The 288,358-nt window shown below is 38.6% G+C and overlaps 1 protein-coding gene and 1 pseudogene across 1 annotated transcript; both read right to left on the reverse strand.

Annotated features, from left to right (window-relative positions):
* Positions 1-3,667: 3,667 nt before the first annotated feature.
* DNAJC1 (DnaJ heat shock protein family (Hsp40) member C1) lies at positions 3,668-186,542 on the reverse strand. The gene is made up of 12 exons (XM_070380991.1): positions 186,003-186,542; positions 113,809-113,910; positions 113,280-113,326; positions 106,995-107,160; positions 106,062-106,159; positions 105,024-105,117; positions 95,069-95,159; positions 85,585-85,748; positions 38,289-38,408; positions 7,674-7,722; positions 5,993-6,417; positions 3,668-3,876 (listed from the first exon to the last, which is right to left on the reverse strand). Exons 1-12 carry the CDS (start codon positions 186,201-186,203, stop codon positions 3,808-3,810), a joined length of 1,626 nt encoding a protein of 541 aa, XP_070237092.1. The 5' UTR covers positions 186,204-186,542; the 3' UTR covers positions 3,668-3,807.
* A 14,467-nt stretch (positions 186,543-201,009) lies between these two features.
* Positions 201,010-201,807, reverse strand: LOC102287250 (small ribosomal subunit protein eS6 pseudogene; annotated as a pseudogene).
* Between the last annotated feature and the right edge of the window lie 86,551 nt (positions 201,808-288,358).

A 288,358-nucleotide genomic window follows, 5' to 3' on the forward strand; every position in this document is an offset into this window, starting at 1 on the left:
GAAGCCATTCTTTTTTCCCCCAGACCAGAGGAAAATAATCGCAGCCGCTCAGTTTTACAGCGTGTTAATTTAGCTCCCTGGTGAATAAAGTCGAAGGCTGAAGGCCAAGCAGTTTACTCAAACAGGAGGCTGGGACTCCTGCCAAGACAGTGGGGTGGCTTCCAGGCCGCGCTGTGATCCGAGCTACAGGTGGAGGCACAGGCGGCCGGCGGGGAGGGGGGGGCCTGCGGCAAGCAGCTGAAGGGGCCGGTGGGGGTGGCGGGGAGGTGAGCGGGGAGCAAGGGGGCCCGCCTGGCGGCAGGAGACCCCATCGGGATGGTTCCCACGCAGGCGGCCGTGTCCTAGGGGGCGCCAGGGCTCACGTGCCCTCTGTCCTCCAGCTTTCTCAGCCCAAACTGGGCAAAACAAATGCAGAAGCTGCGCGCTCATGAGGTAGGGGTGAGGCGGGACCTCTCGGACCTCACAGAGGTGACCATGTGAGGTGCGCTCTGAACTGGGTCCAGGGAGGACCCAGCTCAAACTGGGGCCGTCCCTGGCTGCTTGGGACACGCAGTTATCCCGTGAGTACAGAACGTCACAATTTAAACTGTGCCCTTTAAGATTTAGGAAAAAATGTAACTGCTGAAGCAAACAACTGCAGCCTGGCTGTAAGTGTAAGGGGCTGAAGTGGTTCCTATTTTAAAGGGGTTCCTTCTCCACTTTCAAGGGGGTGGGTGGACTTGCTGTGGGGGTGGGGCTGGCACATACCAAGAGGCAAGAGGCAATTTTAAGCCATCCAGAACATTGACCAGGAACGCTGCTTATGATTTTTCAAAAACTGTGAGAAGGGAGCTCAGGGGAAGACTTGGCCTATGGGCAGCAGTATTCCAGTCGAGACAGAGCTCGTCTTGTGGGGCCAGGATGTTGGCCAGGCACTCGTGGGTCAATCAAGGAGACAAGAGCTTGAGACTTCTAGGTGGTTCCCATGGTAAGTGTCACAGAAAAACCCGTCATCCGCCTGGAGTCTCAGTGAGGAAGCATCGTCAGGCGCAGTCAGGAAAGCAGCCAGCCCTGCCGGTCCACGTGCCAGGTGACAGCACCTGGCCTCAGCAGCGCTGGCTCTGGTGGGAACCTGCTCCAACAGCAGGGGCTTGGTGAGCACACACACAACGTGAGACGGGACTTGAAAACCGGCGCTGTCACTGGTGTACACAACAGAACCATAAGCCCTTGCCCCGGTGGAGGAAATAAATGAAAATCACTCTAGGAGAAAAGGCTCAGGCTTCTGGGAGGATGGGGGCAAGACCCTGAAGCCCGTGGGGCTGGGGTTGCAGCTGGGGGGTATGCCGGGGCCAGGCCAGTGCTTTGCAAGTACTGCACAGAGCGGATACCTGCTGCCCATCCCTCTGCCGGGGTCTGAGTGGGATGGAGCTCCCAGGTAAAGTCCTGGACCTCTTTTGTCAGAGGCCAAGTCTGGGGGCGGTTCTTGTACCATGTGGGTCCTCCATGGATATCATTAGAGTAAACACACTAGCAGAGGCTAGAGTTAACCTTTCTGGGTGAGAAACCCTTCAGGGGCACCTAGTGAAAGATATGGACCACACATCCAAAAGGAAAAGGTTGTGCATACCATGTGGTAGGGTTCCCAGACCCCCAAGAATCCACACAAGCCCAAGATTCCCACCCATGACAGGCCAAGTGAGCATGTGACCGGCTGGTGGCCTGTCAGCCCTGTCACGCGTGTCAGCAGCCACTGAAAATGATAGCAACAGGAAGTCCGGATGGTCAGATAGAAAAAGAACATTTATTGTTTTCAACAAGCCAGACTGTCATCTTAACAACCTGTGTTGCAGCCACCATTAGTCTCTATTTTTCTAGACAAGGAGTTGAGACAAAGAGGTAAAACAAGGCACTGATCATGTCACACAGCTTGGCCTTGGAGGTGTGAGTAGACAGAGATCACAAGCTGGGGCTTTGAGGGGATGGGTTTGGGGAGGGATTCCTTGGGAGTCAGGAAGGGCAGGGAGGCCAGGCCTGGTCCCCACATGACCTGTCAGAAACCTCCTTTGGAAGTACCCATGGGTCTCCTGTGTCCTGCTATGCTCGTGAACCCTCCCCACCAGGCCCACTGGTCCTACCTCAACAAAACTAGCCACTCTGTGTCCCCTGAATAGGACCGGCCATGCAGAAAGGGCCGCTTTCTGGTTTTAGAGGGGCTGGTGGCAGGGGCAGTCAGGACAAACCATGCTGGGACACCTCCTTAATGAGTGTGCAGAAGATAACGATGTAGGCAAATTAGGACCTTTTATCTTGAACTGTACCTCTTAAGGCATCGCTGGGCCCGTGTGGGGCTCTCCCAACACTGGAAGCCCAGAAACCTTGTAATGGGATTTGGGGATACATGTAACAGAGACCCAGTTTAAAGCACCATAAGTGAAAAGGGTGGTCGTGATACAGAATGTCACAGCTGGACAGGCAAGCTGTGTGAAAGACAGGCTGATGCTGGACCAGAGACAGAATGGACCCAGGGCCTGGCAAGCTACTAGGACCGTCCCTTCATGGTTCCCTCTGTGAATCAACTTTTTCACTGAGACACCCCATATGAACAGGGAGCAGGGCTTGTCCCTCACTGAATGCAGTCACAACCTCACAGCCCCACTGGCTCCAGGAGAAAGTCCTGGGGCAGAAACTGTTGGCCCTGGTGCCACCGTGACAGGCTCCTGACCTGCAGGCAAGGTGCCCCCCCACCCCACCCCCACCCCAGATGAGACTCAAGGGCTGTTGCCCGAGGACTCAGTTCGTGGAAACAACGACCTGGAGCTGTTTTCTCCACTGCTCTTCTTGACGTCTCGAGTGGTCTGGTCCCTCACAGCATCAGAGGCGGGCTGACCTGGGGCCACGTGTGTCCTGCTCAGGCTAGAAGGTTACAGAGCCAGTGCCACCTGAGCCTGCTCTGGGAACCTCACTTCAATCATTAGAGAAAAACCATGTCTGTATGGATATTTTATCAGAGCACCTCCCTGAAATGTGTCCTGGTGATCTTAATGGTTTTCAAGTTTAGGCAGTTTGTACTTTAGCAAACTATTTCCAAGTCCTGAGCAAATGACATATTTAAAAAGGAGTGCACAGCTGATGGTGACGGTTCATTCAAAATTAACAGCACAAAATAGTGATTTTTAACTTGGATATTGAAAAGTGGGACCCAAAGTCATCAGATCCTAAAAACCTTGCCTATGTGTTCTCTGGAAATTCTATAGTTGGGGATGTATTTCTGCAAATCACAGTTTATTACCTATGTCCGTGTGCATCTAGACTTTTTTTTAGATACATATAATGTATCCATATTTTATATAATTACATATATTAATCTACATATTAATACATAGAGTTAAGATAACCCCACATTACTACTAGCTAGCTCAATATACCAACCAGGTTTTTTTCTTCCCAAAACACCAGCATCCTGCTACTACTCAACTGGTGTGCTCTTTGGTCAAAGAAACACTATGTTTTAATTCCACATTAGTTCACTCATGCTCCTTCATGTATTCACCTGACTGTTAGAAAAGCACTATTCTGTTTGTCCCCAGGAAATTAAGCTTTGCAGTGATGAGAGAGAAAATAATTTATAAAATACCCAAATCTGTTTTTCTGTTAACACAATATGTTTAAACAATGTAGCACAACGTTTATTTTAGATTTTTAATTTTTTTTTTCACTAAGGCACATGACGTATAGAAATACTGAGGTACAAAATGTAAATTTCTGCATAAGATTTAAAAAATAATCCTTTTGGAAAATGGAGGTAAACAACATCTTCCAGAGGATTCAGCTTCTAGCTTGTTTTTTCTTTTGAACCAGTTCAACCAGCAGCTTGTATCTAGCGATACAGTCTTCCTGGAGAGAGAGAAAGAGGTGGTGGGGTGACAGTTACAATCAGCGTGCCCCTTGTGGGGTTAGCCCGCCATGCCCAGTCCTGACCAAGGGCTGTCCTGTCGGCCTGGACCTCCCGGGGAACATGCTCTGCTCTCCCTGGACGCGTCCCAGCACCGGCTGGTCTTCCAGCCCCTCAGGCTGCAGAACTGGCAGCTTAAGACCCAGCTGCCTGTGGCTGCCACTCCTTGGGGTGAGGACCCTGATGAAGCACGGAGCGGCCTCGCTGCTCCCTTGTGTATCACAGGGTACTTTCCAGAACCATCTCTGTTTCTGCTCAGAAACACCCTGGAGGCACCGTAACCCTTCACTAACTTAAGGTCATGTGGGAAACCAGGTCACTGGTTTGTGGTCTGCTGTAAATGACTTTATCAGCTGCCCGGGACAAGGGGTTTTGGCTTTAGCAGCGTTCTGAGAGAAACATCTAACAGGTGCCTCTTCTGCATCCCCAAGGACTGCTGCTGCTGCTAAGTTGCTTCAGTCGTGTCCGACTCTGTGCGACCCCATAGACGGCAGCCCACCAGGCTCCGCCGTCCCTGGTATTCTCCAGGCAAGAACACTGGAGTGGGTTGCCATTTCCTTCTCCAATGCGTGAAAGTGAAAAGTGAAAGTGAAGTCACTCAGTCGTGTCCGACTCTTGGCGACCCCATGAACTGCAGGCTACCAGGCTTCTCCGTCCATGGGATTTTCCAGGCAAGATTACTGGAGTGGGGTGCCATTGCCTTCTCCCCAAGGACTACCTGCCTAAAACATCAGCCTTTTCCTAACTCTTCTGCCCCTGGCAGAGCCAAGCGTGAGATGTGGTACTCAGCGGCCCAGAGCTCCACTGGAGGATGCGGGAGCTCTGGGCTCTGAGCAGCAGGCCTGCCGGGGCAGCGCCAGGGGCCTGGCTCCTCTCTCAGGCCCCAGTCACCCAGTGGCTTGTGGGCCACTTCCGGGGAGTCACCCAGGGGCAGCGAGCCAGCAGGGGTGGCTGAACCTCCCCTGGACCTCGTTCTGATGTCAGGCTTAAAGGGAAGGAACCCTTGCAGGACCTTCCTCCCTGAAACAGGAAGGTTTCCAAACCCCCAAGGCAGTGAGTTTGAGCATCCCACCTCTAGGAATCCATGGTTGCAGCTCCTTCATTTTAACCCATTGTCAGTTCATCCTACCTGTAAATACCTGTGTACTCACAAGTGCTAGAGGAATTCAGGGAGAATCATTTCTTCCGGCAAATCAGTCAGAGGGGCTGGGAAGGAGCTGTGTTTCTTAAACAGCTAATGGTTTATTTCTCTCCTCAGGAATTATTAACTTCATTATTTTAAAGAAGATAAACTAGACCTATACACATGGGGACATCCGTGGCCATAAGCTAGATTTCCCAACACTGAATTTCAATTTAAAAAAAAGTGTAAATGAACATCAGTGTGCCCACAGGCTTCTGAGTGGTGGGCACAGAAGGCAGCAGAGATTGGCTCTTTTGATTTCTCAGTGTTCCTGGTGTCTCAAAGGGTGTGGGTACGAGGAAAGAAGCCCAGGAGACTGTGTGTGTCAGGGAGGGCCAAAGTTGAGATCACATGGGCGGCTCCGCACTGTCAGCGCTGAAGCCGGCGTCGGGTGGGGCCTGCTTCTCCACAGGGGCAGCCCACTCCCTGAGCTGGTGTCTGGGAACCCTCTGCAGACGTGTTTAAGGAGCTGTAAACGGGGCGGACAGCGCTGCAGGGACAAGCTGGATCCTGGTCCTGGTGTCCACCTGTCAGTCCCTCCCCCGGCCTAGCCCCTACTGGCAGAACGAAGGCTCCAGAAGGTTGGCAGCACTGTCATAGGGAACTTAATGTTCTGTGCATGGGGTTTTCAATGAGGAAAAAGTAACTGGTCGGTGTAATGATGACACTTAGACTCTCGACCTCATTTATGCTCAGTCGAGTGCACAGATTCACACACTGTCAGAGGCAGCCTACTGGAAGGCAGCTGGCAGGAGAAGGATGGGTTGGATAGAAAGGACAGGAGGAGGCGTGAGATGAGGGACGGTCGGGTGCAGCCACAAGCCACTTCCCTGTGTCTGGAGCCCCCAGAGGCCTGCCTTCCGGGCGTCACCCACCTTGCTCTTGGACGGGACACACTTGGCTATCTTGTCCCAGCGGTCAGAGGATCCCCTCGGGTACTGCTGTAACGCTAGTTCCAGAAGCTTCTGTTGGTTCTGAGTCCAGGGCTCCTCTGAGGCTCGCGGGCGCTCTCTCTGCTGGCTCTCCTCGTCACTGGACTCGCGCTGCTCTGACAGGTCGAAGTCTTTCTGCCTCTTCCCCCGGACCCGCTCCTCCGGCTCGAGGGGCCGGGCCGGCCTCCGCCTCCGCGGCCGGCTCTCCTCCGCGGCCTCTGCCCCCAGCTCGGCCGCTTCCTCCTCCTCCTCCGTGGCCGACTGGGCCTCTTCCCGCTGGGTGATGATGCTGTCCTGCAAGGCTGCGGTGGGCCTGGTGGGCCTGGGGTTCTGAGCTGTGGATTTGAGTTCCGAGAGCCTGACCATCCCTGTGTGGAGGGACACATGGGGAGAGGCAAGGTCGGTTCAGGGAACAAGAGCCGCGGTGGTGTGGCCGCCACAGCAGACAGTGGTGGGGCATTTTGCGTGTATTTTACTGAACGTTCCCAGTATTCTACAAGGATAGCCATCACTACCGCAGTTGTACAGGGAGGGACATCAGCCTCAGCAGCAGCAGAGCTGGGATCCGAACTCTCTGTCTGATTCCGGGCCGTGGTCCCTCCACCACTCTAAGGAACAGGGGCCTCCAGAGTCCGCTGTGATCAGAGGAAGTGCAAGGACTAACCGCCTACTTTCTAGGTTAGGAAGGATGTTCTTCAGGACCCAGGGTTGCTGCTAACTCCACGAGTGTCAGCAGACTGTGTCAGACCCTTCACTGGGCTCGCTGACTGCCTGGGGCCCTGCGCCACCGCCACCCACAGGCGTCACCTCAGAGAACCCGCAAATGTTCAACCACGCCTTTCCTGCCCTCCTCACATACTCCTGACCCCTCCTACTCTTTAGAAAGACCTGTCCACGGCCCACCAAACTCCTCGCTGCCTTTTCAAGAGCATGTTTCTGGACACCGTCTTGGAGGGGAGCATCTTTCACAGAACGCTGTTAGCCGGTCCCTGCCTTCATGCCAGACCAACAGCTGTCCTGGTGGGAAAGCAATCGGGAATGCCCTCCCCCCTGAGTCCTTAGCATCCACGCCCTGTCCTCCCCAGGGAGACGTTTCCAGATCTCAGGGTTTGCTGGTTGCTGGCTGGTTACATCGAGTACAGGGACCTGTATTTAAGTAGAGTTGGAAGGTTGAAGGCGCACTTCCTGGTTTCAAGCAAACAGTATGGGGCTCTAATTCCATTTAGTCTTTGAGAAAATGGATTCTGAAAAACACAGATTCTTGGGGAAACTGCTTGATCTGTTCTCAAGGATGCTCTGTGTGTGCGGTGGCAACTGTGGTCAGTGTGGAAAAACCGTACAGACTGGCTTTCCCATGTGTCCCCTGCCCCCAGCTTCTCCCATACTAAAGAACAACAAGGTTTCTACAGCTCCTCAAACTTATTTAAGTACATCTTAGCACCACTGTGTGTGCAGGGCTGGATTGGCTGGTGGGTGATTGTAAACGGACCCTTTTCAGAGAGACAACTGGTAGAGTCCATTGGGCGCAACTATTAAACACCATCATTTTTTAAGCAGTTGTGAAATGAGGGTTATTTTGAAGACATGGCTTGAGGTTACTGGGATGGAGTGGGTGCTGACTCACCTGGGGAGCAAGTAACTGAATCCTTCAGTTGCTTGGCTTTGGTTGTCACCTGTTTCAAAATATAAAAGAGAAAAGCTGACTTTCCACATGTTTATTGTAGGTGAGGTGACCTATTTCATACAAGATCCATGTGAAGGAACAGAGCTTATTGAATCTTAGACCTGGATGGACCCTCAGGCATCAGCTCAGTCCATTCTTTCTAACCAAAAGAAAATTGAAGCCCAGAGAGATTAGAGGAGTTGCTCCAAAATATCAGTTTAATCAAGTGGCAGAGTCAGGACAAGAACTCAGCCCATTCAGCCCCCTTATACAAGGGTGCTTCTGAAGATGTACTAGTTTTCAAAATCATTATACAAACACATCATGTTTTTTAGGGACAGCTTCCTGAAAGAGTATGTTTCTTCACTGGAGACTATTATACCAATGAGCATTATGAACAGTGGAGAGATTTACTCTGAAGCTAATGTAAGAGTCTGTCCTTGCACCCCAGAAACCCTGAGGGCACTAAGACTGATCCTGGGGGAGGACCGCTTGGTGGAGTAGGGCAGTTTGACCCAAGAACCATAAGACGTTTACATACATACGTGAGTGATCCACAGAAAGAATTATTCCCTTTCTTACAAACAAATGGTATTATATTGTATGTCTCACCTTACAGTTTGCTTTTTTCTTTTCAGAATAGTTTTTTTTTTTTAATTTAATGATGTCTTAGAGGTCTATAGATTTCCCTTTTTAAAACTGCTATAAAATTTACAGAGTGGAATGTACAGACTTTAAGTGTACATTTCAATGAATTTTGACCAAAACATGTAGCCAACATTCTAATCGAATTATAGAACATTCCTGTTACCCTAGAACGTTTTCCCTGTGCCCCTGAGTCCATCTCAGCCCTACCACTGCTCTGGTTGCTGCTATATATATACTTTAAACATGAGATCAACATTAAATACAAAAATTAAAATGGATAGTTATCTGCCTCAGTGCATTAACTAAACAAGCCATCCTCTCTCCATTTATTAACTTTATTGAGGTTACATTCCATTGTATACATGGAATACATACTTTGTATTCTGTTCCCCTTAATCCACGTAAATTCTTGAACCAATATTTCATTGCTTTAAAGAAATTTGAAAGTAAAACCTCAGAAAATATCCTATGACCAGCTCATAGTTAGATCCTATATTCGGTCGGTTCCACCTCTGATTAGCTGGGTAACCTTGAGCTATTTCCATCCTTTGTCTGTCTCATGTATTACCCTCTGTAATATGTGGATAAAACTGCTAATACCTTTTGTCTGTTAGGGATGTTTTAAGTTTGAAATAAGCTCTTAGCATGATACCTAGCAGATGTTAAAGGCTCAGTAAATATTACCTATTATAATTGATGTGGATCATTTGTTTTTCATTCATACAAAGGGCAGAATTAGAGAAAATATTTAAAGCTGCTTAGAAACACTCTTTAATTCTATCCCCTACTTTCCACTCTATGAATGACCTTGCTTATTTTATGGGAAAAAAACTTAAGGTTATCCAATGTAAGCTTCCCTGACTTCCAGCTTTCCCAACTCAAAATTCTGATTGTATCACCATATATCTTTCTCACATTTTATATAACCTACGATATCTTCTTGTATATTTTGAATCATCTCTAGATCACTTACAGTACCTAATACAATCTAAATGCTGTGTAAATAGTTGCCAGTGTGATGCAAATTCATGTTTTGCCTTTTGGAACTTTCTAGATTTTTACCCCCAAATATTTTCCATGCAAGGTTGGTTTAATCTGTGGGTGTGGTGCTGACCATACCACGGGCTTCCCTGTCTAATTGCCATTAAGTCCCTTGCTTAGAGATCTCTTAGCTCCTCAAACTAAACAAATTCCAACCTAAACTCATCGACTTCTCTGCTTTTCCTTCCTTTTCCTAACAGTATTATCATCCCAGTCACATAGGCTCAAAATCGAAGGGCCAATTTTGGGGGCTTTTTTCTTCCTCTCCAGCCAGTTCCACATTCTTCACAATATTGGTTCCATCTGTTCCCATCTCAGGTCTCTATCACCTGTATTAGCCCTTCATTCTCTAACTAAATTAGTATTACAGCCTTCTAACTATTCTCTAACTAAATTAGTATTACAGCCTTCTAACTGGTCTAAACTTACTTGTTAGCAGTTCTATGGAATAATATCCCTAAGGCTGAGTTCTCATCAAGTACCTCTGATGGCTCACCAGTGACCATACAACAAAGTGTTTAATTCTTAACCTGACACACAGGGAAATCCACAATCTATTTTCTTTCCTGTATGCATCCTGTTGAACAATTAATGCTCCCTTTTGTTGTTTAGTTGCTAAGTCACGTCTGACTATTTGCAGCCCTGTGGACGGTAGCCCGCCAGGCTCCTCTCTGTCCAAAGGATTTCCCAGACAAGAAATCTGGAGTGGGAAGATCCCACAGTGGAAAGATCCAGGGGATCTTCTCAACCAAGGAACTGAATCTGTGTGTCCTGCGTTAGCAGGTGGATTTTTTTTTTCTTTAACCACTGAGCTATCTTAATGCTCTCCAGATGGTCACAAATTCCCCACCCTGCTAACAACACTGTAAAGGAATTATACTCCAATTAAAAAAAAAAAAAGAAATTCCCTACCCTGTACTCTTAGACATTGTTAACATTTGTCTGAAATTATTTTCTTTTCTTTAGCAAACCTCTCCTTAAATATCTGTCCAGAGCCAAACCATCCTTCAAGGTACTTGCAAGTATAACTTCTTCTTGAAGCTTCTCCCAATGTCCACCACCAGAACTACCAACTCTGGTGACAATATCTCGCCTCTCTCAATTCTACTGTATTTTTAAAGATTTTATGTTTTTACATCATCATACGATAAAATTACCTTTTCTTTTGTTGTACAGTTCTGTGAATTTTAACATATTTATGGATTTATGTAACTACAGGATACACAACCTACATATAGGATATGGAATAACTCTTTTTTTTAAACTCCTGCAACTTATTTAACAAAATATTTTGGAGATTATTCTCCAACAGTACACGAAGACTTTTTTCAGCTTAACTGAGATATAATTCACAGACTATACAGTTCATCCACTTAAAGTGTATAATTCAGTGGTTTTCAGCATATTCAGATACGTGCAGCCATCATCATGACCAATTTTAGAACATTTTTATCACTTCAAAAAGAACCCCTATACCAATTAGCTATCATTCTCCATCCTCCTCATCCCACCCCATTTCTCATCAAGCAGTAAGCAACTATGAATCCCTGTAGAGATTCTACAGACCTGTGGATTTGAGGATCTGTAGATTTCTCTATCCTGGACTTCCATACGAGTGGAATCATATGTGCATTTTGGTGGCTGGCTTCTTTCCCTTAAGGTGATGTTTTCCAGGTTCATCCAAGTTGTAGCATATATCATTACTTCATTTCTTTTTATTGGGGAGTAGCATTCCATTGTGGATACACCACGTTTTGTTTATGCCTTTATCAGTTGATAAACATTTATTTCTATCTTCTGGCTGTTATAAATAATGCTGCTATAAACATTTGTGTATAAATTTTTGTGTGGGCATATGTTTTCGTTTGTCTTTTTTCTTTTTGTGGGTGGACAGTATGTACCTCGCAGTAGAACTGCTGTGTCATGTGGTAACTCTATGTCTAACTTTTTGAGGAACTGCCCTACTGCTTTCCAATATGGCTGCACCATTTTACATTCCCATCGGCAGTATATGAGGCTTCTGATTTCTCTACATCCCTCCTAAAACTCATAATCCAATTTTGTTGTATTATTCCACATCTTAGTGGGTATACAGTGGTATCCTGTGGTTTTGATTTGCATCTCCCAGATGATGAGAGATACCGAACACTTTTTTTCATGTTTATTGGCTATTTGTATATTTTCTTTGGAGAAATGTCTGTTCAGATCCTTTTTTCCTTTTTTATTTGGGTAAGGGTTTTTTTTTTTTTTTTTTAATGTGCTATGTGGCATGTGGTTTCCTAGTTCCCCAACTAGAGACTGAACCCACACACCCTGCAGTGGGAACTCAGGAGTCTTAACCACTGAACCGCCAGGGAAGCCCCAGATTTGTCTTTATTATTGAGTTGTATGGGTTGGTTCTTTTTATATTCTGGATATAAGTACTTTATCAAATAAAGGATTTGCAAGTATTTTCTCCCATTGTGTAGGTTGTCTTTTCAGGTTCTTAGTGGTGTCCTGTGAACCATAAACGTTTTTAATTTTGATGATATGCACATTGCTTGGACTTTGGTTGGCCCATCCAAGAATACTTTTGCTGAATCCAAGGTCATGACTTAGCCTCCTATTTTCTTCTAAGATTGGGTTGGCCAAAATGTTCGTTTGATTTCTTCTGTAAGATGTCATGGGAAAAAAAAAAAAACAACTTTTTTGCCAACACAATAGTTTTATAGTTTTAGCTCTGACATTTAGGGAATAGCAGCCTTAAATAACAATGTTAAATTTTCTGATCCACGAAAAGAAGATAATTTTCCATTTGTTTTGATCTTCAATTTCTTTCAACAATGTTTTCTAGTTTTTGAAGTGTGTACTTCTTTTTGTTAAGTTTATTCCTATTTTATTGTTTGATGCTATTATGAATGAAATTATTTTCTTAATTTCATTTTCAGATTGTTCATAAAGTATATTTGTACATTTATGTTTCCTGAAATCTTGATGAATTTTATTAGTTCCATTGGTTTTTTAGTTAATTACTTAGCATTTTGTATGTATAAAATCATGTTATCAGCAAACAAGGGCAGTTTCCTTCTTCCTTTTTAGTCTTACTTTTCTCACCTAACTGCTCTGGCTAGAACCTCATAAATTTTGAATAGAAGTGGTGAGGGCAGACATCCTTGTCTTATTCTTGATCTTAGTAGGAAAACATCCTCTGTCTCACCAGTAAGCATGCTTTTAACTGAAGTTTTTAGTAGATCTTCTTTATTGGGTTGAGGCACTTCCCACTTATTCCTAATTTGTTGTTTTATCATGCAGGAGTGTTGGATTTTGTAAGATGCTTCTGCTAAGATAATCTTATTTTTTATTCTATTAATATGATGAAAGTAAAGTGAAAGTGTTAGTTGCTGAGTTGTACCCAACTCTTTGCAACCCCATGGACTGTAGCCTGCCAGGCTCTTCTGTCCATGGAATTTTCCAGGCAAGAATACTGGAGTGGGTTGCCATTCCCTTCTCCAGGGTATCTTCCCAACCTAGGGATTGAATCAGGGTCTCCTGAATTGCAGGCAGATTCTTTACCATCTGAGCCACCAGGGATGATATGATTTTATGATGAATTAGCCTTTGACTCTGTGGATCACAACAAAATGGAAAATTCATAAGGAGATAGGAATACCAGACCACCTTACCTGCCTCCTGAGAAATCTGTATGCAGGTCAAGAAGCAATAGTTAGAACTGGACATGGAACAACAGACTGGTTCCAGATTGGGAAAGGAGTACACTATAAGGCTGTATATTGTCACCCAGCTTATTTAACTTATATGCAGAGTACATTATGTGAAATTCTGGGCTGGAAGAAGCACAAGCTGGAATCAAGATTGCTGGGAGAAATATCAATAACCTCAGATATGCAGATGACACCATGCTTATGGCAGAAAGTGAAGAGGAACTGAAGAGCCTCTTAGTGAAAGTAAAAGAGGAAAGTGAAAAAGCTGGGTTAAAACTCAGCATTCAAAGAAATATGATCATGGCATCCAGTCCCATCATTTCATGGCAAATAGACAGGGAGACTTTATGGCAAACAGTGAGAGACTTTATTTTCTTGGGCTCCAAAATCACTGCAGATGGTGATTTTGACTGCAGCCATGAAATTAAAAGATCTTGGAAGAAAAGCTATGACAAACAGCATATTAAAAAGCTGAGACTTTACTTTGCTGACAAAGGCCCATCTAGTCAAAGCTATGGTTTTTCCAGTAGTCATGTATGGATGTGAGAGTTGGACTATAAAGAAAGCTGAGCATTGAAGAACTGATGCTTTTGAACTGTGGTGTTGGAGAAGACCCTTGAGAGTCCCTTGGGCAGCAAGCAGTTCAAACCAGTCAATCCTAAAAGAAATCAGTCCTGAATATTCATTTGGAAGGACTGATGCTGAAGCTGAAACTCCAATATTTTGGCCACCTAATGCAAAGAACTGACTCATTGGAAAAGACCCTGATGCTGGGAAGGATTGAAGGCAGGAGAAGGGGACAACAGAGGATGAGATGGTTGGATGGCATCACTGATTTGATGGATATGAGCTTAAGCAAGCTTCAGGAGTTGGTGATGGACAGGGAAGCCTGGAGGGCTGCAGTCCATGGGGTCAGAGAGTCAGACACGACTGAGCGACTGAGTGACTGACCTCAACTGATTGTGTGTGTGTGTGTGTGTGTGTGTGTGTTAGTCACTCAGTCGTGTCCGACTCTTTGCAACCCCATGAACTGACTGACCTCAACTGATTGTGTGTGTGTGTGTGTTAGTCACTCAGTTGTGTCCGACTCTTTGCAACCCCATGAACTGTAGCCAGTCAGGCTCCTCTATCCATGGGATTCTCCAGGCAAGAATACTGGAGTGGATTGCCGTTCCCTTCTCCAGAGGATCTTCCTGACCCAGGGATCGAACCCAGGTCTCCTGCATTGCAGGCAGATTCTTTACCATCTGAGCTACAGGGAAGATCTATGAACTGATGATGAATTTACATTTATTGATTTTCAGATATTGAATCAACTTTGCATTCTTAGAAATCCCACTTGATTAGGGTACATAATTATTTTTATTAGTTTCTGGATTCAGTGTGCTATATTTTGTTGAGAAGTTTTATATCCATCTTCACATGAAATACTAGTCTGTAGTTTTCTTCTCATGTCTTTGGTTTGCTATTAGGGTAATACTGGCTTAATAAAATGCTTTGGGAAGTATTCCCCCTCTTCTATTTTTGGGAAGGTTTGTGAAGTTTTGGTATTCTTCTTTAAATGTTTGGTAAAATTCAGCAGTGAAGCCATATGGGCCTGGACTTTTCTTTGTGAATAGTTTTTGTTTTTTTTTTAATTAAGTTACTGATTCAGTCTCTTCAATTGTTATAGGTCTCTTTTGCTTTTCTATTTCTTCTTAATTCAGTTCTAGTAGTTTATGTCTTTCTGGGAATTTGTCCATTTTCATTGATAGCTATTAAGAGAAATAGGTATCCAGACTCTAGGCCTACATTTCACAGTATTCCTTTACAGTCCCTTTGTATTTCTGTTAGAAGAGCTATCTTTTTTCATTTTGATTCTGTTAATGTTTTTTCTTTTTTTGTCAGTCTAGTTAAATGACTGTCAATCTTATTAATATTTTCCAAGAATCAGCTTTTGGATTCATTGACTTTTCTCTACTTTTCCAGTCTCTAGTCTATTTCATTAACTTCTGGTCTATTTTTTCTTTTTTCTTATTTCTTTCCTTCTGCTTGCTTTAAGTATAGGTTGTTGTTTTCCTAGTGTTTAAAGGTGGTAGTTTGAATTATTGGTTTGAGATCTTTCTTCTTTCTTAATAAAGACATTTATAAATTTCTATTAACTTCATTATATGCATTCCTTAAAACTACGTGTACTGTGTCTTCATTTCCATTTATCTTTAAGAATTTTGATTCCCCTTGCGGTATCTTTTCTTCTTTTACTTTTGGCTGTGCCACATGGTTTGCAGGACCCTCCCTGACCAGGGATTGAACCCAGGCCCCCAGAAGTGAAAGCTCAGGGTCCTAACCACTGGACTGACAGGGAATTCCTGGGATTTTGTCTTTGATTAATTTGCTATTTAATAGTCTGAGGTTTAATTTAGACATATTTATTGCTTTTCCCTATTTTTTCCCTGCTACTTATTTCCAGTCTCATTCCTTTGGGATCAGAGAGTATACTTTATATTACTTCTGTCCTTTTAAACTTATACTGAGCACATTGTCTGTCTTAGAATATGTTTCATATTTACTGGAAGAATTTATTTTCTGTTGTTGTTGGATAAAGTGTTATATAGATGTCTGTTAGGTCTACCTGATTTATCGTATCATTAGAATCTTGTTGACCTTCTGTCTGGTTTGTTTTCTCCATTATTGAAAGAAGGGGGCACTGAAGTTTCCAACTTTTATTGTTGAATCACCTGTTTCTGTTTTCATTTATCTGTTTTTGCTAAATGTACTTTGGTGCTCTGCTATTAGATGCACATGCTTATAACTTATATTTTCTTGGATTGGCCTTTTAATTATTATAAAATGTTCTTTTTTATCTGTACAATTATTTCTTGTTTTGAAGTGTATTTAATATTAGTATAGCCACTCCAGCTTTATTAAGGTGCTGTTTGCATGATATTTTTTCCTTCCTTTTATTTCTGTGAATCTAAAGTGTGTCTCCTGTAAACCACACAGGGATGAATCATGACTTTTTTTTAATCCTCTCTGAAAAACTCTCTCTTGACTGGATTATTTAATCCATTTACATTTAATGTTATTATTGATATAGTTGAATTTAACTTTTAATGTCTTTTTTTGTTCCTCTATTATTGCTTTCTTTTGCATAAGTGAATATTTTCTAATGTAGCTTTTTTTTTTTTTAACTGTACTTTATTTTTTTTTTTTTGTTGCTTGAGAGTTTACCATATACATCTTAACTTATGACAGTCAGCTTCAGATTTATACTGCCTTAATTCAGGGATATATAGAAACATTACTGCTATAAGCTCTGTTCTCTTTACCCCGTACTGTAGTGTGTCCATTATATATACTGTATCTATTCATGTTACAAATCTAGTAATACTTTTAAAATTACTACTTTACTTTCTGTAGTGGTTCACTCAGCCCATACAGCTTTGCTCCCACTCACATCCTTTGTGCTCTCGTTGGTAAATATATTATACAAATATTACTTTTCTATATGTTACAGACCTGAGAATAGCATGTATCTGTTATTTACAACTGCTTTCTAAATCAGTTAAGGAGAAAACATGTATTTATACTGTTTTTTTATAATTACCTAATTACCTTTCCTGGTGCTCTTTTTCAGGTAGATTCAAATTACCATCTGGGGTCACTTGCTTTCAGATTGAAGAACTTCAGTTTTTGTTTACACTGAAAAGTTTTTTTGCTTTTTTTGATAAATAGCTTTGCTGGATGTAGGATTTCTGGTCAGCAAGTTTTTCTTGAGTACTCTGAATATGTTATTCTACTGCATCCTGGCCTTCATGGTTTATGTTGAGAAGAAAGCCGTTAATCTTATGGGGAGGGGTTTCCCTTCTAAGTCACAAGTCATTTCTTTCTTGCTGCCTTCAAGATTTTCTCCTTATTTTGACTTTCTGCATTTTTATTATGATGCATCTTTTGTTGACATTCTTGAGCTTATCCTACTCAGAATTACTGAGTTTCCTGATGTATTTAGGTTAGCATTTTTCAATAAACTTGGAAAGTGTTCACCCACACACTCTTTGGATTTTTTTCCCTCCTTTCTCTCCTAACTCCCATTATGCATATGTTGATGTTTTCTCTGAGGCTCTGTTCACTGTTCTTTTGTTTTTCCCTCTGTCCCTCAGCTTGAATTTCTCTACTGGCCTATCTTCAAGTTCGCTAATTCTTTCCTCTGTCAGTTTAAATCTACTGTGGAGCATCTCTAGTGAATTTTTAGAATTGTAATTATTATACTTGAATTTCTGCTGGTTCTTTTATTATTCTAAAAACTAATTTATATCTCACACATTTACAAGTGTTATTTTGAGGTCTTTTTCTGTGAAATCATATATTTGGTCACTTTTTTTTTAAGTGTTTATTTATTTGGCTGTGTCAAATCTTAGTTGCAGCATATAAGATCTTTAGTCTTTTAGTTGTGACATGTGAACTCTTAGTTGCAACATAAAGGATCTAGTTCCCTGACCAAGGATTGAACCCTGACCCCCTGCCTTGGGAGCTCAGAGTCTTAGCCACTGGACAATCAGGAAAGTCCCCTTTGGTTACTCTTCCAGGGCAGTTTCTGTTGCGTTCTATTCTAATGTGTGGGTCATATTTTCCTGTCTTTTCATGACTCATTATTTTTGTTCAAAACTGAACTTTTGGATAATATATTGCAGCAATTCTGGTTAGTGACTTCCCCTCACCACACCCTTCCCCAGTGAAGATTTGTTTTGTTTGCATGTTATTGTAGTGGATGGCTAGATTACCTTAGTGAGGCCTATTGCCCTCTGCCCCTACAGCATTAGGCTCTGATGTTGTTCCTCTGGTAGGTGTGGCATGATGCCCAGTCATCTTGGGATGCTTGTCTAGTAGTATTTGTAGGACTCTCTTCCTCTCTTTACCTGACCACAATCAAGTCCATTAATTGCTGGCTGAAGCTCTGTTTTCTACAAAATGCATGAGGGCATAAATTACTCCACAAAGAAATCAAATCAAATTGTGGTTCCTTTGAAGGGATGGTTTCTGAGGTAATATTGGGTATTTGTTATGACTCCAGAAAGACTCCTCCCGAAGAAGTTATTATCCATGTGTTGGTTTTAAGAATATGTGATTAGCTACTCCTTGTACTGACAGAGAATTCTGAATACAGCATAGGTCTTCTTGACTTACACTGGGCTTCTTGTTGTTTAGTCACCCAGCTGTGTCCATCTCTTTGCGACCCCATGGACTGCAGCACACCAGGCCTCCCCCTCCCTCACCATCTCCCGAAGTTTGCCCAGTTTCATGTCCATTGCATCAGTGATGCCATCCAGCCATCTCATCCTCTGATGCCCTCTTCTCCTCCTGCCCTCAATCTTTCCCAGCATCAGGGACTTTTCCAGTGAGTTGGCGGTTTGTATCAGATGACCAAAATACTGGAGCTTCATCTTCAGCATCAGTCCTTCTGACAAGTATTCAGGGTTGATTTCCCTTAAGACTGACTGGTTTGATCTCTGTGCTGTCCTACGGACTTTCAGGAGTCTTCTCCAGCACCACAGTTTGAAGGCATCCATTCTTTGGTGCTCTGCCGCCTTTATGGTCCAGCTCACAACTGTAAATGACCACTGGGAAAACCACAGCCTTGACTATATAGATCTTTGTCGGCAGAGTAATGTCTGCTTTTCAACACATTGTCTGGGTTTGTCATAGTGTTCCTCCCAAGAAGCAATCACCTTCTGATTTCATGACTGCAGTCACCATCTGCAATGATTTTAGAGCTGAAGAAGAGGAAATCTCTCAATGCTTCCACCTTTTCCCCTTCTATTTGCTATGAAGTAATGGGGCTGGATGCCATGATCTTGTTTTTTTTAATATTAGTTTTAAGTCGACTCTTTCAGTCTCCTCTTTCACCCTTATCAAGAGGCTCTTTAGTTCCTCTTCACTTTCTGCCATTAGAGTGGTATCATCCGCATATCTGAGGTTGTTGATGTTTCTCCCGCCTATCTTGATTCTAGCTTGTAACTCCTCCAGCCCAGCATTTCTGATGATGTGCTCAGCATATAGGTTAAACAGACAGGGTGACAGCAGACAGCCCTGTCATACTCCTTTTTCAGTCTTGAACCAATCAGTTGTTCCATACAGGGGTCTAACTGTTGCTTCTTGACCCACATACAGGTTTCTCAGGAGACACGTAAGATGGTCTGGTATTCCCATCTCTTAAGAGCTTTTTTCCACAATTTGTTATGATCCACACAGTCAAAGGCTTTAGTGGATCACGTTTTGTCAGAACTCTCCGCTATGACCCATCTGTCTTGGGTGGCCCTACACGGCATGGCTCATAGCTTCATTGAGTTGCACAAGCCCCTTCACCACAACAAGGCAGTGATCTGTGAAGGATACATTGAAAATGTTTTTACTACACCTAACCTACTGAATGTGAACACCAAAGCTTTTGGCCAGATAGTAAAGAAACCGCCTGCAATGTAGGAGACCCAGGTTTGATCCCTGGGTCAGAGAGATCCCCTGGAGAAGGGGCATGGCAACCCACTCCAGTATTCTTGCCTGGAGAACTCAGTGGACAGAGGAGCCTGGTGGGCTACAGTCCATGGGGTCACAAAGTCACACATGACTGAACAACTAACACTTCACGTAAACATACTCTGAACACTTACATTAGCCTAAAACTGGACAAAATCATCTAACACAAAGACTATTTTATAATAAAGTATTTTATATCTCATGTAATTTATTGAATACTGTACGGCAAGTGGTTGTAAGTGTATCAGTTGTTTACTCATAATCACTTCACTGCCACTAGCCAGCATTATGGGAGTACTGTCCTGCATATCACCAGCCTGGGAAAAGACCAAAAGTCAAAATTCAAAGTATAGTTTCTACTAAAGGTTATTGCTTTTGCACTATCATAAAGTTGAAAAATAGTCCAGCTGAACCATTGTAAGTCGGGGACTATCTGCATAAATCACAATATGGACTATCCATACCACACAAAAAAAATAGCTAATATAATCTGAGTCTTTCAGATCCTCAGTTTTAAATAATGAAATGAATGGTAAATATCACTATAATCATTTAGGGGCCATACTTCTACTTAAAAAGGCAATTTAAACATGTAAGAAAACAACTGGTCAACTTTCCAATTTTATGTGGTTCAACAATTATTTTAGTATTCTATCCTCTTTGTGAAGAACGCATCTCCTGGTGCCACAAAATGGTTGATGCTTTTTTTTCCCTGAGAATTTCTCTTCATTAGTTTTTTTTGAGAACATTTAAGTTCTCATTTAGCAAATTTCAATTATACAATACAGTGTTATCAACTATAGTCACCATATTATACATTAGATCCTCAAACCTTATTCAACTTGTAGTTGAAAGTTTATACCTTTTCACCAACCTCTCCGTATCTCCATCTCCTAGTCCTGGCAGCTGCTTTTCTACAACTTTTCTACCAGTTTTGACTTTGGGCTGAATACTCCTCCCCTGTACGTGTGTGTATAAACACATTTTGTGCACACGTGCATCAGCTGAAGAACACTTTGTTTCCATACACCAGCTATTGTGAATAATGTTGCTAAGAAAATGGGAGTGCAGATGTCTTTGAGATAACAATTTTGTTTCCTTTGGATATATACCCAGAAGTGGGATTGCTGGATCATATGGTAGTTCTGTTTGTAATTTCTTGAGGAACCTTCATACAGTTTTCCATAGTGGCTGTACAAGTTTACATTCTCACCCAAAGTCTACAAGAATTTTCTTTTCTCCACATCCTCACCAGCATGTTCTCTCATTTTTTCCGTAATAGACACCCTAACAGGTTTTGAGGTGATCCTCACTATATTTTTGACCTGCATCGCCTTGATGATTAATGATGTTGCACACTTTTCATATTCTTGTTAGCCACTGATAGGTCCTCTTTGGAAAAAGTGTCTATTGAGGACTTTTGCCTATTTTAAAAATGAATTATTTGGGGTTTTTGGTTTGTATTTCTATGAGATCCTTGTATATTTTGATGTTACTCCCTTATTGGATAATAATACCTGGTTTGCAGGTATTTTCTCCCATAGGTTTCATTTTTATTTTGTTGATGGTTTCCTGAATAGAAGCTTTTTCGTTTTATGTAGTCTCACTTGTTTTTATTTTTGGTTTTGTTACCTTTGCTTTTGTTGTCAAATCCAAAAAATCAACACAAAGACTAATGTCAAGGGGCTTATTCCCTACATTTTCTTCTAGTTTTATGGTTTTGGGTCTCATGTTCAAGTCTATTCTGTCTTGAGTTAGTTTTGTGTATGGTGTAAGACAGAAGCCTGGTTTCATCCTTTACATGTGACTGTCCAGTTTCCCAACACTATTTATTAAACAGACTATCCTTTTCTCATTGTATATTCTTGGCTTTGTCAAAAATTAGTTACCCATATTAATAAAAATAAACCAGTGGGTTTCTTTCTTTTAAGAAATTTTTTTATTGGAGTATAAGTGCTTTACACTGTTGTCTTTCTGCTGTACAACAAACTGAATCAGCTGTATTACATATATCCCTCCTCCCTGGACCTCACTCTCCCCCACTGCCCACCATCCCAGCCATCTAGGTAATTACAAAGCACTGACCTGAGCTCCCTGTGCTATACACACACAGTAGCTTCCCACTGGCTGGCTGTTACATATGGCAGTATATATGTGTAAAATCCTAATCTCCCAATCTGTCCCACCCTTTCTTTCCCCCACTGTGTCCACGTGCTTGTTCTCTCTGTCTGTGTCTCTATTTCTGCCCTGCAAATAGGTTCATCTGTACCATTTTTCTGGATTCCACATATATGTGTTATTATACGATATTTGTTTTTCTGACCGGCTTCACTCTATATAAGAGACTCTGGAGCCATCCACATCTCTGTGCTGCTGCTGCTAAGTTGCTTCAGTCGTGTCCGACTCTGTGCGACCCCACAGACAGCAGCCCACCAGGCTTCTCCGTCCACATCTCTATAAATGACCCAATTTCATTCCTTTTTTATGGCTGAGTAACATTCCGTTACATGTATGTACCACGTCTTTATAGCTTTATCTGTTGATGGACATTTAGGCTGCTTCCATCCCCTGGATATTGTAAATAGCGCTGCAGTGAATGTTGTGGTACATGTGTGTTTTTGAATTACGGTTTTCTCAGGGTCTATGCCCAGCAGTGGGATGGCTGGGTCATATGGTAGTTCTATATTAGGTCTTTTAAAGGTGCCTCCATATTGTTCTTCATAGTGGCTGCGTCTATTTACATTCCCACCAACAGTGCCAGAGGGTTCCCTTTTCTTCACACCACCCCCACCCCCAGCATTGACTTGTAGATTTGTCGATGAGGGCCATTCTGAATAGTATGAGATGATATGTCATTATTGTTCTGATTTGCACTGCTCTGACAATTAGTGATGTAGAGCATCTTTTCATGTGCCTCTTGGCCATCTGTGTATTTTTTTTTTTTTTTTATTAGCAAATGTCTATTTAGGTTTTTTGCCCATTTTTTTGATTAGGCTGTTTTAATATTGAGCTTCATGAGCTGTTTGTATATTTTGAAGCTTAATCCTTTGTTAGTTGCTTCATTTGTAAATATTTTCTCCCATTCTGAGGGTTGTCTTTTCATCTTACGGTTTCCTTTGCTGTGCAGAAGCTTTTTAGTTTAATTAGGTCCCATTTGTTTATTTTCATTACTCTAGGATATAGGTCACAAAAAGATCTTGCTGTGGTTTATCTCAGTGTTTTTCCTGTGTGTTCCTCTAAGAGTTTTATATAGTGTCTGGTCTTACATTTAGGTCTTTAATCCATCTTGAGTTTACTTTTATGTATGGTGTTAGGGAGTGTTCTAATTTCATTCTTTCAAATGTAGCTGTCCAGTTTCCCCAGCACCACCTATTGAAGAGATTTATCTTTTCTCCTTTGTATATTCTTGCCTCCTTTTCATAGATTAGGTCACCATAGGCACAGGGTTAGGGTAGGTGGGTTCATCTCTGTGCTGTCTATCCTGTACCACTGATGTATATTTCTGTCTTTGTGCCGGTCCCATACTCTTGATTCCTGTAGCTTATAGTATAGTCTGAAGTCAGGGAGCCTGATTCCTCCAGCTCTGTTTTCCTTTCTCCAGATAGCTTTGGTTATTAGGGATCTTTCATGTTTCCATACTAATGGTAAAACTTTTTGTTCTAATTAGTAAACCAATGGGTTTATTTCTGGCCTATTATTTTTTAATGCCAGTGCCATACTGTTCTGATTATCATCACTTTGCAATATAAGTCGAACTCAAAAATGTGATCCCTTCAGCTTTTTTTTTTTTTTCTTTTTCCAAGATTACTTTGGCTATCTGGGATTTTCAGACTATTTTTTCTATTTCAGTGAAAAATGCCATTAGCATTTTGAAAGGTTTTATATTGGCTCTGTAGATCACTTTAAGTGGCATGGACATTTTAACAGTATTAAATTCTTCCAGTCATGAACATGGGCTTCCCAGGTGGTGCTAGTGGTAAAGTCAGGAGATGTAAGAGGCACGGGTTTGATCCTTGGGTTAGGAAGATCTCTGGAGGAGGGCACAGCAGTCCACTCCAGTGTTTTTACCTGGAGAATCTCATGGACAGAGGAACCTGGCGGGCTACAGTCTATAGGTCACAAGGAGTCAGATACAACTGAAGCAACTTAGCATGCAATCATGAATACTAAATATCTTTCCATTTATCTGTCTCCTTCAGTTTCTTCCATCAATGTCTTATAGTTTTCACTGTATAGATCTTTCATCTTCTTGGTTAAATTTACAACTAGCACTTTATTCTTTTTGATGCTATTGTATATGGAATTGTTAATTGCTATTTTTGATAGTCTGTTGGTGGGTGTACAGAGTTACAACTGATTTTTGTATAGTGATTTTGTTGCCTATGATCTTACTGAAATAGTTTATTCTTAACAGTTTTTAGGTGGCATCTTTAGGGTTTTCTATATGTAATATCATGTCATCTGAAAATAGAGATGACATTGGAAGTGACTTGGTTTTCACTAAATCCATTTCTCTGATAGATCTAGACGACTTTGAAAACATGAGTGCCAGTTTAGTCTGAGTGTTTAGTATTACTTTACTAGCATATTCTAGAATGCATTTTCCAGTTACTCATTCTGCTTTTATATCATATACAATGATATTAGATACGGTCTCTGTCTGTCTTAATGTAGATTTGTGGCTTTTTTCTAGCTTCCTTTTGGGAGAAGACCTATATTCCTACACAGGTGCATACAGACAAGGCTTCTCTTCTTCCTCAGTATGAGAAAAAATAATATTGTGGGCTATTGGCTTAGGTGGGCTTTTGGATAACACTGTCCACGTGTGTATTAAGTTACCTGGACTGTAGAATTGTAGGTAAATGTGCTTCACCATGTTCTGATTCCAAGCAGAAAATACTTTATAATCCTGTTTCTTCATGTAGTTACACCTAAACTTATCTTTAAATTTCTTATGAAACAGGGGCTTTATAATCAATTCTGGGATATGTGGGTTTAAGCTGGAGTGAATGAAAAATACCTAAAATAGGTTTCACTCCTTCCAGTGAAAATACTGATGAAAGTAACAGAAAATTAAATTAACAAAATGAAAATTATATTCATAGGGTGCAGTTAGAGTCGGTGAACAGTTACATGATGGCACATTTCTACTCAATATGCAGAAGAATTTTCCAATTTTCTGAGCTATATCAAGTATATTACTCATATTTCTGGCATCCTCAGATAACTTAGAAAATAAATATTGGCTATTAGTGATAACCTCAAGTTATATTTTTCAAATTCTGGCTGACTTAGTGACATTTTAAGTATTCTAACAATAAAAATTATGTAACTGTGAGGTTCATTCCAGTTGGCCCTCAAGTAAACACTGAGTTGAACTGCACAGGTCTGAACCACTTATAAGTGGCTTTTTCCAATAAAATGTACTAAAGTACTATACAGTTCACAGTTGGTTGAATCTGAGGAGGCAGAACTGTGGATACAGAGGGCTGACTGTAAAGTTATATGCGGATTTTCAACTGTGTGGGGCATCGGTATGTCTGTCATGCTGTTCAAGGATCAACTGTATTTTCATTCGGTTGTATTTAATTTTGGCCAACTTTCTGCTGAATCTATCACTCATTATAATCAGGAACTATTGTGATTTCAAATGAAAGGGGCACTCTGTTACCTGAACATAAAATAAACCACCTGAAAAATGTTTCCAACTGGTAGAAAGCAGTGCTGTTCATTCTTATTATTTCTCCAGTGTCTTTAAAATTTTCTCTGGATTCTCTGTCTGGATAGAAAATACAAGAAACAATAATAGTGTTCATCTTAATCATTAACAAAGAGGGCCTTCCATTAACTTCCGGATTACCTCTATAAGTAATGTAGATGGCCCATTTACTGAGAGAATATACTAATGTCAACAGACAGGAGTGTAGTTTTGCAAATATTTTTAGTCTTACCAGCAAGATATTGTAACAACCCAACATCTGTTCATCCACTTTCCTCTTTTTTTAAATGAGGAGATTTTTAGCACAAGGAAGCAGTTTTAAATTGCATTAACACTTACTAGCATCTGCCTAAGGGTCACTCACCGTCTATTGACTTGCTGTATCTCTGAGCTATACATAAGACAGAGTTAAACAAAAAAATTCATGATAATAAAATAAATCCCCACCATAAAGTATGATGCTATCACCAGACCATAGATTATACTGTGAAAAACCAGTTCCCTTCATGAATAAAACATCCATGGTATTCAAAGTGGATGTCATTGTAACTAGTAAATTGGATCTAGACTTGAAAGTGGATCTGTCCTTTTGGTAAGATATAAGGTTCTGATGAGTGAGTAGAAATTACAAACTCAGTACAGTAGTAATAGAGGACACTAAATAAGATCCGGGGAAAAACAAAAGAATGGTAAATGGGAGTCTATGCAGAAAATGTTTCATGTAGTCTGCAAGTATGCTTTGCTTGAATGAATCACCAAGGAAGAGGAACAGTGTTCAGTGAGAGCTTAATGAGATGCTGACTATTTCTGTGGTTCGAGTAGTCAAAGGAAAGCAACCACTTCTAGAGCTCTGTGGAATTATAGCCCCATGGATTGGCCAGTATCTTGGGACATGAAATACTTGGCTCTCAAATTTGTCTGTCACCTCAGAAAACCCAAATATTTCACTTTGAAGAGAATACCTGATCTAGGCACAACAAACAAATAGTGCGGCCTACATACAGGGTTAAAAAAAAAGTCTTTGCTAAACCAAGATGATGGTGTAACTTAAATAAGAGTCAGACAATCTGGGTTCTAGTCCCAGGTTGCTGTTAACTAGCTTTGTGGCCTGTGATGTAATTATTATCGAGATTTACAATTGTGTAATGGTTCATAATAACAAAGTATTTTCATAATGCTCTCATAGGTCACCCTCTAGCTGCCCACTGAAATTCAGATGATAGACAAGGAAACTGAATCTCAGAGTGATATGGGGACCTACAGAATCACACAGCCCATAAATGGTGGTGGTAGGACACCAAAGCCAGGTTTTCTTTTAAATTTTGTTCTCTTCCCACTTCTTTACCCATAAAACAAAAGCGTGCACTAATGATTTCTTTTTAGAGCAAATATTTTGTGATTTACTAGATATGACATTATTTATTTACTTTTTGGCCACACCATGTGGCTTGTGGAATCTTAGTTCCTGAACCAGGGACTGAACTTGGGCCCTCTGCAGTGAGAGTGCAGAGTTCTAACCACTGGACCAACAGGGAATTCCCTAGGTGTGATGTTCTTAATGAAATAGCTTTCATTTCAGTTGAATCACCAAAGATTTCTTAAGTGTTGACTTGGCCTGTCTCTGTACTGAGAACAGTGGTGTACATACAGTAGTGGTCCCCAAGCTTTTTGACACCAGGGATAGGTTTTGTGGAAGGCAATATTTCTGTGGATGGGTTGGGGGGATGGTTTTGGGATGGTTTAAGTGCATTACATTTATTGCACACTTTATTTCTATTACTGTTACATCAGCTTCCCCTCAGATTATCAGGCTTGAGATCCAGGAGACTGGGGACTCCTGATACAAAAGATCTAGTGTTATCCACCTCAAGGAGCTTCCAGTGTGGTTACTTCTTGCATACTTGTTCGACAGATTTCAAATTAACTAGGACTATTGCCTATAAGAAAGAAAATCATTGTTCACTGCTTTAAAAGTTTTTTACTTCAATATCAGTGTTGGCTAAAGTAAGGAAAAGAGCGATCAAAAACAGGCTTGTGCATTGACAGTGTAGGAGTTTGGCCTCACCTCTCAAGAAGGCCAGTTCTGCACTGCTGTACCTGAGTTACAGCCAATCACCAACTAGGTGAATTTACTAGATTCAAGCCCTTTGTACTTTGATTTCCCCAGTGTGTCAGAGAGACCTGTGGGTGATACCTGTCACCCTGCTGAAGTGTACGCAGGCTGGGTAAAATACCTTGTTCATCTCCCTTCATCATTCTGTTTGCCCGACCTTAAGCTGTGTCCTCTGTGGAGGAAGACCCAGATGAAAGAAGGACCAAATGAAAGGACGACAGGGGTCGGTAAGGAGTTATTCCTTTGCTAGAACAATCAAATCAGCCCTCAAGGCCCTGTGACAGGGAAATACAGACAGCAAGCATATTAATAGATGGCTCTAGAAATCCTCTAGTAAAGCTGTCCTTGTTGAGGGGATGGTCTGGCAAGTGTTTTTCAGTAGAGGCTGAAGGTTCCCCCTGCCTTCCTGACCTAGAGAGCCACTGCCAGTACCTTACTCTTTTGATTACTGTAGCTTTATAACATTTTGAAAACAGGACATGCGATGTCTCCAAACTTTGTTCTCTCTCAACATTGTTTTGGCTACTTGGGATCTACTGTGGTTCCATACAAATTTTAGGACTGTTTTTCTATTTCTGTAAATCAATAAAGCTTTTATAATAAAAATTAAGGAGGTAGACCTATGTATATATTGACATGGAAAGATACTAAAAGTAAAATGTTTCGACTTTAAATTTCTAAGTGTTTTTAAAATGAAGGTAATATATATACGTAACTCTAAAAAGAGCAGTTTACAACAAGGGCTTCTTATGAAAAACCATGTACCCTACACTCAAGAGGCATGCATTTTTGTCCAGTTCTTTAAAAAAAATTTTTTTCTGAGCTATTAAAAAAACTGAATTATAGTATGTTTACAATGTTGTGTTGGTTTTGGGTGTACAGCAAAGTGACCCAGTTATAAATATATATATATATTTTTCAGATTCCTTTCCATTATAGGTTATTACAAGATATTAAATATAGTTTCCTGTGCTATCCAGTAGGTCTTTGTTTATTTTATAGATAATAGTGTGTTTGTTAATCCGAAGTTCCTAATTTATCCCCCTCCCTCACTATTATTCCCTTTGGTAACCATGTGTTTGTTATCTATGTCTAGGAGTCTATTTGTTTTGTAAATAAGTTCATTTATACAATTTTTTAAGATTCCACATATAAGTGATATCATATTTGTCTGACTTCACTTAATATGCTAATGTCTAGGTTCACCTATGTTTTTGCAAATGGCATTGTCATTCTTTTTTATGGCTGAGTAATAGTCCGTTTGTGTACACATATCATATCTTTATTCATGTGTCAGTGGACACTTAGATTGATTGCTTCTGTGTCTTGGCTGTTATAAGCAGAGCTGCTATACAGTGGCAGTTTTCACCATGAGATAGCATGGGTAAAGTATCACCTTCAGGTGAGTTACAGTGCTTTATTTCTTTTACCAGCTACCTATCAGTGAATAAGACATCACCCTAGAAATTATCTTAAAACAATAAACATTATTTTTAAAAACTAAAAAAAATAAACAGTGCTGCTGTGAACATCGGGATGCATGTAAATAGTGCTATGAACACTGATGCATGTATCTTTTTGAACTACAGTTTTTGTCTGTTCTGGGTATATGGCCAGGAGTGGGGCTGCAGGGTCATATGGCAGTCCTGTTTTTAGCTTTTTAAGGAACTGCCATACTGTTCTCAAAGAAGTTGTTTGTCTCGCGAAGAACTAGAGCCTCTTGATGAAAGTGAAAGAGGAGAGTGAAAAAGTAGGCTTAAAACTCAACATTCAGAAAACTAAGATCATGGCATCTGGCCCCATGACTTCATGGCAAATAGATGGTGAAACAATGGAAACAGTGACAGACTTTATTTTCTTGGGCTGCAAAATCACTGCAGATGGTGACTGCAGCCATGAAATTAAAAGACGCTTGATCCTTGGAAGAAAAGCTATGACAACCTAGATAGCATATTAAAAAGCAGAGACATTACTTTGCCAACAAAGGTCTGTCTAGTCAAAGCTGTGGTTTTTCCAGTAGCCATGTATGGTTGTGAAAGTTGGACTATAAAGAAAGCTGAGCACCAAAGAATTGATGCTTTTGAACTGTGGTGTTGGAGAAGACTCTTAAGAGTCCCTTGGATTGCAAGGAGATCAAACCAGTCCATCCTAAAGGAAATCAGTCCTGAATATTCATTGGAAGGACTGAGGCTGAAACTCCAATATTTTGGCCACCTAATGCAAAGAACTGACTCATCTGAAAAGACCCTGATGCTGGGAAAGACTGAAGGCAGGAGGAGAAGGGGACGACAGAGGATGAGATGGTTGGATGGCATCACCGACTTGATGGACATGAGTTTGAGTAAGCTCCGGGAGCTGGTGATGGAGAGGGAAGCCTGGTGTGCTGCAGTCCATGGGGTGGCAAAGAGTTGGACATGATTGAGCAACTGAATTGATACTGTTCTCCATAGTGGCTGTATAAATTTACATTCCCACCAACAAACAGTGCAAGAGGAGTCCCTCTTCTTCACATCCTCTCCAGAATTATTTGTAGGCTTTTTAATGATGGCTGTTTTGACTGGTGTGAGGTGATACTTCATTGTAGTTCTGATTTGCATTTCTCTAATAGTGATACTGAGCATCTTTTCATGTGCCTATTGGCCATCAGTATGTTCATAGTACTGGTTACAAGTAGACATACCCAACTAACATGCTTATTCAACCTGTATTTCCCACCTCTACCAATAAGCCCTGGTCCAAACTACCACTGTCTCTTGTGAGGACAACTGAAATAGCCTCTTGCTTGGCCTACCTTCCTGCTCCCATAGTTGCCCCGCCACAGCATCTTCTCCACAAAGAAGTCAGAATGACGTTTTAGATCTTGTACTCTTTTGCTCAAACCTTTCCTGTCTCAGAGTAAAATTCAAAATCTTTACCTTGACCAGTGAGGTCCTGCATGGTCCTCCACTACCTTTTGGCCTCCTCTTCTCTAATTCCCTCCTGCTCAGCCACATCGCCCTCCTTTGCTGTGCTCTGCACGCTCCAAGCATGCTCCTGCCTCGGGGCCTTTGCAAGCACTGTTTCTTCCACCTGGAGCGCTCTTTCTCACGCAACCTCACTCCCTCAGTTGCTTTGTGTCTCTACTCAAATATTACCTGAGAGAGGACTTTCCTCAGAATTTCACTGGAACCTCTTACTCTGCTTTTTCTTCACAGACCTTGTCACTATCTATAGTTTCTCTTTTACTCCATATGTTCAGTTTCTTTCCGTCATGCTTCTCTGCCGTTCTTTAGGGCAACTATCCCTATGTGCATGGTTGCGACTATTGCTGGTCCAGCCCTGGAAGGGAAAGGGCGGAAGAGCTCCCAGGAACACAGGGAGCTGTGTGTTACTTCACTCACGTTCCTCTGAGAAGAAGTTGGTGACTGAGCCACTGCGGAGCTTAGAGCGCTGGGAAGTGCAGTGTTTCTGGACAAATATGGGCCTGCCTTCTCTATTACTAGACAAGGAGAGGATATATTTGATGGACAACTTGTGATCATCTTCCACAATTGATTTAAAAAATTGAAAAACCATTTATAGAATATGTAAGATCTCATATAACTGCAATCTGGTAAACAATACTCACTATAAAAACAAGTACTGCACTGTGATCATGTTTCTTGTGTCACTAAAATTATTAGTAATAATATAATTATTAAAATAGTGATAATTATTAGAGAATATTATCACTATCAGGTTCTTCTGCTGTTTCTATCATTCCATTTGTTAGTACACAGGCAGACTGGTTTTTTAAGTTGAAGGCTTGTGGCTACTCACTCCACCCAAGAAAGTTTACGGGTACCCTTTTCCCAGTAGCATCTGCTCATTTTGTGTCTCTGTGCCAATTACATTTTGGTAATTTTCACAATATTTCAAACAATTTCATTATTATATTTGTTATGGTGATCTTTGATGTTACTACTGCAGAAAAGATTATGACTCATTGAAGGCTCAGATGACAGTTTGCATTTTTTAGCAATAAATTATTTTTAGTTAAGGTATGTGCGTTTTTTGGATATACTACTATTGCACAGTTAACAGACAACAATATAATGTAAACATAACTTTTACATGCATTGGAAAACCAGAAAATTTGTATGGGTCACTTTACTGTGGTATTTGCTTTAATCTGGTGGCCAGAAATTGAGTCCGAGATATGGCTGAACTTAAATCTGGACTGTGGTTTTCTGTTTGTGGAGTTTCTAGTTGGTCTTTGCTCACACACATGAATTTCTGCAGCTTCTCTCACACAGTCTTTTGTTCTCTGGATCCAGCATGCACTTCCTGGACTCTTCACTAGCCGTTATCACCGTAGGGACTTGGGATTTCTATTCACTGGGCTTGGTCCACTTTTTCGAGCGTTCCGTGTCTTCCTCTGTATTGATTTATCCCTCATTTCCTGGAGTGCCGTCTCAGGAAACTTTCTAGAATGGGCAGAGTCCTTCCCCTATGTATTTACCATCAGAACTGCTCTGTTCTAGATTCAGGACCATTTCCCTTGAGGGGTGAGGCCACCGGTCACTTGTCTCGGAATCCTGTGCTAAGTGCTCGGCTGTCAGTCTGAAATGCCTTACTTTGGAGAGTTTTTCTCCTGAGAAGCTTTAAAGGTCTTCTTTGGTGGTCTCTGTTCATGATGCTCCCCAGGATCTTTTCCAGGTACTCCACCCCACTTTAGAAGGCGCTCACAAGTTGGTCTCAGGTGTGTGTTCGTTTCTTCATCCTGGAGAACTTGTCTCTCTTATTGAATAATGCCCTCGTGTCTGTTTTCCGTATCTCTCTCACTGGAACTAGCTTTTGGACTGATTCCCTGTATTTCTTCTCTTTTCTATAGTGTTTTAAAATTATTTGTCTTTTTATTCTGCTCTCAAGGGGATTTTCCTGTACAGCTTCAACCATTGTACTTCATTTATTTGGATACTTATTTTTGTTCTCCTTTTGTTCACAGCACACTTTTGTTTCTCTCAACTTTTTAGATGTTAGAAGGCAGGTATAACCCTACTTAAAGATATCCAATTAACAAAACACTAAGAATTCTGTAATACTTTTACTGTGATACATAAATATAAGAATCCTACATAACAAATCAAATCCAGTTTATTAAAATAACATATGATCAAGTAAAGTGTATCTTGGAAATACAAAGGGGGACCTTGGTAATATATTCATCCTTATTAGGTCATATGAGAAAAGTTATATGATCATGTCAAGGGATGTTAAAATTTTTTTTAATTTCACTTCTATTCCTGAATACAACTGTAATAAAATCAGAAGTATAAGAATTGAAGAAAATTTCCCTAGCATAATAATGTATTTCTCATATCAGACTGATACTAGAATTGATCAGACATTGGGTTTTCTTATTAAAATGTTGAGCAAAAAGTCTAATCACTATTATTTGCAATATAATATTTCTTTGGAATTGTTAGCTAATATATTCAAAGATAACAAAAGATAAAATGGCAAAGCATCTGCAGAAGGTAAGATTATCCTTAAATTTTAATGAATTAACACAAACTGTATTCAAAATGAGGCCAATGAGGAGGTAAGTTACAGAAATCGGTGTACTAGCACTTTTCACTTATTTGATGAGCAATGATGAAAAACAAAAAAATTTGTTTAGAGACTATGAGAAACTGTCCTCTCTCACACCACCAGGGACATTGTATATTGTTACAGGCTCTCTGGAGGCCAATTTTAGAGTCACCAAAGGTTCTAAAAACATCCATATTCTTGAATCAGGCAGCTCTATTCCTAGGCATACAAGCTAAGGAAATACATAAATGGAAAGATGAATGAATTAAAAAAGAAATCCCAATAAAATTGCAAAAAAAGTGTCACTTAAGTGACAATCAGTTGGGTGCTCCTTAATTATAGTGAGACAACATGAGAGTGTGTAGGTGTTTAGAACAATGATGTGGATCTTTGTTGCCATGGAAGAAGTCTAAGCCTGTGTTTCACAGCAAAGTGAAAAGGGCAGAATACAAACTAATACTGTTAAAATTATGTAATTGTATGCCTGTAGAAGAAGACTGAAGTCTGGAATGACATACAACAGATGTGTGTGAGAGAAAGATTTGGTAACACATTATTATCTATTACTATCAGATTGAAAATTTATTAGATTAGCTAGTGACTCATCTAGTAAGAAGAATGGAATAATGGACCCATTCCTTTCTAAAATTTAATATCTTTAAGGGTTGAAAGGGTGAGGGAGGGAGGAAGAGGAACATAGACAAGGCTGGTTGTCAGGAGAACTTTTCACATACTTTATGTGAACAATGATGAGAAACAAAAAATGTTGTGTTTATGAGACTATGAGGACCTTTACAACTTCTGTAGTAGTAGTTTGACTCTAAAAGTAACAACAATAACATGTTTGCCAAAGTATGAGTTAAATTACTAAATTCTACTCTGGATAAATACATAGAAAGTTATTTGTTAAATTTTTAATTTGTTAAAAAATTAATGCAAAGTATATTTTAACTAAGATACATCTAAACTGAAACACCTACTTTGGATGAAATATGTTAAATATTTTAAATGTTAATATATGCCTTTCAGCATTATATATATACACACACAATATACTTAGTTCACTGATAAAAGTCTTATTTTTCTATTGAATGTCACTTATCTGTTATTATGACAGTTGTTTCAAAAAATGTAAGTTCCCCCAACAAGTATCTCCTCTCTAGTTGTGGCTATAGAGAATAAAATCGGGAATTTTATTATACTCTTTTTCACCTGCATATGGGAGAGTTATCTAACTACACACTTCTCATATTGGCACTAAGCTAATTACTAAAGTCTGTTTAAACATATCTACCTATCTTTTGTTTTGTTGCCTACCTGGGCCTTTTCCAAGCAGGCAGAAAATCTCCAATCAGTCTGTTATCACAACCAGAATGCAAGAGATTATGATTCTGGAGAGAAGCAGAATCAGTTTACATCCTTTTCAGGCAAGAGAAAAGGATACTACTTCACAAGCAAGAAATCTGAAGCTCCCTGACCTTAATTTAAAAAGCCTGCAGCTAATCATCACATTAAAATGGATTTTATGCCAGTTTTTTGTTTCCTCTGTTGTTTTTACATTTTGAGTGTCCTTTTGGTTACCACAATTACTTGCTGAAAGGCATATATTAATATTTAAAATAGTTCATCTGTAATAAGGTTAAGTCTTATAGTTTAGGTATATTTGAGTTAAAATATTTTGTATTTTTTAAAAATAAAGCTAGTAACATTCCTTGTATTTATCCAGATTAGAACCTAGCAATTTAACTCGTAATTATGACAATACTGAAAACTCCTTGAGGAGCAAAATGAGTTTTTCATTGTAATCTGTCAACCCAAATAAAGAACATATACATTCCACCATGGGTACACTCTAACCCCTCCCTAAAAAAGGTCAATTATTCTTGAAGGAAAGAGCTCTGCCTGAAGCTACACATTTAGCAAGAAAACAGGTCAAAGAACAGATGTGCAGCGCTGAAGAGAATTGGTACAGGTGATCCGGTCAGTATGCAGAGGCTCCAGTGACAGCAAACTGAACTTAGTTTCTTTTCAACAGTCGAATACTTAAGGAAAACAAATCTAATTAACACCATAAGGCAAAATAAGTGATCTTCTAAAGGGTGGTTAGCTTTCACTTAACATTCTACTAAAGAACTGTATTACTGTTCAGTCCTTTGTTCTGTGCCTCTTACACTGTTGGTGGGAATGCAGACTAGTACAGCCACTATGGAGAACAGCGTGGAGATTCCTTAAAAAACTGGAAATAGAACTGCCTTATGATCCAGCAATCCCACTGCTGGGCATACACACTGAGGAAACCAGAAGGGAAAGAGACACGTGTACCCCAATGTTCATCGCAGCACTGTTTATAATAGCCAGGACATGGAAGCAACCTAGATGTCCATCAGCAGATGAATGGATAAGCAAGCTGTGGTACATATACACAATGGAGTATTACTCAGCCATTGAAAAGAATACATTTGAATCAGTTCTAATGAGGTGGATGAAACTGGAGCCTATTATACAGAGTGAAGTAAGCCAGAAAGAAAAACACCAATACAGTATACTAACACATATATATGGAATTTAGAAAGATGGTAACAATAACCCTGTATACAAGACAGGAAAAGAGACACTGATGTATAGAACAGTCTTTTGGACTGTGTCGGAGAGGGACAGGGTGGGATGATTTGGGAGAATGGCATGGAAACATGTATAATATCATATATGAAATGAGTCACCAGTCCAGGTTCGAAGCACGATACTGGATGCTTGGGGCTGGTGCACTGGGACGACCCAGAGGGATGGTATGGGGAGGGAGGAGGGTTCAGGATGGGGAACACATGTATACCTGTGGTGGATTCATTTTGATATACGGCAAAACCAATACAATATTGTAAATTTAAAAAATAAAAAAATAAAGAACTATATTAGCCAGACCCATTTCAGCTGCTCCAGTATAACTCGCTGCTCCACTACATAAGTTTTGTCTTCAGACACTTCTCTTTTAGAGACAGAGTGGCTTACAGTTTGTGTGTGTGTTACTGAAATGAAACGTTCAATCCAGCTATGGAGATGATGCTCACAGAATGAAAATACAATGTGAGTCTATATATGAGTATACTAAGAGAAAAGTTACCATGGCACTTTCAGTGCCCCAAAAGTTTAGGCTTATTAAGTATTTATTTCCAAGATACTTCTGGTATTATGAAAATACAACTAAATACTTAGGGGAAAAAAATCTCAGTCATGTTTGCTACTTCCATGATAAAAGTAAAAAATATCTATTAATAGTCATGGAATCATTCTCCCTTGGGTAAGTCTAAAAGAAAAAAAATTATGGGATGAATTTGCAAAAGTGTGAAAAGATGTCTTTATCTACACCAAGGCTGCTCTTTACAATTACCTCAATTTTCTAGGTCTATGATACTAAATAGCCATCCCAAGGCTCTGTTGGTTACGTGTATATTAGCATCTCCCGGAAGAAGGAAATGGCAACCCACTCCAGTATTCTTGCTTAAAAAATTCCATGGACAAAGAAGCCTGGCAGGCATAGTGTCTGTGGTGTCTCAAAAAAAAGTTGGACATGACATAGTGACTAAGCAACAACAATATTAATGTTTAAACTTTCATCTCTCTCCTCTTGAGAATAAAGGCTAAGATTTTAATGACAATACTTAAAATACTGCTCTACTTTTTATCTGCAATTGGGCACTATTAAAAGTTAAAGGCAGTCCTCTCTTCAAAGGAGACACTTACCAGCCAATTGAACTGTAAGGTTTGGGGCCCTTTTAAACCAATGCCTGTTTTATAGCTCTAAAAGTATTTTAGCAGTTATTAATAACAGTAGTTATAGAGAAGACCATAGTACTTAAAACATTAGTAACCATGGAACATCTTTAATCTGGTCAGATTACTGATAAGGCAAAGGCATTATTAACTTATCTTTACAAACAACCTTACAACAAGATAATAAAATGCATATACCCTAACATTCTTAGTCACTTAAGATAACTGGTCTTATCTTGAAAAAGCAAAAAAAACAAACAACAAAAAATCCCCCAAAGTTATAAAGGTAAAAGTAAGGGCTGACTTAGCACATGATCAGACTTTAACTCTTAAAATAATTAAAACATCTCACGAAAAATTTTAAGTCTTTTAAATGTGATTTTAAAAAGACCTACTATATGGTAGTAAATACATTAATATACAATTTGAAATTCTCAAAGCAGCTCCTGTCCAAATAAAAAATGACAAGAATGTTTTGTTTCTGAATTAAAAAAAGGAAAAGTTTACTGTGAAAAGTAACTTTTATGCAACAGGTGGGTTTTTGGTTTTTTTGGTAGTTGTGCTTATTAATCATTTTGCAGGGTTTTAAAATTGTTCATTATCAAAGACCCAAAAGTATAGTAACAGAATTGAACGTGAGAAATCTGAATCTTTCATTTCAGAATCTCCTTCAATATTTTAGATCTATAGGATTTAAAGTAAATAAATTTAGTAAAGAATATTTAGTCATTTATGAAAATAAGGATCATATTGATGAAAATAAAGATGTCTCCATTTCAAATTAAACATTTACTGAATATATAGTACATACCTGGTGCTATAATGGGTACTTTTATAAGATTCTCTGCCCTAAATTTCCAGTGTTAAATCTAAAACTTTCCAGATAAACATTTGGTTTTTAAATGGTAGGTGTGACTAATCATATAGATTAAATTATATAGGATTATATATTATTTATATTTACAGTATATATAAATAATTATTTTATATATAATTACAAAGTTACATGCATATAAATTTTTTTGTTAAACAACTTGTGAAAATGAATAGTAGGTATCATCCTTTAAATAAAAACATAATTGGAATATTGCTCATTTAACTAATGCAAACCACCAGTCTACTTATAGCAGTGTGTACTTCAATGTTAAGAAGATCCAGCTGAAATCTAACTAATTCTGATCAGAGAACTAGTGGATTAGCCAAATATTCATTTGGATTTTTCCATAACATCTTACGAACTTTTGGGCCAACCCAATATTTTTTCCCATAGCTAAAGGGGTCACTCTAAACACAAAAAGCTTAAGTCTTCAAACACTAGAATTCCTCACACAGCTGTTAATTGTAGATCAGGGGACCGGCTGACATCTACTTCTTGCCTATTTCGTTAATGGTTTACTTCCAGGTCCTAAAAGGATTGGAGCCTTTCTCCAAAAATAATGTTGGATGTGTCCATGTCTGCCTCTACATAGGTGGCTCTCTCTGGTTTGTCACTCTCCACACAATGCAAATCTGAATGAACTCACATCTGTCACGGATCGACCCAATTCGTGGGCAATCTTTTCCCATCGACCTGGGGTCCCTCCTGGGAACTTCACCATACTTCTTGTCAGCTGGCTGAGGTCCTCTTCTGTCCATTCAGGTGCCTGCAGAACATTAAAGAACAACAATGTTTGCTAAAACATTTAATAAGCCTGTGAAATTACGTATTAGCACCATGCTTTCTGCAAAAATAACAATGTTAAAATGTATCTATAGTTTGAATGAAAGGTCTGAGTTGCATATTTAACGTTATGAATGTATGTTAGAATGAACATCGTTAGAATGTTCCCGTATATACTAAATAATGAAGAAGCAGCATTGGGAACCCAAGCTTTTAAAGACATTAAAAAAAAAAGGTAAGACAGTCGTTTGGAAGGGCATTGTGTGTCACAGATACCTCATGTGAGGTTCCTATAGAAGCTCTCGAAGTTTAAGAAGTTTTTCGCTTTTTTAATGTAAATGAAAATGTGAACAAGTAAATGTACTAATTCCAAATCAGAACTGAGACAGACAGAATTTTTTGTTCATTCTATGTAACAGTAAGTCTAAAAATCATGTTGTCAAGGAGTTTAATTTAGCAAGTGCTAGCATTTCATAAAATTTGAGAACAGAAATGCCTGCAACCAAGACTTAAACCATCCGATCCATGCAAAGAAAGCAACACTTCCTTTTTGAGAAGGTAAACAGCTTCTTAAAAGTTGGTCAAATGGTTAAATGAATATGAAAATACCTCAAAGATTATAAACATCTTATTTGCAAAAGCCAAAATTATAAAAGTGTGCATATTCTCTGCATTTTATTGAGCATTACCACTTGGTGAGAGCCAAAGCTGAGAAAAGCAAAAGAGCATCATCAAATAACAAATAATGACATTACAATTATTTTATGTTACAGCACTGGTTCCTACCAGAGGCAGTAGCCATGCTGGTGTTATACTAGACTCTAGGAGTCAGCAGAGAGATGGAGGAAGCCACCTTATTTTCCTTTAATTAAAAAGACAGAAGGAAGGAAGGAAACCTTTGAGACAAATACCTTTTCTAATCACCATTTCCGATAATGAACAGGCATACATCAGGCCGTTTGCATTACAGAACCATCAGCACAGAACAACAGTCGGAGGTGAGTGACCCCAGGGACTATCTCCGCAGCCCCAGCACAGCGTCTCCCTGACACTAATCCTCCCTGTCATTCTCCCACTGCGCTCTAACCACACTGACATCCGCCCGCCTCACTGCAAGCTTAACGGGCCCTTCCTGACTTCTTACTGTCTCCCCCAATCAATGGTTCAAGCGTGCTCTTTTCACCATGTCCAAATGGCAGCTTCACTCAGAATCAAAGTGCACTGCCCCCGTTAAAGGGCTTTCCGAAAGGCTCTCCTATTTGCATTCATTTGCAAAGCAAACTACTTTTATTCACTTTGTTCTGCTATCAAGAATGTTCCCTGAAGCAGATAAATTGGCATAAATACAACCTGCCACTTAAGAGTCAGTAAATAATAGCCAATAGTAGGGAGGATTTTATCAATCATTCTATTTTGTATCCACTAAAAGCTGAAAGCCTCAAACATATTCATCAGTACGACCCTTATGAAACATGCATAAATTCACTTCTATAAAAAAGGTGGCCTACACTGAGTATGGTCGTAGTTTCTTTGATATTTAATGAATATCAGAAATCTAACTCTCCATAACAGATCATTTAAGCATGTACACTGAAAATTATTTTTTTTACTGTTTGTTTTTACTTTAGGGGAAAAGTATTATTCAGATATTATTTAGAGGGACATAATTGGATTTTCTAGGAAATCATTTTTGCTAAAAAGCTGCAACTTTAATAATTATACCGATTGGTAACAGAAATGCATGCAAAAAAAAAAAAAAAGAAATGCATGCATTCCGAAGACTTTATATATGCTTAATAGTCTAGAGTCATACCATAAAAAGCATCTAGTTGATGCTGCACAGAGATACAGTATTCAAACCGTCCATCAGTGCAATTTCACAGTAAATCATCTTATTTCTGTATTAATTGTAACAAACATTCTTGGAGCAAATAAAACTTGTCTAAAATGTTAAAAATATATGCCATTGTTTCATACAGTAAACTAAAATAACATATTTTTAATAGATTGGCCTTCCAAATATGTTGCATGTATGAACAATGGGCATTAAGAATTAACCTAATTTTAATCCCTTGTTAATGGGTCTAAAGGACTGTGCCACTTTTTTCTGGAAAGGGAAAAATTTAAATCAAATATTTAGACAGATATCCTAAAAATCATCAACTACTTTGAAAATCTTTCCCTTTAGTTTCACTGTTATTTCACAGCCATTTTATTATTAATATTAAAAAACCAGATCAGTAATAACTAGACCATAATCTGAAATATTTGAAGAGAATCCTTTTAGCAGTTCGTTATTCTCTGTTCCAGCCGTACAGCACTTTGCTGACTGTAATTCCTCAGTAATAGTCGGCTGTGTCTTTAGAAGCAACAGAGCCTACTGTGATCCAGCTACCACGGCCGCCGTGAGGGTGGCCACAGTGTGAATGTATTCTCCTTGTTCTAATCTGGAGCCAACTGTAGCTGTGAAAGTCAAATGAATGCAGAAGAATACTGCTTGCCACTTAAAACCACGTATGTGCAATACTACTGAGACACTGGGCCAAAAATTCATCTCTACAGCAAAGTAGTGGAAGATACCACATGGTGTGGGGACAGCTGTTGTGACTACACAAGCATTCCAGTTTTGCATCAGAAAAGCTGTGCTCTGGGAATAAATCTCCATACTGGATAAAAAAAAAGTTTTCAAAATATTTAATATTTTTATGTGATGGACTCCAAAATAGATCTACTAAAGTAAGAACTGATATAACATTTCAGTTGTATTCTTTCTACCCCTTTGGGATAGATTTTTGCCATAAAACAAGCTATCTTCAAATATCTAGTGCCTTTGAAAATCCGTAATATTCTTGGGGATAGGAGTTGGAGGATGTAGGGAAAGCACGCTATATTTTTAAAGTAACCTATATACACCTTGGGACTTACCTATAGCTCAGATGGTAAAGAATCTGCCTGCAACGCAGGAGACCTGGGTTTGATCCCTGGGTCAAAAAGATCCCCTGGAGAAGGGAAAGGCTACCCACTCCAGGATTCTTGCCTGGAGAATTCCACGGACAGAAGAGCCATGGGATCGCAGAGCTGGACGTGACTAAGTGACTGACACACACACACCTTTCCCCTCACAGAGTTAGACTATAAAATGTTAATTATTAACTACCATGAAATTTATTTGGTACTGAAAACTTATGACCCAATTAAAAATGTTTAATGTACTTATCGCCTTTTCATACTTTAATGACAAAATCTATTTCTGTTTAATAAATAGTAGTGAAACTAATGAATATTTGTTGAAATGACTTATTAATGATCCTTATTTATGCAATTACAGACCTTACAATTTTGGAATGAACAGTTTTTAATATTCAACTAAACTCATAAATGCCCAGAATTTACCTAAGAAATAATATCCTTACATAGCAGCAACCAGTTAAAAATATCAGATATATATCTAATAATGTAGATGGTGTATCTAATGATCCAGTAGCTGGCTACCTTCTAATTCTATAATCTGTACTGACACTGTGTTTTAGAATATGCATTTGGCTTTCAGCTATTAAATTTTGATTTCCAAATTGGAAAATTGAGCAGTTAATTGACTATATATGTGGATAAACAGTATATTAAAAAACCAAACAACAAAATTAAAAACAAATCACTTCACAAATGTCTTTTCACTCTTAGGAAAAGAAACTCTTCTTTGAAGAAAAGCTTGCAACCTGTTCTAAGGTATTACCACAGTGTTGTGACCCTTGAGGAGCACCACCGTGACCAGGAAGGTCTCCTCGTCTATGATTTAGCTATCTTGCCAAAGGAGAGATGCCCTCTGGATCAGTGATCCTAAAGTGGGGTCCAGTGCCAACCAGCAAACCAGTTTTGTTTACCTCCTGTGACACAGTTCAGAAACTTACAGCAACTGAACCCTGCCACCACCACCAAGTGCAGGCTCTTCCTTTAGACAGTATAAGCCAGTTGTGTTAGTTGTCAAACTAGCAAGGTGACTCACACCAAATGCGAAATCCAGTCCTATTTAGCATGGTAGGATGACAGCTTGGTCAGCTTTTAAAACCTGGTCCTTTACTATAGATGATTTGAGAAACACTGCTCAAGACAATGCAAATAGTTCAAAAAATTTTTTTTAAGCAGTAGTAAATGGGCCCTTGAGAAATGGACTCAAAGAGATTTGATCTGTTCCTTTTCAAAATATTTTATGCTAAGTGTTGGAGGGATTCAGCTTCTAGTAAAAGATTAGGCAGAGGAACAGCAAAGTGCAGAGTGCCTTTAAGTCTGTCTGGTTCTGTCTGAGGAACAATAGGACCCGGGTGGCTGGAGCAAAGCAAGCAAAGGTGGCAGGGGGAGGAGACAAGGCCCGATGGGCAGGAGGTAAAGTCACAGAAGGGTCAGAGACCACTGCAAGGACTGGGACTCATTAACTCTGCCCGACACACGAAGTCATTGGAGAACTTTTTTTTTTCCCCTTTCAGTTGGTTGAGTGCTTATTTTCTTCATTGAGGAAGGCTTACTTACAAACCTGTGGGTCGAGGGGACCCACACAAGCGACTGCACGGACAGTGCTGATAGCTCAGTCCTGCAAGACAGCCACAGAGTCACCTTCCTTCGAAGGTAGAGTGAAACCAGGTGTAGGGACACAGGTGGCCCATGACAACCACATCTGGAACCACGGATAATTTGGTTTGTGACAATTTACTGCACAGCCCCAACAGTTGAGTAATGAGGAGTAAGATGGGGGTGTGAGAAGAATCTAAGTCTTTAATGAGAGTACTAATCTCTGCCTTTCTTATTCCGTCACTCACCTTCTGTGGCCATTCAGAAAGGAGTAATCATAAATAAATGTAATCAAGGGGATGGGATATATTTGTCCAGAAATGTTTTTACATGGAAAAATGTGTGAAGTCTTACTTGAAACTATGATATACAATATTCAAATTGTAACCCAGTGTGTTCTAGAATCATCTTCATAATTTAATATTGTAATAAAGAGCTGGCTCCATCTTATGATGTCTGATTGCCGAAAGCGTTGAAGTCTCACTTCTGTCTCTTCCCCTTATGCACCACATCTGGGTAAGCTTTTCTGGAAGCCTGGAAGATTGAAACCTTGCAAGTCCCTCCCTGTGTACAAGAACCCTTATCCCCGCCCCACCCCACAATAAAAAGCCCCAAACCAGCCTCCTTTTCTTGCTCTCTCAAGTAATTTTTGGACCAACAGGGAAAGCCTCTTTTGTATCATCTTGGTGTGCATGACATCAGTCCTGACACTGGAACCAAATTTCGGGTGTGGAGGTGGTGACCCTGTCCCCGCTAGGTGGCCACAGCAGTTGGCATTAGAAGCAGGACATTCAAGGGATCACCACTACCTGGGGTTTTCTTCTCTTGCTTTGGTGTACTGCCTGATGCTGCATTTGCTGAGTTCTACCAAGCCTCTGTCATAAATTTAACCCACCACAGTTGGAAGCATCAATGATTGGTGTTTACAGAGAGGATATGGAATCAGGGCCCTCCCTGAAGTAGCTCTGGTCCTGCATCTTAGCCCAGATTCATTTGTGTCTTAGACTGAATTGTGTGTCTTGATTGATGGACTCAGAAAGACCTTGTGACCTACTGGTTGTGTGTCTTCACCAGGCATTGGTCGTGAAGAGGACTTAGGGGATTTCCTGGTGGTCCCCAATGCAGGGGGTACAGGTTCCATCCCTGGTCAAGGAACTAGATCCCATATGCCACAACTAAGAGTTGGCACACCATAACTAAAGATCCCTTATGCGGCAGCTAAGACCCAGAGAAGCTAAATACCTAAATATTGAAAGATAAAGAGGGCTCAGGGGAAAAGACAGATTGCATAGACCCACAGGGTGGTCACTTGTTTGGGAGACCAGCAGTTCCTGTTTGAAGAGCTGATTTACTGAGATTCACACTCCTGAAAGCAAACAGCTCACTAGGACCCTGTAAGATGCTTTTCCTGCATCTGCTGCCTATGTGTCTTGATCCTCAGATCAGAGGATTAGACAGAGAAACACCCATGGCATCCCTGTGGCACAGCCAAGTTGAAAATACAACCACTGTCATGGCCAAGGACCCTACTCCTGATCACACTGATAGGAGGCTCTGGAGGACGAAATTTATAAATTTGAGCAGTGCAGAGAAGACCTCTCAATAATATCCAGTAACCACCACCACCACCACCACAAAACAACCAAACCAAAACAAACAAAAAACCCTGACACATGGGGAGTTCACTCGCCTACTAGGGTTGCTGGAATCAGAGTTGCTTAAACAGGAGAAGTCTGTCTCCTCACAGTCCTGGAGGCTTGATCTACAAGATCAAGGTGTCACCAGGGCTGCTTCCTGATAAGGCCTCTCCTCCTGGCTTGCACATGGTCTCCTAGCTGCATCCTCACTGGCCTTTCCTCTGCGTGTGCACGCAGGGAGAGTGCACCCTGGTCTCTCTTCCTTCTCTTATAGGGACATCAGTCCTATCAGATTAGGGCCCTGGTGTGACCTCAGGAGCCTGGCAGGCTGTAGTCCATGGGGTCACAGAGTTGGACACGACTGAGCGACTAAGCACGCACCAAGTACCTCCTTAAAGGTCCCATCTCCAAATACAGTTGCGTGGGAATTAGAGCTTCAGTGAATGAAGTGGGAACACAGTTCAATCACTACAAGAAAGAAGTGAACAAAAACTGAAATGGAAGTCCACAATGTGGCACAGTCAGTAACGAATTTTACTGAAAAGAATTTCTACAAAAGGATAAAAAGGGCAGATTGGCTTCTGCACATCTATAACACTGGTTCTGAATTAATATTTGCTGAAATATAACAATTGGCAAACCTTCATGGCCTTAATCAATAATGGGGCTCAAATGACAGTTACACTGGGCATCCTGCTAAATTTAAATAAGGTGGCTCCCATAATTGTTGGGAAGTTACTAAACGTGATAAAGAGGACAAACAGGTATGCCTTACCTCAACCACAGGAACTACGGTCTTGCCTAAATCCCTAATGATCAGAGTACCCACTGTCCTAAAACATGCCACAGTGGTCATGGCTCTGACTCAGCAAGTAATAAAATTAAATCTTTGTCACTTACAAATTATCTTGATAAAATGGAAACCCATGGACCTCTTCCTCCCCCAGTGAAATAGTTAATATGGCCCAATGTAAATTAAAAGTCTTTAATGATGGAGACCCCTTAGACAAGATGTAGAAGCAGTTATCTTCCCCACTGCTTTGCTATTTAATAGCCCCGTCTGGCCTGCTCTTAGTGTTGGTAAGAATGAATGTGCCTCACAGTGTGGATTACCTCAACCTTAATGCCGTGGGCTTCATTAAGGTCAGTGACCACACCATCGTGATTATCTGGGTTGTGAAGCCTTTGACTGTGTGGATCACAATAAACTGTGGAAAATTCTTCAAGAGATGGGAATACCAGACCACCTGATCTGCCTCTTGAGAAATTTGTATGCAGGTCAGGAAGCAACAGTTAGAACTGGACATGGAACAACAGACTGTTTCCAAATAGGAAAAGGAGTTCGTCAAGGCTGTATATTGTCACCCTGTTTATTTAACTTCTATGCAGAGTACATCATGAGAAACACTGGACTGGAAGAAACACAAGATGGAATCAAGATTGCCGGGAGAAATATCAATAACCTCAGATATGCAGATGACACCACCCTTATGGCAGAAAGTGAAGAGGAACTACAAAGTCTCTTGATGAAAGTGAAAGTGGAGAGTGAAAAAGTTGGCTTAAAGCTCAACATTCAGAAAACGAAGATCATGGCATCCAGTCCCATCACTTCATGGGAAATAGATGGGGAAACAGTGGAAACAGTGTCAGACTTTATTTTTCTGGGCTCCAAAATCACTACAGATGGTGACTGCAGCCATGAAATTAAAAGACGCTTACTCCTTGGAAGGAAAGTTATGACCAACCTAGATGGCATAATTCAAAAGCAGAGGATGAGATGGCTGGATGGCATCACTGACTCCATGGACATGGGTCTGAGTGAACTCCAGGAGTTGGTGATGGACAGGGAGGCCTGGCATGCTGCGATTCATGGGGTCGCAAAGAGTCGGACAAGACTGAGCAACTGATCTGATCTGATCATTAAGGTCCCCATAGCCAGCCCCACTGAAACCAAATTCATCCAGTCAGCATCTGGTAAATACTTGGCTCTTGCAGATTTATTGAATATTTTTTGTCCGTGCCTATTTTACCAGTCCCTTGACTGCAGTTTGCCTTTGCCTCCAAAGGACACACTTTACCCAGCCCATATGGGGTACCTGGGCTTCATAGGTGGTGCTAGTGGTAAAGAGCCCGCCCACCAATGCAGGAGATATGAGACACGGGTTTGATCCTTTGGTTGGGAAGATCCCCTGGAGAAGGGTATGGCAACCCACTCCAGTGTTCTTGCCTGGAGAATCCCATGGACAGAGGAGCCTGGCAAACTTAAGTTCACGGGGTCACAAAGGTGGACACGACTAAAGTGACTGAGCACATGGGACCGCCTGTCACTGTACACAGGCTCCGAGGGCGAGCTCTTAACCGCAGCCTGCTCTCTCCAGGAGCTCAGGCGTGACCTTATGATCTTCTCTTTGGCACACTCCTTTAGGACATACAGATACAAGGAGCTCACGAAAAAGGGGATGAGCTGTTGCCTCACACATAGGGTGGGGCCCTGTCACCTTGATCAAATTCCTTAGAAGTATTTGGGAAACTGAAGGCTGCTCCATCTATTTGACACTGTCAAGAAATAGCTATGGACTCTCACCACCCACAACTTCTTTTTAGGCTTTATATTCTAGAGGAAACATTTCTCATTTACAACTTGTACTTTATGCTGTTTACTTGCAGACTAGCTCACCTCGAAAGGGGCCCCCTCTAACAAAAGGTTCTAGAATCTGTCCAAATTGTAAAATAACATACTTCTGTTAGTGTCCCCCAGAGACTCCTTCACTGCAGAAGTTTTGGCAACCTTCCCTGGTGTCAGAATACTAGTTATGTACATGGAATGGCTTTAAAATGGTAAAACCATAAATATCTGGACTACTGAAATTAAACTTTTGGTCTTTTCCAGAAACTGCTTAAAAAATGAAAAAGCCACAAACTGGGAGCAAATATTCATAATATCCAAAAAAAGATCTGATTCACAATTTATATATCCATTCTCCTACTGATAAAAACATTTGAGTAGTTGCTAGCTCTTGGATATCACATATTATTAATATAGTGGTATTTGTGTATAACTCTCAGTGGTCATATGTTTTCATTTCTCTCTAAATACCCACTGGTGGAATTGCTAGGTCCTACAGAAAGTATACATGTCACCTTTTAAGAAACTACGTAAGTATTTCCCCAAAGTATTGTTTTATACTCTAACAAGCAAAAAATTGCTCCAGATCCTCACTCACACTTGATGGTACCAGCTGTTTTATTTTTGACCATTCTGGTGGGAATGAATTGTATCTTCTTGTAATAGTTTGCATTTCCCAGATACCAGATGATCTTGAGTATTTACATGTGTTTAATGGACAACTGATGATCTACTTTTGTGAAGTATGTGTTCATTTCTTTTGTTCGTTTGTTAACTGGGTTGTTTGTCTTTTTATTATTCACTTGTAAGAATTCATTGTATTTTGTGGACACAAGATTTTTGTCAGATATATGTGTTCTGGATATTTTCTTCTAGTTTGTAACTTGTATTTTCATGTAAAATTCTTCAACTTTTATTTTGAAATAGTTTTCGACTTACATAATTTCCATATACTCTTTGTCTGGCTAATAACGATGTTAACGGCTTACGTAACCACTGTGATTACTCACTGTGAGCTTCCAAGCCCTCAGTGATTTTTACCTCCACCTACGGATGCCCTTGTTCAGGCCCCTCCCATGCCTAGGGCTGACTTGTGTAACTAATAAGATACTGTAGGAATGATAGTGTGTGACTTCCAAGGGTAAGTTACAGAAGACACTGTGCAGTTTCTGTCTCGCTCTCTTTTGGATCACTCAGCTCTAGGGAAAGCCAGCTGCCAAAGCACTGAGGACACTCAGGTAGCCCAGGTGGGTAGTGATAGGAAGAGATAGCGTCGCCCTCAAGATCAAAGGGCAAACATTCTTACTGTCTAGTATAGGGGAGATAATTGCCTCCCTCTGTAGGAAAAGACAGTCGTGCTTACTGTTATAAAAAAAAAATCTGGGTTCCCTAAGCTCAGGATTCCTCTTCTGTAACCCAACCCATTGGTCGACGAGGGGGTCATCTGCCCCTCTGCCTCACTCTGTGGGAACCAGCAGGAAAATGGCAACGCTCTAGCTACTGCTATTGCTGTGAGTGATAAAACTGTCCTTTATCTCCGGGTGAGGAGTCTCGTGTCTTCTACTGCATTTGGCAGCTAACTTATTTACTTGCAAGTGGGGTAGAATCTCCAGTTCTTTACAGTTTTGGTAACAAGGATAAGATTCTGCCAGAGACAGGACTTTCTGAAAGAGGAAGCGTGAGAGCCTTGCACAGACCTGAGGGAAGGCCACGGGAACCTTGTAGTGAGTATGCTGGTCAAATCATACAGTCAATGATGGAGGCAAATGGCCCTTCCACTACTGCCTGTTAGCAAGGATTAATCGTGGAGGTGGCTGCGGGCTAAACACCAGGAAACAGGTTCAAGACAGCTGCCTGACAGGTGGCCTCTCTCTTCCTAACTCTCGTCTAGACTGGGGCACTACCTCCTCCACTCTGTTAAATCAGCTTCAGGTCTACACCACTGGAACAGCAAGTACTGAAAGCTACTGTGGTGCTGTTCCTGTTCAGGCAAAAGGTTCTGCTCTCTTTCAGATAATGACAGACACACACATCTATAATGACCACGAAAGAAGAGAAATTCATGGGCGTAAATCAGGCCAATCATTAGAACAATGTCTGGTTTACTTGGGAGTTCAGGGGGCAGGGTGTGTAACGCTCTTAAGTTGGGGTCCCCAGCCCCCGGCTACAGACCAGCACTGCACAGCAGGGGGTGAGCAGCGGGCGAGTGAGCGAAGCTTTATTGCCGCTCACCTCCCTGGTGTTACCGCCCGAACCGCCGCTGGCATCACTGCCTGAACCTCCTCCCCATCCCCCTGCCCTGTTTGTGGAAAAACTGCCTTCCATGAAACTTGCCCCTGGGGCCAGAAAGGTTGGGGACCGCTGCTCTTAAGGACAAATGGAATAGCTGGGCTCTTTCCTATATCTTGTCGACCTCAGGTCTATTTGGAAATGACAGTAAAAGGTCTTAGGGGTTTTGGAAGTGGGTCACGGCTACTTTGGGCTTCCCTGGTGGCTCAGATGGTAAAGAATCTGCCTGCAAGGCAGGAGACCCTGGTTTGATCCCTGGGTTAGGAAGATACCTTAGAGAAGAGAATGGCAACCCACTCCAGTATTCTTGGCTGGAAAATTTCCAAAGACAGAAGCCTGGTGGGCTACAGTCCATGGGGTCTCAAAGAGACGAACACGACTGAGTGAGCAACAACACAACACAACCCACGGGTACTTTTATCCTTTCAGGGAGATCTACGCAAGACAGATAAACTCTTGTAAGAAACCAAGAATGAGGCCTTGATTAGTATTCAGGTTCTTATTACTTCAGACTGGATTTAGAATGCTGATGTAAGTGACCAACTAGAGAATGAGAAATTAACCCCAAGAAATCTAGGTAAATTTCTGGGATCAGCCTACCACCCTGGACAAGTCCTCAGCCCTTATGTAGAAACTGAGTAAGAATTAAGAGATGTTAGTGATGGGAGAGCAATCGTTCTGGACTAAGGTGAACTCCACAAAGAAAGTCAGCACTGTGTAAGCTTGAGCCAGCCAATGGACACCCCGTGACCTCAGCTAGAAAGCACTGTGGCAACAGTGCTGTGGCTAAGACTCCATGCTCCCAATGCAAGCAGCCCAGGTTCGATCCTGGGTCAGGGAACTAGATCCCACATGCTGCAATGAAGATCAAAGAGCCCACATGCCACAACTAAGACCTGGCACAGCCAAATAAAAAAAAAGATGAAATAGATGGTGTCAGTGACAAGGACCTCACCACTTGATATAGATCACGGGTCACCCAAAACTCTACAGTTGCATTTGGCTTGTCCAAATCAAAACTTAAAAGCACCCTACTCAAATCAGGGGCTTCCCTGGTGGTTCTGCTGGTAAAGAATCCTCCTGCAATACAGGAGACCTGTGATTGATCCCTGGGTTGGGAAGATCCCCTGGAGAAGGGAAAGGCTACCCACTCCAGTATTCTGGCCTGGAGAATTCCATGGACAGTATAGTCCATGGGGTCACAATGAGTTGGGCACGACTGAGTGACCTGCACTCAAATCTGTGAGTATGGGATATAGTATGTGTCTCGTTTCAGCATTCCATCTGGTACTTTAAATGGACTAAACTGCTTCTCAGTGTACTTTGAAGGGACTCAAACCCACAAGGCTGCATTTGCACCCAACTTGCAAGCTGCTGGCACGCGGTCTGCTTTTGAAGTCCCACATCTTCATGACTGTTTTGAGCTATAAGTCTATGACTAATGATTCTGTCAAGTGGAGACCAAGACAAAAGAGAACAGCCTCAACCTGGAGGCATCTCTTGGGTTTTGGACTTGTTGGCTCCTGACAGCTATCGGGTAAGCACATCCTTTTTGAAAAGCATCCTTTAGCTTGCTATTGAACTACTTTGAAAAAGAATGCCTGGTTTAAGGAAGCTTTGTGACTCTCCAGTCTGATACTGCATTTTGGAGTGAGTCAACATGGATTCAGGGACTCATAAGTTGAGAACGGCCTAACAAGCATTGCTGATTAAATGGAAATGGTATGTTCAAGAACCCAGCTGGCCTCACCCCTTTGGCACCTGCTTTCGACATGAAAAAGTGGCAGCTATCCTCTCTATTCCACCTGAAGCAAAGCTGCTGGCGCAGTGGGGCCTTTGATGCACAAAGGTTCGCTACATTGCCCGGGCTTTTTTCACTGATGGCTCAGCCAGTCATAAACCTGAGAGTATCCAACCTCAGGACCAGCTATGAAAAAACAATAGGACCTTACTGTGCTCAGAAAGTAGAACTGCGAACTGCCTCCTCACCACAGACCCTCTTCCAAGTTATTGTTTTGCCATTCCCATGTGATCAGCCACATCATTATGGCTCTTGAAGGTAATCTTTGTCATATTTCCAGCTTTCTAGACCGTTTGCAGTCTGTCAACAGTATGCCTTTTATTGCAAAAGCCACTCAACAGTGGGCCAAGAGTTAAAGTATCTGATGGAACTCAAAAATTGATTAAAAAAGATTTGTGACTCTCTCTCACCTCCTCCTGGTCTTTACACCTTAGTAAGGCAGTTGGTCACTAACTGTCACTTTCCCCAGAAAGGAATCCTATCTGAGCCTCTTCCTGGGTAATGGGTAATGATTAGGATGAAAGGAGAGGCCGGGTATTGAGATTTATTTAGAAAATTTGGGATTCCCACTCCGATTCTGGCATGATGCTTCCTTCCCTTTTGACAATCTCAGACCAGTCTGGCTGGTATGCCTTATGGGTGGCAGTCCAGCCAAAAGGGGGCATAAGGGTTTCAACCTCAGTTCTGGTCCAGATACCGAGCTTCTCCTGTTAGAGTCACTCGGTCTTAGGTCATGATCACTTCACTGAGTAAGTAGAAGTGTCAGTTGCTTAGTCGTGTCCAATTGTTTATGACCCTGTGGACTATAGCCTGCCAGGCCCTTCTGTCCATGGGATTCTCCAGGCAATAATACTGGAGTGGATTGCCATTCCCTTCTCCAGAGGATCTTCCCGACCCAGGGATCAAACCCTGGTCTCCTGCATTGCAGGGAGATTCTTTACCATTTGAGCTACAGGGAAATCTATACTTGTCACCAATTCAGTGCAAAGTGGGGGATCTAATGGAACTTTGTAAGTTGTATAAAATTACTTTTTCCTCTTGTACCTGACCCTTCCAGGAAAAAGGTCTTGGTACACAGTCAGGGATTTAAAAATGGGAAAGCTAAAGCTACTAGAATGAGATACCCCAATTTTATGGCACTGGAAGAACAACCATCTCAAAATATGGAAAGGAAACAGCTTGGATCCTGAGAGATGTGGGGAAAGGGAGGAGTGTTCGTAATTCTATCTTTTAGAATAGGCCCTGAACACTCTCGTGAAAGAAATGCCCTGGTATTACCCTCTCAAATGGTTGCAAGTGCCTTAAATTTAGCTGGCTGTACCACAATTTGATCATTATTCCCTTAAATATTTCTGATGATGCTATTAAAAACAGCAGATAGCCCAGATCCTATGCCTCCCAAGCTAAAATATCCATCAACACCTCTGAGTGTCACCTCCATCCTCATCCCCATGGCCATCACTCATTCTGTGGGGAAGGAAAATGTGACCCCGCTGGTGGCACAGACCCGCAGGACAGGCTGGGCTGACTACGTTTAGGTAGTTGTTCAACAGAACAAAGACTAGAGCCCATTGTGAAAACTGCACTAGCCCAGGGACTTCCCTGGTGGCCCAGTGGCTAAGACTGTGCTCCCAATGCAGGGGGCCCATGTTCGATCCCTAATCAGGGAACCAGATCCCACATGCCCCAACTAAGAGTTTGCAAGCCACAACAAAGAAAAGATCCCGCATGCCCCAACTAAGACCTAGCACAGCCAAATTAATAAATATAAAACTGAACTGGCCCAGACAGGAGGCAGCGTAGGAAGCAGCGTCAACTTGTTCTTCCCTGTACTCAAAGAAGTCTCATATGTATCCAATAATATATTCCCACTGCCCTAACAATTGTAAATAAATTCTCTTTACAAGGTCATCATTTGCATGCACCTCAGGACTACTCTCTTTGTGTGGAAGCAAGCCATTATGCAAGGAGATCAAGCCAGTCCATCCCAAAGGAAATCAACCCTGAATATTCATTGGAAGGACCGATGCTGAAGCTGAAGCTCTAATACTTTGGCCACCTGATGTGAAGAGCTGACTCACTGGAAAAGACCCTGATGCTGGGAAAGACTGAAGGCAGGAGGAGAAGGCGATGACAGGATGAGACGGTTGGATGGCATCACCGACTCAATGGACATGAGTTTGAGCAAACTCAGGGAGAAAGTGATGGACAGGGAAGCCTGGTGTGCTGCAGTTCATGGGGCTGCAAAGAGTTGGACACAACTTAGCAACTGAACAACAACAACTCCTGAAACCTGCACCCTGGGAGGAGTCCTAAGAGACACTGAACTGTTAAGGGAAACACCACTGGTAGGTTATGTAGCCCTCAGGATATTGAGAAAATCTCTCCAAAATGAAGTAACTGACTGGTAGTTCATGTCCTCCATGAGGAAGTTATCCCTGTAATTGGAACCATCTAACTGAAAAAGGTGGTATGAAATTTGTTTCTGATTATTCAAACTGACCAGGTAAACTACCTGTCATGGTGGTGGAAGACTTTCAGCTCAGCCTCAGCTCTCTGGCCAGGTGGCCAGCCTGGTGACCCAACTGCCATAGAAGCCAAGGTGGAAGTTCTGCCATTGCTAAAGCATCCTCTATACCACAGGCTTGATACAAAAACTGCTGATATTCTGGCTACTGCTGTTGCTACGAGTAGTAAACTGTAGTAATAAACTGTCTTACGTCTTCTATCACCATTCATGAGACTATGGCAGGCTGACCTGTTAGTCTACACAGAGTGAAACTGCAGACGCTTCACAGCTGACAGCATGTACCTTCTCATTTTCTTAATGGCACTTCTTGAATGGCAGAAGTCTTTAATTTTCATGAAGTCCAATTTATCCATTTTTTCTTTTAGGGCTAGTGACTTGAGTGTTCTGTCTCTAAAAGCTTTGCCAGTCTTAACGTTAAGGTAGGGGTCAAGGTTCATTTACTATTTCACAGTTGTTCCAGTACCATTTGTTGAAAAGACTATATTCTTTCCCATTTTTAATTGTCTTGATACCATTGTCAAAAATCAATTGTATGTGTATGTCTATTTCAGGACTCTTAATATTACATTGAGCTACTGTATGACATATAATTTCCATTATACAGAAAAAGGAAATTATAGTGTTGTGCTATTATTTTTTTAAAGATGTAGCATATCATAGCATTTTGGGTTTTTTCTGGTATTAAAACTATTTTAATTTACAAATAAATATTCCATCTAGTTAAATCTTTATCCCTGCTTGTGGAGTAAGGCTGTATAGTGGGCAAAAGGACCTAAATCAGGACCTGTGACCTTTGTGGTCTCTTTTTAGCTACACTTTTCTAATACTCTACAAAAGCATATCCTGTCTTATATCCCGTCTTACTCTTCCCAAAACAACGACACTATCATCACCTATAAGGTTAAGAAACTGAAAAAAAGAGACGTAATAATTTTCTCAAGGCTACCCAGAAAGTCAGTTCAAGAAGCCAAAGATTCAAAGTTCTTAAAGAAAAACAAAAAAAGTATTTTGGATAAAATTATAAATGACTAAGACCTAACATTTAGTATATTATTTACTAGATTATATAAAAGATATATGTGTGTATATGTGTGTGTGGCTCAGTGGTAAAGAATCCACCTGACAAAGCAGGAGACTTGGGTTCAATCCTGGGTCGGGAAGATCCCCTGGAGTAGGAAATGGCAACCCACTCCAGTATTCTTACCTGGGAAATCCCATGGACAGAGAAGCCTAGCAGGCTACAGTCCAGTTAGTTCAGTCGCTCAGTCGTGTCCGATTCTTTGTGACCCCATGGACTGCAGCACACCAGGCCTCCTTGTCTATTACCAACTCCTGGAGTTCACTCAAACTCATGTCCATTGAGTCGGTGATGCCATCCAACCATCTCATCCTCTGTTGTCCCCTTTTCTTCCTGCCTTCAATCTTTCCCAGCATCAGGGTCTTTTCCAATGAGTCAGCTCTTCGCATCAGGTGGCTAAAGTATTGGAGTTTCAGCTTCAACATCAGTCCTTCCAATGGTTGGATCTCCTTGCTGTCCAAGGGACTCAAGAGTCTTCTCCAACACCACAGTTCAAAAGCATCAATTCTTCAGCACTCAGCTTTCTTCACAGTCCAACTCTCACATCCACACATGACCACTGGAAAAACCATAGCCTTGACTAGATGGGCCTTTGTTGGCAAAGTAATGTCTCTGCTTTTTAATATGCTGTCTAGGTTGGTCATAACTTTTCTTCCAAGGAATAAGCGTCTTTTAATTTCATGGCTGCAGTCACCATCTGCAGTGATTTTGGAGCCCCAAAAAATAAAGTCTGACACTGTTTCCCCATCTATTTCCCATGAAGTGATGGGACTGGATGCCATGATCTTAGTTTTCTGAATGTTGAGCTTTAAGCCAACTTTTTCATTCTCCTCTTTCACTTTCATCAAGAGCCTCTTTAGTTCTTCTTCACTTTCTGCCATAAGGGTGGTGTCATCTGCATATCTGAGGTTGTTGATATTTCTCCTGGCAATCTTGATTCCAGCTTGTGCTTCATCCAGTCTAGCATTTCTCATGATGTACTCTGCATATTAGTTAAATAAGCAGGGTGACAATACACAGCCTTGACGTACTCCTTTTCCTATTTGGAACCAGTCTATTGTTCCATGTCCAGTTCTAACTGTTGCTTCCTGACCTGCATACAGATTTCTCAAGAGGCAGGTCAGGTGGTCTGGTATTCCCCATCCCTTTCAGAATTTTCCACAGTTTATTGTGATCCACACAGTCAAAGGCTTTGGCATAGTCAAGAAAGCAGAAATAGACGTTTTTCTGGGACTCTCTTGCTTTTTCGATGATCCAGTGGATGTTGGCAATTTGATCTCTGGTTCCTCTGCCTTTTCTAAAACCAGCTTGAACATCTGGAAGTTCACAGTTCACATATTACTGAAATCTGGCTTGGAGAATTTTGAGCATTACTTTGCTAGTGTGTGAGATAAGTGCAACTGTGCGGTATTTTGAGCATTCTTTGACATTGTCTTTCTTAGGGATTACAATGAAAACTGACCTTTTCCAATTCTGTGGCCACTGCTCAGTTTTCCAAATTTGTTGGCATATTGAGTGCAGCACTTTCACAGCATCATCTTTCAGGATTTGAAATAGCTCCACTGAATTCCTTCACCTCCACTAGCTTTGTTCGTAGTAACGTTTGTAAGGTCCACTTGACTTCACATTCCAGGATGTCTGGCTCTAGGTCAGTGATCACAACATCCTGATTATCTGGGTTGTGAAGACCTTTTTTTGTATAGTTCTGTGTATCTTGCCACCCCTTCTTAATAGCTTCTGCTTCTGTTAGGTCCATACCATTTCTGTCCTTTATTGAGCCCATCTTTGCATGAATCGTTCCTATAGTATCTGGCTACAATCCACAGGGTCACAAAAGAGTGGGACACAACTTAGCAACTAAATAACATGTGCATGTATATACTATTTTTAAAAAGACTCTGAAAATGCACATTGGTAAACTTTTGTTGAAAAATCTGTACAGTCATTATAATTTATTTTCTTTTTTAATGCTGAAAAGTAGGAAAATCTTTATAAAGAATTACACTACTATTTACTACCTGAAGCTTTATTGTCTTGAGAAAAATGAAGAATAGTAAAGTGTAGAAAGTCAAAGTTAGATATATCACTATTACACTACTTAGGATAAAGTTTTATCATATTTAAGACTCCAGTCCAGTCCAGTCACTCAGTTGTGTCTGACTCTTCGTGACCCCATAAACTGCAGCACGCCAGGCCTCCCTGTCCAACACCAACCCTGGGAGTCTACCCAAACCCATGTTCATCGAGTCAGCGATGCCATCCAACCATCTCATCCTCTGTCGTCCCCTTCTCCTCCTGCCCTCGATCTTTCCCAGCATCAGGGTCTTTTCCAGTGAATCAGCTCTTTGAATCAGATGGCCAAAGTACTGGAGTTTCAGCTTCAGCATCAGTCCTTCCAATGAACACCCAGGACTGATCTCCTTTAGGATGGACTGGTTGGATCTCCTTGCAGTCCAAGGGACTCTCAAGAGTCTTCTCCAACACCACAGTTCAAAAGCATCAGTTCTTCAGCACTCAGCTTTCTTTATAGTCCAACTTTCACATCCATACATATTTAAGACTAACATGATGTTAAAAGAAAAATTTTAGAACATGTCACCGACTTTAAGACCTCATGAAAAGGCAGTACAAATTAGTTTTTTGTTGGTTTGTTTGTTTGTTTTCGAGCACATGTATTAGTCTACCTGCTTGTCAGCCATGCTTTGAAATTCAAGTTTAAAAACTGTATTGATTAACCAATGACATAATGCAAAATTACATCCTCTTGTTAGAATGATCCATTTATAATTATTTAATGCCCTTCTCCATCTGTTATGATAGTCTCTGTTTAAAGTCTACTTTGTCTGATATAAGTGTAGGTACCCCAGCTTTCTTACCCACTAACACATTCAGTGAAGCTTCATGAAACAAAATCACCTAAAACAAGCTGTTGTGTTTTTATGCACTAATAACGAACTCTCAGGAAAAGAAATTAAGAAAATAATCCCATTTACAAAAAATAAAATACCTAGAAAAGAATTTAACCAAGGAGGTAAAAGATCTGTATATTGAAAGCTGTAAGACATTAATGAAAGAAACTGAAGAAGACACAAATAAATGGAAAGATGGACTGTATTCATGGACTGGAAAAATAAGTTAAAATGTAAATACTACCCAAAGCAATCTATAGATTCAATGTGGTTCTTACCAAAATTCCAATGGTATTTTTCACAGAAACAGAAAAACAATCCTAAAATTTGAATGGAACCACAAAGAACCCCAAATAACCAAAGCAATTCTGAGGAAGAAGTACAAAACTGGAGGCATCATGATCCCTGATTTTAAATTACATTCCACACCTACAGTAATCAAAACAGTATGATTTGAGACAATCTACTGAATGGGAGAAAGTATTTGCAAATGATATGACTGATAAGAGTTTAATATCCAACTATATAAACAGCTCATAACACTCAACAAAACAAACAACCTTATTAAAAAAATGAGGCAGAAGAACTGACTAGACATTTTCCCACAGAGGAAGTGCAGATGGCCAACAGGCGTATGAAAAGATGATCATATCACTAATCATCAGGGAAATGCAAATCAAAATCACAACGAGATATCATTTAACATCTGTCAAAACGGCTACCATCAAAAAAGAACACAAATTAATAATGTTGGTGAATTGTGGCGAAAAGGGAACCCTGTACACTGCTGGCAAGGATGTAAATTGCTGCAGTCTCTGTGGACAACAGTATGGGGGTTTTCAAAGAAACTAAAAATAGAATTATCATGTGACCCAGCAATTCCACTTCGGGGTATACCTCTGAAAAAAACAAAACCGCTCGTTCAAAAGATACATGCACCTCAGTGTTCACAGTAGCATAACATGTGATTGCCAAGATATGGAAACAGCCTAAGTGCCTATCAACAGATGAATGAGTAAAGAAAATGTGGTAAAAACACACACACCAGGAAATACTACTCAGCCGTAAAAAAGAATGAAATTCTGCCATTTGCAGCAACATGGACGGACTTGGAAGGATATTACGCTAAATGAACTAAGTCAGAGAAAGACAAATACTATATGACATCACTTATATGTGGTATCTAAAAAACACACAAACTAGTGAATAAAACAAAAAAGAAGCAGACTCACACAATAGGGAGGGGAGCATCAATAAAGGGGCAGAGTCGTGGGAGGCACAAACTATGGGGATAAGAGAGGTTTAAGGATGTATTGTACAACACAGGGAATATAGCTGGTATTTGGTGGTAACTGTAAATGGAAAATAACCTTTAAAAATTGCATTAAAAAATGGAGCCCCTCCTCCAAACAATATGATCTTGGCATAAAATCAGATCTATAGATCAACAGAAAAGAACAGAGATCCCAGAAATAAACCTATTCATATATGGTCAAATAATTAATGACAAAGGAGCCAAGAACATACAAAAAAAAAAACAGTCTCTTCAATAAATGGTGCTGAGAAAACTGTACAAAGTGAAGTCGGTCAATTGTGTCCGACTCTTTGCGACGCCATGGACTGTAGCCTACCAGGCTCTTCTGTCCATGGGATTTCCCAGGCAATAGAGCTGGAGTGGATTGCCATTTCCTTCTCCAGGGGAGGAATTTGGATTTCATCCTAAAGGAAATGAGAGACATTGGTGGATTTTTAATAGTGGATCAATTTGTGATGTCAAGGAGCTTACTGCATCTGTTGTCTTCTAGGAGTTGTACAGTTTCAAGTCTTAACATTCACATCTTCTGCAAGAGAAATGAAACTGGACCCCTGCCTTACACCACATATAAAACTTAAAACAGATTAGAAGACGTGAATGTAAGACTTGAAACTGTACAATTCCTAGAAGACAACAGATGCAGTAAGCTCCTTGACATCACAAATTGATCCACTATTAAAAATCCACCAATGTCTCTCATTTCCTTTAGGATGAAATCCAGATTCCTATGTAAGGCATCTACAAGACTGGGTATCTGGCCCCTGCCTTAACCTCTCCACTTTTACTTCATCTTAATCTCTGCCTCTACCTTAATGCTCCAGATATCTGAATATACTAGCTGCACATCAAGAGTGTATCATATCTCTATGCCTTTTAAAATATTTTCCCTGTGCCTATTGTTCATTACCTACCTATTAAATTACTCCTATATTAAAATAAGTTTCCTTGGGACTTGGAGGTCCAGTCTTGTGGGAGCACACAAGACTCTGCTCCCAATGTAGGAGGTTTGGGTTTGATCGCTGGTCAGGGAACTAGATCTCACATGCTGCACTAGAGATCCTAGAGATCCCACACGCCACAACTAAAAGATCCTGCATGCAGCAATGATGATCCCATGTGCTATAACTAAGATCTGGAACAGCCCGAAAAAAGACTAAGTTTCCTCTGTGAAGCCTTTCTAACACCCAAGATACTGAAGTACTTCTTCTGCTATGCTCCCTCCATAACTGTATACACTTTTTGCAGAAATTATGACAATCTCTTTAATAACTATTTATTTGTATGAAATATAGTCTCTTAAAGTTCAGGGACTAGGCTTTTCAGGTATATATTCTCTGTGCCAAGAGCACATTATAAAGTCAGTGAATAATTACTGAATGAGGATTCTGGAAAAAGTAGAAGAACCCAAAGGAAAAATAGATGGGAAGCATACCAGGCCCCTTTGGAGGCAGGGAATAAATTCTAGATGTATTATGAAATGTGGATAACTTCTCATGAGTGGACAGTGCCCATAGTTACATATTTCTCCAGGATTAGTGATGCTCAAAAGGTAGATCTCTTGCTTAGTAAAGTTAAAATTCTGCCAAAGACATGGGATATTTTAATTTATAGATTCATAGCTATTAACATTAAATGTGACCTCAAGGACCAACTATTCTGTCTACAGGCAGAAAATTTTCTGTATTATCCTATTTGAGAAAATAAAACTGAAACCATAAGAAACTGGAGAGGTTTTTAAAAAACCAGGACATATGATAAAAGGATATATTGGTAAGTAGTATGTAGTATGGGGAAAATTGGAAATCTGTAATATTCTTTCCATTTTGTTCAACTATAAGGCATCCAGTATTTGTGAAAGGTCGTATTATTCAACAGAATGCCACCTGGTTCTAGTTTAGTAACTGGACAAATATGTACACTGGACTCTAACTAGCTTTCTTAAAGGGTAACACTTGTAGTAGTTTTATTCCCTTACAAGAGCTGCATTCCAATGGTTTATCTGCATGCTGTAATATTTAATAAGATTCTAGAGTTATAGGATATCACAGAGAAAACCTAGCTCAACACACTCTTTTCAAGATAGAAGAGACTGAAGCCTACGAAAGCTGACGTAGCCTCTTCAGGCTCACTGAGCAATCAGTTTTGGAGTGAGGATAAGACCTCAGGTTTCCCAATTTTAGCCCAATAATCCATTTTCAGTTTTTTTAATTATAAAAGTGTTATCACTCACAGTGGGCATATATATTGTATAATGAAATGTCATAAAAACTTCAATATATTAAGCCAAACTGTTGAAAGTGAGATATCTCTTAAATGTTTCTACAAAATTAAAGCAGGATCACAATTTTAAACAGCATCAGTCATGACAATACTTGCAAATTCTATAGATCAGTATAAGTACTGTAATTTCCTTTCCAGTTTTGTTATGTCATCTGATAGCCAAGTCCTAGTGTGAAAGGAAAATAAGAATAGAGTCAGTATGGCTCAGATAGCTCACTTAACTGGAACTGGGAGGCCATTAAGAAAGAATGACTTACACAAGCCTAGCCTGGGCTGGATGGAAACTGACCTTTGGACCTGATGAAATCATCCCAAACACCTGCCAGAAACTCAACTTACTTATAGGACTCCTACCCTTAAAAAACTTGTGACTGTCTATCTACTTAACAGACCCCTAAAGCAACTTGTGATCCCTTACAGACAAATATTGTCTCACGTCAATTATAATTCTCACCAGGCAACTTTCAGCAACCTGTTCTTTGTGTTAGTAAGCCCCTGACTCTTTTTCTTCCTCAGAACACTCTTTCAGGGTTACCTGAATCTGTTTTTCCTGAATTGTGATCCTTAAGACCCACTTTTTCTTATTTGCAGCCTCCTGCATTATTTTTTGGGTTGACACTAGACACATTCTTGGTACTCAGAAAACAGTTGTTCAATTGACTGAAAAAATACCATATGTTAGTCTCAAGTATTAACCACCACCAAGAGAAGACCTATGTAATTTTTATCCCAGAAAAGGGATAAAAACAAGAATACAGCTAGGAAAATTACAATAATAGGGGAATAGTTTATAAAATCATAATAATTTTAAAAACAAATGTTAGTTAGGTCTTTACTAATCACATCAAATTCAAGGAGACTTGAACGAACATCTTAGAAAACCTCAAACAAATCTATTAGAAACATTTTAGGTAAAAATAAAAACATAGATGAAGTGTACACTGAAGATGTGCTTCTTTGTAAAGGCTTTAAATTGTCATGTTTTATCCAGATTTCCTTATGACAAATAGTACATTTGTAACATGGTTCCCAGGATAAGGAAGAGGATGCAAAACGTCTAAATCCACTTTGATTTAATTTTTCTATTTCAAATTCTAAAAGCTGATGCTGTTAAAGTGCTGCACTCAATATGGCAGTAAATCTGGAAAACCTAGCAATGGCCACAGAACTGGAAAAGGTCAGTTTTCATTCCAATCCCAAAGAAGGGCAATGCCAAAGAATGTTCAAACTACTGCACAACTGCGCTCATTTCACATGCTAGCAAGGTAATGCTCAAAATCCTTCAAGCTAGGCTTCAACAGTACATGAACCGAGAACTTCCAGATGTACAAGCTGGATTTAAAAAAGGCTGAGGAACCAAAGATCAACTGCCAACATCTACTGAATCATAGAAAAAGCAAGATAATTCCAGAAAAACATCTGCTTCATTGACTACGATAATGCCTTTCACTGTGTGGATCTCAATAAACTGTGGAAAATTCTTAAAGAGACTGCCTCCTGAGAAATCTGTATGCTGGTCAAGAAGCCACAGTTAGAACCAGACATGGAACAATGGACTGGTTCAGAATTGGGGAAGGAGTACATCAAGGCTGTATACTGTCACTTTGCTTTTTTAATGCAGAGTACATCATGCATAATGCCAGCTGGATGAAGCACAGTTTATAATCAAGATTGCAGGGAGAAATATCAATAACCTCAGATATGCAGATGAAACCACACTTAAGGCAGAAAGCTAAGAGCAATTAAAGAGCCTCTTGATGAGGGTGAAAGAGGAGAGTGAAAAAGCTGGGTTAAACTCAACATTTAAAAAACTAAGATCATTGCATCAGGTCTCATCACTTTTGGCAAATAGATAGGAAAAAAGTGGAAACTGTCAGATTTGATTTTCTTGGGCGCCAAAATCACAGAGGGTGGTGACTGCAGCCACGACATCAAAAGACATTTGTTCCTTGGAAGAAAAGCTATGACAAACCTAGACAGCGTATTAAAAAGCAGAGACACCATTCTGCCGATAAAAGTCCATATGTACCTTTAACAGATCACAACCAAAGTCAAAGCTGTGGTTTTTCCAGCAGTCATGTATGGATGTGGGAATTGGACCAAAAAGAAGGCTGAGTTCTGAAGAACTGATGATTTCAAACTGTGGTGCTGGAGAAGACTCCTGAGAGTACCTTGGATAGAAAGGAGATCAAACCAGTCAATCCTAAAGATTCACTGGAAGGACTAATGCTGAAGCTGAAGCTCCAGTACTTTGGTCACCTGATGGGAAGAGCCAATTCACTGGATAAGACCCTGATGCTGGGAAAGATCGAGGGCAGAAGGGGGTGAAAGAGGGTAAGACGGTTGAATGGCATCACTGACTCAATGGACATGAGTCTGAACAAACTCTGGGAGATGGTGAAGAACAGGGAAGTCTGGCGTGCAGCTCATGGGGTTGCGGAGAATCAGACACGACTTGGTGACTGAACAACAACAAGTGTATGAAATTCACATTCCCATCAAAAGCAATGGAGGTTTCCCATTTTTCCTCCACATACTTGCCAACATTTAAATTTTAACTAAACAAATGTTTGTTTGTACCTTGTTAGTTTGTTTGTCAGTACCTAAAACAACACGCATTTATCTAGCATATGCATCTGTGAGACATTCAGAGATGGCTGATCTAAGCTGGGTTACCTCAGCTGGGTTGCCCATATTCCATGTTTCTAGTAGGTATTATAACACTCACTTACTGGACCAGAAACTTTTAAAGCAAACCTCAGGTATTAAAAAACAACTTTCTAAAACTTAGTCCCTAACATTTTTTATGAAACTTTTGTACCTATGTGCATATACAACACTGTTCTCTAATTTTCATAATACATATTTAGTTTTGAAATTAAGATTTGTTCAGTTCAGTTGCTGAGTTGTGTCCAATTGTCCGACTCTTTGTGACCCCATGAATTGCAGCACGCCAGGCCTCCTTGTCTATCACCAACTCCCGGAGTTCACTCAGACTCACGTCCATCGAGTCAGTGATGCCATCCAGCCATCTCATCCTCTGTCGTCCCCTTCTCCTCCTGCCCCCAATCCCTCCCAGCATCAGAGTCTTTTCCGATGAGTCAACTCGTTGCATGAGGTGGCCAAAGTACTGGAGTTTCAGCTTTAGCATCATTCCTTCCAAAGAAATCCCAGGGCTGATCTCCTTCAGAATGGACTGGTTGGATCTCCTTGCAGTCCAAGGGACTCTCAAGAGTCTTCTCCAACATCACAGTTCAAAAGCATCAATTCTTCGGCGCTCAGCCTTCTTCACAATCCAACTCTCACATCCATACATGACCACAGGAAAAACCATAGCCTTGACTAGATGGACCTTTGTTGGCAAAGTAACGTCTCTGCTTTTGAATATGCTATCTAGGTTGGTCATAACTTTCCTTCCAAGGAGTAAGCGTCTTTTAATTTCATGGCTGCAGTCACCATCTGCAGTGATTTTGGAGCCCAAAAAATAAAGTCAGCCACTGTTTCCACTGTTTCCCCATCTATTTCCCATGAAGTGATGGGACTGGATGCCATGATCTTCGTTTTCTAAATGTTGAGTTTTAAGCCAACTTTTTCATTCTCCATTTTCACTTTCATCAAGAGGCTTTGTAGTTCCTCTTCACTTTCTGCCATAAGGGTGGTGTTATCTGCATATCTGAGGTTATTGATATTTCTCCCGGCAATCTTGATTCCAGCTTGTGCTTCTTCCAGCCCAGTGTTTCTCCTGACGTACTCTGCATTTAAGTTAAATAAGCTAGGTGACAATATACAGCCTTGACAAACTCCTTTTCCTATTTGGAACCAGTCTATTGTTCCATGTCCAGTTCTAACTGTTGCTTCCTGACCTGCATACAGATTTCTCAAGAGGCAGATCAGGTGGTCTGGTATTCCCATCTCTTTCAAAATTTTCCACAGTTTATTGTGATCTACACAGTCAAAGGCTTTGGCATAGTCAATAAAGCAGAAATAGATGTTTTTCTGGAACTCTCTTGCTTTTTCCATGACCCAACGGATGTTGGCAATTTGATCTCTGGTTCCTCTGCCTTTTCTAAAACCAGCCTGAATATCAGGAAGTTCATGGTTCACGTATTACTGAAGCCTGGCTTGGAGAATTTTGAGCATTACTTTCCTAGCATGTGAGATGAGTGCAACTGTGTGGTAGTTTGAGCATTCTTTGGCATTGCCTTTCTTTGGGATTGGAATATAAAAGAAATTTGGGAGTTTTTCCTCTACAAATATTATAATATTAATATAAAAGATGATCTGGTCCTTGAAGGTGTGGTATTTGTGTATTTTGTCATGTAGATTTGGATTATGTAGACAGATGCATAAAGATTATTGGGTCAGAATTCTTATTTTTTCTACCCCTTTACTTACAATCTTTCAGTAACACTTTATTCTGTATTCAACTTTCTTCTTGCCAAGGTATATCCTTTGATTTGCCTTCAATGTAAGGGTTTATGAATGGGAAACTGATGTCTTAATTTTCCTGAAAATATCTTTATTTTATTCTCAACTAATACTTTGAAAAGGTATAAAATGCTAAGTTGACAATTATTTTCTCTAAGCAATTAGAAATAGAAATATTTTTCTACTTTTTCTGACATCTTTTGTTGCAGATGAGAAGGCAATCGTAACTGGTGTTTTTCTTAGTTTTTGCTCTGTAATTGGTTTTACGTTTTCTATTTGCTTTAATCTTGAACAGCTTCTCCATGGTTTGTGTAAGCGTGAATTTTTATTTATCCTGTTCAGGATACTGTGTACTTATCTTTCTTGTCAGTTCTGGAAAATCTCAACCATTACTCTATTATTTTATATTGCATTCCCCATTCACTCCTCCTAAAACTGTCATTAGATAGAATGGTAAAGTACAACCTATATCTATCTTTCATGTCTCCTAACCATTCTTATATTTTCCTTCCTGATCTCTTGGTTTTGTATTCTGGGTGGTTTGACCAGATCATCTAGTTCACTAATTCTCATTTCAGCAGTTTAATCCAACCATTAAAAAGAAAATCAGTGTAAATTTTCTAAAAGAAAAGTATAAATTCATTTATACTTTTTTCCCTCTTATCCTGCATGTTCTTCATTAAGGTTTTTTTTTTTTTTTTTTTTTTTTTTTCATTAAGGTTTTATCCCTTCTTTTATCTTTTTATTTATTTTAAAATGATTAGTTTTATGGTATCTTTCAGATTAGGTTTCTTACCTTCTGTTCTCAGAATGACAGTTTTCTTTGTGGCATCTGTTGACTTTCCTCACAGTTCATAACTATATTGTGAGCACATCTTCACTGAAGTTTTTGATCCTTTTAAAAACAGTTCCTTAACAGGAGCTCCCAAAGCCCTACGTTTCGTGGTAGAGAACAGTTTTTGCATTGGCTTCTGTCGGGGCCCTAAGGTTTAATATCTCTGGACCATTGAATTTTTCTCATTCTTCTTTCACAAAATGGGAGCCTTTTGAGACTAGGCTTTATGCAGGAGGCTCAATTCCAGCTGCCTGCAGTCCCAAAGGCACAATTTTTGCTTCAAGTAGGTATTTAAAACCCCAGGCACCAAGCCTTAGATTCTGTGGTGTCATTTCCTGCTTATGACTATGGTTTTGAGCCGTTACTGGCATTAAAACAAAACTGAATTTCCCTTTTATTCTTTTAATCAAGGCTATGATTGGTCTGTTTGTTTTTTGATAATAACTTAATCTTGTAGTGGAGGGCAGGGCTCATTCATATCAGCTCAGTCTTTTGTGGTGCTAGAAATCTCTGAACTCCTTTTCCTATTTGGAACCAGTCTGTTGTTCCATGTCCAGTTCTAACTGTTGCTTCCTGACCTGCATACAGATTTCTCAAGAGGCAGATCAGGTGGTCTGGTATTCCCATCTCTTGAAGAATTTTCCACAGTTTATTGTGATCCACACAGTCAAAGGCTTTGGCATAGTCAATAAAGCAGAAATAGATGTTTTTCTGGAACTCTCTTGCTTTTTCTATGATCCAGCGGATGTTGGCAATTTGACCTCTGGTTCCTCTGCCTTTTCTAAAACCAGCTTGAACATCAGGAAGTTCACGGTTCACATATTGCTGAAGCCTGGCTTTGGAGAATTTTGAACATTACTTTACTAGCGTGTGAGATGAGTGCAATTGTGCGGTAGTTTGAGCATTCTTTGGCATTTCCTTTCTTTGGGATTGGAATGAAAACTGACCTTTTCCAGTCTTGTGGCCACTGCTGAGTTTTCCAAATTTGCTGGCATATTGAGTGCAGCACTTTCACAGCATCATCTTTCAGGATTTGGAATAGCTCAACTGGAATTCTATCACCTCCACTAGTCTACATTTACTCTTAAGTCTAATAACCTAATGTTCACTTTATCCGTATCTATATAAATGTGTAGATACCACAGTCAATCTGTGATTTCTGAGTGCTATGAAGGGATCTAGAATTTACTATAAGATATAACAACTAAAAAGTGATTTCAAGTAAACAGCCAATTAAAGAAACAAAGAAAAATAAAAATATAAGAGAAAAAGAATATAAAGCTCAGTTGATAAAGAATCCACCTGAAATGCAAGAGACCCTGGTGTCTTGCAAGAAATGCAAGATTCCTGGGTCAGGAAGATCCTCTGGAGCAGGGATAGGCTATCCACTCCAGTATTCTTGGGCTTCCCTGGTGGCTCAGATGGTAAAGAATCCGCCTGCAATGTGGGAGACCTGAGTTCGATCCCTGGATTGGGAAGATCCCCTGAAGAAAGGAAAGGCTACCAATGCCAGTATTCTGGCCTGGAGAATTCCCCATGGCCATGGGGTCACAAAGAGTCGGACACAACTGAGAGATTCTCAGTCACGTTCTGTATTTCATAAATGCTGATGTTTTGCCACATTTGTTTTACCCTCTAAAACATCCCCCTCTCTCACTTATTATTTTATCTACCATAATCTTCCAGTTCTTACTCTGGGAATATGCCTTTGGAGGTATTGGTTTTTCTATATGTCCCCAACATGGTTTTCCTCTCCCTGCTTTCCTGGATTTAGGTCTCTAATGTACATCAAGGGCTCTAATAGTTTCCTCTGTAATTTTCATCTCTTAAATTCTACATTATCGTTGAATGTTTCCTTCCACCGGCATCATAAACTTGGCATGTCTTACACTGATTATGTATCTTTCTCCAAACTATCATTTCCTAAACTATCATGTTCTTTTTTTATCTCTGTTAATGGTATCCACCTCTTCCAACCATCCACTATCATTTTTAGTCTCCCAGCCCCACCTTTGCTGTGTAGCCAATCAGTGACAAATCGTGACAATTCAAGAAGATTCACAAGATCTCTCCTCTGGTCTCTGCTTTCCCTACTAGTTACCTTATTCAGGGCTTCATCATCTCTTACTTAGCCTACTGCAATAACTTTCTAATCAATCCTTCTCCTCTCTTTGACCTTTTACATTATTACAGTCAAACATTTCTATGATACAAACTTAAAAATATCTCTGTACTTCTTAGAAAATATGACTTAAATGTTTTAATCTTACATTCAGGAACTATGACTTGGCTGCAACCCACTTTTATAAATTATTTCCTTTACCGTCTCAAGCATCCTTTGTTCCGTTAACTGCATTACTCACTGTGCCTGGTAATGTGCTCTTAACAGTCTTGTCTCAGGAGTGCTTTATATTAAGCAAGTTTCTTTCTGGAATGTTTCTCCCCACGCCACTTCCAAATCCTTCAGAAGGCTTCTGTTTTTGTTCCTAGTGGAAGTAAGTTTCTGTCTTACATTTTCAGCTAGTGGTAGTGGCTAAGAGCACAGATTCCCAAGTTAGCAAATTACATTTGAATCATGGTTTTGTCACTTACTAGCTATTAATAACTAATTTGGAAAAAGCTATTTTACCTCTACCTCAGTTTTCTCCTTTGTAAAATGAGGAAAATAGTAGTATAGACTATATGGGGTTGCTCTGAGATTAAATGAGTTGTACATAAAGTGCCTAGAGCAGTATCAGACACATAGAGCCACTTAATGTTAGAGAATATTAAGGAAAAAATTGGATATGTCTTATTAAAATTTATCATTGTGTCACCCAGTGACACTGTTTCCCACAGAGCAGTCAGTAAGTTTTTAACTGAAAAAATTATAGTAAAACAGTAGTTAATTCAATGCATTATATACTCCAGTATAAGATTAAGTGGTATAGAAATAGTGCTGTAAGAATTCAGATAAGGGAAGTAATATGAATAAGAAAATACTTTAGGAAAGACTGACTCCCCAATGAAATTGTATTTTAAAAGATCTAATTGGAGAGAAGCAAACAGGATGAACTGATAGGATAACAGTCAAGAAATTATTAGCAGTCATGAGATAATGAGGTCCTGGACAAGGATGGTTAGCACTGAGGGATTTCAAAGGGAGGAGAAACAGAAAGAAAAAAACAAAGCCAGAAAAAATGGGTTTATAAAAACAGGAAGAAGTAAAAAAACAAAACAAAAACCAAAACCAAAACACAAACTCAGGTGTATTTCTATACACTAATAATCAACAATATGAAAAGGAAATTATGAAATAAATCCTTTTACAATAGCATCAAAAAGGATAAAAAACTTAGGAAGTAACCAATGAAGTGAAAGAAAATTTTTATACAATAAAAACTACAAAACACTGTAGAGAAAGAAATTAAAGGCATATAAATGGAAAAACACCCCATGTTCATGAACTAAAACACTTAATGTTGTTAGATATGAATTTTACCCAAAGAAATCTACAGATTCAATGCAATCTCCATCAAAATACCCTGCAATTGGGAAAATCCATCCTATAATTCACATGGGATCTCAAGTGAACCCAAAAGCCAAAACAACTGAAAAAGAAGAAAGCTGGAGGATTCACAGTGCCTGATTTCAAAACTTACTACAAAGTTACAGTAATCAAAAGAGAGTGATACTAGCATAAAGACAGACATATAGACCAATGGAACAGACCAGAGAGCCCCCAAATGAAACCTAACATACATGGTCAAATGGTTTTTGACAGGTTACCAGGACCATTTAATAGGAAAAGGAAGTCTTTTCAACAAATTGTGCTGTGATCATATATTATATATAACATGCAAAAAAAGAAACTGGACTCCTAACTCGAACAGTATACAAAAATATTAATGTAAATGGATCAACAATTTAAGAACTAAAAACAAAAAATGTATGGAGGAAAGCAAAAGAGCAAATTCATGACTTTGAATTTAACAGTGGATTCATAGCTACAGTACCCAAAGCCACAGATGAAAAACTAGATAAACTGGACTTCATCAAAACTTTAAAAGTTTCTTCATGAAAGGACATCTTTAAGAAAGTGAAAAGAAAACCTCAGAATGGGAGAAAATATTTGTGAATCATAAACATATCTGATAAGCAAATCACGTATCCAATATGCAAAACATATAATGAACTTAACAACGAAAAGACAACCCAACTCAGAAAAGGGGCATTTCTCTAAAGAAGATACACACAGCTAACAAGCACATGACAAGATGCTCAACAGTATTAGTTATTAGGTGGGTGCAAGTCAAACCCCCAATGAGATACCATCGCACACCATAGGATGGTTTAACAGAAAACAACAAGTGTTGGTGAGGATATGTGAAAACAAAAATCCTTGTACACTGCTGGTGAGAATGTAAAATAGTTCAACAGCTATGGAAAGCAGATTACGGGTTCCTCAAAAGCTAAACACAGAATTACAATATACTCCAGTGAGTTCACCTGGGCACGCACTCAAAGGATTTGAAAACAAGTACTCTAACAAACAGGCTTCCCTGATAGCTCAGTTGGTAAAGAATCTGCCTGCAGTGCAGGAGACCCTGGTTCAATTCCTTGGTTAGGAAGATCCTCTGGAGAAGGGATGGGCTACCCACTCCAGTATTCTTGGGCTTCCCTTGTGGCTCAGCTGTAAAGAATTCGTCTGCAATGCGGGAGACCTGGGTTTGACCCCTTGGATGGGAAGATCCCCTGGAGAAGGGAAAAGCTACCCACTCCAGTATTCTTGCCTGGAGCATTCCATGGACTGTATAGTTCATGGGGTCACAAAGAGTCAGATACGACTGAGTGACTTTCACTTTTCACTTTCACTCTAACAAACACATGTACACACATGTTCATTACAGCACTGCTAACAGCATCCAAAACACAGAATCAGTCCAAAAGTCCCTCAGTTGAAGAACAGATAAACTGTGGTATACACATAAGATGGATGTTATTCAGCCATAAAAAGGACAGGTACATGCTACAATGTGGATGGACATTAAAACCTGTGAAGTCAAAGAAGCCAGAAACAAAGTTCACATACTGTATGATTCCAACTGTAAGAAATATGCAAAACAGGTAAATCTATAGAGACAAAATGAAGATTACTGGTTGATAGGTGATGGGGTTAAGGGTAGGGAATGGGGGGATACATGTTTAATGGGTACATTTTCCTTTCAGATGATGAAGTGTTTTATGCTAGACAGAGGTGGTAATTGTACAACATTGTGAATGAATGCTACTGAATAGTTCACTTTTAAAAGGTTAATTTTATATTATGTGAATTTCTCAATTAAAAAACCCACATTGATACATCCACTAGAAGAGCTAAAATGAAAAAAATGACAAATACCAAGTGTGGGCAGGTCTGTGGAACAACAGGAACTCTCGTAAACTGCTGTGTTACCTTGGTTATAGTTACTCAGGAAACTGGCAATAATCTACTAGAGCTGAGTCATATGCACACCCTAGCACAATGCCTAGCAGGTGCTCAACAAATGTTTACCGATTAAACTAATGAAGTTCCCACTGTTTATCAGGCGCTGTACTAAGACCCTGGGACATAAAAGTGAAAAGAAATGGTTCTCTCCTAATTAACAGATATTTACATAATTAAAATACAATATACAGATAACTCTCTATATCTGTGGATTCTGCATCTCCAGATTAACCGACTCTGGATTGAAAATAATCAGAAAAAAAAAATTTCTGGAAAGTTCCAAAAAGACAAAAGTTGCATATGCTACATGCTAGCAACTGTTTACACAGAACTTACATTGTATTAATAATCTAGAGATTAAAGTATATGGGAGGATGTGCATAGGTTACATGCAAATTGTATACCATTTTATATAGGGGACTTAAGCATCTGTGGATTTTGGTCTCCTGGGGTTGGGAGTGGTGTCCTGGAATCAATCCATAATGAATACTCAGGGATGACTATATTTATATTATAGGGGGAGGATGGTGTATGGTTTTTAGAATCAGATAGATAATTTGAGTTTTGGTGCCAGTATTTATTGGGCTTCCCTGGTGGCTCAGACGGTAAAGAACCCGCCTGCAATGTGGGAGGCCTGGGTTCAATTCCTGGGTTGGGAAGATGCCCTGGAGAAGGGAACAGCTACCCACTCCAGTATTCTGGCCTGGAGAATCCCATGGACAGAGGAGCCTGGTGGACTGCAGCACACCAGTCTCCCCTGTCCTTCATTATCTCCCAGAGTTTGCTCAGATTCATGTCCATTAAGTTGGTGACACTATCTCATCCTCTGCTGCCCCCTTTTCCTTTTGCCTTCAATCTTTCCCAGCCTCGGGGTCTTTTCCAATGAGTCAGTTCTTCTCATCAGGTGGCCAAAGTATTAGAGCTTCAGTATCAGCATCAGTCCTTCCAAAGAATGTTCAGGGTTATTCAGAATCATAGTTAGCTATGATTATAGGTAAATCTGAACTTTCTGGGTCATTTCTGGAACGCCCTTCTACTCTCAGTCCACAGTTTCAGACTACTGCCGCTAGTCATCTTTAAAAAACAGAGCACAACAAACCTCACTACTTCCAGCTCAAAACCCAAAGATTCTGTACTATATAAAATACAAAAGGTAAACTTAAACTTCTGTATTTTGTTACCTGCCTGTCTTTCCAGCCTATCTCACAGCATATTCCCACTGTGTTCTGGAAGCCAGACACAGCGGCCTGCCATCTTACCTTGAACATGCTCTGAAATGTCTCACCCCTATGTCTTTGCTCAACATGTCTTTCTTTTAGGAATTCACTCTCTTCTCTCCTTGAGTATCTCTGAGTCATGAGAAAGTGATTTTCACAGTATATTTGATAAAGGCTCTTCTACATGTAACTTAGCTTAACATACAGATTAAGCCTGGGAGAGAATAAACTGATCACATTTGTGGGAGTAGTCTGCTCCACATGACAGATGACTAAATTAGCAATTGGGAACACACTTTGGCCTTGTGGGCATTTTATTTAGATAGAGCAAGTTGTTATTTTCTCAATACTAACAGTATTGTTGTAACAGGATATCTCTTCTTAAAAGAACAACACTGGAAAACTGCTTTTCTGGTCCAGAAACTTGAATCTAATCCAGTATCAAAATAAACTGGCCCTATCCCTGTGATTCCTAGTTGCAAATATGGTGAGATACTTCCAGAAAATTTAAAATCATAGAAGTAAGATAATCTATTCAAAGATAAACACACAAAGGGTAAAAACATGTAATGGGTATTGAGTGATAGAGTGAAGTAAATTAGTGGGATCAGTTTAATCCAACAAGTGAATTCAATTCAATTAACATTTACCCTATAGACAGACACTTCAGGGGATATGAAGTTAAAAGCTCAACCATCATGTGGTTTACAGTGACACAATGGAATAATATAAGTGACCAGGTAATTATAAGAACTATAAGACCAGGTAATTATCTCATCTTGGTCCTGAAATACTTGTATTATTAATAAGACTAGAGGTAAGGGAAATATACAAAGCACGAAAACGAAATCCTAGACTACAGGATGCTAAAGAGCTCTTTCATTATTAAAGGAAGATCAGAAACGAATCTGGATTTTTAAAAACACTCTCTCCACAGGTATACCTAGTTGTGTTTAAATATCATCAAAGATTGACTTTTAGAAAGCCTTTAGCATATTATGATTCATCTTTTCTATGGTCTCCTTTCTGCAGAAAAACATATTTAAGTATGTTTTCTATAACATCATAATCCTACTAAGACCAAAGTGGTTTATTTAGAGATACAGGAAAAAAAAAAAAAAACCCAGGAAATAATGCTCATTCAGCTAATCAGTAATATGATGTTGGACTAAAACAAGTAGCATATTAGTTGGCAGCAAGAGGAAAGGATTCTCAGATTTCAAAGCAACACTGACATGGTAAGATTCAAGCAGAAGGGAGCAGGTGGTGTGGTAGAAGTCATTAATTATAAGGTACCCAGGCTTAACAAAAGATTGTAAACTATTTCTATTGTAGAGAGTTTCTTAAAAAGTCATTTTATAAATAAGTTAAAGTCAAACAGCCATCACAAAAGAAATGAGTGCTCAAAAAAAAGTTTCTCAAAGAAATAGTCTTTGAAAGACACTATGAAACTAGTGTTGGAGTATTACTAGAATAAAACATGCTGATAAGCACCCACCTTAACCATAAAACCATGAATTCTTTTAGAAAATCATCTAATTGAGGTTAATTTTATTGAAGGGTTATGATGGGCCTGCCACCTTATGTATTTGTTGATATAATTCTCACAGTGTTCTTTGTTCTCTACTCATCTGTGTACTTGAATAGATGCATGAATGTGATATACACAAACTGATATGTAAATCTTGTGTACAGACTTCAGTCTGCAACAAAAGCAGCTTCTTATTTTGTGCTTTCATTTTATCTTAGTCTGTAAGATGGAAGACTGTGATATTCATTCTCTTTTCCCACTCAGAGAAAACTTCCATAACAGGATGAGTTACTAAAAATTTAATACAGCAGGATACAAAAATCTGCTATAGTTTTGTTTTTTTTTTTTACTGCTTAACCACATGCGTCCTAGTTCAGAACTATTCAGTGCTTACTGAGGCCGTTAGGCTCCATTTGTGTGAAAAGAGTATGGAAAAGAAAATCTGAGTGTGAATGAGGGAGGTGAAGAAAAGAAAAAGATAATTTTGGGGGGTATCTAACATTGGGAAAGGTGGATAGGTACCTGGGTTCTCTGACGTTGTGTGCAGCACCTGGGGTGACAGGATTTGGAAGGGAGTGATGATATATTTGTATGGAGGCAAGCGTGAGAGAGGGAGCGAGGCCCCTGCTTAGCCTGAGTGAGGGGCGCAGCCTGGAATGAGGGGAGCAGCTGCCAGTGGGTTTCTTGCTGTATCAGAGACTACAGATACCACACTGGCCAAACCAGCAGGGCAAGCGAGCGGGACTCACTTCAGAAGGAATTGGAGGGCATTACTCAGATAACCAACAGAGCAGTAATCTCAGACTGGAAAACTCTTCTTGGAGAGACAAGTGGGAAAGGAACAGAGTCCCAAAGAATGGCTAACAGTGGACATCGCACAGACCCTGATGGGGAAGGGCTTCAAGTCAGAAATGTCTCTGAAAAATACTGAGGGTTTGACATCTTTTGTACTCTAGTGTTATCAAACAAGTTAAACCTCTAAAAGAATTTCACAAAATATAGGTGCTTAGTATTTGTAAAAGTGATTTTAATAGATTTAAAATAAATTTTAATAAATTAAGAATACCAGAATAAATAGTGAACAAATACCTTAGGTTTTTTGTGATTTCAAATCTACTGGCCATTTTCCATCAAGATGATCAAGAGAACTCTGAAATGCACTTTTAATAGCATCATTTATTGGGGTTTCTTTTCTGCCAGTCTACAATGGACAGGGACAGTGTTTACAAAGTTTTCTTTTGAAGCTTAAGTGATAAACAGCTTTAATACAAAAGGCCAACTCAGCAAAATATATGATTTTCTAACCAAAGGTAAAGTTAAAAGTTATCTTTTGAAAAAGGCAGAAAGTCTAGATCTAATAATGCCATGGCTAAATTATTTTGAAAATATAATACACTTTAGAAAGCATGTGTAAAATAATTTTATTAAAGGGTAAGCTGATGAATGATGAAAATATTCAGTGGCAAGCTGCTATTATCAATGATGACTACAAATAGTTAATTGCTGGGTAACAGATTGGGACCTCTCATTGGAGACTCCAGCTGTTATCAAGCTAATTACATTAAAAAGCTTTTAAAAATGAAAACCATGTTCTTACCAATAAAACAGATCAATCTAGGCAGTTTTAGGTAGGTGAAGATGTAGCAACAAAAATCTCTCACCATTATCTCCAATGTACTTAGGGTTCGTTTCCTTTGGTTCTGTTGTTAAGACATGGGGAAGATAATCATTTTGACAGGTTTAAAGTCATCTTGCTAGACAAGTAACAGGAAGATATTAAATGACTGCAGAATAGTATGATACCTTAATACAGACAAACTGATAAAAGGAAGCAGAAAACAGGATGATATTTATAGTCTCTAAATATCCCCTAGATGCCAATAGCAAAATAATCTGCATAACTACAGTGAATCCTGGAGACATGAAGGATGGCTAAACCAGACATACAGTAAAAGGTAGAGAAATGGAGTCCCCCATGGACAGTGGAATGCTGGATCCCACTTATACCAGTTTGTGAGAGCCAGCTGCCAAAGTTTTAGGAACTGTGTGAGCTGGCTGTTAAACACATCCGGCATAAAAATTTAAATTATATAAACGAATTTTTCAGTTAAGTCGCTCAGTCGTGTCCAACTCTTTGCAACCCCATGGACTGCAGCACGCCAGGCTTCCCTGTCCATCACCAACTCCCAGAGCTTACTCAAACTCATGTCCACTGAGTTGGTGATGCCCTCCAACCATCTCATCCTCTGTCGTCCCCTTCTCCTCCTGCCTCCAGTCTTTCCCAGCATCAGGGTCGTTTCAAATGAGTCAGTTCTTCGCCATCAAGTGACCAAAGTATTGGAGTTTCAGCTTTAGCATAAGTCCTTCCAATGAATATTCAGGACTTATTTCCTTTAGGATGGACTGGTTTGATCTCCTCCCTATCCAAGGGACTCTCAAGAGTCTTCTCCAACACCACAGTTCAAAAGCATCAATTCTTCAGTGCTCATCCTTCTTTATGGTCCAACTCTCATATCCATACACGACTACTAGAAAAACCACAGCTTTGACTAGACAGACCTTTGTTGGCAAAGTAATGTCTCTGCTTTTTACTATGCTGTCTAGGTTGGTCATAGCTTTTCTTCCAAGGAGTAAGCGTCTTTTAATTTCATGGCTGAAGTCACCATCTGCAGTGATTTTGGAGCCCAAAAAATAAAGTCTGACACTGTTTCCACTGTTTCCCCATCTATTTGCCATGAAGTGATGGGACCAGATGCCATGATCTTCGTTTTCTGAATGTTGAGCTTTAAGCCAACTTTTTCACTCCCCTCTTTCATTTTTATCAAGAAGCTCTTCAGTTCTTTGCTTTCTGCCATAAGGGTGGTGTCATCTGCATATCTGAGGTTATTGATATTTCTCCTGGCAATCTTGATTCCATCTTGTGTTTCTTCCAGTCCAGCGTTTCTCATGATGTACTCTGCACAGAAGTTAAATAAGCAGGGTGACAATATACAGCCTTGATGTATTCCTTTCCCCATTTGGAACCAGTCTGTTGTTCCATGTCCAGTTCTAACTGTTGCTTCTTGACCTGCATACAGATATCTCAAGAGGCAGATCAGGTGGTCTGGTATTCCCATCTCTTTCAGAATTTTCAACAGTTTGTTGTGATCCACACAGTCAAAGGCTTTGGCATAGTCAAGAAAGCAGAAATAGATGTTTTTCTGGAACACTCTCGCTTTTTCGATGATCCAATGGATGTTGGCAATTTGATCTCTGGATCCTCTGCCTTTCCTAAAACCAGCCTGAACATCTGGAAGTTCATGGTTCATGTATTGTTGAAGGCTGGCTTAGAGAATTTTGAGCATTACTTTACTAGCGTGTGAGATGAGTGCAATTGTGCAGTAGTTTGAGCATTCTTTGGCATTGCCTTTCTTTGGGATTGGAATGAAAACTGACCTTTTCCAGTCCTGTGGCCACTGCTGAGTTTTCCAAATTTGCTGGCATATTGAGTGCAGCACTTTCACAGCATCATCTTTTAGGATTTGAAATAGCTCTACTGGAATTCCATCACCTCCACTAGCTTTGTTCATAGTGATGCTTCCTAAGGCCCACTTGACTTCACATTCCAGGATGTCTGGCTCTAGGTGAATGATTACACCATCATGATTATCTGGGTCATGAAGATCTTTTTTGTATAGTTCTGTGTATTCCTGCCACCTCTTCTTAATATCTTCTGCTTCTGTTAGGCCCATACCATTTCTCTTCCAACAACACAAGAAAAGACTCTACAAATGGACATCACCAGATGGTCAATACCGAAATCAGATTGATTATATTCTTCACTGCCAAAAATGGAGATGCTCTATACAGTCAGCAAAAAACAAGACGGGGAGCTGACTGTGGCTCAGATCATGAATTCCTTATTGCCAAATTCAGACTTAAAGAAAATAGGGAAAACCACTAGACCATTCAGGTATGATCTAAATCAAATCCCTTATGATTATACAGTGGAGGTGACAAATAGATTCAAGGGGTTAGATCGGATAGACAGGGTGCCTGAAGAACTATGGACAGAGGTTTGTGACAGTGTACAGCAGGCAGGGATCAAGACCATCCCCAAGAAAAAGAAATGCAAAAAGGCAAAATGGTTGTCTGAGGAGGGCTTACAAATAACTGTGAAAAGAAGAGATGTGAAAGGCAAAGGAGAAAAGGAAAGATATACCCATTTGAATGCAGAGTTCCAAAGAATAGCAAGGAGAGATAAGAAAGCCTTCCTTGAAAAAAAAAAAAAAAGAAAGCCTTCCTTGGTGATCAACGCAAACAAATAATTAAATTATACTAAAAAGGTAATAGTCAAGATTCATTGCTTCCTAATTATTTTACTACATTTTATTATGTATGCCCTTGAGGATATACACATCAAGTTTATCTACATGATGGGAGTATTACAAAATGGTAACATCACCACTGCATATCTCTTCCAACTCCACTTTCAGTGACTTCTTGTTGACAATTACAAATCAGCCATGATGGGAGTAGATTACCACTTAATTTGGCAAACATTAAAATAGAGGCTTCTTTATTCTCTCCAAAGAGTCGATTAAAAAAAAAATTTATCAACCTACCACTCCCATAGAGAATACTCCCGTGAGGTAGTCTAAAAAATTTTTATGAAGATGGCTATTTTAAAATGAGTAACAATATAAAATAATTTTAAAATGACTTTCTGAAATATCATTGATGACATATAGGGACTGTTATCTTAAATGGTACTAAAATATAAATTAGATAAACTCTGGAATACTTCCTTAACATAAAAAGTGCATTGTATTTCATAAAGAAAATATGCCATCCCTCTTGAACTGAGTGCTATGACTCTGGGGGTTTAGTTTTGGTTTGGAGTCATTATAAACAGAAATGAAGAGGATTTGGCATAATGGTAGAATAAGAAAACACCAAGTCATTGTTGAATACTTTTCAGGCCCATGCTCACAGCAGCCATCAACCTTTTACAATACAAACATTCTGGAAGTTGTTTCCCTGATAAAGATATATATGTCCTTCTTTATCAATTAAATGACTTTCTCTTTTTTACATTCACCCACCTATTATCTCTATTCAAGTATCTCTTTTCTCAAAATAACCTGATTTTATTTCTGTTGTTTTTTACTCATTTTTCTGCACTCACCATAACTCTTTGAAAACATTAAATTTCTGTGTATAATGGAAGAATGTGAAACTGAGGAGGGCAGCGCAGCCATGTTTCTTACAACTTTCGGGTTTATCTGAGGAGTCTTGCCTTATGCGATGAGGAAGAGGCTAGATGGATGGGGCTCTAGCCTCCCTCATTTTGACATTAACCAGAGAAGCTCTCAGCCTTTTGTATCTGTCTTTCATATATTGGGGTTCTGTTTAAAATGTCATCAGGAAGGAAAGAGGGAAGGGAAGAAAGGATGGAGGAAGGAAGGAAAGATGCAAGGAAGAAAGAAAACGAGTGTGTTAGAGAGCTTAGGTATGCACATATGTTTGTGTGTGGGTACACGCGTGCACATGTACCATCTGTAATTATGACAGGTGTGTTTGGGTGTATTTTGGATACAATAGCAATAGGCAGATTGGGTTTATTCATGGTTAAAACATCAGTGCATTTTTAACTGAATTATAGGCATTATATTGTATATATACACACACACAAAGATCTAGTTAATTTAAATTGCTAGCATTTGAATTTTTTAAAATTAAAATTTAAAGTTAGGCTATGTAGATAATCTAGGTTTTAAGGAAACAATTCTCTAAGTTTCAAATCTTCACACGGTTACATTATATGTGTTTTTAAAATAATACCAAGTGTTGTATATTATTTATATAACAAGGGCAACACTATCTCTCAAGACAAATAGAAACACAGAATACTGGACAGAGATAAATAAAATGAGAAATCCCCAAGAAAACAAACTTTAAACAATAAAACACAACGCTAGATGGAATACTGTCTTTTCCAAGAATACAGCCAAATACCTTTTGAATTAAATAGTCTTTCAAGTTTGAAAAGGGAAAATAAATAAATGCATTGATTTAAATGACTAGAAATGCATTTACTTTAAAGACCTTTCTTTCCCCCCCTAGAGCAAGTAAATCAATCAAATAGTAAAGACGAAAGTACAATAATGACTTTAAGACAAGGGTTCAAGGAAGATGAAATAGTGGCTACATAGAAGATGGGTGTTCCACAGACTTTGTTTTGAGGTCTTCCATCCTAGTACTAACCAGGTCCCATCTAGCTTAGCTTATGAAATCTGACAAGGTACAGCCCATGGCAATAAGGATGGAGGATAGTGATTTTATTTCTTATTTTATTCATTGCAGCCCCAGGGAGAGAGATAACGAGAACAGGAATGAAATGCAGGTCTCCTACATAAAACACTGCAGAACATTACCACTAGGTCACCAGGGGGATGAAGAAGAAACTATTTTAGAAGAGTTTATTTGTTATAGTATTTATGGTGGGAAATTATTTTGCCTCATTAAAACCTCACTTTTTAAAATCATATACACAAATGATTGTTTTCACATAAAAAATGTCTGAAATCTACTATTAGACTTAAAAATATTTAACTACACTGTTTCAGAAATGTTAAAAAAATAACTATCACCAACTTACGTCAGGCAATTATAATCAGAAGTAACTACATTTATTTTTTCATCCAATATTTCAGCATGCATGCTCAGTATCTTCAATCATGTCAGACTCTTTATGACCCCACAGATGCTGGCCCACCAGGCTCTTCTGTCCATGGGATTCTCCAGGCAAGAATATTGGAGTGGGTTGCCATTTCCTCCTCCAGAGGATCTTCCTGACCCAGGGATTGAACCCACATCTCCTGCATTGAAGGCAGATTCTTTATTCACTAAGCCACTTGGGACATCTGCTATTGGACTTAAAAATATTTAACTACATTGTTAAAGAAATTTTTAAAAAATGACTATGACAAAGTTATGTCAGACAATTATAATCAGAAATAACTTTTCCATTTCACTTTTCATCCAATATTCCTACTCTGAATATTTGTCATCTTTCACTTATTGCTTCAAAGTGCTTCGGCACTGCCACTAATGAAAGCTATGGCAAATTCTGGGAGAAATTACCTGGGTTTAACCCCTTCAAGAGCTTACAAAGGTTAAGGAATTCCATAGATGGATTAATGCCTATTTACTTACACTGGTTGAGCCATCTAAAATTCCTGATAACGAATGTTTTTTCCTTAAAAAACAGCAATCCCATATGACTGAACTAAATATATTACAGTCTTCCTGATAATCAGACATTCCTTCCAGACGGAAAAAATATTACTAATTTAGGGTTCTTATGAGAGTTAAATGAGCAACTTGATGTACAGTAGAACATGGGGCAATATCTCACACAAGATGTAAAGGAAGATGATGATGATAAAATCCTCTCTCCATTACATGATTTAAAAGCAATATTTTATGAGCGCTTACAGACACAGTACTTAAAACTACTCTGAATATATACTGGATAAAACAAAAACGAATTAGGGAGATTATCAGAGAAGCTCTTGAACAAAGTTAATCAACTTTCTTAATACAAACAACATAGAGGCCAACTGGGACATATCTTTCTCTTCATTTGTTTTCCACTAATAAAAGGACAAAATAAAAATTTAAATGTAGACGAAAACTTTGAAAATGACAGGAAGATCCAAAAGAAGGATGGAATAAAAGGAAAACTCTTTGTTTTAGGGTTTCTCAGTTTACGAAATGTTTTAACATACATACTTTTATCTCTAAGGTAGAAAGATAATTTCACACTATTTGTATGGTGTTAAGTAACAAGAAAATGAAAATCCACATGATATAGGCAATAAACAGTGATGTTAAAACTAGAACTTAGGTCTTCAAATCTTAAGAATCCATCAGAAACTGAAATTAAAAATATAATTTGGAATAGTATAAAATATGAAATATTTAGGGATAAATTTGACCAAATATGTTCCTAAGAGAAATTAAAGAAGATGTAGATAAGAGATATATACCATGTGGGTCAAAAGACTCAATATTTTTATGATGTCAGATTCTCCCCAAATTTATCTATAAATCAATTCAACTGCAATAAAAATTCCAACAGAATCTTGTACAAATTGACAACTTGAATCTAAATTTATTATAAAGAAATGCAAATAACTAGAATAGTCAATACAATCTTGAAAAGAAGAAAACAGTTGGAGGATTTCTACTATCTGATTTCAAGGCTTATTACATAGCTTATTATCAATACAAATTGTACTGGTGTAAATATAGATATACAGAATGGCTAAAATCGATCTGTATATCTAACACCAAAGGTTGGCCAAAATGTGGAGCAACTGCAGGGCTCACACACTAGTAGTGGAATGTAAAACTTACCACCACTCTGGAACTCAGTTTGGCAACTTCATTTTACTACATGGCATTTACCCAAGCGAAAGGAAGGCATAATTCCACACAAACATGTATACAAATCTTCATAGAAAACTTAGTTATAATGGCCAGAAACAAATGAAATTTCCATACACTAATACATTTTAAAAACTGTAGTGTACCCGTACACTAGACTGTTACTCAGCACTAAAAAGAGAAAACTGTAGGAACATGAATATGGATAAATCTCAAATAGAGTATGCACTATATGTTCCTATAGAAATAATACGTTAGATCATGCGAACTAACCCACTATGCATCATTCAGTTCAGTTCAGTCGTTGTCGCTCAGGCATCTCCAACTCTTTGCGACCCCATGGACTGCAGCAAGCTAGTCTTCCCTGTCCTGGATTATTATTCAATATAATGGATTATTATTCAGTGATAAAAATAAAAACTACAGATACACTCAAACACTTGGAGGGATTTTTAAGAGCATATTATGAATTTGGAGGGATTTTAAAGGCATATTATGAATTAAAAAAAAAAAGTCAATCTGAGCACCTAAATTAGCCTTTATGACATGTTAGATGAGATTGAATTAATAAACATAGACAGGACATTCCATCAAAAAGCAGCAGATACACATTCTTCTCACATACACATGGATCTCCACAACAGATCATATGTTAGCCCACAAAACAACTCTTAAATTTATTTAAGACTGAAATCAAATCATATTCTTTTCCTACTACATTGGTACTGACATTAGAAATCATTTACAGGAAGAAAAAAACATCACAAATGTAAGATGATTAAGCGTAAGATCATCTGAATAGATGTATTTGATAGAACTGGACAAAAACTCATTTATGGTAAAAACTCTCAACAAAGTTGTGTATAGAGGGAATGCACCAAAACACAGTAAAGGCTGTATGTGACAAGCCCAGAGCTAACGTCATCCTCAACACATGAAAAGACGCTCAACATCACTATTCAGTAAGGAAATACAAATCAAAACCACAATAAGATATCATCTCTCACTAGTTAGAACGGCTATTATAAAAAATACAAGAAATAACAAGTGTTGGCAGGGATACGAAGAAAAGGGAAAGCTTGTGCACTGTTGGTGGAAACGTACATTGGTCCAACCACTGTGGAAAACAGTATAGAGTTTCCTCCAAAAATTAAAAATAGAACTACCAGATGATATAGAAGTTCCACTTCTGGGTGTTTATCTGAAGAAAATGAAAAACACTAATCTGAAAAGATATATGCACCTCAATGTTTGTTGCAGACTATTTACAATAGCCAAGATATGGAAAGAACTTAAGTGTCCACTGATGGTTGAATGGATATAGAAAATGTGACACACACATACACAGACACACACAGGAATATTATTCAGCCATAAAAATAAGGAAATCTTGCCATTTGTGACAACATGGATGGACCTTAACAGCATTATACTAAGTAAAATAAATCATATAGAGAAAGACAAATACCAGATGGTCTCACTTTTCTAGAAGAATCTTAAAAAAACAACCCCCAAACTAATAAGCTTAAGAAAATGAGAACAGACTGATTTTTAAAAGAGGTAGGGCTGTGGCAGTGAGGAGTAGATGAAATGGATGAAAGGGTATAAATAAGTAAGTCATAGGGATGCAACAGCATAGTGATGATACTTAATAATAGTGTTCTGCATATCTGAAAGTTGCTAGGAGAGTAAATCTTAAAAGTTTACCAAAAAATTTTGTAAACATGTATGGTGATCAATGTTAACTACACTTACTGTGGTGGACATGACCCAGTGTTGGCAAGAATGTAAAGTAACTAAAGTTTTCAATCCTGCTGCTGAGCTAGAAATTGATACAGACATTAAAAAAAATATATATATATATGTAAGAATTATTTACTTGTTGACCCTGTGACTTAATACACTAGTGTACAAAGGTTTTAACTGGGTTTGCCATGAGATAGTTTACTGAGCTCTATATCTATTAATATATTTTAGTACTTTTCAGTATGTGTTTTACTCAGAGCAAAATTCAAAAAATTTACCTGTTTTGGGGATTCCCTGGTGATCCAGTGGCTCAGACTTCATGCTCCCAAAGCAGGTGGCCTAGACTGGATCCATGGTCACGGAACTAGATCCCACACGCCACGACTAAGAGTTCTCATGCCGCGACTAAAGATCCCACAAGCCGCAACTAAGACCCGACACAGACAAATAAATATATATATATTTTAAATTTACCTGTTTTTTCTGTGTTCTGTTCCTGTTTTCTAACCAGTCATCCATTTGTTCCTCAATTTCTTCTATAGAAGTTCCATGATCATAAGATTGAATATATGTACTTTCTAAAGGCGTATATACAGGAAATTCAGGTTTTGGTTTTTTTATTTTAACTTTCTTCTGTTCTAAAAAAAAGTTTAAAAGCACCAATTAAAATAATAATAAAAAGAACTAAAATTTTATTCATAGACCTTATCTTGAAAGAACATATATATTGTTCTTTCATAAAAATAGAATTACTTTACTTATATCAGTTTTAAGTTTTATTGTGCATTATCCATGGCATTGTTTTAAAATAAAACTCATAGATGTTGATGACAGATGATTTATTATATAATCCTCATATCAATTTGTGTGTATCTTTAGTTTTCAAAGTACTGTTCATGAAACACTCATGGTCATAGCCGTAGTGAAAAGAGCCTGGGCATTAGTGTTTTAATCCTACCTTTACTACCTAAGAGTTGCATAATACAGGGCAAGTAACTTAACCCTTAGAACAAGTGTCCATTTTCATTCTGTAAACGGGAGTTAAATCTAACCTCATCAAGTTGATGTGAGGAAAAATATATATACTCTACCACTCCAGTCCTCTTGCCTAGAAAATCCCATGGATGGAAGAGCCTGGTGGGCTACAGTCCATGGGGTCGCTAAGAGTCAGACACGACTGAGCGACTTCACTTTCACTTTTCACTTTCATGCATTGGAGAAGGAAATGGCAACCCACTCCAGTGTTCTTGCCTGGAGAATCCCAGGGACGGGCGAGCCTGGTGGGCTGCCGTCTATGGGGTCACACAGAGTCAGACACGACTGAAGCGACTTAGCAGCAGCAGCAGCAGCAACACATTACTTGGCAGAAAACTAGCTCTTAAGGGTATACATTCATCTTTTCAATATTTTACAAAGGCAAAATATAATTTGGCAGCATCAAGGGTAGTTATCAGCAGATGATTATCAGTTTATCAACTAGCCTCTCCATTAAATCCCTTCTTGATTAGCGTTGACACTGAGAAGCAACTCTACTCTTGGTCACTACTGTCAAACTCATCCATCCTTAGAACCATATCTTCTCCATCCTGTGTATGTGTATGTATCTGTGTTTACATGCACTATAATACCAACATAATAAAATCAATATGATGTTGGCACATGAAGAGACAAATTCCTAGAACAGATCAGAGAACATAAATATTTCAGTTCAGTGGAAGGAGGATTTAATAAATGTTGCTGGCACAAATGAATATCCATTTGAAAGAAAAGTGGACACAACCTTACAATGTATACCAAAAATAAATCACAGTTGCATAAGAGACTTAAATTTAAAAACCAAAACAATGAAAATATTGAAAAAGAAACCTAAAATACTAACTATACTATTTAAAGTAAGCAGAAATCTTAACTAAGACTGAAAACCCAGATGCTACAAAGATAAAAGACAGAATAAACAAATCAAGAGAGAACAGATTTGGGAAGATAATCTACAATGCAGAGTACAAACAGAAGATATGCATATATAGAATACATAAAGAGATCTTATAACCTGACAGGATAAGCAGCCTAATAGAAAAAAACGGCCAAAAAAAAAAAAATGTGTATTAAGAATACAGTGTTATGGGAACAGTTCTACTTTAAAAGGTTGTTACCGTACCTAAAAATCTACATGGTATTGAGTACCATATTATCCTATACTGCATCAGTACCTGTGTATATCCAAGCTTTTCAAATGGTGTCTTAAAAAAAAACCTGATACCATAAAAGGAAATTAGTAACTTAAATGACATATGAGGCTAATTTAAAGGTATAAAAATATAATTCAAAACGGATCAATGACCTAAGTGTAAGATCTAAAACTCTGATTTCTTTAATATGACACCAAAGGCACAGACAATGAAAGAAAATAGAATTAGACTTCATGAAAATTTTAAAATTTTGTGCATCAAAAGATATCAATAGAGTAAAAAGGCAACCCATATTATGAGAGAAAATATTTGTAAATCATATATCTGATAAGGGATTATATACTGAATATACAGAAAACTACTAAAACTCAACAAACGATCTGATTCAAAATTGGGTACAGGACTTGAATAGTCATTTCTCCAAAGAAACACTTATTAGGATGGCTACAAGAAACACACACACACCCCAACCAGAAAATAAATGGCTACAAGAAACACACACACACATACATACACACCAGACAATAAAAACCACTGGCAAGGATATGGAGAAATTGGAACTTTGTACACTGTTGGTAAGAATGTAAAACTGTACAGTGCTATGGAAAATAGTGTAGCAGTTCCTAAAAAAAAGTAAAGACAGAATTGTCATATGATCCAGCAATTCCATTTCTGGATATATATCCAAAAGAACTGAAACCAGGGGCTCAAAGAGATATTTGTTCACCCAAGTTCACAGCAGAATTATTCACAATAGCTAAAAATTGGAAGCAACCCAAGTGTTTAATGATGGATAAACAAAATGTGGTATACACATACAAGAGAATATTATATAAGGTACAGAGTTTTTATTTGGTCATGTTTCCAAATGTACTGGAGTTAGTGATTTGTTATATTACCTTTTCATAAGTTATCTCAGAGAGGAATCTTCCATCCATGAGCATCCTATATCATCAAAGGAAAAATGTTCTAACCCATTGGGATTACATCTGCCCTATCTCCTTTGTCCTCTTCTCCACCAGTCCCTGAATCAACTTAAAAATAAGCACTAGCATCTCCTTTTGTCATGAGCCTGAGTTTTCTATAGAAATCTGTCTTCCATTACCTTAGGGAAGGTGAATGCTTTCCCGTCTTGCCACCCTAAAGAGGCAAATTCTGTCTACCATGTTCTTACTGTCCCCTTGGCAACCCTAGTTGGGCCCATCACTGGGGTATGGGGTGGGGACCACAAAGCCAGAAGAAAAACATAATGTCTGGAACAACTGTTTCTTCAGATTAAAAAAAATTACTTCTTAAAAAAGAAGGATTTTGATTACTTGCTTTTGCTTTTGTTCTTAACTCATATAAGTACAGAGGGGAAAAAAGGGAAATAATGAGTTTTCCTTCTACCGTTGATCCCCTCTTTGTCTAAATTTTAACCTTTCAATCAATTTCTTTATAGAATTACTCATTTTTTTTTCCATTCACAATATGGGTTTTCATTATAGTACTCAGAACTCACATCTATTGACTTAGACTAAAACTCAGACTGTATAAAATATTAACACTGAAAAAACCTTATATCAATACATATTCAATTTATTTATAGCAAAAACATAAAGTTGATTAAAAGTTTGTAGTAAAGAAAATGCTCAAAAATTTCCAAATAGATCACATTTTTTCCCATAAAGACTTCCTAAGAGAAAGATACATATTTATTTTTAAGACATTACCCTTTTCAGACATCCCCCCTAAAACACCATTTTAGTAAGACTACCACACCCCACTCAGTGTAACTCTGGGGTAGCCCTCAGAGGACACTGCACACAGTCTCGGCAGTAAAGCAGAAGACTTGAGGGCAGATTAGCAATTAGGTCATGAAAAACAGGCAGCATAAAATAGCTATTGCTAATCTGCATGAGATGCATTTACTCAATTAGGCAGATGGAAATGTTATTATGAACTCAGTATTCCAGTGATGGTCTTTAAAATTAAGAAGGATGGGGGCAAATGAAATGCACACTGGGGGATTTGGGGCCTTGATGTATTAGTTCTAAAGTATACAATGTAGAACACTGTAATGAAGTTAACAAAATTAATTAAAAGATTCTTTGCATGTAACCATGAGAGACGACATTTAAAAATACATGACAGTTTTTGACATTATTAACAGCAATGTGACTGTTCTTTAACTTTGTTAATGTTGATACCTTCACCTTTTCTATTAATAAATTTATTACTGAACTGATACCAAAACATGAGCAACAAAAGTCTTATTACTCAGAGTTTAGGATGAGTATTGTTTTTAATAAGCTTTCTGGCATTTAGTTTCATCATTTTCAGTTTGAAGAAACCATAACCAGGCAATGAATTTTCAAACTTTCTAAAAAATTAATTTATTTTATTTGGAGGCTAATTACTTTACAATATTATAGTGGTTTTTGCCATACATTGACATGAATCAGCCATGGGGAATTTTCAAACTTTTCAGAAGACCATCACACATTTTTGCTGGCATACAGAGAATTTTCAGATATTCACCTATTGTAAATTGTTTCTTTACATAATATTTTAATTAAACAATAACAAATTACTATAACAAATGTCATATGATACCACTTACATGTGGTATCTAGAAAATGATACAAATGAACTTTTTTACAAAACAGAAACAGACTCACAGAGAAAGAAAACAAACTTACCGTTACACAGGGGAAAAAAGAGGAGGGATAAATTTGGTCTTGGAGATGAACATATTATATATACCATTACATGTAAGGCAGACAGCCAACAACGACCTACCATATGACACAAGGGACTGTATTAAATACCTTCCAATAACCTATAATGGAAAAGAATCTGAAAGAGTATATATATAGCTGAATCACTCTGCTGCATACCTGAAACACTGTAAATCAACTTTATTTCAATTAAAAATTTTTTAAAAGAAAGCATTATTAAATCTGCATGAGAACTGCTATCAAATTCTTAGGGAGAACAAAAGTCTTTGAACAATTCTGGAAAAACAGTCATGAAAACATGACTATGAAAGCAATGAAATTAGTGTATTCAAACTGTCTCCACAGGTAAATTTTGGTTTAGTTTGACATTTTTCTCTTCCTGTAAATGTGGATTCCCTTCACCTCCACTTTTTGACTAGTCTTAAAAGGCATGTATGATGTGAGAGTTGGACTATGAAGAAAGCTGAGCACTGAAGAATCGATGCTTTTGAACTGTGGTGTTGGAGAAGACTCTTGAGAGTCCCTTGGACTGCAAGGAGATCCAACCAGTCCATTTGAAAGGAAATCAGTCCTGAATATTCATTGGAAGGACTGATGCTGAAGCTGAAACTCCAATACTTTGGCCACCTCACGCGAAGAGTTGACTCACTGGAAAAGACCCTGATGCTGGGAGGGATTGGGGGCAGGAGGAGAAGGGGACGACAGAGGATGAGATGGCTGGATGGCATCACTGACTCTATGGACATGAGTTTGAGTGAACTCCAGGAGTTGGTGGTGGACAGGGAGGCCTGGCGTGCTGCAATTCATGGGGTCGCAAAGAGTCGGACATGACTGAGAGACTAAACTGAACTGAAAAGGCTTAGAAAAATTTTATGTAACAATTTTACTTAAAAATAACACTTATATAAAAGTTACCTTTAAAGTTTCATTTATTCATGGATTTAATTTAACTAAAGCTGTTTCAACAATTGCTATAATACCAACTTCCATTTCAATCTTTGGTTTTGTTATTTAGTCACTAAGCAGTGTCCAACTCTTTTCTTGCCACCCCATGGACTGCAGCACACCAGGTTTCCCTGTCCTTCACTATCTCCTGGAGTTTGCTCAGACACATGTCCATTTGGTCAGTGATGCCATCCAACCATCTCATCCTCTGCCACCCCTTCTCCTCTTGCCTTCAGTGTTTCCCAGCATCAGGGTCTTTTCCAATGAGTCGGCTCTTTGCATCAGGTGGCCAAAGTACTGGAGCTTCAGCTTCAGTATCAGTCCTTCCAATGAATATTCAGGACTGATTTCCTTTAGGATTGACTGGTTTGATCTCCTTTCTGTCCAAGGGACTCTCAAGAGTCTTCTCCAACACCGCAGTTCAAAAGCATCAATTCTTCAGCGCTCAGTCTTCTTTACACTCCAACTCCCACAACTGCACATGACTACTATAAAAACCATAGCTTTGACTATATCGACCCTTACTGGTAAAGTGAAGTCTCTGCTTCTTAATATGCTATCTGGGTTTGTAATAGCTTTTCTTCCAAGGAGCAACGTCTTTTAATTTTGTGGTTGCAGTCACCATCCACAGTGATTTTGCAGCCCAAGAAAATAAAGACTGTCCCTATTTCCACTTTTCCCCCATCTATTTGCCATGAAGTAATGGGACCAGAAGCTATGATCTTAGTTTTTTGAATGTTGAGTTTTAAGCCAGCTTTTTCATTTTCCTCTTTCAATAAGAGGCTCTCTAGTTCCTCTTCATTTTCTGCTATTAAAGTGGTTTCATATACATATCTGATGTTGCTGATATTTCTCTTGGCAATCTTAATTTCAGCTTATGTTTCATCCAGCCCGGCATTTTGCTGCATGTAAGTTAAATAAGCAGGGTGACAATATACAGCCTTGACGTACTCCTTTCCCAATTTTGAACCAGCCCATTGTTCTATGTCCGGTTCTTAACTGCTGCCTCATCCTGCATGCAGGTTTCTCCGGAGACAGATATGGTGGTCTGGTATTTCCATCTCTTTTAAGAATTTCCCACAGTTTTTTTGATCCACACAGTCAAAGGCTTTGACATATCAAATAAAGCAGAAGTAAAATTTTTGAGGGAATTCTCTTGCTTTTTCTATGATCCAATGGATGTTGGCAATTTGATCTCTGATTCCTCTACCTTTTGTAAATCCAGCTTGCATCTCTGGATATATTAATATAGCAGTAATAATCATTTGTCCACTCTTACTCTTCAAAACACACATCAGTCAATATGTAATCCTCTAGCATCCTAAATTTCCCCCTCTTAAGCAGAGTCTGCTTTAAACAGTTATACAGTTTACCTGAATATTATATTGTATTTGTTGAAACTTTTTTTTTTAATTTTTATTGGAGTATGCTGCTGCTGCTGCTAAGTTGCTTCAGTCGTGTCCGACTCTGTGCAACCACACAGACGGCAGCTCACCAGGCTCTCCCATCCCTGAGATTCCCCAGGCAAGAACACTGGAGTGGGTTGCTATTTCCTTCTCCAATGCATGAAAGTGAAAAGTGAAAGTGAAGTCGCTCAGTCGTGTCCGACTCTTCGTGACCCCATGCAGCCTACCAGGCTCCTCCATCCATGGGATTTTCCAGGCAAGAGTACTGGAGTGGGGTGCCATCACCTTCTCCGTTATTGGAGTATAGTTGATTTAAAAGGTTGTGTTAGTTTCTGCTGTATAACAAGGTGAATCAGTTATACATATATACATATACCCACTCTTACAGACTTTTTTCCTATTACAGAGTGTTGAGAAGAGTTCCCTGTGCCATACAGTAGGTCCTTATTAGTTATCTATATTTTATATATAGTACTGTGTATATGTCAATCCTAGTCTCCAAATCAACTCTCCCCCTTCTCCCTTGGTAACCATAAGTTTGTTTTCTGCATCATTAATATTAACTGATTAATATTCATGGTTACATTAATTCATCTATTTAGTCATTCATCCATTTATTAAACTTTTACTATGTGCCAGGATGCTATATTAAATGCTGCAGACACAAAGATGATAAAGAAAGTCCCTGTTCTAAAGCTACCCAGATACCAGAAGGTTGTAGAGGGTAAAAATGGTCCCCTAAACATGACTGTGTTCTGATGCCCAGAACCTGCAAATATTTTACCTTACATGGCAAAAGAGACTTTGCAGATGGGATTAAACTTGAGCACCTTAAGACAGGAGAGACTATCCTGAATTATCCAAGTTAGTCCAATCTAATCACAAGTCCTTAAAAGCAGAGAACTTTTCCCCGTTACGATCAGGCAGAAATGTGACTACAGAATAATCAGAGATGCAACATTGCTAGCTCTGAAGGAAGAGGAAGGGGGGCCATGATCCAAGGAACATGGGGGCCTCGAGAAGCTGGAAAAGGAATCAGCCTCGCGTGATAACCCTGACTTTAGCCCAGTGAGACTCATGTCTGACTTCTGACCCACATAACTGTATGATAATGCATTTGTATTTAAGCCACTAATCTGTGGCCATTTGTTAAGCAACAATAGAAAACTAACACTGGGATCATCTAGTCCCACATGTTTTTTTTAACAGATAAGGAAACGAAAATAAACTCCTCAAAGTCACACATTTAGGTAGTGGCAATGGACTCTGGTTTTGGAGACAACCTAGTCCTCCTTTATTCTCAAACTATGGTTGGTGTTTAGGTAAAGGCAGAAAGCTAGACTTTCACTTTATGAAGGGTAATTGCCATAGCTATTTTTCTATATATTCCAAGTGTGAACTGCATGGGAATACTAATAACACAGTTGCTCTTTTCTAGCTTCACTTGGCTAAATGACTTCTGTGGGCTGCACAAATAGCTAAGGCATGCAAGTTATTCTGTAAATCACACATGCTGTGTATTTATATACATTTGTAAGTGTGAAGTGACTGAGTATTAAGAGTGTTTGTACAGTTTTCTGTGCCCACATTAGTCCATATCACTTCTCTAGGAATCTAGGTAGGTGGAGGGGAATGAAGTTTGAACCAAGAACATTCATATTGAAATTAAAAATAAAACAGAAGACCTCCCCTCCCTGAGTTCAATCAACAGTTACCTATTAAGCACCTACTGTGTGCCAGGGATTCTTTAAGGTCCTTAGATAGTCATAACATTAAAGAAAATAGATACAATCCTTACTCTCATGAAGCTTACTTTCTATTGGGAGGACCAGATGGTAAACAAAATTAATTAATTAATGCTAAGTAGTATTAAATGCTCTGGATAAAAATAAAACCATGTTAAAAAAATAAAACATTATAAAAGGAAGAATGTATGAGAAGGATGTAGATATAGAAAATTAGAATGACCAGGGCTGGGAAAATGCCTTCTTTAACAGTATGTTCAACTCTTCCTAAAATCAGCAAGAACTGTCTCCAGTGTTTGGTGGAAGTCATCAACATACTGATACTTTAGTCAAGGTTTTTCATGTTATATAACAATAATACAAATGAAACAAAGACTTTCAAAACAAAAATCATTGACATTTTCAGGCTTACAGCAAGTTGGTGATCACCACTAAATATTAATGACAACTGCAGCACTGGACTGCAGTTGTTTAAGGACTTTCTAGATTTTAGATGCCTCCCAGATTAAAAGGGGCTTTCCTGGTGGCTCAGATGGTGAAGAATCTGCCTGCAATGCAGGAGACCCAGGTTCAGGCCCTGCATCAGGAAGATCCCCTGGAGAAGGGCATGGCTACCTACTCCAGTATTCTTGCCCGGAGAATCCCATGAATGAGGAACCATGGGGTCACAGAGAGTCAGACACAACTGAGCAACTAAGCACGCAAACATACAGATGAAAGGAAATATATGACCCCATGATAACTTTATCCCTCCTTCTGATACTGAGTTGTGGGTGGTTCAGAAATTACTAATATAGTATTTTGCACATGTAGTACATGAGGTGCAAGTAAGTCTAGAGAGTAGCAGGAAGCACAGAAAATTTAATTATTACTGAATTTAAGGAAAAATCCAAATTTAAATAATCAGCTTTATATAATATAGTTAATATAGTAAGACAATGTTTAAAACTCACTCTGAAGGGTTTCAAGTTCAGCTCTTGTCAATTCATCTTCCTTTTCCTTCAATCTTGTTTCTTTATATTTAGCATAAAACTGCCCAGCATCCTAAAGAAAGAAGTTACAAATAAATTAACATAAAAATCAGTTTCCTTTGATGGTATTTTCCATATAACTTCAAGTTAAAGCAGCATATTCATTTAATAAGTAGTTTTCCTCTGTTTATGTTTTCAAATTTAATGATGAAGAGAAGAAATTGAATAAGCAGTTCTCTATGATTTGTCTCTCTCAGAGAATTAATGAAAGCCAGAAATTATATGAGTGTATTAAACATGTTTAAGTAAAGCCTTTTCTCTCAGAAACGTAAGGGAGATATTCTTTTCCTGTTTTTTTTCTATTGCATATTTTCTCAATATTGTGTGTGGACAGAAATCAGAAAAATACACTTGCTGAACTGAATTATTTGATAGTACAGTAAATTATATTATTGTGACAAAGTACAAACAGTATTTTCATATTAGTCCCTTAACTCCAAAAGATTTTCAAAATCACTATATGCAAATCTGATTATGAAACATCTGTGACCACGTAGATACAAGTGAAAGACGTCACTCCACTGAGAGCTGAGGACTGAGAGCACACATTGTATGCAAATACTTAGGCGTCAAGGCACAGGGGCTGAAGTCTCGAGGAGGGGCATTTACGACAGGTGAGACTAGAGTACCAAAAAAAAGACTAGGCCTTCGATAATCACAGACACGGGAATAAACAAGCTGGTGTTCCAGGCACATGAAGCTCCTAACAGTGAGAAAAGCAAAACCAGATCATTTTCAACACCTCTTGACTCAAACTTCATCTATTCTATCACAGTACTACCTCAAACTGCCAGGCTACACTGTGCTATGCTTCTATGTCTTTCTATATGCTTTGCCTTCTAACTAGAGTATTTTGCTCCCCTATCTTTCTTAAGAACTCCTATTCATCCTTGAAAACCCTATTCAAGAATCACTCCTCTTGTGCAAATCTTTCTGACCTTCCCTGGAAGACTAATCCTTTCCTGTATACTGCTTCTGTATTTAAACTTATCTCTATGGTTGCTTGTATCGCAGTATTCTCTCCCAGAAAATGAGAAATTTGAGACAAGGGAACTTGTATACTCAGAGCACAGTATCTAGAATCCAGAAGGCACTCAGTAAGTGTTTTTGAACTGAACTAGATTGAAAGATGTGAGAAATTTGTAAAGAAAGAAATGAAAGAGCTTGATGACTGACTGGTATGGAATAAGAAAAGGAGAGATATCAAGGATAACTCTAGGGTAACATTCCCAGACTTTGTGATTCCTAGAGCAGATAAATTATAGACCCTTTTGACAGGGTTTTATTTCTGCAGGAAGTGAAGGAATAAACTCAATCCTTGGTCTACTACAATTCAGATGGAAATGCCTCAACACTTAAACCACAGAATGGGATTCTCCCTTTTCAGCCATGCCTATCCAAATTAAAGCTTTCTCCTGGGGTCTTTGAAGGGCACAGATGTCATACACCTGACTTACTCATCCTCCCATGCCCATATATACTTAAAATTTCAACAGAGGTTCAGGTTAAGAATTTACAGTCCTTTAACATTCCCTGCACCCTCAGAAAGATTGTTCAGTTTTTTTTTCCTATAAGACAGCTTTAATAGCACTTAGTTGTCTTAAACTTTATTCGAAACAATCATTAGCTTGTATTGTGACAGCTGTCATATCACTCTGGATTAATTAAAAAAACATCAAATTGGTGAATTTTTGTGTAGTCATTTTAGTATTGAAGATGGAAGGAGAAAAGCAACATTTTTTGCATATTAGGGTTTATTATTTCAAGAGAGGTAAAAATGCAACTGAAACGCAAAAAAAAGATTTGTACAATGAATGGAGAAGGTGCCATGACTGATCGAATATGTCAGAAATGGTTTGTGAAGTTTCATGCCCGAGATTTCTTACAGGACGATGCTCCACGGTCAGGTGGACCAGTTGAAGTTGACAGTGATCACATCAAGACATTAATTGATAACATCAATGCTGTACCACGCAGGACACAGCTGACCTACTCAAAATATCCAAATCAAGTGCTGAAAATCATTTGTACTAGCTTGGCTATGTTAATGGATTTGATGTTTGGGAGCCACACAAGTTAAGCAAAGAAAACCCTGACTATATTTCTGCATGTGATTCTGTATTGAAACCTAACAAAGACATTTCATTTTTAAAACAACTTGTGACGGGCAATTAAAAGTGGATACCATTCAATCATTTGGAACACAAGAGACTGTAATAAGTGATGAACCATCACCAACTACACCAAATTCCAGTCTTCATCCAAAGAAAGTAATGTTGTGTATATGGTGGAATTGGAAGGGAGTCCTCTTTTATGAGCTCCTTCTGGAAAACCAAATGATTAATCCCAACAAGTGCTGCACTCAGTTAGACCAACTGAAGGCAGCACTGGACAAAAAGTGCCTGGAATTAGTCAACAGAAAATGCATAATATTCCATCAGGATACCACAAGATTACGTGTTTCTCTGAGTATCAGGCAAAAACTGTTATAGCTTAGCTAAGAAATTCTGATTATCTGCAGTATTCACCAGACATTGTACCTTCAGATTTCCATTTATTTTGATCTTTAAAAATTCACTTAAGGGAAAAAAATTCTATTCCCTGGAAGACTCAAAAAGGCACCTAGAACAGCTTTTTGCTCAAAAAGATAAGAAGTTTTGAGAAGATGGAATCATGAAGTTGCCTGAAAAAATGGCAGAAGGTAGTGGAACACACTGCTCATAAAGTTCTTAGTTTAAATGAAAAACGTGTCTTTTTACTTAAAAAGCAAAAGTCCTTTATGGCCAACTCAATATGTAAAGAGAGAGTAGTGCTCACCCAACGTTCTATTTGTTTCCCCACATTTCCTTATTCTCTTGAGATTACATGGGATTATGGGGCTAGTTCCGGGCAGGCTTTGGTTAGAAATATGCGTCACTTCAAACCAAATACCAAAAAAGGCTGTGTAAACCTCCAGTTCTCACTCCTGTCATAGAGAGCAAGGAGGCCACAGGCCCTGGATGCATTCAGCCAAAAGATGGTAAAGACATCATTATTCTGAGTCCCTAAGTGTCAAGTTAGAGCAGTATGTCTCCTTATGATACGTAAGTGGAAGACACTGGAAACAAAGTTCAAGTCACTGGAATTTTAAGATAATCTGCACTTTACCATAGTCTATCCTGGTTGATATAAATACCAAGTGCTACAGAGTTAGTACAGAGAATATATAATGGGAAATTTTCAGTTGGCCTGATCAGGAAAGGCTCCATAATGATGATAATTTAGCTAAACTGTGAAGATATAGTATTCCCAAGGTTAGTTAGCTATGAGATGGAAGATATCCCTTATTACAAACCTTTCTCTTTAACATTATTGGAACATATTTAAGTGATAAAAATACCATGCTGAGGTGGCATTGCTTGTCATGTTTCAGTTTACTTTTCCTTCTCCACATAAACTTTAAAATAGTAAACCATCCAAAAAAAAAGTCTTAGGAAAGAAGGGGGTTAAATTCAGAGTGGTACGAGCAGGAAAACAGTACCACCATGGAAGAACTCTGCTCAGATGCTCAGTCGTGTGTGACTCTTCACGACTCCATGGACTGTAGCCCACCAGGCTCCTCTGTCCATGGGATTTTCCAGGCAAGGATACCGGAGTGGGTTGCCATTTCCTCCTCCAGGAAGAACTCTGAAGAGAGGCAGGTGCAAGAAGGATGGAGGACACTCCATTGCTCTTTGACTGTGTGACAGCATGTACCTCTTGTTTGAAGCTTACATACAACCTTCAACACAGGAGAATATCGTTTAAGTGCAGTTTTGAAAATCTGCCCACAAATTCAACTGCTCTATTATTACATTTTGTTCTCCAACTGACTGATACTATAATCTCAGAATTACATGTAATGTGTTATTACGTACAATGTAGAAAATTACTTCCCTGGTGGCTCAGACAGTAAACAGTTTGCCTGCAATGTGGCAGACCCAGGTTCAGTCCCTGGGTTGGGAAGATCCCCTGGAGAAGGGACTGGCAGCCCACTCCAGTATTCTTGCCTGGAGAATCCCATGGATGGAGTAGCCTGGCGGGCTAGAGTCCATGGAGTCACAGAGAGTCATGTCCAACTGTGAAGCGACTTAGCATGCACATAATCTCAAGAGTTATATGTAATATGTAATTACATACAATGTATAAAATTACAGTGAAGAATACAAGAAAACTTCTAAATTTCATAATTTGAGTAAGAGTCAGTTTTTCTTTGTATAGAACTATAATAATACTAAGTTCACAAGAGTAATAAAAATAAAACAGAGAACAAGAAGCTGTTTTCCTGTGCCTGAGTCAGTATATTCTAAGAGATAGAAGGCCCAAAGTGACTTTTCCATTTGGGCTAAGAGACAGAAGAGACCACAGAAGCCATCTATTCAGCCCTAACTCAATGTGAGAATCCTCTACAACTTTTATAAAAATTACAATCTGCCTCAATATCCGTACAGAGAATGTAAGATCAGATAGCTTACTCACAGACCATGAGACTAGTTACCAAGCTCACTATCCAGCAGCTGAAAAAACTTAGCCTAAGCTTTTATATTTCTTATATTTTAAATTTATTTTCCTCTGCTTTAAGATTCATTTCTACCATGAACTAATTGTGTCACTTTGGGCAAACAGTCTCACCAATCTGAGTCTTAAGTATTTTTTCAGCTATAAAATATGGATGAGACTGTGTGTCTCTAACATCCTAACTAACTAACATTTTGTGGTTTTAAAATCTTTTCTACGTAACTCTACTTTATATTCTGTCTTTGGACCTCTGAATAATTGCATCTTATGGCCTCCTTTCAGAGGGTGGAAGGAATGGAATCTTTGTTATGTTGTGAGGTCTTTCCAATTCTCCTGTATCCCTTTGTCCTTCTGCAGCAGCAGTTTCAGCCTTATAAAAATTCAGATGAGTTTTCCCAAACTTTTTCACTGGTTTATGTATTCTCTATGTAAAGTGCGCTTGTCTGCAAAATTTTTCAAAAAGTTCTAAGAATACTAAAAAAGTAAGCTTCCGTATCCCTTGGAAAATCTGTGTTTAACTTTGAGCAGAAGGGCAGGCAACTAAGCTTGCTGCAAATGCCTCCTAGTCTTTTAGAAGCTTTTCCTTCTGCTAATTAGCTGTGAATGTTTTGTTTATTTGGTTTCTGTCCCAGCAAGCAGAAGCAAAGGGGTTAGAATGAAGGGCCATGACTGTAGAGAGGGCAACCCCTGGGCTTGTCCAGAGCTGTTTCCATGGAAGAAGCTTCTTGGGAGGGAGGAGGCCTCCCTTTATAAACAGCTGTATACAGTACAGTATTCCCTTTACTCTAAGGCAACTTTCAATTTAAGGTAAAAGCCACAGTACCACAGAGAAGATTCTTCTGTTTTCTCAGCCACTGCTCCTCAGAAGCCCATAAATCCTGATGGGGTGGACATATGCACACTGGGAAATTTCTACAATGATTTCTAGTCTGTGTTCATATTAGATCAACTTGGTAGTGAGAAAAGATGGGGGACCAGGACTTAACGATGAGAAAAATGAACAATTTAGGCAATGAACTCCTAAAGGAGTTGCATGTTTTATAGATAATGTTACTGAGAAATGTAACATAGCAGGTAGAGAGCAATTTAAACGGTGAATTCCCAGAAACATCAAACAAACAAGCGAGCAAATAAATTCTGAATACTTAAGATCTTTCCACCTCAGAAAAGGTAGAGAACTATGAACTATGATTTAGACTGGTAATTTGTAATTACTTGGGATATTTGGTACTTACTGATTTGTATGAGAAATCGGTGCTGTTAGCAATCTAAATTTTTAATGGGCCTAAATAAATGAAGCTCCAACACAAACAGCCAGTTAAACTGAAAATATGCACACAGCACTGGTTATATTTCATCAGTTTTTGCTACTCACATTGCTATGAATATGTTTCAGAATATATATGATCAAATAAAAAATATCTAAGGGCATTTTGAAGGTTAGAAAATTTTCTTGGGGTCACAGGCTGAGTATAGTCCACACAGAAGACTGGTTTAGTCAGATTCCAAGAGACTGTGTACTCCCTTCTGTTCTTTGAGAACACAGACTGGGAAGATACGGAGTGTCACTAGGGCTATACTTTTAATGGTAAAACTAAATTCTAGCCTGAAAGCACACTATGCCTCTCCTGATACACACCGAGTTCCTTGTTACATTCTAATTCACACCGCATGTCTTCTGTTGATTACTCCATCTGCCTTTTTTGCTGTATAAACACATTCTTCTCAAGTTTCTGAAGTTTCTCTGCAAACAGTCATGCATTTTACTCCTCTTTAATGTAATGTTCCCTCCAATCTCTATGGACATGTCAATTTACAAACATTCTCCATATTCTTTTTCTTTGGTTTCTCATTTGACTTCTTACTTCTGCCTATGTGGGTACATGAATGATATGGGGATACACATTTTGCTAAATATAGTAATATCCATATGTCTTTTCTTTCAAGATTTTCCAATCTATGAAATGTTTGATACCAATTTAACATCAGATATCTCATATGTGTCAAGTATAATTGTTTTCAGTTACTGGGCTCATTCTTCTAATCCACTACATATTACAGTTTTTCCAATATTTTCTTCAGAGCAAAGGAAAGGAATAAAACCCAGTAATAAAGGCACTAAAGGAGGTACTAAAGGAGGTAATGAAGACCTTCTCAAAATGCAAGGGGAACTATCAAAGAAATACTTTTACTTCTACCCTGCTTGATCACAGAACCATTTTGAGTACTGTCTGCCCACTATGCGCTTTAACTTTCCCGTTCCTAACGATGTATACATATCTTTGACAGACCTGTGTGACGGAAACACTTTTCTGTCTCAATGTTCTTTAACAGGTTTGTCAGATTTACCTATTAAACTCCTAAATGGCCATATTCAGAGTCTGCTGACTTGGGATATAGTCTTGGATGACAGTATGAGCTATGTAGTATTTTCTTTTTTTTTAAAAGAGCAATCGTACAATTCTTCCTCAGGTTTTTTCAGTCTCCACATGTGTATTTTTATGGGAGTTACTGTATCTATGAAATTATTTTTGTACACAACTAGGACACAGAGTAGGCACTTCACTGTCGAATGGCCTATTCATCTTTCAAGACTTGGCTCAAATTTTCCTTGGTTATCTTAAATAGAGACAATCTTACTTCTCAGAACATCTATAGAAGTCATTGTTTATATTACAGATATGAAGCTTATATATCATAATGTGTCCCAATTATTTTAATTTATGTGATATAAACTCTGACTGTAAGGGCTTTTAAAGTGCCTTGTTCTGATACTGTGTTTAATAAATTTTTACTGAACCTGCTAAACTAATCCTACTGGATAACCAACCATACATGCATGTGAACTGTAATAAAGAATGGATATTTAGAGGAAGAATGGGAAGAAAAAGGTTAGAAATGAAGAGCTGTTGATATGACAACTAAATTTGGGTACAGGTTCTGCAAGTATGAAGGCCATTCACTGGAAGTCTTCGAACCTCTCAGTCAAGAAGATAGGGATGGTTTATGCAAGAAAAAGGATTCCTACTTAAAAATAAAACAATGGCCCTGTACCACAAAAGTGGTGAAGAAAACACTGAAGGCCATGTGTATCATTTTTTTAAATACTGAGGGCTCTAGTAGGACTCTTACCACCACTGTGTTAGTTACCCATCCAGACTATTTCAGGTAAAGAGGGCTTCCTATAAATTTCATAAGTACCTTATTTAAGAAGATCTCATACAAGTGTCACATAAAAACTTCCGTGTTGTAGATAAGGCATATGTATTCATTTTACACAATTCTATGAATGATAAATTAATACAAAGGTCAAAGAATATTATAAGAAAAAAAAAAGCAGATAAAATCTAATCCTAATAGCAACTATTCAGTATTGCTTTGCTGATGTTTGTGAAAGTATAAGCTGTTATGTTTATGGATCTGAAATACTTTCACTATTACAATTTGGATCAGAATCAACTATATTGTTTTGGTAGTGGACATGAGAAAGACATTAAACTTCCAATTGATTCAACAGTTTTAGAAGGTTTCTGAAGAGGCTAAAATGTTTTTACAAAATTCCTTACTTTTACAAGTTTTCTACAAATTTGCAATGAGGCAAAACAATAACTTGTGAATCTAAGTCATTTTAATATATTGTTTTTGCAAATTACTCTGCATGCTAACCAAGAAATATGTTAATTTTACCAAATAAACTTTGTTTCAAATGACTTAGATTAAAATTACAAAGTGAGTGGGATGAATTGGGAGACTGACATATATACACTACTATGTATAAAATAGATAACTAAAGAGAACCGACTGTGTAGCACAGAGAACTCTTCTCAGTGCTCTGTGGTGCCCTAAATGGGAAGAAAATCCAAAAAAGTGGGGGGCAGGCAGTATATGTATACATATAGCTGATTTACTTTGCTGTACAGTAGAAACTAATACAACATCATAAAGCAACTATACTCCAACAAGTTTTTTTTTTTAATAAATGAAAAAAAAAGAAAAAAAGAAAGTGTTTCAGACTGACACTTTATGTGATATTTATGCTGCCTCATGATTAAATTGATCTGTACTCTGATTTGCCTATTACACAGATTCTAAAGCTAGCAAAAAATAATCATTCTCTTAAAAATGTAAGAAATCATGTGGTAAAATATTTTTCTGTCACATCTTCTCACAAATATACCAGTAAGATAAACACATTTTCCCTCTCTTACTAAGTCTTACATATACAGCATACAAGGATTGTGGGTTTTTATCCAAATAAACAGTACGCTAAACAACTTGAAAAAAAACTTTTAAATTACCAAAATACTTCAATTGTCTCTATTAAATGTAAACAAAATAAATGATTCTGTATGCAATAACTATTAAGATAAACTATTTTGACAAAGAACTGGTAAATAATTTCTCAAAAGTTAGGAAGAAACACTAGTAACTTTTAGTTAATTTTCCCTCCAAATATAATTTCCATCATTAGAGGAAAAGAATGAAATATAGAAGGTGGTCACTCACTTCCTTAAACGATAAGGAAAAACAGCCACTATACGAAAAAAAGTAATTAAACAGAAATTATCTCTCGCTCTTGCTCTTTGTGTTTTCTGAAATGAAAACATTTCCTCCAAAATTACAACTTCAAAGAATTTCAAAATTTGTACACCAAACCATTATATATTCTTTCAAATATTCTGTTTATGTGTTGGAAATTTTCTAACCAGATGCAATAATTAAAATTAGCAAAACGATAGTCTAATGAAATGTGTTGTTATGCTAAATATTAAAAAAAGAGAGAATTGCCATATAAATATGGTATGTACATTCTATCATTTGAGCAAGTCTGACTAGCAACAGAAACTTCGATTACAGTATAAGACAAAATATCTGCACTCCTCTTAAAGCTACAAACAAAATGGTAACCTATGTAGACTTTTGCTTAATTATACAAATACTTACACAAAGTGTTTTTTGCCACACTATTTACTTAAATGCTTCTAAAATAATGGTGACAAGGTATCTGAGTTCTGTTTTTACTGGATATGCCTTAAATGATTAAATTGTTATTGCTTTTATATCTGTCTTAAAGATAGTATTGCTTTTTCCTTTTTCAGTGTCTTGGAATTCTAAGGTGTTCTAAAAGCAACATTAAGAGATAGTTAAAAGAATAGATATCTAAATAAAATTTTAGAACTTTTCTAAACTAGGTTTATACTTATAAAATACTATTCATTCAATCAGCATTATGAAGCATCTACTGTATATTCAGGCTTCAGATAGCAGGCATAAATTATTTCATGAATAATTAAAACCAAAGCAGTAGTATCATATGAAAGAAGTAGGTTTTTTTTTTTACCTGGATTAGATGAGGCAATGCTTTTAGGGTAAGGCAAAACCAAATTCCCAGCTTGCAGGGAAGCAAATCATGCCACTGAGGTTTCACCAGTAATCTAAAAGCAAAGTATAGAAACTTGAAAAACAAATTATTTTTATAATAATCATGAACTCTGTTTTGAATGGCTATTTCAACAAAAAAGTTTTTCAATGAAATATTTATGACAGTTATCACTTAATCTGACATATTCCATCATGAAATATATTAGTACAACAAATGCAATTATTTACAGTAAGTAAGAGAATGTAGACTAAAGTTTTGGGGAAGGAGACTTGAATAATCAAGTTATAAAAATAAAGGCACAAAAGCCCTCTTTCTAACCTGGACTTTTCATCAGTTTGGCAAAGTGAATTCTTAGACCTTATGATTACTTCAGCTAGAAAAGACTCAACAGCATCACAGTGTCCCCAAGTGCTGACAAGCAGATATGAAGACTGTAGCATAAACAAACCAATACATAAAAATTAATGTCATTTGCAGTTCACTGAAGCATTACTCACTGATGTCATCAGGACAGAAGACAGGCAGAATAGTCTCTGATCTCCATCTCACATTGATCCAGTTCCTGCCCTGCTGTGTGAACTATTTAAACCCTTTATTTCTTCCTATGAATCAATAGGAGAAATGGTGGTATCTCTTTGAGTGCACTGCATATTACTGTCTCTCTACATATTGTCACTCCTGAGTTAAACGCTACAGTGATAGATTCTTTTAGTAATATTTTGATTCTGAAGTTTAGTAGAAAAATTTAAACAAGAATTCAGGGGCTTAATTATTTAAATATATATGAATACTTTTACAAAGAGAAAAACCTGTAGAACTTGTGCTTAAGACTAGAATTTGTTTCTTAAAACTATGGAACATTACTAGTCTTTTATAAACTGAATACAGATATAAATGTTGGTATATTTGAAATGGATATACATATAAAGTGGGATCACATTAAAGACGTATTTTAAAACAATTTCGAATTATAAACATGTTTTCATATGTTCCCACCTTTCATTTTTTTCTGAAGCACCAAGTTTTGATACATCCACAGTCTTGCCGCCTGTCTTTTTTTTCTTTTCTCTCTTTTTTCTACTGAGCAGTTCATCCTTAATGTGGAAAAAATTATGGTTACAGGTTATCATTAACATGTACTCTTCAAATGTTATCAAGAGTCTTCTGTGAAGGGTAAACATTATAGAAGAACATTTATGCAAATATATGTAGGGTCCAACATGATTAAGTAAAATCATCAATCTCTAACAATGACTGTTGTCATGGTATCCGGTCCTTAAACACACATGAAGTTCGGCGCTGTCAGTCATGTGTATCTCCACAGCAATCAAAGTTTTCTAAGAAGAGAAGGCATTCAACTTACTTTTTCTCATTCATCCAACTTTAATAATGTCACTTCAAAAAGAATGAGTAAACAGATGCTAATTCATGAATACTGATAAATATGTTTCTCTTTAGCATATAAATAAAAGCCCACAGCAGGCAGAATAAACTATCAGTCTAACAAAAATGTAATAATTTTTTAACCAATTTATCTCTGAAATTATAAAATTATACTCATTTCAAATTTTACTGAGTTAAAAGCTATTAAAGTCATCATTCTAAATCATTTTGCATAAAAAACATGCATGTCTAGAAGGTGACAATGAGGAAAACATAGCTCTATCTTCTAATTTTCAGCTCGATATTTACACCTTAACAAAATTTTGTAACAAACTCAAAATGACACATTTTTAAAAAGAAACACTTTCTTCTTATATCATTGGTTCTTGAAATAGAAGCATCAAATACTAAATGTTGAGTACAAAAGTACTAGAATAAGGAATATATATAAGAAAGCTGAAATTTTTATCAGCTGAAAAACTAAATGTCTAAAATTCCATATAAAATTAAGGAGGCTAGGTCACTTGATTTATTACCAATACTTACCAGTTGTTTTTCCAGGTAGATTGACCAAACCACAGCATAATGACCCACTGTGAGAATAATGAACAAAAGTAATGCCAGCTCAGCATTGCTCATTTTCCTCACCCGCCTGTAGTAGAATACAGGCTGTCGCCAATCTGGAAGTCCATTGATCAGAATATCATCATACCTACAGAAGCAAATACAATAGTTTTTCATATGGAGTTTAAAAATAAAAGCAAAAAACTTTATTTGTATCAATACTTACACTTAAAAAGAGGAAAGAGAAAAGAATTTCTCCAAAATATATAACATTTATACAGATTACCAGCATTACAACGGTCTGTAAATCAAAACATTACATTCAATCATACACAACCTTCAAAAAGGCACTCAGTGATATACCTTAGATCTGATATACAGATCTTGTGTTTTTAAACACTCCAACGACGTGACTCCTGGAATGACATCCACACTCAAGGAGCCTTATAGTCCACGTCTCCATCACAGGGTGCAGTGAGGCCCCACCATGAAAGTCAGTGACAAAAGGAAGAATCTCAATGGGAGAAAATCAAGGTAAGAGCACTATTGCTTCCAAGAATTATATATTAATTGAATCACATTCAGGATAAATTTTCTAGTTAGTGCTTTTATTTGAATCTCAGTACGAGGGTTCAAGGTTGAAATATTTATTTTATCAAAGCTTCTTAAAGACATAAAAAGTCTATTAAAAAGGGGCACCTTTTAATTTTATGTTGCTCACGTTCTTTTTAAGAATTAAAAACAATACCAAATTAGCAGGAGATGTGGAAACAACCAATTTCTCAATAAAACTGTTTATTTGTAAACATTTAGGTGGCAGTTTCCTCACATTTTTTTGTCTTTGCTGAAAGGGAAAAACACAACAAATTTCCTGGTAATTCACTTTAAATCTACTTTCTTTAGAATAAAATTCCAACTGAATTTAAATTTACCCATCAGACATTATGGAGGCAGATATTTTTAACGTTAAAAATAAGGAGTAACATTTATGACTGTAAAACTCAAAATGGTCTCATGCAAATACTGTATGTTCAAAACACACAACCTGTTAATCTTAGTTGAACACAACTCATTAAATATTCTAATCACACTATTTCCAGAATTAAATCTTCACTGAAAGGCCTAATTTGGTGCAACACATTGACCAAAATATTTTAATTAAAAATATTCTGAGTTAGTCGCAGGCCTAATTACAGGAATAGAAATAGGGCCTATATTGTCAGGCAGGTCAGTAGAACTCAGTAGTAGGTTTTTCTCAAGTAAATTGACCGATCTACGAATAATAGCGCAGCTGCTAAACTGCCAGTCTTGACATGTAAATCAATTTAAATGCAACAACTGCAGTAGCTACTTTGATAGTTATTAAATTGATACCTTGGAGATATGCTTAAAAAAATAAAGCAGAGCATTTATTACAGGCAACTTCTTTTTTCAGTAGAAAAATACTGGTTATAAATTCAAAATATATTTTATTGGACTATCTAGAAAACCTGACTTTTAGGATCAACTTAGATTATTAAAAATAACGGCAGATTAGAATAACCAATGTTCAAAGTAAAGGACATTAGTGGTACTAAACTCTTAAAGGCAGGCAAACTTTACAGTATACAAGAATCTGGTAATTAAAATATGGTTACATAGTAGCTGAGCCAAAGTTTGATGTTAAATATTCTTTTTTAATATTTATATAGCTATTTTTGAACACAAATAAATATATAACATGATTTCATCAAAAGTTATCATTCCTGTCCTTCAAAATTTATGTTTAAATCTATTGCTAAAAACTGACTCATTTTAAATTACCAACATATTGGTAAAAACGGTTTCAAGTGATATAACGTAAGATTACAATATCTGAATGAGGTCCAATAAAGAAAGGCCTGAATTTATTCTAAAATCTACAGTCTACTTCAGATTTGTTGAGGAAAAATGGGAGAATATAATTATTTTCAGCTAATCTCTCCCAGGAAATAACTTCAAGTAAAAAGTGTGGCTATTAATAAAGAACATCTAAGAAAGTGGTGACAGTTCCCTAAGAGCATTACTGTTAAACTTGTTTTAGATCTAAATAGTATCAGAAGAAAACCCAGCTAAACTCATAGCTATGAATCTTGTATCAAATATTTTATCACCATTGAAATACTACGTATCTATTAATAGCTACTGCTTTCTACCCCACATATAAATTGTATTTGGTGCACAGCTAAATTCAAGACAGCAGAATCTCATGCACTGAACACATTAAACAAAACTAGATATTTACTAGGCTATGTCTGCCACTCTAAACAACAGTTTCCAAGGATTAAGCTTAGAATCAATGCTCTATTGATTTTACTATCAATGAACATTATGGCTCACACGACTGGCCATTTTAACGGAAGATAGCTTCTATTATAGTTCACTTTTTAGAGTATATGCTGTTAAAAGATAAATCACTGCTTTCCTGAAACACTGAAAAAATAAAGATATCCTTAAAATATACAGACAATATATTCATAAGTTATTTAAGAAAAAATGTGTTGATAACACAAAACATCACTATGTTATTCTTTTTCTATATCTAACACATAATACTGTTAAAATAATTAAGCTCATATAAACTGCTCTTAACAATTTGTTAAAACCAGATTAAGAATGTACACACGTATGAATATTATAAGAAAATACAAAAGTAAATTTCTTTGATGAAAATATCACTAAATGTAAAAAAAATATGAAACTATAAAGGCATCATTTTAGAAATTAAAAATATTAATTGATCTATTCCATATATCCAACATATAGCCTAATATATGTTTATTTCATTTGATTTTCTAAAATGTACATGATGAACATAATAATGGTTATATAATCATCAGTGAGTTCCATTCTATAGTCATCAAATGACTATATTCAAGTCAAATATATTTAGCCCAATATAAACATAAAAAGCAAATCAAAAAATGTTTAAATTCCAAGAAAAAATTATGTAAATTATTAGCATGCTTTGAAATATAAAATAGTAACTATGAAATTAAAATAGAAAACATGTATATTATGCAAATAAATATTCAAATAATTCTAGCATTTGCCTAAATTGTGAATCTCTCACTGTAAAAGTTTGAATTTTTAGCTTAAAAGAATAACATCATCTATTTAGGCCACATTTTGAACCTGAGTAAAAACTGTACAAAGAGCATAAATAGGAAACAAGCTTAAATTAATTGATCTTTCCTTTATAAAATGTATATATGTGCCAAAAGCTGTGGTACACAGCACTTACATTCAACTTTTACAAATATATACCATAAAACAGACCCAAAAAACTAAGTTGCACAAGCGAGTTACCAAAAGAATTTTAAAACAGATTTTAAATAAAAGTAAATGTCCTAATATGACTAAAGCACAATCTAGTGTATGTATGTAGTGCTTAGTATTGTCTTGGTACTTTGTTCCAGCTAACACTGGCAACAGTTTATAATATGGCAGAACATAACTGAGCTGCTGTTTCCTAAAATAAGGAAATTACTTAACGAGTTTAGAAAAGACTTCTTTACTAATCTCCCTTATACTAACCAGGAAAACTTGTTTTTTCATGCTGTAGTCTGTGTCTTTAGAAGAAAAAAATGGCTTAGAAGTTTACTCACAGTAACACTCTTAAGAATCTACCCAAGAGAAATGAAAAACATTTGTTAAGAGACTTCTGTGTGAATATACACAGCGGCATTGTTAGTCATAGCCAAAAAGCGGAAATGATCTCAATGTCTATCAGTTGATGAATGGATAAATGAAAGTGGAATGTGGAATACTATTCAGCAATAAAGAAGAATGAGCTACTGGTATATGCTACAATATGGACATACCTCAAAAATATGTTGATAATAGGAAGAAGCCAAATACAAAATACTATTAGATGATTTAATTAATATGAAAAAACACATTTATAGTCACATAAAGGAGATCAGTGATTGCCTGGAGCTGGGATCAGAATGCTAAGTGCCTGCAAATGGGCTTGAGGGAGTGTTTTGAAGATAATGTTCTAAAACTGGTTGTGGTAGTCTGCACAACTCTGTAAATTTATTAAAAATCATAGATTTGTACACTTAAAATAGGTTAACTGTTATGGTATGCAAATTATACCTAAATAAGGCTGTTTAACAAATAAAGTTTGCCTGTTCCTTAAAAAAAAAAGGTAATCTATTATTTTATATGCTTCCTTGTTATTCCCTTTTCTACTAAAATTTTTTAAATGAGGTTGCTTTCAGTGAAAAGATAATTATTTATAAGGGAAATAAATAAGTCCATTACAATTCCTGGAAAGTTACACATTTAAAAGCACTTATTAATAAATATTTATAATAAATGACTGTGATACCAAAGAGCATTTGTTAATATCACTATAAGACAATCTTCTTTCAAAAGATAAAACTGTGCTTTTTTTTTTCTAAAGGAATTATAAACATTAGGTATTTGTAGAGATGCATTTCTCCTATAAGTTTAAATACTCATAGGTCACCTGGCCTCAGGCACAAGCTTTGGAAGAGTGATTCTCAGCTTGATTAGTTACGACTTTTGCCTCAAGGAAAACCAGTTACCAAAGAGTTACTTGTGCCTCAAGGGGTATAAATACTACAGCTGTTTGTGTAACTGTCAGATCCATTTTTTTCTACTAACACTCTACAATAAATGCAAAAGGAACTAATCCTAAAAAGAAAATATTTGATGAGCCTGTGTTAATGAAGAAACAATTTATACATGAGAAGTGATTTGTTCTGAAAAGATATAAATAATTTTGGTAATTGGAAGAAATTGTTACAAAGTTTACTGACTTAAAATAACAACAAACAAAAAAACAAAATCTGATGCCAGAGATGCAGGGAGACTAAATAAAGCTATCTTTACAGACACATTCTTGATGTGTGAAACACAACTAGGGGCTCAGTGAGAGAAACCAACTAGAAAATATGCACAGAATGACCAACACTTCTTTCAACACACTTCTAGGACTCTTTCAACACTATGGATTATCTCAAACCAGAGGAATGTCTGCTATGGTATCTGGACCAATGCCAGCCCTTGTTATAAAGCAAAGAACACTTCAAGAGAATATCCTGAGTACCTTGCTTTGCAATCTGACAAACTGAGGTATTCAAATTAAACTGTTAAAGATGAGAACCAAGAGTGGGAGCTGACACTGTAGGATACAGAATAATTCCAGGTAACACATTTGAAAAAAGAATCAGAATGTCACATGGCATAATGTTTTGGATTTTCTTTAAGATAAACTAGCTTTAATAGAGTAATATTTTCAAACTGCAGAGGGTAGCTCACTAGTGTCTCATGAAACCAATTTAGCAGACCACAATCAGCATTGTTTTCAAAAAGAAAAAAGAACAGTCTAGACTAGCTTAGAATAGAAAAATATGTCTTTCACACACAATAAGAAGTGTTCTGTGACATTTCTGTTTCAGTTGTGTCTGTGTGTCCTGAAGCACGATGCAAAATGTATTTCTTACCATGAGTCTGACTTAAAGAACTCTGAAACCTGTCACAGTAGTGTCTACATTGCATACACTTGGAAGAGCAGAAGAAAGGGTTTCTCTGCAAGCTCCTAAGTCAGTAGCATATAAACCACTGTAAAATCTATTACTACTCTTCTGAAAGGCACCCAGAGACATCTCAAAGAGAGGGTGCTGCCTCCTGTCTGACGTTCAACCCTAAACACAGAATCGCTGGAGGAGAGTAAGGGAAGGATGGAGGCAAAAGAAACAGGAGAAAGAAGCAAATATTTTTCTTCTACTCCTATCTTGTACTTACACAATTCTGCTCTCTCACTCACAAATTAGGTTTGTTATTTTGCATATGAGGAAACACCGAGAAAAAGTAATAACTTGAATATCTCTAGTCGCCTAACTGAAAAACATTTAAGAAACTGAGGGGGGAAAGACCCCCAAGCACAGACAGGAGCAATTACTGATATATCAAAAATGAATAGGCATTTGTTTGAAGTCAAGTGGTATTTGAATTTTCCAGGGCATAGATACTCATGTTAAAAATATTAGCTAATGAAGGCATGATCCTGAAGTCTCTAAGTACTAAATAAACCTAGTGAATATTTTCAGTAGAAATTAACTCCGCTCTAAACATACATTTTAAAAACAATGCATTTCTTGAAAAGGAACGAAAATAAAAATACTAACACAATAAAATGTTTGATGAGACAATTCTTTTCTTTATAAACAGACATCAAAGTATAACATCTTAATTCAAAAGCAGATGAACACTCACCTCTGCCTTCGTTCATCATCCTTTAAAACTTCATAAATGGCCACCAACTAGATAAAACAGAAGCATCACGTTAAAAATACTTTCACCTATAAGAAATCATTTAGGAAGACAGACACACTATAATGCACATGCAAAAAGCCCATGCACTCAGTGAACAGATAAAATCTTAATTATAAGTACCATTTTATGGTTTTGGTAGCACCTTAAGAGGTTAAAAAAGGCTTGATACCAAAATATATCTTTGAGAAAGATGCAAAAGTAATAATTATCTTAACATGTGCTTTTTAAAACTGTAATTTAGAGAAGAAAATTATGACAATTATGACCCTCCCCCCAAGAACTGAGACTCCAATATAAAAAATGCTGGTAAAAGCGTTATTTTCTTTAAACTGAATAAATATGTATGCATAATATTTCTAAACTACAATCTCATTTTAAATGGAAACATTCTACATATAGGTTACTGTTTTTACCATAAACATTTATTTATAAATTATCACAAAAATATATAACAGCATATTTCACTTACTTGTCTAAATTGAGTTTCTGCATTTTCATCTTTATTCTTGTCTGGATGCAGAGTTAGTGAAAGCTTACGATATGCTTTTCTAATGTCTGCAGATGAAGCATCCTGGATGTAGTGGGGGGGAGGGGAAAAACACAAAGCAAACTTTGTCAGAAAAAGAAATTCCCAGAACCTTGTTAAGATCTGAGAAGACAGCCAACCAAATGCAGGACCCCAGGCAATGTAATTTGAGCAATCAGTCTAACAACCAGGCTATGCAACTAGCCCGACCCACATGACTGAACAATTATTCAATCTAATTTGGCTCTCCTCTTAACTTTTCATTACCATACATTCATTTAAAGAAGACAGTATTTGGCAAAACTTTTCAAACACTTGCCTTCCTAAAATTAACCAATAAATCTTTTTCAGTAATTAAGAGATCAAAAAGAAACAAATTAAAAATTAATACATCCGTGTGCCTTCAAAGAAGGTCTTTATTATTTGAGAATCTTAAAGCCAATGTCTGAAGCCCAGGCTTACCATATGTGGTTCCTTCATTGTTATTTATATTGAATTTACCATGGAGCAGCCACCTATGGAATCTCAATTTCAACATGTCAAAAAGTATGCCTATTTGAAGGCAGTTAAATTTGCATTTACACAAAATAATTATAATTAGAAATAGTTATGTATATTATCCTCAACTTTTTAAAGTACGTTACAGGATATCTTCAATAGTGTCCAGTTTCCATAGTCTGGTTTGCAGAAATAAATTTGCCCACTATTTATGTGTTATTAACATAGTTAAAATATTATTTTAAAAGGACAGTTGAGGAAGAGTACTTTGGATTCAATGAATATTAAAATTGTATTTTATGTAATCCTGTCCTATTTGTACATATAAACTCAGAGAACATCATTTTACATACCTAGTTTAAAAAAAAATACATGAAAATTACAACACACAGTTAAGTATAAAACTTGATCTCCATTAAGTTTAAAATTTATTCCAAACACTAACATATTCATAGAGAGGCAAAATGAGAATAAAGTTGCTTATTAAATTTTATCGTGTTTTACAAATGAATATTTGTTCAATTAATTGATAAAACTGATATACTAAAAAGTTCAAATGACTAAAAAAACAAACATAACAAAAGTCCATGTTCCTGGAACTAAATAGCTGTTAAATAAATAGAGCTGGAGCAAGGCAAAGTGAGACTGTAATTAGTCTGTCAAGCTCTCTCTTATAAACCATTACTTTCATTACCAATTTTCTGGGACTTGTTGCTCCAGGCCACTACTCTAAAGTTTCAGCTTAGGTGTGAATATTTTTCTGACTCATGGAGGGTTGAAGAGCTGAAAAATTAGCAGAGTAAGTTTTGCAGGTAATATGATTATAATTTCCATTCTCACATGCCCAATGGAATTGTTCTGTTCTTTATACTTGAATGATAGCTAGCTAACAAGTAGTAGAAAAGAATGATTATTTTTTTCTGAAACTCTGTGATGGAGATTCTGTCGAGCAAAGAGGTCAAATGTCAAATGAATGTTCATTGTCTAACTGGGGCTTTAATTTTAGATTTTATTAACTGGGACTATATCATAGAGAAATTTCAAAAGTAGATTTCTTACAATCTAATGTATTTGCTTATGTTACAAAATTAATACATGCTCATTACGGAACATCTGTGACTTACTAACACTCACCTAAGACCCAGTCTTGCCAACCTGACTCCAATCTTCCAGTTTTCTGCTACAGTATATACACTAAGTGTAAATGTGATCAGATGGCTCTCCTATTTCAAACTCTTCAGTAACTCCCAAGAACCTTCATCATTTGTCTTATCCAGTCTTTTTAACTTTGTATTGCACCATCTTGATCCATCTTCCTGGTCCCCCAAATCATCACACAATAGGATCCTGTTCCCCAACCTTATGTTTTTGTTTTGCATCCAGCTGTAGATACAGTTCTCTCCTGACTTAGGAATGCACCTCTCAGGCTGCACAGAAAGACTGCCTATTTCTCTCATGAGATCTGCCCAGTAATTTATTTCACCAATAAGCTTCACCTTAAGTGGACAAAACTGAAAAACTCAGAGTTTTCCCTATCTAAAAGATATGCTCTAGAGAAGCTGCATCTCAAACTAGCTTATGTATGTGTTACATTTTAGTTAATTAATCAATGAATTTTAACTTATCCTCATAGCAAAGCTTATAGCTGTTAGCAGGCCCGTTTTACTGACAAGGTAAAGGAGGCAAAAAGAAGTTGAGTAATTTGCTCAATTCCAGACTGCTGGCAAATAGAGGAAAACAGAATTCAAACCCAGAAAATACTGCATCAGAATCATAGCTCTCCATGTTGGTTCTTAAGATTCAGTTAGTAGGTTTCAGCTGACTCACTGCACAGGGGGCTACAGTTTTGGGGAAGGCAGTGAGAACAACTGCTACACTTCTACTGATCTGATAAACTATACAGAAAACATCACACAACTACAATGTAAACATGGTCCACTGCAGTTTTAAAGGTTTATATCCTGATACGTGCTGGCTTTTACAGCACATTTTACACCATATTTCTACTCCAGACCCAAACGTTAGAACATTTATCTCACATACACAATGAATGAAACCTTTTGTTTCCCTGGCTTGCAGGGATTCTTGATAGGACTATGGGTGAACTGGTCATCTATAGGATTCAATTCTTTTCCTTTTAAATGTGATACGGTTTTTGGTTTTTTTTTTACAAGCTGGACATGAATTATCTTAATACCTGGATGACTTCTGTAAAGAATAGATATATGGTTATTCTTTTAAAAACAAAAACAAAGAAAAACTACAAAAATATGTCCATCAAAATTGGGGGAAAAAAATGTGATGAGAGATCAACAAAAGTGGCAGAGTATGGAACTCCAAGGGCCTGTCCCTCTCCCTGAAAAGAAATGGCAAATAACCTGGCAAAAACTGTCAGGATCAACCTTATCTGCAAACTAGTCAAAGGATTCCAGTAATCAGTCAAGCACTCAGTCAAGAAAAAGTAGCTAATTCTCTGTAAGGATCTTGAAGTTATCAATCTGAGTTATTGGTGTGGGTTTATAGTGTTAGTTAGTTAGTTAAGTTGCTCAGTCGTGTCCAACTCTTTGCGACCCCATGGACTGTAGCCCACCAGGCTCCTCTGTCCATGGGATTCTCCAGGCAAGAATACTGGAGTAGGTTGCCATTTCTTTCTCCAGGGGATCTTCCCAACCCAGGGATCAAACCCAGATCTCCTGCATTGCAGGCAGACGCTTTAACCTCTGAGCCACCAGTTTCTAGTGTTAAGAGTATGTAAAGTAGACTTTGTTCTAAAAGAAGTTGTGGTTGCTTGTTTAGGCTTATCCTTTGATTCCCTGACAGACTGGTAAAGGTCTTACCTCTATTTTTTACCAAACTCTGACCTATCCCAGGGCAGACAGGCAACTGTTCAGGACATTTGTCAAAAACATTTTACAGCAAGTTTACCAGCTGGTGTCAAATGAGGCAAAGGACGGCAGTTAGGCACACAACACGCACATCAAAAAGCTAAGGAGACTGGGAAGTGAGGTGCTTTGGGGAATATGGTATTTGAAATGCTCCCACATATTCTTTGGAAACTAGACGACCAACACCTGTATGCCCAAAGTGGAGTACATAATCAAAAAGACCTGAGAAGGCCCTAAATTCTCATTTCTGGCTGAGCTTTAGGCTGTACACAAGTAGAAAGTGAAGACTAAGAGTGAGTTGTAAACTGCCTAGCTGAGTGTTGAAGGCATGTCCTAACATACACACAAAATCCTCTACCAAAGGTTTTGAGGGTTTTTTTTTTTTTTTTTTTGCTTTTCGTTTTTTTCCTGTGCCAAATCTTTGAGGAAATCTTTGCTGAATCATCATCTGATGCATAAGCTAATTAAACAGATGTTAGTGGACACATATGGCAAAGAATATACACTGTACAAAATTAATTCAGAAAAATCACTAGACAAACAACACCAACCACAAGCAGCAAAAAGGCAAAAACCAAAGGAACAAAAACAAAACAAAGCTGGTGAGGTACAATGATCTAATTACCACATTATATATTCAAAATATCCAGTATTCATTAAAAATTATGAAGGAGGCAAAGAAACAAGAAAGTATGGCCCACACACATAGAAAAAAAAGGAATAGAAATTGTCCCTAAGAAGATCAGACATTAGATTTACTAGAGAAGGACTTCAGATCAACTGTTTTAAACATGCTCAAGAGCACAAAGAACTAATAGAATAAGAATGATGTCTCACCAAATTGAGAATACCAACAGAGGAGAAAATTTAAGGCAAAGAGAAATTCTGGACTTGAAAAACACAATAACTGAAATTTAAAAATTCACTAGAGAATTCCAAAAGCAGAGAAAAAAATCTGTGAACTTGAAGATACATCAATTGAGATTATCCAATATGAGAAGTAAGAAGAAAAAAAATAAAGAAAAATTAATAGAGCCTAAAAGACCTGTGGGACACCACTACGTATACCGACATACACATACATAAGAGTTCAAGACAGGACTAGAGAAAAGGGGGGGGAAGGGGAAAAGACTGAAAACTGAACTTTCATAAAAGACATGAATATACACATCTAAGAATTTCAACAAATCCTAAGTACACACAAAGTAATCCACACCTATCAACATTATATTCCAACTGTTCACAAACAGAATCCTGAAAACAGCAGAGAGAAGTGACTCATTATGTACAACGAATTCTCAATAAATTAACATCTATTTCTCATCAGAAATCATGGACGCTAGACATTAACTGAATGACATATTCACAGTGCTTCAGGAAAAAAAAACAAATCTGTCAACCAAGAATTCTATATCCAGGAAAGCTATCCATCAAAAAGGAAAGAGAAATCAAGACATTCTAAGTAAACAAAAACTAAAGAGTTCATTGCTAGTAGTCTTAATCTACAAAAAGCACCGGAGAGAGGCCTTTAGGCTGAAAGGAAATCATACTAGATAGTAATTCATACAAAGAAATAAAAAATACTGATAAAGATAACTATATAGATAAATATAAAAGTCAATATTCATGTATTTCTGGTTAGTAACTCCAATTTTTTACATGATTTTAAAGACTACTAAGCAATAATAAATCTATGTCTTAAATAAAACAATAATATAGATGTATGTCCATAGACATACATGTATAAAGATGTAATCTGTGACAATAACTATATGAGGAAGGGAAACACAGCTATTTAGGAGCCAATTTTTTAATATGATTGAAACTAACTTGGTATTAATTCAAACTAGATTGCTACAAATTAATGTCACTTGTATAATCTCCATGGCAAATACTAATAAATCTATTTTAAAATCTAGATTTAAAATCTATTGTAAAAGAAAAAGCAAATCAAATAATACACTACGAATACTGTGAACAATTATGCCAAACAATTAGGAAACCCAGATAAAACAGACAAATTCCTAGAAACACACAAACTGACACATGAAGAAACAGAAAAAGTGAACAGACCTATAATAGGTAAAGAGATCGATTAGTTAATAAAAACCAAAACCCAAAAAAAGCCCAATGGCCTAAAAAGAAAAGCCTGAAACCTCAAAGCCAGATGACTGAATTCAGTCAAATATCTGAAGAAATCACAGTCCTCTTTAAACTTTTCCAAAACATAGAGGAGAAAGGAATGTTAACTTATTCTATGGGTCCCAGATACCAAGACCAGACAAACACCTCAAAAAAAAAAAAAAAAAAAACACAAAAAACCTATAGACTAATATCCCTTATGAATGCTGATGCAAAATTCCTCAGCAAACTTCTAGTAAATTGAATCCAGCAGTATATAGAAAGGACTTACATACCATGACCAAGTGAGATTTATGCAATCAATTCAAAGGTGGTTCAGGGTATGAAGATCAGTCAATATAATACATCATATTAATGAAATGAAGAACAAAGCATCACATAATCATCTCAACTGATGCAGAAAAAGCATACCCAACAGCATTTAGTAACAAACCACTCAACAAACTAGGACTTAAAGAAAACTTTCTGAAGTTGATATAAGGTATCTATGAAAAAAACCACAGCTAACTTCCTACTTAAATTGTGAAGTCTGAAACCTTTTCTCCAAGATCAATAAGAGGGATATTTGTTCTAGCCTGAGCAATCAGTTGAGAAAAAGAAACAAAAGGCATTCGGATTGGAATGGAAGAACTAATACTACTACCTCTATTTACAGATGATATGTCCCATACGTGGAAAATCCAAAAATATCACAGAAAAAGTATTAGAGCTAATAAATAAATGTATTAAATTGTAGGATACAAGGTCAATATATAAAGATTAGCTTTACTTCTATATACTAGCAATTAAAAAATCCAAAGATGAAATTAACAAATCCTTGACAACAGCATCCAAATGAATTTTAAAAATTGGAATAGTCTAACAAAAGTGTACTGTTTGTACACTATGAACTATAAAACATTGCTGAAAGAAATGAAAGAAGATCTTAATAAATGGAGAGGCATCTATGTTCATGGACTGGAAGACAATATTGTTAAAGCGGCAATAATTCCCAAGTTGATCTACAGATTCAATGCAATCCCTATCAAAATCCTGCCTGGCATTTCTGCAGAAATTTACATACTAATCCTCAAATTCATAGGGAAATGTTAGGGACCCCAAATAGCTACAATAACTTGAAAAAAAAAGTCCTAAAATAATTTGCAATAACTGGAAGTCACATGTTCTGACTTCAAAACTACAGTCATCGAGACAGCACAGTTATGATGTAAGGACAAAAATAGCTCAATGTAAGAAATTCAGCACCCAGAAAAAACTTTCTCATCTCTGGTCAATACATTTTCAACAAGGGTGCCAAGATCATTCAAGAAAGAAAGAAGAGTCTTTTCAATAAATGATGTTGATATAATTGGATATCCACATGTAGAAAATAAAACTGGACCCTTACCTCACACTGCATAAAAAAATTAACTTGAAATGAGTCAAAGCCCCAAATATAACAGCTAAAACTATAATCCCTTAGGAGAAAACATAGAGGTAAATCTATATGACCTCGGAATACAACAGATTCTTAGCTAGGACATAAGAATAATAGGCAACAAGAGAAAAAATTTACAAATTGTACTTAATCAGATTTTAAAACTTTGCAGTCCCCTGTGGCATTAGTGGTGAAGAACCCACATGCCAACATAGGAGACACAGAGACACAGGTTCAGTCCCTGGGTCGGGAAGATCTCCTGGAGGAGGGCCTGGCAGCCTACTCCAGTATTCTTGCCTGAAGAATCCCATGGACACAGGAGCCTGGTGGGCTGCAGTCCATGAGGGCACAAAGAGTTGGACACGACTGAAGTGACTTTGCACGCACGCACATGCAAGTTTGATGGTTCCTTAAAACACACAGACACACACACAAAGAATTACTATACAACCTTGTAATTATATTCCTAGGTATTTATTGAAGAGAATGAAAACTGTTGTTCAAACAAAAGCTTGTACGCTAATGCTGACAGCAGTACTATTCACCAGTGGCCAAAAAATAGAAACACCCCAACGTCCACGAACTGATGGACAAACAAAATGTGGTGAAGGTATATCAAAATAATTAATATTACTCAAACATAAAAGGAATGAAGTACTTTATATGCCACATATGAATGAATCTTGAAAACACTCTGCTAAATGAAGAAAAGAAAGAAGAAAGAGAAGTCCTTCAGTCGTGTCCAACTCTTTATGACCCCATGGACTGTAGCCTATAAGACTCCTCCATCCATGGAATTTTCCAGGCAAGAATACTGGAGTGGGTTGCCATTTCCTTCTCCAGGGGATCTTCCCAACCCAGGGATTAAACCTGGGTGTCCTGCATTGCAGGCAGACGCTTTACCGTCTGAGCCACCAAGGAAGCCGAATAAAGAAAAACCAGATAAAGAAAACCAAATGAAGAAAAACCAGACACAAAAAGCCATGTATTATACAATTTCATTTCAATTGTCCATTTGCTCTTTATGGACAAATCTATTGATACAGAAAGCATTTCAGTAGTTCCCAGAGCCTGGAGAGAGAGGGGGACGGGGAGTGACTGCTTAATACATACGGAGTTTCTTTTGGGGTGATGAAAATGTTCTGTAATTAGATGACTGGTGAATAACATGTGAATATACTAGAAATCATGCAATTGTACACTTAAATGGTTAAAATGGTGAACTTGGTTTCATGAATTATATCTCAATTTTTAAAAAGTGAAACAATACAGAATTATCTTTATTGCACGCTATGTGCTAGGCACTGTTCTAGCCACTATATATGTTAATTCCCTTGAATTTTACAACCCTTGGTGATCGGTATAATTATTCTATTTTAATGAGGAAACTGGGACTTAATCTAAGGTTAAGTAATCTGCAAAAATGTTGCATAGGTACTAGGTGGCAGAAATTTCCTGCCAGAAATTTAGTTTTACATCCCATGCTACCTCTTCTAGAATTAAAGTGGCATATCTTATGGCCACTCCTCAATTATCTTCTAATGTAAGATAGGTTATTCATCAAAATGGAACCAGTTACCTCTGGGAGTCTGAAAAGTGGGATTAGTAATAATCTGATACAGTTCAACCCAGAGATGCTTAAAAATGTATAGATTGTTGCTGGGAACACTCTTCTAGAGGTAGATATAGTAATCTAAATGAAAAATTTCTTATCTAATTTACTTATGAACAGATCTGGTAAGGCTGTTTGATGTGGGACAAATCTCAGAGAAATTTTGTTCACATTCTAGATTTTATTAGATTAGCCCCCTTTTCCACTTACTATGATGTTTAGGATGAAAATGGGCTTGAAAATAACCAATCCATAGCTAATTACAAAATTAGCTATGTAATTTTGGACAAATCTAAGTCTCAAGTTCTTATCTATAAAATAAGAATGATAATATTGAAACAAATGAATACACACATATACATGCAAATATATACATACATATATATGTATATAATATGCTTATTATAGCATCTGGCACATAGTAGTGCTGAATAAATGAAAACTGTTATAAAGTGTAGGCTAAAAAGTCACTATTTCTTCTTCATTTTAACACTTGGCAAATTTGACTTGCAGTTTATTTGGATTTGTACTTTAGACCATGACAAGTAAGGAACTGAGAAGAGTAAGATGAATTTGGATGGTTTTTATTTATTGATTTGACAATATTTATTGAGTCCCTTTCAGCTGAGGTTGAAACTCCAGTACTTTGGCCACCTTATGCAAAGAGTTGACTCATTGGAAAAGACTCTGATGCTGGGAGGGATTGGAGGCAGGAGGAGAAGGGGACGACAGAGGATGAGATGGCTGGATGGCATCACCGACTTGATGCACATGAGTTTGGGTGAACTCCGGGAGTTGGTGATGGACAGGGAGGCCTGGCGTGCTGCGATTCATGGGGTCACAGAGAGTTGGACACGACTGAGCGACTGAACTGAACTGATTGAGTCCCTATACTTATAAGCACTGAGGACACAGTAGTGAACAAAATAAACCCAATCTCTATCCTCATAAAAGCTCTGCAAGGTAAGAGCACTGAAAATTTTGTTTAAGTGGCCCAAGAGGGGTTGCTTATTTTACTTTACATCAGAGACTGGCACATATTTTCTGTAAAGGGGTAGACTATATATTTGAGGTTTTGCAGGCCAAAGAGGCTCTGCTACAATTCTTCAACTTTGCCACTGCAGTGAGAAAGCAGCCACAGACAACACATAAACATGGGTGTGATGCTGTCCCAGTGAAATTTTATTTTAAAAAACAGCTGGAGTCTGGTTTTGGCCCATGCAGCATAGTTTGCTGACCCCTGATTCCTATCTGTGGATTGTCAATAATCTAAAGCTCATTCTATTTATAGCGTCTTTGCAAATTTGACATCCACCTATACACACACACACACATCTATGTATATGTATATTTTATATACATATAAAACATTATATGGTTATATATAACATAACCATATGGTTAACAAAACATTAGAAGACCTTACTCGGGACCTTTCAAAGTACAGTGTTCTTAATAAAACCCCCTATTGCTTTGAAAGAACTCAAGAACATTAAATCCAAGAGAAGAACACCTAGATTCAGTAAAGAGGCAAGACTACAGTTATTCAGACTATATATTTAGGCACATAGTTGAAGAACTTCAAACTCTGGTGGACATCTAGATATCTTAATTTGTGAAATGTTATTATCCAAGGTTAACTGCCTCAAAGTTAGTCATCCCATGTAATCTTTCTAAGTCCTTGAGTCATTTTCTTATCTGATGTTACTGAGTAAAAAGCCCAAGCTGAACTCTTAATAATGACTTTGTCCTCTTTACTCTCAGAGAAGGCAATGGCACCCCACTCCAGTACTCTTGCCTGGAAAATCCTATGGACCAAGGAGCCTGGTGGGCTGCAGTCCATGGGGTCACGAAGAGTCGGACATGACTGAGTGACTTCACTTTCACTTTTCACTTTCATGCATTGGAGAAGGAAATGGCAACCCACTCCAGTGTTCTTGCCTGGAGAATCCCAGGGACAGGGGAGCCTGGTGGGCTGCCATCTATGGGGTCGCACAGAGTCGGACACGACTGAAGCGACTTAGCAGCAGTAGCAGCCTCTTTACTCTGGCCTTTGCATTTAAATTTATCAGTCAACATAGTCCACTCCCACTCTTCACCTGCCCAAAAAAGCCAATAACAACAAAAAAACCAAAAAACTATGTGCCTGGATAAAAGTGCATTTACCAGCAAAAGAACTAAATAACAGAAGCATGTAAGGACCAGAAGGTTGAGGCAGGAAACCTGTGCTCAGCATAACTTCAGAACTATGGGATTTTATACCAGGTTGACATAAAATTCAAAACAAATTAGAAAAAAATAAAAATAAATTGAAAAAGGAAAATATTTTTAAAAAATAATTTTTCAGGGCAAAATAATTAACTAACTTCAGAATAAATTTTAATCCTGGGCTTCTATGGCTGACCTGATGCAAAAGAAGCAGGGCTTCTTCCACTGGAGATGACTGTGAAGTCAGTTGCCTCTGGAGGAAACTACTAAAATTTATGTAAGATGATAGCTTTAGTTGACTTTTCTTAGCCTTAAACCATATATAAGCACCCATAAAAGGTTAGTCTATATCAAAATCCTGGTTTTTGATGCTCATGTAGAACATATATCTTATTATTTTTTTCAGTCAAGATAAGAATAATTTGTTGACAAGTCTGATAATTTCCAGTGCAGTAAGAGGTATGCATTGCACCCTCTTATTTTTAACTTGCATCAAAATAAATCTGGATTAATAACATGTTTATTTAAGTTGAACACACCTCTGCCCTCCCCATAAGATTAAAAATGCAAGCATTCTCCAAATGTAGATAAACAAAATACTGCAGCCCAGGAGACAGCTGCTTCTGATATCTAATTACTGGGGGACTGAGTTGGCAGGAACATCAGATCAACTATTCACAAAACAAAATCACCATTTCTGGTAATGAGATTAGTTATCTTATACTATATTTTTGCAGCTAATTTATTTTCAAAAGGAGGTCTCCTTACCAATTCAGTGGCAGAGGTACAGAGCAGGAGGGACAGTTCTATATTAAACAAATTTGACAGACAGAACCACCAAATTATGCTTTAAAAAAAAATTTAACAAAGCAGAAATAAAAGTTGAAATTACATAGTGCCTGGAAATTAATGAAAAGGAAAATATATGACATCAAAACCTTTAAGAGCTAAAGCTCTACTTAGAGGGTAATGCTTGTAGTTTAAAATACTCTTTTAATAAGACAATCTGAAAATGAATGAAGTACCCAGCCTAATAAAGTAGAAAAAGAACAAAAGTACACAAAAGAAAACAGGAAGAAAGAACAAATAAACATAAAAATGGAAAGTAATGAAAAAAAAGCTGGTTCTTTGGGAAGATGAAAAAAAAGTACCAGACCCAGAATGCCCTGACAGTCCCTTAAAATCTTGGTTTCTGTACCTTGAAAATGGTCACGTATCAGCTTTACCTTCCTCTCTGCTGCCTCTCCCTCCTGTGCTGTCCAAGAGCAGGGCCAAATGATCGCATCTGAAAGCTCAGCCCAGACAAGTGCTCAAGACAATCCAGAGAACTTTCAAAATCTGTCCTTCACATAATGCAACTGTGCATTTGCTCCATTTCAGAGGCAGACTGGCCCTTAATCCAAGAGCACCAGTTCCCCTTACGGGCCTTTTCTCCACTATGGTTCTTGCTAGTCTGTATCTTGCTCTTCTTTTCAAAGACAGAAGCCCTGACTGCTCAATGTGGGCCCAGAAAATAGTCCCCTAGGGCCAAGGCTAGACATCTAGATGGCAGTCAACTGACTTATTGCTAAATGGTCTATCCCTTTTCCCACTGGCATGCTTCCACCCTGACTTGGGAAGTGAGGTGCTACAATCAATGAAAGTGTTGATTTCAAATCCATGCCACACCAACGGAAAAAACAGATAGGCACCCAGGCCTACTAACAGAAAGGGCAAAAGCAGCAGAAGCAGAGCCTCCATCTGATTTCCACCTTCCAAAATTTTACAAAGTATATCTTATTGGCCAAAGCTCTATTACATCCAGCATACTTACTGCAAGTGAGTCTGAGAAAGTTATTAACTTTACACACTTTGTGCAATAAAGCACACTAGAAGGAAGGAATAAATGTTGAAGCCAATCCACTCTATTTACCATATTTGTTGGTGTGTAGTTGCTAAGTCGTGCCCAACTTTTTTGTGACCCCGTGGACTGTACCTGGCAGGATTCTTTGTCCATAGAATTTTCCAAGCAAGAATACTGGAGTGGGTTGCCATTTCCTTCTCCAGGGGATCTTCCCTACACAGGGATCAAACCTGCATCTCCTGCATTGGCAGGGGGACTGGATTCTTTATGACGGAGCCACCAGAGAAGCCCATTTACCACATAGAAGCTTTGTTTTTTCATGTTGTTGTTGTTTAGTCACCCAGTTGTGTCTGACTCTTTGTGACCCCATGGACTGCAGGACGCCAGGCTTCCTTGTCCTTCACCATCTCCCAGAACTGGCTCAAACTCATGTCCATTGAGTTGGTGATGCCATCCAACCATCTCATCCTCTGTCGTCCCCTTCTCCTCCCACCTTCATTCTTTCCCAGCATCAGGGTCTTTTCTCACGAGTCAGTTCTTCACATAAAGTGGACAAAGTTTTGGGGTTTCAGTTTCAGTATCAGTCCTTCCAATGAATATTAAGGATTGATTTCTTTCAGGATTGATTGGTTTGATCTCCTTGCAGTCCAAGGGACTCTCAAGAGTCTTCTCCAACACCACAGTTCAAAAGCATCAATTCTTCAGTTCTCAGACTTCTTTATGGTCCAATTCTCATATCCATACATGACTACTGGAAAAACCATAGCTTTATTGGTAAAGTAATGTCTCTTCTTTTTAATCCACTGTCTAGGTTTGTCACAGCTTTTTTCCCAAGGAGCAAGTGTCTTTTAATTTCATGGCTGCAGTCACCATCCACAGTGATTTTGGATCCCAAGAAAATAAAGTCTATCACTGTTTCCATTGTTTCCCCACCTATTTGCCATGAAGTGATGGAACCATGTATGGATGAGAGAGTTGGACTGTGAAGAAGGCTGAGCACTGAAGAATTGATGCTTTTGAACTGTGGGGTTGGAGAAGACTCTTGAGAGTCCCTGGGACTGCAAGGAGATCCAACCAGTCCATGCTGAAGGAGATCAGCCCTGGGATTTCTTTGGAAGGAATGATGCTAAAGCTGAAACTCCAGTACTTTGGCCACCTCATGCGAAGAGTTGACTTATTGGAAAAGACTCTGATGCTGGGAGGGATTGGGGGCAGGAGGAGAAGGGGATGACAGAGGATGAGATGGCTGGATGCCATCACTGACTTGATGGACGTGAGTCTGAGTGAACTCCGGGAGTTGGTGATAGACAAGGAGGCCTGGCGTGCTGCGATTCATGGGGTTTCAAAGAGTCGGACACGACTGAGCAACTGAACTGAACTGAACTGAAATGATGGAACCGGATGCCATGATCTTCATTTTTTGAATGTTGAGTTTTAAGCCAGCTTTTTCACTCCCCTCTTTCACCTTCATCAAGAGGCTCTTTAGTTCCTCTTCACTTTCTGCCTTAAGGGTGATGTCATCTGCATGACCGACGTTATTGATATTTCTCCCGACAATCCTGATTTCAGCTTGTGCTTCATCTAGTCAGGCATTTTGCGTGATATACTCTGCAAATAAGTTAAATAAGCAGGGTGACAATATGGAGCCTTGACGTACTCCTTTCCCGATTTGGAACCAGTCTGTTGTTCCATGTCCAGTTCTAACTGTTGCTTCTTGACCTGTGCACACGTTTTATAGGAGGCAGGCAAGGTGATCTGGTATTCCCATCTCCTTAAGAATTTTCCAGTTTGTTGTGATCCACAAAAGGCTGTAGCATAATCAATGAAGCCGAAGTAGGTATTTTTCTGGAATTCTCTTGATTTTTCTATGATCTAACGGATGTTGGCAAGTTGATCTCTGGTTCCTCTGCCTTTTCAAAATGCAGCTTGAACATCTGGAAATTCTTGGTTCATGTACTATTGAAGTCTTGCTTGCAGAATTTTGAGTATTATCTTGCTTGCATGTGAAATAAGTGTAATTGTGCAGTAGTTTGAACATTCTTTAACATTGCCTTTCTTTGGGATTGGAATGAAAACTGACCTTTTTCAGTCCTGTGGCCATTGCTGAGTTTTCCAATTTTGCTGGCATACTGAGTGCAGCACTTTCACAGCATCAACTTTTAGGATTTGAAATAGCTCAGCTGGAATTCCATCACCTCCACTAGCTTTGTTCATAGTGATGTTCCCTAAGGCCCACTTGACTTCTGACTCCAGGATGTCTGGCTCTAGGTGAGTGATCACACCATCACGGTTATCTGGGTCATGAAGGTATTTTTTTGTATAGTTTTTCTTATTCTTGCCACCTCTTCTTAGTATCTTCTGCTTCTGTTGGTCCATACCATTTCTGTCCTTTATCGAGCCCATCTTTGCATGAAATGTTCCTTTGGTATCTCTAATTTTCTAGAAGAGATCTCTAGTCTTTCCCATTCTATTGTTTTCCTCTACGTCTTTGCATTGATCACTTAGGAAAGCTTTCTTATTTCTCTTTGTTATTCTTTGGAACTCTGCACTCAGATGGGTGTATCTTACCCTTTCTCCTTTGCCTTTTGCTTCTCTTCTTTTCTCAGCTATTTGTAAGGCCTCTTCAGACAACCATTTTGATTTTTTGCATTTCTTTTTCTTGGGGATGGTTTTGATCACCGCCTCCTGTACAATGTTATGAACCTCCATCCATAGTTCTTCAGGCACTCTACCAGATCTAATCCCTGAATCTATTTGTCACTTCCACTGTATAATCGTTAGGGATTTGATTTAGGCCATGCCTGAATGGCCTAGTTGTTTTCCCTACTTTCTTCAATTTAAATCTGAATTTTATAATAAGGAGTTCCTGATCTGAGCCACAGTCAGTTCCTGGTCTTACTTTTGCTGATTATTGTATGAAGCTTCTCCATCTTTGGCTGCAAAGAATATAATTAATCTGATTTTGGTACTGACCATCTCCTACAGCATTTAAGAAAGTGGTTCAATTTGCAAAGTAAAAATGCAAAGCAGGAAATGCAATGGAATGATAATGAATGCTTTTATTTGGCTTTCTGAAATTAATTCCTTTTTTATTTTAGGATTAAAAACTATCTCCAAATAAACAGACATGTAATCCTTTTCTTCAAGGACTGTCAGGATATATTTCCAAGTTATTTGTAGTATGGACTGTAAATCCCTGAAGACAGAGATCAATTCTAAGTTCCCACTAGAAAGCACAATTGGGCTCCCCAGGTGGTTCAGTGATAAAGAATCTGCTTGCCAATTCAGGAGCCATGGCTTTGATCCCTGGGTTGGGAAGATCCCCTGGAGGAGGAAACGGCAATTGGCAATCGTTCCAGTATTCTTGCCTGGGAAATTCCATGGACAGAGGAGTCTAGCGAGTTATAGTCCATGGGGTCACAAAAGAGTCGGACAGAACTTAGCGACTAAACAACAACAACAAAAGCATAAATAATACAGTTTCTTAAAATTTCCTCATTTCCCAGTTTTTCCTTCTGGGTAAATATACATTAGTGTAGTAAATGACACTACTATCTACTCAGTAGCCAAAGCCAAAAATCTAAGGGTAAGCCTTGAGTATTTTCCTTCCTTCAGCCTCCTCATATGATATGCCACGTGTCCAAACACTCCCCTGATCCTTGGGCAAGCACCCTATGTTTGGCCCTACTATGAGGATCTGTTGAAGGTATATGTTGCTTCAAACATCATGGCTCCTCTAGCATATAAAGTGATGCTCAGTCCACCTTCTTTCTAATCCAGCTCTGTCTATATTCAACAGTGAATTTCTAGAGTATCTTCTCATACTCAAGAAGTTAGATGCACTCGGATCTAGGATGCAAAAATGAGGCAAAAACCACTTCTGCTAGAAAACAGGGTCGTAGTTTTTTGGGGGGACAGTATTAAAAGTATTGTTTCAACCACTAGCTTCATGGCCATTGGGCAGTTTTTTGAGTGGAGCAGGTCTACAGCAGTAACTAACTGATCATCATAGTTCCCCGATCATGAGGACTTCCTAACTGTAGCAATCACAGTACAGTTCAAGTAAGAGATATTGCAAAAGACTAGGATAATCACAAAAGAGACAGAACTTCAGTGTATAGAAGAGTAGCAATGAGTTTACCTTAGTTTATCTTTGGGGAAAGAATAGAAAGTCTTCAAGAAATGTTACTAAAAGAACTTCTGCTGAGAATTAGGTTAAGGAGATGTAAATGATAGGTGACTTGTAGTGTAGACTTGCACAAGTAAGGATACTCGTACCATCGTAGAAATAGCGAACACTGAAAGGGTAGGATTAGAGGGTAGAGAAGATCATGAGTTTATCAGGCAGGAAGTACCTCTGAAATAGTCAAGTGGAGCTGTTAATTAAGCATCTGAATATACAGATTTGACACTCAAAGAAGTAGTTAATGCTAGACATATAAATTTAGGAGCTTCTGGCACATGAAAAAGAATCAAACCCAGGCACGAATAAGATTGCTTAAAGAAAAAAGTATGGAGTGATAAGATACAAAGGCCTGTGAAGAATGTAAATAATGACAGAAAACCAAAGTTAGGTAGAAAATCAGAGAGCTTCGTTTCATTCCAAGAATAAAAGAATAGTCAGCAGTATCAATACTGCTACTGGTGTAAAATGAGCACTGAAACAGTATTGACTGAATTTGCTATTTTGAAGTTCACCAACGACTTCAGGAAGGGTTTTTGCTAGTGTAATGGGTACAGAAGCCAAACTGGAGGGGAATGAGGAATGGATGGGAAGTTAGGAAACGAGGACATATTTCCAAGAAGTCTGACTACTGGAAGAAGGTGTGGGATTGAGAAAGGGCTTTTTTTCCTTTTTAACACTAATGAGAAGGTGCCTGCTGATAGAAGAATTTAAACATAGGTGATATATAGAATTATTGAGAGAATGTTTCAGAGCAGGTGGGGATAGAATCCAAATTATAAGAGAAAAACTAGCCTTCAGGAAGAAGATGATAGATGGAGAAGCAAGTCGGTAGGGTGGACTGTGGGAAGCTGGAAGCATCTGACTCTGAATGTTAGAAATCCTAACAAAACAGAAATGTCATGACTCATAGAAGTAGAGAAGGGCATTCCTTGAATTAACAGGAATAAAGATGCAAGCTATGGTAAGAGAGTTCTTTTAGGCTTGAACTCTTCATTACAGGTACTAGGAAGGTCATACTAAGGAACAAAGTGGACATGTACACAGAGGGGAAACAGAACTAGTAACTCAGTCAGTATAGTTTTGCCAAGCCATTCTATATCAGAAGATATGAAGTACATGGTGGTTATTTTTACATTTAACTCTTTCTTCTACATTACTGTCTCTTTGTATTTCCAGTTTTATCAAAGATAACTGTTTACTTAGTAATCTGAGAAGTGATAAATGAAAAATCAAAATTATAATAGATGATCACTGAGTAATCAGTAAATTCAAATTCCCAGCTTCACTATGTAACAGTATTACACAGAAACAGATAATACTTTATGATCTGTGCATTTCATATCCAAATGGCCAACAAATGAACAAGTATCCAACTTCATTAATCATTGGGGAAAAGCAAACTAGAGTCCTAAGGAGATAGCACTACATATGTTATATCTTCAAAAGAGAATAGGACATAAGGCTTGTGAATCTGGAGATAACTTTAAATTATTTATTAAATCAGTTAAGGGTAGAGAAAAAAAAACCCCTATACTCAAATTAATCTAGAAATTATTTCAGCAATTTATTACTGATTCTCATATATGGGTAACATGAGGGTAATTTTTTGAAACTTTATTCTCAAACTGGCTAGGGTTATTTCACTTCTCTTTCTGGAGTTTTATTTTTGTTTTTTGATTGTTTTGTTTTTAAAAAGCAGAAAAAGATAAGAGAAGGAAAACCCAAATTTTAAAACTTTCAACTACTGACAGTGAGTGAAAGATTTAAAATTACATTGCCTTCAGTGTAAATAGTGGAGTCTGACCTCTCACCAAACAGATATAATTTCTTTGAGCTACTCTTCTAAATTAATTAAATGTGTTTTTAGTAACACCGCTTTGTTAGGAAAGTCCCCAATTGGGAAGAAGTGGAGAATGAAGCTGAAATAGTGGCAAGTATTTTAAAGAAGAGGTTGCTCTTAACCTGTCCTTAACCTTAGCATATTTGACCTTTGATTCCTACTGTACACTACAGGTCACCAAACACTGTCTGGAATTAGAAAGTTGCCATCAGCACTGATTTGGAGACTAGTGTGATATTACATCTAAGTGATTCTTTTGTCATTTATTTTGTTCCCAAAATTACTTTGTACAATGGTTTCTGACATTCTTTAAAAGCAGTAAACATACAGAATTTCAAATAGTCATAACTATAAACTTAAATATTAAAGATTACAAGTTGGTAAGGAAATAAGGACTGGTTACTACTAATACTTTTATTACACCCCATTTCTTTCAATTATGACATAGAAATATCTAAGAAATCAAACTAGCTTCAACAGTTAAACACACTTCCACCCCCACCCAGAATAGATCTAATCCTAATTAAACTTAAAACTTTTGCACAGCAAAGGAAACCACAAACAACACAAAAAGACAACCCTCAGAATGGGAAACTATATTTGCAAACAAAGCAATTGACAAGGGATTAACCCTCAAAATATACAAACAGCTCATGTAGCTCAATATAAAAAAACAAACAAACAACCCAATAAAAAATTAGGTCGAAGGGGCTTCTCTGGTAGCTTGGTGATAAAGAATTTGCCGGCCAATGCAAGAAACACAAGTTCAATCCCTGATCTGGGAAGATTCCACATGCCTTGGAGCAACTAAGCCTGTGTGCCACAACCACTGAGCCTGTGTGCTCTAAGAGCTCGGGAGCCAAAACTACTGAGCCCACGTGCCACAGTGGCCGAAGCCTGAGTGCTCTGTAGCCTGTGCTCTATAGAAGAAGCCACCGCAATGAGAAGCCAGCGCACGGCAACTGGAGGATAGCCCCCACTTGCCACAACCAGAGAAAAGCCCTATGGCAGACCCAGCACAGCCAAAAATAAATACATTATTTTTTTTTTAATTAGGTGGAAGACTTAAACAGACATTTCTCCAAAGAAGACAGAGATGGTCAACAAACACATGAAAAGATGTTCAACATCACCAATTATTAGAGAAATGCAAATCAAAACTACAATGAGGTATCACCTCACACCTAGTCAGAATGGCCATCATCAAAAAATCTACAAATAATGAGTGCTGGAGAGGGTCTGGAGAAAAGGGAAACATCCTATACTGTTGGTGGGAAAGTAAACTGATACAGCTATGGAGAACAGTCTGAAGGTTCCTTAAAACACTAAAAATAGAACTACCATATGACCCAACAATCCCACTCCTAGGCATATACCTAGAGAAAACCATAATTCCAAAAGATACAGGTACCCCAGTATTTGGAATACCCCAATGGCATCTGGTCTCATCACTTCATGGGAAATAGATGCGGAAACAGTGGAAACAGTGTCAGACTATCTTTTTGGGCTCCAAAATCACTGCAGATGGTGACTGCAGCCATGAAAGTAAAAGATGCTTACTCCTTGGAAGGTAAGTTATGACCAACCTAGATAGCATATGAAAAGCAGAGACATTACTTTGCCAACAAAGATCCATTTAGTCAAGACTATGGTTTTTCCAGTGGTCATGTACGGATGCGCGAGTTGGACTGTGAAGAAGGCTGAGTGCCGAAGAATTGATGCTTTTGAACTGTGGTGTTGGAGAAGACTCTTGAGAGTCCCTTGGACTGCAAGGAGATCCAACGAGTCCATTCTAAAGGAGATCAGCCCTGGGTATTCTTTGGAAGGAATGATACTAAAGCTGAAACTCCAGTACTTTGGCCACCTCATGCGAAGAGTTGACTCATTGGAAAAGACTCTGATGCTGGGAGGGATTGGGGGCAGGAGGAAAAGGGGATGACAGAGGATGGGATGGCTGGATGGCATCACTGACTTGATGGACGTGAGTCTGAGTGAACTCCGGGAGTTGGTGATAGACAAGGAGGCCTGGCGTGCTGCGATTCATGGGGTCGCAAAGAGTCGGACACGACTGAGCAACTGAATTGAACTGAACTGAATATCGGAATATTTGTTGTTGTTTAGTTGCTAAGTTGTGTCCAACTCTTTTGCAACCCCATGGACCACAGCCCGGCAGGCTCCTTCTGTTCATGGGCTTTCCCAGACAAGAATACTAGAGTGGGTGGCTATTTCCTCCTCCAGGGGATCTTCCTAACTCGGGGGTCAAACCTGTGTCTCCTGCATTGGCAGGTGGATTCTCTACCACTGAACCACCTGGGAAGCCCAATGGACTATTATTACTCAGCCATATAACAGAAACAGATTGTGCTGAGAAGTGGATGGGCCTAGAGACTATCATACAGAGTGAAGTCAGTCAGAAATAGAAAAACAAATATCAAATAATACTGCTTATATGTTGAATCTAGAAAAATGGTACAGATGAACTTATTTGCAAAGTGGAAATAGACACAGATGTAGAGAGTAAATGTATGAATACAAGAGGGAAATAGGGAGATGGGATGAATTGGGAGACTGGGATTGATATCTGTACAGATAACTAATGAGAACCTACTGTACAGCACAGGGAACTCTACTCAGTGCTCTGTGGTGACCTAAATGGGAAGGAAATCGAAAACAGAGGAGATGTATGTATGTGTATACTGACTCACTTTGCTGTACACCAGAAACTAACACAACATTTTAAATCAACTATATTCCAATCAAAAACTAATAAAAAAATTAATAACTTGGAAAACAATTTCTGGAAAAATATTTGTACTCAAAATTAAAACAAAACCAACCTCTGGATGTTATTACTGATTAAAATTACAATTATGTGTGAAATGATTTCATTGATAAGCTGACAAAACTAAGAATGATGATAATTAACTATACTTACAGGTCCTTATCTGAATAATTCAGGCTTACTTTGCAAACTAACAAATAACAGTTCTGTGAGACTACATGCTTTTTCTGGGAACTCTATTAAAGTCAATTTAATTAAAAAAATTTTAAGTCAAGCCAAATTAATTTTTAAAAGACAAATTAGAACTTATATTGGTAACAAAACATTCTCCTTCAAAAACCTCAGCAATCATATACTTTTGTAATGATTATTTGTATATAATAAATCAGAAAGAGGAATTAGTATACGCAGAGAAAAGTATTCATGATCAAGAAGTCAGGAATTCAGACAAGAAAAAGTTTCTTTAATCCTCTGCTCTTAACTCTTCTAACAATCATGACTAAATGCAAAACTGCACATCAAGCAAGCTTGGTCAATTTAAGTTTCACTTTGTGCTTAAATTCTTATTATTCTGGAACCACAATATTTGATGTATCGCTATGAAATATTTAGTAATTACTACTGATTAATTACTTAAGTATTGTTAACTTACAGATAAACTTGGACATCTTAAGATTTTTTAGTATTAAAGGGTTTAAGTTACAGATTTTCATATCAAAACATCATACCTATTAAGATAAAATGTATTCAGTTTTAAATGCAGTATTTATGCTAGCCTATAAGGAAATAAACTTTATGAAAGAACCCTAAAAGTTATTTCATTAGTTTCTTTACATATACATAATAAATGCCCATTCAATGTCTTCTCACAGGTCATCCTCAGTTACATAAATTTACTTGGCTATTATTACTTTTGTGGTACAGTTCAATGAATATGCTAGCAAGAGGATTAGGTCAACAGATTTATCTAAGGCCTTACCAAAATATTAAAAGAAACTATCCAGCTGACATTTATAAAACAGATGAACAGCAACTTGGTAAATTTCTACACAGTTCCTGATGTTTATACTACTATTATTTCTTATTGATAACTATCTCATTACCCTCATGTGTCACAAAATATGTAACTTACATACTACAATTACATATATGTATATAATCCACTCTACACACTTTGTATGCTCTTCGCCTCACACAGTATAACCTTATTATTTAGGTAACAAAGAGGAGGACACAACTGAGCACGCATGTATTAATAAGCTACAAATTCATAACTGAATTTTCTTTATATGTCTCAGCTAAATTTTTTTCACATATCAATAAATTTGAGATACATATACAACTACAATTTTTGCACAACAAACTTGTATTTGGATGCATATAAATTTGTTTTCATAAATCAGGGCTACTTCATTTAAAAGAGTATGGTTTGAGTATGGTTTACCATAAAATTTATACTTTAAAGTAAAATAATGCCTTTACTATAAAAATTACACTTATATTAATATGGCCTTAATTACCTTCATAAAAACTTAAAGAAAATAAAAGACAAAATTCAGAGAGTTTACTCATTGATATATTTTGTTTTTTAGTTTAAAAAGCCATGGTGGTGTTAGAGGAATAACCATATATTATTTCTGCTTACTAATGAAAAATTTAAGGAAAGGGGATAGACCCAGGGAGGGGGAACAACCCAAAGATGTAATTTGTGTCATACAATTTCATTTTAAAAAATCCTTTTTACAATAGAAACTGAGCTTTGGGGAAGTATTTCAATAGCTATTTAGGTAGCCACATGGTATAAGATACAGTGAAACTTACTGAAACTTATTTAACTATATATAATTTTCAAAAGCAAAATAAAGCAGGAATTCTTTAATGACAGAATATATGAAAAGAATAAAATTGTTACTGAAACAAAATAACTAGAGAGCCAAATTGTTTCTCAAGTTGCTGTATGCTATATTTTAGGTAGTACTGAAAATTATCCAATAATAATGTAAAATCGAAACCTCACCACAGAGCGAAAAGACAAACAGTAATAGAACACATAACTAATGGGAATCCAGAGCTGTCCAGACGCATTTTAAGAACTGACAAACATAACTTGCATTGTTTGAAGTCTGTATTAGCAGCAGGGGTTGTGTCAGTGCTTTTTTTGGTATATTAACAAAATGCTTTGACAAAAGATTTTTATTAGACACTATAATAACTGCTACAGATTTCCTTGCATTTATTATACTTTCAACATACAGTTTAATAAAAACCTGTTACGTAGACTACATTTCAGAGAAACATTAAAAAAAATTACAAAAAGAAATGAGAAGTTTGTCCTTTTCTACTGATATTTTATTTTTGTCTTGTGGACAAAAGTCACTGCTAATGATGTTTATACTACTGAAGTGTAAACATTTTCAATACTTTCAATACTGCAAGTGAGTATAATACTCTATAAATATATCAGTTAAGTGCTGGTTGACAGGAGTGCTTCACTGCCGATTGCTACTACCAGCAAGATAAAACAAGTAATCTAAGTCAACTTTAAATGCTAGAGATGATACTACCTAACACCAACACACTGGTTATAAAGGAGAAAAGGCAACTTGGCAACATCAGTGTAACACACAGGAATTTTTCCTCCACAGAATTAAAAAGTTTTAAACTTGTCTGTAGCAAATAACAACCGCCTTTACACTTTTTCCTTTTAAAAAACGTTTGACGTGTAAAATTAACTTGATATACGTATAACTGATTTCTTCAAGGGCAAGTGCTTCAGAGAGACGCAGAATGTTTCAGTTTCCCTTTGTCAAGAGAGATTCCTCAAGGTAAAATTTAAGCTGAAACTTAACCATAACTATTTTAAATGAATTTATTTCATTAGGAACTACTATTATAGGGTTACCATTTATAGATATTTGTGGTTTAGCATAACAAGTTTTGATTTGGAGTTTTCCTATCCCTGATAAACAGACCATATCTTTTCAAGTCCAAGTCATTACACAACTGAAAGCTAATTTAAAGTAATTATATTGGCTTAGGAGGTATTAATAACAAAAGGAAATGCTTGAAAAATTACAAGAGGCTTTTGAAATGTGTTTCTTTCTTACCAGAGTCCACAAACTTAATAAGATAAGGCACAAAGCAACACACGGCTTTCTAGGAGATTGTTACTACGAAGGTGATTTACAAGCAAACTATGCTGCAAATTTAGCTGACTTTATACACACCCCGAAATGCTAACACTATCGTTACATGTAATTATAAAGACTTATTGGCAATGACTGTTTCAGCGAGTGTTTTGGTCTCAATAGAGAATAAGAATTTAAGAAACTAAAAGAAAGTAAAGCCACTGTAAATCATTTTTCATGCTTCTCATAAGATTTTCCAGTTATACATTTTCCTTCAACAAAAAAACAAATATCTCATGTAAATATCAAACCAAATATTACTCATGGTTTGCTAATATTTTGAAGGCTAAAGATACCTATTGCAAACCAATAGCACATACTTATTGAAATGCTTTTTAAGACATCAAAACTAATCCAGGTAATGGTATATGAGTAGGAAGGTAAGAAAACTTTAACTACTCTTATTTCCAGTTTTTTTATATTCTAGAAGAATTAGATACAAATCAACAATGCACAGAGAACAATAACATCCATATTTTTTCTCTATTAAAAAGACTTCTACATATAGCGATAATGGACTCTTTGACTATAAAAGAAAATCATTTCTGATGAGAGTAAGAACATTTACTACTTAAAGAACACGTGTGTTCTTGAAAAGAATATTTTAGCAAAAAATATTTTGGTATTTGGGTTAATTTAAATTGATTTAATTTTTTTAAAACTGGGGAATTGAATTGGAAAAATTTGTTAAGAGCTTAAATGCTGAATGATAGATAATAAGCATAGCAATTAACAATATAGATGGTCATGTTTAATTATGAAGCAATACTGATTTTAAGCACCTGATTTACTATTAACAAATTGTCTTTTACTAACTTGTTAGATATGAAGCTTATTCTAATACTAGTTAGGAACGTTTGACTAACAATTTTAACATACTGTTTTCAACAAATATTAACAATGAAATAGATACTTAAATAGCCATTTTTTCAAATGATTGCTGCACTTGGTGAATCGGCTTCCCTAGTTAAAACTGACATATTCACCTTTAAATATTTTTTTTTAATCTACTCTGCATGCAATATATTATGTAAAACAATATAAAGCATGTATTTGGAAAGACAGAGCAAATGTTCTCCCTTAGAAAGTACTGAAGCTCCATCTAGAGGCTTTTCCCCCTATTACTGTCACTTGCAATATAAGTAATATCACCTAGAAATGTGAATAATATTAAAATGTCAGAGATGTCTTTTGTGTTTACTCTTTTGTTATTCATAACGAGTTCTTGCCCTAACCTTCTTAGGGCAGCTCTAGCTCCATCACTGCCATCAAGTGGTAAAAAACTAAAACTGAACTTTGAAAGAAAAAAAAAGAAGCGGGTGGAGGTGGGGAGGGAAACACCCAGGAAAAAGAAAATTATGTACTCTCTACCACTTACATAACCTCCTTCTTTGGTTCAAGAACTGAGTTGTTGTTTTTTTCCTGTGTCATTTACTCTCTCACTAATTATGGAGAAAACAGATTTGCCATCTGTTTCTAGAAAATAGTTGTTACCTGTAAATTAGAAACTTTTCTGGATATTTGTCCATTTACAGGGTACACAAAAACACTTTGAATTAAATATTATGCGGTTTAGTGATATACTGAATGTAAGCAGAGTTCATAAACGACTTCACTGACAGGGACAGCAGTGAGAAACACAAAGAAGTACTTAAGATCAGTGAGTTTCACAGTGCATTACAACAGCTACCAAAAGAAAGAAACCATGATGACCTAAAGTAAGGATTTTCTATTACCTGTAAAACTAATCTAGATTTTAATAAATTGAACATTCTCATTGTACTCTCAGGATGAAGTGAAAGTGAAGTGAAAGGGCTTCCCTGGTGGCTCAGGCGGTAAAGCATCTGCCCGCAATGCGGCAGACCCGGGTTCGATTCCTGGGTCGGGAAGATCCCCTGGAGAAGGAAATGGCAATCTACTCCAGGACTCTTGCCTGGAAAATCCCATGGACGGAGTAGCATTACCTCTAAAACTAATCTAGATTTTAATAAATTGAACATTCTCATTGTACTCTCAGAATGTGGTCATAGCCAAATGTCCCAAAAATGTCTTCCACAGCCTATGAATGGAGAAAGATCAGAATAAGGATTTAACACTGTGAAAAGCAAAAGAAAAAAAATTTAACCATGAGAAAACAAATTAGATTTGAATTCAGTTTCTGACTTTAATATCTTTACTTTTTTTTTTTTTAATGAGCACATACTTCCTGAACTATGTTACAGGAGTTAAGACTGTCAAAGAAACAAAACTACAAGCCACAGAACCTAAGGGAAAAGACCAATGAAATACTGGCTGAGGTCAAGGAATGCTGCTCTGTGAGATGCATCACTCATGACCTAACTTTAAAATATTATTTGTGTACAAAATAGGTAGGAATGTAGTTAACGTAGTAAGTCTCTTAATCATGTTTAGAAACTTTCCAACATGGCTAAAATAGCTATTAATGGACCACTCGTTGTTTTATATATTTGTAACATGAAAATTATAGAATACTGTGATTTTATTCTTTCTTTAAATTTTTACTGAGACACTTGCTCACAAGTCATAAAGAAACTGAAAATTTTGTAGCTTCAATTGTAGGTATGAATTACCATGTTAAATTAACAGTGGCAGCCAACATTCAGTGAGTTCCTAATATGTGCCAGGCACTTTTCAAGATGTTTCATGTGTATTAAGTACTCTTTCAACAACCCTTTAAGATAGGTATTATTAATATTATACAGATAAGGAAACAGGCACAGAGAGATGAAATAACCACCCACAGTCACACAGTAAGGGGCAGGGATGAGATATGCACCTAAGTGGTATGCCTGGGTATAAGGCAAGTTTTCTCAATCTTAGCACTATTGACATTTTGGGTCAGATAATTCTTTATCTGGGGGGAGGGTGCTGTTTGGTGTATTATCGATGTTTGGCAGCATCCTTGGCATCTACCACCAGATGCCACTAACATGACCTCACCCCCCGCCCCAGTTAAGATACCAAAAATGTCTCCAGACACTGCCCAAGTTTGGCGGAGGGAGGTTGGGGTGGGGGATTGCCTCTAGTTAAAAATCACTGATATGTAAGATTATTTAATCTGTTAGAACATTGCAGAAACAAATCATGACCAATTAATCTGGAATTAGTTTTCCTCTGTTTTAAATTATTTACCACAATACAGAAAATTTTAGATCTAAAGGCGGTTTAGGATAGCAATACTCTGAGTCTTACTATTTAGGGGATGACATGTCACATAATTAAAAATCATAATACGGGGAGGGGGGGCAAATCTCATAATACAAGGTTTATGTAGGCAAAGATGAAAATAATGAGCAGATATAAAAGTTCCATCCAAATTTATAAAGGCAGTTACCTCTGGAAAATGAGACTGAGGGACAAAGTGTGGGACTATTGCCTTTCACTTTACGTAGTTTGATGTTGTGTTAACTTATTTTTTTTTCAAACATTTTGGTTTTCTGCAAAGCTTTTTAGAAACCAAATTTTAGGGAAACCTTTTTCTTTCTGACATCGGCATTTCGGGTATGACTTATTAACTGTAGGGTCTGATATGGGACAGAGGGGAGACTGAGAAAGGACCCATCCAGCTGGGTGTCTGCTGAGGCTGTTAAAGACACATCTCCATCAGTGCCCCCACGCTGAGGGCTTCAGTCCACAGCTCAGGCCAGGCTGCTTTGGCAGAGCCCATGTGGTCACATCTGGCCTGGGAACCCCCACGCCCAACCCAGGCAGTGATTCGAATGCTCTGTGCTGGGTCTGGAGGAATCTTTTTCCAGGTTTTCATTGATATTTTCCCATAGGCTGCTTTCACTGGTTTCCCCATATATATCCCTGTTATGCTAACAAAGGAAATACAACAAATTCATGATAAAATAATCGTGCTTAACTAGACAAAAATATTAATTAGTTAGCCATGGGTCTGAAAGCTAGTAATAATTATTAATAATTATTATTTATATAATAATAATTATATAATATCAATATTATAAATATATTGATAATTATTAATTATATAATAATTATTATTACACTAGTAATAATTAAGAGGATACTAGAGATATATATTTTCAAGAGTGCTGCTTAAAGATGTGAATAACAGTGGGCATACAATTTTCAAACAATTTTTTTTCTAGAATTCTTTCCAATAACTTTAACCATGTACATTTTGCCAGTCCCGAATTACAGCAAAATTTTGCTCCAATTACTTTTGATTATTCAGAAATCCTTTAAAGAAAACAGTAATAAGTGCTCTTCTATTCATTTAATTATACATTCTCTCATTGTCATTTTAATTTTTCCTTCATTCTACTTATTTTTACTACTGTAAACTAAATTGCACATACATTGTATCCTTTTCTTTCAGTCAGTATATATATATCAATTTTCCATTTTGTTTTATAAATTTAATGAAGTAATGTTTATAATGTTTATATTCAAGTAATAATTCAAGTATTATCTACTTAGCCATTCTCTGTTGATCTCTGCAATGATGTTGTACTGTATCAACTTAGCACATAAATATTTTCCACATTTCACCTTCTTTTCTACCCTCCCTGCCCTTATTTTCCTTTCCCTGTTCTTTTCGGTCGTTAGTCTCTCTACACTTTTGCTGTTAGCTATAGAAACAGTGCGCACGCCTGCTACCTAAGTCACTGCAGTCGTGTCTGACTCTTTGTGACCCTATGGACTGTAGCCCGCCAGGCTCCTCTGTCCATGGGGTGCTCCAGGCAAGAACACTGGAGTGGGTTACATGAATAAGTAAACATATCTTCTTATATAAATTTAAATAATACAGAGTAAAACATCCTCTTTAACTATTCTCCCTGGCAAATGCAACTCCTCCAACAGAAGTTATTATGGTTATCAGTTTGGTGCATATACATTATAAATAGTTCTAGATTTTCTTTTTTAAGTAAGTTTACTTTCATATATGGGATTCCCCGGTGGCTCAGTGATAAAGAATCTGCCACCAATGCAGAAGACATGGGTTTGATCCCAAGGTTAGGAAGATCCCTTGGGAAAGAAAACGGCAACCCACTCTAGTATTCTTGCCTGGAAACTCCATGGACCAAGGGGCCAGGCAGGCTACCGTCCACCGGGTAGCAAAGAGCTGGACGTGACTCACCAACGGAGCACGCACTTTCACATATGTGTACATGTAGAAATCTTCCACTTTATACCACATTAAGCAAAGTACTTTCCTTGTATTCAAAAAAAGACCTCATAATTATCTGCTTTTGTCCATTCACATATTGCTTTGCTGGGCTTTCATGTTAATATTCATTTTCATATAAGATATGCTACTTAACACTAGTTTTATCAAGGATTTGGCTTACTACTGGAAATATTTAATTGAAAATACCATCGGGTGAAACACACACAATCCTAACACATAAAGTATATAAGTAGTGACCTGAAACTAAAACTATTATTGGATTTAAAAGTTTTAACAAAAATATTCCATGTCAGTATTAAAATATTAATCAGAATGATAAAGGAATTAGGGTTTTACTTCCTTTATGGTATATTTATTTTTTAAACAGCTTTATTGATATATAAGCCATAAAAGTCACGTTTTAAGTACAGTGATTTTTTTAGTAAATGTAAAGGTTATCACAATTCAGTTTTAGAATATTTCCAATATCCCAAAAAGACCTCTCATACACATCTCTACAGATCTGCCTTTTCTGAATATTTCATATATAGGGAAGGGATTAGTTTTCTGATATATTTACATGTCAGATTTAGCAGCAAAAATATTTTGCATAAAGATTTTGCTGAAAAATCTTTTCTGAAGTTATTCATCTTGCTCATTTGGTAAGGATGCTATAAATATAACTGAACTCCTTCTTCTCCCTCCTTCATTTCCTTCCTCTCTTCCTTTTGCCAGTTTTCACTCTTGTAGTATTTAATAATCACCACTGTTAATAGACCATGGTTTCTCACTACAGTTTACATGCTAGCGAGGTTATGCTCAAAATCCTTCAAGTTAGGCTTCAGCAGTACGTGAACTGAGAACTTCTAGATGTACAAGGTGGGTTTAGAAGAGGCAGAGGAATCAGAGATCAAACTGCCAACATTCCCTGGATCACAGAGAAAGCAAGGGAACCTCAGAGAAACATCTGCTTCACTGACTACACTAAAGCACTTGACTGTATGGATCACAACAAACTGTGGAAAATTCTTAAAGAGATAGGAATTTAAGACCACCTTACCTGTCTCTGGAGAAACCTGTATGCAAATCAAGAAGCAACAATTAGAACCATCATGGAACAGTGGACTGGTTCAAAATTGGGAATGGAGTATGAAAAGGCTGTATACTGTCATCTTGCTTATTTAATTTATATGCAAAGTACATCATGCGAAATACCAGGCTGGATGAATCTCAAGCTGGAATCAAGATTGCCGGGAGAAATACCATCAACTTCAGATGTGCAGATGACACGACTCTAATAGCAGAAAGCAGAGATACTAAGGAGCATTTTGATGAGGGTGAAAGAGGAGAGTGAAAAAACTGGCCTGAAACTCAACCTTCCAAAACCTAAGACCATGGCATCTGGTCCCATAACAATAGAAGGGGGAAAAGTGGAAGCAGTGACAGATTTTACTTTCTTGGACTTCAAAATCACTGTGGATGGTGACAGCAGCCATGATATTAAAAGACACTTGCTCCCTGAAAGGTAAGCTATTACAAACCTAGACAGCATACTAAAAAATAGAGACATCACTTTGCTGACAAAGGTCCATCTAGTCAAAGCTATGGTTTTTCCAGTAGTCATGTATGGATGTGAGAGTTGGACCATAAAGAAGACTGAACACCAAAAAATAGATGCTTTGGAACTGTGGCTCTGGAGAAGACCCTTGAGAATCTCTTGGACAGCAAGGGGATCCAACCAGTCCATCCTAAAGGAAATCAGTCCTGAATATTCATTGGAAGGACTAATGTTGAAGCTGAAGCTCCAATATTCTGGCCACCTGATGGGAAGAGCTGACTCCCTGGAAAGGCCCCTGATGCTAGGAAAGATGAAAGGCAAAAGGAGAAGGGAGTGGCAAAGGATGAGAAAGGTAGATAGCATCACTGACTCAATGAACACGAATTTGAGCAAACTCTGAGAGACAGTGGAGGACAGAGGAGCCTGGCACGCTGCAGTCCGTGGAGCTGCGAATAGTTGGAGCAGAATTCAGTCACTGAACAACAACAACATACATGGAAGGTATAAAAAAAAGGACTTTTCTGTACAGACTCCAAAACATATTCTGATAGATTAATGAAAAACAAAACAGAAATCCAGCATATAAACATATTACGTCCTTGAGATGTTTTAGTTTCTCCTAAAGTGGAATACACTTTTAAAAACTGATGAGAAGTCCATTTAATACAGGTCTTTTCAAATTTGGAATTCTATCCTCAAATGGAATTCTACGTCCAAATAGAAATCCATCCTCCAAAAACTTCTGGTGTCACCCTGAACTCTCTCTCACAGTCCACATCCATTTCATTAGCAAATCCTGATGGCTCTATTATCAAATTATATTCAGGATCTGAACACTAATGCCTTCACCATTACAAAGGTCCAAAGCTACCATTCTTTTTGCTTGGATCATGACAAAAACTTCTAACACGATGCATGTTGATGTATGGCAAAACCAATACAATATTGTAACAAAAAAAAAAACTTCTAACACAACTCCTGACTTCAGCCCTAGCCAGGTCTCTTCCTTCAATAGTCTGTTTTCAGCACAGCAACTAAACTAAAACTAAATACAGATCTAGTCAAAAACCTCCAACAGCTTTCTTTCCCTTTTACTCAGATCAAAAGTCCAAGTCCTTAGTGATTGCAATTAACATCTTAAACTTCTAACAATCTAGTTTAACTTTTAACAACTTATGTATCCACTAAGAAATAACTAAAAAAAAAAATTTTTTTTTTAAAGAAAGAAGGGAATAAAATGGTGCACTGCAAAAAGTCAACTAAATATAACACCAGGCAGTGATGGAGAAATTAAGGAACAAAAAAACATAAGCTATAGTCAAATAACGTTGATGGGCACCATCAAAAGAGTGAAAAGACAACCACAAAAGAGGGAAAATATTTGCCAATCATATACTTGATAAGGGGTGAATATCCAGAATACATAAAGAACTCCTACAACTCAACAACAAAAAGACTCAAGTTGTTAAAAATTGGGGAAATGACTTGAATAGACATTTCTCCAAAGATATACAAATGGCAAAAAGTACATGAAAAGATGCTCAATATCACTAATAATTAGGGAACTGTTAATCAAAACCATAAAGGATACCACTGCAGAACTACTAAGATGGCTGTAATTTTTAAAACCGGAAAATAGTGTAGACAAGGATATAGAGGAATTGGAACCCTTATGCATGGCTGGTGAGAAAGTAAAATGATAGTTACTATGGAACAAATATGTTCCTCAAAAAGTTAAACATCATATTACAATGTGATTAACAATTCCACTCCTCAGGATACACCCTAAAAAAACTAACAACAGGGACTCAAACAGATATTTTGTAAACCAATGTCCACAGCAGCATTATTTACAAAAGTGGAAATAACACAAGGTCACCAAAGAGATGAATGTATATACTATATAGTATAGTCTATATATATATGATGGAAAATTATTCAGCCATAAAAACAATGAAGTACTGATATATGCTATAGCATGGATGAACCTTGAAAACACTGGGCTAAGTGCAACAAGCCAGCTACAAAAGGGCAAATATTGTATGATTCCACCTATATGAGTACTTCGAATAGGTAAATTTACAGAGACAGAAAGTGGATTAGAGGTTACCAGGGGCTGGGATAGAAGGAGGGTGGGAAGTTCCTGCTTAGTATGTATGGAGTTTCAGTTTGGGGTGATGAAAAAACTTCGGAAACAGATGGTGGTTAGGGCTGTACAATACTGTGAAAGCTACTAAATTGTACACTGAAAAATGGTTTAAAAAGCAAACTTTTGGTTTTACTTTTCACCACACTTTTTTTTTTTAAAGCCAAAGGTTTTACAATCACGTTAAAACCTCCAAAATCCTTTAAAAGGTCTACAAAGTCACCAGTATCTCTGATTTCGTCAGCAACCACTGTCCCGCTGGCTTTTTCCCCACCCACACCTCCTTGCTGTTCCTTGAACACACAGGCAAGAGTCCTGCTCAGGACCTTTCCAGCTGCCATCCCTTATCTGTAGCAGACCCCCCTCACCTTATGGCTCACATCCTCCCTCCTGCAGGTCTCCACTCACAGCACCCTTTCAATAAGGGCCCCCTGACTATCCCTCCCCCAACATGTCCTAGCTCTTTTCCACTTTATTGTCCTCCACAGCACTTCATCTGGTGTGTGTGTGTGTGTGTGTGTGTGTGTGTGTGTGTGTGTGTGTAAAACCACAAATTTACTGTCATCTTCTTCCTCTAGAATGTAAACACCAGAAGGGCAGGAATTTTGCCTATTTCATTCAATGCTGTGACCCTAAAACAGTGCCAGGCACATTGTAAGCAGTCAAGAAATCACCACTCCTGAGTGAATGAATACTGAATTATTTTAATCACCAATATAAGACTATTGATCAACTATTAAGACATGTCACTTCTTAAACCTTCCTAGAAATTGGAGCACCATCCTAGAAATTGGAGCACCTTCCTAGAAACTGGAGCACCTTCCTAGAAATTAGAATTTTACTCTGAAGTCTGATGTACAATTAAAGCATAATACTTTACTATTAACTTTTTTCTTTTGCTATGAGGAGCCACCCCACGTCCAAGGTCAGGGGCAGAAGCCGGGAGGACCCCATGCCCGAAGGGCGGCGGCCAAAAGGAGTTACCCCACGTCAGAGGTCAGGGGCAGCGGCCTAGAGCACCAGACTGAGATGGCGCAGGAGCGGCCGAGCGGAGCTACCCCGCGTCCGAGGTCCGGGGGGGCAGCCGAGAGGAGATAGCCAGCGTCGGAGATCAGGGGCAGCAGCCAAGAGGAGATACCCAGCGTCGGAGGTCAGGGGCGGCGACGAGAGGAGTTACCCCGAGTCCGAGGCCAGGGGCGGTGGCCGGGAGGAGCTACCCCATGCCTGAGGCCAGAAGCGGCAGCCAGGAGGACCAACCCCACACCCGAGGCCAGGGGTGGTGGCCGGGAGGACCAACCCCACGTCCAAGGAGCCCTGGCTGCACGGGCACAGGAGGCCCTAGAGGAGCTATCCCACGTTGAAGGTCAGAAAGGGTGGCGGTGAGGAGATACACCTCGTCCAAGGTAAGGAGCAATGGCTGTGCTTTGCTGGAGCAGCCGTGAAGAGATACCCCACGGCCAAGGTAAGAGAAACCCAAGTAAGACGATAGGTGTTGCAAGAGGGCATCAGAGGGCAAACACACTGAAACACAATGAAACCATACTCACAGAAAACTAGTCAAACTAATCACACTAGGACCACAGCCTTGTCTAACTCAGTGAAACTAAGCCATGCCCGTGGGGCAACCCAAGATGGGCAGGTCATGGTGGAGAGATCTGACAGAATGTGGTCCACTGGAGAAGGGAATGGCAAACCACTTCAGTATTCTTGCCTTGAGAACCCCATGAACAGCATGAAAAGGCAAAATGATAGGATACCGAAAGAGGAACTCCCCAGGTCAGTAGGTGCCCAATATACTACTGGAGATCAGTGGAGAAATAACTCCAGAAAGAATGAAGGGATGGAGCCAAAGCAAAAAGAATACCCAGCTGTGGATGTGACTGGTGATAGAAGCAAGGTCCGATGCTGTAAAGAGCAATACTGCATTGGAACCTGGAATGTCAGGTCCATGAATCAAGGCAAATTGGAGGTGGTCAACCAAGAGATGGCCAAGAGTGAATGCCAACATTCTAGGAACCAGCGAACTGAAATGGACTGGAATGGGTGAATTTAACTCAGATGACCATTATATCTACTACTGCGGGCAGGAATCCCTTAGAAGAAATGGAGTAGCCATCATGGTCAACAAAAGAATCTGAAATGCAGTACTTGGATGTAATCTCAAAAATGACAGAATGATCTCTGTTCATTTCCAAGGCAAACCATTCAATATCACAGTAATCCAAGTCTATGCCCCAACCAGTAATGCTGAAGAAGCTGAAGATGAACGGTTCTATGAAGACCTACAAGACCTTTTAGAAGTAACACCCATAAAAGATGTCCTTTTCATTATAGGGGACTGGAATACAAAAGTAGGAAGTCAAGAAACATCTGGAGTAACAGGCAAATTTGGCCTTGGAATATGGAATGAAGCAGGGCAAAGACTAATAGAGTTTTGCCAAGAAAATGCACTGGTCATAACAAACACCCTCTTCCAACAACACAAGAGAAGACTCTACACATGGACATCACAGATGGTCAACACCAAAATCAGACTGATTATATTCTTTGCAGCCAAAGATGGAGAAGCTCTATACAGTCAGCAAAAACAAGACCAGGAGCTGACTGTGGCTCAGACCATGAACTCCTTATTGCCAAATTCAGACTTAAATTGAAGAAAGTGGGGAAAACCACTAGACCATTCAGGTATGACCTAAATCAAATCCCTTATGATTATACAGTGGAAGTGAGAAATAGATTTAAGGGCCTAGATGTGATAGAGTGCCTGATGAACTATGGAATGAGGTTCGTGACATTGTACAGGTGACAGGGATCAAGACCATCCCCATGGAAAAGAAATGCAAAAAAGCAAAATGGCTGTCTGAGGAGGCCTTACAAATAGCTGTGAAAAGAAGAGAGGCGAAAAGCAAAGGAGAAAAGGAAAGATATAAGCATCTGAATGCAGAGTTCCAAAGAATAGCAAGGAGAGATAAGAAAGCCTTCCTCAGCGATCAATGCAAAGAAATAGAGAAAAACAACAGAATGGGAAAGACTAGAGATCTCTTCAAGAAAATCAGAGATACCAAAGGAACACTTCATGCAAAGATGGGCTCGATAAAGGACAGAAATGGTATGGACCTAACAGAAGCAGAAGATATTAAGAAGGGATGGCAAGAATACACAGAAGAACAAAAAAGTTCTTCATGACCCAGATAATCACGATGGTGTGATCACTCAGCTAGAGCCAGACATCCTGGAATGTGAAGTCAAGTGGGCCTTAGGAAGCATCACTATGAACAAAGCTAGTGGAGGTGATGGAATCCCAGTTGAGCTATTTAAAATCCTGAAAGATGATGCTGTGAAAGTGCTGCACTCAATATGCCAGCAAATTTGGAAAACTCAGCAGTGGCCACAGGACTGGAAAAGGTCAGTTTTCATTCTAATCCCAAAGAAAGGCAATGCCAAAGAATGCTCAAACTACCACACAATTGCACTCATTTCACACGCTAGTAAGGTAATGCTCAAAATTATCCAAGCCAGGCTTCAGCAATATGTGAACCGTGAACTTCCTGATGTTCAAGCTGGTTTTAGAAAAGGCAGAGGAACCAGAGATCAAATTGCCAACATCAGCTGGATCATGGAAAAAGCAAGAGAGTTCCAGAAAAACATCTATTTCTCTTTTATTGACTATGCCAAACCCTTTACTGTGTGGATCACAATAAACTGTGGAAAATTCTGAAAGAGATGGGAATACCAGACCACCTGATCTGCCTCTTGAGAAATCTGTATGCAGGTCAGGAAGCAACAGTTAGAACTGGACATGGAACAACAGACTGGTTCCAAACAGGAAAAGGAGTTTGTCAAGGCTGTATATAGTCACCCTGTTTATTTAACTTATATGCAGAGTACATCATGAGAAACGCTGGACTGGAAGAAACACAAGCTGGAATCAAGATTGCAGGGAGAAATATCAATAACCTCAGATATGCAGATGACACCACCCTTATGGCAGAAAGTGAAGAGGAATTCAAAAGCCTCTTGATGAAAGTGAAAGTGGAGAGTGAAAAAGTTGGCTTAAAGCTCAACATTCAGAAAACGAAGATCTTGGCATCCTGTCCCATCACTTCATGGGGATGGGGAAACAGTGGAAACAGTGTCAGACTTTATTTTTCTGGGCTCCAAAATCACTACAGATGGTGACTGCAGCCATGAAATTAAAAGACGCTTACTCCTTGGAAGGAAAGTTATGACCAACCTAGATAGCATATTCAAAAGCAGAGATATTACTTTGCCAACAAAGGTCCGTCTAGTCAAGGCTATGGTTTTTCCTGTGGTCATGTATGGATGTGAGAGTTGGACTGTGAAGAAGGCTGAGCGCCGAAGAATTGGTGCTGGTGTTGGAGAAGACTCTTGAGAGTCCAAGGGGATTGCAAGGAGAACCAACCAGTCCATTCCAAAGGAGATCAGCCCTGGGGTTTCTTTGGAAGGAATGATGCTAAAGCTGAAACTCCAGTACTTTGGCCACCTCATGCGAAGAGTTGACTCATTGGAAAAGACTCTGATGCTGGGAGGGATTGGGGGCAGGAGGAGAAGGAGATAACAGAGGATGAGATGGCTGGATGGCATCACTGACTCGATGGACGTGAGTCTGGGTGAACTCCGGGAGTTGGTGATGGACAGGGAGGCCTGGCGTGCTGCGATTCATGGGGTTGCAAAGAGTCAGACATGACTGAGCGACTGATCTGATCTGATCTGATGATTAATTTAGCTTTTGCTAACCCTATCATTTTGTTCACAGTATCTCTCAAATGTTTTTAACAGCACTGAAGTATACAACTCAATGACTTTTAACAAATTTATCCAGTTATGCAACTTTCAGCACAATCTAGTTTTAGAACACACTTATTATCCCAAACATTCCTTCAAATCCATCTGCAGTCAACCCCAACTCCAACTTCCAACCCAAGGCAAACACAAATTTACTTTTTATTTTCATTAGTTTTTTAAATTTTATCTTTTCTAGAAATTTCATATAAATGGAATAATTCAATATGTAGTCTTATGTATCTGGCTTTATTCATTCAGCATGTTTTTGAGGTTCATTTTTTTAAAAAAATTACTGAGTAGTATTCCAACTTTATCGTATTTTAGGTACTTTTTTATTCTCTTGCAGCACAATCTTCTAGATTCATTTTCTATTTTTCCTGATCTAGCTCTGAAATCAACCATTTCTCCATGCAGCCCTGGTTCTTTTAATTTACTGAGTTTTTCTTTCAAATTTTTTTTCTTCATTTATACAAATAATAATTGGTCCTTTTTCAAATCTGTTTAGCTATTCTTTAGAGGACATTCATTAGGATACAGGCTAAGCTCCTGTAACAAAGAGATCCTAAAAAAAGTGGCTTAAATAAGATAGGTTATTTTCTTCTCAGGTGATAGTCTAGAAATAAGCCATGCAGAGTTGAAAGGGCAGCGCAGCACACACTACAATCTCTGTGTCCAGTGTCTGCTGCCTCGAGTTTTCATCAACTAGTAGTACACAGGAAAATAGGCGGGGAGGGAGGGTAGAGGAAGTACACAGGCATTCCTTCCTAAGGCAGAGCACAGAAGGGCCACACATGACTGATTCATAATCAATTGCCAAAATCTTAGCCTTGGCCACATCCACCTTCAAGGGAAGTTAGTGAACATAGTTTTCAGCTTGGGAACTATAAGCCATATATTCATCTACAACCTAGGAATTCTTGGTGGATAACTAGCACAAAAGACTTGTGCCAATTAGAGCAACTCACATTAAATTCCCCACATGAGGTTTTGTCCTACATAGTAACATAACTTAGGACCACCAACTTATGAGGACTCACTCCTGGTTACAAAATCTCAGAGGAGATGTTTCTGCCTCTCTCCTAAGCAACTGGGTTGAGATGGCAAGTTTTGAAACTTTGAGGAATGCTAACTTAGGCTAGCTGAGCAATGCATTTAACTTTTTTTGCATATTTCTTTTTTTGCATATTTCTCTATTTATTTATTCAGTATATTAACTGTTTCAGTTGAGAGGATCATTCAGGATCATTCCACCACACTACAAACCGTATTTACTGCCTACTCTCTTAAATCGTGCAAGGTAGCAACTGAATGGCATCAAATGATCACCATTCGATGAAGTCTACAAAACAGCTTTAAGCTTTCGTCCTTACAATGGTTACAAAATGTAGCATTTCAAAGTCTATAACCTTAAAATCATTAATTAGCTTCTAAAACAATAGAAATAACTTAGTGTCAAGTTTCTAAAATGACTAATTATATACAATACCATTGTTTAATTTTAAATGCATATTTGAATAGTTTCATATTGCACCACTTAAAGTTCCAGTAATTTTTTTTCCAGAATTTTCACTCAGTATCTAAATTTATCTGTATCTTTTCTTCTCCACAAGTCATTGCTTCCTTCAAAGTAAAACCATACATAAATAAAAGAATATACAAGGAGCTTAATAAAACTATATTCTCATAAAAACTAAGATAAATAGCAACATTTATTAAGTAGTATATGCTACATATATCATAACACTGAAAACTCACAATTATCTTATAAGGTAAGGGCTGCTTATCTCATAGATGAGAAAACTAAGATTCAGAGACTTTATGCTACTTATCTGAGATCATATAACAAGTAAATATTAGAACAACCCAACTCTGAGCTTTGGCCATTGTTTTAAAATAAACATTTCCCCTACACTTGAAACTCTTTAAATTCAGGGTGAATCTTAAACTTGCTGGTGTATTACAGTTGCTGTGGTAGCAATTCCAAGTGACAGTAATGAGGCAGCTGTCACTCCTCATGTGTGTGCGAGCCTCCAAAATACTCCAGAATTTGTGTAGGAAGAAAATCCTAGAAATGATCTTGGATCACTCTTTTTAATCCCTAGGAAGTAAACAACTGTGAGGAAAGGGCATGGTGGGGAAAACTGGACATTCTCAGCAGCATTTCCAAGTGAAGTCAAAGTCACTCAGTTGTGTCTGACTCTTTGCGACACCATGGTCTATACAGTCCATGGAATTCTCCAGGCCAGAATCATGGAGTGGGTAGCCTTTCCCTTCTCCAGGGGATCTTCCCAACCCCCAAAAACCAGCATTTCCAAAGTGGATATCAAAAGTAGTTTAATGCCAAACAATTGCAAAGCTGACTGAAGAACGCAGCACCAATGGTGCCTGATTTTCTTCTGGAAATACGGCACAGTGCAAGACTCCGTGTAGAAAAACTAGACATCAGTGACTGAGTCAAAACGTGATTCAAAAGAGCTTGAGTCTGAATGTAAAGAACTTTAACGATCACTTAACCAATTTATTTCACATGCATTTTCCATTTTCAGGTATATGTAAGAGTTATAAATAAAATCTGTGTCTAATTCTGGTAAGAGTTCTTCTGATGAACATGAAAATTCTAAATGGTAAAATGACAGCGTTTTCTCTGAGTAACTCATGTATAAAATAATGGTACAACATGCTATGACAGAAAAGCAGCATACCATATAATTCACAATGGGACATCTTAATACTGAGCTTCAGATAGAACATCAATAAAATCATGCCCCCTCCTCCCAACCTCATCTTTTGACCAGGAGTTCATGCATTATGCAGGATAAAAATCTGATGTTTAACCCAAATCATATGCGTTGACACTTTCACAGTTTTTTCCCAATTTATCAAGTATAATGTTTTCTGATGAGTTTCAAACTTATTCAATTCTTGGTTTTATGTTAACCTATATATAATTTTTTTTAACCTATATATAATTTGCAAGGCTGGGGAAACAACTTAAAAATAGGCATTTAGTTACTCTCTTAAATTATTCATGTTACCATGAAAGATTTTAACAATCGCATTGATTTCAATCAGCTTTTTTTTTTTTTTTTTTTTACTCAGCATTTTGATATTTCTAAGTTTTCTTGATCAGGTAGATTTATCACAAAACACAAAGTAAAAAATAACATAATTCAAAGTTATATTAATATGATTTTTGTACTATGAAATAAAAATGGAATGAACATTATGAATTAGGTAAATTCTCTTTTTTGTGGCCCTCCAATTTTTATTTTGAAAGCAAAGTTACCTAATAAATTAATAGCCTCTTTTCCCTCCTACCCTAAGTTGTTTAAAGGAGGCTAGGAAAAAAACAAAATATTGCATATTTCTCTATAAGTATTAAAATATGTTTGGGTTTTTTTTTAATGGAAAAATGCAGAAACAACACTAGAACCAGAAAGCAAATAGAAGCAGGAAATTCTCAGTTATAAGACAGACTAATAAACACCTTTAAATAAAGGATTTGAAGTTTATCAAGAGGGGAGAAAGTACTTGCAATTCTATTCAAATATTTGTTCCTGTCCTTCCATAAAGAATGTTTTTGTTTGTAAACCTTGACAGACTCCTTCCTACATCAGCAGCTCTATCTAAAGTTGACAGACCAAAGATGTATTTCAAACATGGACCACAAGAGAATATGGAGTTGATTTCTGCCGTGCTACCGCCACAAAAATAATTCCTAAAATTATTTTCTCAAGGATAATTAGTAAGGTCACTGACAATGTTAGGAAGAAAAGATAAAATTATCAACCTAAGAGTTTGGAATCTTATCCTAAATATTCTGAGGGTTTTTTTTTTTTTACTCATACCCTGATTTTTTTTTAATAGTGCTAATCTCTCATATAATATATCACAATAATGTTCTGAAATGTAGCTTCTAAACATTTATCCCATACTAATTAGAATAACTATTTTAGTATATCCTGATATGACTCTGGCCATAGAAGTATATATAACAACAGTCTTAACATACATGTGATGTAATGCCTTTAATTTTATAATTTGTTTAGAGATATTTAGAAAAAAATGACTACTAATGAATGTTTTCCTTCAAACGTTACATTTGGCTCATCAACAACTAAATAATAACTAGGAATGAAATAAAAGATATTCAAATAACTTATTTACATCAATGAATTACCTTAACAATATATTTCACCTTTAGAAGTCAAAATCATTTTGAAGAGTCATATCTTGTCCTTCTCTTTTTTAACACATAAGGACTAAGTAAAGAGGAATTTTTAAGGTTTATGAGAATTCAAGAGAAAAGGACATCAGGCAATAGAATGTGAATTTTTAAATGAGAAATATTACCTTAGAAAAATTGATATAAAAGAAACACAAGAGTCATTTTTTAAGCTTCTTCCTTTGAGAAACAAAGTATGTTGTACTTTTTTTTTTTTTAAGTAACTTGTCATAATTGATTTCTGTTCACATTAGAAACTCCTCTAAAACTTATTTGGAAAATATTTTGAACTTAGAGTTTGACATTATTCAAATTATGTTTGTTGAAAGTAATCATTAAAACCAAAGAGCAAATGGCACAGATATATAGCATTTTAAAAAAACTCAATAATTTACAGAACTTTAGAATATTAGAACAACCTGGCTGGTATTACAAGCTGGATGCAGTAACTGGAGCATGTTGAGATATGGCAACATGACTAAATATATCATGTAAACAGATTTCACACACAAAATAAAATGCTGTTCTTAGGAAAGTTTTCAGGAGTTGAAACTATAATTTAAGTTCATCATCTCCCCTTCCCCTTTATCTTCCTTATTTAATATATATCTGCAGATAATTAAGAACTCCACTCTACTGTAGTTATTTCCTTATTGGAGTGTGACCTAATCTTTGTTTTGCTTTCACGGAGATTTTTAAAAATATAATATAAATCGATCACTGGAAGAACAAATTTTAAGACAAGGATATATATAAAATATAATCACAAATTGTTATTATTATTCAACAGGCATAAAATTTCTGTCAATTGCTATAAAAATTTCTAAATGCTTACTCTCAGTTCTGTTTATCCCACAGCAAACAAGTAACAGTTTACAAACCAGCATCAGTCCACAGACCACACTTTGAGCAGCACTATCTCAGAATGTGACAACCAAAAATTAGGAATTAGTGACTAAAGCTTTATTCAAGTGCTAAGTATTCCATAAATTTGCTTTTTCAGTGTTCACATTTAAATCTAAAATAAATGCATTGATTACAACTTTCTTAAAATTAAGAAGCAGTTCTATCACATTTGAAGGCAAGTGCCAAGTGTGAATGATTTTGAGCATTCAATTAATTTAAATAAGAAAAATACTGTCTCGAAAATAAACAAAATTTTAAATTAACCTAATCTGTTTCCCTCAAGAGTAACATTGGGCTGTCCAAGCAGTCTTCTACACAATTCCCACTTGTCCAGTTTAAAACATTATTCGCTCTAAATGAGCGGTCAGGGGGCCATCGCCATGGATAGCATGAAATGGATCAATTGTGTCACCTGTGTGTGCGCTCAGTCACTTCAGTCCTGTCTGACTCTTTGCAACCCCACGGACTATAGCCGGCCAGGCTCCTCTGACCATGGGATTCTCCAGGCAAAAATACTGGAGTGGGTTGCCGTGCCCTCCTCCAGGGGATCTTCCCCCCAACAGGGATTGGCCCCAATCCTTCTGCAGGAGGATTCTTTATCACTGAGCCACCTGGGAAGCCCCAGATCATTACCTGCTGGTTTTAATTCAGAACTACTTCTGCCCTGTCTCTACTACCTGAGAATAGTTGCTGGTATATTTCATGCTCTATACAAAGAAAATAGAAATGGGGTTATTTCAGGTTAAAAACAGAACCAGATCATCTAAATATCATAATACATTCAGTAAAAAAGTCTTCACTTAAGAAAAGAGAAATGAAAAAAAAAAAGAAAAGAGAAATGGAGGAAGGAAGGAAGGAAGGAAGGAAGGAAGCTGAAAGTCTCTTCAAAATATAACCCCATTTTTCAAATTAGCTTCCAACTTTGTTTACAGCTTTACAAACCACATACTTAACTGAAGTGAAGTAATATTTAAAACCAGCAATTTATGGAGTAAGTCTTAGGAAGTAATAAACCCAGAAATGACAGTTTGTGCTGTTGTTGGTGGTTGTATTATTGGCTATGTGTTCCATTTTCTCAATTCTCTAAAAACTGAGTTGTGTTACTGGTTGTGTGTTCTGGTCTCTCAACTCTCTAGACATCAAAATTCCCATAACAAAGAAGAAATCTTATTGCTTCCAACACTGAATTGTCATAATTAAAGAAGCATATAGTCTTTCCTATGTGACTCTTGAAGGCACCAGTGAATAAAACCAATAGGCATCAGGTTAAATGTTAATAACCAACACTAACAATGAAAAAGACTGTCTAGAAAGAAAGTATCTCTATTACCAGAGAAAATCAAACAAGCAGATAAGTAATAACAATTAAACTAACATTATTTTCTAATGTTCTGCTCGATATTAAGATCATATCAGTCCACAGTAATCCTCACAAATGATGACCTATGTCCTAGCACTTGGCTCCAACTCTTCCACAACAGAAGGAATAGGCATGATAGATAGAATTTTGCTGAAATGAATCTAATCCTTATCAGGATTCCTCAAATATGCTGTTTTATCTGAAGTTACTCCCATTGGGTAAGAGAACTGTGTTTCAAAGCAAATTTGAGACCAACCTGAATGTAGCACAATGTGGCACAGTTAACAAAATTATATTCAGAGTCATTACTTACTGAGGCCATACAGTTTTATGTTCACTACTCTACAGTGTCAGCAAAGACTGTGGAGATGGATGTCTCTCTAGTCTGAATATGATTTGCAAGAATAGTGATCTACCAACCAAATGAGTCTTAATATTTTTCTTTTTAGTAATAAAGGAAGTTATGCTGAACTTCATTACTTAAAATTAAATGGAATTTTTCAACCTTAAGACTAGAAAATGTAAAACTCTGACTAAAATATAAAATAGTAATTAGGGCCTAAGAAGTATAAATTAATGTAGCCAGTATGGAAAGCAATTTGGCTGTGTCTAACAAAATTCAAAATATTATGTAGCCCATGATCCAGCCCATGAGACTCTACTTCTGAGTACATGTATACCCCAAACAGACTGAGATACACAGTACAAAATATATATTTGACTGAGACCTACAGTAGGAAATGCATTCTATGTAACTGTGTTCTGAGTTGTGACATAGCTCATGAAAAAATAGGTGCCTTTTACTTTGACACTTTCTATTCTTTTTCAGAATGTAAATCCCAACTTACTAACCTGATTTTACTACCTGCTATTTAGAAAGCTGCCCTAAGAAATTGTAGCTATTCAAGACAACATCTGTAAAGCTGTTCACTGTGGCATTGTTTAAAATAGAGAGAAAACTAGATACAACTTATACATCCATCCACACAACCGGATAATTTAAATATAAAATACAATGTAATATTATGAAGCAACTGTTTAAATTAGATCTATATAATATGCATATATCTTTAAAATATAGAGTGAAAAAAGCAACAAGCAGAACAGTATTTCCAGAATATGCAAATTCCATAAATGATACCAACAATACCATATTATGGTTATGGATAGGTATACATACATATGTAAAATAACTAAAATGGTCTAGGAGTATACGTATATTAATATATTAACTCACAGCAGGGTCGGGGTTAGAAGGTAAAGTCCAGCTAGAGAAGCCTTTAGCTAGATACATAATGTTTAAATTTTTAAAGAATATTTTAATGTTACTTGAAAAAAATTTTAAGATAGCAATTGGAATAGAATGAATGAATGGGGGTAGGGATGAGAAAGGATGAGGTACAGATGAGCAGAACCAGGTGTACAAACCCATACACTTGAATCAATGAGTAAGAAAAAGCAGGGGAAAAAAAAAACTCACAAAAATCATAAAGACTGAGGAAAGATTAGAGAAGTATGTAGAGACAGCTGGGGGGCAGTGGGGTGTGTAGAGGGAAAGGATGAAGTGGGCTGAAAAGGCAGAAAGAAAAGGCCTAACAACTGGTAAACTGATCCATTCCTCACTGGTGGGTCAACTGTATAAATAAAAGAGTGGCAGCATAGCGGGAAAGTACTTAGCAACTGTGTTTACACAGACAACAGAAAGTGCCACTAGAGTAGCAAACTGAACTGTGCAAGGCCAATTAACCCTTTCACCTCAGCGTTTTACACTAGCTATCTTACTCACTGTGCCTCTGTCAGATCTACACTGATATGTGTTAAGGCCAAATGCAATTATAAATCACTGTTACATGTATTGATGAATTCTGCGAATTCCATGAAGCACATCCATTTTATTTAGTGTTCTGAATACCTTCCTTGCTACTCTCATCTGGATTTAATTAAGGAACACTTTCAAAGGAAGAGAGGTTATCCAGAAATTCAAAGTACACATGTCCTTTATTAAACTATGAACTGATTACTACTCAGGGTTTTTGGCCTAAAGGATTTTTTTAGGTTAGGTTCACTTCAAATTTTTTCTGGACAAATTAGGGGGAAATCAGGAAAAAAGTAACATATTTAAATGGGTAAAAATGTGATAGAGAAATACACTGAAGAGGTTTGCAAATCAACTGGCTGCTGCATAAGCAGTTGTATCAGTAATTATAATTTACTACTGGAAGGGAAACTTTGTATCTTGAAGGGCTATAAAATAGGATTTTCTTTTTTAAAGACAGTAATATCTTTATCACTGGAAACTGTATTCATCTTCCCGATTCCAAAATACAGCCAGGTATCCTCTTTAAACGATACTTGAGAGCAAGGATCGTATTAATATCTTCCACACTCTATAATACTCTATGAAAAGTATCATATACTAGGCATGCAAATATTTGGTAATGACTAACGTTGTGAACTGTTTAGTATGTGTGAAAGGTCTTGCTTCTATGAGATAAAGAGGGCCAATGGTAAAAGTACAGAACTGTACTGTTGAATAGTAAATTAAGGCAATTTACATAAATATTTATTCATTAATCCTAACACTCTTTTCCCTACTACCCCTAGCTCCTGAAGGTACCAGTATCATCCCACTATTAGTTAAAATTCCATGCCAAAACTTCTCCTGGCCATGTTATTTATCACCGAATCTCAATAGCAGTAATTTTTTAAATGCTAATTGAATACTGGGGAAATGCCAACAGATGGTTTTAAAGTGGGGTTTAAAGGAATACATACTTTATTTCCTAACCTAACAAAGATCAATACCCGTCTGAAAGGTTATACTTGCTTTTGGGAGCAAGGGACCCTTCCCAGTTCTGGCTTTTCTCGTTTCTTCTCAATGGGTAACAAAAGGCAAGGGCTGGAGAATTCGGCCCTCATCTAGCATGGCGGCTGTTCACCGAAGAGTTGTGATAAAACCAGTGGAGGCAGAGAGGGCTAGCAGCCTTTGCTTTTCTCTGTCTGTTCCTGAATTTAGGCCAGGTTTCCCTACTTCTCTTTTCTTCCATAAAAGCAACAACACAGCCACTGCAAAGCAGCACATGGAGACCAGCATCATCAAAGAGGGGGAAACGGGGCCAGTGGTAAGGAGCAGTGACAACTCCAAATCTGCTCTCAGGAGTGAGCCAGGGCACAGGATGCTTCTTTGTAGGTAGGAGTGAATGTGGTGGTCACTCACACAGCAGGCCTCCTACTCCCTCCACATATTTTCACACTCGGAAGTGTAAATCACAGTGCTTAGTACTTCAATGCCAGACAAGATTCAACATTTTATCTTAAGTGATTTTTTTTTAAAAAGAAAATCACCAAATGTAAAAGAAAAATGAAATAGACTATACCATGTAAATACCATTTAGCTTAAAGTGGAAATATAGACAGTCTAATTTACAAAGCTCAGTTTCTCTAAAACAACTATTATTAGGTTTTCTTCAGGAACTGACTTCTCTATTCTATGAACACATAAACTATAATATGATTAAAATAAAATTCTGAATGAGAAATGGTTTCCAAAAGTAGTAATTATTAATTTAGCCCAAGCAAGTATTTGTGTGATTTAAAGAAGTACAAATCTCTCTTCCTGTTTCTCTTCTGAAACCTCTAATCTCTGGAGCCAATTTTGGTCTTGAGTTTAGAATTGATCCCCAGTACACGGGACCAAAATGACACATACCCAGAAGACAACAGACAGTTATGATGATTTTTTCACATTAAATAAAACAAACACACCTTAATACATCCAATATAACATTTTTAAGTCAAGGTTTTGTTCTAGTACTGACCCTACAAACAGTCCTTAATGACTATAGATCTCCATGTCCCCACCTGGAATAATAAGGAATGATAATCAGTCTTTTCTCTATTTTGGAAAAATGACAAGGTTATCTAATATAAAAATTCTTTGAAAAATCTACAGGGAAGTAATAAATAAATGAAGAAAATACTTTTCAAAGTGACAAGGGAAAAGATCCATGCCCAAGTTATTTTTCTACATTGTGTACATCAAGTCAACATTTAGATAATACAAAACTGCAGAAGTTTTCTTTTTAAATGTTGTCTAGTTTCTGTATAGGAACATTTGGATTATTTTGTAAGTTAGATAAACATCAAAAGTTTTTTTTCTAAAGCTCTTCTACTTCAAGACTTTCCACCTTTCTCTTTTCTCACCAACCAAATATTAATTCAGTATTTTCATTAACTTTTAATAGGTAATACAATATTCAAGAAGACTGAAAAATGTAAAATATAAAAGGCCAGTAGCCACCTGGAAACACATCTCCATTAGGGAGGGAAATTTTAATAGGGAGTAAAGGACAGAAATAAAACAGGCAAACTCTCCAGGAGTTTCCATTAGGTATTGAAGCAAGATTTTGTTGTACTCGCATACTGATACAGTAATTTACAAAATTCAGAAAGTCTCTCCGTTAAGTGGGAAAGTCAATCAGCAAGTGAAAGGATTGACTCAGAACCTGGTCAGACTGGGGTAAGCAACTTCTTAAGGTTGAAGTATGTTCAGCCAAACTACACAATGCCAGAGCACAGGCCGGCCTACTGTTTACACGCATCTCAGAGCAGTCCAGCTGTTATATTTTGTCTAGAAATGCAACCGAATTTATCTCCTCTCTATTAAAGGCAGGCATTATATACTTCTTTCAAAGATTCCATAAAACCAGCACAGTGCCAGGGACTAATAGAATAGACGGAAGAAGGTACAGGCAAAAGGGAAAGGAATATAAAAGACTGTGGAAAAATACAAAACCAGAATCCAAAAGCACCTTTCTAAAACATGAGAATCTGAAGGCTAAAGTACTACAGACATCACAGGGCCATCTTCTACTCAAAGACTGTATCAGAAACATCTACGGCTATAGGAAAATGCAAATATCAACTCTGGTTAAACACTGTCACTGAAGTGCACTTTTGTTAGCAATCAATTACTAAGTTTACTGCAGGTTAATTACTGCTGACATGTGCTTCTTTACCTTGAACTACCTTCTATATGATTAGTAGAGTGGTATGATGTCCTTATACTGCAGACGTTGTGTTAGCCCAATTTGATCTCTAACCAGCTCATTCATTTTTTTAAATGGAGATGAGCTGTCTTGCAATTAAAGCCTTAGCAACCTATGAAGAACTTTAAAAAAAATAAAAGCTAAAAATTCACAGAAATGCCTCCCTTTAATGTAAGTAGTACCTAGTTTGAGCCATCAGAGAAGAACACCTCGTGGCTCAGATGGTAAAGAAACTGGCTGCAGTGCAGGAGACCTGGGTTCAATTCCTGGGTTGGGAAGATCCCCTGGAGAAGGGAATGCCTACCTGCTCCAGTATTCTTGCTGAAGAATTCCATGGACAGAGAAGCCTGCCAGGCTACATACAATCCATGGGGTTGCAAAGAGCTGGACATGACTAAGCAACTAGCACGTAACAGTACCTAGTTTAGTAGCTCTGAGAACATCTATGATTTCAACTATGTAAAGCTATCTGATGAAGCTATGAATATTGTTGAAGAAGCACATTTCCTCCATTTTTCAACCTGTATATCAATGAAAAGCATTCTGCTCTGAATCATATTTTGAATTTTTATTCAAATGACCTAAAAAATGTACATTTTAAATAACAGAGCAGGAACAAAAGGGTTTAAAAGAGTTCTAAAAACTGGCTGCTAGATACAAATGCTGGTGGGAATTAAGTATTTTTTGTTTTCATTAGTGCTTATTATAAAGTTCCATCGATTTTGAGGGATCTACTCAATCCTATTTCTCCTAAAAATCTGTTACTTTCAAGGGGCTGATTTTGCAAAAGGAGAAGCCAAATATGGTATTAAATAACTGTTAATAGATCTGGTCCACCTGGATAAAGTAGAAAATAATGGAAAGCAAATTAAAGACAGAATTCTAGTCAAGAGGAGATCCTCATTTGCTTCTTAGAGGATTTGTCTCAAGGCTCACTGATGCAACTCAAGTCAGTCAAAAACGCATAATGGATAAAAGGACTATCAATCTTCTCTTGCTTACCTACTATGCTGAGCAGAGTTTGTTCTAGGCCTTCAATTCCTTGACTGTTTCTGATAATAATCAAAACTTTCTTCTCCCATAGCTTTTGATTTTCATTGTTCTGAATCGATTTTTTGTCTAATTCCCCAGCTTACCTTTCTCAGAATCAAAACATAACAGATTTATGGGACTGGAAAGTCCTTAAGTTATCTATCTAACCTTCTCTATGTGAGGAATCCCTTCTATATTGTGTGTTACAAATATCTATTAACCACAGTGATAAATAGTGTGCTAAATGTTAAAGCAGTAAACAACAAAAAAGACACAAAATCCAGATACTGACAAACCATATGTACATATATCTCCTAGTCTGTCCAATGAGCAATACTAGACACAAGGACACCGCAGAAGCAGCAAGCACACTTGGTGCCCATATTTTGGTTTCTAAATATGAGTCTTTAATAAAAAGAACCAGAGCTCTGTGGAGAAATGACTGATGCCAGGCCTGGGGTATCGAAAGTGCAAGATAAATCTGGAATATCCTGTGTTGCCAGAAAATAAATGCCCTGAAAAACAACACAGAGAAGTGAGACAAAGGACAAGGGATCTGATGTGAAGAAGTTCTTAATGGCTAAATGTGGTATGAGTAAGAAAATGATAGTAATGGAGCATAACCCATAGATTAAAACAAATATTCATGAGTCCATACTGACATAAGTAACTGACCAAACAGTGAGAAGGGATAGCTCTTGCTTATAGTATAGAAAGAATAATGGAGACAAAAAAAAAAAAAATCACCATTTGGTAAATACCATAGTAGCATGGTAATGTTGACCACAGGCAAGAATCATCAATGGATGCTAAAATTACTGGGCAAAAGAATGATGAGAAATAAGATATCTGCATAATCTTTAAGTATTTTCCCACAAGAAAAATAACAAAAGGAAAATAGTACTAAGTTGGTGCAAAAGTAATTGCTGTTTTACACTGTTGAACTTTGTCAGTCAATATTGGAATACAGTCTTAAATAAATGTGGCTATGTTAAACATCATTTTAATGTACATTTCTCGATTTGTTTTGTTAATTACTTATTACTTGCTGTGTATTTTATATTTATTTTAGACTATAGAAATGATGTTTGACAAAAACAAATTTGAGCAATTTTTTATTCAGTTCAAAATGGGTCGTAAAGCAGTAGAGACAACTTGCAACATCAACAATTCACTTGGCCCAGGAACCGCTAACCAAGCTTCACTGCACTGATGGTTCAAGAATTTTTGCAAAGGAGATGAGAGCCTCAAAGATGAGGAGTAGTGGCTGGCCACTGGAAGTAGACAATGACAATTGAGAGCAATCATCGTAGCTGAGAAGTTGCCAAAGAACTCAACATCAACCATTCTATGGTCACTCGGCATTTAAAGCAAATTGGAAAGGTGAAAAAACTCCGTAAGTGGGTGCCTCATGGGCTGACTGAAAATCAAAAAAACTGTCATTTTGAAGTGTCATCTTCTCTTAATTCTACACAACAATGAACCATTTCTTGATCAGATTGTGACATGCAGCGAAAAGTGGATTTTATACGACAATTGGCAATGACCAGCTCGGTGGCTGCACTAAGAAGAAGCTCCAAAGCACTTCCAAAAGCCCAACATGCATCAGAAAAAGGTCATGGTCACTGTTTGACAGTCTGCTGCCTGCCTGATCCACTGCAACTTTCTGAATCCCACTGAAACCATTACATCTGAGAAGTATGCTCAGCAAATTGATGAGATGCACTGAAAACCACAATATCTGCAGCCAGCATTGGTCAACAGAAAGGGCCCAATTTTTCTCCATGATGTTGGACCACATGTCACACCAACACTTCAAAAGTTAAACGAATTGGGCTACAAAGTTTTGCCTCATCTGCCATATTCACCTGACTTCTCGCCAACCACTTCTTCAAGCATCTCAACAACTTTTTGCAAAGAAAATGCTTCCAAGAGTTTGTCAAATGCCAAGCATGGATTTTTACGCTACAGGAAGAAACATTTCTCACTGGCAAAAATGTGTTGATTGTAATGGTTCCTATTTTGATTAGTAAAGATGTGTTTAAGCCTAGTTATAATGATATAAAATTCATGGTCCAAAACTGCAACTACTTTTGCACCAATCTAATAGCCTTACAATGAAAAAATTTGGCACACATAACCAAGAAATCAAAGTGAAGCTCATCTGTAATGTGACATCATAGGCCTGGTGATAAGTTCCACTGAAAAGGGTACAACGTCACTTCCATAGTATTCATGCAAAACATGCATAACCTGAATTTAGTTAAGGAAAAACATTAGACAAACCCAAATTGAGGGATGGGTTTCTCTGGTGACTCAGTGGTAAAGAAACTGCCTGCCAAGTGGGTTTGATCCCTGGGTGGGAAAGATCCCCTGGAGAAGGAAATGGCAAACCACTCCATTATTCTTGCCTGGGAAATCCCACAGACAGAGGAGCCTGGCAGGCTACAATCCAGGGGGGCATAAAGAGTTGGACACAACACAGCGACTAAACAGCAACAAATTGAGGGACATTCTAAAATATAACTAATCCAATACTCTTGAGAAGTATCAAAGTCAAGAACAACAAAGACTAAGGAACTGTCCCAGAGTACAGAATATCAATGAGATAAGAACAAAATGTTACGATTCAGGACCAGAAGAAAAGATGCTAGTAGGACAACTGATGAAATCTGAATAAGATTATTATATTAGTTAACAATACTGTCAAAGTGAAAGTTGCTCAGTCATGCCCAACTCTTTGCGACCCCTATACAGTCCATGGAATTCTCCAGACCAGAATCGTGGAGTGGGTAGCCTTTCCTTTCTCCAGGGATCTTCCCAACCCAGGGACCAAACCCAAGTCTCCCACATTGCAGGTGGATTCTTTACCAGCTGAGCCACAAGGGAAGCCCAAGAATACTGGAGTGGGTAGCCTATCCCTTCTCCAGCAGATCTTCCTGGCTCAGGAATCAAACTGGGGTCTCCTGCATTGCAGGCAGATTCTATAACAATACTGTATCGATCTTAATTTCCTGATTTTGATCATTTTATTATGTAAGACATTTGGGGAAATTAGCAGAAGGGTATAAGGGAACTCTTTGCATTATTTTGCCACTTTTTCATTAAGTGTAAAATTATTCCAAAATGAAAGATCATAAGTCAACAGTTTATGTATCTCTTAATTCTAATATTCAAAGTCAGAGATCATACACCCCCTTAGCCTTTCTTTTTCACATTCAATATGTTCTTCATTGGACAAGATGCCCAGAACTCCTACTATACTATAGCTCCACTTTTAAAAAGCTCCATTTATTACCAGGAAGGTACATAATATATTGTTTTAGATTGCTTTATATTTCTCACTTTGTATGATCAAGTATGTATGTTAATGCAACCTAGAACTGGTTTTTAAAAGCAGATGCATAATACTGTTGGCCTGATGCCTGTTTGCAATCAACTAAAACTTCAGCATTTATCTTTACTAAAGACAAATTAGATCTTCCCATTTTATACTTGTGCAATTGATTTTTAAAAGGAAAATACTGAATTACCTTTTTCTGTGATTATTTCCATCCTTTTCGTTTCTGCTCATATTTTATGTGTAAGGGTACCAGTTAGGTTATTTTGAAGCACAATTCTAAAACTCACTCACCATGCACTAAATACATACCATTCACAGTGTACTATTACAAATTAAGAGTCTATACAAAAATCTGCCATGGAGTGGTCATATTTGATTGGAAGAGTAGGGAAAATCTTAATAAAGGGATTAAATTTAGGCTAGATTTTAAAGAAGAGATAGCATTTCAACAGTAAGAAATGATACAGAATAATGGCTATAATTTTTGAACCTAAAAGATAAGAGTGTAAATCCTAACTCCATCAATGATTAGTTTTGGGGAAGTCTTTGAAATTCCATTTCCTCACTGATTAAATATCTAACTTGACAGAATTGTTTTAAAGATTAAATAAGATAATATATACAGTTAAGCAGGAAGCAGAAAAATAGGTGCAAAAGAATGAAGCTGGACCCTTATATTACAGCATACACAAAAATTAACTCAAAATGGGATCAAAGGTTTAAAGGTAAGAGCTAACATTGCAAAACTTTTTGAAGTGGGATCTGGCAATTACTTCTTGGACATGACACCAAAAACACAGGGAACAAAAGAGAAAAAAGATAAATTTGGACTTCATCAAAATTTAAAAGTTTTGTGCATCAAAGTACACTATCGAGAGTAAAAAAAAATCCCTGTTCACAAATCATGTACCTGACAAAGGATTAATATCCAACATATGTCCAAAACTCCCATAACTCAACAAAAATACAGTCCCCCCAAAATGGGCAGATTATTTGAATACACTTTTCTCCAAGGAACATATACATACAGTCAACAAGCATATGAAAAGATATTCAACATCATCAATCATTTAGAGAAAAGGATACCACTTCTTATCCATTATGAAGACTATTATCAATAGATAAAAAAATAAATGCTGGTGATAACTCTGGAGAAAATTAGAACCTTTCTTCATTGCTTGTGGGCATGTAAAATGATGCAGCTATGGTGGGAGAGTTTGGCAACTCCTCAAGAAGTCAAATATAGAATACCATATGATCCTGTAATTCTACTTCCAGGTATATCCCAAAAGAATTAAAAGCAAGGGCTCAAATACTTATTCACCAGTGTTGAAGGTGGCATTACAGTTGACCCTTGAACAATGTTTGGTGGGGTTGGGGGAGGTGTGTGTTTAGGGGCATGGATGCTCTGAGCAGTTAAAAATCTATATACAACTTATACTCAGCCCCCACATTGGCAGATTCAATCAATTGTTTGATCATGTAATATTATACTATTTACTAATGAAAAGCATCCATAAATGAACTTTGGTAGTTCAGACCCACGTTGTTCAAGGGTCAACTGTATTTACATTAGCCACAGGTGGAAGCAAGTTTATCAACAAATCAATGTATATATTCCACAAAATGTGATGTATACATTCAATGGAACAGTATTCAGTCATAAAAAGAAATATGATTCAGGGACATTCTACAACATGGATTAACCTTGAAGACTAAATGAAACAAGCCAGACACAGAAGAATAAATATTGTATGACTCCACTTATATATTTGGAAAAGGTAAGTTCTTAGAGACAGAAAATAGATCAGAGGTTACTAGGGCCTGAGAGAAGAGGGAATGTGTTAAGTCATTTTTAGAAAATAGATATAGTTTCTATTTGAGATGATGAAAAAGTTCTAGGAATCAATAGTGAGGATGGTTGTGTAACACTGTGAATCTCCTTAATGCCAATCCTTAAAAAAGGATTAAAATGGTGAATTTTAGGTTATGCATATTTTACCACAATCTTTTAAAAAGCAGCTAGCATGCTCTACTCATATAAAAGTACTCATATAGAGTACTTTTGGAGGTGGAAGAAATTTTAGGCAGTCAATAGTATGAGCAGTTACTGAGGTTAAAAAAAATATACATATATGAGGAAAAACATTTGAAATGATATATAATTTAAAACATCAAAAAGTGGTTTTATTTGGATTTTAAAAATTTCCCTTTTCTTTACTTTTACATTAAAAAAAAGTAATAAAACCTATTTAAAGAACAACTCCTCATACAGGTAAGAACAGTGTATTTGAAATATACTGCATGAAGCTAACATCCACTGAAACTCTTTGATTTTAGTACTGTCCACCAAGTTGGTTACAAAAATGTTTTCAGTGAGATTAACCCTCACTGTCCTATTTTTTGTTTTGTGCATTTTGAAGACCACAAGAGAACATAATAGTATTCACATCCAGAAAAAGACAGTCTTTTTAAGAGGTATGAGATTGGAATATATTTAAATCATCAAAAATAAAATTACCTGTATATATCTTCAGAACCATTCATTTCCTCCAGAAGTGGTTTTTCTGACATGTACCTGAATTTCAATAACTATTTCCCCACCTGGCACAGTTGAATCTAACTAGATTCAAGACAGAGCTCAGGACTCTCCTCCGAACATTTCCAGTAACAGGGCCATGTACATCACTCTGAAGAAACGGACCTACTTATTACCATATTCAAACCTGTCGTATCTGATTATTTTAGAAATGTTACTTGCCTGTTTTAGCACCCAGACTTGGATCAAGCCTAGGAATAGTGAACAAAGAGGGACACAACTGAATGATTTACTGTTCCTTTTAATGCCTAACTAACAGCTCTTATACTGCTGTGAATAACAGGCCTGACTATATTTCTGGATGACAAGTGGTAAAAGGCTCTTAGGTAAAAGGAAAATGGCATTAAAAATAGTAATAATTTTAAAAGAAGTGCAGCTTTAAAAATATTCAGGAGTCAAAGTAGCACTGCAAATACTTGAGGGATCTCCTCCTAAACCCTACTCTGAATACGTATCTAGATGAAACGAAGAGAAAATCTTAACCATACAGCCATGATCAAAACTAGTCAAGTATCTCTGTAGACAAAAACTAATGGAAACCTGTAGCCACAAACAGAGCTTAAGCTAACAGCCTGGACTCCACACCTGTGAAGTAGGCAGAAGAAGTGAAAACTCTGTGTTCCACAGAGCAATGAGGGGTGAAAGTACTTCTACAAAAGGCCTGGGGTCAGAGCCAGGATGATGCCGGAAACCAAGGGGGGCAGTGGGACTCCACCGCTTGTGGAAAAAGGTGTAAAAAGTTGAGAAAGCCACCGCCTGAAGCTGCAGCTCATAAAATATTATGTATCTGAGATATTAAGAGACCACAGTTTCTGCACAACAGCTCAAACCAGGCCAAGCAATCTGCAGGCTTGGTATCTGGATCTGCAATGGCCTCAGGAGGGAGCCCTAAGCTGCCTATGTAAGACCTGAGGCTTGTCTAGGTATCTCAGGGAAAGAAGTAAAAGCCACTACAGAGCCTCTAGGGAGGACAGGTGAATAGAAAGGAGAGAGAAACACCTACTCAGGATAGACCTGAAAACTAAAATTCTACCTAAATACAACATTTTAATTATGAAAGAGAAATTATTTCCTATTCAGTTTAATTATCTGTGTGTCATTCTTCATAAAAACCTCAGTCTAAAACATCTTTATGTCTTGATAGGTTTGACGCAGACACATAACCTGCACAGGTGTACGCACGGTCTCACTGTGAGACTTCTGGCACAACTAAACTAACCCTGTGGTCCACAATATCAGAGCGGGCACACCCGAAGCCATCTTATGTTTACAACGTTCAGAAATTTCCTGTTGCTGACTTTGATGAGCCCAGAGAATTATTTACAGTAACCTCAAATCACGCTTGGTGTAGTTCCAAGACAACTGGAACAACAGTGGCTCGGGTCTTCTCAGGGTAGATTTAAAACATACCTAAAGACTACGAAATCAAGTAGGCTTCTCAGCTTGCCTGTATTTAAAAAACAAAGCAAAACAAAAACCCAACTTTATTGAGGTATAAATGCTATACAAAGAACCGTGGTTTGTTCATTTTTTTTAAAATTACTGTTGTGGAGAGAATCAAAGGTAATTATTTCTCTTGTGCATTTTATTTTAAGGCATTAAAGAAAAGAACTTAGAGGAAATATATATATGTATTCAGGGGTACTCCAAAAGAAGACAGTAAATAAAGTTGAAGGTGGGTGTAAGAATTATGATTTTGGGCTTTACATAATAAAATTTCTGTTGAGTACTTTCATCAAAAACTTAACAGGTTGTTTCATAATCCCTCCCACCATTGTTAGCCATAAATAAAACAGAATGGATGATCATCTTCTCGGAGAGCTACAGAAAGAGACTGCTACATGAAGAAATAGGTTAGATATTGCTGAGGTCTCTTTTAACTTCAGGATTTTATATAGGTTCTTTAATTTTTGTTTTTCCCCTTAGCATAGAGTTTTTAGTATCTCTGACTCCAATGCAATTTCTTTCCTATGCCAGGACTATTTAAAACAATAATAGCCACGTATAAGAACCACTAATACAATAATCTACTTCCTTTCCTTACTTGTTTATGAAATTACCAAGGAAAAGGGGAAAGGATCAGCAATTAGTTAATCAGTCCAAAATAAAGCAGTATGTTTAGGAGCTATGTGGTGGTGGCAAAGGCGGCTGGCCAGTGGACATGAATGCCTTTGGAATCCCTAATTGATAGTATAAAGAGCAAAAAGAATGGCACAAATAGAACTGCATCTGGAAATCCCTTTTTAAATTATTTAATGAAAGATATTATAATAATCAAAATAGCTGACAGTAGAGAATGTACTGAATATTTCATAGCTAATAATGTATTTGATGGGTGAGTTTCAGAGTAACTAGGGAGACCAGGCAACCTCAAAGTTAAAATTACAAAGTAGGAACACTGGTGATTTCCTGGTCAGAGTGTCATTAAAGACCTAACATATTAACTTAATAATACTTTAAAAAATTACAAAATGTAACAGGCAAGTCAGCAAAAGTAAATGACCAATTTGAATGAAGCTGATTACTGAAAACACCCTCAGCAAACAGGCCTCTATGCGTGACCTTCTGAACCCCCTGTCCCGAGAAGAGCAGCACAGACTATACTAACAGCCTCTACAGGCCAAAGAGAAGAACGGGTAAATCAGACAGAACACGAAGATGATATCTAGCACAACTGGAACAATCTAAAAACAAAGCAAAACAACAACTACCATGAGTTAAAACACAAAAACAAAACTCACAAATGATGTCCCTGACAAAATGGAAACAGCAATCAGTGATTTTATCCAAAAATATGTAGGTATATACAACACAGAAACGTTCATTCTCTAAGGCTGTGATCTCCAATGTGGTAGTCATTAGCCATATTTGAACACTTGAAATGTGTTAGTGTAAATCAGAAATCAAATTTTTTATTTGAGTCACTTATATTTAAATTTTTTTAATGTCATTTGCTTCAGTTACTGTAAAGCTTTTTAAAGTATGTCTGGAAGAGCCTGAGTACATGAATCTACTTGTTAGCTGCACATTCTATGAAATCTCAATACAGATTAAGTATTTTCAATCAAAATTAAATATTCAAATTGAAGTATGCTAAGCAGTAAAGTGAAAATATATACCAAATTTTGATGTCTTAATAAAAAAGCCAAAGTGTAAAATGTCTCAATAATTAAAAAAATATGTGAACACATGTTCAAATATTTTTGATACATGAGATTAAGTAAAATATATTAAGATTAATTTTACCTGTTTTTTACTTTTTAAGTGTGGCTTTTAGAAAATTTTAAGTTATACATGTGGCTTGTGTGTTATGTATTGAACAGTGCTCTAAGACATCAACAACTTTAAAATGAATGTCATCTGTCTAAAACCTGAAATATATGTCAGTCAGGATTTGTAAGTAAAATACTTCCTTATCTCAAAATATTACTTCAGTCTACTCAGAGTTTGTGTATTTATACATTCCAAAGACATGTGTATCCTCTTCACACAGAAGATTGTTACAAATCATTAAACTATTCCTCTGAGTTACTACAAACTGGGTATGCTTAATGGTCATTCCACCATCCAGAGTAAGTAACCAACTAACGAAAAGACACTAATTCAATGATGTCTTTTAATCTGGATTCTTGTACCAATATGTTAAGTAATGCTTTTGGTTCTAAAGAGCTGAACAACGATCTTTAGTAGAGCAAAGATCTTGATGAGAGTAATTACATAGGACAATTTTACGTTTATATGTACACACACATATATATATACACAGGCTTATAAATTTTCCATAGAAGAAAAACACTGTAATTGCCTGCCTTCACAGTGCTCTTCCAACCTTTTCCATACCATGGCATTTCAAAGAAAATTACATTTGAAAGACACTCAAGTTAACTTACGGCTGCTCCAGGGAGGGCATCAATGTCCGAAGACACGGGCTTACTGCACATCACCAGGAGGCCTGGGCTCAAAGGGCCTCGCAAAACACTGCAAAATATCTCTGACCCATACTTTGTTTTCATCTGACTTATATTTTATTCTTACTTATGCCTACAGTTGTGAAAATACAACCCCTCAACATTTTTAACAACAATATACGAAAAAGGCCACAAGATGGAGATATTACTCCATCAGAGTATTTATATTGATGTTTCTTTTCCCATGTACATTTCCCTCTCTCTGTATATGTCTTATTTCTCCTTCAGTGATACTCTCACTTACTGTCTCTATCCCTAACATTTATACTGGCTCCTCTGCCACTCCAGCCTTCACTAGCATTATTAAATATAATGAGTACTTTTATGACCCTTATTTTAAATATTAACAGCAGGCAGATAATTAGAATAGTTGAAACTCAATATTTTCCCACCTCTAAAATTAAATTAATTTTTATTTACGTATTTTTCTCCAATGGGTAAGAATTCTTTTAAAAATTTGCTACCCGCCAAGTAATAAGTACTCCAAAAGCCATTTACTGGAATACATTCTGCTACTTTGTAAGGCTACATATTTATTGGGTTGGGCAAAAAGTTCGTTTGGGTTTTAAGATCATACAGAAAAACCCAAGCGAACTTTTTAGTCAACCCAATACTTCATGTTGATACCCCTCCAAACTTCCCTGGAATTCTTCTTTGACAACAGTCCTCAAAACAGTTTATGAGCCTTACTGGAAATTTATTTTCAGATCTCTTTATCAATCTAAAGGGTACTTACCCCAGCTTGTTAACCCAACTTAGTCACCAAGTTTGGCTCCAAATGACTATTAGCCATAGGCAAAAGTCAAATTCATCTTAAAGATGCACTGTTAATGAAGACACTGCCAAATATGTTACAGGCTTTGAAAGCAATTCAAAATAAGTTTCAACAATGTTTTGGGAAGTGGCAGCACTGTTGAAAGCCTGTGAAGCTTTCCACAAAAACTGATTTCCAGATCTAATTAACTCTGAGTTAAACCTTATATACTTCCAAAGGTATAATACAAAAAGTCACACTAACTCTGTGGAACTACCGTAGAACTGCACAGCGTGACAATCATCTGAACATTATGACATACTTAAGTACAAGCAACAATTTCCAGTCGCCCTACATTATACATACATATAGTCACTTCCTTAAATCAAATTTATTCACCAGTGTTAACACAAAACACTATTCTAAGTCAGAGAAGAACCTAAACACTAATCTTGTATCTGTTAACTAAAAGTTGGGAGCTAAAAATAACTGCTAATAAGTTTTAATTTTTTTTTTCTCATTCCCAAAAAGTCAGAGGCTTCTTTGTAATTGGTCATGGGATAGCATTCTTAACCTGATCCATTTTAATGGTATGAAGTCCTTAAGTATTGGCTAGAATATGAAGTATCTACCCTCCTTAGCACGCATGTATATGAACCCTAGGATTTTTCTATGGTCTGTTTAGATGGTCCCAATAAACGACAACAAAAATTATTCTGGTTTCAACTCATTTTGACAACTGCTCACTACACATCGCAGTGGGGTCTCAGGTAGAAAATTCTTGTGTTTTCTATAACCAGGAGCTGCATGTATTCCAGAATTTTTTTAACTAAAATTAAAAAATTACACCCTTTTAGAATTCTAGTGTTTGCCCTCAGCGGCATTATTTAGTACTGCTTCTTTTCCATTTTAATACTGCTGCTTATACCATGACGTCACTACAGATGGTGACTGCAGCCATGAAATTAAAAGACGCTTACTCCTTGGAAGGAAAGTTATGACAAACCTAGATAGCATATTCAAAAGCAGAGACATTACTTTGCCAACAAAGGTTTGTCTAGTCAAGGCTATGGTTTTTCCTGTGGTCATGTATGGATGTGAGAGTTGGACTGTGAAGAAGGCTGAGAGCCAAAGAATTGATGCTTTTGAACTGTGGTGTTGGAGAAGACTCTTGAGAGTCCCTTGGACTGCAAGGAGATCCAACCAGTCCATTCTGAAGGAGATCAGCCCTGGGTGTTCTTTGGAAGGAATGATGCTAAAGCTGAAACTCCAGTACTTTGGCCACCTCATGCGAAGAGTTGACTCATTGGAAAAGACTCTGATGCTGGGAGGGACTGGGGCAGGCGGAGAAGGGGACGACAGAGGATGAGATGGCTGGATGGCATCACTGACTTAATGGATATGAGTCTCAGTGAACTCCAGGAGTTGGTGATGGACAGGGAGGCCTGGCATGCTGCGATTCGTGGGGTCGCAAAGAGTCGGACATGACTGAGCGACTGATCTGATCTGATCTGATACCATGATGTGTCCTTTATTTAATTCTTGATCTTAGACTCTTTTAATATTTAACTGAAATTCTATTAGCTGACTGTGTAGTTGCATATAACTTTATGCCCACTGCCTCACTGGCACTAAAATAGGAGTCTGCCTGATAATGAAGCACATTGTTTTATGCGTATATTCTCTCTAAACAGAAATGTTGACTGCGGCATGCCCTTGCTTTTGCAACATGTCTGATTACATACAAGATTCCAGTTACTGGATGTTGTAATCAGAAATGTTAAGTGAATGAGTCCTAACCTTATTTAATGTAGTATTGAGAATGAGACACAAATTTTAGATTAAATTTCTAATTAAATCCTACAGACACGATTACACAAAAATTTCAGTAAATATAAATTTACTGAATTTATATTTAAAAAAAAATTTAGCTCTTAAAATGGCATACTATGATGTTACTTAAAACATAATCATATTTTACATCCATTAGTGTAGGACCCATCTTTCACAAGGAAGTCTTTTGATGAAAAGAAAGAAAGGACTATGGATTCATTATAAAAGGGTGTGGGGTCTTGCTTCACCCAATCAGAAGTCTCTTTCCACTTCAACTCCTTTACTTCCATCTCTGCACACCTCTATACAAGAAAAGCTTTGGAGGTGTTTTTAATTCTGGGTGAAATTAATTACTGTCATCATTGTTCAAATAGACCCAGTAAGGCCTGACTTAGAAAAAGATTCCCAAGACCATATAGTAGCAGTCTGCAGAGTACGTAGTTCATTGATAGAAAACATAGAGCTGAGACCAGGCTTAATACAGACACTAGGATTTTATCACCTGGTGTTACTTACAACTGCCACAGAAGTTCTCCTCTGGGCAATCAAGTATCTACCCTCACCTCTATCCCATCCTGCATATCATTCCCAACAATGAATAAAACATACAATGTTGCAATTCACATCACACCAATCACTGGGTAAGGTGGTGACTTTTATGAAAAGATTTTAGAATCTATCTCTATGAATAATAGCAATAAAGTGAAAAGAAAGAAGTGAAGTCACTCAGTCGTGTCCGGCTGTTTGCGACCCCGTGGACTGTAGCCCGCCAGGCTCCTCTGTCCACGGGATTCTCCAGGCAAGAATACTGGAGTGGGTTGCCATTTCCTTCTCCAGGGGATCTTCCCAACCCAGGGATCAAACCCCGGTCTCCTGTATTGCAGGCAGACGCTTTATCCTCTGAGCCACCAGGGAAGCCCCCTGTGTATCAGTCCCAACAATTAATAAAACATATGATGTTACAATTCACATCACACCAATCACTGGGTAAGGTGGTGACTTTTATGAAAAGATTTTAGAATCTATCTCTATGAATAATTGCAATAAAGGACAATTCCAATTTCCCTGTTCAGCTTAGGGTGTGTCTATGAATAATAAAAGACAAACTGGGACTTCCCTGGTAGTCCAGTGGTTAAGATTTTAAGTTTCTAGGGCAGGAGGCCTGGGTTTCCCTCCTGCTCAGGGAACTAAGAGCCCACGTACTGAGTGATGTGGCTAAATAAAAGACAAACTATTCTAGGATTGTTCTCATAATTAGTGTAAAGGTGAGGGGAAAGAACTTCCTTGGTGGTCTAGTGCTTAGTAATCCTCCTGCCAGCGTAGGGGACATGGTCCCTGGTCTGGGAAGATCCGACATGCGGTGGTTGTTCAGTCCCTCAGTTGTGTCCGACTCTTTGCAACCCCTGAACTGCACCAAGCCAAGCTTCCCTGTCTTTCACCATCTCCCAGAGTTTGCTCAAACTCAAGTCCATTGAGTTGGTAATGCCATCCATCCATCTCGTCCTCTGTTGCCCCTTCACTTCCTGTTTTCAATCTTTTCCAGCATCAGGGTCTTTTTCAGTGAGTCAGCGCTTCACATCAGGTGGCCAAAATCCTGGAGCTTCAGCTGGAGAATTCCATGGACTGAATAGTCCATGGGGTCCCAAAGAGTACAACACAACTGAGCAACTTTCACTTTAGCATCCACTGAATACTGAGGGCTGATTTCCTTTAATATTGACTGGTTCGATCTCCTTTCTGTCCAAGGGACTCTCAAGAGTCTTCTCCAACACCACAGTTCAAAAGCATCAATTCTTCAGCGCTCAGATTTCTTTACAGTCCAACTCTCACATCCATACATGACCACTGGAAAAACCATAGCTTTGACTAAACAAACCTTTGTCGACAAAGTAATGTCTCTGCTGTTTAACACACTGTCTAGGTTTGTCATTGCTTTTCTTCCAAGGAGCACGCATCTTTTAATTTCATGGCTGCAGTCATCGTCCACAGTGATTTTGCAGTCCAAGAAAATAAAGTCTGTCACTGTTTGCACTGTTTCCCCATCTATTTGCCCTGAAGTGACGGGACCAGATGCCATGATCTTCATTGTTTCAATGTTGAGTTTTAAGCCAGTTTCTTCACTCTTCTCTTTCATCTTCATCAAGAGGCTCTATAGTTCTTCACTTTCTGTCACAAGGGTGGTATCATCTGCATATCTGAGGTTATTGACATTTCTCCCGGCAATCTTGATTCCAGCTTGTGCATCACCAGTCCAGCATTTTAAGATGTACTCTGCATATAAGTTAAATAAGCAAGCTAACAATACACAGCCTTGATGTGCTCCTTTTCCAATTTGGAACCAGTCCATTGTTTCATATCTGGTTCGAACTGTTGCTTCTTGACCTGCATACAGGTTTCTCAGGAGGCAGGTAAGGTGGTCTGGTATTCCCATCTCTTTAAGAATTTTCCAGTTTGTTGTGATTCACACAGTCAAAGGCTTTAATCAATGAAGCAGATATTTTTCTGGAATTCTCTAGCTTTTTCTGTGATCCAATAGATGTTGGCAATTTGATCTCTGGTTCCTCTGCCTTTTCTAAATCCAGCTTGTACATCTGGAATTTCTTGGTTCACATACTGTTGAAGCCTGGCTTGAAGGATTTTGAGCATTACCTTGCTAGCATGTGAAGTGAGTGCAACTGCTCAGTAGTTTAAACATTCTTTGGCATTACTCTTTTTTGGGACTGGAATGAAAAGATCCCACATGCCTCAGAGCAATTAAGCCCATGAAACACAACTACTGAGCCCATGCTCTAGAATCCATGAGCCACAATTACTGAAGTCCATGCGCCTAGAGCCCATGCTCCACAATGAGAAGCCTGTGTACCACAACGAAGAGTAGTCCCCACTTGCGGCAACTAGAGAAAGCCCACGAGCAGCAGCAAAGACCCAGTGCAATCAAAAATAATTTAAAAATAATAAATCTTTTTTTTAAAAAAGAAAAGAATAGCATAAAAAGAAAAAAGAAACAATTAAACGAGGATTTCTGTTCGATCAGCTCTAGACTATGTGGCAAGAGTTTCCCAACAGACTTGCTTTTTCCCCATAAAGTATGTCCTGGCAATCTCCACTAAACAGTGTGTACATAAGAAAAACCAATTTTACAATAGTCCAATCTGAGGCAAATACGTATACAACTGCACAAATATTTATTCAGCTCTAACTCTAGACATGATATGCTTTACATCAGAAATATAAATGACTAGAAGTTTATCTACCATTCCAGATTTTGTATTATATCTTTCTCCAAATTAATAATTTTGGACTCTACAATGAAAATCAGAGAGTGATTATTACCTGACAGATTTCTAAGGGAACAGACTCACTAGAGACAGACTGAACTATATTCAACTAACACCACAAGATCAGTGGAATCTAACACAAGAATCACTGGAGAGAACTGATATAGTATGGGTTCACCACTCATTTATGAAAGAAATCTTCCTCTTTATTTCTACAAAGCACTGTACTGGGGTTTGAGAAGTCCCTTTTAATGACTCTGCACTTTTTTCCCACCCAAAAACCTGAACACACAGGTCAGGCAAATAGAGATCACACAGCACCTTTATTGATGAAAAGCTACTGGTGAATTGACATTATATATGAGAGCCAAAGAGGCTTGCTAGCAATTTTTGCCCTTCCATCTCCATCCTAGGCGTTGAGACAGTACACTCAAGAGAAGTCTGGCCCAGATAATAACTTTCTTACTGGTCTAGGGCAGAGAAGAGAATGAGCCTCGTTACTTACAGCTTTGTAATTAGTTAGCTCTCCCTAATCAAAGGGCTTCCCTAGTGGTTCAGACCATAAAGAATCTGCCTGCAATGCAGGAGACCCGGGTTCAATCTCTGGGTCAGGAAGATCCCCTGGAGAAGAGAATGGCTAGCCACTCCAGTATTCTTGCCTGGAGAATTCCATGGACAGAGGAGTCTGGTGGGTACAGTCCATTGGGGTCACAAAGAGCAGGGCACAACTGAGTGACTGACACACCCCAATCAGAGGTAAGGCCATCACCCTCCAACAAGGTAACTCACTCATCCATGGAAAGATTAAAGAGATGGGTCAAGAGATCATCAGTGTTTCTTTAAGGAAGATGCTCCCCTTGGAGATATATATAGGATAAGTGCAATGTAACTGTCCCTCCCTAATACAGGCTGCTACTTTGTGCATTTACACATCTGTGTATCTGAAATACAGACTGGAAGAGCTTAAAAGATTAATTCTGAATAAAAACCTAAAGTCCAACATTCTGTAAACATATGTCACTTAATAGTTTTCCTCTTTTTTTTTTCCCGTGGAGGTAGTTGAGCTATTTCAAAGTTTTCCTCTTTTAATCAGGTTTCAGTGTTCATCTGAATGTAAGGATGCAGTTACTTAAAAATTTATAAGAGAAAGAGACACATTTTCCAGTTCTATGAATAGAAATCTGTAATGATTGGGACCAAGTACTCTGATTTCATCAGAAAGTAAACACTGCAAAATTTAAGATAACTTAGCCTGTTAAAATTTCAATTCAAAGATTTTTTTAATGACTATGGAGTACTTATTGTTGGCTAGAACCCTGTACAAAGTATAAAGAAAGTCATGGTCCCAAAGACAATGAAAAAAAAAAAATGCAGAATTGCCATTGACCTCACAAGAAATACAGGTGTCCAAGGAGTAGGAGCTGTTAGAGGAGATATAAATATTGTTTGGGATCTAGAATTTTAGTTACTAATGAAAGATATAAACACTTTTCCCCCTTACATTCCTCTAATCTTCTACCCTGTATCCTCTAAAAAGATGCAATATCCAAATACAAAAGCCTTGTGGACAATTAAAGTCATTCTAAAATATAGTGAGCTTCTGGCATGTCACCTATAAACATCCCTCCACTAAAAACTTCTGGAATCCCTTTGAAATCTTTTAGAACCAATTTGAAACCTAGGAATACATCGAAAGGAATTCCTTCGCTTTATGAGAGCAATAAAAGGTCATATATTAATAAATATAACCCATTCCATAAAAACTGTCAAGCAATTACTTTTTCAGTGAATTACTGTTTAATTTTAGTTACCATGTTTATATTTTTCTTTCAGTAAATATTTAAGTGTGTGCTATGAAGTAAATAAAGAAAATACCGTTTGTCCTAAAAATGAGGCAACTAACTTCACAAGGTCATACATAAGTGAGTAAATGGTTTGGTTCAAGTTCTTAAAAGACACTGATTATTCCAATTATAGATTTTAGGGAGTGATTGAGCAAGTTACTTCAGACCTGGTAGAAAAGAGGATAAAATGGACACCACATTCAGCCTCTAATCATCCCTGGCGTTTAGTTCGGGGTATGGAGATCACAAAAAGATTTTTCTATCAATTGTCCTTCTCTCCTTACCCCAAACAACACATCTACTGATCTCATCACACCACTGAAACAGCTTTAGAAGAGGTAGCTAATGACCTCCACGCTGTTCAACTCAACATCTAGAGCTCATCTTATTTGAACTACCATCAGCATTTAACCCAGCTGATTGCTTTCTTCTCTTTAAAATACTTTCTCCACCTGAAAGAGAAAAAGATGATCTTTCCTTGGTTTGCCTCCAACTTCACTGCTGTTCCTTCTCCATTACCTTTGTTGGTTCCCCTCATGGTCCAACTCCCAGACCCCTCTTTTCTCTTTGTTTTACATTCACTCCCCTGGTGACACTAGTGGCAAAGAACCTGCCTGCCAATGCAGGAGACGATCCCTGCAGGGGTCAGGAAGATCCCCTGGAGAAGGAAATGGCAACCTGCTTCAGTATTTTTGCCTGGAGAATCCCATGGACAGAGGAGCCTGGCAGGCTACAGTCCATTGGGTCGCACAGTGTCGGACACAAACTGAAGAAACTTAGCACACACACCCCTGGTGAACTTACCTGGTTTTGTGACTTTAAATTACCTACGAAGTGCCAGGGACTCCCTAATTTATTAACTACAGGCCAAATCCTTCTTACAATTCCAGACTTGGGTACCCAACTGCCTACACACCACCTCAACCTGAAAGTTTATTAGATGCCTCAAATTTAGCATGACCAAAACTCAATTACTGATTTTTTCCCCCAAACCATACCTACTTCTAGTCCCAGATTCTCCATCTCCATAAGCGACAAGTGCAATTAGACAAAATATTTATTGACTTTCTGAGGTTTAGAAAAAGCTTTCCAATTATCTTCAACTTATCAACCCCCGCACCTTACATGTAAACAATCAGCAAAATCCTGTCAACTCTATGTTCAAATTATATCTGGAATCTGACCACTTTGCACCACACAGGTTCAGTATATTTTACACAATTATCCAATAATTAACAACATACATATAATTTCCAACTCAATGATCACCTTGAAATTTAAGTTAAATCATGTACCTCTTCTGTTCAAACCCCCCACTCCATCCCCAAGTTACTTATAATAGCCAAAGTCCTTATAATAACATTTGAAGCCCTAGAAGATTGTTCCCTGACCAGCCATGACTCTAATATCATCTACTGCTGTCCTCACCATATACCCTGCTCCAATACTAAGCAAGCTCCAAGAGCTCTGCATTTAACTGGTTGCCTTCCTTGAATGAATTTATCCACATGGCTCACTCCCTTACTTCCTTCTGAGGCCTTTTCTGAGCATCTGACACTTACATTTACTTGTTTGGTTGTTTACTATCTGTTTCCCCCTACCAAAACGTGAGTTTTATTTGAGTTCAGGGGTTTTATTTTATATACTGGCCAATTCCCAGTGCTTAAAATTTAGTAGACATGAACTAAATCTCTGTTGAATGAATGACGACCAAACTGATTAAATGCGGTCACCACTTCTGAGTAACCTACCTACTTAGCTCTGGTTCTTCATGTCTGGCTAGTCAAGAGAGATTGGCTGTCTCTGGCCTGAAAATTACACATTATGGACCTAAGACAGGCTGCATTTGTCTCTACCAAATTTTTGGTCTCCTGAAAGTCTTCCAAGAAAATTAGGAGTCAATGTAAAGAACCTGTTCCAATCAGGTTCTTTGCTTAGGTAAAACAAAGTTTCTTCTGCATTATTTTCAATTTCAAAACAATTGGGTAGAGAAACACAGATGAAAACAATTTTCTGGATCCTTCTACTCAATTCTACCTCTACATGAAATCTTCTCAATTATTTATGCTTATTTTCCCATCTTTACAAATTTAACTGCATGAGTTTATAAATGAAAATTCTGAGAGACTTCACATGCAAGCTAGATCACATAATCTAAAATTCGAACCACTGCTACTAAGTTTCTGTATCCTCTTAAAGGGGCTCTTAAAAGGTTTCCTTGAGTAACTAGAAAATATCTTTCAAAATCTTTGGATAGGTTTTGCATAAGACTCTAGCTACAGAATGTAATCAATTTTCGTAAATTCTAATAAAAATATTCTCAGTATTAAAGGCATTCTTAAGAGTCTTCAGAGTTATATTTCACTAATGATTCTTACACATATTGCATCACTATTTACTTTGAAATAAGGTACACTTTGTCTCTAGCAGTAAGTGGCACCAGATTAAAATAATGAATACAAACAACACAAAATTGTTTGCATGTAAGAATTTTAAGTGTGCAATGTTTACACTACTTCATAGCTCTTACAAAATTGAAATTCGTTAAAGTCAGGGTGCCGCAGCAACAGCATTTTTATATTCATTTATATTGAATTGAAAAGTAAATTTCCATTTGGTGTTAAGCTGAACAGTTCACACACATCTATGATAACGTGTTGGGGCGAAATGTACATTTCACCTCTGGTCACGGCAAGTGTGCCCCGAATAACAGTTGTGGGTAAACATTAATACCTTTTTGCCCCCTAACTATTCAAAGCATTTTTATGAAGGGCTCAATCAGAAGGTCTCAAATTCTTTCACCGCATAATCGTTAAACCAGTGAAATGGCATCTTCTCAGTAGGAGTCATTCAGCACTCCCAGAGAGAAAGCAATCAGAAAAAAAAAACAAGTCGAGCTGAAGAAGGAAAGAAAACGAAACGAAAAGAAAAAGAAAACGATCCTGTGCTACTGGCTGAGCTCCTCTTCCTGGAGCACCCCAAGTGCTTCTACTGCCCCAGCACTTCATGGCTCCTTCCCCGACTCCCCGAACAACACGGTAGAGGCTTCAAGTTCCTGCAGATTTCTAAACGGGGCTACAACTGCCTAATCCAACAGGCTAAACACATTACAAAGTACAGCGCTAGAAAAACTTCTGCAACCCAGACGGCAACTAAGAGGCATTCCTACCTTTCCGGAAAGACAGGAAAGGAGGCTCTTAAAAGGATAAGGGTAACTGGGAAGGTGAAAATTTAGAGGGAGACACGACCACCTTTCCACAATCAGAGAGGCAGGAAGAGAAAGGGTTTAAGAGTACAAGATCTACCCCCACCACTCCTCCTTCCTGCAGCACAGCAGGCTGCAAGGATCTCCCCCAGAATGGCAGAGGAAAGAGAAGGGATCCCCACCCCAGGCTGGTGGCACCGTCCAGCCTGTCACAGAGACCGGAACTTGAGAAGGGGAGCCGGGCAGTAAGGGACTGGGGAAGGCAGGCCATTCCCCTTGAAGCAGGTTAGGAGAAGACCGTGGTCAATCGGACAGAGGACGGCAGCCGAGCCCAGGACGACCAAGTCTTGCCCCGCGAGCCCGGCTCCCTCGGAGAAAACCGGGTCAGAGCCGGCCCCACCCCCTCCTTTCCGCCCGGACCCGCACGTTTCTGCCCGGGAGATGCAGCCTTCGAGCGAGCGGGCGGCCCCACTTACCTGCTGCACCCCGAGGAACTGGTAGAAGTTGAGCTGCACCTCCTCCACCAAGTCAAATAACTCCAGGTCTCCGCTCTCCCAGCCGTGCGCCGGCCCCGCGGCCGCCAGCAGCAGGAGCAGCAGCAGCGGCGGCGGGAACGGCACGAGTCCCGGCCGGCGGCGCGGAGGAAGCCGGGCCGGCCGAGAGCAAGGCGCTGTCATCGCTCCGGGCTCGGTGAGGTCAGCCGCCGCGCAGAGCCGCCGGCCGAGACCCGGGGACGTGGCGAGCAGCGCGGACTGTGGGATCACTGCTTGTCAGTCAGAAGCACGGGCAGCCGCCCCGGACTCTCCCGCCCAGCGGCCGGTCTTGGACAGAAGGCAGAGGCGGCGGAAGACGGCGGACGCTTCGTCCAGTGAGAGCGCGGACGGAGCCGCGGGCGGCCCTACCCTCCGCGGACCCTCACCCTTTACCCAGGCCTACAAACAGCTGGCGAGCCAGAGCCGGGCGCTTAGGTAGCGCGGCGAGGGGTGGGGGAGAGGCTTCCCCCGCCTCAGCCTATCCCAGGCCTCGCTTCCGGTGACATCACGTCTCCTAGCAACCGCGGGAGAGGAGGCGGGGCCGGAAGTAGGGTAGCCGGAGCCCCAGACCTGGGCCTCAGCAAACTGCTTCTCAGTCACTGACTTGCTTCGCGGAGCCATACGGATATTGGCACAGATTAAGAGACGTGGACAGTTACAGACATTGCGCATCTATCTGGAACGTCCCAAGTATCCGTGAAACAGCTACCTTCTTATCCTCCCCCAGATATTGAAAACTAAAAGCATATTTGAAAACTGAATTTTTGATTACAGCCTCTGTTTCATACATTTCATTATTCCATCCCCCCAAAATACAGGAGGAATAGAACGCAGGGCTTGAAAGGGGGAAATCTAGTGAGCAGTCTGAAGTTTCCTTTTAAGAGAGGTGAAGAAGAAATAAAATTTGAACCAAGACAAAAAGTATACTTCTAATAATGAAATAATATTTACAGGCATAATACTACAAAATAGACAACCAGGTAGAAAGTAATAAGCATAACAGACATTCAAAATCTTAGGGGTAAGTGAAGCTTATCGACCTTAGCCCATTTACAATTGGTGCTCCTTTCCAATTGATGTCTATTTTCAAAGACATTTAAGCTAAAAACCTTCTCTCTTTCCCACCAGTGTCTCACTTCCTATTCTTTTTATCCCCTCACCACTCTTGCTTTCTTTTGTGTGAAGCTTATTTTCTTCTTAGCTTTCTCACATTTCTCCTCCCTGACTCCCTACTCTTGCTGAGGAAGTAGAAGGAAACAAATAAATTGCTTGTATAACTCAGGATGCTTCAGCAGTTTTGAAAGTTTGATCTCCTTTTTCTCCTTTTGGATCCCACCAGTTGAATTAAGCTCAATAGGATAATAATAAAACTTTCATAGTAAAAAGGGTTGTGTTTGACAGAGGTTAGAAGAACAGTATCCAGGAGGTAAATCTTACTTAAATCCTTTTATTACTGTAGAGTTTAAAAAATATTTTTAAATAGTTATGAATACTTAAAAATAATACAATATAATGCTTGAATTAATCATATTTTAAATTCATTGTGAGGCTTAACTTTCAAAGATACAAGAACAGGGGTATCTTAATCTTCAAGGGCTGCTGTAACAATATACCACAAACTGGGTGTCAGCATGGTCAAGTTCTGGTAAGAACCCTCTTCCAGGTTTCAGAGGACTTCTTTCTTATACCTTCACATGGTGGCAGTGTGGGGGAGGGGGACAGAGATCTAGTGTTTCCTCTTACGCAGAAAGTGAAGAACTAAAGAGCCTCTTGATGAAAGTGAAAAAAGAAAGTGAAAAAGTTGGCTTAAACCTCGACATTCAAAAAATGAAGATCATGGCATGCAATCCCATCACTTCATGGCAAATAGACGGGGAAACAATGGAAACAGTGAGAGATTTATTTTCTTGGGCTCCAAAATCTCTGCAGATGGTGACTGCAGCCATGAAATTAAAAGTCGCTTGCTCCTTGAAAGAAAAGCTATGAACAACCTAGACAGCCTATTAAAAAGCAGAAACATTACTTTGCCAACAAAGGTCTGTCTAGTCAAAGCTATGGTTTTTCCAGTAGTCACGTGTGAGAGTTGGACTATAAAGAAATCTGAGTGCTGAAGAATTGATGCTTTTGAACTGTGGTGTTGGAGAAGACTCTTGAGAGTCCCTTGGACTGCAAGGAGATCCAACCAGTCCATCCTAAAGGAAATCAGTCCTGAATATTCACTGGAAGAACTGATGCTGAAGCTGAAACTCCAATACTTTGGCCACCTGATGCAAAGAACCGACTCAACGGAAAGACCCTGATTCTGGGAAAGACTGAAGGCAGGAGGAGAAGGGGACGACAGAGGATGAGATGGTTGGATGGCATCACTGGCTCGATGGAAATGAGTTTGAGCAAGCTTCGGGAATTGGTGATGGTCAGGGAGGCCTGGCGTGCTGCAGTTCATGGGGTCACAAAGAGTTGGACACGACTGAGCGACTGAACTGAACCCCACAACTTGGGCTCCACCATCATGACCTCAGCTAAACCTAATTACCCCCAAAAAATTGCACCCCAAATACCATCACATAGGGAATTAGGACATCAACATAGGAATTGGGGTAGGACACAAACATTCAGTCCATAGCAAGGGACATCACCTTTTCTGTTTCTCCCCAGTACTGAGCACAATACATAACACATGCTAGCATTCAATTCAGAGAAGGCGATGGCACCCCACTCCAGTACTCTTGCCTGGGAAATCCCATGGACAGAGGAGCCTGATAGGCAGCAGTCCATGGGGTCGCTATGAGTCGGACACGACTAAGCGACTTCACTTTCACTTTTCACTTTCATGCATTGGAGAAGGAAATGGCAACCCACTCCAGTGTTCTTGCCTGGAGAATCCCAGGGATGGGAGCCTGGTGGGCTGCCGTCTATGGGGTCGCACAGAGTTGGACATGACTGAAGTGACTTAGCCGCAGCAGCAGCATTCAATTAGTTGAATTGAATCCTGTGAATGCTTCCCCACCTTCATTTCTCCCCCTATGGTTTTTTAGTTTGATTTTTGATAGATCAGTTTTCTTAACATGAAAGGCAACTTTACTAAGTCTCTAAGTTATCTTACTGTTTATTCAATGACTAAAACAAAAAAATAAAATGAGAGCAATAATCTTAACACTGCTGCTGCTGCGGCTAAGTCGCTTCAGTCGTGTCCAACCCTGTGTGACCCCATAGACGGCAGCCCACCAGGCTCCCCCGTCCCTGGGAGTCTCCAGGCAGGAACACTGGAGTGGGTTGCCATTTCCTTCTCCAATGCATGAAAGTGAAAAGTGAAAGTGAAGTCGCTCAGTCGTGTCCGACTCTTAGCGAAGCCATGGATTGCAGCCTTCCAGGCTCCCCGGTCCATGGGATTTTCAAGGCAAGAGTACTGGAGTGGGGTGCCATTGCCTTCTCCGATCTTAGCACTACTTTTACACAATATCCCAACATTCATCTTTTCTCCTAATTTGACCATTAAATTAAGTGCAATATAACATTTGAAACTTGTGCCATATTGCCATTGATATTTTAGCAATCTGATATTTCCCTCCTGAGCTCTATTCTTACGTTGTCCAAGAACCCCAAGGACTTCCTCCATCTAAAGGGAATGGTTCTCTTTCCAAGGCCAAACTGAAGTAGAACTGGAGTCTGTTCAGTACAACACTGTTACTGTTTCTCACTGCCATGATGTTTTGCTCTGGAAGCTTCTTCCTACTCAGTTCCAGTAACACTGGTCCACTCTGAAACGATGCCCTTACTTGTTCTGGTCTAGGTCTCTGCAAAGACCACAGTGATATTTACATTTAGACTTCTAGTTTGGCATATTCACATGTTCTGTCTTGTCCTCTAGAGCAGCAATTCCCAAACTTTTTGGCACCAGGGACCAGTTTTGTGGAAGACAATTTTTCCACTGACAGGGGCTGGGAGCAGGGGTGGGGGTGGGGGTGGGGGCGGTGGCAGTGGTTTCAGTTTCAGCCACCTACCTCCTGTTGTGTGGCCTTGTTCCTGCGGCTTGGGAACCCCTGCCCTAAAAGACAATGCAACTGAATGAATCATTTGCTGATGCCAGAACTAAGCGAGGGCCCAGTGGACAGCTGCTTTCTTATCTGGTGACATTTAATGATCCTGGGCATTGACTGATGAAGCTTAGTCTGGGTGGAGGCAGTGTACACAGGAAGAGAGAAGCCAGTGAAATGTTTAACAGTCATGTGAGTTGTGTAATGGATTGGAGATGTAGAGAGGAGCCTCAAACTTCCAGCCAGCTTTCCCACAGAACATTTGCTGAGTCCTGGGGTAGTGCAGAAGCCCAAAGGACTGAAGGGTAGGAGGCGTGAAATTTCCCCACATTCTACCAGTGCAAGCAAAATGAACTCTGCCTAAAAAGGGGAGCCTGCTTCATACATACAAGTAGTCTTCCCCCTCAAGACATCTGCAATATTTCTGAAGCTGTATGAGTAGGAGGATAAAGATCTAAGTTTAAAACCTCTGAAAAGCAGAACTAAAACTGCTGGGTTGAGGAGATAGAAACCTTGCAGTCTCTCTTATCAAAATCCCAGAGGAATCACACCTAAGAAACAGAGAAACCAGAAGTTGGGTGAATCTTACCAAAACTCTAACCCAATCCCAACCCAGTTCAATCCCTGATCCTCACCCCATTTGTCTATTTTCATCTGTAGGGGAAAATATCATCATCTTTATTGCCTATTTTTTAATATAAAAGTCTGGTATATGACCAAAAAATTATGAGATGTGAGACAAATAGGGAAATTTGACCAATATGAAGAGAAAAAAGTAGATAATAGAAGACCTACAGTAAGCCAGCTACTGGAGTCCAGATAAGGACTTTAAAATTTCTGTTATAAAATAGATAGGTTGAAGAAGGAATTCATAGGGCCCGGACTCCATCTTAGGCCTGTTCATGCTGATCATGCTCGGCCACCTTTCCAATGGACTCTGAACTCTGTGTTTAGTGCCTATGAAAACAACAGGAGGATAAGACCCCCTCCAGACAGGGGAACCTTGAAGATCGTATCTAGGTTACTCATCGCCTAAGAGAAAACATACACTAATCACCCCTTCCTCCAGACAGGCCATAAATTTTTCTGTGTCTATCGGAGTGTAACCTCGGGTTTATTGATTATTGGCTAATTGTTTGACTGTTTGAGCACATGAGCACATAGCACGTGAATGATGGGGTTATTAGGATTGTATTTTCCTTGGTTTATGTAAGTCTCAAGGATTTGGAGTGGTGGGTTCAGACACGTACACATGAGGTATAAAAGATTTTCACAGATGCTGGTTGGGGTCCTTGGCTAAGAGGAGACTCTGCCTTGGGCCCGCCGGTGTAATAAACTGCACTCCACTATCTGCATTGTCCTTCTGAGTGAGTTTGTTTCCTGGAATGCGTGGCTACAACAAGGTTATAAAATAAAAGAAAAAGTGTACAGAATGAATTAGAAGATGCAGAATTTTAACAGATAAACTGAATTCATAAAAAGGAATCCATGGAAAATCTCAAAGTATAATATCTGAAATAAAAAAAACTTGGTGGGTTTAACAGCAGACTGGACACAGCAGAACAGAGGATTAATGACTTTGAGGACAGGTCAAGAAAAAATATCCAAACTGAAGCACAGAGAGAAAAAAGGACAGAAAGAGAACAGAACTTAAAAGGCATGTGGGAATAAATCAAAACACATATAACTAGGCCCTAGAAAAAAAGGAGAGAGAGAATGAAACAGAAGAAATAATTATAGAAACAATGGACAAGAATTTTGCAAAACCAATGAAAGACATGAAACCAACATGAAAAAAATTAACTTGAAATAGATCATAGACCCAAAGATAAAAGCTAAAATTATAAAACTCTTTTTTTGAAAAATAAGGGTAAATCTTAATGACTTTGGGTTAGCCAGTGGTCCCTTAGATATGACAGCAAAAGCACGTGATGGAGGAAAACATAATTTGAACTACATAGAAATTTAAAACTTTTGTGTCACAAACAATACCATCAAGAAAATGAAAAGATATCCAAGATAATGGTAGAAATATTTGCAAATCATATACCTGATAAGGGACTTATATCTAGAAAATGCAAAGAATTCATTCTACTCAATATTTTTTAAAATGGGCAATGGATTTCTCCAAAGAAGATATAAAAAAAGCGAGCAAGTACACAAAAGATGCACAACATCATTAGCCATCAGAAAAATGTAAATCAAAACTACGAAGAAATACAACTTTATAGCCATGATGATGGCAATAATTAAAAAGAGAGACAAAAAAGAAGTTAATGAAGACATACACATTGGACCCCTCATATATTGCTGGTGGAAATGCAAAATGATGCAGCCCCTTAGGAAAACAGTTTGGCAGTTTCTGAAAAACTAAATATACAGTTATTATATGACCTAGCAATTCCACTCCTAGGTATATACACAAAAAGATAAAAGCATAAAACTTGTATACAAATGATCATAGCAGCATTATTCATAACAAAAAGTTGCAAACAAACTTAATGTCCATTCAACTGATGAATTATTTGGCAACTAAACAAAGAAAATACTGATACATGCTGTAACATGGACAAGCCTTGAAAATATTATGCCAAGTGAAAGACACCAAACATAGAAGACCATGTAAGATTCCATTTATATGAAATATTCAGAATAGGCAAACGTTCAAGCTTCCCTTCTAGCTCAGTCAGTAAAGAATCTGCCTGCAATACAGGAGACCTGGCTTCGATTCCTGGGTCAGGGAAGATCTCCTGGAGAAGGAGATGGCAACCCACTCCAATATTCTTGCCTGGGAAATCCCATGGACAGAGGAGCCTGGCGGGTTACACTCCATGGATTGGCAAAGAGTCAGACATGACTTAGCGACTAAACCACCACCACGAAGGCAGAATGTAGGTTATTGGTTACTGAGGACTAGAAGTGGAGAAGCTTGGGGATTGTCTACTAATGAATATGTAATTTTTTAGGGGGTATGTAAATATCCTAAAATTAGATTGTGGTGGTGGTTGCATATCCTTGAGAATATACTAAAAAACTTTGACTTGTATACTTTAAATGGATGAATTGTGTGGTTTGTCAATTATATCTCAATAAGGCTGTTTAAAAAAGAAAAAGAAAGATACAATAAACTTAGCAAACCCCAACTAGGATAAATGCAAAGCAAATAAACAAACAAAAAAAAATCATGCCTAAGTATATCATAGTGAAACTATAGAAAAGTTTGTGGGATGTACTGAAGGCAATAACTTCAAAGGCCATTTTTAGCCTTAAATGTCTTAAAGAAGGAAGACAGAAAATTAGTGAGCCAAATGTTCAACATAAGTGAAGTGAAAGTGAAAGTCGCTCAGTCGTGTCCGACTCTTTGCGACCCCATAAACTATACAATCCATGGAATTCTCCAGGCCAGAATACTGGAGTGGGGAGCCATTTCCTTCTCCAGTTCAACATAAGGGGTTACATAAATAACCACAGAGTAAACAAAGAATTAAAGTTTGAATAAGGACACCTAATCATTCTCAACATGACACTTTTGCAAGTCAGCTGGACTTATATCAACCCTTATATGAAGAATTCTTAAAAATTTTTATCAGTTTGTAGGTTCTGGTATTTTCAAGGTTCACGGTGTGACCATGATAGTGTGTGGCCAAGAAGCTTTGGAAGAATATATTGAATACCACTGGTAATGAATGGCAACCCACTCCAGTATTCTTGCCTGCAGAATCCCATGGACAGAGGAGCCTGGCAGGCTATAGTCCATGGGATGGCAGAGTCAGACATGACTGAGTGACTAACACACACATGGGAATGGGGAAGCAGGGAGCACCTAGAGTGTTGGATAGTTATCCACACAGAGGGTGATAGAAGAAGTTTTGATCTTATTATACATGGACCTGAACATCAAAATGACCACGCCTTACCAGGTGGCAACAGGAAACATCATTGGTAATTTCATAGACCAGTGGGGCTCAAAGAGGTGGTCTATCCCTCACTTTTGGGTAAGATCCAATCTAACTACATCAAACAAACTTGAATATAATACTTATAACAGCAAAAATCTAAATCTCACTTAAAATCACCATTTCTAAATCCTGTGATTTTGAAATGCCTGGCTCTCACTAAATCTTGAAATTTTCTCTTTTGCCCACCTATTGGCTATTTCTCAAATACATGGACTTAAATTTTTAAGATATCATTGTTCTCTAATGGAACATTATCTTCACTCAGTAATTTATTTACCCAAACAGCATTCACAGTCTTACACTGAGTTGACAAACGTTAGAAAAATAGTATTTTGGGGGAAAACCTCCTTGAAAATAATCCCTTTTTATTGCAGTACTGAATTCTAATCTTTTGAAGGTCCTCATAAATAAATACAGATGTTTCTTCATGTTATAAATAATCAATGTATTTCTATTATATTGACACTATGGATTTTACTTTTCTGGATAATGTACTGTTTACTCAAATAATCTCATTGTGCAAATGAATACAGATTTCAGAGCCAAAATTGATTCAATTTGGATTCTGACTCTACTACAAACCGGGGGACCCCTGTGTTTCAGTTTCCTCCTCTGAAAAATTAGGATAATAGTACTACCAAAACCAGGGTTCCATGGTGGCTCAGTGACACAAGTTCAATCCTTGATCCAGGAAGATCCCACATGCCTTGGAGCACCTAAGCCTGTGTATCACAACCACTGAATCTGCACTTTAGAGCCTGGGAGCCGCAACTGCTGAGCCCCTAGGGCCCATGTTCTGCAACAAAAGAAGTCACTGCGATGAGAAGCCAGTGCACTGCAGCTAGAGAAAAGCCCCCACAGCAATGAAGACCCAGCATAGTCAAAAATAAATAAATCAACTAAAAAAGAAATAATACTACCAAAACCATAAAATACTATCAAAATTGTTGTAAGAGTTAGGGGAGATAATTAGAGCCTGGTATATAGTAATTGCTGGGTTTCCCTGGTGACTCAGTGGTACAGAATCCGCCTGGAACGTGGGAGCTGCAGGAGATGCGGGTTCGATCCCTGAATCGGGAACATCCCTTGGAGAAGGGCATGGCAACACATTCTGGTATCCTTGCCTGGAGAATCCCATGGACAGAGAAGCCTGGTGGGCTATAGTCCATAGCGTCCCAAAGAACTGGACACAACCAAACATGTATGCATATAGAAATTGCTATTAAAAAATTACCATTGTGATTATGGAAAGTTTCTGGGCTTCCCTTGTGGCCCAGCTGGTAAAGAATCTGCCTGCAATGTGGGAGACCTGGGTTTGATCCCTGGGTTGGGACGATTCCCTGGGGAAGGGAAAGGCTACCCACTCCAGTATTCTGGCCTGGAGAATTCCATGGACTGTATAGTCCATGGGGTCACAAAGAGTGGGACATGACTGAGTGATTTTCACTTTCACTTCCACCTACCTTGTATTAAGGGCTCCATAAATAAAGCTTATCTATTCTTAAATGTTTAAATTTTGTCTTTGCTGCTGCTGCTAAGTCACTTCAGTCGTGTCCGACTCTGTGCAGCCCCATAGACGGCAGTCCACCAGGCTCCCCTGTCCCTGGGATTCTCCAGGTAAGAACACTGGAGTGGGTTGCCATTTCCTTCTCCAATGAAAGTGAAAAGTGAAAGTGAAGTCGCTCAGTCGTGTCCGATACCCTTAGTGACACCATGGACTGCAGCCCACCAGGCTCCTCGGTCCATGGGATTTTCCAGGCAAGAGTACTGGAGTGGGGTGCCATTGCCTTCTCCAAAATTTTGTCTTTAGTCATTTGTTATTAAACTTAGGCTGCGAAGGCCCACTTCACCGGAAGTGTATGCAATCACTTATCTGCCCCAGATGGTGAGAAACAAGACCACCTTTACAAAATAATGACTAGTCCTCAAAGCCAGTTTCCTTTTCTGTTTCAACTCCATATAACATATTATTTGTGATTTTCCTGCTAAATTCGGCTTAAGGACATACAATAGATACCTAATTAGAAGCATGTTACCCAAATGCACAAAAGGAAGAGAAAACATTCACATTCACTGATGAAGTCATTAAAGACTCACTGGTGGTTGTCTTTCCCTGAAACAGCTCTGTCTTTTCAGATAATGATGTTTTCTCCTTTACATAGACTTGAACGTGCCTCAGTAGACTCTTATGTAAAAATTTCTTTCTTCTAACATCTGACACAATTCCAAGATTATCGTTCATTTTTCAAAGGTGTCCATCAACTCACATGAATCACTTTTTAAATTTGAAAATGAGTTTCTCTCCTTTTTCCTCTAACCAACCAAGAAGGATATTCTCTCTTACTGACACCTCAATTCAGCCCCAGCACAGCAATTGTTGTATTTTCCTCATATACAAAAGCACCAATTAGTCTGCAAAAGAAAATTTTAACAGGCCTCTTCATCATCTATTCTTCTAGGCTGAACAGCCTGGCTTTGGCATTCTGCCGCTGAGCACTAATATTGTTTGTGATGCCAAACTGAAACACAAGGGAGACAGTACAAAGTTGCTGATCACCTCGGCCAACATGCCACACAGTGAAGGCATTAGAGTATACTTAGAAATGCCAAGTCTTAGAAATGCTTACTATTAAATTTATTAAAAGGAGGTAGTGTTTTAAAAAAATACTGAATTAGCAATCAACAAGCAAGCAAGAAGAGACAGATTAAAGGAAGCTTAGTTCCAAATGGTACTGCTGCTATTGCTAAGTCATTTCAGTCGTGTCCGACTCTGTGCGACCCCAGAAAGGAGCAATTAAAAAACACTTTTTTTAACTATACCTTTGGCCTAGCTTCATCTTTCTCCACTTCAATATATAATCTTCTCTTATTTTTTGTAAACCACAGAAGGATTTTTAGTGCCAAGGCTCCATAATGAGTCTTTTAACTAAAAAAATAAAATTAAATTAAATTAAATTAAATACTAAGAATTTCACCACCAGGGGGCAAAGAACATGCTTACAGGCAAAGATTATTTTTGACATTTGAAAGGAGTTACCTTGCATGAACACAGTTTTTGTTGTTAAAATTTCAACAACTGCAAATTTAGAGATATACATACTAACCTAAACATTCAAGGTTAAGGAAGAATTATGTTTATGAAAGAAAAAATTATACATTACCATTAACCAAGTGCCCTTTCATTTACTATCATTTTTAGACACTTAAAAAATTTTCCACCTCCCTTTTCTTTCATGTGTTTGCATAAGTGTTCATGCTAAGTTGCTTCAGTCATGTCTGTCTCTTTGCAGCGCCATAGACTAGCACCACCTGGGAAACCCTTGCACAAGAGGAAGAAAAGAATAATGTGAACTTTTGAAATACTAATTTAGCCTTTGTCTGTGTTCCCCTGATGACTTAGCACACACACACATTTCCCTGGTGGCTCAGAAGTAAAGAATCCGCATGCAATACAGGAGCTGCAGGAGACAAGTGTTCAATCCCTGGGTGGGGAAGATCCCCTGAAGGAGGGCATGGCAACCCATTCCAGCGTTCTTGCCTGGAGAATCCCCTGGAGAAAGGAGCCTGATGGGCTACACTCCATGGGATCACAAAGAGTTGGACACAACTGAAGTGACTTAGCAGCAGCAGCAGCATGCTGGCCTTTCAATGGCTTTGGCTTACAATATTTTTTGACAAATGGTTTCCTAAGCATGTATTTTGGCTCTACTTTTTTGTTAACTCAATGTGACTAACTGATAAACTCAGGTCTTAACCTTCTAAAATCAGGTTCATTGACTTGATTAATACTTTGCCATTTGTTAATTTTATAATGTTAAAATTATATAAATAACTGATAAGCACATCAATTCATCAATTATCTCATTTGAGACCTTGATATCCCTGAATTTGCTGGGAGAGTACCAGACTCACAAATAACCTATAGACAATAACCAGAAGTATTGGTATAGTAAACTATTCAGTCAGTCAGTCAGTTCAGTTGCTCAAAAATTTTGGTCTAACACATGCAAGCCCTATATTCTGAAATTTCAGCGTATTTGATTATTTCTCACTTGTACGTTGATAAAAGTCCCGGTAACAGAAGCGAAACTGAGAGTTTTTAAACCGAGGTATCTGTGGTGTAGGCAAACCACCACATTTTATTCCAGTTGGCTTATTTTCTATCTCCTCTTCCTGCTTCTAAGTACCTGCTGAGACCACATTTCCCTGAATCGATTGGTGATAACAATGCCACTGTTTCAAATCAGGCCTGAGGTAGAAGGGACCCCACAGTGATCTGGGAAGATCTGCTACTGTTCTTTCCTTCCACTGCTCCCCGGAGCCTGGTCACCATCTCCACTGCCAGCCTCCAGGCACCAGGGCTATCTCCAGGGGATGCAGAATTAGACCAGATACCACCATATGTTCACCTACAGAATATTTTTGTCCAGATAAAATAAAATATAGAAATAAATACTGACCACAAACTTAAGGAGAAAAAGAAATTGCAAAAGGTCAGCACTCAGGGTTTATTTAGAGGCACACACTAAAGGAACATCCTATGACCACCCTTTTCATATTAGTGATAAAGGGAAATGTAGAGATAAAGCAATATATTTTCTGTTGTCAATTTGCTTTTATTTGTTTTAATGTAAATTGATGGACTCCTTCTTTCTCGTGTGTCTTCAAGCTGTGGCCCAGCCACTGACCGCTCTTGAAGGCTCGACTTTTCACTCTGATATGCGACAGCCTGTGTTAGGAAACTTGGTGCATCTTGTCAAGTCCTTGGGTGTAAACTAACCTGCAGCTTCAACCAGCCTCCCACAGGTGCGCCCTGAAGGCACCTTGACTTGGGCCAAATTTTCTCATCTCCTTTTGTAATAGCAAACTATTTTCAGTAGCATGCTGCCTGCAATTTTCTAAAAACCTTTCAACCACACAGAATCTTTATGTAAGGTAAAGACAATATTTGAACAGTGAGAAAGAAGCTCATACTACAGATAAAGTAGGGAAATGGGCGTTTGGAAATATTCCCATCATTATACGAATATGATATTTTTTCTTCTGCCCAAAATGCTATGTGTCACTAATAAAAGTACTCCTATCTAGACACTTGAGAACTGGTTTTAAATCTTCCAAATGTAGATTTTCACTGGATTTAAAAATCCACTTGTTAAAAATATAAAAACCCTTTCATTTTCAGTTCACTTCCAAGAACAATTATTTGACATCAGAGAGGATTGAGAATTACTAAGCTAAATTTTTAGCAAAAACCTCTGCACAACTGCTTAATGGAAATGCAAAAAGAGCCTATGACTTATAGCAGACCCAACCATACACAAGAATTCTTGCATCTGGATCTATCTCTCTTGGCTCAGTCGGTAAATGAATCTACCTGTAATGCAGGAGACTGGGTTAGATCCCTGGGTTAGATCCCTGCCATTCCCTAAAGAAGGGAATGGCAGCCCACTCCAGTATTCTTGCCTGGAGAATAGAGGAGTGGGCAGAGGAGCCTAGTGGGCTACAGTCCATGGGGTCACAAAGAGTCAGACATGACTGAGCAACTAACACTTTACATTTCACTTACACTTTGTGAAGAATCTTTCTCACTTATGACATCCTTCAGACTAAGCATTGATACAAATTGAAATTAAAATCTACCCTTTAATTTATCACATAATGTTCAGCCACATTTCTAAACTTACACATAATTTTTAACAGTATCTCTCTCAATAAAGATAGACAGTGATAATATTCTTCATTTTTTTGGAGAAAATCTTGATTTAATCAGTGCTTTGGTTTTAAGGCTAATTTTTAAAAGTATTTTATCCATTGCTTAATTTTATTTCAAAGTATTTAACTTTTCCTCATTGTTAAAACACTTCCTTTATTTGAATGATGATATTGTATGTTTATTTATTTTTTGATTGGAAAATCCCATGACTTCCCATCACACTAAGAATAAATTCTCATTTTTTAAAAGTCCTCCGTAATCTGGCCTCTGTCTAACTGCAGCCTCACCTTATACCATCCTCTCTCTCATCACACTGATCTTCCTTCAGAGCATACCAGGCTCATCCTATTTTAGGACCTTCACCCTCCCTTTGCTCCAGAACTCTTCTAGATCTTTGTATGGCTGCTACTGCCTCGGGTAGGCTTATCTTGATCCTAACCTAAAAGGGCGCCCTGCTGCTCTCTTTTACATCACCCTCCCCAATTCAACCCTCTGCCTAGCGTTTACCAATCTCATTTATCTCCGTTTATTTTTTTAAAGATCTTTTTTTTGTGGACCATTTTTTAAAGTCTTTATTGAATTTATGACAGTATTGCTTACGTTTGATGTTTTGGCTTTTTGGCCCCAGGGCATGTGAGATCTTACTTCCCCAATCAAGGATCAAACCTGCACCCCATGCATTGGAAGGTGAAGTCTTAACCACTGGACCTCCAGGGAAGTCCCTTAGTTATTTATCTTCCTTGTTCATTCATTATTTGTTTCTTTTGTGTGACTTCAGTCACTAGAATGCAAGCTTTATGAGAGCCTGATTTTGTCTGTCTAGCTCATTTCTCCAAATAGTGCCTAGCCCATATTAAGTTTTCAATAAATATGGTTGAATTGAAAAAGAAAACTCCTTTCCTTCTTCGAGGGTAATAACCTACTGTATTATGGATCAGATTCCTAAAACAAAACAATCAATTAAACTGGAGAAATGCCTAAGTTCAAACCATAGGAGAATAGCCAGCTCTTGAGGCAAGCTAGGACATGCATCACAAGCTTTATGTTTCACCTTGTAGAACCTAGCAGTTCATGCGGGAGGATGGGATGAACTGACCTACACTGGTTGCAACTATTTGGTTGGGTCATAAGTCTAAAGCAAGACTGACTCACCAGGGACACTGTAGGCATGCTTAGTCATTTTGATCAGTATATAATAAACGAGTAATGACTTTTATTTATTTATTTATTTGATGTTTGATCTTATTTATTTGTTACTCTTAGAACAATCTCATTTTTGACTGGACTCAGACTTAGAAGTAGAAGCTCTCAGAGAGGACAGCCTCCGTCTCTTGGCAATCTGTTCCTGCCGTTTTTCTTTGGCCTCCTTCATTCTCTTGGCCAAAAGTTTAGCATATTCTGCAGCCTCGTCTTTATTTTTCTTAGTACGCTGTTTCTTCAGAGCAATACGCCGGCGTTCGTGCTGCAGAACTCGTGGAGTCACGAGACGCTGAATCTTGGGTGCTTTAGTCCTAGGTTTCTTACCGTCTTTGTTTAGGGGCTTCCGCACAACATATTGGCGGACATCATCTTCTTAAGAGAGATTGAAAAGTTTGCGGATTCTGCTAGCTCTTTGGGGACCCAGGTGACGAGGCACTGTAGTATCAGTGAGTCCAGGAATATCCTTCTCCCCTTTTTTCACGATGACCAAATTGAGAACACTCAGATTGGCATCTACAATGCAACCCCGTACAGACTTGCGCTTTCTCTCTCCAGTCCTCCTTGATCTGTAACAGAAATGCCCCTTACTCAGTAGCAGGCGAACTCGGCCATGGGTCAAGACACCCTGCTTCATGGGGAAACCCTGCTTATGGTTCCCGCCACTGATTCGGACCACATAACCCTTCCATTCTTCACCCAGAGCGTCAGCAGCAACTTCTGTGGCCATACGCTTCTCATAGAAGGTACGAAGTTTTCGTTCATCGTCCACTTCAATGAGCTTCCGGCAGCCAGTGGCCGGGAAAGAGATGTTCAGCTTCATTCTGAAGCAGCCGATAGCCTCCGAGGCGCCACGAAAAAGAGGAGTAATGACTTTTAAAAACAAATTAGACTCTAACGTGGCACCAAAATGAAGACTAGGTCCAAAAGTTCTTCAATGTTACAAAAATTCTCACTGACATCTTGAATAAATACAGCTGACAGGCACAATTTATATTTATGTTCACCTAAGTAGTGATACGGAGAAGGCAATGGCACCCCACTCCAGTACTCTTGCCTGGAAAATCCCATGGATGGGGGAGCCTGGTGGGCTGCTGTCTATGGGGTCGCACAGAGTCGGACACGACTGAGCGCCTTCACTTTCACTTTTCACTTTCATGCATTGGAGAAGGAAATGGCAATCCACTCCAGTGTTCTTGCCTAGAGAATCCCAGGGACAGGGGAGCCTGGTGGGCTGCCATCTATGGGGTCGCACAGAGTCAGACACGACTGAGGCGACTTAGCAGCAGCAGCAAGTAGTGACAGGACAGTTCAGTTCAGTCACTCAGTCATGTCTGACTCTTTGCAACTCCATGGACTGCAGCTCTCCAGGCTTCCCTGTCCACTACCAACTCCTGGAGCTTGCTCAAACTCATGTCCATCGAGTCAGTGATGCCATTCAACCATCTCATCCTCTATTGTCCCCTTCTCCTCTTGCCTCAATTTTTCCCAGCATCATGTTCTTTTCCAATGAGTCGGCTCTTCACATCAGGTGGACAAAGTATTGGAGCTTCAGCTTCAGCATCAGTCCTTTTGATGCATATTCAGAACTGATTTCCTTTAGGATGGACTGGTTGGATCTCTTTGCAGTCCAAGGGACTCTCAAGAGTCTTCTCCAACACCACAGTTCAAAAGCATCAGTTCTTTGGTGCTCAGCTTTCTTTATGGTCAAACTCTCATATCCATACATGACTACTGGAAAAACTATAGCTTTGAATAGACAGATCTTTGTTGGCAAAACAATGTCTCTGCTTTTTAATATGCTGTCTAGGTTGGTCATAGCTTTTCTTCCAAGGAGCAAGTGTCTTTTAATTTCATGGTTGCAGTCACCATCTGCAGTGATTTTGGAGCCCAAGAAAACAGTCTGTTACTGTTTCCATTGTTTCCCCATCTATTTCCCATGAAGTGATGGGACTGGATGCCATGATCTTCGTTTTTTGAATGTTGAGTTTTAAGCCAACTTTTTCTCTCTTCTCTTTCACTTTCATCAAGAGGCTCTTTAGTTCCTCTTCACTTTCTGCCATAAGGGTGGTGTCATATGCACATCTGACATTATTGATGTTTCTCCAGGCAATCTTGATTCTAGCTTGTGCTTCTTCCAGCCCAGGATTTCACATTGATGTACTCTGCATATAAGTTAAATAAGCAGATGACAATATACAACCTTGATGCACTCCTTTCCCAATTTGGAACCAGTCCATTGTTCATGCCACTGATAATTCTAATTTTCCTCCAGATTTGTCCTGTAAGTTCTAAGTCTTACATGCAGAGCAATAGTATTTCCAAGAAGGCTTAGATATGCAAATATGATCATTTTATACACTCACTATAAAAGATTTTGAAGCCCAACCTATTCTTTATTTAGTATAGAGTTGCATTTTATGGAAACATCACTGTTTTCATTTATATTCAAAAGCAATGGGTGTTGATATTTCAGTTAACGTTACTGTTTATTAGGTTTTTCATCACGTATCTTGTCCACATAATATCACAGCTGTGGTTAAAGTTTGTTTTATAATGATGTCTCAAGCTGTATTTTTTTAACATAAAACACTTTTTTTTAACAAAACATTTTCTTTTAAGCACATGGGAATATTCTCATTTCAACATAGAATAATGCTTATTCACAATTTTTTTTTTAAAAATTAAAGCCTTCATGGTAGGGTCATCATATTTAGTAAACAAAAATGTAAGACACCTAATTAAATTTTAATGTCAGATAAACAACTAATATTACATGGGACATACTTATACTAACAAAAATTATTTCCTTTTTATCTCACACTCAAATTTAACTGGGTATGTTATCTGGTAACCCTAGTCTACCTTTGTTTTTCCCACTTTTGATAGAGATATTGGTTGATATATACGTAGTCTTCCAGGATATAGTGATGTCTTCATTACTTTTTTGTTTGCTATTTTTAAAAGTTGTCAGCTTTTTTAAAATCAAAGTGTGGAGGGGAGAACTCCATGAAATAAAATGGAAACCAAGCAATAAAGGATTTCATTATGTCAAATAATTAAAAGGCAAATATTGACTAAGCATTTACCATGTATAAGGCATTGTATTACAACATGACGCAAGCACAAGAAAAGGGAAAAAGAGAAAAGACAAATTCTCAGCCTCTAGAGAATTTATAAATTTTGTGGGGAAGATAACACAGATACACATAAAAAGATAATAAACAGTACAAGGTAATAGATGGTAAGAGCCAAAGGAGCAATAAAGACAAGAGGATTCAGGAGATTGATCCTATCTGTGGCTTTAGAGAAAGAGAGAAGGCAAAAGGGGAGTGTTTTACTAAGTGCTTTATGTTCATCATCCTTTTTAAGCCTCCTGCTATGGTCTGAATGTCTGTGTGGCTCTCCACAAATTCACATGCTGGGATAATAATGCTCAATGTGATAGTGTAGGGGTCCCCAACCACTGGGCCACAGACTGGTACCTAGGTCCATAGCCTGTTAGGAACTGAGCCACACAGCAGAAGGTGAGTGGTAGGCAAGCAAGCAAAGCTTCATCTGTGTTTACAGCCACTCCCCACCATTCACATTACAGCCTGAGCTCAGACTCCCGTCACATTCTGCATTATGGTAATATAATTATTTCATTATACATGACAATGTTGTAACAATAAAGTGCACAATAAATATAATTTGCTTGCATTATCCTGAAACCATTCCTCCCACCCTGGTCCATGGAAAAACGGTCTTTGACAAACCAGTCCCTAGTGCCAAAAAGGTTGGGGACCAATGAGACAGTGTTAGAAGGGGGACCTTTGGGAGGGTGGAGTTCTTATGAATGGGTTAGTGCTCTTATAAAAGAGGTCTTTAGTCCCTTCTACCACGTGAAGACAGAGAAAGACACAGCTATGAACCAGAAGGAGTGTTCTCACCAAAATGTGACCATGCTGGCACCTTAATCTTGGACTTCCCAGCCTCCAGAACTATGAGCAATACATTCTTGTTGTTTATAAGCTGCTCAGTCTGCAATATTTAGTTACACCAGCCCAAATGGGTTAAGATACCTCCAAAACAACCCTCTGAGATTATTATTATTATCAACATCAGTTTCCAAGGAGGGTCTACATTACATGCCTATGGTCACACAGTTAGTGAGCAGCATATCTGCTTCCACCTTAAGTTTTCCTGAACCCAAAGCTTCAGTGCTGCCTCTGAGATGATAGGAGAGAAGGCTAGAGCCTCTACTGCTATATGGAGCTCCTAGAGGTTTGAGTGGGAAAGAGAGATAAGAGGATTCTTTTAGAAAATAATTTCTTCACACATTGCCCTAGACATTGTGGATACAAATACTCATTCAATCACACTGGATTTTAATGATACTAAAGAAAGTGTCACATATTAGAAACATTGTGAAATCAAAACAAACTGAAATGAATTGGTGACTGTTTGCATGTAGAGGATTTAAGAGAGCAAGAGAGAAGAGGAAGACTCAAAAATAAGTGAAAACCAGAGAATCCACAAAAAACAAAACAATGAAAATCTGTTAGAACAAATAGATGAAGTCAGGAGAGTCATGGGATTTTAAATCATCACACAAAATCAGTTGTGTTTCTATACACTGAACAATCTGAAAGGGAAATTTAAAACACAATTGCACTTTTAATAGCATCAAAAAGGATAAAATATTTACTATTAAACTTAACCACACAGGTGAAAGAAAGACTTGTACACTGAAAACAACAAAACATTGCTGAAAGAAATTAAAGAATACACTAATAAATGAAAAGACATCCTGTCTTCATGAATTGAAAGGCAATATTGTTAAGATATCAATACTACCTAAACTATAGGATTGATCAGCAGATTCAGTGCAATCCCTATCAAAATCCCAATAACTTCCCTGATAGCTCAGTTGGTAAAGAATCCACGTGCAATGCAAGAGACCCCAGTTTGATTCCTGGGTCAAGAAGATCCACTGGGGAAGGGATAGGCTACTCACTCCAGTACTCTTGGGCTTCCCTGGTGGCTCAGCTGGTAAAGAATTCGTCTGGAATGTGGGAGACATGGGTTTGATCCCTGGGTTAGGAAGATCCTCTGAAGAAGGGAACAGCTACCCACTCCAGTATACATTAGAACCTTGCTGTTTATAGACAGAAAAAAATCTGTTCTAAAATTTATATGGAATTTCAAGGGACTCTGAGTAGCCAAAACAATCTTGAAAAAGAACAAAGCTGGAGGTGTCATATTTCCTGATTTCAAACTTACTACAAAGTTACAGTAATTTCAACAGTGTGGTACTGGCATAAAGACAGACATACAGGTTAACAGAATAGAAGAGACCACAAATGATCCTTTACATATATGGTCAAATGATTTTTGACAGGAATGTCAATAGAAAACGACAGTCTTTTCAACAAACAGGACTACAAAAATTGGATATCCACGTGCAAAAGAAAGAAGTTGGAAAATTCAGGAGACAAGATGGCAGGGTAGAAGAACCCTAAGCTCACTTCCTCTCATGACTACAGCCAAATCACAACAGTTGAACAACCACCAATTTAAAAAAAGGAAGTTGGACCCTTATCTTACAACACATAAAATATTATTTCAAAATGGATTAAAGACCTAAAAGTATTACCTGAAACCATAAAACTTCTAGAAGAAAACTTGGGGGAAAATCTTCATGATATTGGATTTGACAGTGATTTTTTAGCTATGACACCAAAAATACAGCCAAAAAAGGGAAAATAGTTAAATTAGACTTCATCAAATTTTTAAACCTTTTGTGTATCAGAGATGCTATTAACAGGATGAACAGACAATCCACATTTTGGGAGAAAATATTTGCAAATCATACATCTGATAAAGGATTAATAACCTGAATATATAAAGAACTCATACAGCTTAACAACAACTAAAAAAAACCCAAATGACCTTCAAAAATGAGCAAAAGATTTGAATAGACATTTCTCCAAAAAGATACAAAAATGGCCAATGAGTATATGAAAAGATGCTCAATATTGCTAGTAATTAGGGAAATGCAAATGAAAAGCTCAGTGAGATACCCCTTCACACCAATTACAATGGCTATTACCAAAAACACAAACCAAAGTAACTGTGAGAATGTGAAGACGTTGGAATCCTTGTGCACTGCTGATAGGACAGTGAAATGGTGCAGCTGCTGTGGAAAACAGTATGGTGCATTTTCAAAAAATTCAAGATAGAAAAACCACATGATCCAGAATTTCCACGTCTGGGTACATACCCAAAAGAACTGCAACTGGGGATCCAACAGGTATGTGTGCAGCATGTTCACTGCAGGACTATTCACAGTAGCCAAAAGCCAGAACAAAGCAAATATTCATTGATAGATGAAGGGATAACCAAAATGTACTATATACATATAATTAAATGGAATATCATTCAGCCTGAAAAGGGACAGAAATTCTGATAAATACTACAATATGGGTAAATCTTATTCATTATGCTTATCCACTGGATTATATGGACTACAGTGAACCATTATGAGGTGAAGTGAAGTCAGTCACAAAAGTACATATAATGTATGATTCTGCTTATGAGGTATCTAGAGTAGTCAAATAAAGAGAGAGAGAGACATTAGAATGATGGTTTCCAGGGGCTAAGGGGAAAGAAGGACAAGTTCAATTACTGGGTATAGTTGAGGAAGATTAAAAAGGTCTGAAGATAGATGGTGGTGATAATAGTGCAACAATATGAATGCACTTAATGCTACTACATGGGGCATTTTAAGAGCAATGTATACACCACTGTGTGTAAAATAGAGAACTAATGCGAACCTACTGTATCAGGAGCTCAGTCAAGTTTCCTGTGCTATGTACTCAAGCACTCAGTGCTCTGTGGTGACCCCAAAGAGAAAGAAATCCAAAAAAGAGGGTATATGTATATGTATAGCTGATTCACTTTCCTGTACAGCAGAAAGTAACAGACCATTGTAAAGCAACTATACACCAATAAAAATTTAAACAAATAAATGAAATGGTTGAAATGGTCAATTTCATGTTGTGTCTATTTTACCACAATAAAGAAAGAAAGAAAGTGAAGTCACTCAGTCATGTCTGACTCTTTGCGACCCCACGGACAATAGCCTGCACCAGGCTCCTCTGTCCATGGGATTTTCTAGGCAAGAGTACTGTACCACAATAAAACACTTTTTAAAAGAAGATAATGATATTTGGCAAAACTAATACAATTATGTAAAGTTTAAAAATAAAATTAGAAAAAAAAATAAAAGAAGATAATGTAATCTGTAAACCCATCAACTGTGCACAAATATATGAGAGCCTACAGAAACCTCTCTGATTATGGAGCATCCCCTAGCATTCCCTGTGCAGCATATGTGTATGTCTGGTATAGCATACACGTATAGCACTTAATTGTCTGATATAGCAACCAAGTGGGGGCACCAATATAAAAATAGGTGTTACCTAATAGTAAAGCTTAGTTTCTTCCTTACTTTGGAGAAAAGAAAATGATGAAAGTAGAAGCTCTGACATTATCTTTTCAGACTTCCGAGGGGCAGAGGGAAGCTGCAGTGGTTCGCTGGATCCAGTGCTGGGTAAGTAAGATGAAGACATAGACATGATGGTGGAGTTGGCAATGTGGAGGCCATGCGGGGTCATGGTGGGGTCTTGGTGGGATGCTGTGGACGGGAACTGCATGGAGTGTGTTGAGGAGAGGTTGTGGAAATGCTGTGATTATAACCACTACCTTCAAAGTATTTTGCTTTGAAGGGGAGCAGAGAAACAGGAGGGGAATTTGAAAAGTATTCTGGGGTCATTTGAGGTGTTTTGATTTTATTTTTCATAGGACAGATTACAGCATGTTTGGATGCTGGCATGAAAAGTCTAGAAGAGTTGGGGGAATGGTGGGAGCCTGGCCCTTGAGAACAAGAAAGAGGGTGGCATCTGGGGCCCAAGAGGATGAGTTAGCAGGGAGCTTGGTGGGGTGAGGTGTGTGCAGAGAAGACAGTCGCTTTGGTGAAGGAAGGCTTAGAGAATGCTTGTGTGAGGAAGTGAGGTGGGGGAGGGGCATACACAGGGAATTTGACGGGAAAGAGGGTAGAAAACAGCCATTTTGGAGCTGGGAAAGCAGATACACCAGGGATGTAAAATAAGATCCTGGTTAGTGAAGGGTATCCTTTTGTGATTTGTGATTTATGATTTGCAGTGAGACTCTTCATTTAGCAGGGATGTATGTTTTTCTCCAGCACTCCTCCGCTGCTCAGGGATGGGCACAGATCAGGCTGAGGGTTGGTTTTAATTAGGCTGGGGCTTTGCTAGAGAACAGAGGGAGGGAGAGACCAGGAAGTTCATGCGGATTTCAAGGTGTGCGTGGTGATGGCTAGGAAGAGAATATTAGGGTGCGGATCAGGTTTGGTCTTGGCTGATGATGAGGCTGTCATCATGATAGTGGGCATCTGAAGTAGGCTGAGGAAGTGGTCATTGGCGGTGAGAGGTCAAGGAACTAAGGCCATGACACAAACATGTGGCAGTGGGGTGTGTCAGGGCTGTGCAGGGCTTGTGTATGTGCGTGCTAAGTTACTTCAGTCGTGTCCAACTCTGTGTGACCCTATGGACTGTAGCCCTCCAGGCTCCTCTGCCCAATGGGATTCTCCAGGCAAGAATACTGGAGTAGGCTGCCATGCCCTGCTCCAGGGGATCTTCCTGACTCAGGGATCGAACCCACATCTCTTATGTCTCCTGTATTGGCAGACAGGTTCTTTACCACTAGTGCCACCTGGCAAACCTGCACAGGGCTTAGGAAAGTCTAATCTGATCCTCTTTGGTTCCATCTTGGTCAGTAGGTATGCGTTTTCCCTCTGTGGCTCTGTCCCCATACAAGATGAACAAGTTCCCCACCTTCTGCTCCAGGATACAATATAAGCCTGGGAACAGCAGGATGCCCCGGTGGGTGGGAGCTTCCTTCCCATGTAAGGATGGCTCAGTACCAAGTCCTGTCCACTTCACTTCCTTTTTCTTTCAACTAAGGGTCTTTCTTTCCCCATTTCAAGAACTCTGCTCCTCCTAGACTTTCCTCTTCCTTGTGAACCATCCGCATACCTTCTCTTTCCTTTTCCTGGAGCCCCAGCATACTCAACAACATGTCTGGATCTTTCTGTCTCACATGTGCAGTAGATGCTCCTTGGAGTCTGCTTCTTCTTCTCTGTGTGCTGTGAGAAAGAAAAACAGCCTTCAAGTTTCTAGAGAGGGCAAGAGAGGGGAGAAATTTATGGAAAGCACACAGGAAATAAGAGGTTCACCCTGTCTCGGATGCATTATCCATGAACCTACAGAATAAGTTGTCAAAAAGTAAAAACAGGAGTAGAGATGAAAGAACAGAGAATGAGGCAGGTATTAAAGTCATCAGTGACTAAGGCGCAATGATCTGGACAGCAAGATGTTTGATGATATGACTGTTGGAGGAAGGTGGGAGAGATAAAGCCTGCAGATGGCATCTGAGGGGCAAGGAGGACTCTCCCATCCTTCTGGTCTCAGGAACATGAGGTTTGAGAGCAACAACCAGCTCCACTCTAGAAGTGAAGTAGTGACCCCAGGGGCAGAGAACTTTCCATTCCAGAGGAAAGGTCTATAAGGGCCAGGATCCCCCATCCATCATGTTCCTCTTCATATCTCCATCACCTTGTACAAAGCAATGTGTATGCGGAGTGTGTACAACAAAGGCATATTGAATAAATGGGTGGGCAGTTAATGGCACCCCACTGCAGTATTCTTGCCTGGAAAATCTCATGGACAGAGGAGCCTGGAAGGCTGCAGTCCATGGGGTCGCTGAGGGTCAGACACAACTGAGCGACTTCACTTTCACTTTTCACTTTCATGCATTGGAGAAGGAAATGGCAACCCACTCCAGTGTTCTTGCCTGGAGAATCCCAGGGACAGGAGAGCCTGGTGGGCTGCCATCTGTGGGGTTGCACAGAGTCGGACACGACTGAAGTGACTTAGCAGCAGTTAATTGAACCCAATGTTTATACTGAAATCATGTGCCACAACCCAAGCACTCTTCTAGAATCTGTGGCAGCCTCAGCTTCTTGCGTCAGGATATGTGGCTGCCATGGGGAGCACAGAATGCTCAAGGGGATCAGTTGCCTGCCCACCGAACGAGAACAGGATGCTGGAATCAGACTGAAATAAAAACGACCTGAGTTGTGGCCATTATCAGGATGTCTAATAGATCTGTTTCTCCATCAGATTATGCTGGGGGTAGAATTTAGGGAAAGACGAGCAGGGAGTAAGTCTCTTAATATCAGCTGCATCAAAAAAAAAAGGCTTGTGAGTGGGAATTTCCAGGGAACTGCCCGACAGGTCACATAATGACAGCTGTTTGGCAATGGAGCATTGGGGAAGCTCCAACATTTTATCCCTTTCAGTGGCTGCTATTGCTTTTCACCATGATTGCAGGTTTGTTCAAGGCTACCCTGGAGCTGGGGAGAGGAGGATGAGAAGAGAGTAGGTTAAAGTGCCACAAAACTCAAAGTCTTTTACCACGATTGAGTGTTTTTCTTGAATAAGCACTCCTCAAATTGTTACAAGCATTTGGTTAATTCCTAGAGTTCTGAAAAAGTTGATTTTGACCAATTTTGCTAGTGATCTTTTTCCTTTTATAGAGGAATGAATTTTCAGAGGTCCTTACTCTGCATTCTTGGAAGGCATATTTCTATTTTTATTATTTTTCCATTTTTATCTTGAGATCATTGTGAAGTCACATGCAGTCATAGAGAATAATGCAATGATCCTGTATACTTTTCATCCAGTTTCTCCCCAAGATAACATCTTGCATAACTAGCATACAGTATCCGATGGAGGAAAATGATACTGCTATAATTCAGTGATCTTATTCAGATTTTACTATTTCTATGTACTCGTGTGTGTATTTAATTCTATAACATTTTATCAGTAGATCTGTGTAACTACCACTACAGTCAAGATAACTACCAGTTCTACCACAAGGACCCCTCATGCTATCCTCTTATAGCCAGTCATAGCATCCCCTGCCCCTACAATCACCACTCCTAACACCTGGTAACCACTGATCTATTCTTCAGGTCTATCGTTTTTGTCATTTAAAAAGTATCACAGGCTATATCATACAGTGAAATATTATTCAGCAATAAAAAGAAGTAAGAGTATTGACATCACAACGTGGATGTATCTTGAAAACATGCCAACCACAAAGGATCACATTCTGGATGATTCCATTTAGGAAATGTTCAGAATGGACATATCTATGGAGACAGAGAGTAGATTAAGTGATTGTCTAGGGCTGGGTGGGATGGGAGGGAAAGGATGGTGATGGCTGAAAGGTGCAGTGCTTTTGGGGGAATTAATGAAAATGTTCTAACTGTCAATATGGCAGTGGCTGTGCATCTCTGTATCTACTAGAAACCAGTGAATTGTATGCTTTACATGAGTGAATTGTATGGCATGTGAATTATATATCAATAAAAGCTGTCAAGAAAGAGAATGCTATATAAATGGAGCTTCCTTGTTGGCTCAGTGGTAAAGAATCTGCCTGCCAGTGTAGGAGATGTGGGTTTTGATCCCTGGGTCGGGAAGATTCCCCTGGAGAAGGAAATGGCAACGCATTCCAGTACTCTTGCCTGGGAAATCCCATGGACAGAGGAGCCTGGCGGGCTACAGTTCATGCGGTTGCAAAAGAACTGGACATGCCTTAGCAACTAAACAGCTATAAGTGGAATCATACCGTATGCAACCCCCACCCTCCCCACACCAAGACTGGTCCAATTATTTTTAAACAAAAGTTTTGGTCCCAAAGAAAACGTTATGAAAAAGTAGTAGATACACATAATGTCTACATTATGGTTTATATGTAAGATATAGTTGAGCGTGACAAGAGGCAATGGGGCATGACCACAGAGGTCGTGTTTTTGCTCTCTGAGGAGTCTGTAACATTACCATTCACATTCGAATGCAATTCAGGTAAGTCTCTTTTCAAGTCTAGTCTAAGGATGGGATTTATCACCTCTTTCTGAGTCAAAAATGGCATGGATGAAAAGCTGTTTCAGCTCAATTCAGATAAAATAGATTTTTATTGAAAGAGAAAGCCAGAAAAATCATAGCAATACACAAACACACTGGGCTTCACAACATCAGCTGCTTCTAGATTCACAGATAAAAACTGTGACTAAGAGAGCCTTTCTGTTCTTGGCACAGATTGAACACTCTCCTTCCGTATGTAGCTCTTATCTTGTTTTCTGTATGATTTCCCTGTACACTAGATCATTACAAAGCTTTTTGCTGGGAGAACCATATTTGTAGACCTCACATAATTCGTTTCTGGTGGAAATAAAGTAACTGTTCATCTATAGACTACTGTCCCTTGATCGATGTTATCAGGATTATTCACTCTTGGCATTCAGTAGAAGGAAACTTGACTGGGTCCATATCTCAGTGTGTGATATAGTTCCAAAGCTAGAAATTTGGGAACTTAAAATTTTCGAAAAGAGACCCTAAATTCTTTAATAATTTCAAAATAGCAGGCGTTATCAATGTCCTGAAATGTATAAGTTGTGCTGTGCTGTGCTAAACCACTTCAGTTGTGTCCGACTCTTTGTGACCCTTTGGACTGTAGCCTGCCAGGCTTCTCAGTCCACGGGGATTCTTCAGGCAAGAATACCAGAGAGGGTTGCCAAGCCCTCCTCCAGAGGATCATCCTGACCCAGGGATCGAACTTTTCTCTCTTACATCTCCTGCACTGGCAGGTGGGTTCTTTACCACTAGTGCCATCTGGGAAGCCCAAAGTATACAGGTTATTTGAGTGGTATTTAGCCCATATTTGAGGAAGAGAGGAGAGAAAGAGACAGCAAGAGAAAGAGAGAGAGAGACAGCAAGGAGAGAGCGAACCATCAAGGCTATTACCATTATTTTGACTCTGGGTTCACTTCCACCGTGTATTGCATTTTCAATTTAAAACGACATGAGTAATTAATCTTTTACTGAACAAACTTCCACAGAGGGGTACCTTCCTGACACTAGAGAAATTAACTCAATAGAAATGTTTCACAAGAAAGGCGTTTCATAAAAGTTAGGACAGAAATCAGTCTCTAAACCAGAGGTTGGCAAACGTCTTCTGTATGTGGCCAGACTGTAAATATTTTAGGCTTTGTGGGTCAAATGGTCTCTACTGCAACTATTCAGCTCTGTCACTGGAGCCTGAAAATAGCCATAGGTATTAGGTAAACAAGTGGACATGACTCTGTTCCAATAAAACTTTATCTATCGATAATGAAATTCGAATTTCATATAATTTTCAACAGTCATGAAATATTCTTCTTTTGATTAAAAAAAAAAAGTCTTAGCTTATGAGCTATAAAAAAACAGGCAGAAGGCCAGATTTGGCCTGTGGAGATTAATTTGTTAGCCCTACTCTAAAAGGATGAAAGAGTAGAAACACTGAAGTCTGTGTAACAGAGTGGTTTGGAACCCACATTTGGAGTCAGGGTTTAAATAGGGACTGTGCCACTCACTAGTTGTGTGACCTTGGACAAGTTATGCAGTCCACTTACAACCATGTCCTCGTCTGTGAAACGGAGATGGTAATAGACATTCCACAGGATATCTGTGAAAATAAGATGAAGGAATACATGTAAGTGTAGCATGTGCAAGGTCATCATGAATTTAGTTACCACTAGAATGAACGTCTTGAAAAGTGCCTTCCCTTTTTCCCATAAAGCCTTCCCTTTCCCCCAGTCTCTGCCTCCACACTGGAATTTGTGAGCAGGATTTTTATCAAGACAGCACCTATCAGGCTAAATCTTAGAGTCAGTCCTCAGTCCTTATTCTCTCACCCCACACATTCAGTTCAGCAGGAAATCATGCCCTCTCTACCCTCAAAATATATCCAGAATCTGACCACTTCTCCCTGATCTATGCCACCATCAACTTTCACCTGGTCTTTCTGCTCCCACCTGACCTGTCTGTTTTCCACAGGGATGCTTTGAAAATACAACTCAGATCACTTCATTTCTCCTGCTCATATATTTGGCTGTGTCAGGTCTTAGCTGTGGCATGCAGGATCTTTCACTGCAAGATACTCGGGCTTAGTCGCCCCATGGCATGTAGGATCTTAGTTTCCCAAACAGGGATCAAAGCTATGTCCCCTGCATTCAAAGACTGGATTCTCAACCGCTGGACTACCAGAGAAGTCCCTCAAAAATTTCTAATCACTCCACTCAAGAGAAAACCCTAAGCTCTTACCACAGAAACCCTTGGATCTCTTATATTCTTCTCCTCGCTTCCTCAGCTTCAACCACAAAGCCTCACTATTCTTCAAACATGTCAACCTTGCTCCCGCTTAATATTTATTGGTATTTCTTTCTGGAATGTTCTTTTCCCAGATAACCAAGTGTTTTTGATTTTACTACTTCTTTCGGGTCTGTGCTCAAATATAATCTTGCTAGGAAAGCATTTCTTGCCACTCCTTAACTCTCCTATCCTACTTGGGGGTCACACTACCACCTTCTGCCATGTTTCATGTTTATTTGTTGACTGAATGCCTCTTGCCACTACAATGTAAGGTCACAAAAGCAGACTTTGTGTGTCCTGTTCACAGTGGTATCAGCAATGTTTAGAACAGCATTTGGCACAGGGTAGTTTCAAATTTGTTTAACAAATTATTTTATTATCTATGAATCTTTGAGTTTAAATAAATAAAAGTGTATTTACTAAACTTTTGCTGCTCTAAAAGTTTCTGAAAATGAGAACTTTTTTGAGTATTTTTCTTTTTAAAAAGCTGGAATCAAGATTGGTGGGAGAAATATCAATAACCTCAGATATGCAGACAACACCACCCTTATGACAGAAAATGAAGAACTAAAGGGCCTCTTGATGAAAGTGAAAGAGGAGAGTGAGAAAGTTGGCTTAAAGCTCAACATTCAGAAAACTAAGATCATGGCATCTGGTCCCATCACTTCATGGCAAATAGATGGGGAAACAGTGGAAACAGTGGCTGACTTTATTTTTCTGGGCTCCAAAATCACTGTGGATGGTGACTGCAGCCATGAAATTAAAAGACGCTTACTCCTTGGAAGAAAAGTTATGACCAACCTAGACAGCATATTAAAAAGCAGAGACATTACTTTGCCAACAAAGGTCCGTCTAGTCAAGGCTGTGGTTTTTCCAGTAGTCATGTATGGATGTGAGAGTTGGACTATAAAGAAAGCTGAGTGCCAAAGAATTGATGCTTTTGAACTGTGGTGTTGGAGAAGACTCTTGAGAGTCCCTTGGACTTCGAGGAGATCCAACCAGTCCATCCTAAGGGAGATCAGTCCTGGGTGTTCTTTGGAAGGACTGAGGTTGAAGCTGAAACTCCAATATTTTGGCCACCTGATGCGGAGGGCTGACTCATTTGAAAAGACCCTGATGCTGGGAAAGATTGAGGCAGGAGGAGAAGGGGATGGCGGAGGATGAGATGGTTGGATGGCATCACTGACACAATGGACATGGGTTTGGGTGGACTCTGGGAGTTGGTGATGGACAGGGAGGCCTGGAGTACTGAAGTTCATGGGGTTACAGAGTCGGACATGACTGAGCAACTGAACTGAACTGAACTGAACTTTTTAAAAAGAACTTATTTATTTGGTTGTGATGGGTCTTAGTTGTGGCATGCAGGATCTTTAGTTGCGGCATGTGAACTCTCAGCTGCAGCATGCGGGGATCTAGTCCTCTGCTGCTGCTGCTGCTGCTGCTAAAGTCGCTTCAGTCGTGTCCGACTCTGTGCGACCCCACAGACGGCAGCCCACCAGGCTCCCCCATCCCTGGGATTCTCCAGGCAAGAACACTGGAGTGGGTTGCCATTTCCTTCTCCATTGCATGAAAGTGAAAAGTGAAAGTGAAGTCACTCAGTCGTGCCCGACTCTTAGCGACCCCATGGACTGCAGCCTACCAGGCTCCTCCGTCCCTGGGATTTTCCAGGCAAGAGTACTGGAGTGGGGTGCCATCGAGTTCTCTGACCAGGGATCAAATCTGGGCCCCCTGCACTGGGAATGTGGAGTCTTACTCACTGGACCACCAGGGAAGTCCCTTGAGTACTTTTCTTGTATTAATTTAGAATAAATGTTTGTGTGTATTAGTTGTGCTCAGTCATGTCCAGCTCTTTGTGACCTCATGGACTGTAGCCCTCCAGGCTCCTATGTGCCTGGAAGTTTCCAGGCAAGAATACTGGAGTAGGTTACCATGCCCTTCCCCAGGGGATCTTCCCCACCCAGGGTTAGAACCTGCATCTCCTGTGTCTCCTGCATCGAGGGCAGATTCTTTACCACTGAGCCACTGGGGAAACCCATATTTAAGGACACTTTCTATAAGTTGTAAGGGCTTCCCATCAGGGAAGAAGCTCAGTTGGTAAAGAATCCGCCTGCAATGCAGGAGACCCCGGTTTGATTCCTGGGTCTGGAAGATCCCCTGAAGAAGGGATAGGCTACCCACTGCAGTATTCTTGGCCTTCCTTTGTGGCTCAGCTGGTAAAGAATCTGCCTGCAATGTGGGAGACCTGGACAATGTTTGATCCCTACTCTATAAATTGTACAAAATATTTTCACTCACTTCTCATTAAAAACTAATCCCATTACTGCAAAACCAATGGCAAGAAGGGGTGAAGTATCACATCTTTCTTCTGGGTGGTCATTTGCTGACTTGAAATTCAGCAGTTCTACTTCTGTAGGGGGAAAGGGGGCAAATAAATATTGGAGGAGGGGATTAGTCTTTGTCACAGTTTTCTGTACTTTTTCGTTGTAAAGAGCTCTCCCTCTCTTCTTCCCCAATTGTCTCCTACCCTCATCTATTGCTTTTCTTTCTCAGTGTGGATTCAAGAAAGTGATCAATTCCTGCACTAGAGTTTAGCCCAAGGTCATCTCTCATGGACTCTGAAATACCCCACCTCTCACTGAAAGTCTCATGCCTTCTTACTGTCAGAGATTCTGCATGAATAGCCCCAGGACTTGTAGTCACATACATCGAATCTGTGCTTCTCTTCGGGGCATTACGAGGTGGGGAGTAACGTAACCCTAGTACTGAATACTCAGGAGATACAGTAAGAGAAACAGGCCACTAAGAGGATCCTGTATATTCAGAAACAGTCTTCTGGGTTGTGGTTGTTGTTTTTAAAAATATTTGGTATGTTAAACAATTATGTTGGGACTTCCCTGGTGGTCCAGTGGTTAAGACTTCGCCTTCCAGTACATGGAGTGCGGGTTCGGTCCCTGGTCAGGGAGCTAAGATCCCATGTGCCTTGTGGTCAGAAAACCAAAACATTAAACAGAAGCAATATTGTAACCAACTCAATAAAGACTTTAAGAATGGTCCACATTAAAAAAAAAAACAACTTAAAACCAATGATGTTGTTCACAAAAGGCTGTTTCCAAACAAATGAGGATTTTATTCTAGTATTTTCCTTTTTTTTCCCCCTTCTAGATTATTTTGAAAGGTACCCTGCCCTGAACTTGGTTGTTGCTGTGACTCAGGAGACAGTAATTTGCAGTACACATCTAAAATATGATTTGAAGAAAGTCTGAATATATTTTGACGTAAGCATGCAGTGAATGAATGCTGCAGAGAGTGACTCAGGAACCCCTCACACCACCTCCCACTCCCCAGCTCTCAGCTAAATCCTCCCTGGGAACTGCCCTCAGCCAAAAAGAACCACCCGACCTTCCTGATGGCTCACAGCTGAGGACTGGACAACATGGAGCCACGCTGACCCACTTCACTGCCTCACGAAGGGCCTTCCCAGCGCCAGAGCTGTCTGTGAGACCCCACCACCTGTCAGCTTCTCCCTCAGTCAATCTTGTTTCCTCCCCATTCCCCACAGGTAAGATTCACTTCAGCCCCATAAGATTCACTAACAATTACTACACACAAGTCTTCATCTCAGAGTCTGTTTCCCAGGGAAACTGACCTCAGTCAGCTTCTAAAGACCCTGATTTGAAGAATAGTCCTATTAATATTCTAGTCTGTTTTTGTATGTCAGTCAGAGCACCATTCTATTTACCTGATTACAGGAAGAGATAATTCTGGGTGGATTTTTTTGTTTGTTTCACGTCACAATAGAAAAAGTATTTTTGGAAAATGTGAAAATAAATAAAACTCAGAACTCTTTATTTTTAAAATTTGTGGCCAAGGTAATCTTATGTTAGAAAATAAAAATAAATGTTCTTTATATTCTCTCTCTATTATTAGTTTTTAAAAATAAAGCAATAAACATTAAAAAAATGATTTGTGAAAAAAGAGAATTAATAATAAAGTAGAAGAACTGGTAGCAGTTATCTAAACTTTACCACTATTCAGGTTCAAGAATGGAAAATATTTTCAATTTTTATATATATATATATATATATATAAATTGAAAGTATTTTCTATATATATATATTTCCATATTATATATATACATATATACACACACACACACATACAACTAGAGATATAATTTATATGATATATATAAATTCTAAGATTATACTGTGCTCTACAAATTAACTACAAGTTGAGAAAGTAACTAATGAAATATTGAGTACTTAAGGGCCTACCAGTTTACACAGATATAATTAATTTTACAACCATATCATGAGGTAAGCATTATTGTCCCAATTTTATAAAGAAGAACTTTATAAAGTTTCAGAAAAATTAAGTCATTCTTACAGATTACCCAAACGGTATGTGGTAAGGTCAGAGTTCAGCTCAGATCTGCCTGCTTTCAGGATTGAAGTCATGATGTAAATTCATACTGTGTGTAGTTTCTGATTTCTAAATGGACGAATGGGTTTGATCAGGGACTTCCCTGGTGGTCCAGTGCATAAGACTCTGTGCTCCCAATGCAGGGGGCCCTTGTTCGGCCCCTGGTCAGGGAACTAGACCCCACATGCCTCAACTAAAATTCCCTTATGCCTTAACTAAGACCTGATGAACTGGGCTGGACCAGACCACAGAGTTTGGTTCTAGAATGACAATAGATAACAATAGTTCACAGAAGCTTTTATTAAGCTTTACCCCCAATAACAAATAAGAAATAGAAGATATTCTTTTACATGTATATATAATTTTGCTTATTTTTTGGCTGTGCAGGGTCTTCCTTGCTGCATAGGCTTCTCTTACTGTGGAGCCCAGGCTCTAGGGCACTCGGGCTTATGTAGTTGTGGCATGTCAGTCAGTTAGTTCAATTGCTCAGTCATGTCAGACTCTTTGCAACCCCATGGACTGCAGCACGCCAGGCTTCCATGTCCATCACCAACTCCTGGAGCTTACTCAAACTCATGTCCATTGAGTCCATGATGCCATCCAACTATCTCATCCTCCGTCATCCCCTTCTCCTCCCACCTTCAATCTTTCCCAGCACCAGGGTCTTTTCCAGTGAGTCAGCTCTTCATGTCAGGTAGCCAAGGTATCGGAGTTTCAGGTTCAGCATCAGTCCTTCCAATGAATATTCAGGACTGATTTCCATTAGGATGAACTGGTTGGATCTCCTTGCAGTCCAAGAAACTCTCAAGAGTCTTCTCCAACACCACAGTTCAAAAGCATCAATTCTTTGGTGCTCAGCTTGCTTTATGGTCCAATTCTCACATCCATACATGCATGACTACTGGTAAAACCATAGCCTTGACTAGACAGACCTTTGTTGGCAAAGTAATGTCTCTGCTTTTTAATATGCTGTCTAGGTTGGTCATAGTTTTTCTTCCAAGGAACAAGAGTCTTTTAATTTCATGGCTGCAGTCACCATCTGCAGTGATTTTAGAGCCCAAAAAGTAAAGTCTCTTGCTGCTTCCATTGTTTCCCCATCTATTTGCATGAAGTGATAGGACCAGATGCCATGATCTTAGTTTTCTGAATGTTGAGTTTTAAGCCAACTTTTTCACTCTCCTCTTTCACTTTCATCAAGAGGCTTTTTAGGAGAGAAAAAGATGGCAGAGAAGTAGGTGGACATGTAGTACATCTCTCTCCACAGATACATCAGGAATATACCTTCAGACAAAGAAGTGCATGCAGAATACCAGCTGAGAGTGGACAGGAGTATCTGACGAGTGGAAAAGAATATATAGAACCACACAGAACTCAGTAGGATGAAGGAACTAGGGGGGAAATCAGGAGTGTTAGTAGGACGGGACCTGCCGTCCACGGGTGGGGAACTGAAGCAGGGGTCCGATCCCCACAGCAGGGCAATTGTCTGAGTCAGAGGAGAAACATTTAAGGCTGAGAGTGAAACAGCTGATCTGTGGCAGCCTAAATGGAATGAGAATCAGACAGTCCTTGCCGCAGTCATACAAACACCAGGCAGGAACACGGGTCTCCTGGAAGGGGCAGCGGCTGGGAGCTGGAGTTTAGGGATTGTGGAGCAATCCCAGGGCAAGGGCTGCTGTTGACTGCGAAGAGACGGATCAAGGGGATGTGAGGGAGAAGATTGTGGTGGGAAATGCCTGTGGAGGAAAGCCAGGCAGCCATGGAAGCAAGGCGATACTGCTGAGTTACCCGTAAGGGGTGAAGCCATCACCATAGCCTTTGTCTCTCCACACACCAGCATCGGCAGCTGAACAACAGAGAGGCTGGCCCACCAAACACCTGACGCACTGAACTACAGAGTAGGACCCCACACAGGGTGCTCCTTTCAGTGACTGATGAGTGGAACTACAGAGTAGGACCCCCCCTCCCCGTACCCAGAGTGCCGCTTTAAGTGACTGACCCGCGGAACAACAGAGAAGGACCCCAGGCAAGGGATCCCTCTAAGTGCTTGAATGGGCAGAGCTACAGAGAAAGACTCGCCAAAGAGGCCTTCCAATCACCAGCTACAAGAGGCTCGAAAAAAGACTGATGGGGCCGTAACTCCTGCTACAGAGGCAGTCTGTGTCCTTGCACACTTGGCGCTGCCAGGGTCCCCTCAAGCCAAGTAGCTACACCACCTTCATGCTCAACTCTCACTGCGGCAGAGCTGCTACAGGCAAAAAAAAAATCTTGCATCTATGCGTGCAGGGTCCTTTCGGACCTGTCCAACTCTTCATGACCCTGTAGACTGTGGCCTGCCAGGCTTCCCTGTCAGAGAGGGGATTCTCCAGGCAAGAATACTGGAGCATATTGGCCCATACTGGTTGCCATACCCTTCTAGAGCACTATATTTCCCGCTGCCCTAGACACCAACCCCCCTGAACCCCTGTGACCCAAGCAGTTGCACCACTTCCACACCTGGCTCTCACAGGGGCAAACCCAAGCCCCCTAGGGCAGCCTCAGGAGCTAAACCCCAGTGGACGACCCACATGTAGAGGTGGAAATAAAAACACAATTGAAACCCAGGGGCAGTGTGGCTAAGGAAGACAACCCAAAACCTTCCCACCAGCTGTACAAGTCATACGATTAAATCCAGAAGATTTAAATCCACAAGATCAACTAAGCAGACTCTGTGTCTATGGAATATAGAAAAGGCCACTGAGAGCTCGCACAAAAGAAAACGCACTATCTCTGATAGCTGTGGACATTGGAGGCAAGAACACACAGGAGTAGGACCAGATTAGCATGTGAGCAGGCTCCAGAGCAGGTCCAGAGACCAGCAGTGTTGGAGGGCATCCTAGGGAGGGAAGGTGGACTGTGATTCCCAGCGAGGGAAAGGACTCCGACAGCAGTGACTCAAGAAAAACATTTATTATCTTATTTTTTGACTTGTTCTATAGATTCTTTTGGATTTTTTCCCCCTTTCTTTCCCCTTTTGTTGTAGTTGTCGATTTTATTGGCACTAAGAAATCCAATTAAGCTTTTGAGCTTTTTTTTTTTCTTTTTCCTCAGACACATTTTTTTGTTGTCATAAACCTCTGCCTCTACATTGGGCTTTTGCAGTTCTGTGTAGTTTTCCTCTTTTTTTCCTTTTCTCATTTTTTAATTTTAATTTTTTAAACATATTATTATTTTTTCTACATGTATTCCTTCATTTGCATTTCCTACTGTTCTTTTCCCCTTGCAGTTACTCTTTAATGTATATAAATCTTCATCTACCTCTATTTAACTCTGTATATCTATTCTTTCTTTCCTTTCTTCTCAACATATTTGTTAGTTTTGTTTTCATTGGCACCGTGCTTTAGTATTGTTTTCCAGTTTGTGCTTAAGTGAGTTTTTGTTCTTAACTGGTAAATATAATTTTTTATTTCATTTGTTCACCAGATCAATCTACAGTACTTTGTTGGACTGTTTTCACTTTGCTCATGGGTATATATGTATATGTGTATAGTCCATTATTTTAATTATCATTTGCCTGATTTTGTAACTGCCATTTGTCTGGGGTTCATCTTTGGTTTCTTATTATTGGATATTTATTTTACTCTCCCTTCCCTGGTGGCTCAGAGGTTAAAGCATCTGCCTGCAATGCGGGAGACCTGGGTTCGATCCCTGGGTTGGGAAGATCCCCTGGAGAAGGAAATGGCAACCCACTCCAGTATTCTTGCATGGAAAATCCCATGGACAGAGGAGCCTGGTGGGCTATACTCCACGGGGTAGCAAAGAGTTGGACATGACTGAGTGACTTCACAATGCCATAGCAAACCACTTGTGTAGTCTTCATTCCTGACCAGAGATCAAACCCTGAGCCTTTGGAGTGGGAGCACTGACTCCAAGACCCTAGACTACCAGAGAACTAACCCTACGGAGTATCAGATAGTGAGAACTCACACAAAGGAAACCACTTGAATTCAAGACTGGCATCACCTAATCACCAGTAGCACCCTGTACAGGATGCCTCATCTGAACAACAAACAAAATAAAAATACAAATACAATCATCAGCAGACAGGAGTAGCACCTCACTCAGCCTTGCCCATTAGAGGAAAAACAAACAAACCAAAACTCAGCACAAATCTCTCCCTATACAAAGTTTACACAAACCACTGGACCAACCTTAAGAGGGCAGAAACCAAAAGGAAGAAAGAATTCAACCTTCTTCAAGAAACTAATTTAACTTTCCTTGAAGCCTGGGAAAAGGAGACCTCAAACACAATAACTTAAAAAAAAAGAAAAGAAAAGGCAGAGAAATACTGCACAAATGAAAGAACAAACTAGAAATAGAAGTCCAAATAAATGAAGAGGAAATAGGCAAATTACCTGAAAAAGAATTCAGAATAATGATAATAAAGATGATCAAAAACCTTGAAAACAAAATGGAGAAAATGCAAGAATCAATTAACAAAGACCTTGAAGAATTAAAGAATAAGCATATAGAGACAAACAACACAATTACTGAAAGTAAAAATACTCTAGAAGGAATCAACAGCAGAATATCTGAAGCAGAAGAATGAATCAGTGAGCTGGAAGATAAAATGGGGGAAATAACTTCTAAAGAGCAAAATAAAGTAAACAAAATGAAAAGACCTGAGGACAGTCTCAGAGTCCTCTGGGACCATATCAAATGCACCAACATGCAAATTATATGGGTCCCAGAAGAAGAAGAGAAAAAGAAAGGGTATGAGAAAATTTTTGAAGAGATTATAGTTGAAAATTTCCCCAACATGGAAAAGAAATAGCCAATCAAGTCCAAGAGGCACAAAGAGTCCCATATAGGATAAACCCAACCAAAAACAGGCCAAGACACACACTAATCAAACTAACAAAGACAAAACACAAAGAAAGAATATTAAAAGCAGCAAGGGAGAAGCAACAAGTAACATACAAGGGAAACCCCATATGCTTAACAGCTGATCTTTCAGCAGAAACTCTCCAGGCCAGAAGGGAATGGCAGGATATATTTAAAGTACTGAAAGGGAAAAATATGCAACCAAGATTACTGTACCCAGCAAGGATCTCATTCAGAATTGATGGAGAAACATAAAGCTTTTCAGACAAGCAAAAGTTAAGAGAATTCAGTACGACCAAATCAGCTTTACAACAAATGTTCAGTTCAGTTCCGTTGCTCAGTCATGTCTGACTCTTTGCGACCCCATGAACCACAGCACGCCAGGCCTCCCTGTCCATCACCAACTCCCGGAGTTCACTCAGACTCTTGTCCATCAAGTCGGTGATGCCATCCAGCCATCTCATCCTCTGTCGTCCCCTTCTCCTCCTGCCCCCAATCCCTCCCAGCATCAGGGTCTTTTCCAATGAGTCAACTCTTCGCATGAGGTAGCCAAAGTATTGGAGTTTCAGCTTTGGCATCAGTCCTTCCAATGAACACCCAGGACTGATCTCCTTTAGGATGGACTGGTTGGACCTCCTTGCAGTCCAAGGGACTCTCAAGAGTCTTCTCCAACACCACAGTTCAAAGCATCAATTCTTCGGCACTCAGCTTTCTTCACAGTCCAAATCTCACATCCATACATGACTACTGGAAAAACCATAGCCTTGACTAGATGGACCTTTGTTGGCAAAGTAATATCTCTGCTTTTTAATATGCTGTCTAGGTTGGTCATAACTTTCCTTCCAAAGAGTAGGCATCTTTTAATTTCATGGCTGCAGTCACCATCTGCAGTGCTTTGGGAGCCCCAAAAATAAAGTCTGACACTGTTTCCACTGTTTCCCCATCTATTTGCAATGAAGTGATGGGACCAGATGCCGTGATCTTCGTTTTCTGAATGTTGAGGTTTAAGCCCACTTTTTCACTCTCCTCTTTCACTTTCATCAAGAGACTTTTTACTTCCTCTTCACTTTCTGCCATAAGGGTGGTGTCATCTGCATATCTGAGGTTATTGATATTTCTCCTAGCAATCTTGATTCCAGCTTGTGCTTCTTCCAGCCCAGCGTTTCTCCTGATGTACTCTGCATAAAAGTTAAATAAGCTGGGTGACAATATACAGCCTTGACGTACTCCTTTTCCTATTTGGAACCAGTCCATTGTTCCATGTCCAGTTCTAACTGTTGTTTCCTGACCTGCATATAGGTTTCTCAAGAGGCAGGTCAGGTAGTCTGGTATTCCCATCTCTTTCAAAACTTTTCACAGATTATTGTGATCCACACAGTCAAAGGCTTTGGCATAGTCAATAAAGCAGAAGTAGATGTTTTTATGGAACTCTCTTGCTTTTTCAATGATCTAGCAGATGTTGGCAATTTGATCTCTGGTTCCTCTGCCTTTTCTAAAACCAGCTTGAACATCTGGAAGTTCATGGTTCACGTATTGCTGAAGCCTGGCTTGGAGAATTTTGAACATTACTAGCATGTGAAATGAGTGCAATTGTGCAGTAGTTTAAGTATTCTTTGGCATTGCCTTTCTTTGGGATTGGAATGAAAACTGACCTTTTCCAGACCTGTGTCCATGGCTCAGTTTTCCAAATTTGCTGGCATATTGAGTGCAGCACTTTCACAGCATCATCTCTCAGGATTTGAAATAGCTCTACTAGAATTCCATCACCTCCACTAGCTTTGTTCATAGTGATGCTTTCTAAGGCCCACTTGACTTCACATTCCAGGATGTCTGGCTCTAGGTCAGTGATCACACCATCATGATTATCTGGGTCATGAAGCTCTTTTTTGTACAGTTCTCCTGTGTATTCTTGCCACCTCTTCTTAATATCTTCTGCTTCTGTTAGGTCCACACCATTTCTGTCCTTTATTGAGCCCATCTTTGCATGAAATGTTCCCTTGTTGTCTCTAATTTTCTTGAAGAGATCTCTAGTCTTTCCCATTCTATTGTTTTCCTCTATTTCTTTGCATTGATCACTGAGGAAGGCTTTCTTATCTCTCCTTGCTATTCTTTGGAATTCTGCATTCAGATGCTTATATCTTTCCTTTTCTCCTTTGCTTTTCGCTTCTTTTCTTTTCACAGCTATTTGTAAGGCCTCCTCAGACAGCCATTTTGCTTTTTTGCATTTCTTTTCCATGGGGACGGTTTTGATCCTTGTCTCGTGTACAATGTCACAAACCTCTGTCCATAGTTCATCAGGCACTCTATCTATCAGATCTAGTCCCTTAAATCTATTTCTCACTTCCACTATATAATCACAGGGGATTTGATTTAGGTCACACCTGAATGGTCCAATGGTTTTCCCTACTTCAATTTAAGTCTGAATTTGGCAATAAGGAGTTCATGATCTTAGCCACGGTCAGCTGCCGGTCTTGTTTTTGCTGACTGTATAGAGCTTCTCCATCTTTGGCTGCAAAGAATATAATCAATCTGATTTCGGTGTTGACCACCTGGTGATGTCCATGTGTAGAGTCTTCTCTTGTGTTGTTGGAAGAGTGTTTGCTATGACCAGTGCGTTCTCTTGGCAAAACTCTATTAGCCTTTGCCCTGCTTCATTCCATATTCCAAGGCCAAATTTGCCTGTTACTCCAGGTGTTTCTTGACGTCCTACTTTTGCATTCCAGTCCCCTATAATGAAAAGGACATCTTTTTTGGGGGTGTTACTTCTAAAAGGTCTTGTAGGTCTTCATAGAACCATTCAACTTCAGCTTCTTCAGTTTTACTGGTTGGGGCATAGGCTTGGATTACCATGATGTTGAACGGTTTGCCTTGGAAACAAACAGAGATCATTCTGTCATTTTTGAGATTGCATCCAAGTACTGCATTTCAGACTCTTTTGTTGACCATGATGGCTACTCCATTTCTTCTAAGGGATTCCTGACCACAGTAGTAGATGTAATGGTCATCTGAGTTAAATTCACCCATTCCAGTCCATTTTAGTCCGCTGATTCCTAGAATGTCAACATTCACTCTTGCCATCTCCTGTTTGACCACTTCCAATTTGCCTTGATTCAAGGACCTAACATTCCAGGTTCCTATGCAATATTGCTCTTTACAGCATCGGACCTTGCTTCTATCACCAGTCACATCCACAACTGGGTATTGTTTTTGCTTTGGCTTCATCCCTTCATTCTTTCTGGAGTTATTTCTCCACTTATCTCCAGTAGCATATTGGGCACCTACAAAGGACTTATATAGTAAAAAAATACAAGAGAAGAAAAAAGATCTACAAAATGAACCCCCAAAAATTAGAAAATGGCAATAGGAATATAGATATCAATAGTTACTTTAAATGTAAATGGATTAAATGCTCCAACCAAAAGACACAGACTGGCTGAATGGCTACAAAACAAGACCCATATATATGCTATCTACAAGAAGCCCACTTCAGACCTCAAGACACATATAGACTGAAAGTGAGAAGATGGAAAAATATATTCCATGCAAATGGGAAGAAAAAGAAAGCTGGAGTAGCAATCCTCATATCAGGCAAAATAGACCTTAAATTAAAGAATATTACAAGAGATAAGGAAGGACACTACATAATGATCAAGGGATCAATCCAAGAGGAAGACATAACAATTGTAAATATCTATGCACCCAACATAGGAGCACCTCAATGCATAAGACAAACACTAACAGACATAAAAGGAGAAATTGAAAGTAACACAATAATAGTAGGAGACTTAAACACCCTACTCACACCAATGGACACATCATCAAAACAGAAAATGAATAAGGAAACACAAGTCTTATATGATATATTAGATGAAAGGTATCTCATTGATATCTTCAGGACATTCCATCCAAAAGGAGAAGAATACACCTTCTCAAGTGCACATGGAACATTCTTCAGCATAGACCACATCTTGGGGTCACAAGTCAAGCCTCAGTAAATTTAAGAAAATTGAAACTGTATTAACCATCTTCTCCGACCACAGCGCAACGAGACTAGATATCAATTACAAGAAAAAAACTGTAAGAAAGACAAACACATGGAGATTAAACACCATGTTTCTAAATAACCAACAGGTTACTGGAGAAACCAAACTCAAGAAAGCAAAAAATTTCTAGAAACAAATGACAATGAAAACACGACAACTCACAACCTATGAAATACAGCAAAAACTGTTCTAAGAGGGAAGTTTATAGCAATACAATCCTACCTCAAGAAACAAGTAAAACATCAAATAGACAACCTAACTTTACACCTAAAGCAACTGGAAAAAGAAGAAGAAGAACAACAATAAAACCCCCAAATTAGTAGAAGGCAAGAAATCATAAAAATCCAAGCAGAAATAAATGAAAAAGAAAATAAAGAAACAGTAGTAATAATTAATAAAAACCAAAAGCTGGTTCTTTGAGAAGATAAAATTGACAAACCCTTAGCCAGACTCATCAAGAAAAAAAGAGAGAAGAATCAAATCAACAAAATTAGAAATGAAAAGGAGAGGTTACAAAAGACAATGCAGAAATACAAAGGATTATGAAAGACTATTACGAACAACTATATGGCAATAAAATAGATAACCTGGAAAAAATGGACAGATTCTTAGAAAAGTTCAATCTTCCAAGACTGAACCAGGAAGAAATAGAAATTACAAGCACTGAAATTGAAGCTGTGATCAAAAATCTCCCAAAAAACAAAAGATGGCTTCACAGGAGAATTCTATCAAACATTTAGAGAAGAGCTAATGCCTATCCTTCTAAAATTCTTTCAAAAAATTGTAGAGGAAGGAACACTTCCAAATTTATTCTACAAGGCCACCATCACCCTGATACCAAAACCAGACAAAGACAACACACACAAAGAAAACTACAAGCCAATATCACTGATGAACATAGATGCAACAATCCTCAACAAAATTTTAGCAAACAGAATTCAGCAACAAATCAAAAAGCTCATACACCATGATTAAATTGGATTTATTCCAGGGATGCAAGGATTCTTCAATATATACATATCATCAATGTGATACACCATATTAACAAATTGAAAGATAAAAACCATATGATAATCTCAATAGATGCAGAAAAGGCCTTTGACAAAATTCAGCACCTATTTAACATTAAAACTCTTCCAAAAATGGGCATAGAAGGAACATACCTCAACATAGTAAAGCCCATATATAATAAGCCTACAGCAAACATTATTCTCAATGGTGAAAAACTGAACGCATTCCCCTTAAAATCAGGAACAAGAAAGGGTGTGCACTTTTGCCACTGTTATTCAACATAGTTCGGGAAGTCCTAGCTACAGAAATATGAGAAGAAAAATAAATAAAAGGAATCCAGATTGGAAAAGAAGTAAAACTCTCACTGTTTGCAGATGACATGATACTGTACATAAAACCCCCTAAAGATAGTATCAGAAAATTACTAGAGCTAATCAGTGAATTTTGCAAAGTTGCAGGATACTTAATCAATACACAGAAATCACTTGCATTTCTATATACTAACAGTTGAAAATCTGAAAGAAAATTAAGGAATCAGTCCCATTCACCACTGCAACAAAAAGAATAAAATATCTAGGAATAAACTTACCAAAGGAGATGAAAGAACTGTACACAGAAAATTATGACACTAATGAAAGAAATCAAAGATGACATAAACAGATGGAGAGATATTCCATGTTACTGGGTAGGAAGAATCAATATTGTGAAAATGACTATACTACCAAATGCAATCTACAGATTCAATGTGATCCCTATCAAATTACCAATGGCATTTTTCACAGAACTAGCACAAGAAATTTCATAATTCATATGGAAACATAAAAGACCCCGAATAGTCAAAGCAGTCTTGAGAAAGAAGAATGGAGCTGGATGAATCAAGCTTCCTGACTTCAGATTATACCACAAAGCTACAGTCATCAAGACAGTATGGTACTGGCACAAAAGCAGAAATATAGACCAATGGAACAAGATAGAAAGAAATAAACCCATGCACCTATGGGTACCTTATTTTTGACAAAGAAGGCAAGAATATACAATGGGGCAAGGCAGCCTGTTCAATAAGTGGTGCTGGGAAAACTGGACAGCTACATGCAAAAGAATGAAATTAGAACACTTCCTAACACCATACACAAAGATAAAATCAAAATGGATTAAAGACCTAAAAGTAAGACCAGAAACTATAAAACTCTTAGAGGAAAACATAGGGAGAACACTCGATGCCATAAATCAAAGCAAGATCCTCTATGACCCACCTCCTAGAGTAATGGAAAAAAAAAGCAAAAGTAAACAAGTGGGACCTGATTAAACTTAAAAGCTTTTGCACAGCAAAGGAAACTATAAGCAAGGTGAAAAGACCATCCTCAGAATGGGAGAAAATAACAAATGAAACAACTGAGAAAGGATTAATTTTCAAAATGTACAAGCGGTCATACAACTCAATACCAGAAAAACAAACAACCCAAAGAAAAAGTGGAAAAAAAGACCTAAATAGACATTTCTCCAAAGAAGACATACAGATGGCTAACAAACACATGAAAAGATGCTCAACATCGCTCATTATTAGAGAAATGCAAATCAAAACTACAATGAGATATCACCTCACACTGGTCAGAATGGCCCTCACCAAAAAGTCTACAAACAATAAATGCTGGAGAGGGTGTGGAGAAAAGGGAATGCTCTTGCACTGTTGGTAAATGATGTAAATTGATACAGCCACTATGGAAGACAGTATGGAGATTCCTTAAAAAACTAGGAATAAAACCACCATATGACCTGGCAATCACACTCCTAGGCATATACCCAAAACTGAAACAGACACATGTATCCCATTGTTTATTGCAGCACTATTTACAATAGCTAGAACATGGAAGCAACCTCGATGTCCATCAAGAGGTGAATGGATAAAGAAGTTGTGGTATATATACACAATGGAATGTTACTCAGTCATAAAAAGGAATGCATTTGAGTCAATTCTAATGAGGTGGATGAACCTAGAACCTATTACAGAGTGAAGTGAGTCAGAAAGAGGAAGATAAATACCATACTCTAACACATATATACAGAATCTAGAAAAATGGTACTGAAGAATTTATTTACAGGGCAGCAATGGAGAAACGGACATAGAGAATAGACTTATGGACATGGGGAGAGGGGAGGAGAGGGTGAGATGCATGGAAAGAGTAACATGGAAACTTACATTACCATATGAAAAATAGATAGCCAACAGGAATTTGCTGTATGGTTCAGGAAACTCAAACAGAGGCTCAGTATCAACTTAGAGGGGTGGGATGCGGAGGGAGAAGGGAGGTAGTTTCAAAAGGGAGGGGATATATGTATACCTATGGGTGATTCATGTTGAGGTTTGACAGAAAACAGCAAAATTCTATAAAGCAATTATCCTTCAATAAAAAATAAATAATTTTTTTAAAAAAGGCTCTTTAGTTCTTCTTTGCTTTCTGCCATAAGGGTGGTATCATCTGCATATCTGAGGTTATTGATATTTCTCTTTGCAATCTTGACTCCAGCTTGTGCTTCATCCAGCTCAGCATTTCTCATGATGTACTGTGTATAAATTAAATAAGCAAGGTGACTATACAGCCTTGACGTATTCTTTTCTGATTTGGATCCAATCTGTTGTAGAGTTGGCAATTTCAGCTCCATGATCTCGAACACAGGCTCAGAAGCTGTTGTGGCTCACGGCTTAGTTGTTCCATGGCATGTGGGATCTTCCCAACCCAGGGACTGAACATGTATCTCCTGCACTGGCAGGTGGATTCTTTACCACTGAGCCACCAAGGAAGCCCCATAATTGTCTTTAATATATACATAATTCTACCTCCTACCTTTAGAAATAGTAAAGTAAAATGTTAGAAAATTTTGGATTACTTATCTGGAAGAAAAGATCATATAGATAATATTCTAGTTTTTTTTTTTAAAAAAACAGTTTTATTGAGGTATAATTTATATATCAAAAAACTGCACATACTCAATGTGTACAATTTGAAGAGTCTGGACGTGTGCAAACTCATGTGATACCAGCACCACAATCAAGGTAATAAACGTCCCAATTCCCTTGTGCTCTTTTGTTTTTGTTTTGTTTGGGAGTGATGGCTTCTCCTGTTATAGAGCATAGGCTCTAGGGTGCTTAAGCTTCAGTAGCTGTGGCTCCTGGGCTCTAGAGGACAGGCTGAATAGTTGAGGCACAAAGGCTTAGTTGAATCGTGGCATGTGGGATCTTTCAGCCCCAGGGACTGAACCTGTGTCTCCTGAATTGGCAGCTAGATTCTTTACTACTGAGCCCCCAGGGAAGCCCTTCATGCATACTTATATTTTTAAAAATCTTTTGCAGTTAGAAACAATACTGCAGCAAAGTACCCTACTTCTATGCTATTGTAAACCTGTGCAAGTATAACTTTTGAATAAATTCCTATTGTAAAATTATTCAGTCAAAAACTTTTGGTAAATAGTTGGCAAACTGCCATCTGGGAAAAGTTCTGAACTCTTTTTTTGGACTGTATTTTTTTTCTAGAATTTGTGATAGTAAATGTTATGTGTCAGTTTGACTGGATTGGGGGATATCAGGTGAGGGGACTTCACAGCCTCTATAACTGTGTAAGCCAATTTCTCATAATAAATTTCCTTTTATATCCAATTGGTCTGTTTCTTTGGAAAACTCTGACTTATACAGAGTTTATTAAAATCAAATTACACACATATATATTCTATGTATTCGTTTCCAGTGAAAAAATGGCAGGACTACAGAATCTCCCTCTCCCTCATGTTAAAATCTTAACAAATGATAAGACAGAGTAATGCCATACATACACACAGTTATAAAACTAGAGGGAGGCAAAAATTTCCTCCATGTTATTTGAAAGCATTATTCTGAGACAGAAGTTGTAGGAATCCTTAGGCAGATTTTGCAGATGCAAGAGTGAGAAAGAAAAACTAAACAGCAAGAAGAAGGTAATAACCTGTAATGAAAAAGAATCTGAAAAAGAATATATATATACAAGAATAAATATATGTATAACTGAATCACTTTGATGTACACCTCAATCAACAGTAAATCAACTATACTTCCATAAACATTTTTTGATTGAAAAAATTAAAAACTAGTGGAAATACAGATGGTAGGTGGAAAGTCCCATATGAAACCATCCTCTTCTGATGTATACACAAATAGTGTCTTAGCTTGAACTGGAAGAAACCCTGCATTGCTCATTCCTTTTGGTCAGAAGAAAGCTTGGGATGTGGCTGGTGGATAAAGAGAGGACAACAGAATGCTCCATCAGAGCTAACAGTTTCTGACAGTCTAAAGACTTGGTACAAATTAGAGGCATAATTAGGATGTAGGCTTCCTCCCTCCTTCAATGCCCCTTCCCCCATGAGAGTAGATAGAAATACACCTGATTAGGTGAAATAATGGAGAAGGAAATGGCAACCCACTCCAGTGTTCTTGCCTGGAGAATCCCATGGACGGAGAAGCCTGGTAGGCTGCAGTCCGTGGAGTCGCACAGAGTCAGACACGACTGAAGCGACTTAGCAGCAGCAGCAGGTGAAATAAAATCTGGTTCAGTTCTTAAAACACAACCATAGATGCGAATACAAAGACAAAAGTCTAGCAAACCCACCAACTGATACCGTGCTCAGGTCTGGGAACTTCTAATCCAGGCAAGAAAAAGGCAGTACACAGAATACAAAAACACTGAAGCCCAGCTATTAGGCTGGTTAATGTAAATGAGCAAGACGATCGATCTCTTTGTTAAATAGGAATCTAATGGAGTTATGGGCATTTACTCTTTTTATCATATAGGTGAGGGAAGGAAAAAAATGCTAGTAACCTTCTACTGGTTTGACAGGACAATCTTACAAGTATTCATACTGTATAGAAATATGGAAATGTCCAACATGACATCTAGAGAGCATCAGATTATTAAGTAAGACAATTTATCAGAATTATAGAGCACTTTGGAGATTGAGAACACAGCAATGATTTCCAGAGTCTTTGTTTGTATTATCCTTCCAAGGATAAATGTATAATATTAATAATAAAGAAGAGAACAAGTTAATATATTTATAAATATTCATGCAAGTCCCAATACCACATCAGATCAGATTCTCTGAATATGTTTTATGACACAAGGATGGTCACTTTTTTGTAGCTGCAAGGGAGAAAGCACCTCTCCTAAATGTTTCCTGGGCTCATTTTGGTAATTATGAAGACTTGCATTTTTAAGAGCCAACTCTGAAATTTTATTCATTACTTAGAGCAACAACTAGGCCTGTGGGATTCAATTTTACTTGAAGAGAAGGAGAAAGAGATGAACATTTTTTTAACTAAAAAACAGTGAAATAAGCTAAAGTTAAAGCTTACTATAGAAAGAAGACATAAGGAAAGAAGAGAATCCACCACACTATAAATGGAAAACTAGAAGGCCCAGATTAAAAGCCAAATTGCTTTTAAACTAAATAGCCTTTAAGACAAAGTGCATTATTAAGGATAAACAGAGGTAACTTATAATTATGAAAGGTTCATTTCAACTGGTAGATTCATCAGCATTAAGTTTCTGTGTAGCTAACCATTTAGCCTTAAAAACTGATAGGATTATTAAGAGAAGTAGACAAATCCACATTCATAATATGGTATTTTAATATAATCACTCAGTAATTGATAGAGAAATAGAAAAACAATTCTTTAAAATATATAGGATTTAAACATTATAATTACTAAAGTTTGACCTAATAAGCGTATATTGAATACTGCATATAATGAGCACATTGAAAATATTTATAAAAAATTGACCATATACTCAATATTAAAGCAACCTGAGTCAGTTCAGTTCAGTCACTCAGTCATGTCCGACTCTTTGTGACCCTATGGACTGAAGCACACCAGGCTTCCCTGTCTATCACCAACTCCTGAAGTTTACTCAAACTCGTGTCCATCAAGTCAGTGATGCCATCCAACCATCTCATCCTCTGTAGTCCCCTTCTCCCCCTGCCTTCAATCTTTCCCAGAATCTGGGTCTTTTCCAATGAGTCAGTTCTTTGCATCAGGAGGCCAAAGAATTGGAGTTTCAGCTTCAGCATCAGTCCTTCCAATGAATATTCAGGACTGATTTCCTTTAGGATGGACTGGTTGAATCTCCCTGCAGTCCAAGGGACTCTCAAGAGTCTTCTTCAACACCACAGTTCAAAGCATCAATTCTTCTGCACTCAGCTTTCTTTACAGTCCAACTCACATCCCTACAAGACTACTGGAAAAACCATAGCTTTGAGCAGATGGACCTTTGTTGGCAAAGCAATGTCTCTGCTTTTTAATATGCTGTTTAGGTTGGTCACAGCTTTTGTTCCAAGGAGCAAGCATCTTTTAATTTCATGGCTGCAGTCACCATCTGCAGTGATTTTGGAGCCCCCAAAAGGAAGTCTCTGACTGTTTCCATTGTTTCCCCATCTATTTGCCATGAAATGATGGGACCATATGCCATGATCTTAGTTTTCTGAATCTGAGTTTTAAGCCAAGTTTTTCACTCTCCTCTTTCACTTTTATCAAGAGGCTCTTTAGTTCTTCTTTGCTTTCTGCCATAAGGGTGATGTCATCTGTGTATTTGGGGTTATTGATATTTCTCCTGGCAATCTTGATCCCAGCTTGTGCTTCATCCAGCCTGGCATTTTGCATGATGCACTCTGCATATAAATTAAATAAACAGGGTGAAAATATAGAACCTTGACATACTCCTTTCACTTTTTGGAACCAATCTGTTGTTCCATGTCCAGTTCTAACTGTTGCTTCTTGAACTGCATACAGATTTCTCAGGAGGCAGGTCAGGTGGTCTGGTATTCCCATCTCCTTAAGAATTTTCTACAGTTTGTTGCAATCCACACTGTCAAAGGCTTTGGTGTAGTCAATAGAGCAGAAGTAGATGTTTTTCTGGAACTCTCTTGCTTTTTTGATGATCCAGCAGATGTTGGCAATTTGATCTCTGGTTCCTCTGCCTTTTCTAGCTCCAGCTTGAACATCTGGAAGTTCACAGTTCATGTACTATTGAATCCTGGCTTGGAGAATTTTGAGCATTACTTTACTAGCATGTGAGATGAGTGCAATTGTGCGGTAGTTTGAACACTCTTTGGCATTGTCTTTCTTTGGGATTGGAATGAAAACTGACCTTTTCCAGTCCTGTGGCCACTGCTGAGTTTTCCAAATTTGCTGGCATATTGAGTGCAGCACTTTAACAGCATCAGCTTTTAGGACTTGAAATAGCTCAACTGAAATTCCACCACCTCCACTAGCTTTGTTTGTAGTGATGCTTTCTAAGGCCCACTTGACTTTGCATCCAGGATGTCTGGCTCTAGGTGAGTGATCATATCATCACAGTTATCTGGGTCGTGAAGATCTTTTTTGTATAGTTCTTCTGTGTATTTTTGCCACCTCTTCTTAATATCTTCTGCTTCTGTTAGGTCCATACCATTTCTGTCCTTTATTGTGCCCATCTTTGCAGAAAATGTTTCCTTGCTATCTCTAATTTTCTTGAAGAGATCTCTAGTCTTTCCTATTCTATTGTTGTCCTCTATTTCTTTGCATTGATCACTGAGGAAGGCTTTCTTATCTCTCCTTGCTATTAATTGGAACTCTGCATTCAAATGGGTATATCTTTCCATTTCTCCTTTTCCTTTCACTTCTTTTCTTTTCTCAGCTACTTGTAAGCCCTTCTCAGATAACCATTTTGCCTTTTTGCATTTCTTTTTCTTGGGGATGGTCTTGATAACTGCCTCCTATATAATGTCACGAACCTCCATCCACAGTTCTTCAGGCACTCTGTCTATCAGATCTAATCCCCTGAATCTATTTCTCACTTCCACTTACAAATAATTGTAAGGGATTTGATTTATGTCATACCTGAATGGTCCAGTGGTTTTCCCTACTTTCTTCAATTCAAGTCTGAATTTGGCAATAAGGAGTTCATCATCTGAGCCACAGTCAGCTCCTGGTCTTGTTTTTACTGATTGTATAGAGCTTCTCCATCTTTGGCTGCAAAGAATACAATCAATCTGATTCCGGTATTGACCATCTGATGATATTCTGGTGTAGAGTCTTCTCTTGTGTTGTTGGAAGAGGGTGTTTATATGACCTAAACAAATGCTTTAGATTGAAATAATAACACAAGTACTTTTTTCCCTAACATAATACAATGAGTTAGAAATCAACAACACCAAAAGATACATCAAGAAAATTTTTGTGTGTTTGGAAATTAATCAAATACATATCCAAGTTACTCATGGATCAATGAAGAAATCATAGTTGATTTTAAAAAATAGTTTGAACTGAGAAATAATTAAAATAGTACATATCAAAACTTAAGAGATTTAGCTAAAGCAATACTTAGAAAAATTATGGTCTAAGATGTCATATTAGCAAAAAGCTAAAAATTAGTAAGCTTGAATAAAATTCAAGAAAATGGAAAAAGAAAAGCAAAATAAACCCAAAGAAAGTGGAAGAAAGGACATTACAGAAATTAGAACAGGAGCCAACAAAATAAACAAAAACATGCAACACAGAGGATCAAAACAAAGCCAAAGATTGATTAAGGAAAAAAAAATACCTAATAAATTTAACAAACATCTGATGAGGCCAATAAAAAAAAAATGACAGCACTAATAACCAATATCAGAAAATGAGGACATTAGTATAAAAGCTAGGAATACTGAATACAGAATAAAAAGTCATTATGAAAAATGTTATGCCAATGAATTTGAAAATGTTGATTAAATGAACAAATTTTATTAAAGTACAATTTACATAAACTGTCTCAAGAAGAAATAGACAAATTGAGCGGTTTTAAAACCCAAATGATCCTTCAATGCAGTTGAAGAAACTGAATCAAGGAAAATAAGGGGACTCAATGACTCCCCATCGAATTCTAACAGTGAAGAAATAAATAATTCTGATATTCTGAACATTTTATTCTGATAATATAAACAAACTCCTTCAGAGAATAGGAAAAGACAGAACACTACTAATCTCACTTTACAAGGCTAGTATAAACTTGGTAGTGAGAAAGGAAAATTATAGTCCAATTTCACTGAAGAATATAGATATAGAAGTAAAATATTAGCAAAATGAAATCCAGTGATACATAGAGAGGATAAAACACTATGACTGCCAGCCTCCAGGATCCCCCATGATCCCCACCTCCAGGCAGTTCCCACTATATCAAGGTTGGCGGATGTTACCAACAGAGTACAGTAAGTGTGATACAGTGTCTCTCCTGAGATATGGTTATTAAAGGTGTCATGGCTTCTAACTATTGATCTCCCTCACAGATCATTCACTTTGTGTCAAGCCAGCAGCTGTGTCATGAGCATCTCTCATGGGAAGGAGCTAAGCCTGCCTAGGGCTTTGTGAGTGAGCTTGAAAGTGGATCCTTCAGTCCAGTCAAGCCCCCAAATGTCTGTAACCTCAGCTAACACCTTGACTGATACCTTAGGAGAGATTCTGAGCTAGAATCACCTAGCTCAGCCATTCTTGGATTCCCAACCCATAGAAACAGTATGAGATAATAAATAAGCTGCTATATTTTGGGATGACTTGTTATAGAGCAAAAGATAAGTAACACATACAATGACCAACATGGGATAATTTTAGAAATGCAAAACCACTTTGACATTAGAAAAATCAATTAATGCATTCTACCATACTAAAGGAAAATTTTAAATTTTATCTCAGTAGATATAGAAAAAGCAAATCAATTATTTTTTTTAAATCAATGCCATTTCCATACACTAGCAACAAAGGGAACCTTGGAATGAAAATAAAAGTCCTTATGAATAAGTATTAAAAACAGATGTATAAGAACTTTATAGCCTAAATAAATTTAAGAATAGAAAAATGTAGTCATATAAATATGTCAATCCTCTCCAAATCAATAAAGTGCAATGAAATTATAATAAAAATGAATGATGATGGAACACTTGGTTTTCTGTTTGTAAAGTGTAATATTGAATCTGTATCTCCTACACATACATAACAATTACTATACATACACAACAATTACTATACATGCACAACAATTACTATACACACACAAAAATTACTTGGGTTGAAGGGGGATTATGTTTCTCATAATTCTCCAGAGAAACAGAATCAACAGAAGATATAGATGGGTAGATAGGTAAAAAGACAAACAGATTAGATAGTGGATAGCTGGATGGATGGACTGATGGTTAGATAGATAGATGGATGGATGGTTAGATGACTAGATAGTTGTATGGATGGATGGATGGTTAGATAGCTGAATGGATGGATGGATGGATGGATAGATGGACAAACAGATATATGAGTAGATAGATAAATAAATAGATTATAAGGAATAGGCTCAAACAATTACAGACACTGGTAAGCTCCAAATCTTCAGGGTGGGCCAATGGTATGGGAGACCCAGGGAAAGCTGATGTCCCAGTTCAAAGGCCATAATGCAGGTAGAGCGTATGTTGCAGATGAAATATAAAGGCAGTAAGCTGGAGAATTCTGTCTTACTCAGGAGAGGGCCAGCTTTTTTGTTCTACCCAAGCCTTCAACTGATTGGTTGAGGCTCACCCATATTAGAGAAGGCAATCTGCTTTACTCAGGTTCACCAATTTAAATATCAATCTCATCAAAAATATCCTCACAGAAACATCAAAAACAATGTTTGACCAACTATCTGGGTACCTATGACCCTGCCAAGTTAACACATAAAATTAACCATCACAGGAGTTAAAGATATAAAGGGTAGCAAGAAAGCTTCAACATGTAGAGGAATATATTTATAACCTTGAGATAGAGATTTTGAAAATAAGATGCAAAAAATACAAACTGTGAAGAAAAAGACTGACAAATTTGACCATATTAAAAGGTAAAAAAAACTTCTATCTAGCAAACAAGTCTACATTAAAAAAAAAAAAAAGAATGAAAAGACAAGTCACAGACAAGCCACAAGCCACTCACTTTCACTGTCTGCTTCTAGAAAGCCCAACCTGTGATATACTGTTCATAGAGCTTTAAAGCATGCAAACAATATACTGTATTACAGATAGTAAACATTTATAGTCTGTAATTCAGGATAGTGGTGGTGTATAGGGATAGAAAATACATTTCAGAAGAAGTTTGGGAACTTCAAAAGTTATCTGTGATATTTTACTTCTTAAGCCAGTGGCAGGCATCAGTTTGTACTTTGTCATTCTTTGCACCTTTGATATTTAAACATAAATAAAGAACACCCAGGACCCATTCCTTTAGAATGGACTGGTTGGATCTCCTTGCAGTCCAAGGGACTCTCAAGAGTCTTTTCCAACACCACAGTTCAAAAGCATCAATTCTTCGGTGCTCAGCTTTCTTCACAGTCCAACTCTCACATCTATACATGACCATTGGAAAAACCATAGCCTTGACTAGATAGACCTTTGTTGGCAAAGTAATGTCTCTACTTGTTAATATGCTATCTAGATTGGTCATAACTTTCCTTCCAAGGAGTAAGCGTCTTTTAATTTAATGGCTGCAATCACCATCTGCAGTGATTTTGGAGCCCCCAAAAATAAAGTCTGACACTGTTTCCACTGTTGCCCCATCTATTTGCCATGAAGTGATGGGACCAGATGCCATGATCTTAGTTTTCTGAATGTTGAGCTTTAAGCCAATTTTTTCACTCTCCTCTTTCACTTTCATCAAGAGGCTTTTTAGTTCCTCTTCACCTTCTGCCGAGTTGACTCATTGGAAAAGACTCTGATGCTGGGAGGGATTGGGGGCAGGAGGGGAAGGGGACGACAGAGGATGAGATGGCTGGATGGCATCACTGACTCAATGGACGTGAGTTTGAGTGAACTCCGGGAGTTGGTGATGGACAGGGAGGCCTGGCGTGCTGCAACTCATGGGGTCACAAAGAGCTGGACATGACTGAGTGACTGAACTGACTGACTGACTGACTGAAAAGACGAGGAGAAATTAAAGTGTCAAGTTTATGAGATCATCCAAAGAAAAAGTTAAAATCATCATTCTGTATTTTAACATACAAGTGTTAGATTTATAAATAAAACATCAATTTCTATAAGTTGAATCTACAGCTTTGAATAAACTGAATATTAATTAAACCACAAGCAACTGAACATTTCATTCTGGCCCACAGCCTCTTTTACACATTAAAAACTCACTGAAAAGAATTTCCCTTCTTTACAAATGAAATATGCCTCCATTTTCTCTGAAGCATGAGAGCCTGAAGGTCTACTTATTGCAAAGCTATTAAGATTAGCTGAATTAAGAATTAATTTCCCAAAGTGAAAGATTTATTATGTTATAGATTAATCAAGCTTTTAAAATTAGACTTACATATACGTTTTATCACTCAACAAATATTAAATGCCCATGCTGTGCCAGGCACTATTTTCGGATGATATGGATCCCCCTGAACAAAAAACAGGAAGTGCTCTTAAATCACTGCTGTTGCTGCTCCTAAGTCTGGTCAGTCGTGTCTGACTCACTAGCATGATTTTTTTAAAGAGTACTTTGCTACATCACCAAAGTATCTAACTGCTAACATTTGACCCGGGTAAATTTTTTCTGTTTGAAAAGTCAAGCTATTAGAGGAAATTCCCCACAAAGACTGCTCAGGGAAAAAAAAGATTGCACAGAAAATTAAGGAGTTAATTCCATTTCTATTCAATGTGGTAATGGAATTTTTTCTTCCAGACTGTTCACACATGTCTACCTCACTAAAAGCACCAAGGATTATAAATATAGAATCAAATGTTTCTGACCATAAAAGTTAACTACCCAAATTTTTAAACACATTTAAACCTGCATGAAGTCCAGGCAAGGAAAAATTCCCAAACAGTAATATTTATTGAAGTAGAAACATAAATTATGAGAAACCACCTGAAAATAGAGCACAATACTCCTAGTTTTCTTAAATTGTTGCTATCTTGCCTACTATGTAACCATCAGCAACACTTTCCATTTTAATTTTTTGGTAGTAGTTTCCTTATTTTTAAAAAAAGCTGTAAAACTCAATCAAAGCCAGAATTGAAAATCCCTTTAATATTTCAAAATCATGAACCAATAAATTTTTTAACTTTGGAGGGTAAAAAGAATGTCATTGGAGTTTGAGATTGACATACATAGTCTGATCATTTCATATTCAGGGATGGCATGAAAAACTAACCATTTTAGTTAAAACAACCCTTTGAATGATTTACGATTTCCCAGTAAACAAACAAAAGCCTAATTAAGTTTTGCTATTTTTCTCCTCATTGTCAAAATAGTTGGATTCATGCATAATAGTAACTTTGTATCTACACTTTTCAATTCATATAAATGTACCTATATTTATTGATATTTGGGGCTATTTTCATGCTATTCATACAACAGACTTACTGAGTGCTAATACATGTGAGGTATGCTTCTAGGCCAGAAGTGAGCAAAAAGACTTGATTTCTCTCCTCATTTAACTGCCAGACAAGTAGAAGAGGGGCTTCTCTGGTGTCTCAGACAATAAAGAATCTGTCTACAATGGAGGAGACCTGGGTTTGATCCCTGAGTTGGGAAGATCCCCTGGAGAAGGGAATGGTTACCCACTTCAGTATTCTTATGTGGAGAATCCCATGGACAGAGGAGCCTGATGAACTACAGTCCATGGGGTCATAAAGAGTCAGACACCACTGAGCAACTAACACTTTCACTTTTTTTTTTTTAAGTAGAAGAGAGAGACATTAACCAATTAATCTCTAAATCAATAAAGCAGTGTGACTGTGATAAGAGCTAGGAAGGAGAGTTACATGGGGCTGATCACAGTCCTTAAGAAGGAAGGTTAAGAGGAGGTTAAGAGAAGGAGGTTAAGAGAGATCTAGTCAGGGACTTCGTTGGTGGTCCAGTAGCTAAGACTCCACACTCCCAGTGCAGTGGGCCCGGATTTAATCCTGGTCAGAGATGTAGATCCCACATGTCACAACTAAAAGACCCCATATGCTGCAATGAAAATCAAAGGTCCATGTCCCCAACTAAGACCCAGTGCAGCCAAATTGAAAAAAAAAAAAAAAAAAAAGAGCCCGAGGGATTTAGTCGGGGAAGGAGGTCAGGGCAGGGTTCTTAGAGGAAGTGACCCTTGAGTTGAGACCTGAAAGGTGCTTGCATTTAATGAAGTAAAGAGGGGAGGGGAGAGGATTCTGGAAAGACAGTTCTGGACACATGTGCAGGTCTGTGGTGGGAGGCTAGTAGGAAGTTTTGAAAGACACAGCATGAGCAGTAGCTTGTGCACGACGAGAGCCCAGAAGCAGGCAAGGGCCAGGCCATAAGGGTCTGGTAGGGCACAATAAAGAGTATGTCTTTCTTTTCACCTGTGTGCATCTGCAAGCACACCTTCTGTCTGTAATGTGGAGAACAGATGGGAGAGGGACCAGGGTGGAAGGGAGAAGGAGACCTATTAGGAGACTAGGCCGATAGTCTGAGTGAGGGATGATGGGGTGGAATAAGTGGTAGACATAAAGATACTTTGGATTTGGAATTTTTTGGACATATAGTAAGAAATCTTGATTGGATTTGTGGCCCAAAGTGTTACTAATGAAATATAATGAACTATAAAATGAAAGCAAACTGTGAAGTCATACTAAGTCTAATTAGTACACATGATCAAATTGCCAACATCTGCTGGATCACTGAAAAAGCAAGAGAGTTCCAGAAAAACATCTACCTTTGCTTTATTGACTACATCAAACCCTTTGACTGTGTGGATCACAACAAACTGTGGAAAATTCTGAAAGAGATGGGAATACCAGACCACCTGAACTGTCTCCTGAGAAATCTTTATGCAGGTCAAGAAGCAATAGTTAGAACTGGACATGAAACAACAGACTGGTTCCAAATCAGGAAAGGAGTACGTCAAGGCTGTATATTGTCACCCTGTTTATTCAACTTATATGCAGAGTACATCATGCGAAATGCCAGGATGGATGAAGCACAAGCTGGAATCAAGATTGCCAGGAGAAATATCAATACCTCAAATACGCAGTGACACCACCCTTATGGCAGAAAGTCAAGAAGAACTAAAGAGCCTCTTGATGAAAGTGAAAAATTTGGCTTAAAACTCAACATTCAGAAAACTAAGATCATGGCATCCGGTCCCACTATTTCATGGCGAATAGATGGGGAAACAATGGAAACAATGAGAGACTTTATTTTGGGGGTCTCTAAAATCACTGCAGATGGTGACTGCAGCCATGAAATTAAAAGATGCTTGCTCCTTGGAAGAAAAGCTGTGACCAACCTAAACAGCATATTAAAAAGCAGAGACATTACTTTGCCAACAAAGGTCCATCTGGTCAAAGCTATGGTTTTTCCAGTAGTGATGTATAGATGTGAGAGTTGGACTATGAAGAAAGCTGAGCACCAAAGAATTGATGCTTTGAACTGTGGTGTTGGAGAAGACTCTTGAGAGTCCCTTGGACAGCAAGGAGATTCAACCAGTCCATCCTAAAGGAGATCAGCCCTGGATGTTCACTGGAAGGACTGATGTTGAAGCTGAAACTCCAATACTTTGGCCACCCAAGGCGAAGAACTGATTCATTGGAAAAGACCCTGATGCTGGGAAAGCTTGAAGGCAGGAGGAGAAGGCGACGACAGAGGATGAGATGGTTGGATGTCATCACTGATGTAATGGACATAAGTTTGAATAGGCTCCAGGAGTTGGTGATGGACAAGGAAGCCTGGCATGCTGGAGTCCGTGGGATCAAAAAGAGTCGGACATGACTGAGCAACTGAACTGAACTGAACTGCTTGCTGTATTACTGTAATATCTATAACTACATGAGATGTATTTCAGTAAAAATGACTTTGGCCTCACAGTATAGTTTGAGTTCACAGCTCTTTTATTAAAGAAAATTTACCTTTACCACAATGGGTGGCTTATGTCCCTTTTCTCTAAATGTTTTTTTTTAAACTAAAACATATATCATGACATTTGTTTCTTATCCATGATAGATTTTGAAAACATTAGGAACCTTAGGAGTATACTTTTCCTAGTTAGCTTTGTGTGAATTTTTACATTTTAAAATATAAACTCCTGGTTTAAGTATAAACTTCTACTAAATCCAAAATCACTAGTGAAACAACTCCCATCAAATGAAGACAAAGGTATTCACTTTGACTTAACTTGATACCAGAATATATAAAACCATAGACTTTAAACTCAAAAAATCCCAAATGCACTTGCAATTGTGCTTGTATCTTTCAAAATGTGACATGATGTAATCTATTCTTTCTTTCCTGTTTGAGACAGAGTCAGTTTGAATGGAACTCACACATGCACTAGAGAGAGCAAGCTAATTTATCAAGAGTGCCAGCAACAGCAATCCCAGGCTTTACAGATTCTGGGTTTCTGCTCAGTTGTGTCCATCTCTTTGCGACCCTATGGACTGCAGCCCACCAGGCTCCTTTGCCCATGGAGTTTTGCAGGCAAGAACACTGGAGTGGGTTGCCATTTCCTTCTCCAGGGGCTCTTCCCATCCCATGGATCAAACCTGTGTCTCCTGCATCTCCTGCATTGACAGATGGATTCTTAACCACTGCATCACCTGGGAAGACCTTTAGAAATTGTATGTGTGTGTTACTCAGTCATGTCCGATTCTGTGACCCCATGGACTATAGTCCACCAGGCTCCTCTGCCAATAGGATTTCCCAGGCAAGAATACTAGAGTGAGTTGCCATTCCCTTCTCCAAGGGACCTTCCCGACCCAGGAATCAAACCCAGGTCTCCTGCATTGCAAGCTGATTCTTTACTGTCTGAGCCATCAAGGAAATCCTTTAAAGATACTAGTCTCCATTAATTTCCACTAAGATTGAGTGGCAGACAAGCTTTTCTCCTCCTAGCATCCCTCTTTTCATTCCCCACCCTCCATCCTGGGAGGGATCTTTTTTAAGTGGAAAAAGAAACAGAGCAAAATAACCCTTTGGTATTTATGTTATTAAAGTGATCAATATCAGCAAGAGAAGGAAAAGGAGTTGGTCTGGTGGAGGATTTCTCTTCTCGGAAGGACCTACAATTCCCTCCCAAAACTCATGCTGCCTAGTTGGCTTTATTGAGAGGAAAATCAAAGTGGTTAATTAACTGGGATTGGGGTGGAGGAGAGAGCCCGAGCGAGGGATAAAAACAGAGGGAACAAAGATAGAAGAGATTACCAAACACCTCTCTGATGTGGCCTCTAAGTACAGAGAGGGGACTTGATACAAAAAGCAAACTTGTCTGTTTTGTGATTTAATATGGCCTTTGTGTATTTGTGAACTGATTATGTAAAAACATGATTTTTCTCTGATGAGGAATAGTACCTTCACACCTTTCCAGATGTTATAGGCTTAAGCAAGAGTTTGCACTATTTTTTAAGTTAATTTTTATTGGCGTATAGCTGATTTACAATGTTGTGTTAGTTTCTACCGTACAGCAAAATGAATCAGGCTTACATATACACATATCCCCTCCCTTTTGGCCTTCCTTCCCATTCAGGTCACCACAATGAGTTGGGAAGAGTTTCCTATGCTATACACTGTGTTCTCATTCATTATCTATTTTACACATAGTATCAATACTATATATGTGTCAATCCCAATCTCCCAATTTGCTACTCCCTCCCTTTTCCCTGCTTGGTGTCCTTACATTTGTCCTCTACATTTGTGTCTCTATTTATGCTTTGCAAATAAGATCATCTATACCACTTTGCTAGATTCCATATATATACATTAATATACAATATCTGTTTTTCCCTTTCTGACTTACCTCACTCTGTATGACTCTCTCTAGGTTCATCCGTGTCTCTACAAATGATCCAATTTCATTCTTTTTTATGACTGAGTAAAATTCCATTGTATACACATACTACATCTTCTTTATCCATTCACCTGTTGATGAACATTTAGGCTGCTTTCGTGTCCTGGCTGTCGTAAATAGTGCTGCTCTGAACATCGGGGTGCATGTATCTTTTTGAATTAGAGTTTTCACCTTTTCCAGATATATATGCTCAGGAGTGGGATTCTGGGTCATATGGTAGCTCTATCTTTTGTTTTTTAAGGAACCCACACAGTTTTCCATAGTGGCTGTACTAATTTATATTTCCACAAACAGTGCAGGAGCAACCCTGGTATTTTATAAATAAGGCACCCACAATGTTAAATAACTCATCCAGATTCCTACAGTTAGTTTGTGTTCAGCAGCAAGGACCAGAACCCACTTACCTAATCCCTTCCCATCAATGTTCTTTCAGTCTGAACCCATTGTAGTGGCTCCACCATCACAATGAGCAGGAGAACTTAGAAGGCATTACTAAGTATTTTCCTTGAGAAACAGTAAATTGCTCTCTCCAATGATGATTTGTCTAGTCAAGTCTAAAATGTGATTATGTCTGATTCTAATTTTGGTGCCTAGAGAATTTTGCCATTACGTCCTGTAAGAAACTATCATACTGTAATACGGAGACCTGAAGCAATTCTTCTATTCAGGACCCTGTTGACTCAAATGCAAGTCCTCCAAAGACAAGAACCCTGCCTTATTCACCTTTAATCCCTAGAATCAAAGTCATCAATAACAGAAAATGTTCCCATCACAGATAGGAAATGACAAGGGCCTAAGAGGAGCAGCAAGTATGTGTAGGGCTGAAGTTGGGGGCAAATCATAGAAAAAAGACATTGAGGAACTGCTTCTGAAATATAAAAACACAAGTTATCTATCTTCAAATATAGATAATATTTGAAATTAATGAGCCATTGTTGATCACAGAACGTACACCTCCTAGGTGGTATACTCAGGATTTTTACTTTAGTTTGGCTGTGCCGGGTTTTAGTTGTGGAACATGGTATCTTTGCTTGTGGTATGTGGGATCTAGTTCCCTGACCAAGGAACGAACCTGAGCCCCTTTCATTGAAGTGTGGAGTCCTAGCCACCGGACCACCAGGGGAGTTCCTACACTAAGTAGTTTTAAATTAATGAGTGAGAGAATGTTAGATACAAGATAATCGGAAAGTCCTCTTGGAATTGTGTGATAAAGTCAGATATGTGTGATAAAGTCAGTCTGGGAGTACACTCTTTTTTTGGTATGTGATCTGGGTTATTATTATTATTATTTTAGTATTTATTTGGCTGTGTTGGGTCTTAGCTGTGGCATGCAGGCTCCAGACTATGTGGGCTTCAGTAGTTGCAATGCATAGACTTAGCTGTTCTGAGGCACGTGAGATCTTAGTTCCCCTGACAAGGGATCGAACCCAATTTACCTGCATTGCAAGGAAGATCCTTAACTACTGGACCACCAGGGAAGTCCCCAAGATGTGGAGTTTTAAAGCACATAATTTGGGCTTGAAGATTATGGACAGAAAATGGGCCTGGAGATTATCATATGAAGTGAAGTTAGAGAAAGACAGATATCATATGATATTGCTTACATATGGAATCTAAAAATGATACAAATGAACTTATTTAGAAGACAGAAATAGAGTCACAGATGTAGAAAAGAAACTTATGGTTATGAGACAGAAATAGGGGGATAATTTGGGAGATTAGGATTGATACATACACACGACTATAGATAAAATAGAAAACTAATAAGGACCTGCCGTATACATAGGGAACTCTACTCAATACTCTGTAATGACTTATATGGGAAAATAATCTAAAAAAGAGCAGGTATATGTGTAACGGATTCACTTTACTGTATAGCAGAAACTAATTCAATATTGTAAATCAACTATATTCCAATAAAAATTCTTTAAAAAGGAGATATGAATTAAGAAACCAAAGTCCTGACAAGTCAGAAGATAAGTCTGTGAGCACAGGTTAGCCTTCTTAGTGCACAACTGCGTGGGGCAGTGGGCTTGGCTTGAGATCCGCTGTCTCACCCATTAGTGCTTCTAGTGGATGGAGCCCACTGCTGACACCTCCTAGGAAGCAATTTTGAGCTGCCTTTCCTTTGGTTTCTCTGTGATGCCCCCATTATGCCTTACAGAATTCTATCACCAATTTTTTTTCCAAGTGAAAAATATCATATTGATTTTTTATAAACAAAACGTTCGTTATAAACCTGCAAACAATCCAGAAAAGCATTAAGAAGAAATCACAAATCCTTGAAATCCCATTCGAAAGTCATTATCAATAGTATTTCTTTAGGTACCTCTCTTCCACAATAGACTGGAGTTCTCTGAAGGCAATGACTATTCTTCTTAAATTTGTATCCACTTAGTAGCATAATAGGTGCTCAATCAGAGTTTAGTGATGGAATAAATGATCAACTTTTGTTACACTCTGGATATACAGTTGCTGTCTTCTTTGGGACAGGGAATTTGCAGTCAAGGGGAGAGAAAACAATGAAATAGGTGAAATTCTGGCAATAGTAACAGTTCTACGGGCTCAGCTAAGACAGGGGTTCCCAACCTCCAGAATCTAATGTCTGATCATCTAAGGTGGAACTTATGTAATAATAATAGAAATAAAGGGCACAGTAAGTGTAGTGTGCTTAAATCATTCTGAAACCATCCACCCTCCTCATTCATGGAGAAATTGTTTTCTGTGAAACCGGTCCCTGATGCCAAAAAGGTTGGATACTAAGAGATAGTGATCATTTCTGCCTGGCAGGATAAAAAGACATTGAATCTGGTCCTCTATGATTGACTGCATCTTGCTAAATTAAAAACAATCTCTGAAGATATTTCAGAGAGTGTCTATGAAAAGAGACACAGAGCTGTCATGAGCACAGCATGTTCTCATAATCTGGTGTTGTGGAGAATATAGGGCTCTTAGGAAAGAGAATTGGAAAATAAGGAAATCATCACTTGTGAAGCCCTTATTATGTGTCAGGTACTGGGTACTTCCTATCATTATCTTTCCCGAAAGAATGGTGGTGAGGTAGTAATGAGACACAGAGAAGGTAGTTACTAGATATATGAATAGACGAGGAGGTGCTAGAGGGGCCCAGCCCATCGCAAAGGGTCTTGAAGGTCACCCAGGCAAGGTTATGTAGAGACTTTAGGTAGAGGAATGACTTAACCAGAGCAGTGTAGCTTTTTTTTAGTTTATAACTACCTTAACAAGACATACTGTTTCTTACCACCATTAGTGATCAAATTTACCATTTTCCTCCCATAAACTGAGTCACTAGAATCTCACATCTAGAAATGTGACTTAATGTTATTTCATGTATTATTTTTTTTTACAGATGGAAGACATTTTTGATGATATTATGCCTAGTCACCTTGTTTCAGACCTGTTTCTAGGACACCCTACAAATATTAAGATTTAACTTTTGCTTTTTAAGCATCTGCTCACTTGTTCATACATGCATGCATGCTCAGTCGCTCAGTCGAGTCCTACTCTTGCGACCCCATGAACTGTAGCCCTCCAGGCTCCTCTGTCCATGGGATTTCCCAGGCAAGAATACTGGAATGGGTTGCCATTTCCTACTCTAAGGGATCTTTGTGTTTAGCTCTTCTTTTTTGAGCTCTCCTCGTTTTATCAGGGACCTATTATTTCTGTCTCAATTGAAAGAGTCCAGACACTTTTTCTTTTCAATTATTTTCCTTCATCGTATCGTGAATCTTGCTCAGCGTCTTAAACAGCCACATTTCTTATCAGAATGCAGCTTCGATTGTACTTTTCTGTTGTTTCTTTGCGTCTGCATCCAGACATCACATTGTATTGTCTGTTTCTTTTCATCACAGGTTTTGCTTAATTCTAACTGTGTCTGTGGACTCAAGTATTGTTACCTCTCACAATAAGAAGCTTCTCTGCTTCACTGTTCTCTTTCCTTCCTTCCTTTCTTCCTTCCTCCTGCTCTCTCTTTTTCTATGTTGTTACTCCAGGCTGAGGAAGATCTGCTTATCTGTAGAAGGCATCTGTCTTTAGCACTCATTTCTTCTGTTTACTTACTGACTTATTATCTAACTCTTAGGAGCAAACTGATTCTAAGGGATTCACATTGCTCCTTGCTTCCTTGTAGGTGGCCACTAAGAGGACTGTGAGATCACATTTTTCATACAATTATCAAATGAATAGACAAAGAGATGTAAAACATCTGGACCTTTGGGTAAGCATTTGGTAGCATATGCATTAGAGAAATGGAGATGAATTCCCTTGGTTACTGATACCATGAAATGGATCTTAGATAAGACTGTAAACAAGGAATACTTTAAAATGAAGCAGCAAGTGAGTGAACGATCTTGGTTTAGATTAGCAGACTTGGTAGGGTTTAAGGTCAAACTCAGCTTTGTTTAACATCTTCGTAAATAATCTAGAAGATTGATTTAAAAGAACCCTTAATCACATGTTTAAGGGACTCCAAGCTGGGAGGTGTTAAACATGATATGAGGAAAAACACCAGAAGAGGTAGATGGATCGAATGATAAATGTACCCCCCCCCAATTAAACAGGAAAAATATAAAATGGTAGTTTTGTATGGGAAACAATTTCAAGTCAAGTTATTAAAAGAAAAAAAAAACACAGTAAAGGAAGAACAATGTTGAAAGAGGCCACAGAAAGCAATCTGAATACAGTACAGAAGCTAAAATGGTCATTATTATATAGAGTTCTTATAAAATGACTCTGCTTTCTCATGGGTCAGTGGTAAAGAATCTGCCTGCCAATGCAGGAGACGCAGGTTTGATCCCTGGGTGGGGAACACCCCTTGGAGGAGGTAATGGCAACCCACTCCAGTATTTTTGCCTGGAGAATCCCATGGTCAGAGAAGCCTGGAGGGCTACAGTTTACGGGGTCGAAAAAGACTTGGACACAACTTAGCACTCACACACGCACACACAACTCTTTACTATAATTTGCTCACCTAAATGCCAACATGAAACAGAACTATCAAGGCTTATATGCCAGTCATAAAATCAAATGACCCAAATTGTGCGTTTTATACTCAAGTTTTATTAAAATATTAACATTTAGAAAGACTGATTTCGGGGTATGGTGCACAGCGGAAAAGAATTTTAACACATGTTGAAATTCATGTAACCACCACCACACTCAGGTGACAGGAGACTTCCATCATTCCTCAACACTGTTTTTCGTACCCAGCTTCCTCCCCGAAACCTCGCAACTACTTACTCTCTCTGTTACTACAGCTTTGCCGATTAAGGATGTTAAGTAAAATAAAATAATTTCTTACATAACTTTCCATGTAAATAAAATCAATTTTTATGTAACTTTGAGGTGATTTTTTTTTTAATTGTGGTCAAAAATATATCTTAATCACTTTCAAGTGTACACTCCAAGTGTTAACCATATGTGTCCATTTGCACAATACTCTTGTAGAACTTTTTCAGCTTGCAAAACTGAAAGTCTATATCCACTGAACAATTCCCCTTTCCTCCTCCCCAAAGGCCCAGGACATCAACATTCTACTTTCTGTTTCTAAGACTTTGACTAGTTTTTAAAATTTATTTTCAACTGGAGGATAATTGAATTACAATGTTGTGCTGGGCTTTGCTGTACAACAACATGAATAAGCCGTGGGGCTACATATATCCCCTCCTTCTTGAGCCTGCCTTCCAGCCTCCCCCATCCCATCCCTCTAGCCTGTCACCAAGCTGAGCTCCCTGTGCTACACAGGAACTTTCCACTAGCTGTCTATTTCACACATGATAGTGTATATATGTCAGTGCGACTCTCTCAATTCGTTCCACTCTCTCCTTCCCCTGCTGAATCCACAAGTCCATTCTCTACATTTGTGTCTCTATTCCTGCCCTGGAATTACTTTCATCAGTACCATTTTTCTAGATTCTATATATATGTGTTAATATATGATGTTTGATGTTCTCTGACTTACTTTACTCTGTATAATATCTCTAGGTTTCTTCATCTCACTAAAACTGACTCAAATTCATTCCTTTTTATGGCTGAGAGATATTCCATTGTATATATGTACCACAACTTCTTTATCCACTCACCTATGGAGAGTTTGACTACTTAAGATTCCTCATGTAAGTAGGAAGATGTAGAATTTGTCCTTCTGTGATTGGCTTATTTCACTTAGCATAATGTCCTCAAGATTCATCCCTTTTGTAGCATGTGACAGGATTTCCTTCCTTTTTAAGGTTGTATAATATTCCATTATATGGATACTCCACATTTCCTTTATCCATTCATCTCCTGATAGACATTTAAATTGCTTCCACCTTTTGGCTATTGTGAATAACGCTATAATGAACATGGTTGTGTGACTATGTCTTCAAGATCCTGTTTTCAATTCTTTTGCATATATTTATATACCCAGAGGTGAGACTGCTGTATGATCTGGTATCTGTAAAATGGTAGTTAGATGCTTCACACTCATGTTTGATTTTTTTTTTTTTGACAAAAACATTCCATCGTTAGATATATAATGTCTGGTCTTCTTCCATCGTGTGAGATTATCAGTCACAGACTATGAAAAGGTTATATTTAATTCTATCATTCCTTCTTTGTTTATTAATTCAAATTTCCCTATAAAGAAATACTTCCCTTCAATAACTGTTTGGCTACCTTAAGTGTTATGGACTGAATTGTTTCCCCCAAAATTCATATGCTGAAGCCCTAACCCCCAGCACCTCAGAATATGACTGTATGGAAATAGGGCCCTTAGTTTGCAGGGCAGGCATAGAGGTGCAGGCATAGAGGTGCAGGCATAGAGAATGGATTTGCAGACACCATGGTGGGACAAACTGAGAGAGCAGCACGGATATATACACACTGCCATGTGCAAAATAGAGAGCTGGTAGGAAGCTGCTGTACAGCACAGGGCGCTCAGCTCTGAGCCCGGTGATGACCTAAAGGGGTGGGTGGAAGGGAGGCTCAAGAGAGAGGGGTATATGTCTACACATGGCTCAGCAGGTAAAGAATCCACCTGCAAGGCAGAAGACACAGCAGACACAGCTTTGATCCCTGGGTCGGGAAGATCCCCTGGAGGAGGAAATGGCAACTCCTGAAAAATCCCATGGACAGAGGAGACAGATGGACTACAGTCCAAAGGGTCACAAAGAGTTGGACACGACTGACTGAACACAGTTGATTCACACTCTGTTGTACAGCAGAAACTAACACAACATTGTAAAGCAATTATACTCCAATTAAAAAAAAAACTTTAAAAAAAGTTAAAAGGACACCATTAAGATGGGTTCTAATCCAATCTGACTGGTGGACACACAGAGACACATTAGGCATGTGCACACAGAAGAAAGGCCACGTGAGGACACAGCAAGGAGATGTCCATCTGCAAGACCAGGAGAGAAGCCTCAAGACAGGACAAGTTAATCTCACATGTTTGGCCTCCAGAACTGAGAGAAGTTTCTGGTATTTAAGCCACCCGTACTTTATTGTGACAGTCACAGCAAACTAATACGTGGAGGTAAGCTTGTAGGAAAGGCAGGATAAATGCTTGATATTTATTACCAGTTTGCCTTTATCTTGAGTTATCTTTGATTTCTTTTTCTTTTTTTTTGCCATTACTCTGGGCTTTAACTTGGTATCTCGACAGGAAGAAATAAAAAAAATTACAAGGAGTAGGAAAAGCGTTGAATTGTGTGATACTGCTGAAAAATGTAAAAAAATGATAGTCTCTCAGTTGTGTCCAACTCTCTGTGACCCCATGGGCTGTAGCCTGCCAGGCTTCTCTCTGTATGGAATTCTCCGAGTAAGAAAACTGGAGTGGGTAGACAATCCCTTCTCCAGAGGATCTTCCTGACCCAGGGATTGAACCCGAGTTTCCTGTATTGCAGAAAGATTCTTTACCATCTGAGCCACCAGAGAAGTCCTAGTTAACTCTAAATGGATGATGATCATGTGTTTAAGGACTGCAGGGTAGCTATTAAGGGAGGGTGTAGCACACAAACATTTCTATTCCAATGCCCCTTTCTTCTGTAACACTTCATGTAAAACATGTAAAGCATCTAAAATCCTTCCGTTAAGTCTTCCTCCTTGGGTGCCAAGTGCTTTGATTATTTGGTGGGTGTGCTGCCTTCAAGTGATAGTATCCTCTTAAAAGGTTAGTGGTCTTTTTGGCTGATTCATACCATTAGGTAAATATAAAATCCCTCAGAGGGAAGATATGAGTTTTATCAACCAATGTTAGAAGAGAGGCATCTACTCAAAGCAGCTGGTACCTCCTCAACCCAAGCCCAATGGGAATCTGTTGTCTTTGTCCCTCACCCATCACAGAAACAGCCTCTTCTAGCTTTTGAGCCCTAACTATGTACACAGTGATGTTCTGATCCTGTAACTTCTGCCCCAGAATACAGATGTATTTGGTGCTCTACCAGGCTTCGGCGAGAGTGGAGAGTTGTCTGAGTGGCTTTGGAATCAAAAGGGAAGGGAATCTGAACTCAAAATCCCCTTTAATTTGTCTTGATTAGATTTTAAGTCTGTAACTTTTAATTTTTTTTTTTTTTTTTTGGCTGTGCCTCGCAGCATGTGGGATCTTAGCTCCTCAACCAGGGATGAAACATGGACCCTCTACCCTGGAAACACAGAGTCCTAACCACTGGACTGTCAGGGAAGTCCTAAGTCTATAAGTTATAGATCACTGCCTCAAAACACAAGAACAAAATGTTGGCACATTAAATATGCATACTATGTTGTAATATAAAGATACATCACATGATTGTTGGTATAGCTGTTATGTATACGTAATTAATAAGACGTGGGTTTGATCCCTGGGTCTGGAAGATCACCTGGAGAAGGAAATATCAACCCACTGCAGGATTCTTGCCTGGGAAATCCCATACACAGAGGAGCCTGGCGGGCTACAGTCCATGGGGTCGCAAAGAGTTGGACACAACTTAGCAACTAAACAATAAAAATAATTAGTTGGAATCATAATCAGAGAAAATTATGTGTTTAAATACACTGAATCCGAAATACGTTTTTTTTATTTCAGTGAAGAACTTTGCCATGATATACCACATATATCTTAAATGTCCCATTAGGGACTAGAAAGTATGATTACAATTCAAGTTAGAGATTGTAGTCTAAAGTTACCACATGAGAGAACTCATGTACTGATTGCCAAATGATTTTTACTTAAATTTAGCTAATTCCATCAATAAGCTGACACGGAGGGTGGAAATTTACTAGAACAGATGTTTGAACTCCCATAGACATTTGGATGCATCAGAAAACTGCAGAGATGGTGAGTTATCCATCTTAAACGCTGCTGGTTCAAAACGTTTGAATCACCCTGGTTCAATTAAATGTCTCTAAATGAATTATAAGTTAACAAAATGCTTGTCAGGCCAAACTCTGATCCAGGCTCGCCTCGGTGTGATGCAAACAGTGGCCGCAGGCCAAGGACGCGCCGTGCTCTCACGCTGAAATATGAACTGGGCTCTGGGGAGACCAGAGAAGCCTAAACAAACATCTGGGCCCTTCTAGCTGCTTACTATTTTCAGTTTTTACAACAGTCGTCTCTGGATTTCTGTATAAAAACAAAACCTACTGTACACTTCTCCTTAGAAGAGACAAGAAAATCCTGATTCCAGCACCAATTTGGTTTCCATCAGTACTGACACTTCTCCTTTTTTAAAGCAAATTATCTTTTTCTCAACTGTCTTTTCCCTTCCATTACCTCTTTATCTGTTTCGTTTTTTCTTACCACGTTTTGATTTTTTATCAAATTATTAAGAGGCATTTAATTAATACCTAGTAATGACAAATCTAGGAAATAGGATAATCTGTGTGACAAGAACAGTTGATACGCTTGGATAACTAAGAATTAGAATTATAAATGGGTTCACTATCTAGAACTACAGCCCGCCCCTCTAACACAGATAGTTGGCCTGTGGCCTGTAAATGGACTTGGTTTGGCTAACTCAATGTTCTTTTTAAAGACTGAATATGAGTGATATTTAAGCAGAAGGCATTTCTAGTTGATCCCAGGCCAAACAATCTTAAACTCTCCCTCTCACATGTACCCCACCTGAATGGTCTCTGAGTCAGCTAAGCTTGTCCCTGGTCAGAGTTTTCATGCAGAAAAGACCACAAAATCACATTTCTCAAATGTTCATCAGGGAGTCCTGAGGTGTGGCTCTGCTGCTGCTTCTGCTAAGTCGCTTCAGTCGTGTCCGACTCTGTGCGACCCCATAGACAGCAGCCCACCAGGCTCCCCTGTCCCTGGGATTCTCCAGGCAAGAACACCGGAGTGGGTTGCCATCTCCTTCTCCATCGCGTGAAAGTGAAAAGTGAAAGTGAAGTCGCTCAGTCGCATCGGACTCGTAGTAACCCCATGGACTGCAGCCTACCAAGGTCGTCCATCCATGGGATTTTCTAGGCAAGAGTACTGGAATGGCTTGCCATTGCCTTCTCCGGAGGTGTGGCTCAGGGCTGTGCATTTTTAAGGAGCATTTCAGGTGATCGTGTGGATTTGATCTTGAGCCACACTAAAGAAACATCACTGAGAAGATTTTCCAAATTGTTTTTGTGTGCTTGTGTGACAAAATAACCAAATGAAATCAAAATAGTTCCTATACTAATAGTCCTACAGAAAACTGACAGAGTAGTTAAATAAGGATAACAACAATAATCTATTTTTTAAATGTGGAAAATTAGGCAATATTTCTCCAAATGTTTTTTCCCTTTTTTCCTTTTCAGGAAGTTTTTTTTTCCTCTGATTTTTAAAAGTTATACCTAAAGCCATACAATATAGAAAAGTAGAAAAAGAAAAACATTATCCTAACTTCACCCATCTAGAGAGAGATACTTTTAAAGTATAACATAATATGCAAGGTAATAAAAGTATAACATAAATATAACAATATAAAATATTTATATAATAAAATTAAAAAATCTACTTTACAAAATCAAAGAAATTTCTGTACCATAAAAAGTCACAGTTGAACAAACAAGCAAAATTCAAGTTTCATCAGTTCAGTTCAGTTCAGTCACTCAGTCGCGTCCAACTCTTTGCGACCCCATGAATTGCAGCACGCCAGGCCTCCCTGTCCATCACCAACTCCCAGAGTTCACTCAAACTCACGTCCATCGAGTCGGTGATGCCATCCAGCCAGCTCATCCTCTGTCGTCCCCTTCTCCTCCTGCCCCCAATCCCTCCCAGCATCAGAGTCTTTTCCAATGAGTCAACTCTTCACATGAGGTGGCCAAAGTACTGGAGTTTCAGCTTTAGCATCATTCGCTCCAAAGAACACCCAGGGCTGATCTCCTTTAGAATGGACTGGTTGGATCTCCTTGCAGTCCAAGGGACTCTCAAGAGTCTTCTCCAACACCACAGTTCAAAAGCATCAATTCTTCGGTGCTCAGCTTTCTTCACAGTCCAACTCTCACATCCATACATGACCACAGGAAAAACCATAGCCTTGACTAGACGAACCTTTGTTGGCTGAATATGCTATCTAGGTTGGTCATAACTTTTCTTCCAAGGAGTAAGCGTCTTTTAATTTCATGGCTGCAGTCACCATCTGCAGTGATTTTGGAGCCCAAAAAGATAAAGTCTGACACTGTTTCCACTGTTTCCCCATCTATTTCCCATGAAGTGATGGGACCAGGTGCCATGATCTTCATTTTCTGAATGTTGAGCTTTAAGCCAACTTTTTCACTCTCCTCTTTGACTTTCATCAAAAGGCATTTTAGTTCCTCTTCCCTTTTTGCCATAAGGGTGGTGTCATCTGCATATCTGAGGTTATTGATATTTCTCAAGTTTCATAGAACTGCATAAAATCGAAAGTAAAATTCTCCTTTCCCAAGTCAATCCTGAGAGTGGCTCTTTTTCTTCATTTCCTTTTAGTAACTTAAAAAAAAGTAGCATTATATCTTTAGATAAATACTTAATATGTTAATTGTTTTTCTCCATTCAATTTAGGTATAACTTGTATTCAGTGATTTGCATATAAACCTGAAGTCCACTCAAAGAAATTGTTACATATGTCCACAACCACTGCTGTTACCTGAATCAAGCTACAGAGCATTTCAGCTCCTATGAGGCTCCCTCTTACCCCTTCTCAGTTAGTATTCCCTCTGAGATAATCACTTTTCTCCTTCATCAGCACAGATGAGCTCTGCAAGTGTTTGAATGTTCAGTAAATGGAATCCTATAGTATATACTCTTTCCATTCACACGTCTTTCATTCAGCATAGAGTATGTGAGATTCAGTCATGGTTTACTTTTCACTGCTGTGTAGTATTCTACTATATGACTACACCACAATTTATCTGTTATATTGTTGATGGACTTTTGGGTGGTTTCCAGTTTTTATTATGAATAATTCTACTATGACCATTCTTGAGTGTCTTCTCGTGGACATAAGAACTCAAATCTCTTGGGTATATAACAGGACTTCAATCTATCAATCTTTTTTTCTCCTTATAAAAAATCATTATCCACCCTCAGGTCATAAAAATATTCTCTTGTTGTGTCAACTTTCACACTTGGGTTTAAGATTCATCTTGAAGTAGAGGCCAAAATTCTTTTTTTTTCCCCTTTTAAGTGTATATTTACTTCTTTTTTAATTTATTTTTTTAATGAAGGATAATTGCTTTACAGAATTTTCTGTTGTTTTCTGTCAAACCTCAACATGAATCAGCCATATGTATACATATATCCCCTCTCTTTTGAACCTCCCTCCCATCTCCCTCCCATCCCAGCTCTCTAGGTTGATACAGATCCCCTGTTTGAGTTTGCTGACCCATATAGCAAATTCCTGTTGGCTGTCTATTTTACACATGGTAATGTAAGTCTCCATGTTACTATTTCCATACATCTCACTCTCTCCTCCCCTCTCCCCATGTTCATAAGTCTAGTCTCTATGTGTGTTTCTCCATTGCTGCCCTGTAAATAAATTCTTCAGTACGATTTATATAGATTCTGTATATATGCATTAGAATATGATATTAATCTTTCTGACTCACTTCACTCTGTATAATAGGTTCTAGGTTCACCCATCTCATTAGAACTGACTCAAATGCATTCATTTCTATGGCTGAGTAATATTCCATTGTGATTATATACCACAACCTGTTTATCCATTCATCTGTAAATGGACATCTAGGTTGCGTCCATGTTCTAGCTATTGTAAATAGTGCTGCAATGAACAATGGGATACATGTGTCTCTTTCAATTTTGGTTTCCTCGGGGTATATGCCTAGGAGTATGATTGCTGGGTCATATGGTGGTTTTATTGCTAGTTTTTTAAGGAATCTCCATACTGTGTCTCTTTCAATTTTGGTTTCCTTGGGGTATATGCCTAGGAGTATGATTGCTGGGTCATATGGTAGTTTTATTGCTAGTTTTTTAAGGAATCTCCATATTGGTTGTATCAATATACATTCCCACCAACAGTGCAAGAGCATTCCCTTTTCTCCATACCCTCTCCAGCATTTATTGTTTGTAGATTTTTTTATGAGGGCCATTCTGACCGGTGTGAGCTGATATCTCATTGAAGTTTTGATTTGCATTTCACTAATAATGAGTGATGTTGAGCATCTTTTCATATATTTGTTAGCCATCTGTATGTCTTCATTAGAGAAATGTTTACTTAGGTCTTTTTCCCACTTTTTGTTTGGGTTTTTTGCTTTTCTGGTATTGAGTTGTATGAGCTGCTTGTATATTTTGGAAATTAATCCTTTCTCAGTTGTTTCATTTGCTATTATTTTCTCCCATTCTGAGGGCTGTCTTTCCACCTTGCTTATAGTTTCCTTTGCTGTGCAAAAGCTTTTAAGTTTAATCAGGTCCCAGTTGTTTACTTTTGCTTTTATTTCCATTACTCTAGGAGGTGGGTCATAGAGGATCTTGCTTTGATTTATGTCATTGAGCATTCTGCCTATGTTTTCCTCTAAGAGTTTTATAGTTTCTGGTCTTACATTTAGGTCTTTAATCCATTTTGAGTTATCTTTGTGTATGGTAATGAAGTCGCTCAGTCGTATCCGACTCTTTGCGACTCCATGGACAGTAGCCTTCCAGGCTTTGCAATCCATGGGATTTTCCAGGCAAGAATACTGGAGAGGGCTGCCATTTCCTTCTCCAGGGGATCTTCCCAACCCAGGGATTGAACCTGGGTCTCCTGCATTGCAGACAGATGCTTTTACCATCTGAGCCACCAGGGAAGACTGTGTATGGTAGGAAGTGGACAGATGCTTTTACTGTGTGAGCCACCAGAGAAGACTGTGTATGGGAGGAAGTGTTCTAATTTCACTCTTTTACATGTAGTTGTCCAGTTTTCCCAGCACCACTTATCAAAGAGGCTGTCTTTGCCCCATTGTATATTCTTGCCTTTGTCAAAAATAAGGTACCCATAGGTGCATGGGTTTCTTTCTGGGCTTTCTATCTTGTTTCATTGGTCTATATTTCTGCTTTTGTGCCAGTATCATACTGTCTTCATGACTATAGCTTCGTAGTATAATCTGAAGTCAGGAAGCTTGATTCCTCCAGTGCCTTCTTCTTCCTCAAGACTGCTTTAGCTATTCAGGGTCATTTGTGTTTCCATATGAATTGTGAGATTTCTTGGTCTAGTTTGGTGAAAAATGCCATTGGTAATTTGATAGGGATCACATTGAATCTGTAAACTGAGTTTGGTAGTATAGTCATTTTCACAATATTAATTCTTCCTACCCAGTAACATGGAATATCTCTCCATCTGTTTATGTCATCTTTGATTTCTTTCATTAGTGTCTTATAATTTTCTGTGTACAGTTCTTTCATCTCCTTCGGTAAGTTTATTCCGAGATATTTTATTCTTTTTGTTGCAATGGTGAATGGGACTGATTTCTTAATTTTCTTTCAGATTTTCCACCGTTAGTACATAGAAATGAAAGTGATTTCTGTGTATTGATTTTGTATCCTGCAACTTTGTAAAATTCACTGACTAGCTCTAGTAATGTTCTGATACTATCTTTAGGGTTTTTTATGTACAGTATCATGTCATCTGCAAATAGTGAGAGCGTTACTTCTTCTTTTCTGATCTGGATTCCTTTTATTTTTCTTCTCTGATTGACGTAGCTAGAACTTCCAGAACTATGTTGAATAACAGTGGTGAAAGTGGACACCCTTGTCTTCTTCCTGATCATGGGGGAATGTGTTCAGTTTTTAACCATTGAGAATAATGTTTGCTGTAGGCTTATCATATATGGCCTTTACTATGTTGAGGTAGGTTCCTTCTATGCCCTTTTTTGGAAGAGTTATAATCATAAAAGGGTGCTGAAATTTGTCAAAGGCTTTTTCTGCATCTATTGAGATTATCATATGGTTTTTATCTTTCATTTTGTTAATGTGGTGTGTCATATTGATTGATTTGTATATACTGAAGAATCCTTGCATTCCTGGAATAAACCCAACTTGATCAGGGTGTATGAGCTTTTTGAGGTCTTGCTGAATTCTGTTTGCTAAAATTTTGTTGAGGATCTTTGCATTTATGTTCATCGGTGATATTGGCCTGTAGTTTTCTTTTTTTGTGTTGTCTTTGTTTGGTTTTGGTATCAGGGTGATGGTGGCCTTGTAGAATGAGTTTGGAGTGTTTCTTCCTCTGCAATTTTTTGAAAGAATTTTAGAAGGATAGGCATTAGTTCTTCTCTAAATGTTTGATAGAATTCTTCTGTGAAGCCATCTGGTCCTGGGCTTTTGTTTTTTGGGAGATTTTTGATCACAGCTTCAATTTCAGTGCTTGTAATCGGCTGTTCATAATTTCTATTTCTTCCTGGTTCAGTCTTGGAAGATGGAACTTTTCTAAGAGTCTGTCCATTTCTTCCAGGTTATCAATTTTATTGACATATAGTTGTTCATAATAGTCTTTTATAAACCTTTGTATTTCTGCATTGCCTTTTGTAACCTCTCCTTTTTCATTTCTAATTTTGTTAATTTGATTCTTCTCTCTTTTTTTCTTGATGAGTCTGGCTAAAGGCTTGTCAATTTTGTTTATCTTCTTACAGAACCAGCGTTTAGTTTTATTAATTTTTACTATTGTTTCTTTCATTTCTTTTTCACTTATTTCTGCTTGGATCTTTATGATTTCTTTCCTTCTACTACTTTTAGAGCTTTTCTGTTCTTCTTTTTCCAGTTGCTTTAGGTGTAAAGTTAGGTTGTCTATTCGATGTTTTTCTTATTTCCTGAGGTAGGATTGTATTGCTATTAACTTCAGTAACCTGTTGGTTATTTAGAAACATATGGTTTAATCTTCATGTGTTTGTGTTTCTTACAGGGTTTTTTTTGGTAATAATTTTATTTTCTTACAGTTTTTTTCTTGAAATTGATATCTTGTCTCATGGTGTTGTGGTCAGAGAAGATGCTTGATATGATTTCAATTTTCTTAAATTTACTGAGGCTTGATTTGTGACCAAAGATGTGGTCTATCCTGAGGAAGAGAGAAGAAGCACTTGAGAAGAAGTTGCATTCCTCTCCTTTTGGATGTAATGTCCTCATGAAATCAATGAGATCCATCTCATCTAATGTATCATTTAAGACTTGTGTTTCCTTATTAATTATCTGTTTTGATGATCTGTCCATTGCTGTGAGTGGGGTGTTAAAGTCTCCTACTATTATTGTGCTAGTGTCAACTTTTCCTTTTATGTCTGTTAGTGTTTGTCTTATGTATTGAGGTGCTCCTGTGTTGGGTGCACACAATATAGGAGAGACAGAAATTAGATAGAAAATTAGAGATACCAAGGGAACATTTTATGCAAAGATGGGCTCAATAAAGGACAGAAATGGTATGGACCTAACAGAAGCAGAAGATATTAAGAAGAGATGGCAAGAATACACAGAAGAACTGTACAAAAAAGATCTTCATGACCCAGATAATCACGATGGTGTGATCACTCACCTAGAGCCAGACATCCTAGAATGTGAAGTCAAGTGGGCCTGAAGAAACATCACTACGAACAAAGCTAGTGGAGGTGATAGAATTCCAGTTGAGCTATTTCAAATCCTACCTGATGACGCTGTGAAAGTGCTGCACTCATTAAGTCAGAAAATTTGGAAAACTCAGCAGTGACCATAGGACTGGAAAAGGTCAGTTTTCATTACAATCCCAAAGAAAGGCAATGCCAAAGAGTGTTCAAACTACCACACAATTGCACTCATCTCACACGCTAGTAAAGTAATGCTCAAAATTCTCCAAGCTTCAACAATACATGAACCATGAATTTCTACATGTTCAAGCTGGTTTTAGAAAAGGCAGAGGAACCAGAGATCAAATTGCCAACATCCGCTGGATCATCGAAAAAGCAAGAGAGTGCCAGAAAAACATCTATTTCTGCTTTATTGACTATGCCAAAGCCTTTGACTGTGTGGATCATAATAAACTGTGAAAAATTCTGAAAGAGATGGGAATACCAGACCACCGTACCTGCCTCCTGAGAAATCTGTATGCAGGTCAGGAAGTAACAGTTAGAACTGTACATGGAACAGCAGATTGGTTCCAAATAGGAAAAGGAGTATGTCAAGGCTGTATATTGTCACCCTACTTATTTAACTTATATGCAGAGTACATCATGATAAACGCTGGGCTGGAAGAAGCACAAACTGGAATCAAGAATGCTAGGAGAAATATCAATAACCTCAGATATGCAGATGACACCACCCTTGTGGCAGAAAGTGAAGAAGAACTAAAAGCCTCTTGATGAAAGTGAAAGAGGAGAGTGAAAAGTTGGCTTAAAACTCAACATTCAGAAAAGTAAAATCATGGCATCTGGTCCCATCACTTCATGGCAAATAGATTGGGAAACAGTGGAAATAGTGGCAGACTTTATTTTGGGGGGTTCCAAAATCATTGCAGATGGTGACTGCAGCCATGAAATTAAAAGACGTTTATTCTTTGGAAGGAAAGTTATGACCAACCTAGACAGCATATTAAAAAGCAGAGACATTACTTTGCCAACAAAGGTCTGTCTAGTCAAGGCTATGGTTCTTCCAGTGGTCATGTATGGATGTGAGAGTTGGACTGTGAAGAAAGCTGAGTGCCGAAGAATTGATGCTTTTGAACTGTGGTGTTGGAGAAGACTCCTGAGAGTCCCTTGGACTGCAAGGAGATCCAACCAGTCGATCCTAAAGGAGATAAGTCCTGAATATTCATTGGAAGGGCTGATGCTGAAGCTGAAACTCCAATACTTTGGCCACCTGATGCAAAGAACTGACTCATTGGAAGAGACCCTGATTCTGCGAAAGACTAAAGGTGGGAGAAGGGGATGACAGAGGATGAGACAGTTGGATGGCATCACCAACTCAATGAACATGAGTTTGAGTAAAGTCCGGGAGTTAGTTATGAACAGAGAGGCCTGGCCTGTTGCAGTCTATGGGGTCGCAAAGAGTTGGACACGACTGAACAACTGAACTGAACTGAACTATGTTGGGTGCATAGATATTTACAATAGTTATGTCTTCCTCTTGCATTGATGTCTTGATCATTATGTAGTGTCCTTCCTTATCTCTTGTAATATTCTTTAAGTTCTATTTTGTCTGATATGAGGATGCTACTCCTACTTTCTTTTGCTTCCCATTTGCATGGAATATATTTTTCCACCCTCTCACTTTTAGTCTATATGTGTCTTTAGGTCTAAAGTGGGTTGGGTTTCTTATAGACAGCATATATATATCAGTCTTGTTTTTATATCCATTTAGCCAGTCTGGGTCCTTTGGTTGGAGCATTTAATCCATTTACATTTAAAGTAATTATTCATATCAGTCAGTTCAATTCAGTTCAGTTCAGTCACTCAGTCATGTCAGACTCTTTGTGATTCTGTGGACTACAGCATGCCAGGCCTCCCTGTCCAGTTCTGTGGAGTTTTCCTTTTTTTTTCCCTTCTTTTCTCTCTTTTTTGTTTCTTTTCTCTTTTAAAAATTTTAATGTTTAGTTTTTTAAACCTATTATTATTTTTTTTTCTACATTGATTCCTTTGCTTTTCCTAGGGTTCTTTTCCCCTTGCAGTTAATCTTTAATATATATAAATCTTCATCTACCTCTATTTAACATTGCATATCTATTCTTTCTTTCTTTTTTTTTCCTCTCAACATATTTGTTAGTTTTGTTTTCATTGTTTTATTTCCTACTTGGTACCTTGCTTTAGTTTTGTTTTCCAGTTTGTGCTTAAGTGAGTTTTGTTCTTAACTGGTCAATATAATTTTTGATTTCCTTTGTTTGTTGGGTCAATCTACTTTATTTTTGTTGGACTGTTTTCACTTTGCTCATGGGTCTATACATATATGTGTATATTCCATTATTTTAATTATTATTTGCCTGATTTTGTAACTGCCATTTGTCTGGGGTTCATCTTTTGTTTTTCATTTTTAGATATTTGTTTTAATCTCACTTAATGCCATAACAAACTACTTGTGGAATCTTCATTCCTGAGCAGTCATCAAGCCCTGACCCTTTGGAGTGGGAGCACTGACTTTAAGACCCTAGACTACCAGAGAACTAACCCTATGGAGTATCAGATAGTGAGAACTCACACAAAGGAAACCACTTGAATTCAAGACCAGCATCACCTAATCACCAGGAGCACCCTGTGTAGGATGCCTCATCTAAACAACAAACAAAATAAAAATACAAATACAAACATCAGCAGATAGAAGTACCTCCTCACTCAGCCTTGCCCATCAGAGGAAAAACAAACAAACCAAAACTCGGCACAAATCTCTCCCTATACAAAGTTTACACAAACCACTGGACCAACCTTAAGAGGGCAGAAACCAAAAGGAAGAAAGAATTCAACCTTGAAGCCTGGGAATAGGAAACCTCAAACACAATAAGTTAAAAAAAAAAAAAAAAAGGCAGAGAAATACTGCACAAATGAAGGAACAAAGTAGAAACATAGAAGTCCAAATAAATGAAGAGGAAATAGGCAAACTACCTGAAAAAGAATTCAGAATGATGATAGTAATGATGATCAAAAACCTTGAAAACAAAGTAGAGAAAAAGCCAGAATCAACTAACAAAGACCTAGAAGAATTAAAGAAAAAACATACAAACAACACAATTACTGAAATTAAAAATACTCTACAAGGAATCAATAGCAGAATACCTGAAGCAGAAGAACAAATTAGTGAGCTGGAAGATAAAATGATAGAAACAACTTCTGAAGAGCAGAACAAAGTATAAAGAAGGAAAACAACTGAGGATAGTTTCAGAGACATCTGGGACAATATCAAATGCACCAACATTTGAATTATAGGGGTCCCAGAAGAAGAAGAGAAAAAGAAAGGGTATGAGAAAATTTTTGAAGAGATTATAGTTGAAAATTTCCCCAACATGGAAAAGAAATAGCCAATCAAGTCCAAGAGGCACAAGGAGTCCCATATAGGATAAAAGCAAGCAGAAACATGGCAAGACACACGCTAATCAAACTAACAAAGACCAAATACAAAGAAAGAATATTAAAAGCAGCAAGGGAGAAGCAACAAGTAACATACAAGGGAAACCCCATATGCTTAACAGCTGATCTTTCAGCAGAAACTCTGCAGGCCAGAGGGGAATGGCAGGATATATTTAAAGTACTGAAAGGGAAAAATATGCAACCAAGATTACTGTACCCAGCAAGGACCTCATTCAGAATTGATGGAGAAATAAAAAGATTTTCAGACAAGCAAAAGTTAAGAGAACTCAGTACCACCAAACCAGCTCTCCAACAAATACTAAAGGATATTCTCTAGACAGGAAACACAAAAAGGGTGTATAAATTCAAACCCAAAATAATAAAGTAAATGGCAATGGGATCATACTTATCAATAATTACCTTAAATGTAAATGGGTTGAATGCCCCAACCAAAAGACAAAGACTGGCTGAATGGATACAAAAACAAGACCCCTACATATGTTGTCTACAAGAGACCCACCTCAAAACAGGGGACACATACAGACTGAAAGTGAAGGGCTGGAAAAAGATTTTCCATGAAAATAGAGACCAAAAGAAAGCAGGAGTAGCAATACTCATATCAGATAAAATAGACTTTAAAACAAAGGCTATGAAAAGAGACAAAGAAGGTCACTACATAATGATCAAAGGATCAATCCAAGAAGAAGATATAACAATTATAAATATATATGCACCCAACATAGGAGCACTGCAATATGTAAGACAAATGCTAACAAGTATGAAAGGAGAAATTAACAATAACACAATAATAGTGGGAAACTTTAATACCCCACTCACACCTATGGATAGATCAGCTAAACAGAAAATTAACAAGGAAACACAAACTTTAACTGATACAATAGACCAGTTAGACCTAATTGATATCTATAGGACATTTCATCCCAAAACAATGAATTTCACCTTTTTCTCAAGCGCACACAGAACCTTCTCCAGGATAGATCACATCCTGGGCCATAAATCTAGCTTTGGTAAATTCAAAAAAATTGAAATCATTCCAAGCATCTTTTCTGACCATAATACAGTAAGATTAGATCTCAATTACAGGAGAAAAACTATTAAAAATTCCAACATATGGAGGCTGAACAACACGCTGCTGAATAACCAACAAATCACAGAAGAAATCAAAAAAGAAATCAAAATTTGCATAGAAATGAATGAAAATGAAAACACAACAACCCAAAACCTGTGGGACACTGTAAAAGCAGTCCTAAGGGGAAAGTTCATAGCAATACAGGCACACCTCAAGAAACAAGAAAAAAGTCAAATAAATAACCTAACTCTACACCTAAAGCAACTAGAAAAGGAAGAAATGAAGAACCCCAGGGTTAGTAGAAGGAAAGAAATCTTAAAAATTAGGGCAGAAATAAATGCAAAAGAAACAAAAGAGACCATAGCAAAAATCAACAAAGCCAAAAGCTGGTTCTTTGAAAGGATAAATAAAACTGACAAACCATTAGCGAGATTCATCAAGAAGCAAAGGGAGAAAAATCAAATCAATAAAATTAGAAATGAAAATGGAGAGATCACAACAGACAACACAGAAATACAAAGGATCGTAAGAGACTACTATCAGCAATTATATGCCAATAAAATGGACAACGTGGAAGAAATGGACAAATTCTTAGAAAAGTACAACTTTCCAAAACTGAACCAGGAAGAAATAGAAAATCTTAACAGACCCATCACAAGCATGGAAATTGAAACTGTAATCAGAAATCTTCCAGCAAACAAAAGCCCAGGTCCAGACAGCTTCACAGCTGAATTCTACCAAAAATTTAGAGAAGAGCTAACACCTATCCTACTCAAACTCTTCCAGAAAATTGCAGAGGAAGGTAAACTTCCAAACTCATTCTATGAGGCCACCATCACCCTAATACCAAAATCTGACAAAGATCCCACAAAAAAAGAAAACTACAGGCCAATATCACTGGTGAACATAGATGCAAAAATCCTTAACAAAATTCTAGCAATCAGAATCCAACAACACATTAAAAAGATCATACACCATGACCAAGTGGGCTTTATCCCAGGGATGCAAGGATAAATCAATCAATGTAATACACCACATTAACAAATTGAAAAATAAAAATTATGATTTTTTAAAAAATAAAAAATATGATTATCTCAATAGATGCAGAGAAAGCCTTTGACAAAATTCAACATCCATTTATGATAAGAACTCTCCAGAAAGCAGGAATAGAAGGAACATACCTCAACATAATAAAAGCTATATATGATAAACCCACAGCAAACATTATCCTCAATGGTGAAAAATTGAAAGCATTTCCTCTAAAGTCAGGAACAAGACAAGGGTGCCCACTTTCACCATTACTATTCAACATAGTTTTGGAAGTTTTGGCCACAGCAATCAGAGCAGAAAAAGAAATAAAAGGAATCAAATTGGAAAAGAAGAAGTAAAACTCTCACTGTTTGCAGATGACATGATCCTCTACATAGAAAACCCTAAAGACTCCACCAGAAAATTACTAGAACTAATCAATGACTATAGTAAAGTTGCAGGATATAAAATCAACACACAGAAATCCCTTGCATTCCTATACACTAATAATGAGAAAACAGAAAGAGAAATTAAGGAAACAATTCCATTCACCATTGCAACAAAAAGAATAAAATACTTAGGAATATATCTACCTAAAGAAACTAAAGACCTATATATAGAAAACTATAAAATACTGGTGAAAGAAATCAAAGAGGACACTAATAGATGGAGAAATATACCATGTTCATGGATTGGAAGAATCAATATAGTGAAAATGAGTATACTACCCAAAGCAATTTATAGATTCAATGCAATCCCTATCAAGCTACCAACGGTACTCTTCACAGAGCTAGAACAAATAATTTCACAATTTGTATGGAAATACAAAAAACCTCAAATAGCCAAAGCAATCTTGAGAAAGAAGAATGGAACTTGAGGAATCAACCTGCCTGACTTCAGGCTTTACTACAAAGCCACAGTTACCAAGACAGTATGGTACTGGCACAAAGACAGAAATATAGATCAATGAACAAAATAGAAAGCCCAGAGATAAATCCATGCGCCTATGAACACCTTATCTTTGACAAAGGAGGCAAGAATATACAGTGGATTAAAGACAATCTCTTTAACAAGTGGTGCTGGGAAAACTGGTCAACCACTTGTAAAAGAATGAAACTAGAACACTTTCTAACACCATACACATAAATAAACTCAAAATGGATTAAAGATCTAAACGTAAGACCAGAAACTATAAAACTCCTAGAGGAGAACATAGGCAAAATACTCTCCGGCATACATCACAGCAGGATCCTCTATGACCCACCTCCCAGAATATTGGAAATAAAAGCAAAAATAAACAAATGGGACCTAATTAACCTTAAAAGCTTTTGCACATCAAAGGAAACTATAAGCAAGGTGAAAAGACAGCCTTCAGAATGGGAGAAAATAATAGCAAATGAAGCAAATGACAAACAACTAATCTCAAAAATATACAAGCAACTCATACAGCTCAATTCCGGAAAAATAAATGACCCAATCAAAAAATGGGCCAAAGAACTAAATAGACATTTCTCCAAAGAAGACATACAGATGGCTAACAAACACATGAAAAGATGCTCAACATCACTCATTATCAGAGAAAAGCAAATCAAAACCACTATGAGGTACCATTTCATGCCAGTCAGAATGGCTGTGATCCAAAAGTCTACAAGTAATAAATGCTGGAGAGGGTGTGGAGAAAAGGGAACCCTCTTACACTGTTTTCCTTTAAAAACTGGAAATAGAACTGCCTTATGATCCAGCAATCCCACTGCTGGGCATACACACTGAGGAAACCAGAATTGAAAGAGACACATGTACCCCAATGTTCATTGCAGCACTGTTTATAACAGCCAGGACATGGAAGCAACCTAGATGTCCATCAGCAGATGAATGGATAAGAAAGCTGTGGTACATATACACAATGGAGTATTACTCAGCCATTAAAAAGGATACATTTGAATCAGTTCTAATGAGGTGGATGAAACTGGAGCCTATTATACAAAGTGAAATAAGCCAGAAAGAAAAACACCAATATATGTATGGAATTTAGAAAGATGGTAACAATAACCCTGTATACAAGACAGCAAAAGAGGCACTGATGTATAGAACAGTCTTTTGGACTCTGTGGGAGAGGGAGAGGGTGGGATGATTTGGGAGAATGGCATTGAAACATGTATAATATCATATATGAAATGAGTCGCCAGTCCAGGTTCAATGCACGATATTGGATGCTTGGGGCTGGTGCACTGGGACAAGCCAGAGGGATGGTATGGGGAGGGAGGAGGGTTCAGGATGGGGAACACATGTATACCTGTGGAGGATTCATTTTGATATATGGCAAAACCAATACAATATTGTAAAGTTAAAAAAATTAAATTAAATTAAAAAAATAATAATAATTAAAATTGGGTTAAAGATTTACTGAGCATGGCCCCGCCCATCAGAACAAGACCCAGTTTCCCCCTCAGTCAGTAAGCAAAGGAGTAAAGGAAAGATACACCTATTTGAATGCAGAGTTCCAAAGAATAGCAAGGAGAGATAATGTCATCCTCAGTGATCAGTGCAAAGAAATAAAGGAAAACAATAGAATGGGAAAGACTAGAGATCTCTTCAGGAAGATTAGAGATACCAAGGGAACATTTCATGCAAAGATAGGCACAATAAAGGACAGAAATGATATGGACCTAACAGAAGCAGAAAATATTAAGAAGAGGTGGCAAGAATACAAAGAACTATACAAAAAGATCTTAGTGAACCAGATAACCATGATGGTGTGATCACTCACCTAGAGCTAGACATCCTAGAGTGCAAAGTCAAGTGGGCCTTAGGAAGCTTCAATATGAGCAAAGCTAGTGGAGGTGATGGAATTCCAGTTGAGCTATTTCAAATCCTACATGATGATGCTGTGAAAGTGCTGCACTCAATATGCCAGCAAATTTGGAAAACTCAGCAGTGGTCACAGGGCTGGAAAAGGTCAGTTTCATTCCAATCTCAAAGAAAGGCAATGCCAAAGAGTGTTCAAAATACTGCACAATTGGACTCATCTCACACACTAGCAAAATAATGCTCAAGATTCTCCAAGCTAGGCTTCAATAGTACATGAACCAAGAACTTCCAGATGTTCAAGCTGGATTTAGAAAAGGCAGAGGGACCAGAGATCAAATTGCCAACATCCACTGGATCGTGGAAAAAGCAAGAGAGTTCCAGAAAAACATCTACTTCTGCTTTATTGACTATGCTAAAGCCTTTGACTGTGTGGATCTCAACAACTCTGAAAAATTCTTAAAGAGATGGGAATACCAGACCACCTGACCTGCTTCCTGAGAAATCTGTACGCAGGTTAAGAAGCAACAGTGTAAACTGGGCGTGGAACAGTGTACTGGTTCAGAATTGGGAAAGGAGTACGTCAAGGCTGTATATTGTCACCCCACTTATTTAACTTATATACAGAGTACATCATGAGAAACACTCGTCTGCATGAAGCACAAGCTGGAATCAAGATTGCTGGGAAAAATATCAATAACTTCAAATATGCAGATGACACCATCCTTATGGCAGAAAGTGAAGAGAAACTAAAGAGCCTCTTGACGAAGGTAAAAGAGGAGAGTGAAAAAGTTGGCTTAAAACTCAGCATTCAAAAAACAAAGATCATGGCATCTGGTCCCATCACTTCATGGGAAGTAGACAGGGAAACAATGCAAACAGTGAGAGACTTTATATTTTTGAGCTCCAAAATTACTGCAGATGGTGACTGCAGCCATGAAATTAAAAGACGATTACTCCTTGGAAGAAAAGCTATGACCAATCTAGACAGCATATTAAAAAGCAGAGATGGTACTTTGCTGAGAAAAGTCCATATAGTTAAAGCTATGGTTTTTCCAGTAGTCATGTATGGATATGAGAGTTCGACCATAAAGAAAGCTGAGTGCCGAAGAATTGATGCTTTTGAATTGTGGTGTTGGAGAAGACTCCTGAGAGTCCCTTGGACTGCAAGGAGATCCAACCAGTTGATCCTAAAGGAAATCAGTCCTGAATATTCATCGGAAGGGCTGACAATATTTGGCAACCTGATGTGAAGAACTGACTCATTGGAAAAGACCCTGATACTGGGAAAGACTGAAGACAGGAAGAGAAGGGGATGACAGAGGATGAAATAGTTGGATGGCATCATCAACTCAATGGACAAGAGTTTGAGCAAGCTCCCGGAGTTGGTGATGGACAGGGAAGCCTGGCGTGCTGCAGACCAAGGGGCTACAAAGAGTCAGACACGACTGAGTGACTGAACTGAACTGATTTGCCATGAAGTGGTATGACTGGATGCCATGATCTTAGTTTCTAAATGTTGAGTTTTAAGCCAGCTTTTTCACTCTCCTCTTTCACCCTCATCAAGAGGCTCTTTAGTTCCTCTCCACTTTCTGCCATTTGAGTCGTATCATCTCACCCCAGCATTATCATTTGTTGAAAAATTTGTCCTTTCCCTTAACTGAGTTATAGTTAATAAATCACCTCTGTCTGGATCTCAAATGCATTCTTTGTTTATATTGGGTTATTTGTTCATCCTTTCCACACTCTTAATCACTATAAATTTATAAGTATCAATAATTGGTGACTAAAGTCTTTCTTCTTCATTTCCTTTTAAGAGTCCCTTGACTATTATAGGTTCTCTGCATTTCGATATAAATTTTAAAATCACCTTGTCAATTTTTACAAATAACCTGCTAGAATTTTGCTTGGAATTGAATTATATTTATAGATATTTTGGGTAGAATGGATATCTTAATAATCTGTGGATACAATATTAACATTCCATTAAAAACATTATCTTTAATTTCCCTCAGCAGTGTTTTTGTACTTTCAACATATAGATTTTGTCAGTTATGTTCCTTGGTTTTTAAAGGGTTTTACGCTATTTTATATTTCATTTTATATGGTATTTCTAAAATTTTTATGTTCTGGCTTTTTTTCTAGTATATAGAAGTAAAATAGATTTTTCTGTAATTGACCATGTATCCTTCAACCTTGTTCAATTCTCTTATTTATTCTAATGATTTGTGGGTTTTGGGGGGCTTTTTCTGTACATGTCACCTACAGATGATAGCTTTATGCCAACAACTGTGAAGGGAACAGCCACATGTAAGAGAATGAACTTAGAACATTTTCTCATACCATATACAAAAAATAACTAAAAATGGATTAAAGGCCTAAAAGTAAGCCTGGAAGCCATAAAACTTCTAGAAGAAAACATAGTCGTTATACCCTTTGCCATAAGTCTTAGAATATTTGTTTGGATCTTTCTCCTCAGGCAAAGGAAACAAAAGCAAAAATAAACATATGGAACCTAATTAAATGTAAAGCTTTTGAACAGCAATAGAAACTATCAATGAAACGAAAAGAAAATCTACTGAATGGGAGAAGATAGTTGCAAATAATATCACAAACAAGGGTTTAATATCCGAAATATATATAAAAGCTCATACAACTCAACATCGAAAAAACAAACAACCCAATTAAAAAATGGGCAGAACACCTGACACACATTTTTCCAAAGATAGTATACAGATAGCCAACAAGCACATGAAAAGATGCTAAAAATCACTAAGCATCAGTTCAGTTCAGTCGCTCAGTTGTGTCCGACTCTTTGTGACCCCATGAATCGCAGCACGCCAGGCCTCCCTGTCCATCACCATCTCCCGGAGTTCACTCAAACTCACGTCCATCGAGTCGGTGATGCCATCCAGCCATCTCATCCTCTGTCGTCCCCTTCTCCTCCTGCCCCCAATCCCTCCCAGCATCAGAGTCTTTTCCAATGAGTCAACTCTTCTCATGAGGTGGCCAAAGTACTGGAGTTTCAGCTTTAGCATCATTTCTTCCAAAGAACACCCAGGGCTGATCTCCTTTAGAATGGACTGGTTGGATCTACTTGAAGTCCAAGGGACTCTCAAGAGTCTTCTCCAACACCACAGTTCAAAAGCATCAATTCTTCGGCGCTCAGCTTTCTTCACAGTTCAACTCTCACATCCATACATGACCACTGGAAAAACCATAACCTTGACTAGATGGACCTTTGTTGGCAAAGTAATGTCTGCTTTTCAATATGCTATCTAGGTTAGTTATAACTTTCCTTCCAAGGACTAAGCGTCTTTTAATTTCATGGCTGCAGTCACCATCTGCAGTGATTTTAGAGCCCCAAAAGATAAAGTCTGACACTGTTTCCACTGTTTCCCCATCTATTTCCCATGAAGTGATGGGACCAGATGCCATGATCTTAGTTTTCTGAATGTTGAGCTTTAAGCCAAATTTTTCATTCTCCACTTCCACTTTCATCAAGAGGCTTTTTAGTTCCTCTTCACTTTCTGCCATAAGGGTGGTGTCATCTGCATATCTGAGGTTATTGATATTCTCCTAGCAATCTTGATTCCAGCTTGTGCTTCTTCCAGCCAGGTGTTTCTCATGATGTACTCTGCATATAAGTTAAATAAGCGGGGTGACAATATACAGCCTTGACATACTCCTTTTCCTATTTGGAACCAGTCTGTTGTTCCATGTCCAGTTCTAACTGTTGCTTCTTGATCTGCATACAGGTTTCTCAAGAGGCAGGTCAGGTGATCTGGGATTCCCATCTCTTTAAGAATTTTCCACAGTTTATTGTGATCCACCCAGTCAAAGGCTTTGGCATAATCAATAAAGCAGAAACAGATGTTTTTCTGGCACTCTCTTGCTTTTTCGATGGTCTAGGGCCATTGCTGAGTTTTCCAAATTTGCTGGCATATTGAGTACAGCACTTTCACAGCATCATCTCTCAGGATTTGAAATAGCTCGACTGGAATTCTATCATCTCCACTAGCTTTGTTCATAGTGATGCTTTCTAAGGCCCACTTGACTTCACATTCCAGGATATCTGGCTCTAGGTGGGTGATCACACCATTGTGATTATCTGGGTCATGAAGATCTTTTTTGTACAATTCTTCTGTGTATTCTTGCCACCTCTTCTTAATATGTTCTGTTTCTGTTAGGTCCATACCATTTCTGTCCTTTATTGAGCCCATCTTTGCATGAAATATTCCCTTGGTATCTCTAATTTTCTTGAAGAGATCTCTAGTCTTTCCCATTCTGTTGTTTTCCTCTATTTCTTTGCACTGATCACTGAGGAAGGCTTTCTTATCTCTCCTTGCTATTCTTTGGAACTCTGTATTCAGATGCTTATATCTTTGCTTTTCTCCTTTGCTTTTTGCTTCTCTTCCTTTCACAGCTATTGGTAAGGCCTCCACAGACAGCCATTTTGCTTTTTTGCAGTTCTTTTCCATGGGGATGGTCTTGATCCCTGTCTCCTGTACAATGTCACGAACCTCCATCCATAATTCATAGCTCCTGAACTTGAACGTGGAGTAGCTCCTCTCGGCCCTCCTGCTCCACACAGCTGCTGCTCCTTGGACGTGGGGTTGCTCCTCTTGGCCGCCACCCCTGACCTTGGATGTGGGGTAGCTCCTCTTGGCTGCCACCCCTTACCTTGGGCTAATCATCAGGGAAATACAAAACAAAATCACAATGAGATACAGACACCACCTCATGCCTGTCAGAATGGCTACCATCAAAAAGACCACAAATAATAAATGTTGGTGAGTATGTGAAGAGAAGGAAATCCTAATTCAGTGTTGGTGGAAATGCAAGTTGGTACAGCCACTATGGAAAACTGTATGGAGGTTCCACAAAAAATTGAAAATAGAATTACCATACAGTCTAGCAATTCCACTCCTGGGTATATATCCAAAGAAAATGAAAACACTAATTAAACACACACACACACAACAATGTTCATAGCAGCATTATTTACAATAGACAAGATAGGGAAGTAACCTAAGTGTCCATCAATAGATATATGGATAAAGAAGATGTGATATATGCCTGGTAGGCTATAGTCCATGGGATCACGAAGAGTTGGACATGACTGAGCGACTAACACTTTGTCACTTGATATATGCGTACACACACAGCCAGAAAAAAGAATGAAAATTTTGCCATTTATAACAACATGGATGAAACTAGAGGGTATTAAGCTTAGCGAATTGAGTCAGAGAAAGGCAAATACTATATGTTTTCACTTATATTTGGAATCTAAAAAATAAAACAAATTAATAAATTTAATAAAACACAACAAACTCATAGATGCAGAGAAGAAACTAGTGGTTACCAGTGGGGAGAGGGTTGGGGGAGGGCCAACATAGGAGCAGAGCATTAAGAGGTAGAAACTACTACGTGTCCAATAAATGAGGTATAAGGATATCTATGTACAGCACAGAGAATGTAACCAAAATTTTATAATAACTTTAAATAGAGTCTAACCTATAAAAATACTGAATCACTAGGTTGTACACCTACGACTAATACAACATAGTAAATCAACTATACTTCAATTAAAAAAAAAAAAAAGAACTGTAAAGGGTCAGAGATTTTACTCCACTTGCAAGGTAACAAGTTAGCTTGCCATTGCTTGCATGCCATCGGAGACATGAGACTCTTGGGTCAAAATGAAAGACTTTTAAAAACTTACCACAAAAGCAGTGTCCAGAGTAGTATGTTTGTGGCCCAAGTTTGCACAGAGCAATGCAGAGGGGCCTCGACAAACATTTGCACCCAAAAAAGGTCATGTCACAGGAGAGGATCACTGAGTTTGGGGAACCTTCTGTTTTATAGCAACCAGTAAGCAAGACTTCTTTTATCCCTGCAACAGACATGATCTCATCCCTCAAGGTTGCCTGCTGAAAATACAACCCTAAAGAGTGGGCCGGGGACCTCCTAGGTAGCTCAGTGGTAAAGAATCTGCCTGCCAATGCAGGAGACGCGGGTTTGATCCCTGGTCTGGGAAGATCCCACATGCCGTGGGCAACTAAGCCCACATACCACAACTACTGGGTCTGCACCTAGAGCCTGTGCTTTGCAACAAGAGAAGCCACCTCAGTGAGAAGCCTGGGCATCACAGTGAAGAGCAGCTCCCCACTCACTGCAACCAGAGAAAGTTCGAGAGCAGCAACGAAGACCCAGTGCAATCAAAAATTAAAAAAATAAAAAGAGTGGTCAGGGCCTTGCATTCTTGGCATGCTCAGCAAGCCATGGAGGAACAGAGAGCCTCGTGAAGGAGGGTCTTCACACACTACCCACCCCTCAGGTTCACATCATCTCGGCTTCTAGCCTGACCCGGGCCCCAGGGACATGCACAGGCTGTGTTTCCTGGCAGGTTTTCCTTGGGTTTGTATGTTTGTATCGGTAAGGAGGCAGGCTGCCTCATCTCAACCCCAGACGCCAAAATAAAGACAGCTGTGAATTGGCCACGGGGAGGGACGTGACTGGACGTCTATTTAGGACAAAGCCTCTTGGCCCTTTTGTGCCTCCTATTATCCCTCGTGTGGGTCCAGAGGTATTTCAAACTGCTTTGCCTTTTTTGAGGCCCCTCCCATTCCAGGAGCCCCAACAGGCAAATAACTGTCTTTGGAGGCCCCTGTTTTAGCCAAAGCAGGATGCTCTGGAAGGAGAAAGAGCAGGGCGAGGGGCAACATCTCCCTGCTGCTGCTCTGAAATAAGCACAGTTCATCAGTTAGCCACCCCGGCTTAGCTGCAGCTCCCTCCCAGTCTTTTATTTGTGGGGGGAGGTGGGTCATGGGCTGGTGTTGTCTTGGGAAGGTTTGCTTTGGGCTGTGTTTTTCTCTGCTCTCTTTTCTTTAAGCTTCCTATCCTGCTGTCTCCTCACTCAGGATTTCCTCAAACTTCCTCTCCTAAGGTGACTTCCCTTGTTGCTTTCTCCGTTATGTTTTCATTCCTTAAAAAAAATTGATTCCTGCTATTTCAGTGGGACCTTGGGAGACTGGGGAAGTAAACGGGAACTCTCATTTCTCTGTCTTGAAATGGAAGCCTATACTTTTTCAAGGACTTAGCATCATGAAAAGAGCCCCAAGAGGTCCCTTTTCTTCCCCCACACATTCCCTCTCTCACTGTCTCTACGTCTACAGACAAACTGCAGGTCGACAAATGCCATTAAAGCAAAAGGAAAACAGAATGGCAGTTATTTTCATCATGCTTGCTCTCTTTCACTGATTCAAAAATCGTTTGATAAGTGTCTCCTCAGCGTAGACACCAGGAATACAAGAAACTCTAAGTCCCTTACTTCCTAGAAGTTTCAGGATGAGAAACAGAAAAACAGGCAAACCAACAATAGGTCAGTTGGTTAAAGGTAAAATTCACGGCGGAGGCCTGGGGTGGACAGAGCACTCTGACAGAGGAGGGTTGGTGGGAAGAGAATCCACTGAGAAGGTGGAAAGTGGCGAAGGCTTTTCCTTGGGGTCATAGACCAGCTCAATCTCATCCCAGATAGACAAAGGGGAGGATACTTCACAGAACACAACACAGACACAGGCAGAGCCGTGAGATGGCCTGGCAAGTTTGAGGAAGTTCTGTATTTCCAGTGCTCAAATGTGTCAGGGGAATAGCGAGAGTGAGAAAGCCTTGAAGGGCCATGTGAGTTCCTCCAAAGGATTAGAACTTGGCCAGTGCTTCCTAAAGTGTGGTATGAAGATTATTTTAGTTCACATGTGGGCTTACAGAAAAACAGTTTTGAGTTCACGATGTACATTGGAAACATGCGCCAACACATCAAATCCATGCTTTTGCAAATAACACTTAGGGCAAGGCTAGTAGGTGGAGGAGCCTGGGGGGCTACAGTCCACAAAGGGGTCGCGAAGGGTTAGTCACAACTTAGGGACTGAACAACAAACAACAGCAGGTAATGCTGTTGCGATCCACCTTTGGCAGATCAATGTACATGTAGGTGCTCACACTTAAAGAAACCGGAACAGAGGACACACTAGGGACAGTAAGGAGTTTGAAATAACAAAGGAGAAATAAGAGTAAAACGCACAATGTCTTCTTTCTAGTCCTGAATTCATTGTCCCGTTTACCCTGTATCTGTCAGGATTTGAGGGATTTGGGAATAATCAAGGGAAATGTGACTGCAAGAAGCAGGAGCACACCTATGCACACCTTTACTGGATCGCGCTTGGGACAGGGATGCGTGTGGGGAAGCCCCTCACAGAAGGAGTCTGTGCAAACGCTCCAGCATGGGGGGCCACCATCCAGAAGGAAAGGAGGGCCAGGGAACTCCCAGTGCAGAGGGAGGCCAGGTGGCTGATGTGTCTCAGTGACATGGCTCAGCAGCATGGTGGTAGTCTCACAGACCCAACTGTAGCAGCCTGGGGCCTTATAACCACAGGCTCTGTTTTACCGATGACTACAGATGTGGGGTAAGGTCTCACAGGATATGCAAAAGAGGTGGACCCTAAATGGCTCAGAATCTTTTTATTTGGGCTACTTTATTTTTTTCTTTTATTTTTTAACTTTACAATATTGTATTGGTTTTGCCATATATCAACATGAATCTGCCACAGGTATACACGTGTTCCCCATCCTGAACCCTCCTCCTTCCTCCCTCCCTGTACCATCCCTCTGGGTCGTCCCAGTGCACCAGCCCTAAGCATCCAGTATCGTGCATAGAACCTGGACTGGCGACTCGTTTCATATATGATATTATACATGTTTCAATGCCATTCTCCCAAATCATCCCACCCTCTCCCTCTCCCACAGAGTTATTTGGGCTACTTTTAAAAAAATAATATATATATATATATATATATATTTTGGCCGACTGGGTCTTGGTTATGGAACCTGGGATCTTTAGCTGTGGCATGCAGGATCTAGCTCCCTGACCAGGGACTGAACCCTGGCCCCTTGCTTTGGGAGCACCAAGTCTTAACCACTGGACCACCAGAGAAGTCTCTGGGCTACTTTTTAAAATAGCCAGATGTGTAAAAATTTGAATGTGGCACTGAATTCAGGAACTTCAAAGCCTCCAGCGAAGAAACAACAACACAGAGAGGGCACCCTGGGCTCAGTTAAGTAACAGCATTTGTTCCGCGGAGTTCCTAAATCTTGCAGTTTGCTAATACAACTTACAGCAATGTATTCAAGTGACGAACTCACATTACAACAAAACTGTTCAGCTCTCCTTTTAAGTGGTATTTCTTTTCATTTAGTATCATTTAAAATAAACCCAAACAATTTAATTTTATTTGACTTCAAAACAGTTTGTGTTGAGTTCAAACTAAGGAGCCAATTTGGCAGTTCAGAGCATGGACTGGAGCCAAAAAGACTTGAATCCAGTGTCTAGCTTTACAACCTCCTGCGTCATCGGACGTCACATGAGGCTCATGGTGCCTACTTCATTACAACTTAGGATTCGACAAGGTCATGCGTGCAGAACATGAAGGGAGACTGTTCTGGCTTGGATGTCAACCAAGGGAACTATATGATGGAAATCAGGATACCAACGAGAGGAAGACACAGGGCATCCCCCACCCAGTGCAGAGTTTACAGGTGGGGGACACAGAGGTTATTTACCAATGACTCTTAAACTCCCTCACTCACTCAGAGAACAAGGGCTAAAGTGTGGAAAGGAATTTTGCCAGGAGACTGTCGAAGACATTTCTTTGGAGAGGGCAGCTGCAGAGCTTTGAGTTCCCAATCCACTTATTTGCTTGGAGGGGCCAAGGTGTTCCTTTCTAAGGACAAGGTTAGTGGGGGTTAGGAGAGGGTTCAGTGGGATCGCAGGGAAAACCCTGATCTGTTTCCTGCAGTTGTGAGACAGAGAACCGGGCCAGACCTTTGCCTAAAGTGGGCTGAGGTCAGACTCAGCTGTGAAACCCAGAGAGAGGCAGACCCGGCTGTCGCTTTGGCGGCCAAGCCAGGAAAAGGCTGCGAGGGAGCTTGCACTGGGATGCACTCCTACAGGTTGTTGGACTGGGCATCTTGGAGGGTTCCAGGTGGACTGGATAGTAGCCAAGCCCTCAGGTGAAGCCCACAAATCTCATCTGGAACTCCCACTTCCTGCTCACCCTCCAACAGTGTCGTTGAAGATGGAGGATCTGCACACCTCCAATGACCAGTTTACCAGAAAAGGGCTCAGCCCCTCACCGTGTGTTTGCCCTGGGTTTCCCCCTCCTCCTTTCCACATACCCCCATGCGGCATGGAGTTGAACAGGTTGCCTGAAGCTCCTTCAGGACAGCAATGCCTAATGAATGCATCTGGGAGTGAGCCAAGGAAATGTTTCAAGTTCTGTCTTATATTACAGATATGGGAGTGGCAGCTAGAGGAGATGCAGAGCCTGAAAAATAACGCTGTCCATTACTGCCCCTCCTTGGGCATCAGATCAGCTGCAGTTACCCTCTGGTCCTCTGAGGCACAGTCACCTATTCATTAGCACATTGACAGCCATAATATTTATTTTAAAATACAGAACTTGGCCATGAAAAAATTAGGGAAATGGCACTATTTCCTGTCCAACCAGATCTTTTGCTCGTGGCTATTTATTTCCTTATTGGGAAAGTGAAGGGACTCATCTGTCTTGCAATAACAAAAAGGGAGATGCACTCAATTATACCCTTAGCGGGGAAGAACAAGGCAGAGGGCAGGAGCTGCAGCTGGAGTCTGCAAACGAGAGGTCTGTAAAGTCCAGGGAGCCTCCTTACCCCTGAGAGAGGGAGGGGGAACAGGCACACAGGCTGATGGCGAGAGCCTAGCTGCACGTGAAATGCAAACTTCTTCGTTGTTTTTCCACCCTGGCTAATTAAGATAATTTCTGTTTGAAGTTACAGCTCCTGGCTCCACTTTAAGAGGCCTGCTCTTATTTCTTGAATCTGTTCCCAAAATGCGTAGGTTTTCTGCATGGTCTGTCTGGCTGGGTGACTCTGGACAATGTTTTCAGGAACTGTCAGGCATGTGTAGCCGTGAAAGAGGCAATGTGTATGTGCAGAAATAGCACAAAACTGGCAGCATCTCACAGATCTAAGACAGTATGATTTTACTGAAGACCCTAAATGTGAAGCCTACACTGGGGTGCCTAGGGACTTTCTGGGTAGATGTGGCTTAGGTGTCACATGCCGGGTAGCTGAGGGTTGATGAGATCTCTTCTCTGAGCCCTTGTGACCTTTCTGGTTTATACTGATTTTAAGCGGGGGCAGGAGCGGGGGGTTTGAAACAAAATCATTAGGATTGGTCTGGTCACAGCCCTGATCAAAGCCTAACAGTGCACAGGCATGAGGAAGAGGTGCTGTTATAGTGGAAGGGGATGACCCTTACTTCTTGTCCCAAAAGTTCTTTCATCTTTCAGACCAAGATGTTCTCTCCTCAGTGTAGGGAGCAGAATTCAGCATTTTCAACCAGGTACCAGACAGCTGCAGCTGAGCAGAGCCAAAGATGCCTCCCCAAAGGGAGCAGCCAATATGGAAACCAGTATAGACTTTCCTCAAAAAATCAAAAATAGAACTACCGTATGATCCAGCAATCTCACTTTTGGGTATATAGCCAAAGGAGATGAAATCCCTATCTCAAGGAGATATCTGCACCCCCATGTTTGAAAGTTTTAGCTGCCAAGTTGTGTCTGATTCTGCAGCCCCATGGACTATAGCTTGCTGGCTTCTCTGTCCATGGGATTTCCCAGGCAAGAATACTGGAGTGGTTTGTCAGTTTTATTGAAGCATTATTCACTATAGCCAAGAAATGGAAGCAACCTAAGTGTCTCTCAGTGGATGAATGGATAAAGATGTGGTATAGGTATACAATGGAACATTATTTTGTCAGGAAAAAAGGAAATCTTGCCATTTGTGACAACATGGATGGACCTTGAGGGCATTATAGTAAGTGAAATAAGTCAGAGAAAGACCATGCAACAGTGCATGGTATCACTCTTTAAAGAGTCAAATTCTCAGAAAAGTAGTTGGGGGCTGGTAGGGGGTGGGAAAAATATGGAGAGGTTGATAAAAGGGTACTTTCAGATATAAACAAACTTTCAGCTATAAGATGAATAAGGTCTGAGGAACTAATGTAAAACCTGGTGACTAGAGTTGATGACATTGTATTGTATAATGGAAAATTAAAACTAAACAACTAGGGACTTCCCTGGTGGTTCAGTGGCTAAGTCTCTGAGCTCCCAAAGTAGGGGCCTGGGTTCAATCCCTGGCCAGGGAACTAGATCTCATATCCCACAACTAAAGACCCTACATGCCACAGCTAAAGATTCTGCAGGACACAATGAAAAGATCTTGGGTGCCACAGCTAAGAGCCATCACATCCAAGATAAACAAACCAAAAAAAACTCTAAACAACCAAAAACAAACAAAAACAAAGACGCTTCCCAAGACGAGTGCTGGCAAGATCACTCCCAGGATCTCTACCTGAAACAGCAGTAGTCAATCTTGCCATTTACCCAGCTGATCTCTAAGTAATCCATGGCCATTCTTCCAGGTAACCACAAGGACTCCCTGTACCCAGGTTCCTCACTATAACACAGCAATGATAAGAAAACTGACCTCCAGTGGGAGAAGGGGGACTGCTGTGAGAAGCAGCTGAGATGACATGTGGAGACCATTTAGAATTGCATTGGACACAGCTGGCTATTTATAGGACTTATCATCCTTGCTCTGTTGTCCAGCATGTGTAAGGACAGTGGTTGGGAAGTTTATGCTATCTATACCTGGCTCAAAGCCTCATTATTGATATCTGAGAGGTATATGGTAACCAATTATGCCTTGGTTCTCTAGTTCAAACCTTTCATTTAGATAACCAGACAACTATACACTTGGACAAAATTATTTCAACTGCCTATATTTAATTATTGTTACTGTATTCTAAAACAAGGATTTGAATTCACACATGTATAATGAAACATAAGTTTTAAAAACTCATATCCAGAAAAAACATATAGAAGGGGAGATAAATTATACTTGCATGTAATGTATATAATAAAAATTTATGCATAGTGTATATACTATAAATTACATAGTTTACTTAAATTATAAATAAAAGTGAGTGTGAAAATAAATACTAGGCAGAAATTCTGGACCTATAGAAAAGGCTGGGTTGCAAATTTGCTTCTAAGTTTACTGGAAGGCAAAGAAAAAAGAGAAATATGAAATAACTATACATTTAAATTGTCTGAAGAAGAAAGAATAGCCAGTTTTTCAGAAAAACAAGCAAGAACATAAAAAGGTTGTCCTGAGGCTTCCCTGGTGGTCCAGGGTTAAGACAGCACTTCCATTTCAGGGGGTACGGGTTCAGTCTCTGGTTGGGAAAGTTCCATGAGCTGCGTGATGCAGTAAAAAAAAACAAAAACAAAACAAAACAAAAAAAACAACCTTTCCTGATATTTGGGTATTTAACAGAATGTTCTGCCTGGTTTTCCACAGGAGAATACTGAGAATCGCTGTGGCTGACGTCTTCACCGCACCTGGACAGTGAACGCGGTAGCTGATTCACTAGTATAATGGCCTTCAGTGCTTTCCAGGTGAGTAAGGCCAGGCATAGTAAAGACAATTGTGGAAGCTTCAGACAAAGTATTCCGGTGTGAGACCTCTCCTTTTGATCTGACTTCACGTACAGGAAACCATAGACTATGAAGAGAAGAGTGAAGTTCTTGCTTGTCTTTCAAATTCTTCCATTTTATATAGTTCCTTTCAACTGTATCAATGTGGGGGAAAAAAAGCCCCCAAAAGACAGCAGCAGACAATTTAAGATTATATTTTGGAAGAAAGGGCTAACCTGAATTATAGTTTGATATTTTTTTAAAGATTTTTTTATAGGGCCCATTTTAAAAGTCTTTACTGACTTTGTAATAATATTACTTCTGTTTTATGTTTTGGTTTTTCAGCCCTAAGGCATGTGGGACCTTACCTGCCTGACCAGGGATCAAACCCACATTCCCTGCAGCACCAGGGAACTCCCTATAATTTGATATTTTGAATACTGTCTTATATTGGGATTTGGTAATAGGCAATTTATGATAAAATTGCTGCAGCTTTTAAAAACTGCCTTAAAAGACTTTCATAATTTTTAGATTCCCATGATATATTGTTTAAAACTCTGAGGAAGAAATTGATAAATTGGTATGGTTTCAGGCATTAGATAAAGAGAGTTTGGTGCCAGAAACTCAAGGTAAATTTTAGATTTAACATCAGTATCTCTCCTTCACCTAGTTTCTCTAGAATAACTATCTTTGTTTCACTTTAATTCAATTATATCCTGTTACCATGGTTTGAACAGTTCAGTACTGTTGGTACCAGTTTTTATAAGCTACTTCAGAATATTTTTTTGAAAGATGAGGCATGAGTTAACAGGTAAACGCAAAACAATATTTTGTGATGCCAAGGGGGAGCATTTAAAATTTATTCACTAAATGTATCCATCAATATTGTTTTTGGCTGGAAGTACTACAGAACTTGACACAACTGTGGTTTAAAGCCTTTATTCTGTACATCAAGAAGTCTAGAGAAATGCAGTCCAGGGCCGATGTGGATGCTTAATGATATAACCAAGGATTCAAAGTCTTTCCATCCTTCAGCTTCACCATCTATATGTGTGGTGTTCACCTTCATGTTCAAAGGTAGCTACTATATCCCTTACCCTCAGCATATCATGTATGCATACCAGACAGAAGAGGAAAGGGACATAAGGCCACAAGTAACATGCCAGCTGAGTCTGTTCCTTTAAAATCTTTCTCAGAAGCCCCTGCCCCCACCACCAGCAATCCTCTCCTTAGATGTCACTGCCTAGAACTGTAACATTATCACCTTCAGTGGTAAAGAGCTCCAGGAAGGTGAATATTTTAGTTGAAAATAACTAAATTTCCCCTTAAGCAAATTCATGGTCCTGTTAGTAATGACGGAGAAGGCAATGGCACCCCACTCCAGTCCTCTTGCCTGGAAAATCCCATGGATGGAGGAGCCTGGTGGGCTGCAGTCCATGGGGTCGCTAAGAGTCGGACACGACTGAGCGACTTCACTTTCACTTTTCAGTTTCATGCATTGGAGAAGGAAATGGCAACCCACTCCAGTGTTCTTGCCTGGAGAATCCCAGGGACGGGGGAGCCTGGTGGGCTGCCGTCTCTGGGGTCGCACAGAGTCGGACACGACTGAAGAGACTTAGCAGCAGCAGCAGTTAGTAATGAAGAAGGTGAGAGCAGGATTTCCCTCGTGGCACAGTGAATAAGAATCCACCTGCCAATGCAGGGGAGACAATGCAGGCCTGGGAAGATTCCACATGCCTCGGGGCAACTAAGCCCATTCACCACAACTGCTGAGCCTGAGTGCCTAGAATCCATGCTCTGCAACAAAAAAAGCCACCGCACGAGAAACCTGCACACTGAAACAAAGAGCAGCCCCAGCTTGACGCAACTAGAGAAAGCCCAAGGGCAGCAGCAAAGACCCAACACAGCCATAAATACATAAAGAAGGTAAGAATAGATATAAGGAGGTATTTAAAAGTG

The sequence above is a fragment of the Bos mutus genome, chromosome 13, assembly GCF_027580195.1.
Source record: "Bos mutus isolate GX-2022 chromosome 13, NWIPB_WYAK_1.1, whole genome shotgun sequence".
NCBI lineage: Eukaryota > Metazoa > Chordata > Mammalia > Artiodactyla > Bovidae > Bos > Bos mutus.

Bases quoted from the DNA above. Each gene is read 5' to 3' on its own strand.
- DNAJC1 (XM_070380991.1), bottom strand. From the start codon at position 186,203: ATGACAGCGCCTTGCTCTCGGCCGGCCCGGCTTCCTCCGCGCCGCCGG. The intron at 107,161-113,279 runs GTGAGTGTTCAT...TTGCTTCTGTAG, and splicing joins GATGATGAACGAAGGCAGAG to GTATGATGATATTCTGATCA. The intron at 85,749-95,068 runs GTGAGTTTTAAA...ACTTTTTTTTAG, and splicing joins TGAACTTGAAACCCTTCAGA to AACAGAAGAAAGTTAAAATA.